The sequence below is a fragment of the Vidua macroura genome, chromosome 1 (genome assembly GCF_024509145.1).
Source record: "Vidua macroura isolate BioBank_ID:100142 chromosome 1, ASM2450914v1, whole genome shotgun sequence".
NCBI classification, from domain to species: Eukaryota; Metazoa; Chordata; class Aves; order Passeriformes; family Viduidae; genus Vidua; species Vidua macroura.
The window spans coordinates 119,367,981-119,609,567 of NC_071571.1; the positions used below are offsets into that span (position 1 = coordinate 119,367,981).

The 241,587-nt window shown below is 40.6% G+C and overlaps 4 protein-coding genes, 1 long non-coding RNA gene and 11 other non-coding genes across 32 annotated transcripts; 5 read left to right on the top strand and 11 right to left on the bottom strand.

Annotated features, from left to right (window-relative positions):
- Window positions 1-2,036: 2,036 nt before the first annotated feature.
- On the bottom strand, window positions 2,037-76,719 carry PDE7A (phosphodiesterase 7A). Of its 4 annotated transcripts, none has more exons than XM_053974550.1 (14): window positions 76,532-76,719; window positions 36,837-36,897; window positions 30,207-30,239; window positions 29,633-29,716; window positions 16,885-17,036; window positions 15,035-15,098; window positions 12,792-12,887; window positions 9,748-9,848; window positions 7,407-7,538; window positions 7,016-7,107; window positions 6,246-6,390; window positions 5,302-5,398; window positions 4,236-4,316; window positions 2,037-3,007 (listed from the first exon to the last, which is right to left on the bottom strand). In XM_053974550.1, exons 1-14 carry the CDS (start codon window positions 76,667-76,669, stop codon window positions 2,796-2,798), a joined length of 1,488 nt encoding a protein of 495 aa, XP_053830525.1. In that variant the 5' UTR covers window positions 76,670-76,719; the 3' UTR covers window positions 2,037-2,795. The 4 variants fall into 4 exon arrangements, with proteins under 4 accessions (XP_053830525.1, XP_053830549.1, XP_053830533.1 ...); XM_053974574.1 differs by lacking the exon at window positions 76,532-76,719 and adding an exon at window positions 65,008-65,209; XM_053974558.1 differs by lacking the exon at window positions 30,207-30,239.
- Window positions 76,720-77,738: 1,019 nt separating this feature from the next.
- Window positions 77,739-136,607, top strand: DNAJC5B (DnaJ heat shock protein family (Hsp40) member C5 beta). 11 transcript variants are annotated; one of them, XM_053994350.1, is made up of 12 exons: window positions 77,739-78,062; window positions 78,856-78,957; window positions 79,296-79,440; window positions 80,770-80,914; window positions 84,410-84,455; window positions 86,795-86,967; window positions 94,662-94,837; window positions 98,256-98,383; window positions 123,199-123,412; window positions 127,669-127,843; window positions 130,082-130,180; window positions 133,417-133,497. In XM_053994350.1, the coding sequence occupies exons 8-11, from the start codon at window positions 98,277-98,279 to the stop codon at window positions 130,138-130,140; spliced, it is 555 nt and encodes a 184-aa protein (XP_053850325.1). In that variant the 5' UTR covers window positions 77,739-78,062; window positions 78,856-78,957; window positions 79,296-79,440; window positions 80,770-80,914; window positions 84,410-84,455; window positions 86,795-86,967; window positions 94,662-94,837; window positions 98,256-98,276; the 3' UTR covers window positions 130,141-130,180; window positions 133,417-133,497. The 11 variants fall into 11 exon arrangements, 9 of the variants coding, with proteins under 9 accessions (XP_053850325.1, XP_053850261.1, XP_053850270.1 ...); XM_053994286.1 differs by lacking the exon at window positions 130,082-130,180 and having other exon boundaries at window positions 80,770-81,129; window positions 133,417-136,607; XM_053994295.1 differs by lacking the exon at window positions 130,082-130,180 and having other exon boundaries at window positions 98,253-98,383; window positions 133,417-136,607.
- On the bottom strand, window positions 101,556-101,644 carry TRNAY-GUA (transfer RNA tyrosine (anticodon GUA)). Its single transcript is given in 2 exon segments — window positions 101,556-101,591; window positions 101,608-101,644. It is a non-coding gene; the product is annotated as a tRNA-Tyr (tRNA).
- Window positions 102,336-102,408, bottom strand: TRNAA-AGC (transfer RNA alanine (anticodon AGC)). Its single transcript has one exon. It is a non-coding gene; the product is annotated as a tRNA-Ala (tRNA).
- TRNAY-GUA (transfer RNA tyrosine (anticodon GUA)) lies at window positions 102,741-102,830 on the bottom strand. Its single transcript is given in 2 exon segments — window positions 102,741-102,776; window positions 102,794-102,830. It is a non-coding gene; the product is annotated as a tRNA-Tyr (tRNA).
- Window positions 104,547-104,619, bottom strand: TRNAA-AGC (transfer RNA alanine (anticodon AGC)). Its single transcript has one exon. It is a non-coding gene; the product is annotated as a tRNA-Ala (tRNA).
- TRNAY-GUA (transfer RNA tyrosine (anticodon GUA)) lies at window positions 104,952-105,041 on the bottom strand. Its single transcript is given in 2 exon segments — window positions 104,952-104,987; window positions 105,005-105,041. It is a non-coding gene; the product is annotated as a tRNA-Tyr (tRNA).
- On the bottom strand, window positions 111,374-111,446 carry TRNAA-AGC (transfer RNA alanine (anticodon AGC)). The gene has a single exon. It is a non-coding gene; the product is annotated as a tRNA-Ala (tRNA).
- TRNAY-GUA (transfer RNA tyrosine (anticodon GUA)) lies at window positions 111,779-111,868 on the bottom strand. Its single transcript is given in 2 exon segments — window positions 111,779-111,814; window positions 111,832-111,868. It is a non-coding gene; the product is annotated as a tRNA-Tyr (tRNA).
- A 1,794-nt stretch (window positions 136,608-138,401) lies between the features above and the next one.
- Window positions 138,402-138,492, bottom strand: TRNAY-GUA (transfer RNA tyrosine (anticodon GUA)). Its single transcript is given in 2 exon segments — window positions 138,402-138,437; window positions 138,456-138,492. It is a non-coding gene; the product is annotated as a tRNA-Tyr (tRNA).
- Window positions 138,493-138,663: 171 nt separating this feature from the next.
- LOC128813268 (uncharacterized) lies at window positions 138,664-142,866 on the top strand. Its single transcript, XR_008438981.1, has 3 exons — window positions 138,664-138,779; window positions 141,921-142,077; window positions 142,352-142,866. It is a non-coding gene; the product is annotated as an uncharacterized LOC128813268 (long non-coding RNA).
- TRNAR-ACG (transfer RNA arginine (anticodon ACG)) lies at window positions 138,732-138,804 on the top strand. Its single transcript has one exon. It is a non-coding gene; the product is annotated as a tRNA-Arg (tRNA).
- TRNAY-GUA (transfer RNA tyrosine (anticodon GUA)) lies at window positions 140,611-140,701 on the top strand. The gene is given in 2 exon segments: window positions 140,611-140,647; window positions 140,666-140,701. It is a non-coding gene; the product is annotated as a tRNA-Tyr (tRNA).
- A 1,451-nt stretch (window positions 142,867-144,317) lies between the features above and the next one.
- Window positions 144,318-144,390, bottom strand: TRNAR-ACG (transfer RNA arginine (anticodon ACG)). Its single transcript has one exon. It is a non-coding gene; the product is annotated as a tRNA-Arg (tRNA).
- A 13,701-nt stretch (window positions 144,391-158,091) lies between these two features.
- TRIM55 (tripartite motif containing 55) lies at window positions 158,092-192,728 on the top strand. 3 transcript variants are annotated; one of them, XM_053982646.1, is made up of 10 exons: window positions 158,092-158,281; window positions 158,685-158,857; window positions 166,951-167,116; window positions 168,836-168,931; window positions 172,785-173,018; window positions 174,139-174,161; window positions 174,258-174,382; window positions 175,199-175,422; window positions 177,272-177,559; window positions 192,449-192,728. In XM_053982646.1, exons 1-10 carry the CDS (start codon window positions 158,114-158,116, stop codon window positions 192,566-192,568), a joined length of 1,617 nt encoding a protein of 538 aa, XP_053838621.1. In that variant the 5' UTR covers window positions 158,092-158,113; the 3' UTR covers window positions 192,569-192,728. The 3 variants fall into 3 exon arrangements, with proteins under 3 accessions (XP_053838621.1, XP_053838635.1, XP_053838625.1); XM_053982660.1 differs by having other exon boundaries at window positions 174,139-174,159; window positions 174,244-174,382; XM_053982650.1 differs by lacking the exon at window positions 177,272-177,559.
- Window positions 192,729-194,685: 1,957 nt separating this feature from the next.
- CRH (corticotropin releasing hormone) lies at window positions 194,686-196,472 on the bottom strand. Of its 2 annotated transcripts, none has more exons than XM_053986904.1 (2): window positions 196,234-196,472; window positions 194,686-195,696 (listed from the first exon to the last, which is right to left on the bottom strand). In XM_053986904.1, exon 2 carries the CDS (start codon window positions 195,679-195,681, stop codon window positions 195,151-195,153), a length of 531 nt encoding a protein of 176 aa, XP_053842879.1. In that variant the 5' UTR covers window positions 195,682-195,696; window positions 196,234-196,472; the 3' UTR covers window positions 194,686-195,150. The 2 variants fall into 2 exon arrangements, with proteins under 2 accessions (XP_053842879.1, XP_053842888.1); XM_053986913.1 differs by lacking the exon at window positions 196,234-196,472 and adding an exon at window positions 196,036-196,108.
- Between the last annotated feature and the right edge of the window lie 45,115 nt (window positions 196,473-241,587).

The following is a 241,587-nucleotide window of genomic DNA, read 5'->3' on the forward strand; positions in this document are numbered from 1 at the left end:
TTCTGGGCTCCAGGGGCTCTTAGTGGCTGTGGGGACCTAGCATGTGTGGGCTTTTGGCTCTCACTTGAAAGGCTGAAGCTGCAGGAATGTTAAAGTTCAGTGTGGATTTGTAGAAGGCACTTCCAGCCAGCATGGAAAAAGCATTTGTTCTTATTTCAGTTCAAGTCCAATGACAGACACTTCCACATGCATGAAGAGGTGGGATTAGAAGCGGTCTTTCTAAATCCAGTCTGGTAGGAAAAGACAAGAGACCCCTTTCCAGGAAGGGTGGCTTAGAATAAAACTACTTCTATTTTACACTTTGATAAGCTCTTCTGGGTCCTGTCAGAGCAAAGGATAGCAAGTTTGCACAATGTTAAAAATTACAGGCTCTTTATAAATACTATGTTGAGATACTCCATATACCTATTTGTAAAACTATTAATCTTAATTTTCATTAAAATTACATATTAACATATGCCTGTAAGAAGTAGCAAAACTTAAAATGCAGTTGATGCTCTTTGAACCAAGTTCATTTTTTACAAATGTATCACAGAAGGCATCATCAGAGTGATTTTAGTTGTCATTTTGAAAATAGCTGCAGGTTTGGCATATGTTTCATTCAAAAAGGTCTGAGAGGAATCAGTACTTTTCCACATTTAACCCAGTTAAGTGTTGCTCTGTAGTAAGTTTCTCTCAGTTTCTCTGTGCTAAGTTACACACAGTTGTTAACCTCTGTGTTCTCCCAGCTTTAAGCACCCTTTCAAAGGCAACCTGTCAAAAATGGCGCTTCTCTCCTGGCAATTACAACCAGAGCTCCTTGTCCCATCTGATCCTTCTCTCTTGGAGTCAACATCAAGAACTTGCACTGGCAGCAAAGGAAGGAAGTTCACGCAGGCTCAAAAGAATGGTTTCATTAGAAATTTATTTCTTTAAACATGGCCACTTTGAGATTAATGATACTACTTCAGGGAACATGAAAGAATAATAAACAGTTTTAGAAGGGAAACAATCAGGTAAGTCAGGATTTGCTTTTCAAATAGTAAAAGGCCAAGCTCCAAGAGGCAATACATTTTGGCATATGAGGACTAGTATTTTCAAATCCAAAAGTTGGCTTAATTTTACAGTGGAAGCTGACTGCAACCTTAGCTACCTTTCCACAACACTGGACTCAGTCATAACTTAAATGTACAGGAGCATAATGTGAAAAGATTTTGTTTTATTAATTAAAAGTTAACAGCAACAGGCACATATTAAAATGAATATGGCAAAGCCTTTACAAATGGCTTTACGCTGAAGCTCTCTTCCAAAAATGGCTGTTGCAACAAACTGTAAACAGAATTAATAAACAGTCTTTTACAATAATAACAGGGAAATACAAATGAACTAAAAGAAAGCACCAGTTTCTCAAACTAGATTACAGTTGTGCTTACTGTACTTAAAACAATGTAAAACAAATTACAAAAATGGAATGTTTAAAGTTTAAAATTAGTCCTTTAATTTTGTCCTAAAAAACATTTTCTCCTTTTCCCATCAAAAACCCATCAGTGGGTAATGTTTCAGTAGAGGGAGGAATACGTAAACAATGCACTTTTTTTTTTTTTTCAAATCAAAAACAAATTTGGTCACTTAGCTTTGTGCATAGTTTAAGGCATCTGTAGCAATTTGTTACAGTTTCCTCCCCAGTGTGGCTGTTCATGAAATTGTCACATTCTAAAAGAATAAATTAAAAAAAAAAAAAAAAAAAAGAAAAGAAAAAATGTTGCCGTTCAAACCCTTTCCCCAGCCCTCCCGCCCTCCCCCGTCCCAAACGTACTCACACACCCACACATACACACACGCTGCAGCGAAAGGGGCATTTGTACCCTTGTTCTGAAGGACACGCTTCCCATCCCACTTTATTTCAGATTGGCAAATACCCTGAGCTGATTATGGTGTTTAGACATTCCACCTTTTTCTTGCATGTGCAGTTCAAGTGTACAATAGTGAGGACAACATGCGATGTTCCCACTGCAGAATCGCAATGCAGTTCGGACGCTTCCCCCCCACCCCTTCCCTTCCCAGATTCAGAAGTGTGTTTTCGCCATTAAAAAATTGCATTCTCATATAGCACTGGAGTAAAGCTTGGCTGTGCTCTATGATGAATGCTCAGTTCCCAGTGCACAAACAAAATTATGGCAAATGGGAGGCTTTTCTGGCATCCAAAGAAAGAAGAGCTGCAGTCTCAAATTTGATCTTTTTCTTTTAAAAAAGCAAAAAACCCAAGTTAGTGGTTCCTTCACAGCCATGCGCAAAGGTTAAGTCTAGAACCGACAGTTTCAGAGTACATTTGTAAACATCAAGTCTTGCCAGAGGCAGCAGAGGATGGGCACTTCACATTTCCGTATTAAAACAGGGACTGAGTGGAAGGTATGCTTTGAACACATTTATGCAAGTCTTGCTAAATTCCAAGGGAGTGGAACAATCCATGTCAAGTCTTAGATTTGAAGACCGTATTCCAAATATCATGAGAAAACCCAAGCCATGGGGCACGATGAAGCTTTCATCCTGTTGCTCCAAGGCTCAGTCACTGCTGTGCTTTGCATATTCGAGGTTCCAAACAACAACCAACTGAGGCGAGTGCATATTGCTCTACGTTCAGATCTGGCGGCTTAAAAAAATTCTGGGTCAAATGGTCTGTGTCAAAGGAAAACTTGGAAATAAATAATGCTGGCATCATTTTACCATTCTACCAAAACCTTGGGCTGGCATGTGTCTCCTTTAATCCAGCCGTGCAGATACTGAGGGAAGAGGCAGCTTTGTCATGGAGATTGAGGTCAGGACAATCGAGGTTCCTGAGGTAAAATGTCTGAGTCCATTTCCTCAAAAGTGGCGTCAACATCATCACCGCTGCCCGACTGTTCCCTCTGCACGCCCTTCCAGCTTGCCTTGTTCAGTCCCAGGTGGCCAAGCATTGTTTGTGACAGCCTTGTGTTGGAAAACCGGGCCCATTCCCCAAACAGTGGTTCCACTAAGTAAGTCATAAAACCTTCAAAAACAAGCAAACAGAGGCAGATAAAATAAAAAAAACAATACAGAGAAAAATTAAAATACTCAGACCAAATATTTTAAATTCTACTTAGTAGCAAATAATAAATGTGGCAAATTACTATTCTCCAATGTGCTTTTAAATATTCATTTAGCTATTTCAGGCAACTCTACAAAAAAAAATTCTCAAAATGTAAAAGATTTTACAAATCAGAAGACCAGCAATACACTGCATTACAAATGAACCTTTCTTTCGCAGCAACAACCAAATGAAGACAAATACTGGACAATATGGAGGAGGAGAGAAATCTAAACATCAGCAACTAAGTCACACAATTTAGAAAACTAAAGTTCTAAAAGATTTTATAATTAATTACCCTATGGTGAGTCTGAATTATACTACACAGGGGAAAAATATATTGTTTTCACAATACTAGGGTGACTAAAAATAAATACAAATTTTAGAAATTTTTTAAACAACACATTGATGTACTTCATGTGTATGCACATATTCATTTATTTGTAATGTCTATTATACATTATTTCCTAGCATTCTAAATTAAACAGTGCAGCTGATTGAACACATCAGCTTGTGTCAATTTAAAGCATTAATTCAAACTGTGCTAGTTGTTGAATTTGTTTTTTTCCTTTACTATGTTTATAACTGAGTCCCACTTCATCTCCATAATCAACTTCTATTAAAATAACAATAAAAAGACATTTTACTATTTAAATCCAAGTCAGGTTAGCAAAAACTATTAATATAATGTCTATCCACCATTCTCCATCACATCTCTGCCCATACATCCTCCTTAAAGGCTGTATTTAAAGGGAATGCTGACATTCCAAAAGGGTAAACTCAGCATGCCCAGTTGTGACAAGCTCGCTGCAAAAGGCACTCAAGACCACATGGCAAGGGGAAGGGACCCTCCTCTTCCAAAACACCCTTCAGATGAGGAAGGTTCTGGGCAGCAGTGTGGAGAAGTCAGCTGCCTCCCACACTGTACCTGCTCTGTGAGGAAAGAGAGGGGCCCCAGGACTGTCAGGGCAGCACCATTCATAAACAATTCAACAGATGTTATACAGCAAATAAAAATAAAATTGCTCTTTATAATAAAGTGCTGCCACGCAGAATATGTTCAGCCTCTAGGAAATGTATCCAAAAGGTGCTTTTGTTTTCAAATTGCATGCTGAAAGAAGTCAACTAAAATGAACTGAATTGCAGTTACCAATCTGGATGTTGGCAATAGTTTCTGTCTGTCGGTCACAAAGTGGACTCACACCCAAGTGATATTTCTTTTCAATATCACCTAAAGAAACAGAAATATAATGCAACCATTAAATCATCAAGTCCCAACCAAGTCAAACACTAACAGAAGTGAGCTGTGAGTGTTGGTCAACAAGGATACTACCCTTGCAGCTGGTAGAATGCATTTACTTATCTTCCCATCTCCCGAAAAACCAAGCAGATCAGTCAGACTAACAATACTTACATTTAAATATTAAATACTTGGTATTTTTCATCAAACAGTAATTTCAGAAACCCCAGAGAACCACAAGTTTCCTGAAGGTTTACCATCCTTTTTCTTGCAAAACCTTCACTGTCACAGAAATGACAAATTAATCCCCCCTCAGCAATATGGAAGAGGATAGCTTAGCTTTCAGAAATTGCTCAATAAAGGCAATTTGTGTTTCTGCTTCACCTTTATCTAAGATCAAGTCTCACATGATTAGCACCAAATAAAGCAGTCTGTTCCCCATTTACCATATTCACATGCAAATCAGCAGATCTCAAGTCCACCAAACTAGCCTTAATTTTATTATAAAGCAATTTAGTAACAATGGAGCAAATTATCTCCATTTGCCAATTAAAGGCTTTATTAACTGCTTACATAAGGAGTCTAAACTGCACAGTAACTAAAAATCTCCCTGGCTCTTACCTGCTTACCAACAGGCCTCACAGCTGAAGCTTAAATATTGAAGACACATGATGAACATATTCCATAATTTGCTGAAACCACTAGGGCAATTTCAAAATGGCCATAATTATTAATCTGAAGTCCCTTTCAGCTGAAGGATGTATTGCATCAGCCATTCTAGGTTCAGATTCTAAGCAGATTTTCCACTGAGTTTTAGTAACTCTGACCTTTTCTGCAGGAAACACAACCCGTGAAAGTAAAAAAATCCTATACTGTACATCTCTGTTAGTGCTAAATATAAATGGACTAGGACTCATGGACACTCTCTCCACACAAAATACATTATACACTAACAGATACTTCTACTCTTACTTGCCTTGATGGAAGAACTCCTCCGTTACTTTTTCACTCCACTGCTTGCTCAGCTCCCATGTCCGACAGGGGTTACAAATATCTGCACACTTCAAAGCCATCTAACAAGTTAACACACAGTGTTAGGTCACCTTTCCTTCAACAGAAGTGCCTGCAATTACTTAACTCCTGATAACAGATTATTTTAGGTTTTGTGAATAACAAACCTACCTACCATTTGTGCTCCAAAGTTATGTTCTGTAATATTTAAAAAACACTCAGGGAATTGTGAGATATCATGATCATCCCTGAGTAATATGGAAATTCAGTCAACTCAAAGTATTTCAGGACCACTATATTTAGTATACTCACTGCTACAGGAACCAAAAATAACTTCAGAAAAAGAAGCATCAAAGCAAACAAGCAGTATTTTCCATTTCTGGCTCTCATGCTTGTATTTTTAGCAATAGCTTGCACAAGACAGAACTTCTCATCTGTTTGTCCACTTTCTCTTATAGCCCACAATATGAACCTAGTAGGAAAATGCCTACAAACCTAAGATTCTCAAGGCTTTTGTTTTTAAAGTTTGCTAAAGCTCACCAGCACAACTGCAAACTGATTCACAACAGCAGTGCTTTCCTTCCACAAAATGTGTTCTGACAAAGCATTTCACAGTTCTGAGGCTGCAATGGAGTTGTTAGAAGAGCTAAACCTTGTCTTGGAACACCTTCCTTCAGCAGCTCTACGTTATCAGACTTACCAACACACACCATCACCTGGGAGAAGTGCTGGCTGTGGGAACTGAAGTGGAGGGAAGAACCTCTTTGTAAAGGAACAGAAAGACTAAAAGACAGTTCTGCTCCATTTTGAAAGGAGGAGAAGGCCTGGCAGAAGCAGTATTTAGTATTTTAAAAGAAATTAGTTTTTCCACTAAAATGCTGTTTTCAAAAATATGAGCAGCAAGATCACCTGTAAGATGAAGTGACGATGGTTTGCGTTCTCCAAACATAGATCTCCTCTATCCAAATGGGATCGGAACATGGACAGGTACTCGTTTTGTTGACTGATGTCTGTGGCAAGAATGAGATCACCTATCTGGCTCTCCATCAGCTGCCTGAAATACGTGACACCAAACATCCAAAAGTATATCAATTAAGAACGGTCATCACTAGATCTACATGGCATTTTATCATATTTGTTGTTATAGAAATACAAGCTTTATAAAAAACATTTTCATTTAAATTTTTTTTCCTTTCTTTTCCTGAAAAATTCCTGCAACATTCAGAGAAATATGAGAATATTTCATTGGCAGCTTTCAGGAAGACTAAAACAGTTTTTAGCTTTTTTTCCTCCCCCTCTTTCTTTTTTTTTTTTCCTTAAAAATGCACGAACTGATTGTCTCAAGATTATTTCTTGTCAAGAGTAGGTGAAGATGGTCTATTTTAAACTACAGTTGTGGTGGCAGAACAAGAAAAGACTGCCAAGTTTAGTCTGAACAGGTGCTTGACTACATTAATACACTCCTTCAATGTGCTTCCAATACATGTTATTTTCTGAGTATCACGTTGCACCACGAACTGCTCTACTCTACCAGCACAGTATCCAGGAATTCTTAAAATAGATTTCTATGTTTTGTACTCAAAACTGCTGTGCAATAACTTATATTGTTTTGCAGGGCTGTCTTAGCTGACAGATTGCTTCTCTCTGAAACTAATCTATACTATGTGGTATAAACATACCTGTTTTCTAATGACATATGTGCAAATAAACCAGATTCTCTCAGCAACCCCACTGCCGATCTCCAGTGATGGTTTTCTAATACTGAGGTATTCTGTGAATTAAAAGGGAATAACACATATCAGTCAATACCTTTTTCTTAAACTGATGAGCTATATACAATTTGGCTGTGTTTTGGGGTCGGTGTTTTATTTTCTTCTTTTTTTTGTTTTTCCTAGAGGTTAAAACCCACAAATCCTGAATACTTAGTTAACTTGCAATTTTTTATCCCAGTGACATGGAAACAATGTGTGCATTCAATCCTACCACTAGCTAAACACATCACAATTTATAGTCCTTTTCTACACTCCTCTCCAAACCTGGTTTTAACAAAATAAATAATTTTATCCTTACCTTATATAAAGTCGCTAAATAATGATTTGTTTTAATTAGGAAAGGTTGGTTAACGCCTGGGTGATCCAAATCGTGTGTGGCAGCTGCTATTAAACTAAGCAGGACATCCCATGGAGTCAAAGACTTGGAAAGCTGAAAGGCAAACCCAACAAATGTTAGTAATGCAATATGGCCTTAGGAACTAAGTGCATGACTGTTGCATTTTTGATTTTTAGTAATTAACAGCCAATAGAAATTTGAAGAAAATCTTGAAGATGTAAAACTAACATTCCACTGACTTTTCACAGTATTTCCCCCCCAAAAGCTACAAAATTTCAAAAATGGTTTAAGCATTATTCTTTCTGAATGTCAAGGTTCACTCTTAAAAATTGCCAGCACACAAAATCCTTTGTGTCTGGTAATGAAGCACAATTCCTAACCAGACCCCATAAAAGCAGCAAATTCTTAAAATTAGCTCTCCCTCTCATTTACCAAGTCCATTTGTGTCTATTCTGCTTTAAATTCATACTATATTTTAAAAAGCATGAAAACCTTTCTTCCTAAGAGAAAGAAACTAATGGTCTGGAAGACTTAGAACTATTTAGAATGTATTTCTACTCTTATGCAAAACTGTATTTCAAGGTCTACCAGGAACAGACCCAAAGGAGGAAAATCCGCCACAAATAAATACTTTCAATGTGCATGTCAATTAACTCAGCATGCATCTACATGGACTTACTGTCACTGTTCATAGGTGTTCCTTCTTGTGGTTGAGAGGTTTGAAAGTTTAAACTCAGTAACAAAGTCTAGTTTGCACTAAAACAGAGAGGACAGTTCTGCCCATATAAAGGTGAACTGCAGCGAACACCCTGCAAGGACAGAAGTTTATGTTCCCTGTTGCATTTGCCATTTTTCACACCTCATATGTTTATTATGTACTTTAGTGCAACAGAGCTGTAGTTCAGTACACTGAACTATAGCTGTACATGTTACTAGAAATACCAAGCCTATTCTTGTATCTGAAGCCTTACAAAACTTCCATCACGAGTATTAAATAAAAAAATGCTTGCTTCCAAACTGAATGCCATGAAAAAGCTCATCATGTATCAGCTCTGATCAGGCTCACTGCACCAATTGGTCTGAGAGAAGCACTGAGAAACTGAGTGGGAGGAGTGGGCAAAGAGTCTCTGAAAAAGGTTTTATGGAGCCAAAATTTACTTGTTTTTACCTCAGAAGCAGAATAAAGGAGCTATGCTATTCAAGGGAATACCAGGTTAGTGATAATCTGCATCAAGGTAGATAGATAACTTCTCATCTAGCTACAGAGCACTACAGCTTTCAATTTCATACAGAAGGACAGGACTTTGCCCTGAAATTGTCCAAGACATCACTTGAAGCAGCCTGACAGCAGTCTAAGTAGTAAGGAACAAACACTAAATTAGTTTAGCTCCTTAAGGTTTGTCACTCTACCCTTTCTTAAAAAGAAAGCTGAAGAGAACTCCTGATGTATTGCTATGAACTGCCTCTCATAGAAGCAAACTGTTCAGTAACAGCAAAGACAAGCAAAGCAAGGCTAATGGTAATTTATGGAAGAAAAAAACCACCCCATATGACAAGTACACAGGTTTATTGTTGCCAGCTCTGACTCAGGCTACAATTCTATATAAATGTCTTGGGGCACAGCACTATATTAAACAGCTGCAACTTTAATTCCCTGCTGTAGTTCAACAGGAAGTCATACAAAAGACAATGTCAGCTCAGAGTGGGGGAAAAAAGAAAAGCACACTAAGTGTGAACCCACAGCCTCAGCGACAGGGAAGGCAAGGGAGAGTTCAAAAGTGTTTCTTGTTAGGTTCTTATGTTTCTTTACTTTTGATAAAATCTGTATGTGCATACACACATACATATATGCATGTAGCTTTATATATAGATCAATGACCTTACTGCTCTCTACAACTGGAAAGAGCCAGGTGGGACTTGACTTCTTCTCCCAGGTAACCAGCAACAGCATAGAGGACACAGTCTAAAGTTGTGCCAGGGGAGGTTTAGGTTGGACATTAGAAACTATTTCTTCACTGAAAGGGTGATTAGACATAGGTATGGGCTGTCCACAGTGGTGGAGTCACTGTCCCTGGAGGAGATTAAGCAAAGGTGTTTAAGTGCATGTGGGACTCAGTGCCATGGTCTAGTAGACAAGGTGGTGTTTGGTCACAGGTTGGACACCATCTCAGAAATCTTTTCCAGCCTAGATGGAAAAGAATGGATTCTGTGATACGTGCACACAATCCATTCCTATGCATATACACACAAACGCATATTTCTGTGTGTTATGAGTGATGTAAAAGTGAGAATGCTGCCTTACCTTGGGCTCTTTTAAGTAACAGTGCATGGCCTGAGTCACATCAGCAGCATGAACTGCATTATGATAAGGATTTTGACTGTGATAATCTTCTTGAACCATAACTGCAGGAAAATAACAAATATCCATATTTAAATAAAAATGCAAATTTTTCAAGGACCATTTTATAAGCCCCTATTAGGCACAGAAATATGCATTATCACAAGTTACACACACATAAAAGCATCAGTCAATAAATCATCAGCTGAACCACGATGCAGCTGTTAAGATTTTTATGCAAAGAAACAGTATTTGTTAAAGGAAATAAACTACATGTAAAGTCACCTCAGAGCAAAAATTAAACAACTTGAAATTAATATATAATCTGAGATACTCTGACTTTGAGAACTTCCCAGGCAAGGCTGTCTTTGACAATCTATCTGAATGGTGAGGCAACACTGAATACAAAATGAAAATTATACTATTTACCAAACCATTAGGATGACTTCATATCTGGCCTGAAAACAAACAGGATTTTAGAGGAATTAAGCACTGCTTTCCCATCATATGAAGTGTTTTTCTTTCCCATTCAGGAAAGTGGTCATGGAAAACCACTATATGTATTCTAGGCCTTTTTTCATACTTGGTAAGCCCATATGCTATTTAGAAAAGAATCTCATTTAGATGCTGGTCTGACTAACTACACCTAGATTCAATATTCTCTATTTAACTTTTTCCTTGCTTTCCTCCATCTTCCTGACTGTTCTGGAACATTACAGGCAGAATTCTTTGAAGGGCATCAACATTAGCTCAAATACAGGGAATGAAAAAACTATAATGTTAAAAAGGATTGAAGGGAAGAAGGACAGCAGTCAAACTATATTCTAATGTCTTGCCTACTACCTCTGAAGTCTTTAGGTTTGCTTGGAAGAACTAATGTTCTTCCAAGCAAATCTCAAAAGATTGTTTTCCTATCTGACTACAGTCTGTCAGTCCCACCAAACAAACATGCCCACAAGCTTCTTTTCTACTCAATTTATAAGGCCAGAGGATCCATATGAATGTAATGTGAATGTAATACAGCATTTACTGATGTGGTATTTGTGAAAGCTGAGCTTCATGAAAAGTCAAAATACGGTCACCACCAGTCATCTCAGTAGTACTCAATGGATAGGTGACAGCTCATATGAAAAATAATGAAAATCAACATAAACATCTTTGGGCTTTATTAACCTGCAGTAGAACTGTCTCCCACCTATTCCTCACATCGAGTGCATGAATGCATAGATCCCTGGCTTTCTTTTTAATTTTTTTTATGGCTTCATAGGCTGATCCAGCTACCTGTACTTTACAATTTTCCTAACTTACTTATTTTATTAAAGCAGACCTAGGTCAACAAATTGATCACAGTTTGTCAGAATCAGAATAGCACAACAACTCTGTTTTCAGGAATGTAGTACTTTGCATTTTCTCTCCCCTGGTTCAGGTCTGGAATAAGAACCTGTAAAGACACAGTAGGAAGATGTAGATCTCCAAGGAGATGATGGAAATCACTAAAATCAAGATTTCTCTAATTTAAAAGATTCCAGTAGATTCTCATATAATGTGAATTTTGTGTGGCACTGGACCATTTGAGCTGTCCTAGTCTTCTGGAATTTGGTCTTCAGATTGCTGTGGATTAGAGTATAAGAGGCAGCCAAAGAAAATAATGAGTTGTGTTCATGTTAAGAAGCTGTATTTGGAAGAAAAGTTCTTTGATTTTATAATGGACTAAGACAGAGCTTTTTACTGATATTAAGTAGAAGGCATTACCAAAAACGGAAAGGTGTTAATTTCAAATTTAGAATAAATTTTGCCTTCTTCAAAGTCTAATCTCATTTTAGTGGATTATGACTTTGAATAATCATATGTAGTTAAAACTTCCATCTTCTGATAACCAGTTAACCAAGCCAGTAATTTCTAACTGGTCTTTTAAGTATTATCATTTGCATAATGTCAACTAACCAGATGAGAAAAACAAACCACATTCAGTTAGAACTCGAGAAGCCTAAAACCAGATTTCTATAATAATTTTCCTCCATTCCAACATATCAGTCATTAAGGTCAGCTGATTAACATTCCTGAAACTGGAGGAATGTTTAAAACAACATGAAATGCAAGACAGAACTGTTTTTTTTTTAACTGAAAGAGAACTAAATTGTGAAAACAAAAACATTCTCTTATTTGAAAGGGGAGAAAAGATTTCCAAATGCTCCCCTGTTAAGTGACAAGCTTTGTAACCACAGAATTGTTTTTTCTGAAACTGTGAAAAACTGCTGAAAGAGACCAGAAACTTGTTTACCCTGGTCAGTTAAAAAACTCATCCCACTTCAAAAAATTAAAGAAACGGTCACAGAAGAACCAAAGGAAGGAGGTCTCTTACCAGCACCTGTCTATGTATTGGGATGCAGACAGCTCTGTCAAGTGAATATACCACTTGGTTTGAATATTCTACCCAGTATTTACAATTATTTTCAAAGAAGCATTCCAGTGACACAGGCCCACACATTAAATTAAAATTTTCCTGTAAGCTGTCTAGGGAGAAACTATGTCCACAGTGCAATGCTTACTTGTAGGAGAATTTGAGCAAGCCAGAGGTAACAGCAAACTGGCACCAGAACATATTTCTGACATATTCCATATAGTTAGGAAACTGTGTAATTGGAAAAAGTAAAGATCAATATGGAACTAAACATAAGAACAAAGAAAAGAGCTGTCCAGCCTTTCCCAATACAAATGTCACATATATTCCTGATTGTTTAATAGATACTAAATATATTTAATAAATACAATACAGCATCAGGTATGAAACTAAACTTCTTAATACTTATTTGGATTTAACACAGAAAATTCTATACTCATAAAAAACTTCGAGAGATTGTCTCAATTAATATAATTTAATTCACTGTACAATGTAGACTGCATCAGTACCCTTCAAACCTTATTGCTAAACTACAATCAGGACTTCAGTTAAGGTATAAAAATGCAGATAAACAACAATATTCATTAAAATAAAAAGCTGTATTTACCCAAAAATCTACGAAGTTTCATCGTATCTAATTGGAAGTGTTCAATTAGTCCATGTAGATTAAACAGATGAAACGTTAAGCTGACTAGACTGTTTCCTAAAAATAAGATGAAAATACTAATTCATTGGAAGCCATGAAATCAGTGACTCTTCCATAAGAAACGTATTATTTCAAACAAATTGGTCACAAAAATTATACAAGCAAACTTCTCTACACCAAGTCATGATATTCTACACCAATTCATAAATATTTAAATCTTACTACATGACAAGTTTCCATTAGCTGTCTCTAGCAAACAGTGGTTTTGCTTAATTCTAATGCATTCACCAATTGTCCAATGGCAACTGATAGGAAGAAAATGTTACTGAACATTAAAAAACCCATTTCAACATGCAAATCCATTATAATTCTATTCAATTTTATTTTTATATTTATGCAACATATCACAAACACATATACAAAATAGAAATGTAATCAGGCAAAGAGAAAAGCTAGACAACACTATTGATTAGAGGACATTACAAATATGCTATCTCACATTTTCATAACATATTTTGCTGAATTTTTTATTTCACCTGGAACTCTACAAAAATGTATACTCTTACAAGCTTATAATATATGTTGCCTACTCATAGCTTGATTATAATCTTTTGCAGTGGTAAAATAAGCAAAACTGTAAGAGCCACAGTCCACAATGTTTATTTTTTAATAGCTTGTCCATTATTTGCTCTGTAAACAATGTCATGGCTGACAATCTTCATTTAGCATTACAGAACCTAGCACAGACAGAAACTGAGGTACACGAAGACAAAAATTTATTCTAAATCAAGTTTATTACTAGGCTGGAATTAATGTATTCTCATGTCACATCCTCACAATGAAATAAATATGCAACTCTTGGAACAACATTTACTGGGGAAATTCTTTCACAGACGTTCATCCAGGGCAGCTCATCCAGAGTTTTATATACAGCATTCTGCCTTTACAAACTTGCAAGACCAAGGCTGTCTGATCAAAATGTCCTCCTAAAATGATTTAATTAGAATGCAAAATAGATGGTGGTATGCATGGTGTGTAAGGCTTCCACAATAGAAGCTCTTCTGATAGTACTTTAAATGTATTTGAAAAAAGCACATCTAAAAGGTAGAAAGGGCTTTTATGAGAAGGATGACCTCAGATTTCTCCCATTTGATAAACTAATCCAAAAGAAGCTATGCTTACATGTTAACTTGTACACATAGCCTTTTTTCATTCAGTTATGTAAAGTTTATCTATAGAAGCATTCTATTTTTACAAGTCCTTGCTATTTTCATTTTTTTCTATCCATCTTCTGTATAAAATATAACTATGAGGTTACTACTTTTACACTTGGTTAAGCCAAGCACCCCTTCAATGCAACAGAAGAGAAAAAGATCTTTTGGTGACACATTCTCCTTTTTGAACTTAATTCCTTGTTCTGGCAACTTTAACTGCAACTTTTCTACCTACTCCACGCGACTGCTGCAAAATCTGTAAGAGCTGCCCTCCATTCTCTTCCCACACTGGCACAAATGTCACTGTGATATTGGACCTGCTCATCTCCTACTTCTATTCTGTTCAAAACCCAGCTGCCATTGCTGACATTAAATTGCAAAACTTCACTCTACCCACTGCAGCAGCCCTCCTTCCTCCTTCCCAAAATGTTCTCTTCCTTTTTCTATTTTGTGCAAGAGATGTGTACAGCGGCTTCCCTCTGCTGAACTCCCAGTTCTCCAGTTATTCTATGTCATAATTATAATGGATAAACACAAACATGCTTCTTATGACACTATAAAGTAATAGAACTATTCTATCTAATGCTACATTTATCAGAAAAATACTTGTTCAATATAAATGACCTTTTGGACAGAACCATAAAAATTACCAGCACCCCATAACTGAAAAAAAAGAAGTCAAAGATCATAAAATTATTTGTTAATTTGTATCAAGTTACTACTATAAATTACTAAGAGAGAACAGCAACATATAAAGTACATCAAGGGCCTCTTCTAAAAATCAATGATTAGTATCAGTACTGACAGTATCATTATTTTAAAGTGACCAGGCAAACTAGGAGTCAGATTAAAGACTATTAAATCAAAAAGTACTACCTGATGGAATTTACACTTTTTAGTGAACAATCACATACAACACTGCAACGTAAGTGCCACAGTTAAGTTATGCTAGAAGAAAAAGCACTAATGAAATACCAAAAGTAAACTCACCATTTGTCAGTCTATCAAAAAGAAAAATATCAAAATTCCAATTTCCAACCTTCTCCAGCATACACTGAAAAGAAACATAATAGCTGTCATTTTTTAATCAGTATATGCCTATCTTCCTGTAGCTCAGAGGAGTATTTAAGATTTCAGAGACAGATCAAGTCTTTAGAATTTCTATATAAAAAAATAGCAGTAAAAGAATAATTAAATTTGTCTTCTAACTGGAAAACATCACACATTTAGAAATAAAAAGACTGGAGGGAAAAAAACTAATATGAAATGCCTTGACAGAACTGGTTGGAGATCTTCCTTTCAACCTTTAGGCAGTTTCTCAAAAGACAATTAAAAACAATTAGGTTCAAATCAGAAATAGTACGGCAGAATGACTATGCATTCAGACTAGCAAATTAATCTCTGTGTAGTCTTTTACCTTTTCCTTTTTTCTCCTGCTTATAGAACAGTATCTAGATGATTCACTAGATATTTGAGCCATTGTACAAGCATTTTAATTTAAGAACCTGGCTTCTGACTTTTCACCCCACTGAACCAGCACATCTTTATCACAGCTGTTCCACATGAACTGTTCTTCCCACAAAAGGGATGACCAAGAATAGCAAACAGTACAAGAGGCCTCACCACAGTTGAGCAGTCCCAATCTTTGCCTCCCTTACCTGTATCAGAAATACCTGTCCAGCACATTTTACAACAGATTCCTGCCTTCTCCTATTCTCATTAGATTGGTAATGCTGTTTTGTGATCTAATTATTGATTCTAGCTTTTCTCTACCAGCTGCTAAAACTCTGCTATCAGAAGAAACAAAAGCATTAACAATATCTTTTTATGATCAAATTACATGTACGTTTTTAAGATCCATTCTTTGGGTTATCAGATTTCTTTGTACTCCATAGCCTGATGATATTCAGCATGGATACATCCTGCATATTGTATTCTTTTTCTGTGTCAGATGACAAAAAAGCACTACATGCAGTGACACAGCCTTTGGGATATTGAATAACCTGAATAACCTTTGCTTACTCAATCCCCTTCATCACTTGCCATCCTCTGTTGCAAATACAGCAGCCTTTCATCCAGGTAGCTGCTCCCTTAGCACCAACTCTCTTCCCAGTATCTGCTTTTCCTGCTTTAGTGCTGCACAAGTGTATTACATCTATCACGTTTCTTTTCTAGAAGTGCCTACCACAGAAAAAGTTAGTTGGACATAAGCATGTCCTGAAAAATCCATTTACCTTACTTTACTGAATTTAGGTAGTTACTCTTCCAGTTGTTCACTAGTGAAGTTAGACTAAAAATCAAAGTGAATAGTTGTCTAAAATGCTCCATTATATCTCTTAAATACATTTTCCTCTCTTCATTATTTTCTTCAATTATTCAAGGGCATCCTTAATTCACCAGTTATTAAAAAAAAAACAAACAAAACAAAACAAAAAAAAAAAAAAACACCAAAAAAACAAAAAAAAACAAAACAAAAAAAAAACAAAACAAAAAAAAACAAAAAAAAAAACCACCAAAAAAACCCACCAAAAAAAAAAAAACCCAACACCCCCCCCCAAAAAAAAAAAAAACAAAACAGTAACAACAACGACAAAAACACTAGCCACATAAAAATCATCCAAGCAAACTTGTGGGCAGTAGAGGAGTTTGCTATAAACCATGAAATTTTGTCTGGATTTCATTACTATATATGTATAAATAAACACACAAAATTACATACACACAGACATTAAAGAATATGCTTAAAATTAGTATTTGGTTGCACTTTTAGTATGTGATATAATTATATATACTAGTAAGCATTTAGAAAAACATTCTTTAAAAAAAATAAAGCAACCAACCTTTGCTTGTCCATTATAATCATCATCTAAAATGTTTGAAGAATTTGGAACAGTGATACCACGGAAAAAACGGGAAGATCTCAGGTATCGCTGGAAACTAAGCAACCTTCTCACATTTCTTGCAGACACAGAGACCTCGATTTCAGAATTTGCTACGAAAAACAAGAAAATAAACACTCCCTCTAAAAAACCTTTATCAAAAAGACAAGTGCTCAGGGGAAGTTTGGTATAAAGATAATGCAATTTTTTGAGTATCAAATGTTTCAGCACAAATACAGATATTTTTATTAATACTAAATACAGAGCCATGGACTAGGAAAGAATATGTTCTGTGTAAGCACCCTGTGAAGAAAAACAAATACTTCAATCATAGCTGCAACTCATCTTTTTAAGGAACTCTGTTATTGAAAGGACAAAAATATTATGGATATTGTTTAAAAACACACACAGTACTGGAAACAAATTATTTTTGGAAAATTGCTGTATACACATCCAATCCATGTCCCTAACAAATCACCTAAGATGACATGTACATCAGCAAGAGAGTATCAGAAACCGAGTGTTAATACAGGAGATACAAGTAGGCTTTGAGCAAATACAAATTACTTTTACACAGTTTAGAGCTCGGAAAATCTCTTTACTATGCTGAAGTTTTAAACACACTCAAGTAATTTTTGTGCTTTTGCAGATAACTACACTCTTCTGCCAAACAATTGACATTTACGTTCACAGCTTATCTAATTCTGTTCCCCAGTATGATGAAAACACAACAGAAAATTATTTCAGCCTCTTTTCAAAGATTAATCCAAATATTTTATTTTACTTTTATTAGGTTAACTGATTTATACAAATGACCAATACTAGTTTACGTCCAGTTCCATTTGATATGCCCAAAGTGTTAGCATAGAACTACAAGAGCTACAGTTCCTTTGTAGCAAGCCAGATATTTTCATCTTGAAATACATTAGGCCAAATCAGCCTTTACTTTCTTTTCAACAGTGCCCCCCAATAGCAGTTTTATATAACCAACAGGAAGCCAATAATCTTATCTTGATATTCACTCAACCTGCCTGAAATGACTCATGTCAAATAATAAAATTTTAAAAGGAGGTATTAAATAAGGAAGTCAATGACAACGTGCTCTTTTTCAAAAATGCAGATCATTAAAAAAAAAAAAAATCACAACTCTGTAGCACAGATCTCTTATCCTTCCAAAAACAAGACATATTAGAAGATAGTGAAGTAAGAAGTTACAACTTTTGTTCTTAAAGTCAGTCTAAAATGTACACAGGAAGGTGTGGCCTTATTGACAATCTGAACTAAAAGCCTCAGTGATTCCTAGTGACAGCAGCTTAATTTTACATAACATAAATCTTTATCCATTTAAATTCTTCTCCCTGAAGTTCCAATTTACTTTCTGTTCTATGCTAGCTTATTAATATATTAATGTTAAATTAATATATTAATTCCCAAAATACACTAATAAAACACCTCTAAATAGAGCTCACAGTGGCATGATCATAGAGTATCTAATCAAACACAGCACCATTCCCTATCAATCGTCTGTGTTAACAGAGATTAAACCAACACAACTGAATGTCCTTTCAGACATGCCTGAGACACTTCATCAAGACACTGAAGTTCAGGGCTAATACAGATATCTCCACATGAAGTATCCTTCTTCAAACTATCATTCTCAAGGCCAAGGGCTCTTCTTCTGAAGACACTGGTACCTATAATATATCCCAGGGGTTTTTTTTTATTAAGTAAACAGATGAACTACATACGATAAAGGTTGCTTATAAAGCAACATTCACGTGTACAGCAGGAAAATAAATAGATTCTGTCATGCTACATTACTCTACCAATTTTTCTAAGCACATTTGTGACCATGAGGTTACAGTCTGTGCACTACCAGCCTGTGTATCAGAGAAGCAGGGAGCAATACAGCTGCTGCTGCTAATGCAGTGTATGCTACAGGTAAGAAGTTTCTCCCCCTCAATCTTGATCCAATTCCTTCAGAGCCAAATTTCAAAATAGAAATGACTGGGTTGAAAAGAATATAAAATGGTTACATTTAGGTTATAAAATTATCTAAAATATCCACAAAGTCACACACAAAAGCCAGAAAATTCACTAAATCTCAATAAAACAACATATTTAAAGCAGGAAAAATGAGCACTTTTCTGGAAGTATAGATAATTTTCTTGTTCTCAAGTAGTCTTCTACAGATCTACAGTTAACAAAAACTTGGTTTTGTTGTCATGCTACAAATAAAGTTTCACCATCACAGGCACCACCCATTAATCTTGGGCAGAATAGTATGCTAAAGGTACTACAAGAAAAACAGCAGCTTCTGGCAGCAAAGTACATAACAGAACACAGAAATTCAATAATTTGGCAGTACAGGCCTGTGTTCCACCTATACTTGTATTCAAAGTCATTTAGGGGCCATTTAGGGGTTGCACATCTTCTTGCTTCAGGATTTTTTCTGATGATGATGATCAAGGTACAGAGGCAAATGAGTTACTTGGTTTTCTGTGAAGCTGAACTATCATTCTCTTCATAATACACTATTGACACTTATTCATCTTATAAATATGTTTAAACTCTCTAAATTATCACCAATTTGCATAGCTCGTAAACCACTACTATTACACGTTAATCCTAGTTTTTCTACCCCTTGTTAAAAGAAAAAAAGCAAAGCCTACATTATTCCAGCTTTCCTAGTAGCAATGCTGCTTATTACAGAATCACAGAACTGGTGAGGTAAGAAAGTACCAGATGAGGTTCATCTGGTCAAACTCCTCTGCTCAAGCCGAGTGACCTAGACCACAGTGCCCAGAACCATCTCCCAGAGGCTTTTGTACATCTCCAAGGATGCAGACTCCACAAGCCCTCTGGTTGTGCCAACACTTGGTCACCTACCCTCACAGTGAAAAAGTGTTTCCTGATGTGCATCGGTTTGTGCCTATTGCCTACTGCCTCTGGTCCTCACACCGGGTACCACTGAAAAAAGCCTGGCTTTGTCTCTTTTGCACTTTCCCTTCATGTATATTTGTGCATACATCGAGAAGTTTCCCCTTGAGCCTTCTGTAGGCTGAACAGCTCCAGCTTTTTCAGCCTTTTCTCATCAGCCCTTTAATCTTCCTCACCCTTTGCTGGACTCTCTCTGTTATGTCCATGTCTCTCTTTTACTGGGGAGCCCAGACTGGGGCTCCAGGTGAGGCCTCTCCAGTGCTGCACAGAGGAGAGGGATCACCCCCCTCAACCTGCTGGCCACATTCCTCCTAATGCAGACCAGGATACCACTTGCTTTCCTTGCAGAAAGGGGATATATATGGCTGGCTCATGTTTAACTGGTGCCCACCAGGAGGCCCAGTTCCTTTTCTGCCAAGTCACTTTCCAGATGGTTGCCCTCTGCTTGTGGTGGGGCCTGGGGCTGCTCCTCCCCATGGGCTGGGCTTTGCGCTTCCCTTTGAGCTGTTAGTTATTGTATGTGGATAGCCCAAGCTAGGTAATATTAACACCTTGACTGAATAAATGTCTTTATCCTTCAGATCTGAAATGATCAGAGCAACTTCCAAATGAGAAAAGAGATTTTGAGCCTTGCCATCCCTCTGCAGCTCCAGAGCACCTGATTTGTGGGACTACAGCAACCCAAAAACTAAATTTCTCTCTTTAACAGTTAAACATTTACTCCAGGACAATTCAGACTAAGCAAGTCAGATGCAAAGGTTTGACAGGTTATTAATTTAAAGGAGAGGCTGAAACAGAAAATAGCTGGCTTTCAAGGAAGAGGGTGAGGGGAAGATACATTCTTCAGCTGCGGGAACACTGATAGCTACTGTGCCTGCCTTTTCCTTTCCCTCACAGATAAATTATTATTAAGGATAAAAAAAACAAGTGCTTTGTGGTTTCAGCAGATCAGCTAAGGCCAGTTAATAGAAAAGACTGGTAAAATGAATGATACAGTTGTGGAATGGAAATTTGGCATTTCTCTCCTGGCACATTCATTCCCTTTAGATGCATGATTAATACGAGAATGACAACCTCCCCTCTTCTATCACGAGTCATGAAAAGAGATGCTAATTTCAGAGACCCTACCACACCAATGTTCAGTAACGTATAGATCATGGAAAGAAGACAGTGAAGAATGAAGAGTGCACTGCATTTGTTCATGAACAAGCATACTGCAAAAACATCTCCCAGCCCAAACATATTTCCTTTCATTTGGAGCCTTCAGTGTGCTAAAATGCCCTTCTAATATCCAATATTGACTATTTGCTCACAAGGACAGTTTAAGGAGAAATTAGAACGATAAAATAAATTTGACATTTACAGCCTTGTGAACTGAAAGAGAATGAAAGCAAAGTTGGGATGATGGGCACATTAAGGAGGACACTACAGCATTGAAAAGTGCTTTTGATGCAAGGAACAAGAAGGCATTAGTGCCTACTCAATAGCAGCTGTCCTATGACATTCTTCTTGCCATTACTTTGTAAATTAGAGTTATCATCCGAAGTATCAATCCCAGGTTTTGGGGCTTTTTGTTTGTTTGATTAAAATGGTTATATTCTTGTTTCTAAGCATCTTAAGTGAGATGCTGGTATAATAAAAAATTCCTTTCTCTAAAATAAAGAAAAATAAGTAATTCTAGTTATTAATATCAGTTATTTTGCTAATGTGATGCATATATAGCAATAAAATAACACAAGTCGCCTTCATGCAACAGATTTCATCTGTATTCCGAGAGGCTAATTTTAATCTCTTCCCACTCCCAATCTTTTAACTTTATGAAAACCTAAAATAAAACATTTTAGCACATTTCAGAGGTATTAAATATTTATTTTTCTCATACCAATATAAAAAAACAAAGTAAGTAAAGACAAGTGACAATCACTTAAAAGATCACAATATGCTGATGGATTTACTCTCAAAATTATTCTATATTTTGTATATTAAGGACTGTCCACAAAAGGAAGAATAACAATTATTATTTGGTTTAATTATTAATGGAACCTTAAATCCTAGCAATATACTTCAATTTTCTTATAATGCAAAGACAGACTTGCACCCTCTGATGGGAATCTGGTCAAAACAAGGTTATCCAGCTATAAGAACTTTACTCCATTTCCTCCTTGCCACAGCCCAAAAGGCAGAAAGAAAACTATCCATTATAAAAAGCACTGAGTTTTGCCACACACCAATAGAAAGAGCATAACTGAAGGTCTTGTGTATCGCTGCCAGTAAAAAAAAAATAAGGAAAAAAAAAAGGTATTTCAGTATTTGATCCTTCCTATGTTTGAATGCAAAAATTGAACTTTGAGGTGAGCACAGGCCCACCAGGAGGCTTTTCCCCCAAAAATATGAAGGAATTATCTTCTTTTAACTGAAGTGATCTCTCACAAATTTTCCATATTAACCCAACTGCACATTTAACAGATTTACATAGCAGATACTATCATTAAACCTGACACATCATGTGAAATTTTCCACTACCTGTAAATATTTGTTGGAAAGAAATATTCTATTTTACATGCCAATTAAAACCATCTAAGTATGGTTAAACCATCTAAAGATCCATCTTTCCAGGATACAAATAATTTTCAATTTATGAATAATTTGGAAGTATGATCTAGCATTTCACACCACTAGAGGGACCCATAAGCATTCTAATTTCACATCTATTACCATCAAACCATTAAGAAATACACTATATTAGATCCATGAATGTTTGTGGGTTATTTTAAAATGAAGTCCTGCTATTTAACTCTCCTGTACGTTTACCACTCATGGTTTGAATTTTAAAATATTTTTACAACATTCAGTACTCAAGTATTATATAAAACTGTTACTTCGTATGGAAGATATAATTTTAGTAAGGATTTTAAAGTTACATAAAAAGACTAATTTAGACTATTAGGGTCTAAATTACCTCATTATACTTCCTGTCTTTCTTAGAACCTCTTAGAAGACTCATTTAGCATCACTGTAAGGCACTACACCACTTCTTCTGCTTAAAAAAATATGAAGCCATACTGTTTTGGTTTTCATGTGCAATATATAACTATATACACATTCATAAATATTTTTTAATTTTCCAAATATTTTCCATTATTTTCCAAATAATAAGGACTGCTGGAAAATATGCTGTGGGTTAAGGATTAATGAAGTAAACATAGCTTTGCAAGTGTCTTCTGAGTGGAATCAGAAAAAAAAATTAAGTTTCAAGAAAGTCTAGTAGTACTACGACTCTATTAAAAACTCCAGTGGCTTTCATCAGATGCTCCCTGATGGAGGGGAAGTGCTAGGCATCACCATCACCAAAGATAGCATTTCCTGAAGGGTCTTACAGAGCAAAAGGATCTCACTGCCTTAGCAAAGCACAGAGCCACAGAATCGTAGAATAATTTAGGTGGGAAGGGACAGAAGAGACTTCTGAACATTCTTTAGTCCAATCCTCTGCTCAAAGCAGAGATAATTTGAGGGAATTTGCTCAAAGTGAAGGGATTAGACTACTTCAGTATGAAATAAGTGCCAATTCTCCAATGGCACTTATTGTAAGTCTTTGCACAGCAGTAGAAGTGTAAAAAAAACATCATGAAAAGGTATGTACAGGACTTTACTAATTTATCTCTTTTGAATTTTGGCTCATTTTAAGATTTCTGTAAACACCTCAGGAAAGATATAAAATTAAGTGAATTAAACACTGCCATTTCTGTGTTTGAATGAGTAACACTTCGCAATAATCTCAGGACTAGGAAACTACGTACAAGGCGGTTTTCCATACCAGTTCACTGAATCATAAGCCCAGCAATCCTGCAGTTGTGTTTTTGGGGATTTTTTTAACCTTAATCCACTCAGTGGGCACGGCAAATCTGCAATTCACAACAGCATACTGTGAACCAAGAAATGTCACTGAAGCTAAATATTTAGAGGAATATCATCAGAACACAAATATATAAAATATATACAAACACAGCCTTTACAAAATGGGTTATGCCTTGTTAATCAAGATACTGATCCTCCTGAAGAACATGACATATCATGGTTCAAAACTCTTTTCCCAAAACGATAATATATTTCAGATCATTGCCAAATCATTTTCTTGCTGTCTTCCCAGAAAAACCCACCTCTCGTCAGTGTCCTAGAAATCTTCAGTTCTACAGTAAATGAATGACAGAACCCTCAACTCATCTTTTTTTTGTCTATTTTTCATCACCAGAAATAAAAGAAGAATTGAAAAGTAACTCATCATGGTTAACAGAAAACAAATTTCCTTTAGCAGTCTATATGATGGTCAATATAAAAAGTCAAACTGGAAGCAGAGGTGAAAACAAAAGAATTCTCACATATTTTCTACCAAATTGTCTAGCATACAAAAAAAGGCCTTTCCAAATAAGGTACTTGGAGAAAGAACACATTGGAGAGGTTCAAAAGAAATGGGAAAAAAAATAGAATGTATCTCTGTCTTCTTCTATGGTCAAACTTAAGCCAGCAATGAAATACAGAGTGGCCTGTACCTGTGCAAGACTCCAGAGCACACATACTGATTTACAGTAGCTTGGAAAGAAGAAACTGTAGGTAAAGCAAACATCTAGAATAACAAAAAAAAAAGAAAAAAACAAACCTGCTCTATATTCTCAATTAGAACTTTTTATCCCCAAACCTTCCTTATCCAAGTTCACTTCAAGCTCACTCTTTCCATTTGGCCAATACAACTGTATTTGGAGCATTTTCTGTGATTTCCCCCTGTGTAACTGCATCCTCCAAATAAATCAAAGTCAAAATTTCTCTCACATTGTGGAACACAATTTATTTGAATAATCTGAACTGTAAATAATTAGAAGACAAATTCAGTATTGCATCAGTCACAGAAAGGCAGCTTTTGAAGTAATGTCTCAAGCACAAGCTTTTTATTCCTCAGTGATGGTATTTTCAAAAGGAAACTTTAAGCTATGATCACATAAATCTTCCTGCATTACTTTACTCATAGTGAAACTCACCCTTCTTCACAGTAGACTGCTGAACAAGACACACAATTACTGTTAAATATAACCAAATAGATAATTCCTCTATTTTCTTGAAACAAAAAAAGGGCATTGAAATGAATCTGGACTCTGTTTAGTTTATCTCAATTTCTATATGGTATCACCAAAAGCATTATTAGCTGCTGCTACACAAGAATTTTTCAAATTGTTTCAGGCAATCAATTTCGATTTGCACTCTTGTCCCTTCTTTGAATTCTGGTGTCTCAGCCAAGGGAAGTCTAAATTCACTGTTCAAGGTAAACATTTTCGAATGGTTCATGAGCTAAGAACCAGAAAGTTAAAAACATCCTTGAAACAGCACATGCTGACATTTTTGCCAGATCTCAGAATAGCTTATAATATGTTCCACAAATGGTAATTTCCAAGTAACCAGTCTGAAAGTTGTATAATAGTGGTAAACTCTGAAATTTCATCATGTATTTGCACTCTCAAGGAAGAGAATTAGATTTATTCATCACCTATAAAAATATCTCTTCCTTTCTTTTCATTTCCCCCTTAAAAGGCTCCATACACAGCTAAGAAGAAGAATCATCTAAGCCTCAATGAAGTCTTACACTGTACCATTACACTGTATGCAAGCAACTATTTTCTTCAAAACTGAGCATTCCTGAATGTTACCAAACACATACTGATTCATTCAAAATCCCTTCTTCTTTCTAAGATATTTTAACTTACAGATGTGACAGATTTGGTTATCTATAAAACACAAAACAGAGCCCCATGTGTTGGCAACATCATCTCCCCATAGAAGTATGCTCAGATGAGACTGCCACAAGAGAATTCTAAAAACCTTTTTGACAAGATCTTACTTATTCTAGGCCAGGCACAAAAGGAGAAACAAGAAGAAAACCATGTTTCTTCTCTGCAAAACCAAAGTATTCATTTTTCTATCTGGTTTCCCCAGACTATATCCAACAACCCTTTCCTAAAAGGAAGCTTAAAAGCATTAATTTCAGCTGTACCTGCATATGACATAGCTTAATTTTTTTTCTGTTATCTTAATTTTTCATTTGATCTTTATTCATTTTGGCTTTAGTGTACATATCACTGTGCACGCTCACTGTTTGGGTTTTTTTTTCAGGAGAAAGAGAGAATGATTAGGGCACATTATATATGCCTTTCTTTGTGCATGCTAGGAACACCTCCAATAATCAAAATTTCTTACGTGTAGTGTGTATACATACATACATATATATAAAAATAGACATTACTAACAACCTCTCAATATCAAGAAAACCAAAGCCTAAAACTTTATTGCTGGTTTACTATTTCTGAAAAACTTAATATTTTATCTTGTCACTTACCAATTCTTCTACCAACGATTTTGTTTCACATTACCTTTTATCAACATATTCTGACAACACTGAAGACTGAATTACCGTCTACGATGTCTCAAGAAATATAAAGGAAACTTTGAAGTATTCATGTAAACAATAGCCTATTTGTAAACCAGAAGACAGAGTGATTACAACCACTGCAATCACTTTTTCAGTAACTTCCCTGAAAACCAAAAGTACATGCTGCATTTTCACAGTCAACTGCAAAACTCCCTTCGTGTTTCTCATGGAGTCAAAAGTAGATCCAGTGTTCTACAGTCAATTCAATGAAACATTACAGTGTATGCATTTTACTGTGCAACAGTGAGTTCAGAGGAAGAAAGCTGTCTGGCTGCTCTCTCCTTTCCAGAAATGGTGGATTTAAGATGCCATCTTGACGTTATGCCCATGATCCCACTCAGGCATAACCAAGAGAACATAGTAACAGAAAACTTACTAACTGATAACATTAACCAACTGCCAACCAACAAGAAGAATATAATCTTGACTTTCCACATTCACTAGGAAGCAGCGTTGTTAAAACAAAAGTTTATTAAGCTATTCCTCTTGGTAGTTCCTGCAATTACCTATAAAAAGGAGCCTTCTGGAATAACAGATAATGTAGATAGAAGGAAAACTACCATCAAAAAAGTTAGCTTAATCATCAGTCAAATCCTGCATTTAATAATCCTCAGATATGACTCCCATTTAACTGTCTCTAACAACAACAGTATTTTTCCAACCATCTTCCTAAAATCAAACTTGTTAAAAGTTACTGTTGAGAATACTTCTAGACAGGTTAGAAACTTGAATATTCATGTATCAATTACAGAATTCTGAGATGAAGATATAGATGCTGAGCTTATAATGCCTAAGAAGATACAGAAGTTATGTTCAGAAATAAGCGCTGACAAACTTTACTTCGGCAACACTGGTTGAAGTTGCAAGTTCAAATAGTGTTATGAAGCAAAGTAGTGCATTTAAAATTCACTACTCTTCCAAGCTATCACTAAAATACTGGGTTAAGAGCCTATAAATAAATATTAGAAAAGAGACTAGTCAGCATATTATTAGCTACTCCTCCTGAAAGACATTCAACTTCTTCTCAAAACATCATTGACAGAAAAAGAAAAGGCTGAATAACCAAAGTTAGCTAAGCAAAACACAGAACAACACTAATGCTTCAGCACTATGACTGACAGCCACTATATAAGTCCTATGCAAAACACATAAGCAATGATTATTGCAAACAATTTAGAACCACAGAATACAGCTAGTGGATAGTACAAGAAAGTTACAGTGAAACGATACAAACACAATGGAGGAAGCATGTCCATGCATTACTGATGTTCAGGATACAGCTGTGGTGGGGAGAAAAAAAAAGGCAACATTCAGATGGTTTAGTGTGCTTCAGCTGCACAAGAGACCCTTTCCAGTTCAGTAGTTGCCCCAAGTAAAGAAGAGCTGACTGACTCCTCTCACATGTTATTGCTCGAATGGGTGAACAATTTTCAGTCATTTACCTCTATGTGGTAAAATCAACTCCTTCTGAAGCAACCAGGAGGGCAGGGGAGTGGACAAGGAGATTATCCTAAAAATTAGGTCAAGTCTGATTCCTGCAACTTTTCTCTACTGGCAGTCACGTCGTGCATTACTAAATCTCTTTGATTTAAAAAAATAAAGGAAACACTGATCAGTTAGCATAACAGAAAGAAAGAAAACATTTTATGGATAAAAAAGAATCCCACATTTATGTAAATTACTAGATAACCTACTGATATGGTGAGAGATTGTGCTGAATTCCTGACTTTGAAAGAAACTCCGCAATGTGGCAGGAGCCCAGAAGTCAAAGAGTATCTCTTTAACAAGCTACAGTCCTTAAAGTGCAAAAAATCTGACTATAATATGACAACTCTGAAAACTAACATAGTGACTGACTTGAGAGGGAAGTCAAAGCCAAAGAATTTTTTGCTGTCATTAGACACCACAGGTGAAGTTGCTAAAAGCTGGTGGCTGTGGCTCAAGTAGGGGCAAGGAGAAAGGGTGTGAAAGTCCTTTTCCTGACTGGTCATGACCTGCCTGATGCACAGCCATCAGGATGGAAAGAAACAGTGTGATGAGCACCATAGAAAACAGTTAATCTGACAACAGCAATATTATCATATGTTGACTGCCTTTTAACAGGCAGTTATTTTAATAGTTCTGTTAGTATTTTCCTATATCAGCATGAAATGCCACATATATTATATGCAAAAAGACAATTATGTACTTCATAAATTGCATGCCATTTCTGCAGAGAATTTATTATACCCAATCAGGACTTGAGATGAAACTATGAAACTCTTATCCTCTTTATTGAAAAACATCTACATAGCACACTCTTCAAACTTTGTTTTCTCACCTATTTTTATGAAAATTTTGAACGAAACTAAGAGTTTAAGAGTTTTAGAAATTATCTACTTTTAAAAATAATAACTTCAGTTAAGATCAGAGTATAAGACCAGTTTCTGCCACTCATTTTTATTCATAAGGTAATTACAACAACCACACTTACTACCATGAAATTAGCTTTACTAAATCTCTCCATTGCATTCAGAATACTTGGAATTGTGCGGATACAATGCTGGTATAAATCCTTTATGACACTTAATACCTTAATTATTGGCATAATTTAATTAGACTCAGATCCCCTGCACTTTTGCTGCATATTGGTTTGGTGGTTTCAAAACTTTATATTACCACAACTACTGACAAATTTAGTTGTAACAATATAGATGGATAATTTTATTTTTTTCTCTACAAAAATATTCTTGTAACACTTCTGGAAAAAAAAAAGATTCCTCAAACACAATCAAAAAAAATTTAGACTGCCATTTTCTCCTAAAACTTTTATTTTTATTTAAGATCTGTCTCTGTCCAAAAATTTAAGTCCTAGCTATGTACTTGAGTAGACGTAAATGTTAATGCATTATGATGAGGTCAAGAATATTGATATTACTGTAATTCTGTTCAACTGTCATCCTGGACAGGGCCTTTCTAGTGCTATATAAAAACAGAAAAGTATTCTCCTCAACTGATTGTGTCTGCCAAGTAAGCACACAGCACACACATCAGTAGCTGTTTAGAAGATATGTCTTCATTTCCATATGGATTCAGGTCTAAATTCAATGAGTTTAAAATTATAATTTTTTAAAAAAATATTTAGCAGTGAAGATTTTCCTCTTCTATCTTTGGTAACGAGCTAAAATGAAAGCTTTTCCTAAGAAGTATAAAAAATAGTCTTGCTATAAGAGCTGCTAACTTTACTTTAGAGGCTCAGTAGTTAAAATTGATGGAAGCCTTTGTTTATTTGTCATTTATCTGCTTTTAAATACTTACAGTGAAAAATACGGAAATCAATGTATGGATGAGAACCTCTTCTCTCTGTTTCAAATCCTGCCCGACTTCTTACTCGCACATCTCCTAGAAACAGGGTCAAGAGTGAAATAAAAGTGTGGAAGAGTGGCAGAGATAAAATGCAAATGAACATAGCCTGGGGGGGTAAAGATTCATGTACTTAATGGAGGAGAGTAATTCAAACAATAGGCCTACTTAAATGCTTTTTGTTTTAAAGGTGAAATTCAAAACAAAGTTTGAAGACTTGTTAAACATGCAATCACATGCTTTCTTGCCAAAATCTCTCCTGCCTAAGCATACGTTGCCAGAAGCATGTGATAAGCATTCAGATGAAATTAGGAAGAGCTTGCTACACCAGTATGGTAAAAATGCACCTTAATATGACAGAAAACAAGAACATTTAAAGTTGATTTGTTCCTCAGTAACACACATACAACGATAACATTTTGTAGAATACAAAAAAGATTCAACTTCTAGAAATGGTAGCTTTTAGCAAATAAGCTAGTTACAATATGGTTTTATATTATATATTATTTTCCCACTAGCATTTACTTACTTGTGCTCAGCTGTTTGAATATTACACAAGAGCCTATTAAAATACCAAAACTCAGTATTAAAATTTGATCAAACTATTTTGCACTGTAATTAGCTTCAACCTGAATCTTTTAGCATGCTACTTGATTTCTACTTATGCATTTTACCAACTGAAAGCTGATCAGTATTCTTTCGTTAGATAGTTGTATGTATTAATATAAGCAGTTCACCTGCATTAAAAGCTTCCACTTAAAATCCTTTTGCAATTGCAAATTTAGAGAAATCTTCGAGAATCAAATGCAATACTGTTTCCCTCCTCAAACCCTAACAAAGATAAATTTAAGATGTGCAAATGTTATGGTTTCTAATTACGAAAATCCGTCAAGTGTTGTATTTGCCTCACTTCAAACACAGCACTTTTCATATGAAATCAAAATAAGTAATTAACAAAAAGCACTATGACTGCGTTTATAAGAACTAAATAAAAATATAGCGATTTATTTTTCATCAAGTCATAGGTATCTTGAAAGCATTTTTTCTTTTCTAACCTGCAATGTGTAATGCTGAAGCAATCAACTTATCAGAATATAGCTAAAGATACTGACTCACACTTCAGTAATATGCTTTTAAATACTTAACAGGTATCTTTCTAGAGATACATATCTATAAACACTGACACATCTCCAGTGATGCACTTCACATGAATGTTATCTTGTGAGGCATGCGGGAAGGACCACAAAAGGGTAAGTAGACCCAGGGCTCCCTAAACATAGTAAAAACGTGTGCCTTTCAGTTATTAATCCCTTTTTTTTTAACTGAAAAACTTAACTAAGCTGCGAGGGAAAGCAACCCAATTACTATCTGCAATTATTATTTTTCAGACCACTTATAATATGTTACTTATAAAGGCTTCAAGCATTCATTTGAGCAGAGTGCAAGAGACTTGTCTCCTTCCAGGCAATACAGAGGCAGCAAATTGTAGAACTCTTCTGTTAGGCACAAGCAATTGGTGAATTTTATTTACAAAATAAATTAATAAAAATGAAAAAGAGAGGAAACTTTGGAAGAGAGGGGGCAAATGCATTAGTGGCTGTATATGAAAATAACAGTGTGCACGGAGGAAAATTTGACTTTCATTACCTTTCACTCATATTTATCTGGGTAATCAGGCATAGCTACAGCTGTGTGAATGAGTTCACCAGCTAAATTAAAAGAAATAAAAGAGGTTCTTTAGTGGAGCTAATTTTTGACAGAAAAGGTGATACAGATTTTGTGATTTATTTTTACTTTAAAATGCAGTTTTTTACTTTTAAAATTTACAAACCACAGTACCAAATAGCAAATAGTTTCCGACAGTGTATCACTAGGTTGTGGCAAACAATTTGTTTTAAGTGTCAAGAACAGGAAAAGTCCACAGAAAAATACCTGGAGACCAACATGGAATTCTGCAAATAACAAAATGAGCAGGTGCATCTGATAAATGATGTCCAGAAAGTCTCTCTCTGCTTTGTTCTTTTTCATTTACTACCTTGACTAACAGCACAGACTGAATAATAGTATCCCTGCTACCCTTGAAATGCCTGCAATGTTGAGAACTTTAGGGAGGAAAACAAGAAAAACTGTCTGTAAGTAAAATTAAGAAGTGCAACTGACTACATTACTTTAAACAGGAATTATTAGAATAACTGTTACAGGAATATTTAGCCAAAGAAGGAGTTGTATACTAAAAATGCACATGGCAAACTAAAGAAAAGACAATTGTAATAAGATAAAGCTAAAAACAGTGTATTTACTTGCGTACATATAAAACGAGAAATTCCCAACAAGGAAAGCTAAATATTTTCATTGCATAGTTACTGAACAAAATTCTCTCTCCCTAATCAGGGTAGAAGAAGCGTTAAAAAAAACCAACAAGAGTATCTCAACAATTGATTATTTTTTTTTAGAATACAACTGGACTTATTCTGGAAAAATATACCCCTTCTACAAGAGTGGAATTCATTTCAGCAAACAAAGCAGAAAATTCTCTTGTGCCAAAACAAAGGCAAAAGAGATGTCTCCATTATCATGGTACAGAACTGCTGCATTTTTCAAGATTTCAGACAATAAATGTAATTGAAAAATATTGGTGCAAGTGGAATTTGATGATACCATACATCCATCTGAAGTTTCTAAATAAAAAGAAGTAGAAAAAGGGATAGCTGGCTGCACATTATGAAATAATGTGCTATTAGTACAGTGAAACTAATCTCTAGTGCATATGTATAGTTAGTTCCAAAACATCCAGAAATACTGGATCATCATTATGCATTCACTCTTTGGTTAATGTAACCTGCAGAAGATTAATGGATCCCAAATGCACCCACTTCATTGTACCTTCACACAACATAACATGTTCACATCAATTTGCTTGGGAAATCCTGCACAAGTGTTTTGCAACCCTGTGACTGTGAAGTTATGCAGAATTTAATTTTAAGGAAGAGACACGTTTATCTTCACAGGGAACTTCACAAAAAAGCAGAAGATATCTCAGATTTGAGATTACTTTTATCAAACAAAAGGACACTGTTACATAATTCCTTCAAACAGCAACAGAAATCCAACCTCAGAGCCAACCATTATTATGGTAGCTGAAAGACAATTAAAATTCAACACCTAAAACAAAAGAACTTATGAATAGTTTTTGTTTACTTAGACCCTTATAAACATATTGAAATGCTTACACAATCCTCTTAAGCCATCAGATCCCACAGTCTGCTTACAGGGGAGGGCACAGAAGTGGCAGCAAGCTGACTGACAGCTTTTATCTGAAGTGTCTCTTCTTGAGCCACTTTCAGCCACACTGGAAAGATTCCTGTTACCTCTACAGAACACATTCAAGTTCAGCATCTTAATGATACTGGACTTCCAGGAACAAATTTTCTCTCTTTGAGAGTTTTGCTGATTCCAAAGAATCAAGAGAAAGATTTTAAAAATGTGAAACCTTCCTTTCCAAACTTTATTCTGAGCACAAAAATGATACAATATCTGATGGCTGAGTACTTAGCTACACGTTTTTTCCAGAATAGTCCTGCATGATCAGGATCACTTGTATTTTTAAGACAAAAATCATACTGGCAGAAATTTAATTGAAGACTAAATAAATCATGGAAGAAGGAATATAACAGGTAGATTTGCAGCTATAACTGAAAACTGAAAAGAAATTAGGGCTGTAACAAAACTTACCTTGAAATAGATTCTTTAATTCCTGCCCCTCTCTCAGATTCCTGCTCACACCACAAGGACAGCTCTGATACTTACGAGGCAGCTGAAATGCCACAGCTGACATCCCTGGGCGTTAGGGTTACCCAGGACATACTTGGTGCTAACCCTAATACTGCAGTGTGGCACAGCAACAATGCAGCAGCTGCTTGGGGAGCTGAGGCCATCCGGAGCAGGGGCAGAAACCTCAGAGACCATGGAGGACAGCTGGGAGCAGAAATTACGACAGCCACCTCAAGGTAAAGGACTCAAGTCAAAGCCATGAGGTTGTGAAGAGCAGGATTTTCAGACAGAATCACTAACTTCACAGATTAGATTTGTTGTAATTCCTATTAGATTTGTTGGAGAAACAGATGACAGGTCAGCTGAATGTGCCAGAATTAAAGCAAACAGAATACAACATAAAAACCACTACCAGAGAAGAGTGTGCACAGTACACAGTAGCTTTTCTCCAATGTTTCCTATTTGAAGTGATTAAGACCTCTAAAGAAAGATAAATGCTCCAATTGTAGCTGAGAGGTTCATGCTCACTAATACAAGCAGTCAGTGCCCCACACTTTCTATCCCATGCACAGTAGAAAAGCTTACAGTCAATATAAAGCAACAAGAAAGAGAAACCAGAAAAGCAACAGAAAAATCAAGTATCAAGATTACACAGAAGCACTTACAAGATATTTTGAGAATTCCTCATAGTTGCTGAGAAAAGTGGTTGAGGTGATGCAGATGTTTTAGCCTTTCCAGGGTCTTAAAAGAAAAATTCTACAATGCTGCATCTGTATCTATATTTTAAAATAGTAAATAAGCCAGTCGGGAGTGGCTTAGTGTATATTTTGGGAATGGAGTATGACAGATGAGTCATTACAGTCAATGCTACTTGTTTATATCAACACACTGATGAAGGCAGTTAGGAGTTAGCTTTTTATTTTGCATATCCTAGAACAGGATCTTTTAAATTGAACCTGGACACACTGCCATAGCACAGGAATTCCTATTTACTTGGTGTAAATGAATTTCCATTGGATTACCATTGGAACAGCCTGAAAACACTGAATGAAGCAACTTGATGGCCAGCACAACTAAACAAAGGCAAAGGGAGTTATTGTAAATACTCTTAGCCTTACATTTTTGGTCTGCTAAGATAAACGCCTTATCAAGGTATATTTTATTAGTAGATAGAGTCTGTATGGAATAAAACCAACCAAGTAAAAGGCAAATCTTCTCATGACTGTACCTAACTTCCCATTAAGATACAGCTAGGGATTCCTTATAGCTTATTCTGCTCAAGTGTACTAAGATAAATAGAACAAAAACAAAATTCTAACAATACAGTAGGAAAAGCAATGCTTCACATTTCTTGGAAAAAAAATTGTAATGGAACATATTAACCCTTGAATCTACTCAGATATGAATGTTTCTACATACTGATGAGTCTAACTGTTCAGCTTTCAGGCTGGTTTTTTTTACAGTCGATTTACAAGTACAAAAATCATAAATATGTAAATAGTTGCTAACTTGTTCAGTATAGTACACATAACATTTGTGCAAACCAAGTGATATCTATTAAGTGAGAAAATAACACAAATTTATCACATAATGATTCAAATATGCCATGAGCAATTTTTTGTTTGCTTGTTGGTACCCTCCTCCTCCACCTAAGTTGGAAGTCAATCCTTTAGAAGATTTACTGCTTCTGAATAGCAGAACAGCATGAATGAATTATGCCAGCAGGAATTATACTATTCATAACAAGCATCAATCTTATTATGCAATAATTAATTTCAATGAGAATACAAGTGAAAAATTAATTTACTTAACATCATGTTCTGAATACTTTCCAGTTCTACCTATGAGAATAGCAGAAGTTTTCCAAGACAAATTAATTTTTTCTCTCCAGTCAGATGTATATATCAAAAACTAGATGCTTTGCCATGCTTTGCTTTGCTTCTCTCTAGAATTATTTGAGCATTATTACAAATCCTTCTGCAGAAATGATGGGCCTAACTATTTCATTTTAACTTTTGAAAACAAAATAAACCTATTTACAACAACAACAACCCAGCAGCTTTTTCAATAAACATTTAGAAGCCAGTATCTTCTGTTCTCATCTTAACAAATCCCCAAAGTAATTAAATTCTCTGATCAAAACCCCTTCAGTAGACTGTCAGTGCTACATTATTAACAACTACACAAATGTAAAAAATCAAAATAACTGGAAAAAATGTGAAGCTGCTAAGTCCAAATTGGATTTATATGTATATATGACCATATATTCCTACATATGTAGGTTAGGACTATAAATTCATATACACACATGCATATAGCTTACAACTTTAAATTCATAGACAATGCAGTTATAAATTTCTGGGGACTTTAACATGTACAATATACAACTAAACTGAAAAGACTCAGGGCATAAAAAGACATCTTCTGGCTGATTTAGTTGGAGATGGTTAACAATTTGTAATGAGTAGTTGTTGGTGTTCATTGAGCTGTGCGAGACATCATGCAAGCATACATAGTCCATTTCAACACAAATTCATAGCTCAAGGTGGCTTAAATTAAGTGGCATCACAAAGCAGTGAAACAGACTTAGAGCACATACACAGTCCCCATGCCATCTGCACCACCAGCAGCCTCCAGAAGAGGTGTGGGAAATGCTGAATCTGGCAGGCAGATCTCCAAGAGCTTTGCATCTTTCTCTTCTCAACAGATGACCTCAACTCCTTCTGTGCACTATCACAGAGGGTCTCCCCTGGATGCTTTCCCCTCCCAATACTACTCTTGTCTGAACTCGGCTTTATCCTTTATCTCCTTGCTACTCTGAAAGTACTCCTCAGTAAGTTGACTGAACTACTCGTCCCTGTCAAGCACCCTTTCCTTTCTCAAGTCACCTTCTAGGATTAACGAGAAAAATATTGTTTAAAATCATATCATTATTTCAATAACACCTCGCACATTTCATAGCCTTAGTATTGAAGTTTTTTAAGAGTGTGTGGTAGCTCTCCAATAAGTGTTCTCTAAGCTACAGTTTTAACAAGAAAGATACCATGCAGAGGTGGTAAATTCCATTACAGAAAGATCAATCATGAGTCACTTAGAAAACTGTACTTCTACCAAACACATTGGGTTAATTATAAGATCTTTCCTTTTTCTTCAATATAGGAGTAAAACATCCTACACAATGTTTAACTCAGGAAAAAAGAAAAAAAGCAAACAACCAAAAAACCCAAGTCAACACGTAAGAACCCAAATTCTTGTAGAGATTCTAACCAAAATATTATCCAGGAGAAAGAGAATGCTAAGTTTATTAATTCAACAGAGATATTTAGAAGTTATTATTTAAATCAAACATAAATGTTGGAACTTGCAATATAGAAAATGGTATGCTTACCTAGCATACGAATGTACAACGCAGTCTGATCAGAGCTGTCATAGGAAATTGCTCCACGTCTCTGAAAAAAATAAGTGTATTTTAAGCAAGTTAGAAGCAAATAATTTTTAAATTGGAGTGAAAATAAAGTATTAATTGACCATTTCCATCTTAACTCTTATCACTAATTTTAGAGATTGTGTGTCTTTCATGAAAAATGCATTTTTCAAGTATATGTATCAACTGATTTTGCTTTAAGAAAGAACAAAGGAAGGATAGGAATTGGTAGCGAAAAGATTATGAAAAGTGAGATCAGTGTGGTTAAAAACACCCCCATATATTCCTTTCCAATGTTCCTCAATCATTCCTCACAATAGGAAAGACATAGAATGAAATTACGCAGACACAAGAAAGTGCTCCTAATGGCCTTCTAGAACACCATACTTGAAACAAATACTTGCAGTTCCCGGTTCATATATCTACTTTTACCTATAGGGTATTTTCATCTTCCACAGGTGAGATATGTAAAAATTGAAATTACACCTTTACTGCAGCCCTAGGATAACACATGCTACTTTCATTCTACCCTGTATTTTCTCTAGGGAAAGCAGAAAATCACTGAGCTAAGATGTTATACATAAAGGCATTTCAGAGAAAGCTAGCAAGTAGTATTTTGAATTTGATGATAAAAGTTCAGAAGAGTCATCAAGTTATCCATGTACAAGATTGAGATACTCCCACATCAACTGCATTTTTTACCTACATGGGACACATATGTTTCATACATATTCACCTACTGCAGTAGTTACAATCCAGGAAGTCTCTCACAAAGTGATGAACTTTTCCTCTAACAGCTCAAAGCTGGAGGAATGTTCTCACTGGCATCACACAGTCTGCAAAGCATGCCTCCACCTAGCATCCAGCCTCACATCGTGCCTTTACTCTACTTTGACCATCTTCTGCCCCTCCCTAAGGCTTTCATTAATGTTACTTGTTAATCCTAGGATTAGAGAATCACCTTCACAATCAGACCTCCATTTTGACAGTTCAGAACATTTATTCTTTACAGAAATAAGATTTTTTTTTTGTGGGAGGTGCACATTATAAACACCTTTCTCTGTACACCACACTTATTTCTTACACTGAGGACAGTGAAGTCCTTGATGCCACCAAGAGCCACCACATGCCTTGAGAACTTCAGATAAAAGTTAGCCTGGTGGCAAACACAATCACCCATTTTTTTACTTACACTTCAGGAACAACACTACCTCACGAACACACAACAGCCTGAAAATGTGCAAGTTCAAAAGATAAGAAATCAAACCATGTTAGGAAACAGGATAGAAAAAATATATGTTGCCTATTGAGCAGAATTCTGAAGGAAAGGAAATGAAGGAAAGAACGATTACGTGGAAAGGCAAAAAAGCAGAAATTGCTGATACGCATCTATATACAGAACAACCTAAATGAACTCAAAGACAGACTAGAGATGAGTAACCTCAGTCACCATTATCTGTACAAGTGATGTGCTAAGACTTCAAACTCATAAGTTACACTTATTTTTTTAAGTATTTTTCATGCCAAAACAAAAAATAAAACCTTACACTTGAAGTGTAGACTTTTTTTTCTGAAAGTAAGCTTAATATGCAATTATAGAAGTGACCAAAAGACCTAGCTCCAAACAGGGTCCAATAACAATAATGGAGTCCAAGCTGTTGTAAAGACTAGAAGGAAGAACTCCCTGTACAGAACTTCTATGTTGTCTCAGCCTTTGTTCTATATTTCCTTGGAAGATCATAAACCATGCAAATAATTCCTCAATATATGTTTGTACAGTATTTCTCACAGCAGTGTGACTGTCCTGATGGGAAAGGTAGAAATACAACTACTCAGCCAGAAAATTATGCTGATTTCTCACTAACATTTTCAATGTTTTTCATTAAACTTGCCTTTGAGTTTCAGAAAATCTCAGCTGAATATATTTTCCGTAGCCTGGAACATTTCATATCACTGACTAGGCACAATCAGTGATGTAATTTAGTGCTAACTTGCAATTTGCACCTGTCTATCACAGATTTCTGGACATGTCCAGTACAGTTCTGTAATCTAATACAGGATAAACCTAAGCACACATGCAGCTACAAGACCCACATACAACTGAAGCATTAGTCTCCAAGAAAGAAAACAATATACAAAAATTTACTGAAAAATAAATCATTTTGATATGTCAATTCTAAAGTATTACTTGCTCCCTAAAATGAAATACTTTTAGATAAAGCAGTATATATAAAGTAGTGCATCCATGTATGATATCAAATACAAAGCACATTTTTAAAAACATACCGTAGTTGCTTATACAGACAAATGATTTTGCTCTGCAAGGATATATTTGAAACAATCAAATCTAGTAAAATTACCTTAGAAAGTTTGGTTCTCTAAGGAAAAATAGAGAAAATTTACTGTATAAATTTCACTAGCAATACTACACAAATAGTAGGACAATTTCATCTAATTCTGCTAAAAGGACTGAGGTCTCAAAGATACTTTTTCATTGAAATTTGTTAAATAAAATAGATAAGAGGAAAATACGTATTAGCAAGTTCCACCAACAGATGTTGGGGAGGTGATGAGTGGACAGATCTTTTATCTTTGGACCATGCAAGTAAGTGAGGTACAGAGAGTTGAGCACTATGGTGGGCAGTCAGAGACAAAGGACAAAGCTAATGGTACAGACGTTTTTTAGCAACTTGTGATAAGTAAACAAATAATATTGCACTCATCCAGACACAGATTGGTTTGTGTCAGCTTACCCTGCAAATATGTAACAGACCATCTACTGCAGGTTGTGGTGTATTTGTTACTCTACCCCCTACAGTACTCCAGAAAAATGCAAGGAAAAAGGCAGAGAGAAGTAATTTAACATACCCTCTATGGGGTTCTTTAAGATTTATTGTCCAGATTCCACTACTTAAACCCAGCAAGGAGAAAAACCAGATTTAATGCTTAAGTTTTTACTGCAATATGATCTGACAGCAAATTCATTAGAAGGCAGGCAAACGTGTCTTGAATCCCTAAAGTTACTGTCAAGCACCCAACTGTACAAACAATTTAATCAGCAGGATTTTACCCTTGTTGATGACCAAAAATGCCACCCTCCTCATGGCTAATCAAAGGCCCACTCTCTGTAGCCCACACCAAGATATGAACACCATACTTACCCTAAAAATATACCTTACTTACACAGTTGAGACAACCATAGCATACACAATCACCCTACAGACACCTCGGATCAGAAAATATTACTGGTTGTCATGCTATTGTCAACATTTTTAACTCATTTAGCATAAGAATTTATTTCTAAATCTCTGCACCACCTCTTCAGTCTACCTGAAGATTTGTACCTGTTAATAACCATACTGACCCTCTGTACAAATATGAAACAAATAAGCACCTTTCCAGCAAGCAGACAGAATTACTAGTGCTCAAAGATAAGACAACCCTAATGTGTCTGTGTTTAGGCAGGTTCCATTTTTAAGCACAAGGACAACTTGGTTGGTGGGAATGTGCTGGACCCTAAGTGATTCAACAAGTTCCTCAAATGATTACCTGAGGTTCTCAACTGCTCTGCAACTTTCCGGGCATGAGCACAGCCACCTGAACTGGGTGAGCTGTTTTGCTTCAGCATTGAAGATGACTGGGAAGGATAGTTTATACTGGACTTCCACTTTCAAAGCCTCGCCTTAAACTTCAGCTTCACACTAGAGTATCGTTTATTCTTCAAAAGGGCGATACAGTCAAAAAGCTTCCTTTTTTCTTCTCCTTTGAGTCAACATATTTGTGGAAAGTGAATGGAAGAAGTTCAAATTAGATTGGAAGATCCATTAATCCTCTAAGAACAACGGTGATACACGGACTCTCCAAAAACATGCAAAGGGAATATCTACCAGAACTTAGATTTAAGTCAGATCACTCTGAATATCTTTTAACAGAGTATAGAAAGCTATTAAGGGCCATGTAATGGGAACAATGTGCCAAAATAGCACACAGATACATCTTCAAAGGGAAACTGCTTCAGTGATGCTTGGGAGTACAAGCATTTGCATGTACCACTTGGAAACGGAGCACCTGCTGCTGTTTGTGTCAAACAGAAATGTTTCCATTGATGTATCAGTTTTATCACACAGACTTCCCAATCTTGTTGAGAGCAGAGCACCAGCATTACTGTTGGGCGCTTCATTTCCGCAAGGGACAGCTTGTGGACTGTATAGCAAAACAACTCCTGTTCTCATTCTCTAACAAAACCTGCTAAAGCTGTTTGCCTTCAAAATTCAGTACCACTCATCAAAAGAACAATCCATGCTTTTTGATGGACTACATGACCCTCATTTTGCTACTTGGCTGTTTATCCAGAAGCTGGGAAAGAAAAGACAGAGGACAGAAAGCAATACAGGCAGGTGTTTTTACTCCCCTGACCTTCTAATCCAAGATCTTTGCTGAACTATCAGAGCATTAGTCTCAACTGCTCTGAAGACAAGTGTGGAGAAGTTGTTATACCATGGCAACTGCAATGTACTGGTTATGCAGCCTCAAAAATACACCCTTGGAAAGTGTTTAAGATCGTAAGACTCTTTATGATCTAAAAGTCTTGAGTATGACAAACTACTTAAGACCTTATTTCTCCATTATTGGATTTCAAAAGCAAGACTGTAATGTATCTTAGACTTATTTCAAGTATTTAAAAGTTCCATGCTAAGATTCACAGTTTTCCAAAAAGCACCATCAAGTTTTTAACTCACTAAACCACAGGAAAATGCTCTTTACAAGCACTTAAATTGACACTGAATTCAGGTAAGCCACTGCAAAATGGTCCTACTACTATTTAAAAATTTTACTGCAATTAAAAGCATTACTCTGAAAGTTTATCAAACAAGCAGTAAGAAAATGTCATTCATACTGCCTTCCTGAAATTTAATCAGCAATAAGAACCACACTTTGTCTTCAAATATTCAAATATGATAATTTTAATATTTTCTTCCATATAAAACTATTTCACATGATCACCTCCCAGGACAGATGGCAACCATTTTTAAACTTAGCTATCATTTGAGTGATAGTTATCAATGTTAGTGATACATATATCTCACAAGCATCTGTAAGCTATTTTTTTAATATACCTCAGATGTATATCATGTGGCATAAAATGTATCCAAAGCTTTACCAACAAAATTATCAATACTTAAAAATATATAAAACAAAAGCTTGACAACTGATCAGAAAGAATGTACAGTCAAAAAACCTCACAAGCAATTGGTTTAAGTGAGGACAGTAATACACAGGGGTATTGCCTAAGGAAACTAAATCAGAATAGCATCAAGGCAATGGCAAAATAGGTAATTGAAGAAACACAAAACCACTAATTTTTTAAAAGAAACCACCACTAGCACATGGAAAAACACAATCATAAATAGCAGGGAATTTTATGCCTAACTGTATTATGTCACCTACCTGGAATTTTTATTTTACCCCACCTTAAAACAATCTCTGACCAACCTGGATTAGAAATAATTCTTGAACAGGTTTTTTATGTCAAGTTCCAAAAAACCAGCAGTTCCACAATATACCAGTAAGATTCAGATAATGTACTGGTCTAGCACACAGGCTGTAAATATGTAGAATCTGCCTTCAGTCACAAGTGAACATCCATTGGGCATCCTGGTCTTTTTCTTGATGTGACAAAAGTTGTCACAAGTGCTAGCAACTAAGCCTGACCATTTTTGCTTTTAATAAATTTAGAAACATGTTATTGGCAATGCTTGAAGAGTACAGGCATGGGTGCCTGGCAAAGTTTGTTTTCACAACAAACTCAAATTCATGCTTGCTCAGATTCTCCTGTTAATTGTACAAAAATTTTAGAAGTGTGTATCAGTAGCAATAACAAAAAATTATCTACGAATGCAAGAATTCTATTTTTTTCCCCCATTTCCTTAATTCTCTCCAATTATTCTGGTTCTCCTTCATAATCCTACACTTAAATTTATTCCTCCTATGAGGAATGCTGAATTCCTCCTGAGCTATGCTGAGAAGAGCCTGGTCTCATCTCCAGACACCAATCTCACCTATATTTACTAGCACAAATATCCATTATGGGGATACTTAGATTCTTTGGAATGAGAGAGTAAAAACTCAATCCTGACATTAGCATGCATTTCACAAAGCACAGGGATCTCAAATGGAAAGGCTACAAAGTAAAGTAGATATTTCACATAAGCAAACAAAACTGGTATTTCCACTCCTGCAACTCTGAAATCAACAATACAAAAAGGATATCCTGTCCAGGAAGCAAAATACACTAATTTGTATTATTCTCACTATGTTTAAAATTGTTTTTCCTTATTTTCACAAAGGCTTTAAGGTGCTATAAAACTGGAAATCTGTTAGTAACACAGGCAAGCCAACTCCTGCCATTCAGAAGCCATTTCAGATCCCTTTTACTTCCCGTCTCCTAACTGGCACTGCTACAAACACACTCCTTTCCACTTCAAGGCAAGCAAAAGTCAAGAGCTACAAAATCATGTATGAACACTTAAGAAACACAATCTTAAATGGCAAATGATGTATCCAAAACAGATTAGATTTAAAAAGGAAAAATAAGCATTTGTGAAGTTCTTAATGACTTGTTTTCTCTCAGACTACTTATAAACCCAGTTAGTCAAAACAGATTTAAAAAATGGCTTACCTTAGAAGTAATCCATTTGATAAGGATCAGAGCTAAACACCAGATCAATGTAATTCCCATTGGATCACCCCAAATACCTGAAGCATAATCTCCCCCCGCCGATGGCTGCCAGTGCTGAAAGCAGCAGGGCACAGCAGTGAGGCACAAGGCAGGCAGCAGCTGTCACCTGACAGCCCCTGCAATGTGCTCTGCCCTGCTCCTCTTGCTGCCAACGCTGGACTCAACAAGAAAGTTTTACAACTAGAGGACATGGCAATTAGTAAAAGCTTACTAAACCCCACAGAAATGCCAAAGGAAATGTAAAACCACGATTACATCCTTTCATCATCTTTAAATACAGCAAAGTGTGCCAGACAATAGGATCAAACTCCAGTAGTCAAAACACCCGAGCTAAGTCAGGATACTGCCTTGCCTTCAAATGCTATGAAGAGCCTGTTTCCAGCAGATTCCACCACTTGTGATACTCACAAGTTCCTTTTATCTCTGCCATCTGGAGAACTGCTAAGAACTGAACTTCAAAACATATTTCAAAATTGCTTTTATAGCTATATATATATATATGTGTATATATATATATAGCTATACTATAAATAACGTTAATGAAAGTTAATGCACCAAATACGTGCAATTGTTAAAACCAATTGTCATTGTCTAACAACTTCTTTTGTCCATTAAATACCAAGCCATCCTTCATACTAGCCATTCACACTCATACCTGAACTGGCATGGGCCTTTCTTTAATTTATTGCTCCAAGGGTTGAACCTGGCTACAGCTGCCCTAGCCCTTCCCAGAGTTGGAAAGCAGCCTAACGTCCTCCAGGAACACTGACTGTGCAGCAAAGTGGTCCTACATGCTCGGTGCAGCCTTGAGATTCATTCTAATTTCTGTCATTTTAAGCTGACAAAAGTGTTTCATTTCAAAAATACAAAGAAATCTCAAATACTTTGGAAAAAAAGGAGCTACGGTCGGGGAGAAAAAGGAACAGTGTAGGATAATGAGGAGCTTAAAAGGATGATGCTGAATAACTGAAAGCAAAATTATATGAAGAGTCTGCTCTTCCTACAATTTTTCTTTTTTTTTAAAAAAAATCAATTCCAAATTCCAATATGTGCACAAAACATGAACATTACCACAGATCACCAAAGGAGTACTTTTAACATTAAGAAACTAATTTCCTCCCCCCCACAGGAAAAGGGGACACATACGACAGTGGATGTTTACTGAATTAAGGAGAAGATTTAAGTGGGAGAGACACCATGATTCTGAATATTTATGATGTCTTTAAAGCTATAATCATGGTCTCAGCCCAACCTGTGAATCCCTACAGAACCATTACATTCCAAACATTTATGATCTGCCCTGTCCCCACATCCCAGAAAAACAGTCAGATCAAAACCAAAGGCAAGAACATTCAGAATGGGTCTTTTGGTACCTCACTTCATGAATGCAGCACTTATCTAAAGGTCTGTTAAGTTCCACATAAAATACAAACTGTCACAGAGATAAATTTAAAAACATTACCACCTCCAAACAGATGACAAGGTTAAAACACCCTGACAATTAATCACCACTAGACTGATGTTTCTTTAAAAAAACAAACCCACAATAAATGGCATCAGGCTATATTTGCATTACCACTTGGCACAACTAGAGCAGATCAAAACACAGCTGCTGCTCCAATCTTTGCACCTATACTATATGAAGCCCAGGAGTTTTAATTCGGTTTTGAAGGCCATATTTGCTCCAACTTCCTGAACCAGATCCTACCACAGGAGGTTGAAAGCTGCCAAAAAATGACCCAGTAACTGATCAAACCTCTACAACCCTAGTGAGGGTTAAGGCACATTAGGTGCACACAATGAGTGAATGATTTAGTTTCTTTTGGAAGAAGCTTGGTTAGCACATACGAAAACCACTCTGGAAAACAATCAAATGAGCACACCAAACAGGAACAATGAGGTGATTTGCTTCAAGACTGAACTCTCCTGTGAATAAAATTCAAGCATAAATAGCCTTATATACTCTTTGAAATGTCAAGCATTCCTCTCAGTCATCACTATTATCAATCCCTAACAAATCTTCTGTCTTCCCATCTCAAAACACATGAAGATGTTCTTGGAGTGTGTGCATGGTCTTGCCCCATCTGCATGGAGCAAGACTTTCTTCCACCAATTTCAGAAATAAAACATTATCTTAGGAAACAGAACTACACAAAGTGATCACCCTTTCTTCTTTTGTCTTCCACCATTAAATGGTTTAATTAAGAAGCCTTCTCTTACTGAAAGTTATCTTAAAACTGTCTCATGCCTAAGTTTAATATGAGAACATAGAAATAATTTTATTTGACTACTTGTTAAGCACCACTGGATCATTATCTGTTTTAATTATGGCTTGGAAATGGAAAGATTGTTTTGGCAATACAATTCTGAATCTGGAGACAAAGTAAGATCAGAAAGTGCACTGGTTTCTTCTGCATGAGAAGTTTAACAAATCAACACAGAAGCTAAAGTGCTTCTTCTGGGGAAAGTGCTGCTTTGAATAACTTCACTAACAATTCCAAGATGAAAGTGAAAGAGATTACATTTAACAAAGGAGAAATTATTCAAGGTTATTAATAAGTATGGTAAACCTTCTACCTGCAGGTAGAAGGCTACATAAAAACGAAGTAATACAGAATTTCCTCTGTGTTAACATACTCCCTGTTATACTGCCTCAGTTCTGGGATTACAGGGACCCTTGAGCTGTGGACATTATCACCAGTCTCAGCTTTATCTTGAAACTAAGAAGCACATAAAAATAATAGCTATCATACATTGCATTGTATTTTTTTTTTTATTGGGGAAGTTGCTAATGCTGTTTCATTTTTCTTTCTTCTCTTTTTCTTTACTGCTTTCTAACAGATTTTCAGTTTTCTAAAACCCATTGTCTTGATGTCTGCAGAGACACCATGTTTGGTAAAGCAAGATTTATAGTACCCAGCATTCACATACAAATTGTTACCTATTCCACTCTCCTTACCATCAGCTCACATGTACAAGTGCAATAGTTGTCTTTTACCATTTCTAAAGAAAGAGAAATATCCCAATGGCTTCAAGGTAGACTTGATGATATGCAGCACTGTAGATGCATTTAAGCAGTTAAAGGCAATTTTTGCTACAATTTTTGAATTTACTCAACAAACCTCTCTGCGCTATTCCTGATAAGACAAGCATGCATTATCAATAGAGCAGAAAGCATTTGGGGTCTTGCAACAGTTGTTACAAAGACTCCACTAAAGAATTTGCTAAAGATACCAGTTTGCTCTCATACCCATTCAAAGGAGCTCCGCCATTAACACACCATGATGATTTGTAAGGCTACAATTATTTCCATATACACTCCTAGAGATCTGCAAGGCTCCGTGTGGAAACCCATTATTTCCTATTACGTACTCTGATATTTGAAGTACCACATACAGGATCCAAATTTTACTTGTATATTTCTAAATACCCATCTATTCCAATACTTTTGTATATTTATTTATTTTCCTGAAGTTCATCAGCCCTGAGGAATGGCTCAGGGTCACCTTACAAAGCTTAGTACTGTTTGTGTGCTTAGTACTTCTATTGTTTGTGCAGAAGTGTCTTTAAATGTTCTAATTAACCCCCCCCCCAAAAAAAAAAATTCAGTAACATCTACAAGAAATCCAGAGTTGAAGCAAGAGCACCAGATTTCAGATACACTGCTGGGTCTCAAATGATGCTCCATTTTAAATACAGCAGGGCTTTGTAGATCTCCATTACCACCTGAGTTTTTATGCTAAAGTTGGAGGCCTGATGCTTATCACTCCTACTTGCCAGAATGACCTGATTTCATGTGCATGCACCTGTACACCTGGCCCAGAAAAGAAATCTCCATGGAGTCTCCTTTGCCCTTCAAACACCCCCTTCCAGAACAGAGGCCTGTGGCACACTGATTTCTGGGATACACTCCTGACTGACCTATTACTTGCTGTGAACCAGTCTGGGAACTTTACTATATTAACAGCATGTAATGACAACAAAGAAATATGCCTATCATTTACAAATTCATCAGCACACAGTGGAAAAAAAACACAACTCATTTCCATCTTTTCTTTGCTTTTCTCCCTGTCTCATTATATACCATGTATGATCTCTCTCTCCAGCAGACTTCACTAAAAAAGATTAATTAAATGGTAATCTATGAGTATTCTTGTAACAAGTGTGGGCAGCTACTGCTGCAGCCCAACCCAACCACTAAAGACTGCTCTCAAGGGAAAAAAAGAAAATGCGCCGTTATTTTTATAGATACTGAGAGCAGAACTTCTAGAATTTCACAATGTATATACAATGACCAATTTTTACAAATGCTACTTCTATCTATTTTCATCTTAATTTAAAATATTATCTAAGCATTTTACTTCCAATTCAGCTTCTTGTTTAAAAGATTTGCCATGTTAGCCTAAGATCCAACTAGGTACAAGATTCCAACTACTCCAGCTGTTTATTAACAAAATCATAGAATCATTTAGATTGTTAAGGACCTTTAAGATCATCAAGTCCAACCGCTAACCCAGCACTGCCAAGTCCACCACTAAACCATGCCCCTAAATACCACATCTACATATCATTTGAATAATTCCAGGCACAGTGACTCATCAACAAAGCTACATATCAGCTAGCAAGCCATAAGCAAACATGAAAATCTAAGAAAGGTAGCAAAATTCACCTTCACAACCACATATAAATCATCATTGCAACTGCCTAAATCATTGCAACTGAACTCAAAAGGCTGGTTGATGTTAAACCAAGGGCTGAGAACTCCAAAACATGAACTTTGAAAGTCAAGGACAGCTACGGATACAAAGGGCAGAAATTATACCCTTAAAAACCACTTTTCATTTCAGCTGAAATCTTCCATTTCAGCCTTCAGTAAGATAGAAAAGGAAAGAAAGCCCCCTTCGAAAAGATACAATCCCAATGAATGAAAGAAGTCAGCAACTTGCATTTTAGTACCACCACCCATTCTGTGAATTTTCTATTGCTACTGCAACATAGGAATAGAAAACTATCAGTATCATGCTATGTGTCCTTTATTTATAAAAGGGGTAAGAGGTAGTCGATATTTTATTAAAAAATCATATAAATATTTGTCAAAAACCCCACATTATTAAATATTGCATTTTTCTGTTGGCTGTTTTAAACCTTTCCTCTTATTTGTTCAACATCATGATTTTGCAGGTTGACAGAAATGGACATTTAGCACTGAAAAAGGCAAAACCATACATACAGTAGTTGAGGGGTGTATAAGAACACTTTTTTAACTTCCTCACATAGATTAAACACCTTGGAACAGTTTATTTCTTTTTAAAATTACTCTTTTGCAATACAAATTAGAACACTCTCAGTAGCTCTGTCATATCATGAACTTCAGTTTTTTAGCTAGATGTGTTTTCATAAGAAAAAGTGTTATATGGTATAAACTGTCTCAGTGACAAGCAATCCAATTTAGAGCATTTAAATATAGAAATGCTGAAATTTACTGTTTTAGGTAAAACAAATCATCACAAGATTAACTGAAGTTCTACAATACAGTATTGTTCCTCTGATTTATTCAGACACACGTTTTGAAAGGATGTTTACTTACTATGGCACTTTAGGCCTTTGCTTAAATTCACAGAACTATGATTTCTGCTTCTCTCCAGAGAAGAGATTTTGGAAAGGAGCTATACACTACATTTTTCAAAGCCTCTTTAAAGAAACAAACCAAAAAAGTACAAAAAAGTTAGGACCAAGTTGACGCACATGTATTTGTCATTAACTTTTTTGGAAATATTCATTTTTAACCCTTGGATGTAATGAGTCTTATCACCTTGGACAGAGAACCATATTAGCAGTTGTACAGATGCTCAATCAGGACTGGTCGACAGCAGCCTGTATCTGCCCACACCTGTTGGCAGGTACTGCCAACCTGCTCATTCACAGCAAGAAACAAGGCCCATTTTAGAGTTCAATACAAATACCTTCATCTGTGATTTCAAAGAGTTAAACAACTGTACCATTGTTACAAGACAAAGTTCCACCAGGGTCTCAAGACTGTAATCCACTCAGTAAAGGTAGATTTAAAACTCAAGAAGTTGAATTTTAGCTGCTCTGAGTTACTGTGCTTCACTGTTAAATACACCTTCAGCCAAGACTGAATGGCATACTGGAAGCAAATCAACAGTAATTTCAATTCCCATGTACTTCACATATTGCAAGTAACCTGGCTATGTAAGTGAGAACAGTTGAACATTAATGTGTGACAAGAAAACCTACCGATGTTTTAGACTTTGGAATAAAAAAATTATGTTCTATTTCTAAAGCATAGCCTTTGAACAGTGAAAGATCATCTTACTGTGCTATATTTAAATGGGAATCTAAATAAAAAAACATTGAGTTTACAATCTCATAGAAAGACAAGGCAAAACTGTCAACACATCACAACAAACAGAAAAGAAAATTAGAGACCTTCAAGTCACACAAGTTGTATCTTATAATTCTTTACAAATTATCAATAGAAGACACAAAGGACACAACATGTCTGTCTTCTAAAACCTCCAAGGTTTAAGATTTATGCCTTGGAGAGAAGCTTTCCCAATAACTTTTACGCTTATATGAACACTGCTAGCTCACCCGTGATTCTTCAGAGCCTCTAGAAGCATGTGTGTGGAAAGGGGGACCACAGGAAGCACTCAGGGCCTCCCCACACAGCAGCTCATGTATGAATTTCTACAGATGTGTCTGTCCAGCTCATGAACTCGGAGAAGAGAGCAATGCAGTGCAATAAATGAAGGCTAAAAGGCACAGGGGCAGGGCACAGTGTCAGGTGCTCCTTTCCCCTTGCTCCCTGGGCTTCTTTTGTCATTCACACATGAAAAGAAAATAAATCAAATTTATAGTAACAACTGAAAGCCTCTATTTGACTAAGTGATGGGTACTCCCATAGCTATGAGGGCTTACCTCTCTCTAAGCCTAGAGTAATATCTTCCTACCTGGTTCTTGTCTAGCAAGTTTTTCCTAACCCAGCACTGCTAAAAGCTACCTTTAACCCCTTCACACACACTTCAATTCACTTTGTAGGAAACATTTAAAGCACAGTTTACACAAAATGAAAATATTCACGCTTACTGAGATTCCCCTGGCAACACAGCGACCATTTACTTTAAGCAAGGATTTTCAATTTTCGAATCTCATTTTAAAAAAATAACAATTCCCACAGGGAAAAAACAAACAAAACAAAATGTAACACATTTCAGCAGTTCCCTAAGCACACTGGCATATGCTAAAGCTCCAACAGTATGTTAAATATTAGAAAGGCAGTAATAAAATGATCTTTGTTTTTGTTTCCTTGCTAGCCATCACATAAAAATATTAAGTTGTCAAAAAAGATGAAATTTCAAGAGGAAAGCTGGAATATTAACTTTCACAAATTAAGCAGAGACAGCATCAGAACATCTGAAATTAATAAAGTCTGGCTTTCATTCTCTTTTTTTGAGATTATTTCCATTAAAGTAACTGAAGAACTACAGAGCACAAACACTGAAACTGGTTACACCATGTGCTGTCAAATTCAGAAATCAATATTGTATTTAATTTATGATAGTAAATGAAAATAATAATTAACTTAAAGTCATCACAAAGTATATGAAGAATAAAGGGTGTCAAAGAAAGATCACAAAAAGGCAAAGCACAAAACTAAGAATCCACACATGGTATCATAGTATACAAAATACAGAAAAGACTGACCAACTACATTAAACTTCTTTCACCTCAATAAATACCCTAACATTTTAAGCTTAAAGAAAACCCAAACAAACAAAACTAACAAAAAACCCAAAATGAACAAAAACCAAACAACAAAAAGCCCCCCATACACCATATACAAACCCAAACCATAGCAGTTAATTTCTGCTACAGTGTTCTTCCTAGGGGAAATTCATCTAGAGATGCATCTGCACTAAACACTTATTTCAGAATTTGCTTTCCCACCACACCCAAAAATGCTTTTAGTCTTCCGATTAAGGATAAACTGACCAATTCCAACTGAATTGGATAGGCAGACCAGTTTCAGCTGAACCCCTTAAACTTGAAGAAGCTCTAATGAGACAGTAAGCTGAAAACCCTAGTCTTCCCATGGCACACATGTGCCATTTCAATACCTTCCTTCACTTTCCAGGCCACAATATATTATTGCCAGCTTCCCACCTTTCATTTTATTGAGCTACCAATACAACCCTTTCTTACATACTTCTAAATTCTCTATCTCTGACCCGTAGCAGAAGCATATTTCTTATAGCAAATGCTTTAAAACTTGGCAATGAAGTTTAATGAAGGGATTTTCATACAAACCTTATGTTTTATAGACATCTACACAGCTTTAAACACGTAATTATTGCCTTGCATTAATATTCTGTCAGCATGTGGGTGCCAGCAATCCATGCATCCAAACACTTTTAATCAAAACCCAAATCTACTTATTTCAGCTTCTCACCCACTACAGATAAAGCTGACCCTGAAACAGAGAGAGCTTTTCAGTGGTGTTGTGCCTCATGTCTGCAGGTGTTGAACTGAAAAAGACTACTGTGTTTGAGACTGAAATACACTGAAAAGGCTCAGCTTTCCATGACAGAGATGGTAATGTAAGAAATATTTTCCTGGACATAAAAAAACAGATTTGTTTTTGTTTGGTTTGGCTTTTTTTCTAATAGGTCAGTACTAAGAAAAAAGCAGCTGACAAAGGAACAGAAGAATTATAAGCTCAAAACTAATATAAAAAAAATTCCCAGGCAAAAAACAATGTATGATTGCAATCCTGTTAGGGGGAGGCATGGAAGGAGGTATGGAAACAGGCATACAAAGAAAGTGTTCTATTAATAGATTAATACATTTTTGATACATTTCACTGCTGACATATTGACATAGGAAAAAAAGGTGGATGCGACCACTAGTATCTTTCTACAGCCTTTTCTCAAGTACTATATCCTTGTACAGACTCCTCATTATTCAACCTGAGTGCGCACTTTATCACATTTACAACATCCCAAGACCTCGTACAATTAAAAACCACTTCCAAGTAATTTTTCTTACAGCGATTTCACAGCAGTACACCTCTGAATTTAATATGTCATTTTTGAAGGTAACAAGATGCTACTTTCATTGTCAGAATTTTAACACTAAACAGAAATTGAATTAAGCATAGAAAAGAAGTTGTTTCAATAGGATTTAGAAGATCTACATTTGTAAAATTACGTGCCGTTACCATTTTACTTAGTTGTCCTGCAGGGATGCTGAAAACAGCCATATAATTATTACATTGTTTCTTAAAGAAGGAAGAATTGTAGCAGTACCAACAAGAATGTTTATCTCTGAAGCTCCTTGCCACCCACTGGACACCTGTCAGTCTTGGCACTGGCCTTTGTGTGCCCATGTAAAGAAGATTTTGCATGGCATAGCCCTCTCTTGACCAAATTAGGCTAACCTCATCTGCATTGACATCAGTGCCTACAATTTTGGAATCTCATAGACAGAAATAGCTTTATCACAGGGCCCAGCATACAAATTAAGCATCTGTATAGGGCATGCTGAACTTGTGGAAGTGATAAAAAGCTGTAGTGGAAAAATCTTAGCATATACTTTGAAGCTGTATCTAATTCAGGCAACAGTTAGCTACTCTGGGTGAACTTGTTATTTGAAGTCTGGGGTTTAGTCCGCTTGCTGTATTCTCTGTTTGCACACAAGCTAATGATAAAACCTTACATTTTAACCAAGAATCATGACCGGTAGCTCAGTATGTATTTCAGGCATGTGGAAATCACACATATTTTTGCTATCAGATTCCAGTTTTGTCTTCAAATTTGGCATCACTAATCATCCTGTTATTCTGCAAGAAGCCATTTCAGCTTGCTACAGGATTATCTCCAGGACTAAACTTCTGCTATCTGCACGACAAACTAAAAATATCAAGACACAATTAATTTCATTAATGTTATATGATTTAGGCAGGAAAGGGGAAATCTGGTATATTGGATCATAATTATCTTATTAATGTAGTGAACTAATTTTACAGAGGAACATTGGAAAGGAGCAGAAGGACAAAACAAGCTAGATAAGCAACCCCCAAAACACAGTTGGAAAATGAGGTAAAAGAAGGACAGGAGTAGCTTGTATGACTACAGCAAAATTCCAGGCTTCTCATCATTACGTCAGAGCTGGGAGTTCACAGATCAAAAGGCGCACAGCATCACTCACCCCACTTTCCAGGGGAAGGAGGATCTGCTGTCAGTTACTTCGCCAAATATAGTGGAAGACAGACACAAGACCTCAATATAATTTAAGCCTTTCTCATTTTGACAGAATTTTAAGACTCATGGAAATACAGATGATCATGTGGAACAAAAGAATAGTAGAAAACATTAAAAACATTTGTTGCTTTAGAAGAAGTTACTGAATATGGATGCTACTGCTCCTAAATGGAACAGTACTGGAAGTGCAAAGACTACTCCCAAACACATAGCTAAGAAATACAGAAAGAAATGCCACCCAGCCTGTAGTTCAAGATCCCTGGGTTTTTGGAGGTTCCGTGGGGAGGCAACTTGTGACACACGCAACAGAACCTCACTTCGCATGCTGTAAATCAGCCTATCCCCACCAAAATTGCCTCAATGTCTTTCTCATTGCTTCCTACACAAAATTACAAATTGCCCTCGTGTCTCTAATCAAAATTTTCCAAACAACTCACTCTACTGTCCCCTCTTTTGCATCATATTCCACCAAACAGTGTAGGAGAACAGGAAAAGAAAGGTAGCACATGCCGTGGCTAACCAATTAGCCTGGGTGAAGTCCTATCACATACCACACCAGAGAACTCCTTGAAACCACCACTGAAAAGCCCAACTCTAGGTCTTTCATTTGCTTTCCAAACTGTGAAGAGCAAAAACTTCTCAAATCCTAGAAATAATCAATTCATTTTCAACACTGAACTTTTTATTCTGCTTTGAGATACGCAAGTATTTTTATTAAGTAGTTTTTGTCTTTCAAGGAAGTTGCAGACGTGTCCTTCTAAAGAAGCAATACAAACATTTTGGAAAACATCCTGCATTGAAGGGATATTTGGCAACAAATCATTAGCCAAAACAGTCAGTTTATTACAATTCATACTTATGATGCCCTAATTTTAAACTCATTTCAAAAAATATATATTAAAAAGCAAAGATCACTAGCAATTCTCCTACAGCATATACTCGCTGCTGTTTAATAGACCAAGAGTAAGATTCCATTCTGTTTTTTCACAGAGGTCTCAAGTCAATTTATGCACATAGGTTGTTGCTCCCATAACTAAGTCATAATTCTTTACTTAAAAAGTGGAAGGTCTGAAATGGCAGTAGCCTTCACATACTGCAAAGAGCTCAGACTCCAAAGGAAGAATTAATTTTTTCAGTGGCTTCTCTAGAGCATTCATCAAAACTATCAGAGCACTTCACAAGTTGCTGCCCAGAGAAGTTGTGGATGCCCCATTCCTGGAAGTGTCCAAGGCCAGGCTGAATGGGGCTTTGAGTGTCCCTGTCCATGGCAGAGGGGATGGAATTAGATGATCACCAAGGTCACTTCCATCCCAAACCACACTATGATTCTATGATAAGTATTCATCCTCAAACTCCAGCCCAGCATCAAGATCAGAGCCCAGACATTAGTTCTGGGTACACAATTTAAGACTGCTGGAATTGTATTCTTCATTTTTTTTTTTAATCTCATGCAGCCTACACATAAGCATGGCTCCCAAGCCTAAGCATCTCTCACTTTAGAGGGGGTGGAGGAGAGGAAGAGGGGCAGGAAAGGCAAATCAGGCTGCAAGATCTCACACCAAGCATTCAACAAATGAGAAGCATACAATCATGATCTAGGAAAAGCCTGATGTATATGTCCATACTAATAAGCAATTACAAGATGGCAGCATGGGAAGTATCTTTTTCTCCAGAGTGTCATTTAACTGCCTTTTAAATACATCCAATCCTTCATTCTTCCCAGACAAAAAAAAAAAAAAAAAAAAACAAAACACACAAGGTATGGTTAAAATGCTTTTCACAACAAAAGCAAGTACATTTTTAGCAATAAAGGAGGCAGGGATTTCCTGTAAAACATTAAAAAAACTAAAATCTCACAATGCATTCATGTAAGGATGCTAACACAGATTGCAGAGGCAATTGAAATGTGTATTTCCTAAATACTGCAATTATCTTTAGAGTTAATCCATAAGGGAAGAAAACTTATTTCACAGCTCTTCTGTTTTACTTCAATTGGAAAAAAAAAAAGTTAAAAAAAAAAAAAAAAACACAAACAACAACACACCAAAAAATGAAAAAAAACCCACACAAACCAGAAAACCCCCCCCAAAAAAAACCAAACCAATAACCAAACTATAAAGCTAATGGTCAGAACATACTTTACCTACATAACTTAAGAGAGAAATTAAGAAAACTCTACAATCATCTCAGAGACCACTTCTGGTGTTTTAAGATATAAAAGCTACATATCTAACTCATAATTTCTAATTATAGAAAACAAAAATCTTTCAAAAATTATCACATTTAAAATTTGTCTTGAGCAATACAGAGATATACAAATACACTCAGCATATAAGCTGGAATCAAATGCAGAAATTTAGAGCAATCATTCTTAACCAGTGAGCACAAACATTTTACAGAAAATAGTACAATGCAAAAAACTTAAGGTAGGTCAACTGATACATTTTTATCCTTCTAGACCTGAGATACACTTTTCCAGGAAAAACTGAACTTTCAACAGTAGATTTGCTGTTTCTATTATCTACAAACCCTATAGCTCAATAAAAATCTTTAAAACTGTGGGTTTAGAAGTAGTCTGAAGCTCTTTCCCTAGGCACACAATGCCTACTAGGGTTGTAAGTAGTGTAGTAATCAGGGCTAAGGGTAGACAGGGCATTAGCCATAAAGTAATCTCTCTTTAATGAGGAGAGTAAGTTTTCAAGTGCACAGTTCATGCCAAAATGCCTTTGATCCTGAAAATTCAACAGTGCACAAAGCTTTGAACAGGTTAGCCACAAGAGCACTGCAGAGTGCTCGAGAGCCTCCTCCTTTATAATAATTGAAATGAGACTAAACACTGCTTAAGTTTCCTTTTTTAATAAAAATAATTGCTTGATGTCTTAAAAATCCCCAGGTATAGCACAGTTTATCTGAAAAACTGATGCCTCTCATTCTCAGGTTATGGCTTTTTAGTGGTACAAGAGAACTTCCAGCCAACCTTGAACTGAGAGATTGCAATGCTGCATGGGGTACAACAGCCAGGGCTGGCACTGACTGGCACCTCAGTGCATGGACATTGTTGTATCTTCTTTTCATTCCCGAATTTTGCAAAACAAGTTTCAAGGTAACACTCAACATGGGAGAAGCAGAAGTATGACTAATAAGCTGAACTCCTTTCCTGGATCCAGCCTCCCCCATACCACAGGCACGTGGTACAGGAGGCTCACTGCCCTTCAGCTCTACACTTTTCAGCCTTTCACTGAAGTATGGCTTGTCCTAAGGCAATATGTATTATTCCACCTCTTCCTGAATCCAGACATGTTGTGGAGGAGTGGGACAAGCTCATACAAATGCAAGGCTCCTGAAATGAGGAACTGGAGGAAAAAAAAAAATTTTGCAAGTAATGTTGGAAGACCACAAAAACACAACTTTGAAATCAGAATTGTAACTTCTATAAGGGTTAGAAAGGCAGGTCTATTATTGTATTACAGAAAAATACTGTTTGAAAACCAGCGTACGTCTGTGAAATGCATAGGATAAATTTTAGTTTGCATCAAGCAGTAATTTTTTATGCTAATACTTTTCCCTTTTTTCTTAGGAAAAAAAGATAAAGACAACTAGAATCTAAAAAACATCTTGGAATGCAAAGTTATAAAGGTCACAACTATATCTCCCCCAAAACCACATGAAGGGACAATAAGCTACATTCCACTGACAGATGAGATTACTGGAAATTCTCACAATATTTTCAGGGTAATCACTCCACATAAAATCTTTTTCTATAGGTGAAATTAAGCAAGTAGCTTAACAAAACCCAAACCCTTCCTCTCTATATATTAAATTACATCACAAACCCCTTGAAAGATTAATTAAGCTTTTATTCTCTAAACAAATATCACAGCATACTTATTTATTTTGCTTTAATTCTTCCTAGACATTTTGTACATAAAATATATTCTGACAAACTCCCTGATGGATTACTTTGCTATTTTTTTCTCCTAGCAATTACGTATAAATCATTGCCACATTTTGATAATTTCTCTTTAAAACTGAAAGGGTGGTGATTTCTGTAACTGCCAGTATTTTTATTATTTAAAACATAAAGGGTGAAACATAAGAAATTCAATGAACAACTGAACAGAAAGCCTCCTTGCTACACTGTGGATAAGACTGAAAGTAGGAGAGAAAGTTTAACACAAACATGACTTATTTTTGTTTGCTCTTAAGACAGAAAAAATGGGAGGTGATGGAGGTCTGAACAAATTTTTGAGACAGAAATATAATTTTCAGGGACCACATTCAGATTTGTATCATTGTCGAAACTGAGGAAGCCCACCTCTGGCTTGTAGTGAGGCACAAGAACTTCTCCTGAAATGTGAAGAGCAATCATTCTGCAAAGCCAGAAGAGTAACTCACCTCTTCACAGTAGCTGGGAGAACTGACTGAATTACTAAATCTATAAATGTCAACAGCATATGTATTCTAAGAAAGGAGAAGACAACATTCACAGACTTTTCTTTAGCTCATGACAATTAATTACTTCCAGGTCAGAGCTAAGCATTACCACCACCTGCTTAATCCAGAAGAAACCTGGGCTCCACTTCACACAAACAGGGAACCAGAAGTGAAGAAGAGGCATACTCTTGCCTCCCTCAACAAGTAGACACTTTTTTCACCTCTGACTGAGTTTCCATTTAGGCATGCATATGCAACAGCACACCAGTTTGGGCAAAGTTTTTTAAAAGTAACTATCCAAATTTCCTATATTTATCAATCTGAAGTGCCAGATACATGAAAATCCTTCAGAGAGCAACTTGGCATCAGGCTGAGCACATCAGCAAGTTCTGGGCACTGAGATAATTTGATCCTACAAAGTCTAGAGCAGACTCTCAGCTTATGAGTATGGGAACTGCCTCCATGTATGTGCTAAATCCGTGCATGTCAAAGCCTGCTACACGTGTGCAGGAGACTGCTCTGGTTCTATTCTCTCCAATAGAAAATACCAGGTGACTCATTTCCTTGATATGCACATGCATGATCTCAGTGTAGGTAAGAGATCTTTTCTTTCCAAAATGCAGGTGGTGTCAAACTCCACCAGACCAAATCAATGTCATACCAGTGATGTCCCTTAAAGTGACATCAGTCCTGCTAGTAATAACTCGGCATATTTGTTGTCAATACACGTTTCTGAAAAACGTATGGGGTGGGTTGGAGGACACAGGACAAACAGCTGGGAGGGAGGTAATCCTGCTTTCTAGGATACTTTTTTTGTATCTATGGTCAAAACTGACAGGCAAGCTACCAAAAAGTATTCAACCCTAAAGTATCAAAAAATTACCAAATCAAGAGAAAAAATTAAGCTAAAAAATGCATAATGCCAAGCATTATACAGATTCTTATCCTGAGCTTTGCAAATAGCCAAGAACTATAATACTTCTTAGAAGGTAAACCAATTCAGTAATTATTACCAGTGAAGTAACATGGCCATTACATGTATTGATACCAAAGGATAATTCAGTACCTATAAAGACAGTTTAATCTTTAACAAAACTGATAAAACTATCTGCAGTATCTTGATATAGTTGCCATTTAAATCTACAAAACCCTACTCAAGTAAGACATCAATTTTTTTTTCCCTCACACTCCTGTCTAGATTTCTGCAACTATCAACAGCCCACAGCTGAACTCATATGACAAAATTAAAGCCTCCAAGACATCAAGACAGACAGATTCTGAAGGTACGTGATGACTTTACATTAGGTTCTTCATTGTGCTGGCAAAAGAACACTCTGTGATGGAACTGACATCATTAATACCCACAAAAAGTTTTTCATTACAATACAGAAAAGATGTAGTCAGGCATTAACTAGCGAGGCACCTTCCGTCCCCCAGCCACCCCTGAAATGAAGATCCTCAAAGTCTCTTAGAAATCTTCTATCAAGGGACTGCTTTCAGGAATAGCACCAACCCATGCCAAAATGCTATCAGAATAATATACTTGGTCATAATGGAATGGCTAAGATAAAAACCTATTTTAAAAAGCACAAAACTTTTGAAAACATAATAAACACCCATTAAGTTTATGACACAACGTCTATCTATGTTTGTAATTGAAAGCCATTAGACTTCCACTTTTTCCACAGAAACAGAAAAACACTAAAAGAAGTTAATTGTTACAGAAATACTGAGAATTTTATCTGAAGTATTAAGTTACTGAAAACATGCAAGCTTGAAATAAAGCTAAAAAATGAGGGACTGGATAAAAACTATGACCTCCACTACTAAGAATAAAAGCCTGGGAACAAAAAAAAGTAAATTCCAATAGCTGCAATTATGATGCTTCATCTATTGTATTTGAATGAAAGCAACAGGATACAAAAATAATTTTTATTTGCCATGATGCACAAAGCATTGTAAAATCAAATTATTTAAATCATTCTCATCTGCAAATACAATGAATTCATCATATTATATAACAGGTATAAGGGTTAACTTCTAAAGAAAGTATTTAACTAGTTTATGTGACCCTGGAAACTCCAAGTAAAAAAGTATTCAAGTTGCAACTGGAGTTGTTACATTTGTCCAAATAATAGACACCACCAAAAAATACCAGCCTAGAAGTTCACGTCAGAAAAAAACTTGTCATTTTTTTTCTTTCACCTACCTGGATGCCCTGAAAGCAGTTTTCAGAAAGAGACACAATACTGAAAACATCATGCAGGTCTCATTTGCCAGAAAGGACCTTAATCACCAGTTTATACAGCTTCGTTCTTCCTGCTCAGTTTCTTACAACCACACTTTCCTTGCCTATACATGAGGTACCACAAATTCTTAAGTAACTGACATAATTTCCAAAGACAAATCACCTAGATGGCTGGACAAAGCTGATTAAAAAGATACAGTACATCCATACCAGCTTCATTTGAATGCGTGGGAGGAACCGACAGCCGTGCCAGCACATTTATGTAATGTGGTCACTGCAGATGTTCAGACGCTTTGAGTTGTTGGCTGGATTTGGAGATACACATCACAAAGCAGACTGGCAATTTAAAGAAGAACCCTCCAGGTGGTGTTGTGTGGATTTTAACATGGTGAAACGTCTCGAAAAACATGCTGGGATATCTACCATATAGAACAGGTTTTGAAAACCTCAATGACACATTCTACCATGGGCTAATTAGAATTAATTTGTGCCCCATAGCCTTGGAATACCTAGAACTCCTTAATCATTTTTAAGAAGGCACCTCTTTGCTATAGTTTGATACATAATTGTAGGACAATTTAAAGTAGCAAACCTGAAAATTCTAAATTCCAAAATTTCTTAATTCCAAAACTTGTTCATCCTCATATATAATGTTTTAATGCCTTTATTCCTTGTTGAAGTGTGTGCCTGACAGAGAGAATGAATTAATAAGCTCATCTGTCCCTTTACCACTGCCAACAGAAGCCAGAGGGCTGCACTTGGGCCACCTTTGGACCCTTACAATGAAACAAAGGGCAAAAGCAAAGAATGCATAGTTCTTCAACACCACTATACAGGAACTCCTCTCTCAAATATGTGAAACATCTACCCATGAAAGTCCTCTTCCCCATCTATATTTTTTTCCTTTTAAATTACACTCAGCTATGGTTTTTGCCTGGCCTTCCTACTAGTTTTACACATCCAGTTTTTTTTCTCCTTTGCACTGCTGTTGAAATATTTTACCTCTGTGTTTTTAATATCAAAAAGTACAGCTCACACTTCTAAATATCACATTTGCTTGATGAATTCTAGTTGAAGTTGTGAAGTTAAAAAAAAGATAAACCAACATTCTTAGACAAGGAAGTAGGAGATACTAAATTTATATGCTTCATCTTGTGAGTAAGAAGGACAGATTATTGGAGTTTTCACACACATGATGAAGACTCAGCATTACCAAGCACAGACCTTACACATCTGTCCACTAGCTAGTTTCATTCAAACTGCTTGAGAACCTTAAAAGCAAGCAGCTTGGCAGTCCTTTCCTCAGAATGATTACTAATAAGTCAAATATTGATACTTAAATACTTGAAATATACTCAGGAAGGTGAACATTCATGAAAGATAAATACAGTTGCTTATCATGCCAAGAGTATTTTAATGCCTATGAATTACTAAGAAAACATTTTGGTTTAAAACCAGAGATGCTTTCTAGTCTAAAACAGAAAAAGAAGACATCATATTGCTCTCCATAACAAAAAACATTCCCAATAATCAGAATAACCCATGATTGCTGCTTGAGGCTTAAGAAATCTTGGAGATACAGCATGAAAAAGCTATCATCAAGGACATGTCCGCATCTAACAGAGCAACTTTTCACAAATAAGCCTAAACACATTCATATCATTCAGTGAAAAAGCCATACACTGCAGTTAAAAGTGAAAGCAACACCAAAGAGGCCAGCACTAATGCCTCTTGCAGTAACTGCACCAGTAATTCTGTATTACTGGTTCTGGGCCCCCTGTTTACATCCTCAGACCCCGAAGTATTTGCATTCATTCTCAAACTTTTTCCATCTCAAACAGCAGCATGAAGGATTACAGACTAACCAGACCCTTATTCCCTAAGCATGAGTCCCTCTTCCCCTCAAAAGTATAGGAACAGAACTGCCATTTTCTATGGTAGACAAAATAGTGTAGAGGAGAGCCATTAAGACATGGAAAGGGAACTTATGAAAGAGGAGAGACTCCAAAAACATCTAAGTGAAAGGATGCACTTCTGTGTCTCTGCACAGCTGAGGTTGGAACAGAGATGCTGAAGTAGGCGGACATTTCAGCAGCACCTTTCAACCAGATCACACAGGACATGAGAGGTCTCTGCTTTTAGGGCCAAGAAAACTAAGTCCCTTATCTCACCCACAAGCTTTGTTTCTCAGCCATAGAGCAGAGGTTTAACAGTACTTTGACTTCTAATTTTACTGTAGCATTATTTTTCAGAACAGTACTGAGAAAGATTTAAAATGCAACCCATGCACATTTTAGCCAAGTATGAATAACTAGCTAGTTCAGAAATGCAAACTGAAAAAAAATTTGGATACATAAGTTTAGACCTGCATACTAGAAAACTAAAGAACATAATCACTTCACTAATTATCTATTTTAATAATTATCTATTTTAATAGTTATCTATTTTAATAATTATCTATTTTAACTACACAACCATTTCATCTGCCTAGCAAACTGCAAATCTCCCATCTTTGTTTAACCCAAACATTACATTCTTGAATGTACCATAGAATTTTCACTAATATGTTTCATTTTCCTGAAACAGAAAATGTAGGACCATGGACTCAAAACAGTGAAAACCTGCAGGATGCCTAGGATTGAATATTAAAAAAAAAAAAAAAAGGAAGGTACCAATAAAGTACTGCAATGACAGGATATTACATTAATTCCCTTTTTGCAAATAAATAAGTTTTCCCAGGTCAAGGATGAAACTTGACTTCAAATTATTTCAGTTTGTTATGGGTCTAATTAGCCCATATCAGAAGTTTCCTCAGGATATCATTGCCCTGGTGCTTTTACCAAACCCTTTCCAATCGCTAATCTGTGGACTAAGGACAAAATCACATTTTCACAGTCTCCCTTTGTAAGCTATTTCAGACCTGTACTCTTTACCAGTTAATTCTGATGTTGAGACAGCAGTCAAAGAAAAAGTATGGTTTCAGAAAACAGAAACTGTAAACAAAGTCTCCATCTGAACTTTCAGAATGAGGCCCACTTCCAAAACCAGGATTCTCTCTCTTTCCCTGTGCCCTTGCTTTTTCAAGTCACTTCAACCCTAAGAAAAAACTACCCCTCCTCCCAAATTACTGAGCACTTTAACAACCACACTCTGAAAGATCCTGTCACTCCACAGTTAGAGTACAGTTCTCACACCTGCATCCACCCGAAGTCAGCCTGCCATCCAGAAGCAGGACTGCTGAAGCTGCTGGTGAATTATGCGCTAAGCACACCTCAAATACAGCCCCTTTATCCCAGCTGCATGCAGTCAGCAGTCCTGGATCTGCTGGAATTCAAGAAAAGGCCGCAGCACAGGGGGTCCAGACTGGAGGCACAGATAATAACAGCACCTATGAGAAAACACCATGGACCAGACACATGTGAAGCTGTTCACATCCTTGTGTGGACCCAAGAGAGACTTAAAAGACCAATAGAACGGAAGAGTAAAATCTGTCACACTGCTCTCTCTGAAAGTGCTAGAGGCTACTGTATGGTTTCAACACCGATGAAAACACTAATACAGAGGCACTGAAGAAGCAACTGAGAAGCAAGCTCAGTGTTGGAAACTGTAACTCAGCAACTACTGCCTCACTGGAGGCCTCTATTGTGTAGGCGCTGCCATACTCTGCATGGAATCTTTTTTTTTCATTCCCTGCAGAGAATTAGCGGCACAGCCCATATCCACATGCAAAGAATATCAGGTCACAAGAAGCGGGAATGAAAGCATACACCACCATTACATGACAACATACATACACCTAGGTGTCCATGGAAGACTTAAAAGCTCACAGCTTTTTCTTCCTGAGCCACTTCTCCTGTTTTCCAAAGCACTGATCAGTGGAAGCCCCAAAGAGCAGAGACCTGCTTAAAACCTTTTTACATATTACTTTAACAAATAAGCTATACTTTCAAAATAGGTCCATCTTCTTTATTTACCAAACATTTTCATTGGCACTTTTTAGAGTGAAGTGAAGCACCAGGCCTTATAAAGACACCTAAAACTTTCACGGAAGGTTTTACAGAAGCTGTATCTGGGCTTAAGCCACCATGTACAAACATGAAGAAAGTAATGCTACAAAGCAGGCAGCAGAGGGGAGAAGATACAATGGATGAAACAAATGTGGATTAATGTGTGCATTCAACAAAATCACACTGTTTTCACAACAATCTCATGCAGGACTACAATTCTGCTATCATGCACATCACACAATTATCTGATCTTCACCTTCTCCCAAGAGGAACAAACCCCAAAAGGCACTGGTGGCACATCTCTCATAATGCCTTTTGTTAATCCTCACAAGTACTACAAAGGAGATTTCAGGCATAACCTTCATGAGGTATCTTCTACAGCAAAGATGAAGAGCTACTAAGAAAGGACAGCCATGCACATCACCTTTTCCATCCTCAAGTTTTACTTTAACTGCGGAGCCATCATCTGCTACTGATCCATTCTCTTCTCAAATGCCAGCATGCATGAAATAGAAGCCAATACATTTACTACTGCAGCTTCTTCTCCTCTATCATAATCCAGCAACATATCAGCAGTATGGCCTATCTTATCTCCTGTATGTTGACAGTTCCCAGGAATGCTCTCCTGGTGCTACTCTGGGCAGATGGCACGTGACATCCCAACTTGCTCAAGACGCTACTCCTAGGCCAGGGGTTGAGTTCCCCACAGGCCCCTAATGAGCCCACACACAAATACCTCCACAGGACTGAATGCACTTCAGGACACGATTCAAAATAATTCTGCCAATCAACATAATCAGCATACTGTGTGCTCTACTAAATTCAGCAGAAATGGATGGCTGAACAACTGTGCACACATGTACACAGTCAATCCAGATTTGTTTGACTTGGCAACTCAGTAACATAAAGAACAGCTATTATGGTATGACTGTCCTTGGCCTAAGACATGCTTCAGGGCAAGTTCTACAGAGCTTGAAGGAGATATCTATCAACATGTAACCTAGAAACAGGAAAACCAAAAGGACTAAGAGGAAGAATCCCAACAGTGACATCATCCTGAAACACTCCAAACTGTAAAACTAATGTGTCATTCTGATTAAAAGCTTCTAAAACCTCACCATAAATGATAAAGGCTAGCAATCTAATACGTAAAAATTTCTTACTTCGAAAGATCAACTAAAAGCAACAAATATTACCAAAATTGTTAGCTTTAGGATATTATTTTGTCTCATGACTTGATGGAGACAGGACAACATGGAAGAAAACGCTACAATGATTACTGGTTTTTACTCTTTTCTGAATCTATGCAGCACCCACCATATCCTTATTCAGTTACTACCTTTTCATATATATCTATATATTTATTTTCATATGTATATATTTATATATACACACTCACTCCCACATACAAACACACACTAGCAGGCCTTTTAAGTATGCTAAGCAATTCTCCAAAGACAAATGACAGGACTGAGCCTCATGTTCTCACACACTTCATTTATAAACTGTAGCAACCATAGCTACTTTTCATTAAAAATATTCAGAGGAAAGACACTTTCAGTTTCACAGGAAAACAACCTTTCATTTGTACATTATTTCTAAATCACTACTCATACAGACAAGAAAACCAAAAATTTTCATATTTTGAAGTCAACTCAGATTTTGAAATTGGATGTTTTACAGATAAAAAAAATACAGATTTTTTGACTATATGTACTTAATCAAGCATTTATTCAAAAATTATCAATAGTCCTTTTAAAATGTTCTATCAAGCCAAGTCTATCTAATACCTGAAACATCCAGAACCATGGACTCACCTAATAAAGATGAAATTACAGATTTTGAAGATGTGTGAATAGTAACATACAAAAGACACAGGGTGCACAATGCTTCTTGGGAAATACTAAATACCTGAATACAGCGCATTACTTAATTTGAATACCACCACAGAATTAATCAGCCCACTCTCGTTTGCCAGCAAAGTGAAACAATTCCACACAGTTCAGCCGTTCTGAACATTCCTCCAACTACAATGGAAACAACTTGAGTCAGTGTTGCCACACACACTGGGTGGCCTCTGCCTCCATATCCCTGCTCCTTCCCTTGCGCCAACACTCCTCAGATCCTGCAAGAAAACCAGGGAGAGACAAATGAGCAGAAAATTACTGCTACAAAAATTAAAGGGCTTTCTGCTGCTGCAGCTCAGCAAACCAGCTTTCCACAGGGTCAGAGGAGTGCAACTGTCAGCACTAGAGCAGGAGTAAAGATAGGCAGCTAAAAGCAATTACTGTGCAAGCAATACTGCTTACATTTAACACCAAAAGCACCTTGGAACTATGACTGCAGACACTAAATAAAACTCATACCTGAAAAAGAATTTCCATTTAAAATAATATTAGTAATAAAAACTATGGCTCCTGTCAACAATAATCATCAACCACAAAGCCTCTCCAAGCACCAAGCACAGCATTACAACGTGTCAAGGCAGAATATAAAAAAACTGCCCTTCTGTTTTTCATTACACATTATACACAAAAATCATTGTACTTAACTTTAACAATCTTAATTTCAGGAGTGTCAGAAACACAAACCTTCTGTAACATGTATTATTACACCAAGAAACAAGCTAAAGATGTATTTTTTAGCCTTACTGACCTTTCTCTTCTCCCACCTTAACCAGACCCTGTCACTCACACTCAGCATAACAGAAAAATTTGATCTCCTGACTTACAAATTGCTTCCAATACAACCATATTTTTTCAGCATGTAGCTTCCTTCCCATGGTCTCATAAATACAACAATATTAAGAATGATGAGAAATGTCTTAAACTTCATTAGTCTTAATTGTCTTTCCTATTTATTCAGTCAATCATGAATAATAGCTCCTTGTCTAATCCTTTCAAATCATCTTTCCTAAAAAACTCATGAAAATGGATTAGCCTTGTAGTGCACAGCTGATTATTTCGCTTACAGTCTATTGTATCAAAAGGTGATAGGTGGAGAATTTTAACCAAAGGCCTTTAATTAAAACAAACAAAAAAATCCCTTCAGGTCTGAACCTAAGATGGAAGGGCATGGCAAAAATAACATCACAATATCACAGGGAAAAGAAATAACACAAGGTAACCATAGCTTCGACCATTCAACACCCTTGTGGAGATGAAGCCTTTCTCCTCCTTAGAAGAACCTGAAAGTCAATACAGATCACAAAGTAAAAGCCCAACACAAAACTTCAGAAATTTAGTACCTGCAATTTGCTAGGTTTGATTTCTAGTCTTCACTTCTGGTAGGTTGCAAAACTCCCGCAATAATCTGAAGTGACAAAGATATAAGCAGAGGGACTAGATGCAGAGGACAACCATTATCCTTTTTGAAAGGAGAAGGAAAAAATATTGAGGTGACAACAAATTTTTTAGTATTTGGGACATTCTGAGCTTCTCAAGGTTAAAAACTCAAGATTATTTTTTGGTTTTAATTCAGGCAATAAAGCTTTACCATTTCATCTGCCAATTTCTGAGCTAAATACTGTTTTATCTGGACAAAAATCAGTTTTTTTTGTTTTCATTTGGACAAAATCAATATTTTGTCCAAATGAAAACAAGATTGGACAGGCTTATTAAATATATTGTTTAAATTAAGTGGAAAGTGCAGAAATTCCTATTATTACCATGTTAAAAGAAATGTAGCTCAGACTTTACAACAGAAGAAACAGAGCAATGGCAGAACTCCATAACAAATGTACAGTCTAGATCTCATAATAAATAAGAACATCAGAAAAACATGACCTTTACTATCCTCATATAGACATTTATTATTTATCAGTTTCACACTATGTTTGCAGCTATAAAAAAACTACAGATTTTTTTTTTTCCCAATACCTGAAAAAGCTCAATTATGGCAGCTGAAGTCTAAAATTCCACAGGTAATAATCACGGAAATTTAAGTGTTACAGGCTTTTTGAAAACTGGTTACAGGACTTTCCCATTGCAAAACAGAAGACAAGGCACTACTGATAAGACACACACCCCTGCCACACATACACACTTCAGGAGATTACTGCGGCACATGAACTTTACTGGAAAGTTTAAGAAAATGGAAGTGCAAGTTCATGCCTGACTAAACCTAAAACCTCCTCCTCTGCATGTGATCAACTGCAGCATCAATATATGGGATGTATTAGCTACAAACACAAAGCAAGATGTAACACAGGCCAGTGCCACTCCTGCCATGACAGCTATGGTTCCTCCGCTAACAGTCTATTATATTCAAATTATTTTTTGTGAGAGTGTTAACTTTTTCTGATCTAGATATAACTGAGTCCCTCAGGAAATTACTTGCTTGCCATCATCCCAACACAGCATGTACCTCCATTCTTAAGAAAACTAAGACCCATCACATCAGACAGAAATTTCACACAAAGTTTCTAAATCCTTTCTGTTCTAAGGCTGATCCAAGTACTGAAGTCTCAGAGTTCCCATTGTAACTTTTTCCTTCACAGCCTTGGAATAGGTTTCTGTATATTTTCCTTTGGTTTTCTTTACCCCTTGGGATAGAATTGACCCCTTGCCCTAAAGGGGGCAACAGGCTGTATTTCACATGTATTAAATATCCAGTTTTATTAGTCAGAGTAGCCTCCAGCTATGTCTGTCATGGGGGGAGAAACAGGAAAAAAATCCCTATGACTGGTAAATAAAACAGTGTCTTTCCACATATCTCATCTGGCAGATAGGAGAGGAAGAAATAGTAAAATATTATACTAATACAGACCTTTCTTTATTAGTCTCATTGCTGCATACTCTTTCTGATGCTCATGCAGGCAGTGGAGCAAGGCCTGCTGTAAACCTTGGCTCCTTCACAACTTCAGCTACGAGCTGAGAAAAGAATTCACCCTCTACCTTGAGATAAAAAGCAGACTCCAGGAATCTCTAATTATAATTATTGTGGGAGTGTGGTCAGGAAGATAATAAATCAGATTGCCATATCAAAGGTGTACAAAGAGGGGGGAAGTGGGAGGAAAACAGGAGTCAGGCTGCCGTAACAGAAGTAAAAAATTCTCAGGGTATGGAAGGGAGGAGGGCAGGGAAGGCAAGATAACAGCCACAAATTTATTTTCAACCAGAAAGAAAACAAAATATTTGGCTACAAATTCCTTACAATACAACAAACATATAAATAAACAACACTCCAACTAACCCCTAAATCTAGTTTCTCGTAACTGCATTTTTATAATAAGACATTTTTTCTTTGGCAGGCTGCCTTGCTGGATTACACAGGGTGGTTATTTACACTGCAGTTACTTGTTAATGACATAATCAGAACAAACTGAAGAAAAATTCAAATCTGATGAAACTCAAACTCTTTCAAGGTTTCCAGTGAGGATTCTGTGCATAACTCTGAACTAGAACTTGAGAAGTCTGTATTCAATTCCTGATCCCAGACACATGCTTCTTGTGAGACCCTACATGCATGTGCATGTCCACACCATGTATTTGTGCTTGCCTATATAAAAGACTTTTTTCAAGCACAGCTGAACATTTCATTCAGCTGTGAATACACACAAATGATGATTTGCAGTAAATGCTTTACGTAATATGACTACCAAGATTCCAATTTTTAGCATGTCCATCTTCACACCTTCATTTACAAAGAAAAGACATTCTAATAAAACACACTACATTCCTTCAATCATAAGGTACATGAATTTGTATCTTAGACACACAATTGCATAAATTCACATGAGGAAAATATTGACACGTGTTAACAAATATTTACACAGTAAAGAACAACCAAGCTACTCTGGTTCCACATTTCTGGGATAAATACAAAAAAAAAAAAAAAAAAAAAAGGGCAAACCATCAAACTACTTTGAGCTGTCAAATTACTCATTATTCCCATGCAGGTGCAGTGAACAAAAGCAAATACAACAGGTTTAGTCCAATCCAAAAGGTGTTTCACATATGCGAGCCATAACCTGGCATGACTTGGAAATGCAGTCATGAATTTGAGATCTTCAATGCAAGAAAATTACTGAGTTAGTGTAGAAATTTACAAATTTAGCATAAAACCAGTGAAAAGTTGCAGATACCAAGTGATGAGGGAAACATAAGAAAACAAGAAGCCAATGGTCATTGACAAGATAAAAAACTGTTCTAACAAATCACCATTCTATTACCAGCATTTTTTCCCACTGTAGGCTTTTCAAAAATAGAAGAACCAAAGAAATAAAGATTCACAATGCAGATGTCCTCAGCATTGTTTTTGACAGGCCAAAACTGTAGAACAGACGTGTCCAAAAAATTACATTATTTTTATGATATGTTATTAACTCAAAACTGAGCTTATTGACTCAGAATTAACTGAGTTTGGACACTGTTGCTTTTCTCAAGCAACCTAGAAAAACACACTTACCTAGCAAATAGGGATTTTTTTCAGGAAAGCTGTGAAACAGACATCCCACAGAAAACACTCCAAATTCCAACAACCTGTATTTGCCTGCTATTACTACATAATTAGTTCATATAGAATATTGAATATATATATACTAATGCTGACTTCTTGTAAAATTGATTTATGGTTAAAATTCAGTATTTCCCAACTTGGGCACATAGCTATAATCTCTCTTTTCAAATCAAATTCTCTTTAAAGATAGCATCTAAAAATTGAGGTTCAAAGCACAGAACATACTATTACACAATCTAGACAAAGAATTGACTTCTGGTGATTTAAGACAATCTAATTAATGGGAACTTTAAAATATTATTCTGTTTAGATCTATAATAGACAATTATAGGCCATGAAAGAAGGTGCTATGACCTTTTTGCTGAATGAAGTACCAATGTTGCTTTACACTAGAACATATGAAAAAGTTAATTGGTCACAAAACTCAGGGCATTTTAAAAATGAACTGCCACATAAAATTACTGTAGTGTATGAAAGCCTCAATCAGAACTTGTCTGTGCTGTGCATAGAGTCAGCGTCAGTCTCTCCCTCTCATATGAATAGATGCAATCTCAGCAACCAGACACAATAAATACAAGATGAAGGGAATGGCAAGCAGAGCAGCAATACAGAATTAATTCCAGAGGCTAGGAATCACAACATGAAAATTATTTCATTATTTTAACTTGTTAATTATTCATGCAGTAGAGATACAGGAAATGGCAGGAGAAGTCTAATGAAAGAGCCAGCAATTGAGAAGCACTGATGAAGAGGATTACAAAGGTATAGAAGAAAAGTTATGAAAAATAGTGGATGAGAAAAGAAAGGGGTTTAGGGCAAGGTTTCACATTCAGTAGGAGGGACAATGTAAGGCACTCCTTCTCCTGCTCCACTGCTTGTTACTCCTAGTCTAGCATTGCGGTGTGCTGCTTCCTCCTTACTAACAGTCACAATCATTTATGATACTGTACTATGAGTCAGCCATGGCTGAAAAATAACCTGATCAAAAAAAAAAAAAAAAAAAAAAAGAAAAAAAAAAGAAAAAAAAAAGAAAAAAAAAGAAAAAAAAAAGAAAAAAAAAAGAAAAAAAAAGAAAAAAAAAGAAAAAAAAAAAGAAAAAGTTGACACAACTAGGAGAAAGACGCAGGAGTAGAAATGAGCAGCTGCAAGGGAAAAAATAGGTCATGACAACACTTCTCTCAGCAAAAAGGTGCAACCATGGGATTAAAGACAAATGTCTATGTCCAGACCACATAAATACACCTCTCAACTGCATCTTTTAACTTACCATGCTACGTGCAAAGTGAAACGTGTTTGGATCACAACAGATGACAATGACAAGAAGAAATACACAGAAAAGGTGGCCTCAGCACTTTGCTAATGGTGGGAAAGAGGAAGGATACACCTTTCATTTAAGAATCAACCAATGCAGTATATTTCTAGTTGCTCTTAGTGACTTTTTCCCCCATGTCATCCCCCAAGTCAAATCTAGGATTCCATATGCATGATCTACAATCTATTGTTCAGGTACGAGAGTCACCAAGTCTGACACTACATTGCTTAAATGCATGAAATGGAGATGCAATGAAGAAGGGTCATGAAGCTGGCTATCAAATACCAGGTAGCAGGACATGATACTGCCTGGTACACAGAAGTACTTGGTACTTCAGGTGGAGATGGTGCCTACATTTCTGAGATTCAAACGGAGTCTTCTATTATTTGCTCCATTCCCTCTTCATGCAATTTCATCATTAGGAGACATCTTTTCTTTATCATCATCATTTAAAGACAGATCTTTAGCTAGACAGATCTAAAGCTAGATCTTTACTTCTATTCAGACACTGCTACTAGATACCATTGATGCCATTTTTGGAGGAACTGAAGAGACTGCAGAACCAGTTACAAAGTAGAGAGAAGGAAATGAGTCAAAGACAGCAGGTTAGGCCAAAGTTTTCTTACTCATTTGTGATATGTTTGTCAATTCAAGATGGGGCGAGGGGGAGTGCAACACAGGACAATCTAAACGTAGCTTGCAGCTATGTTTGTGAAGTGGTTTTCATTACAAACCCTTATTCATAAAAACGGAGACTAAGAATTTTCACACTAAGTAAGTACAGTTCTATAAACTTTTTTACTGCTTTTAACAACCCAAGTTAAAAACTAGATGAGGCAATAAATCAAAAATTCTTCTCTGAAAGCTCAGCTTTAATTTGAAAAATATGATTTTGTAATATATGAAATGAACATCCTGAATGTATGATCCAAGGTACTAGCTAACATCCTCCTGGTCTCACAGTGAACCTAAACTCAAATCTCGTCAATGTGAAATTGTCCTGGTAATTTCAACACTTACACATTCAAATGCCCTTAAAAACAGCTTTTAACATAAGCACTTAAATTATTTCATATTTAAAGATGATTATTAATGGAAACATTTGTATATACCCATATAACAGCAGCTTTTTACCTGACTGTACCTGAACAATAAATATCACAAACAACCTCTAGATGTTACCTTTATTATTTTTATTGTAAAGACTTTGAAATTAACAAAAATTAAGACTAGAGGGAAATAATTTATACATAAAAGAAAACTACAAGGAAAAAAGAATAAGCCTTTCTCTGCATTTACTACATATAGCAAAAGGTGCAAATCACCACAAGGAAGACTTTCAGTATTAAGAAATAATTGTTTTATGACAAGAACAGTTAAGCATTATTAAGAAGAGTTGATTAGTGAGATTGAGTTAATTTCTATTATTTAAAGCTTTTATGACTTCCAAAAGCCTAGTGGTACCATCTTTTCCTTTAAATCAGTTCTGACAAACTTCAATAAACCTGTTTTATTCAAAGTGATGGCAGGAAGCTACCAAGTTTCCTGCTTGTGTTAACTTTCTGCTGTTTTAGTGAACTGAATGAGCAAACACCTGACAAGCATCAGAGATGGCACAGAGCAGGCAGTAATAACACGTGCCCAATGTCAGGGCTTTTAACCTTCAGGAACAATGAGTTATGTCAACTCACTGCATCTCATAAGGCTATCTTAAAAAATAGATTAAGCAAACAGATTAGACAAACATCCGCCAATAATGCTGTAAGTACAATTTATCCTTCCTAGGGCTGAGAGGAGTAGACCAGAATCCTCGAGGTCATTTCCAGCACCACTTTATTTAAGCTGTAAAAAAGGAACATACAGCCCATTTTGAACCCATGCAGAGGAACTTCAACAAAATTGAAATTCTACTCAATAAATTAAGAGATAAATATTTGCCTGCTTAGGACTGTCCAATTAAATGATATGTCTAATGTAGTGTACATTTATCTCATGTAGTTTCCTATATAAAATACCTTCTTGCTGGAAGGATAAGCCTAAAACATCTTATGTCTCAATCATGTCACTTTTAAACTCTAAATGGGAATGTAATTTTCAAGACCTTACATTTTTCAAGAACATCTGCTAAATGCATGTTAGTTGTAAAATGCTGGCTGTACATACCAGCTTCTTGGGTACGCATCTCCAGTGTTACTCCTATTGCTCAAAGCTAGCTGGATCAGAAGACTAAAAATGACAAACTGCTAAGGGTTCAGCTCTCTTTGGACAGGAATGAAACTGGAATGACTTAAAAAAGACTTGTAAGGTGAAGCTACATTCACAAGTTACACAGAATCACTAATCTCACTGATTAGTCCATCATTTACACCAACCTGTGATTGCAGGTCTGGTAGACCTACTCACATCCTATTGTTTGCAGGAGACTTCAGGGAAAGAGGAAAAAAAGGTAAAGCTAATCAGAGGTTGGATAACAGCAAAGGCTTCCTCACTTAAATATCCTAATTCCTTTTCATTAATGCATTAACTTAGTTACTTGTTGGTTTATGCAGACAAAATAAATACTACTTGGTCAAGCACATAGTTTCCCTTTTTACAAGTTATTCAAGTACCTCTTCTTTGAGCTCACTAATATATCTGCAGCATACTGGTCAGAAAATAAGGAATCCATTGAGAAGCTTGAAAGTTAGAGGAAAAAAAAGCACTTTAAATGTCAATACCAGATGTAATTCGGTAAGCTTGTGTACACTTCATGCATCACCTGTTCTGGAGACCATACCGAAAGGAATACAATGTATCACCTTGACCATTTTGCCTATTCCTTTTCAGAAAACAACACATGCTTGAAACAAAGGAGACTCTTCTCTATCTGCACAAAATGAAGTGCGCTATATTAGGTTGGACTTTCAGGATAACTTACACATATGGAAAAGTCACCATCACCAAGTACAGCTCAGAACACGCAGTACAAATAGAAAAGATCCTAACCCAGCTGCTACAAAAATTAATTTGCCATAAAAGTTAATTTTGCCATGGAAAATAATTTGCCATAAAACCAAAGTTTTCTGTCAATTATTACATTTATATTAGAGAAGGAAGCATTGTCAACATATGTTCATCTTCATCTGCTTGCTAATAATTATTTCCACATGCATGCAACTTCCTGGTCATTAGCACAGTATTTTGTTGATTTTTCGTGTCCAAACATACATGTGCCTAATGCTCACACACAGAGCTCCACTGCTACCAAACAGAGGAAGAAGCCAAAAGCAACTGGCAGCTCTGTACTTTCTACAAAGACGTATGTGTAGCACAGCAAGTCATGAAAAAAAGAAGTAGAATAACTTAATAACATACACCGAAAACGTACAGAACAAAAAATTACCATTACACATGCAAAGACAACATCTTTTGTAAGGACAACATATTTCACAGCACTTAAACAGACCTTTCAATCTCGACATAGGAAATCCCTCGAAGCCAAAACGGGCTGACTCCACCAAAACATATGCTTTCCACCATAATTCCAGATTTTCTCCAGAGACTTCCGCCAGAATATAATTTTATCACTGGGTGCTGGGAAACCATACTAACGCACATCCAGAAATTCAGGGCAGTGTTCACAAGAAAAACCTGCCTTTTGTCTTGATAGTTATAATGACCTTTTTCACAGTATTGCCAACACGATCAGATGAAACAAAATACAGTACAGTTCACATTGTGACTGATGTAATATGGGCTGGGAGCAATACCGTGGAAACGAAAAAGCCAAGGATCTTTGTCTCCTTCTAGACAAATTGCCAAGCCTCAATAGTTGGAGGGAGAAAAAGCAGAGCATCCCAAATAAAACACTGCAATGCATGTTCACCGTTTCAGTAAAGTCGCTGCAGCTTTTGGCAACCCCATAGGAAATTTGGACCCTTCAAAGAAAGCCCAAGCTAATAAAAGAGTTAAAAAACAGTCCTAGCTTAAAAATTACAGGAGGAAAAAAAAAAAAAAAATAACCCACTGGCTGTAGAAATAAACCCCACGGAGCTCACCGCTCGCATCGCAAGCGATGCTAAATAGATAACCTCGGCAACAACTAGTCATAAAAATATTAAATGCTGCATTTTCTCGCCACCGCGCCGGTATTCGGGGGCAGGCGGACAAGGGCGGCGGGCCCAGCGGCAGTGCCTACCTGAGAGAGCTGCCGGGGGTTGGGGCAGCCGAAGAGCGCGGAGCTGGAGCTGAAGCTGATGGCCCCTCTGCGGCTGAGGACGTGCTGCGGCACCGGCCTGTCCAGCGGCAGCACGGGCAGCTGGTAACATACTTCCATTGACGAAGCCTCCGTGCGCCGGCCCGCCGCGGGGCAGCGGCCTCGCCCGCCGCACCTGCCCGCGCAGCGCTCGCCGCAGCGGGGAAGGACCGGCGGCGAAGCCCCGCGGGGGCCCGGCGCCTCCTCGCCGCCCCCGCGCCCCCCGGGGGGCCGGGCCGGGCCGCGCCGGGCCCCGCGCCTTTGTGCTTCGCCGCCGCCAAAGCCCGGCGGGAGCCGCCGGCGGGAGCGAGGGGGAGGCGGCGGAGCGGGACGGCTCTGTCAGCGCCCGGGGCGGCGAGTCCCGGCCCGCAGCCCGCGGCCGCCGCCGCTCCCTCCCTCAGGCGCGCTGCCGCCGGCGGGAGCCGCTGTCAGCCCCGCTGCCCGGCGCCGCGCATGGAGGGCCGGGGGCCGCGCTGGGGGAGACACGCGCCGCGCTCGCCCCTATTGTCCGGCACAGCCGGGAGCGGGAGGAGGAGGAGGCGCCGCTCTGCCGAGGGGAAGGGGCCGGGCCGTCAGAGAGGGGACCCGGGGAGGAGGGGGAGGAGGAGGAGAACGGAGAGAAGGAGGAGGAGGAGGAGGAGGAGGAGGAGGGAGGATGGCGCCTCCGCCCCGCCCGCGCGCGGCGGCCCGGCTGGAGGAGCAGGCACGAGCCCGGCCGACCGTGCGTGGGTCGCGCGGCTGGCGACACGCGCAGAGCGGCGTCATAACGTCACCGCTGCCCACACTCTCCCCGTCCGCGCGCACCAGGCAGGGGCGGCTCGGCGGGCCTCGCGCGCCGCGCGCATGCGCCCTGCCCCCTCCCCCTCGCGCCTTCGCAGGGGCGGGGGGCGGCACCGCCCTCCTTCCTTCCCTCCCTCCTTTCAGAGCCGCGGCGGCACGGAGCGGGTTGGCCTGGGAAAGGCCTGAGAGGGCATCGAGTCCAAGCTGTGAGCGAACATCACCGTGTCAACTAGACCATGGCACAGAGTGCCGCATCCGGTCTTTCCTTAAACACTTCCAAGGGCCGTGACTTCACCGCCTCCCTGGGCAGCCCATTCCAGTATCCAGTCACCCTTTCTGTGAAGAAATTCTTCCTAATGTCCAAGCAGCTTAAGACTATGTCCTTTCAGCCTGTTGCTAGTTGTCTGGAAGAAGAGACCGACCCCCGTCTGGCTACAGCCTCATTTGAGGAAGCCGTTGAGGGCTATAATGTCACCCCTGAGCCTCCTTCTCTCCCAAGGGGCTAAACACCCCCAGCTCCTCCTAAGATTTGTGCTCCAGACTCTTGAGCCACTCCATTGCCCTTCTGCGGACTTGCTCCAGTTTTCCAATACCCTTCCTGAATTGAGGGGCCCAAAACTGGACACAGTACCTGAGGTACAACGCTGCTTGGTTGAGACCCAAGGGTTCTTGGAGTCCCTGGGCCAGAAAGGTGGTAAGTGGGGGTTTGACTCAGTACCCCCGTGTCATAACATGTCATCCCCAAGAGGATGGCATGAGGTTGTGTCAGGAGAGGTTTAGGTCAGGTAATGGAATAAGGTTTTTCACCCAGAGGGTGGCTGGGCACTGGAACAGGCTCCCCAGGGAAGTGGTCACAGTGATCACCAGCCTGACAGTTCAAGAAGTGTTTCAACAATGCTCTCAGCCACATGGTGACTCTTGTGGATGGTCCTGATGCGCAGGGACAGGAATGGACTATGATGATCCCTTCCAACTCAGGATATTCTGTGTCCATCAGTCCCCATTCCCCATCCCACAGGCTGTGCCCTGACACTGGGCGAGCAGCCCTCGGGGCTGTGCTGTCACCAGGGCCAGATGTGGATTCTCTGGCTGCTCCTGCGGGAGGCTGAGCACCGGTCAGTGCAGCCTGGCCTTGAACACCTAGCTTGGGCAGCTGCTTGAAAATCAGACATGGAAAGATAGTTTTGTTTCAAAATGCATCATCCATCAAATGCAATACACTGGGGAGTTTGTATTTGCATTGGAGCCCTTGTGGTTCATTATTAGAGTGAGGAGAGGTGGGATTTTTGCAAGACAAAGAGGTAAAACCATATAATTTTTGGTAACATAAAAAATTAGGTTCCTGCAAACCACACAATTCCAAGAATTGCACTTTAAGGGAGAAAAGGAATAATCCATGACGTGATCTACTAGTCCATAGCTATGTACATCATATTAGCTGGGACACCTAGAAATAAGCTTTGCTTTTTTTTTTTTTTTCTTTTTAGGACTAAGCCTCCCTTTGTCTCTCTGGAACTGCTTTTTTTTCCCCCATCCTTTCATCTCTTTTATTTCTCCATCATAAAAAAATCCTAAATATAGCATGACAGGTAAGGGAATGTTTCTGTTCTTTGAATAATATATGAAGTGCCTGTACCCACTTAAAAATCATATTTTGCAAAATGATTCATATGATTTAATTTTGCATAATACATTGTTCTTCTCAGTGCTTGCTTACAGGCAGAAAGGTTTAGATTTCACATGATAGTTGTTATTTATAGGCAATGACACAGCTTTGGAGGAACTCATTTGGAAAGAATAGGTGGCTTGTATGGAGGATTTTCATCTGTTTGAGCTAGTTCTAGAAGCAAGTTGTTTTATAGATGTGGACTGATGGCCATTTCACCTTGAGCTGTGAAGTTAACAAATGCACCTCATTCTTTTGCAGAGCTGTAATCCCGCCTTGTCTCATGGATAGCCAAAAGAACATATGGACACATGAGGAGGACACTGGATCAGCTTCCGTGTCTTAAGAGCTTTTTTCAGCTGTTTTTCCCCTTTTTTAAAAAATTAAAATCTCACAAGCATTCTCAGTATGATTTTATAATGCATGCATGCAACATTTCAAGATACAATAAGCACATGGTAGTTCAAAGTAAAGTAACATACTCTCTTTTTTTTCCCCAGTAATTAAGACATGTCAGGTTTTCTTCTGCATTCTTTGACAGTTTACTCATATTTGGCCTGCTTACATTAAATCAGCAGTGCATTTGAGTTACTGATAGAACTCCACCAGCTTCACTGGTGCCAGGATTTTCCTCTCCTAATAAGTTTTCAAAATTACTTTTTGTTCTTTTTGTTCTACTGATAAAGAATTTGTCTTCTGTACTCAGGTAGGATGGATTTTTATTCTAGTCAATCTGAAATTCAATTCATCAAAAATATGTCATGTTTTTTAGGGGGGAAAAAAGTATATTCTTACTTTCACAATATAAGTAGTGTATATTGCAATCCTATATGGTCAAACTATAAGTGAAGATTATTGATAGTGTGTTTTATGGTTCCTATCAGCATACTTACCATCTGATTATTTGAAATTAGTTCTTTAAGGACACTTTAATTTTCAGTCTAACACAGAATAGCCTTAAATAACATATCCAGTGTTGCCCCTCAGATTATCTTTGATATCTAATTAATGTTACCTAAACACCTTTAGGGAATCTGAAATACATTATTATGAAGTAAGCATAGATTTTCCAGGCAGTGACTGTTTCCATAAGTGTGATGTTCTCAGGACACAAATTGCTATTTTTTAATAAATACAGAAGTTATTAATATTAGCCCAATGTTGATTTCTTGAGTGAATTTACAAGAAAGACTCTTAGAGACTCATAGAATGGTTTGGGTTGGAAGGGACCCTAAATATCACCTAGTTCCAACCCCCAATCTTACCTCAGGATGACAGACAAAGCCTTAAAATTATGGGGTAAGTCACATATTTTCAGCCTAAATACGTTTGTTGCAAAAAGAATGCATATTCTGTGACTTACATTCTGCCAATTCTGTCTGTTGTCTTCACTTGCCATGCAGTAAGAGCTTATAGGAAAGGAAAGATGGTTTTATTGATTTTTGTCATAGAGGTTAAACAACTCCAAAGTATTTATTCGGAGCATTTTGTTTGAATTAAATTTCAGCCATGGAGTTCTGTGAGTATCATGGTGGTGCATGTCTTAAATGCATCAAAGGATATTATGAGGTGCCATAGTTCAGCCATGTAAGCCCTGTGTCTTGTGAATTCTTTATCATGGCAGATACAGCTATTAATTAGAATATTCAAATTTAGGGAGCATTAATAATGTTTCAGTATTTCTTTTCACATTTGCATTAATGATGTGTCATTTACACATCATTACTATTTTCAGGGTGCTGTCTAGCAAGGAAGAAGCATTACTGATGGCCGAATTTATCACAAAGAACAGCACTTGTGAAACTGGAGAGATGGAAGATCACAAAATCAGAGTTAGTTTAGTTTCCTGGTTACAGTAAAAGGAAGATGAAATCACACAGGTACTCCAGCAAGACATTCTGCAGGATTAATTGCACGGCACAGAGTGCCTCTCTGGGGCACACCCAGCTAACACTAGCAGAACTGAACAGTCTGAACAGAAGAGGATGCTTTTCCCATGTCCTCTGTACAAAATGGAAAATAAGGATCCTCAAAGGCATGATGTGCTTGTATTTTGAAAACATCCTGAGAACAGAGGAAATATTTATTTGTACAGGTACATGATCAAAACAAGCACAAGACACTTTAGCTTTTCTTCTTACCTGAAGAAGTTATGTGGTCTAAAAATCAGGGTTATTCTGCAGACAAGTAAAAAGTGTCTTTGTTTGTTACATCCCGAGTCACTGCATTTGTAGACATTGTTTTTGGCATGTCTTTGGCACATGATCAGATAGTACTTTTTTTTTCTACCCAGAGTTATTGTCTGACTGAATACTGTACATTTCCATAGGAATTTCAGACATCTGGCAGCTCAGCTGAAATGTACTTCTCTCCCTCTTTGGTGTGTTCCTTCCTTCTGCCTTGCCCTGGGTCTGCATTGGGCTCCTTTGCATTGTTGGGCAATACAACATTCTTGTCTCCTCTTTAGTTTGACATCCCCTGCACACTGGATATTTTCTGCAGAACTTTGCATCATCCTCTCAGTGTATTCATTCTTCCTGACTGTGATAACTTGCACTTGCCTTCACCTGAGTGTATGGTGGTTTCCTCAACCCATTTTTTTGGTTGTTCAAGATTGAATACTAGTCCTGTCCTTCAATATACTTCCAGACTTCCCTGGCTCTCTGTCATCTGCAATTTTAATAAGCATGCTCTCAAAACAGCTCAGCAGTAAAAATTCCATGAATGAGTTAGTCTAAGACCTGGAAGAGATCTGAAGAATGGTATTTAGTATATCCTGTCAACTCATGCTAACTCCTCTGGGAACGTTTTACAGTCACTTTTTGCACCCGTATTGCAGTAGCTTTATCTTTTCTATGGCCCAGGTTCATCATTCCTGACTTTAGAGGCTTAACCTGGAGAGTAGTTGCCTAAGGCTAATTCATAGTCAATAATTAAGGGAAAGACAGCAGGCCCTTCAAGTTGTTCTTTGAAGTTGCCTTTCTCTTTACTGAAAGGAAGGAACATGGCATAACCTTTCCCCTAATTTAAGTGTGCTTCAGTTAGTGTCTGGGAAGTCAATCAGATGAAGTGGGATGTGTGATGGTGTTTATGGCAGTGTCAGGGTGGGCTGTGGAGAAGGATGGCATCAGCAAAGACAAGCTGAATCACATGTGCTGTGTTCCCATTAGCTACAGGTTTTGTCACTCTGCTGGAGAGGTAGATAAAGTTGGTTTGACTTGTCTGGGCAGACTGCTTGTTTGCTTTTGCTTCAGTTTCTGGTATTTTAAATATTATATTGAAACCTGTTCAGAATATTTTCAATGTTTGTAATAACTTCAGTTTCACTAAACTGACAGTGGCTAAAAAATATGTACCAATTCTACACAAAAACCAGCAAGCTGGAACAGAAAATTAAAGAGTGATCCCAGACCATTTCATGTTTTAATTTGCTTCCAGCCCCAAGAATCATCCTCTATGCTTAATTTAAGACTGGAGTTTTACTGACAAGTTGTAGCCTTCAGGAACAGGACTGACTGTGGAAACTGACTAGCAGAAGTCAGTTCTAAACACAGCTACAGACGATCACAAATTTAATATGGGTTCAAAGCCAGCTTTTTCTAATTCTACCTAAGATATCATTGGGAATATTTCTTTCTAAATGCACTTCTAAAAAGCTTTAGCTAAAGTGCACACAGCTTAACTGGTCTCAGCCACTGGAGTTCTGATGATTAAATTTACCTGGACAAAAATCCTCACACTACAGTTTAAATGACTAAGGGCGTTGGTGTCAGCATAAGCTTGTGGAGAAGGCTTCTCTTTGTGTCATTTTTACATGAATAATAACAGCTGATGTGTAGAATATTTTTAATATCAGAGTGGGAGGATATGAGAACCCCAGGTGCAGTCTCCGAGGTGCAGCTTACAAGTGTAATGGTGTTATTAGAATCTGAAAATTCACAGCTTTTTATGTTGGTAATGGAGGTGGGTTTGAACCCCTATGAACAGATGTAGCAAATTCATTGCACATTCACCAGATGAATAATTTCTTAGCATGCCACTCAGTGTACTGTACCTGATAGCCTCCATGATAAACTGTAGAGCGTCAATCTCCCATTCTATCTTTAGAAAATCTAATGATTTATTTTGATTTGGTTTGATAGCATTTTTTTATGTTTTATGCCTCAGTACCTCATTAAAATTGCACATCCTTTCTAAATTTCTTTACATGAAGGTGCAATTTTTAGCACAGTCTTTTCAAGGATTTTCTAAAGCAATTTTGACTTTTATTTTTTAAAAAAATCTCCATAATTATGGATTAGAATTAGTTTTGGATTTGGAAGTCATGTTTAAGTTCAAAAGATTCCTTAATCTTCATGATTAAGTTCAAAAGGTTACAGCTGAACCTTTACTGGCCTATTGATATGTACTCAAGATGCTGTGTAATGTTAAAACTGAGATGATCACATGCTGACAGAAGTGAAATAATGAGCTAAAGTTGCCACTTACCACCCAGCTGAAGCAAGTGTTTTATTAATGTAATTGTGTTGTGTTGTTAAAAATCAAAGGAAAGCATTTTGCTGTTTATAAGTCAAAAATTAGACCTTTCTTGGGGTCCTGCCATCTTCTAGGGCAGAAGGGGCTTTCCACTGAATTAATTCTGCAGGAGGTTCTGTAGTGAAATGAGCCCACAGGAGAAGCAGCTAATGCAATTCTTGTTTAAAAAAGAATCAAACATGAGCTTTAACTAGTCCTGGTTTTTATAGGACCAGTGCTGGCAATAACACTAGAATTTCTTCAGACAAAGAACATTTTCATTTATGTCTGGTTGTATTAAAGATGAGCACACTCCCTTGTTGCAGAAGCTTATTTGTATGAAAATGTAGACTAGTTGCTTTTTTGTATATGCTAAAATTAATGAAAAATTTCTAGCAACAAAAGGACAGTTTAGCAATAGTCTCCCTTTGGTGTATGAAGCAAATCAGAAATGGGAGTTGGAGTAACTTGCAGCATTTGCACTTCTGATAATTTGGATGACTACAAACAGGATCCTACAGTCTTTCTCTTACACCTACATTCCTCTTGCATTTTGGCTTTTTTACTATTCAATTTTATTTTTATTGAAGGGCTATTGTATGCAATTATTCCCTCACAAAGAAGTTAAGTTGAAATAAATATTAACTACTATTAGAATTAACAATCTCATTCAGAGGATCACATTAGTAGTAAAACTGCATACTAATTAGTATTCAAATAAAATTACTTCATTATATTCCAAGCAGTTATTTTTTCTGCCTTTAAAAAAAATGCTTAAGCATACTACCTCAGTTTCTCCATTAAATCTGAGCTTGCTTCAGAAATCAATCAGAATTTTCATCTTTTTTCTTCCTTTTCAGCTCATTGGTGGAACTGCTCTTCTATCAAACCCTATAGCAGTTGAAGGTAATCCCATTTAGGAATAGAAGCGTGAGGATTAAATATTTGAAGCTACTCTTGATTTTCTGCCATGTAGCGCCCTGACATTTCTTTGTGAAGAAGAGAATATGTCAGGGTTAGCATTAGCATGACTTCTCCTGCAAGTCTGGAAAAACATCTGTCATTCTGCCAGTCTTCTCATTAAGTACCTGAGCAAATGCAACGAGAATATTTCATTACTTTCAAGAGACTAGCTCTGTTTTTATTTAGGTTTGTTCTTTGCTAGACCTTTTGTTTTTAACAATTGCGAAAAGGTAACTGGAATCCTGTCACATTTACGACTCACTAAATTTCTGTGTGCTTAATGCAATTAAAACTGGAAGGAATATTGCCAATATGTCAACAAAAATGCAACAAAGTGATGGGAGGGTTAGTTTACAGAAATTCCTGAACTCTTTTGTCCTGACCAAATGAAAGAAAATTGTTCTTGTAAGACAAGGGCACGCTAAAAGGATTAGCTCTGATAAACTTTTATGTTCAGATAAAAGAGAGTCTGAGTATTAGGAGAACATTTTTTCATCAATTTCTTAAAAGCAGCTTTGCAGTTAATTAGAGACAAGTCTCCTGTTTTAAAAGCTGAATGGGGGACAGGGTGTGGAAGTGGAGAGTAGTGCAGTAAAGCAAAGAGGCTGTAATGGTGTAAAGCACACTGGAAATGTGTTTTTAAAATACACATTTTGCTAATACACTTCATGCTAAACTAGATCCTGCTGTGCAGAGAGGCCATGCCCATCCATCTCAGTTCTCCTGGCTGTTTGCTCCTCAGTACTAATGCTCACCTCTAGAGTTAGCCAAGAGAGTTAAACTGGAAAAAAATTACTTTTAGCCCCACCCTCCTTCCTTGCCCCCCGTAAAACATGGGACCAGCCAAACAGCACAGCTGGTTCAAGGTGCAGGTATATGTAACTAGCAATGGGAGTGCCCCTTTTGGAGTCAGCCTACATTCAACCACCTCAACTGTATCATAAAAACTCACCTACATGGTGTAAATCAGCATTATGTAAGGAGTTACTCAGATACCATAAAATTCAAAAAGTGGTTCATTTTAGAAAATCTAGTTTTAAAATCTCACAGAAATATATTCATTGGAATATGTGAGTAACATATTGAAATATATAACAGATAAGAGCAATATGTAATGTATGTATGGAATATATTACATATGTCTAATATTCATGTAATATATTTATGATACAAGATAGACATAGCAGGAATTGTGGTGAAAATATGGGTTAATTGGCATAAAGTGTTGGTGGTACAAAGCATATACTTAATTTTATGCGTGTTCTTACATGCTTTGCTGAGCTGGGATTATGGAGAGCACCCTCTAGTCATGTTAGAACATCAGTTAAATCTACATAAGTCAATACCATGTCAGCAGTTTTCTAGATTAAATTACATGACTAGGAATTTGTAGACTACTTTTATACAAATATAGGCCTAAGAAAATAAGCAGCTTTTATAATGTTTCATCTTACCCTGGACTTGGAATGTTTAATATAATTCTTTAGTAAGAAATTTCATGCTAAAATGTATAAAATCTGAACAAATGTACTAGTCTGCAAATTGTTCAAAACCTGCAAGGCAGCGTGTTTTGTAGAATACCTAAAACCAGGAAAAACCATGACGTCTGCTTAGTTCTATGCAGGAGGTTTTACTTACACACCCAACTTCTGAGTACACAAAATAAGTAGAAAGCCCTGTCTTAAAAGACAGAATGAATGTAAAGCCCCAATAGAAACGCTGATATTTCTGCAGACTATGAAGAATTGAGAACAGGCCCAAAAAGCTTAATTTGGTGAAAGATTGCTTATCTTGCTGTGATCTTGAAATAGATGATCTGTGGGAAAATGACATGTCGTTGCATCTGTAGCCAAAATAATAAATTCCCAGATAATGGGAGAATTTAATTTGTTAGGAGTCAGAATTAATACTAATACACTGCAAGTCAATACCATTTGCATTACAAGTGCCTGGTTTATTGCAAGATGCGGAAAAAATGTACAGTGTGAAGCTATGCTCCCAAACAGTAAATAAATTCAAAGCTTAAATTGCTTTATAATTCAATTTTCAGTTATATTTTTGTTTTCTTGTCACTTTATCATGTCTGTATGCATGGATGTCCATTTGTGGAAACAATTGATGAAATAGATCTTTCTAAACACTACTTGGAAAAAATAAACAAATGTTCATCATGCAAACTTATTCATAATTGCTACTTATCAAATGTAGGGAAAAATATTGTTTTGTATGCAGTTTGTAATGATACATTAATTTAAATTTCATGTGACTTTCAAATGAAATAGGAAAAGGAAAATCTGCTATTGCCTGGCACCAGCAAAGGAGACTGTGATGTGAACCAACAGTAGCAGCATATACTGACTGTTACCAAGTAATACATAATATGGATCCTGTTCTGCTTGGATTTGACATGCATTCTGCAGAAACCCTTCTATGGCATAGATTACATTCACACCCTGTAAGTCTTTATAATACTGCTTCATTCCAACCAAAAGGTTCTAGTGGCCAGTTTCTACTTGCTCTAATAAGGGCTTTCGCCCTGCCTCCCACAAAAAGCTTCACATCTTCAGATTTGTAATTTTGGAATAAAATTAACAGTGTAAATCTGGAGAGTTAGCCGTTATTTGATAGTCTAATTTCCAGTTGTTAGAACTGTAAAAAGCTTAATGCAGAAGCTGATGCAGGGTTAACCTTGGCTGGGGGACTGATGGTGCAGCAGGGCAGCAGTAGTTCCCATGCCTTCTTAAGTAGCTTAGGTAGTTTGCTGCTAGGATACCAGGGTTTGGGAATCCCTGGCTAATATTTGCAAATTGTTTTGAAATAATATTTTGAAATAACATGTAAAAGTTTGAAGAGCTGTTTTTTAAGGAAAGCAAGAAAATGAAGTAACTCACTTCCTCTGAAGTGAATCATCCTCCCTCCATCACTTTAGGAAAAAAAAAACAAAAACCACACTGTAAAGTTTATTGTAAGTAAGACCCATAAGGTTCCCCAGTCATGTACAGTAATTTATGGAAAATTTTATAAATAAGACTTGCAAATTATTGGGTGCTCATTTTCTGTCAATCTCAACTGTGAGTTCTGTCACTGATTTATAGAGGGTTGGGATCTCACCTTCAGAATCAAAAGGATGTTAAAAATTATTTTGTAGAGTTTATAGCAATCATAAAAATCTTTATTGAATTCTGGATAATTTCCATAAATGCCAGCAGTCTCTACCTTTATAGTTATATTGACCTTATTATGGGAAAATCAGCCGACTTGAAAATAAGCAAGTACAAAGCAGTGGCCTTAATTTTAATACTGTTTTCTTGCTCGAAAGCACAGCCCGTGCTCTGTTGTCACAGCTGCCTAATTGAAATTTGATCACACAGCTGGATCACTGGTCACGCACCAGTGACCGCTCAGCGGCTTTGGCAGCTCTTTGCTGTTACACTAACTTTTTGTTTCCCAATCATAAGCAAATTAAAGCAGGCAGCTGCAAAATCATCAATAGGTTAAATTCATTAGCTGTTCTCTCTATGAAATAAACAGGAAAATGAAGCTCTTCTTGGTCTTAATTAGTTCTTATAAAAGTTGGCAGGGAAACAAAGACATTTGTACACTCCTTTATTTTTATAAGAGACTTGCCCGAAAGAAAAACCTCAGACATGTAATTTCCTTTTTTTTTTTTCCTCTCCTGTGCTTAATGCTCTCAGTCAGAAGCTAACCCAGCACCCTGCCTCTGAGGATAGAAAGAAAGGTGGTTTGGCAAGGGGTTACACTATGTCTCCTTTGTGCAGATCGGGGCATGTTCGGGGGAGCCTGCACAAGCTGTTTCCACAGTGATAGGCCACACTCTGTGTGTGCAGACTCCTGTACGGGTAATTCCTCTGCAGGAGAAGCCTTAGCCGAGTGCTGTGGTTCCACAATCGTTACCGCTGGCTCTGGGCCATGCCACATCACCCAGCAGTACAAATTTGATCTGGATCAGGTGTGGGCACATGATTACATTTCTGTCAAATTAGCAGAGCGCTTGGTGAGGATTTTCTGCTGCCTGTCTGCTTTTATCCTGGCTGCAAAGGAAATGCGCTGGGCCAGAACCACAGAGTGTTGGGGCCTTGTGGGCAGCCGATACCTGTTGCAGCACTAATCCTGCTGGGGCAAAGGTAACCTGCCAAAGTTTTGTTGGAACTTGGAACAAATTGAATTGGAAGAGCACATTTCAACTGGAACAGCACCTTGTGTCACATCACATATCCATTAAGCTGGCAGCAGAGGCCTCCAATGTGTTTAATATATAGTTAAACACTGGCATATCCTTTAGCCACAGACTAGTCCAGAGGAGTCTTAATTCTCCTTATTCATACTATTTTCCACAGAATTTACTTGTGCTTCATGCTTGTATGGTGTTCTGGCCCCAATATCCTTCTTAAGGTGCAGCTCTGTGGTGAGCTGCAAACAATGTAAGGCTTTACTGCTGCTGAAAAGGTGTGATGTCACCACTTCCATTGCATCAGTAATGATGCCAGTTGCGGAGTGAGTCAGACTAGAAAGCTGATTTTGCTGAAAACTAAGGGGAAAAATAATAGTAAGAAAGAAAATCAGTGAAAGTTTGGACTGCTCCTTTACTGGCAGCCCTAAGATTAACTTGAGCCAACTGTGATCCCATGGGTTCAGACTTTGAGTTTCAGCTCTGACTATTTTCCAGCTGAAAGGTCTTGTCATAACAAGGTGAGAGAAAAACCTTAAGAACAGCTGTGATAAATGGTTAACAATGAAGCTACTAATTTACTGAAATGTTAGTCTTCTGACCATTGCAAAATATTTCCAGTAGCTATGTGCATAATAACATTCATGTTTACTTTATTGGTGAAATATTTATGCTAATTAAATACATTTTTAAACAAATTTTTACTTTCTGACAGTAAATAACATTCAGGAAAGAAAAATATCTTAGACTTCTCTCTTCTCATCCATTAATCTGTAATTCCCCTACTGGGATTGCATTTTGCTTTAATTCTTTGACTTGTAACTCAACCACTGAACAGGCATTCCTTTCTGGCTCTAGATAAGATAGCTACTCATCAGCACTTTAGAAAGAATTTACCTTTCTCAGCCATCAATTAAGTGAGCATTTCTAAGACAGGGCAATAAATCCAATGTGGGGATTAATGAAGCTTTAGAGAGAAATGCTATCTCCCCTGCTGCATCCCCTCCCTCCTGAGAACTATGTACGTAAGCAGCCAGCTTGCAGGAATTTTGGAGAGAATAGTTGAATGGTAGGTGCAGGGTAGAACTGAGGACTATGTGGGGATTTCAAGAAAAAGCTTGCATACACAAAGACTGCAGGAGATGTCAGAGGGTGAATTTTGAAAACTATGTGAAGGAGGAACAAGTAGGGAGAACTGTTTGGTGCTGAAGAAATGTTGTATTTGGTGGGGAGGACAAAAAGCAAGTCTTGATTCCCAAAGAACAGGTACTGTGAAGATATGGTACTGCTGTTTCCTAATATGTTTCTGGTAAAATAGCCTGAGAAATAGGTCAAAGTACTTATTTATACTGTTCAAGCCAATCTTCCTGATTCTTTGCTGTAGCTGATTAGGCCATGCTAAAATGAATAACCTTGCTACTAGAACTGTGGATTTGTAAATTTACTGTAAGAAGTTGTAGAATACTGCCTTAAAGCACTACAGCTGCTTGCAAAGTAAATTACCAAGACACTGCCTTAATAAAAAATTTGGGAATTCTCTTACTCCACTTTTACTCAAAGACCTAGAAAACTCATCTCTGAGTTGTCAAAGCTAAATAAACTTCCTAGTCTTTGCTTTTCAGACAGTAATTTAATTTAAAGATGGAAATATTATTGTGATTTACATCTTAGTTAAGGCTACCTCCATAACCCACTTTAAATTAGGGAGGATAGACAGAACTTTCTCATAAACCACGATGGAAATAAAATTCCTGGTGTTTCCTAAGTAACTTTTTGAAAAAAGTTAAGTCTATTACTTTTATTTAAAGCATCATGTTAGGGGCCTCTAGTTTAAATTGCCAGGAAAAAAAAATGCTTATATCATGTCACTTAAGTAGTCTGCCAAGGCTTTGAATTGAATTTACTGGAATGAACAAGGAAGTTATAGGTCTGGATTGCTTCTTTGTTTCAAACTGACCACGTAAAGGCATGAAAAATTTAAATATGTAACTGACTGTTCATTTAAGGCTTCTGCTTCTTGAGTTTGCTACTTTTTTTCAGTACTTCAGTTAAAGATATTAAAAACCCAAGTTATATTTAAATTGAGATATTCTATGTGAATAGTAACAGAAGGTCACAATATGTTCAGAGAATTCAAATATATGAATGTTCTCTTATGAATACTTACTTCATGTATAGATGGAGTTGCAGATGGGTTACCAGATGGAATACCTTCCTTCAAATATAGCTCCATGTATTTAAAAATGGATGCAATGAAATCATATTATTTAAATCAATTCTGTTATTACTTTTGAAGCCATAATGACAGTAACTATTCTGTAACAGAGAAATGTGGCAAGAGGAATGTAGCTTCTTGCTGTAAAATTGTTGGGCTTGACTGACATCTTTTTAGATGTCTCTGAAGAAGGGACCTTAATCCAATGCTCTTTTCTTTGTGAAATTGCTTGAATATTTAACAGCATGCAGTAAAGTTCAGACAGGGCACTAGATGTCCAGGAGCATGTGAAACAGAACTGGATAAAAATAAATTACAAGAAGAGCATCAGGGGACATAGCAATTCAGAAGTACTCTTCCTTCTTAACAAAAATCAATCACCATGCCTTAACCAGAGGCCCAGCACATATTGGCAGGAGCATTCTTTTTTTTTCACTGTCTCCATTGTTTTCCTTTGACTATCTTGCTTAGCTGGATGTTACAAATATTGATATCACTAGAGCATAATATTAAAATATAAAACAGCAGAAAAATCCTGCCCAGAGAGTGAAAAACTAGAACACGCTACTCATGTATATACCCTTTCTGAATCCACATATTATCAGCCTACCATATTTCACTTATATCCTCATGCTCTACTTGTGTTGAGTCTTCTTTTTCCAGACTGCCATTCATTCACCAGTGAAAAGTCATCAGCTAGCAAGAGTTCTTCTTCCAGTATCCTCACCTGCCTTCTTTCTCTTGACATGTCTGGTCAGTCATCAATATAAATTCCAATATCCTTGTGACCACCTTTTTGTTGAACAAGGCATAGAAATTAGCAAAAATAGTAATCATAGCAGGGAGGTTTCGGGGAAGGCAATCAAGGACATCTAGAGCCAGTTGCCCAGAACCATGTCCAGGTGGCTTTTGACTATCTCCAAGGATGCAGACTCCAGACCTCGCTGGGCAACTTGTGGCAGTGCTCAGTCATCCTCACAGTGGAGAAGTGTGTCCTGATGTTCAGAGGGAACCTCCTACATTTGGGAATTTGGAGTCTGGGCCCATTGCCTCTGGTTGCAGCACTGGGCACCACTGAAAAGAGCCTGGCTCTGTCCTCATTGCACTGTCCCTTCAGACATTTGCACACATTGATGAGTTCCCCTCATGGAACCTTCTCCATCCTGGACAGTCCCAGCTCTCTCAGCCTTTTCTCACAGGTCAGATGCTCCAGTCTCTTCATCATCCTTGTGGCCCTTTTTTTGACTCTCTTCAGTATGTCCATGTCTCTTTTGTACTTTGGAGGCCCTTATCTGGACCCAGCACTCCAGATGTGACTTTACAAGCACTGAGTAGATGGTAAGGATTATCTCCCTTAACCTGCTAGCTTTACTGAAGCATATCAGCAAGACAGTTTATTTCAATTGTCAAGTTGCTCAAAGTAAAATCTGAGATCTTCTTTCCCTGCCACAACTGGAAGAAAGAGTCAAAAGCTGTAGGTTCTCCATAAAGGTCAGGAGTGCTTTATCTGATCACTTGTATCTCCTATGTGCTTTGATGTTGTTAGTATTAACCCTACCAGATTCAACAAACTATGAATATAATTCAGCTTTTATAAATTGTCTTTCCTTGCCTTGGAACTTAAAATTCACACCACTGTTAAGCAATGACGCCAAGTACCTTTATGCATGTATATCTCTCAGCTCCAGGCTTTAAGTACTTCAACTCTCTATGAGCCTGGAAAAAGAGGGAGTGGTAGGAGGAAGGACTGGAGTGACTCAGAGTCCTTCAGTCCTTAGCTCTGGCTATGTGTAACTGGAGGCTTCTGAAGCAACCCCAGACCTCTTGTTCTGTCTGGGCCATGTTTCAAATTTTTTATGTCTGATATTCAACTTTGAATTTCCAGACATGTTCTGATTTGCCTGTTTTGAAAAGACATGCAATGTATACATGAAATAAAAAGAATAAGCCAGACTTTTTAGATAGAAGAGCTGATCTGACAAAAGATTTATGACAATTCAGCAAATTTTGAGTCTTTTAAAGATTCTTTAGAATGTGTTAAAGATACAGAACAACAAAACTCCCTAGATTTGCTGGGATTGTGTTCGTTTCCTTCCAAGTAAGGAGTGCTTGCAGGAAAAGCAAGGCCGTTTGCAGAGCGGTCCCAGCTCTGCGCACCAGAGGGCGGTGTATCCACACGGAACTGCAAGTCCCGGTGTGTGCCAGGAATGCAGAGCACGGATCTTGTAATACGAGGGATTTGGATAACCTGGACGTGATTTTATTTTCTGCCCGTTTTGTATTTTTTTCCCTAAATTTCTTCTTATCATTAGAAAGAGTACATTTTGGTTTGGTTTGTATTGCAAGAATGATAAAGTCATGTCAAAGATAAGAGATCAAGCATGCTGATTGAATAATCTGGTTTATTGTGTTCATGCAATGTAATGAATTAGCTATACCTACTCTGTTGTTATTGTCCTGGGAAAGATACTTTGATTATGCTATTTTGACTTCTCATAACTATGAGAAACACTCACATTTTAGACTGAAATGTCCCTTGCCTTCTCCCCATACAAAGCTGAAATTTGAGGGAATGTTTGAAATTAAGTATATACCTGAGAACAGGAGAAATGTTAAAATCATGTGCTTCACATTAAAAAGTATCTTCTTAACAATTTTTTATTAACTCTCCTGTTGTTTTGTTTTTATATGGTCATAATTATATAATCATAAATATACTTTATATATATGTGATTATAACATACTTTGTTGTGCATTTGACCATAACTGTATCATATATGTGATATACATGTATCTCATATATATATATGATCATAAATATACTTTATAGATATATACTTCATATGATCATAACTATAGAACCCACAATTCCTGTCCTCCTGGCTCTGCTCATGGATGGTGGGGGATAGATATGAATAAAGGAGCGAATTTGAACCTGAAAACAGGGTGGCAGGGGGTTAGGGTTTTAATTTTTGTCTTGGTTTCTTACCATCCAAATCTCTTTTAATTAGTTATAAATTAAATTCATTTTCCCCAAGTTACATCTGTTTTGCCCACGACAGTAATGGGTAAGGGATCACCCTATCTTTATGTTGGTCTTTGAGCTTTTCAGTTTATCATCTCTTCCCATTCTGTTGAAGGGGGGATGGTGGATGGTGTGAGGTGGGTAGAGGTCTGGCAGCCAGCCAAAGTCAACATAGTACAGAGGATATGGTTTGGAATTGGGTGATCTAGGAAATTTTTGAGTGCAAAGGATGAACTATCTGGTTCCAAGGATGATATACCAAGAAAAATTGAGTTTTTAAAATCTCTAACATTTATAGTCTTTTCTGTTTCAAATGAAAAGGAATGGCTCTCTAGGTTTTCATGCTGTAAGAGGAGAAACTCCATCAGAATAAAAGACAACATCCTACATCTTCTGCTTTGATAGAAAAATTTACAAGAACTTAGAACTAAGTCCTGAAGGGACTTCTTAAATTAATCCTGTTTTGAAAGAAATTATGTAGTAAACCTAAGCCATGGCTGGTCTTAAAGAAGCGAAATTTAGAGCAAGAGACTGTTTTATATTTAAAACAATTTAATATATTTGCATGGAAAAAAAAAAAGACAAACTCAATACCCTATCAGGAGTAAAGCACAGAAGAACAATTAACTCAATACACAGTTGTCCCAATTTTTTTGGTGTCATTAACTCTTGGATATATCAGCTTTTAGACTCATGAATGTTTTATTTGCTCTTTCATAGATCTTCCTGAGAGATAACCAATTGGATACTGGACAACAAAAGATGTAATCAGACTCCACTGACCTGTTTAACCCTGATTGTGAAGGATGAAAAGCAGCAGCTGCTTTCTGTGGAGCAGCACTTCTGGTGGCACTTGCTTCTTTCCTTTGGGATGATATTGGCGTAAAGACATCAAGGTATTGAACTCATAATGTTGTAAGTTCACAACACATGTCAGACTGTGTTCCACCACTTTTTGAAGCAGGTATGTTCTTTGAATAACTTTGCCTTATTTTTCAGCACTAATCCAAATGAGCTATGGGTATTGTAAGAAAAAAAGGCATACATATTATTACAACCTCTGTATAAGATGCTTAATGCTGGGTAGTATAAAATCGACACAGAAGGAGCTTAAGTTATCTGGGGTCCCACCTTCTTAGGAGATGTGGAATTGTTACCAGAATTTGGATTGTGTTTTAATAATTTTACTGTCATTCAAGGAAGAGAACAACATCTTCTTGCTTTTGTTCTACTGAACAAAAAAAAAGTAGCTCAAAAATAGTATTCTAATGTAATTTCAGTCATCAGGAATGTATCTAGTACTAAAATTGTGACTGTTAAAGGAGAGTTTAACTTTTTCTAGAAAAGTATTGTCTCTTTGCACTTTTAGTATTTTATAGGACTGCTTTAAATAAGTAAGAAATAATTTTGAGTAGCTAAAGTTAAAGCTTCAAGTTGATTAATCACTAGAAGACTGAATAGTCTATTGAATCTAAATTTCCATAGCTGATTAGGTTATTAAAATTATTTTATGAGAAAGTACAAATTATATGACCTTGTAGTTCTTCAAAATTAAATCCACCATAACTTTAATTTTGGTTTATGCTTCAGGGCTGCCAGGTTGCTGATCAGCATTATGTCACAGATTTATAACTAATGCTGTATATCTGTGACTTCACAGGGTTACTACCATTATCTTGTGCATTAACAAGCTTCATGTGCCTTGCATGATTCCAGTGCCAGGATAGATACCAGGATTATGTTAAATATGCTCTACACATGTCATCATGCACAGAAAACATGGTAACTACTGCAGGTGGTAAAGTAATATCTACTCACATGCAATTTCATTTTCTAATTGCTAACTTAAAACCAGAAGTTCAGTACATTTAATTGAGGGATTGTTTTCAACACTTAGAAGTAGAAAGGTATTTTTTTCAGCAGGTCAAAGGACCCTTAATTGTGAGTTGGTTGATCAGAAAAAGAAAGCATCAAAGTAAATCCTTTGTGCCAGAATTACTACGTGGATTATGTTTCTCTGTGTACTTACATGGTATTTGATTTTCTCTTTCATATTGAATAATACCAAAGAACTTAAAAGTGTTACATGATTGGTTCTGAACCAAAATGTGGCTTAGTAAATAATATATGAATAATGTCATGATAGTGTTTCTAGCTCAGCAATGAGAAGGGTGTAATAAAAGAAAGGGTAGTCTTACCTAACAAAGCAGGTTTACAGCTCGCTTTTAGGTTTTTTCTGTGATCACTTTTCAGCTTTTGGAGAGGGGTCCAACACTCAAAGAAAGAAAGTTGTGGTGAGAGTTTTGTTGTGGCAAGTCTGCCATCAATGAGCTGTAGCTTTCTCTTATGAATTGTAGGTATCTATATCTTGTGGTTTAAATTATGGTTTATGTAGCACCCTAGAATGGTTTAACTTGGAAGGGACCCTGAAGGTCATCTCGTTCCAACCCCCTACCCTGGGCAGGACACCTTCCACTAGATCAGGTTGCTCAGAGCCTCATCCAGCCTAGCCTTGAAAACCTCCAGGGATGGGGCAGCCACAGCTTCTCTGGGCAACCTGTTCCAGTGTTTCACCACCCTCACAGTGAAGAATTTATTGCTAATATCTAATCTAAATTTAGCCTCTTTCAGTTTAAAGCCATTCCCACTTGTCCTATTACTACATCTATTTGTAAAAAGTCCCTCTCCAGGTCTCTTATAGGCCCTCTCTAAGTACTGGAAAGCTGCTTGAAGGAGTTTCTGCTCTTTGAGTTTCTTTGTGTCATTGCCTAGCATTAGCTAGGTCTGGTTTAAAAATGTTTCATTCTCCAAATCCAAAAGGATGAACTGCACACCGTAAGGAGGTAATCAAACCACTCAGTGAAGAATCACTGGTTTGTCTGCTTCTCTTCTGTGATAAAGGAAGGAACAAATGTTAGATCTAAAGGGGACTAAATCTGTCAGTCTGTGCTTGCACTATACTGTAAGGGTACCATGTTAAATTTATCATTCATTCAGTCCTAAGTCTTGTATCTCAAATAAGATAGGACCCTGATAGATGGTAGTGTTTCCCATGAAGATTTTTTTATAAAGTTACTTTTATAACACCAGGGTCAATTCTTGGTATCTACTCTCATCATGTTAAGTACAGATTCACTCCACTGGTTCTCAGGGTCATGGGTTAGGAGTCAAAGAATCAATCAGGTTGGAAAAGATCTCTGAGATCACCAAGTCCAATCTATGACTGAACACCGTGTCAACTAAACTATGGCACAAAGTGCCACATCCAGTCCTTCCTTAAACACCTCCAAGGACGGTGACTCCACCACCTCCCCGGAAGCCCATTCCAATATCTAATCACTCTTTCTGTGAATAAATTCTTCTTATGTCCGACTTAGACCTCCTCTAGTGTACCTTAAGACTGTGTCCTCTTGTCCTGTTGCTGTTTGCCTGGGAGAAGACACCAACCTCCACCTGGCTACAATCTCCTTTCATGGAGTTGTAGGGAGTGGTAAAGTCACCCTTGAGCCTCCTTTTCTCCAGGCCAAACAGCCCCAGCTGCCTCAGCTGCTCCTCATCAGACTTGTGCTCCAGACCCTTCACCAGTTCCGTTGCTCTTCTCTGAACTTGTTTCAGCACCTCAGTGTTCTTCCTGAATTGAAGAGCCCAGAACTGGATACAGTATTTAAGGCATCCTGAGCACACTGTAGAGATAGTAGGGAGAAAGTGCTTGGCCAGTTGTTCTCGGAGTCTGTATGTCTGTTGACAATATAAGGAGTCTAGTTTGATTCAGAGTCAAATTTAATCACAATTTAAGCACCTGAGATTGGTTAGGCTGAACCTGAACCCTTGTGTTAAGAAAGTAAAAATTCTCCACTTTGTTGCGTTAGGTAATACTCAGAGGTACAAAGCACTTACCCTGCTGTAAGAAGTCAATAACCTCAACAGTGGAATAATTCTCCTAAGACTTAGTAAAGAAAAATGTAAGCAAACACAAATAAAACTAGGTGGAAATATAATGTTTGGGTATTAATGCTATAGTGAATTTATCTATTCATTTCAGTGACGGCAACATCAAGTCTTTAATATGAACAGTGCTACCCAACACAAAAGCTTCTGTTCTTTAGTTTTTGCTTTTCCAATTTCTCATTTTTTCTTAATTATAAAATATATTAAAGGACAGAGTATAATATAGAGGAGATTTTATTCTAGATTCACTTTCATGTATTTTTAACCTTTTGCTGCCTGAAAAAATCTATTAAAATGAACCATAAGAAATACTATCTCTATATACTTGCAGTCCCTGGTATTTTATATTATGTTCTACATTAGCAGCTTTGGTAATGCACTGCTATCATGGCTGAACAAAGGCAACGTGCTTTGTCAACATCAGGTGAAGCGTTATATGAAATCCTGGCACTAGAGAAGGGAGCAACACATGATGAGATTAAGAAGTCCTACAGGTATGTAAAATGTGCTCTGCAACAGGTCTAAAAATGCTTATTTATCTGGCATGATTATGACGGTAAAGCCTTTTGAGTTACCTGCACAGTAGACATTCATTGTCACAATCTTTCCTTCTTTTTAAATTTGTGAGCCTGAAAAGAATCGGAGATGATGCAATGAGAATCTACTGATTTCATCACACAAGCATCTGTGAATAATCAAAAATATTTTAATCTAAGTGAATGAGAGGTCAGACTGTTGGGATAAACCAACCTGAGCTATTTGAATACTGCACCCAGTTCTTGTGTTAGTATTTTTCCTGAAGTTTGTTGAAAAATAAAGGTAATGCAAATGCTGTAATGACAATTTGAGACCTAGAGTAAGAGACATAAGAAGTTCAATCAGTTTATCTTGTCAGAAAAGAAAAAGAAGATTATTTAGAAGAAAAGATAGATTTAGAAGAAAAGAAAAAGATAGGTTATTTGATTGGAATGTGTAAAGTCCTTGAAGGGGAAAATTGCTAGGTGTGAGATAGTTGTTCACTTTATGAAGGCAGGCATAATAAAAAGCAGAGCTTGGGATCTGAAAATTATTTGAGCTGAAAAAGAGGTACATGGTTTTAACTGTAAGTATAATCAAATACTTAAAAATACTGGCACAGGAATGGTAGTTTCTCTATTGAAAAAGAAGAGAGAACATTAAGAATAGTTTGAGTCAAAAAAAAGTTATCAAAAGGTGGCAGATATTTTATTGTTGAAATGTAACAAGACCTAGAAGTAAGACCAGAAGATTTTATGGGTAATTTTGCCCTTAAATTTGCTCAGGTCCTATTGAAAGAGAAAAAAAATTCAATGTCATGTGTGAAGTAGATGTTCTTGACACTAAAATATGTCAGACATGTATTTGCAGGTTTAATAAATATTGTAAAACTTTTATTACAGCATAATTCTGGGTATTGTTGGTTGCAATATATTACCAGGCAAACTTAACACAGCTTACTTTTTCTATCAAATGTAAGAATATATATGAATTCAAAAAGATTTATGAAATAGATCTACTTGCATCGTTTAGCTTGAATTTTGGCAAGACTCTGTCCTCCATGTTTTTGAACAAATTGCATTTCCCCTGCTTTCTGTTCCTAAAGACACATATTCAATGGAGGCAAAAGTAGTGAATGTCCAAACTCTTCATACAATGGAAGGAGAACCGTTGACATCCCATGGTTCTGTTGTCTTGCATAATTATACCACTGGGGAAAAAGCATACTATGGTATAAAATTCACTTATGACTTGCACCTTCTGTGTCCCTGTAGTACAACCTAGCTGTAGAAATCATCTTCTGTCTCAAACTTCATGTTTTCTGGTTGCTTTTGCATTTAATTTTCTAGAAAATCCCAAAGAAGAAAGTTGTCATGGAAGAATGTAGAATGCAATTAACTTTATTTAATGCTGAGCGTGAATATGGATCATTTACACAGTGATCTATGGCAAAACTGACAGTGGTGCTTCCTCCATCTTTATTAGTAATTAGAGAAAAAAAAAGGCTGCTTCTGATTGAAGTGGAAATGTCAGAGGGATTCACTTTTAATAGAGCAGCTGTAAATATTTGCAAGATAAAATGATGAGTCAGTCTCATAGATTTGCTTTAATTATAATTTAATTTATGTTAATCCAAAAATCTGCTGCTGGAATGGTATTCTTTAGTACAAGGTATAAAACCAGCCATACCTGATTCTGAGTTTCCTGCCATTATTAATTAAGTCACTGTTAATTATACCACCACAGCCCAGGGCAAAATTTGCTTTTTAATAAACATGACAGACATGACTCTGTGATTTTATTTGGAGTTTGGCACAATCTAATTTATCAGACACTAAAGCTAATGGGCTTTTAATCAGTAGAATTTCAAAGGAGATCTGTTTATCTTCAATATAATACAAAAATAATTTTAGAACCTTTTTTTTTTTGGCATAATAAATGAAATTGTACTTTGACTTATGCTTTCTTGTCTGACAGTGAAGTAATATGCAGAGAGATAGATACTGGATTTCTTTTCTTCAGAAGCTTCAAAAGATCCTGTTTGATAGACTGCTTATAAGAAAATTACAGAATCGTAGAGTGGCTTGTGTTGGAAGGGACCTTAAAGATCATCTACTTCCAGTCCTCTGCCCAAGGTTGTTCAGACTTGACAAAGTTGTTCAAAGGCTCATCCAATATGGCCTTGAGCATGTCCGGGGATAGGTCATCCACAACTTCTCTGAGCAACCAATTCCAGTGCATCACCAGCCTCACAGTGAAGAATTTCCTTGTAATATCTAATATAAACTTTGCTCTTTCAATTTCTAGCCATTGCCCCTTGTCCTGTCACTACACGCCCATGTCAAAAGCCCTGCTCCAGCTTTCTTGTAGACCCTACCTAAATACTGGGAAGTTCCAATTATGTCACACTAAAGATTTCTCTTCTCCAGTCTGAATAATCCAAATTCTTCTGGCCTTTCCTCCCAGGAAAGGAGCACCATCCTTCTAATCATCATGGTGTGCCTCCTCTGGACTTGCTCCAAAAGGTCAACATAACTGTGATGGTAAATTGGTGATTAAGAATTTTATTAGAAAATGTGTACCGCACTCTTAATGCCATTTAATTACTACAAAGAAAGGAGGGAAAATGGCTTACTCATGCCTATGCCAGTGGCCTGCTCTACTCCTGATATGGCCTCGAGGTCCACCCAAGACTCCACACAGCCACAAGAGGACACAGCACCTATGGTCCAGGAAAGGGAATGAAAAGCACTGGAGAATGCAGGCATCGATCCCACTACCTCTCACATGCTAAGCGAGTGCTCTACCACTTGAGCTAATTCCCCACCCTGCAGCCTCTGACCAAGATCCTCTCCCCTCCCAGGCACCCAGCCCTGACCCAGGATGCCCTGTACCCGAAGCCTGGGCCTCCCATTCATATCATTCTCATACCACCCACTCACAGTCCTGCTGGAGGAAACTTTGGCCAACTTCAGTGCTCAGAATCACCATCCCCTGCCCAAGGGTTCACTCAAAACTGCTGGGGCAATAGTATTCCCAAACTAAGACAAGAGCTCATGCCTGGGCAGCTCATTCTGAGGAGTCCCCTGGGCAGGACCAGAAGAAGGCAGCAGTGTTAGTGCAGGACATGTGCCAGAGGCAAAAAGTGACTCCTTCGAGCCGGAGTTGAACCAGCGACCTAAGGATGGCCATGCACAGGAGCCTACAGTCCTCCGCTCTACCAGCTGAGCTATCGAAGGAAGCATGGGCATCTGCCCAGGACCTCGCCCAGCACTTTTCCCAAGCTACAGTGCACCATCAGGCCTCTATTACCACATCCTGCTTCAAACAGCCTCAGCTCTGACATCTCAGATCCTTGCTCAACATTTTACCCCATCAGTCATGCAAACCACAAACAAAAATGCTCCATAGGCTCCTTAGACGTCATCTTCTACAGATGGACTTTTCTTAGGGCCACACACAGCTTACCTATATCCTGCTGCATTTTCCCTTGATTCTCTTTCACTGTGCTGTCTTTTGCTCTCTGCTCAAGCATAAGACAAACAAAATTACAGCCATTTCTGTGTTTTGTATCCTATGCCTAAACACAGCAACAAGTCCTCCAAACATCTCTTTCTGCAAACTGAACATGCCCACTCTCCTCAGCTGATCCTTAAAGACAAATCCATCAATTCCTTGAGATTCTTAGCAGCCCTTGACTGAGGTTGTAACATTTCATTTATGTTCTTTTCTGTACTGGGCTTGATATTTGAGAACTGTCAAGCAAAGAAAGAGAACATAATTTCTTCTGTTAAACTGCCCATAGGAATCTTGATACAACCCTAAATATCTTCCTTCTCTGTAAATTCAGGGCACACCATAACTTTCCACAGGGGACAGATGGAGCCCTGGCAAAGGGCCCTGCATCCAGGCAAGGGGAATGAAAAGCTCTGGAGAATGCGGGCATCGATCCCGCTACCTCTCACATGCTAAGCGAGCGCTCTACCACTTGAGCTAATTCCCCACCTGCAGCCCCTGACCAAGGTCCTCTCCCCTCCCAGGCACCCAGCCCTGACCCAGGATGCCCTGTACGCAAAGCCTGGGCCTCCCATTCATATCACTCTCACACCACCAACCCACCCACTCACTTTCCTGATGGAGGTGACTGCAGACAAGCCCCAGCGTCAGAATCACCATCCCCTGCCCAAGGGTTCACCAAGAATGCCTTGGCCAATTATCTCCCACAGCTTAGGCAAGAGCTCATGCCTGGGCAGCTCATTCTGGGGAGTCCCCTGGGCAAGACCAGAAGAAGGCAGCAGTGTCAGTGGAGGACGTGTGCCAGAGGCAAAAGGTGACTCCTTCGAGCCGGAGTTGAACCAGCGACCTAAGGATGGCCATGACACAGGAGCCTACAGTCCTCCGCTCTACCAGCTGAGCTATCGAAGGAAGCATGGGCACCTGCCCAGGACCTCGCCCAGCACTTTTCCCAAGCTACAGTGCACCATCAGGCCTCTATTACCACATCCTGCTTCCAACAGCCTCAGCTCCAACATCACCGACCCTTGCTCAGTACTTTACCCCATCAGTCATGCAAACCACAAACAAATGCTCCATAAGCTCCTTGGACATCGTCTTCTACAGATGGACTCTCCTTTGGGCCATACAGATCTTACCTATATCCTGCTGCATTTTCCCTTGATTCCCTTTCACTGTGCTGTAGTTTGCTCTCTGCTCAAGCACAAGACAAAACAAACTGATAGCCATTTCTCAATTCTGTGACCCACAGTGAAGTAACACAAGGTCATCTGCAAGTCCTCAGAACCTCTCTTACTGTAAACTGAAGATGCCTACTCTCCCCAGCCCATCCTTAAAGAGAAATCCAGTTATTCCTTGAGATTCTTGGTGGCCCATCACTGAAGTTGTTCCATTTCATTGATGTTCTTTTCTGTACTGGGCTTGATATTTGAGAACTGCCAAACTGTCTGGGTTTAGTCAAGCTAAGGGGGTAGAAACTTTAAAACAAGTTACCTTCCATTTATTTTTAGTCAATCCCTTCCACCAATAAGTAGAGAGGAACACAAGTATATAAAAATGAAAAATAAGTTTACAAAAAATGTGAAATAGCAACAGGCAAAAAAATAACAAATATAATCACTAGTTACAATATTTCTAAATCTCATAGACTCTTTGGGAACAAGGAGATACTAAAAGTAGCAGAGAAAACCCTCTGCCCAAGATGGCACCCTCCATGAAGGATTGCATGTGGAGAGACAAAGATTGTGTCAGCCTCTCCCTCTTTTGACTGCATGTGGACAGAGAGAACAAAACAACACAGATACCAAACCTCCATGATGACAAAAACTTCCCCTAAACAACAAGCAACAGAGAACAAGGGCAAAACAAAAAGGAAACCTAGAGTCCAAAACCAAACAAATAGCCTTCCTATCTCTCTGGTGGCAGCAGCTCTGTCACAAAAGTCACTCCAGTACCTGAAACTTGATCCGGCTGGAACTCATATAGGGACTTCACTTTTTCATGAGGAGAAACAGCAGGCAGTTGGCAGGGGTGACTCAGACTCCCCTTCCACTGGGAACTGCTGGCAGGTTGGTACGACCATGTAGAGTGGGGCTGCTGCGCTTTTCTTGGTGCGATGTTGTGACGGTAAAAAGGTGAAAATTGCTTTGAAGCAGTCCAGGACCACAAAATGCAGCTCCTTGGAAGTCTGAAGCAACCCTCTCAGGAAAGAAAACAAAAGAAAACCAAGGGGAGCCTCTACCCATGCTGCCTCAGCTGTTGCCCTGTGAGAATGAAATAGAAAGAGCAAAAACCAAGAGGCAACAAAGAGCAATGCCTGAGAGATCCTGGCTTCTAAAAGACCTGTCAATGCCACAGCCCTGCAGTTCCATTTCCGGCCACAAGGTTTTCAAGAGAGAGTAACAATTCTGGGCACAGATGGCTATGGAATATGGTAACATTTTGGGTTACCCAGGACACAAGCAAAGAAGGAGAAAATCAGTTAATCCATTAAACTGCCAATAGTGCTGTTGACGTCATCCTCCTCTTCAAATCCAGGGCACACCATAATTTCTCCACAGCCTCCTCAGATGTTAGATGGATCCCTGACAAAGGGCCCTGCATCCAGGCAAGGGGAACGAAAAGCTCTGGAGAATGCGGGCATCGATCCCGCTACCTCTCACATGCTAAGCGAGCGCTCTACCACTTGAGCTAATTCCCCACCTGCAGCCCCTGACCAAGGTCCTCTCCCCTCCCAGGCACCCAGCCCTGACCCAGGATGCCCTGTACACAAAGCCTGGGCCTCCCATTCATATCACTCTCACACCACCAACCCACCCACTCACTTTCCTGATGGAGGTGACTGCAGACAAGCCCCAGCGTCAGAATCACCATCCCCTGCCCAAGGGTTCACCAAGAATGCCTTGGCCAATTATCTCCCACAGCTTAGGCAAGAGCTCATGCCTGGGCAGCTCATTCTGGGGAGTCCCCTGGGCAAGACAAGAAGAAGGCAGCAGTGTCAGTGCAGGACGTGTGCCAGAGGCAAAAGGTGACTCCTTCGAGCCGGAGTTGAACCAGCGACCTAAGGATGGCCATGACACAGGAGCCTACAGTCCTCCGCTCTACCAGCTGAGCTATCGAAGGAAGCATGGGCACCTGCCCAGGACCTCGCCCAGCACTTTTCCCAAGCTACAGTGCACCATCAGGCCTCTATTACCACATCCTGCTTCCAACAGCCTCAGCTCCAACATCACCGATCCTTGCTCAGCACTTTACCCCATCAGTCATGCAAACCACAAACAAATGCTCCATAAGCTCTTTGGATTTCATCTTCTACAGATGGACTCTCCTTAGGGCCATACAGATCTTACCTATATCCTGCTGCATTTTCCCTTGATTCTCTTTCACTGTGCTGTCTTTTGCTCTCTGCTCAAGTATCAGATAAAGGAGAGCATTTCCTCTACTCTGTAATCTCCTACAAGCATGAAGGTCATGCCTAAGCCCTTTGATTCTCTCCTCCAACAGTCTGAACATTCTCACTGTTCCTGCTCATCCATGTAGAGCAGTCCCTCCACTCCATGAGGTTCTTGGTGGCCCTCCACTGAGATTCCTCCATTCCACTGATGTCCTTTTCTGTGTCTGGGATCATTGCTTCCAAGCATCCTGATGGCGTTTTTCTGAGGTCACTGCACATGATCCACGTGTGTCTTCAACACAGAGGCACAAATTTGGGCACTGTCATGGCTTTATTTTGCAGGCCGTTAAACATCACAGAACTGATCACCCACACCCTTCCCCACAGCGGGAGTAAAATTCACGGAGTGATAAAAAGATGGTTTAATAGGGCAGAAAAGAAATGAAAAGTGAAATAACTAGAACAATAATAATAATAACAATAATAATAGCAACTTTAATATTAATAGAACTAAATCACATGATTCAGAACACAGTTGCTTTACACTCAGTGAATGATGCCCAGTGAGTTCTTGAGCAGCAGCTTCCAGCCATCTTTTCCCCTAATTTATATACGGAGCATGATGCCATATGGTATGGAATATTCCTTTGGCCAGTTGGGGTCAACTGTCCTGGCTGTCTCCTCCCAACGCCTTTTGCCCACCAGCCTCCTTGGTGGTGGGGTAATGTGAGAAGCTGAAAAGTCCTTGACTCATGATGAGCACTGCTCAGTAAAAACTAAACCATCAGAATGTTATGAGTATTATATTCTCCTCCTTGATCTAAAACACAGCACCATACCAGCTACTAGTAAGAAAACTAACTCAATCCCATCTGAAATCAGGTCAATATTTATGTCTTATTCTATACCATTTATGTCATGCCAAGGTCCCACAGGTTCCAATGCCTCTTTTATGGTCTTTTTATATACATATGCAGATATCATTCCCTTAGCCTATGGACCATTCCTCTAAAATATCAGTTGAGTTTATTTAGTCCATTACTTTGGGCTCCTCTTTAATAGTAGTCCTTTGGGCAGGAGAGATGATGTGTGATGTTGGACTGTTGCATTCTGAAGACAGTTCTGGTTCTGTCATTGCCTCAGCCTGGTCTAATCAAAATTCATTTTTCATAGATTAATAAAGCTAAATATTTATTGTAGTAATTTTGATATGGCATATAGCAACCATAGCAAAGATGTTACACATTGTTATATAGCAATTAATATAATACAATTCAAATCATAGCCTGTTCTCACACAGAATCAAATCCCCTTGTGAAGTACACATCATATTTCTCCTTCCTTTTGCCTTACTCACCAAGTGCACCCAGGTTCTTGATCAAAAGCAGTATCATGGATGGGTTTGCCTTTGCCTGAAGTAGAAATAGCCCAGACTGACTTACACAGCATAATTTCTATGTGCACTACAGGGACTTTTCCCTTTTGTACATCAAAGTTTTGATTGGGCAGGGCCAGTTTGATTAGAAGATGCTCTAGTGTTGGCTAACCATGTGACTTTTGCTAAATGTGTATTCCAATATTAAAATGTCCCAGCACCCATTGCTCTCAGTGTAGTCTTTAACAGTTCATCTGTCCAATTTTCTGGAGGCTGGTGCACGGTAGGAGTGTGATACACCCATTCAATGCCATTCTGTTTGAGCCAAATGTCTAAGAGGTTGCTTCTGACATAAGTACCATTGTCTGACCCAGGTGTTCTTTCTGGGGTTCATTTCTACCTTGTTTCTCAAGGCACAGGATACTATTCTAGCCAGTGGTATGAGGAACAAAATATGTTTCCAGCCATCTGGTTGTAGGTTCCACCATACATAGCAGTAAAAAATTCTTTAAGCAAAGAGTAGTCAAGCACTGGAACAGGTTGCTCATGAAGGGGGTTGAGTCACCATCTCTGGAGGTATTTAAAAGACATGTAGATGTGCACTCAGGGACATGGTTTGGTGGGGGACTTAACAGTGCTGGGTTAATGCTTGGATCTGATGATCTTCAAGAGCTTTTTCAACCTAAATAATTCTACAGTTCTGTGAGTGTAAGCACCTGGGGCTTGCATTGGCACATTTGTGGGAATGTGGTATCATCAATCTGCTAGACTTCCCCATGTTTATATTTCAGCCACTGTCCTACATTAGAGAGAGGCTTTAACTGTCTGGCTTGTTTTATTTCAGGCCATGTTTCATATTCATGGATAATTATGGATAGTGTCCGTGGTGAAGTCAACCCCTCAGTCAGGACGTGATGTATCTGTTGTATTTCTTCCTTGATGGCCTGAGATATCATGGGCCCATTAAGTTATAAATAGTTCATGCTTATATTACCAGTCCAGATCCACCTGATCCACTTCAATCTTAGCATCCTGACCCATCAGCTCGGATTTTTGATTTTAGTCAGTGACCTGAGTAAATTACTACATGATATGATTTAACAGCAAAGTTCTCTATCCAAGCAGAAATATCCTGCCATAACCCAGCAGTCCAGGTGGGTTTACCTCTGCTCTGCCAGTTGACCTACTTCAGTTTCAATGGCCCCCTGCAAAAAGCATTTGTCACCATCTATGAGTCTGCATAGAGATAATGTACTGGCCATTTTCCCTTTCAGCAATGTCAAAAGCCAGCTGGATAGCTTTCACCAGTAGCTTTCACCTCTCAAAACTGACTAGATTTACCTTGTCATTCAGCAGTTTCTGCAATGTGTATGGGACTCCACACAGCAGCTTTCCACCTTTGGTATTTTCCCAAAATATGACAGGACTCAGTAGGGCATATTGTTTTTAATTTTCTGGTATTTCATTTACAATGGGGCTTTGGCAGGACACATCACATCCTTTTCAGGCAATATTCTAAAACCTTTGCCTTCTGGCCAGTCAATGATAACTTCCAAAATTCCTGGGCCACTGGAATTTCCTTTTCAAGTGCATTGTATCATTGGTGTGCCCCACTTATTCCACATAGCATCAGTTGCATGATGTGTAGAATGGACTCTCCCTTTGAATATCCTGCAGAGCACTGGCAGTCAGGGTGCCAAGAGGAGCTGTGCTTCAATACTAATCATGTCTGAAGCAGCTCAAACTCCTTCATATGATGCCAATATTTCTTTTTCAGTTGGAGTATAGCCGGCCTTGAATCTTCAGTGTCCCTGATGCCAAAACCCTAAGAGTCAACCTTGTGCCTTCCCTGGATGCTTTTTGCCAATGGCTTCAAGTAGGACCATTCTCCCCAGCTGCAGCATATTTTCAACATCTTGTCATACCCAGAGCAGCCTGAGAGCTACTGTATGTACTACTTCCTTTTAAATTTGTTCAAAGATTTGTCATTGTTCTGAGCCCAAATGAAATAATTCTTCTTCCAGGTTAGTTGATAGAATGGGCTTTGTATCAGACTATAATTTAGAATAAATATTCTCCAAAAATCTCAAATGCCTAATAAAGCTTATATTTCCCTTTTGCTAATTGGTGGAGACATAGCTGTTATTTTGTTGATCACATTCATTGGGATACAATGTTATCCATCTTGCCACTTTATTCCTAATAACTGGATGTCCTATGTAAGTCACTTGACCTTACTTTGATTTATGGCAACACTGACTTTCAGAAGATTTAGTCAATTTTCTTCCCCTTCTCAAAAACTTTGCTGTGTTTCCCCATATGATGATGTCACCAATGTATTGCAGGTGTTCCTGTTCTAGTGCAGTCTGGTTAAGTACATGGAAATGGTAGGGCTGAATTTGGTAGGGCTGAATGGTAGGGCAGGTGTACTGGACACCCCCCCAAGTGAAAGCAAATTGTGACCTGCACTCTGCTGACAAAGGGATTGAGAAAAATGTGCTAGTGATACTGATTGTGGCAGGCCACTTGGTTGCCTTTGATACAAACTGCCTTCAGTTCAAATTGAAGTTCTAGACTGTCTGGCATGGCAGCACTTAGCAGCAGCATGGCTTCGTTCAAGTCACTATAATCTACTGTTGGTCTCCACTCTCAATCAGATTTTCACAGTGGCCATATGAAACTGTTATAGGGTGAGTGAGTCCTGTTGATCCCTCCAGGGCTTTCCAGCTGACAAATCAGCTTATGCATGGGAATCAGGGGGACTTGGTTGGTGTGATATAGGGATGAGTTGGTTACCACCTCATTTATGAGTTCTTCCTCCTCAGTATGCAGCCACCTCTCTTCATCCTCTTGGTCTTGTAATGGCCCTGCTTTGGAGTAGTCTTCTTCCTGCTGCTGACTCTTAGAAGAGTCTCCTTCATCCCTTACTAAAGGAGCTGACTCTACTTCCAGTATTTCTTCTTGTGAAGATGATATTGGTACAGGTGGGTCCTTTGGTTCAGATGCAGTGTCTGTCACTGGGACTGTGGTAGCCAAAGTGCCTGACATTTTGTCATCAGATACAAAGACCTTATCCCCTTGAGGATACTGAGTCGTGTTGAACAGGACTTGCTAGGCATGGGCCAGGCCCCAGCATGTTGCAGTGATTTGTTTCTCCCTGGAATTACCAAGTTGACAGCATACTTCTTCCAAATATTTTACTTCCAAATATTTACAAAGTTTTTCAGGATTCTGAAATTGTTCAGGAGTGAAATTCCAGAATATTCAAGATGCCCATTGTTGTACATACTTGCCGGTACTATCCCACACATCCTGTCCCTATATATGCCCAGGCTCAGGACAGTTATCTGAGTGGTATCCTTAAATAGTTGTTTAAGTCTAAACAAGGCCTGAAATACAATCAGGAGACATAGCAATAAGAACATACTGGTTTGAACATCCTGGCTATATTCAGAATTCTCAAGAGCTATTATAATTACCCTGGAGGAGAAGGGGAAGCTGTGGAAAGTGTACGCCCCACATATTGGCACTAGGAGGAAAGATAAAGGATGTAATTAGGAATAGTTTCCAACAGATGGCTCTAGAAGTATGGAGAAGATAACAATACTTGATTACAAATAAATTAGTCTTTTGACCATCAGTTTTATCATATCATAAGCCAGTGTTACAAAGTTCGAAAACATGATAACCTTGGCCCAGTCCCCAGAGGTGATAAACAGCACAAGAAACATTCAGAGCAAGTAAGATATTACATAACCCAACCCTGAGAACAGAAAACAACTCTGAGAGTAAATAAATCAACATCAGGATTAGCTACTATTAAACTAATATAATTAATGCGTAAAAGAAATTTGTTTTAATGCACTCTAGTCAGATTTGTCATTATCTCAACCCTTCAAGACCCATGTTGGGCATCAAAAACGGCTGTTGTGGTTTAACCTAGCAGGCAGTTAAACTCTACACAGCTGCTCACACACCCCACCCCCAAGAGGGTTTTTGGAGAGCACTGGGAGAAAAAAGCAAAATTTGTGGATTGAGAAAAAGACAGTTCAAAAGGACAGAAAAGGAAGGGGGAAATATCAATAATAATAACAACAGAATTAGATTACACAAAATAAGTGACATACAGCACAATTTCTCAACACCTGCAGAGCAATGCCCAGACAGACAGCTTATAAGCAGTGGCCCCCAGCCATCTTTCTCCCTAGTATATGCTGAGCCTGATGTCATGTGGTACGGAACATTCCTTTGGTCAGCTGGGGTTACCTGTCCCAGCTGTGTCTCCTCACAGTTTCTTGTCCCCCCACAGTCTCCTTGCTGATGGGATGGTGCAAGAAGCTGAAATGTCCTTGGCTTGGCATAAACTCTGCTTACCAAGAGCTATAACAGCAGTGTGTAACCAACATTATTCACACTCTGAATCCAAAACACAGATATTAGGAAGAAAAATAATTCTATTGTAGCTAATAATCTATATAAACCTATATATGACAGGTAGACAATTCTAAATGGCATCTATCCAATGAAGAGGAAAGTCACATCATACCTTCTCTCAATCCAGAGGCCTTGATCTTGGTGAAGTCCTGGATGCTGTCCTCTACTGCTTCCCAGGTTTCCTTACCCTTCAGAGGACAGGGGGACCCTCACCAAAGGGCCTTGCATCCAGGCAAGGGGAATGAAAAGCTCTGGAGAATGCGGGCATCGATCCCGCTACCTCTCACATGCTAAGCGAGCGCTCTACCACTTGAGCTAATTCCCCACCTGCAGCCCCTGACCAAGGTCCTCTCCCCTCCCAGGCACCCAGCCCTGACCCAGGATGCCCTGTACACAAAGCCTGGGCCTCCCATTCATATCACTCTCACACCACCAACCCACCCACTCACTTTCCTGATGGAGGTGACTGCAGACAAGCCCCAGCGTCAGAATCACCATCCCCTGCCCAAGGGTTCACCAAGAATGCCTTGGCCAATTATCTCCCACAGCTTAGGCAAGAGCTCATGCCTGGGCAGCTCATTCTGGGGAGTCCCCTGGGCAAGACCAGAAGAAGGCAGCAGTGTCAGTGCAGGACGTGTGCCAGAGGCAAAAGGTGACTCCTTCGAGCCGGAGTTGAACCAGCGACCTAAGGATGGCCATGACACAGGAGCCTACAGTCCTCCGCTCTACCAGCTGAGCTATCGAAGGAAGCATGGGCACCTGCCCAGGACCGCGCCCAGCACTTTTCCCAAGCTACAGTGCACCATCAGGCCTCTATTACCACATCCTGCTTCCAACAGCCTCAGCTCCATCATCACCGATCCTTGCTCAGCACTTTACCCCATCAGTCATGCAAACCAGAAATAGAAATGCTCCTTAAGCTCTTTGGACATAATTTTCTTCATGAGTAGATGGGCCCTCCTTAGGGCCACACACAGCTTACCTATATCCTGCTGCATATTCCCTTGTTCCCTTTCACTGTGCTGTCTTTTGCCCTCTGCCCAAGCAGATGACACATTATAGCCATTCTATTCTGAAACCTCCTCTAAGTCAAAAGCTCATGTGTAATCCTCTGAACATCTCTTTCTCTAGGCTGAACATATCCACTCTCCCCATCCCATCCACACAGAGAAACCTTTCCATTCCTTGAGATTCTTGGTGGCCCTCCGAAGATTGCTTTGACTGTTTTTCGGCATAAAAGATCTCAAAATGTTATACAATACTTTAGATGGCATTTGATGTCTATCAAGCAAAGAGGGAGAAACCTCTGTTAAATTGCCCATGCAAAACCTGGATGTCGTCTTATTCTTTGCATTCTGGATATGCTGTGAGCACCCACAGGTCCTGGCAAAGGGCCTTGTATCCAGGCAAGGGGAATGAAAAGCTCTGGAGAATGTGGGCATCAATCCCGCTACCTCTCACATGCTAAGAAAGCACTCTACCACTTGAGCTAATTCCCCACCTGCAGCCCCTGACCAAGGTCCTCTCCCCTCCCAGGCACCCAGCCCTGACCCAGGATGCCCTGCACCCAAAGCCTGAGCTTCCCAATAACCCCACCCTCATACCACCAACCCACCCACTCACTTTCCTGATGGAGGTGACTGCGGGCAAGCCCAGTGATTAGAATCAACTTCCCATGGCCAAGGTTCACCCACAAATGCCTTGCCCACTTATCTTCCCAACCTCAGGCAAAAGCTCATGACTGAGCAGCTCATTATGGGGAACCCCCTGGGCAGGAACTAAAGGCAGCAGTGTCAGTGCAGGATGTGTGTCAGAGGCAAAAGTGACTCCTTCGAGCCAGAGTTGAACCAGTGACCTAAGGATGGCTGTGCACAGGAGCCTACAGTCCTCTGCTCTACCAGCTGAGCTATCAAAGGAAGCCTGTGATTTAGACACCTAGACATTCATCACACATTCATCCAATCATTCAAGTCTCACACCACTCCTCTGCAGGAAATAAGAAAGACTTGACTTATTTCACATTGCTTCTCAAGCCTACAACCCCTGGCCAGGCTAGACACAGCCATGGTGGCTCACTTGAAGCAATCATCCAGAAGAGAAGGCACTATCACCATGACAAAGCAGGGACAACTCCAAGCAAGGAAGTCAGTGCGGAGGTCAGAACGACAATCATGTCCAGTGACTGACAGGCAGGTCCAGACTGACAAGCCTGGGCTTAGGTCAATGCAGGACGTTCATCTGCACATCAGATTTGGATCCAAGGTCTCTGTGCCTTGATAGTGCTATGGCTGTGGCCATTACTGAGCTAGAGACCAGGACTCCTGCTTTTTAACACAGAAAGAAAGTGAAGGCCCAGATATGAACATAAAGAGAACTCCTGTGCTGATGGTTGGAGGTGCAAACCCCACATGAGGCTGGTGAGGGCCATTCAGGCTACTCAGGCACTTAATGCCCGCACAAGATATAATGGTCACCATGTAAGAGAACCAGCAGCACTCCACTATACAGCAGATACCAACAGACTATCAGGGTCCTCTCTCTGCTCTGCCTCCATGATTATGTTCTCAAAGCAATCCATTTGAATGAGTCCTCAGGGCATCTCTATGTCTACCTTCTCCTCCAAGCAGCCCTAGATGAAGGATCTCACCCTCTTGCTCAATACTTCAGCCAGTCAGATCATGCCAACCTCCAAGCATAGAGACACCACAGCATTCCAGGGCAATATTCTTCTCCCACCTGGCTGACCTGAGGAGGTGTCAGGTTCTGAGACGGTGGTCCTGGACCATTTTTTCTGGGATAGCCATAAAACATCAGGTCCCTAGAGGGCAGTCCTGGGGACAACTAACACTCAGGATACCTTTTGGCTAAATTAAGGCAAAACAATGCAAATGATCAATCAGAAAATTTCATTTATGGCAGCAGCAATTTAAACTTTATTGTAAGTTGAACAAGTTTAAACCTCATTATAAGCTGAATGGCCCATGGCAGCAATGATCTAAACTTTTCTGAACAGCCCATGGGAGCAGCAATTTAAACTTTAAAGAAGAGGAAGAGAAGAAGAAAGAAAGAGAAGATAGACATAGAGGAAAAGACTTGGATCAGTAGCCAGGGTTCCAGTGCTGCCTCTGGTTCGGTTCCTTCGGATGGTGGTTGCACACCCCACCCATCTCTGTTGCACTATTTATAGATTAGCCCTCATGCATGTGCATTTTGTTATTCTCAAACTTTTCAGAAGGGGGTTGGGGGGCCTCATGGTTTCAGTTCCCTTCATAGATGTCAGAGAGACAAGTGCAATGCTGTCTCATACCTGGTTTTGGAGATAGTTACCCAAGATAAGGAAGCTGATCCAAGGAAAGCATTATCATGCATTGAAAGATGCTCTTTTCTAACTGTATCTTATCTCATCAGCATGGAAACATTCCTTTCCTCTACTGCTAAGTGCTTGAGACATCAACTCTTTTAAGGTTTTCATTCTCTCATAGATGAGAAAAAACTGGAACCTCTGCTGCTTCAATTGTGGTCTGTTGTTTTTCTTTTTACCAATAATCACCACAGTAAAAGGCCTAACTCTTGAATCAATAACCTCCTGATTGGCATTTTGATAAGTGCTTGCTTATCTCCCACACAGCCCCTTCTTCTTCAAGATCTACATAGGGCCACATACAACAGCCTCTCCTCAAAGGGCAAGTGCACCTGCTTCCAAGTGTCCTGGAGGCCTTATTCTGAGCTCTTTGCACTTGGTCAATGTCTGTCTCATACATGGAGGCCCAAGGATGGGCACAATACTCTGGATCCTTTCCATCATCCTCAGAACAAAGTTAGAGAATCTGTTCCTTCAATTCACAGCCCATGTTGCCATGGACATAGTCTGAGATGCTGTTCTCCTCTTTGCAGTGAAAGGGAAGGGGAATGAAAAGCATTGGAGAATGCAGGCATCGATCCCGCTACCTCTCACATGCTAAGCGAGCGCTCTACCACTTGAGCTAATTCCCCACCTGCAGCCTCTGCCTGAGGCCCCCTCCCCTCCCAGGCCCTCACCCAGCCCTGACCCAGGATGCCCTGCACCCAAAGCCTGAGCCCCCCCTAATAAATTTTACTTTCATACCACCACCCACCCACTCACTTTCCTATTAGGGGTTACTGCCAACAGATCTAAGGTTCAGAACCACTTTATGTCACCAAATGTTCACTCAAAAATGCCTTGGCTCATCATCTTCCTAAAGTCAGACAATGGCTCATGGCTGGGCAGCTAAATTCTGGGGAGCCCCATGGGCAGGACCAGAAAAAGGCAGTGGTGCCAGTGCAGGACGTGTGCCAGAGGCAAAAGGTCACTCCTTCGAGCCAGAGCTGAACCAGCAACATAAGGATGGCCATGCAAAGGAGCCTACAGTCCTCTGCTCTACCAGCTGAGCTATCAAAGGAATCACAGGGACATGCCTGGGACCTCGCCCAGGACACACTCAGACTGCCATTCAGCTTCCATACCACCTCACATATACCTGCATGACACTGTCCAGGAGGAAAAAAGAAACATTTGCCTTAGACCCACATTGCCCACAAAATCTCATGTCCTCAATGCCAAACCAGGGCAGACCCAGCCATGGTGTCTCATCCCAGACAAGAGGAGAAGTCACCACCAGGTACTGCAAGCAAGGAAGTCGGTACAGAGGTCAGAATGATGATCATGTCCAGTGAGTGCCAGGCAGGTCCAGACTGACAAGAGAGGGTTGAGGTTAAACCAGAACTTCCATCTGCACATCAGTGTATGTGTCAAGAGTCTTTGTGGCTGGACACATCCAAAGTTATGGCTCTAACTTAGCTAGTGATCAAGATTCCTGTGGTGTAGCATGGAAAGAGACATTAATGTAAATACCTGTGTGTGGAGATGGAGGTCCCACATGAGGTCAGTTCAGGGCTTTTCAGATGTATTAGGGCAGGCCTCACCCTGACAGATGTGATGTGTATCCATGGAAGGGAGCCTACAGCCCTTCACTTCACCAGCAGAGCTATGGAGGGACCCAAACAAGCTCTTCCTCTGTGACAGAGCAGTCAAAGCAATCAGCTTGGATGAGGCCTCAGGATACCTGCTACAGCAGCCTGAGTTCAAGGATCACTGCAGCTGACTCAAGGGTTCAGCCATTTATATTACATCAACCTCAAAGCATGGAGTGCACAGCACTCCAGGACACACTTCTTCTCCTGCCTGTCTGACCCGAGGAGGGAAAAAAAGGAATCTCTCCTGCTTCAGTTGTGGCCCACTGTGTCTTATTCTTCTTCCCCTCACCACAATAAAAGGTCTAACAGTTGAATCAATAATCTCCTGAGAGGCATTTGAAACCTTCTACTTAACTCACTCAAAACTTACAGTTTGTGCCCTTCTGTCTTTCATGTATTATAATAGAATATTCTGGATTGAAAAGAACCTTTAAAGTTCATGTTGTCCAACTTTCCTGCTATGGGCAAGAGCCTCTTCCACTAGATCAGATAGCTTGAAGGCCCAGCTAACCAGACATGAACTTTTGCATGGATGGAGTATCTTCAAGTACTCTGGGCAACCTTTTCCAATGCCTCACCAGTGTCACCATAAAGAATTTCTTTTTACATAACCTAAATCTACCCTGTTTTAGTTTAAAACCATTTCTGCTTGTTCTCTCGCTATAAGGTCTGCTAAAAAATGTCTTCGTCTTTCTTATAAGCCTTCTTTACCAATTGAAAGGTTGCTATTAGGTCTCCCTGGAGCCTTCTCTTCTACAGGCTGACCAGTCCCAACTCTCTCAGTCTGTCTTAACAGGAAAGGTATTTCATCCCCAATCACTCCTGTGTCTCTATTCTGGACCAGCTCTAACCATATCTTTCTTATGCTGGGGAACCCATGGCTGGACACAGCACTCCAGGTGTGGTCTCACAAGAGGGTGACAGAAGGGCAGAACAACCTCCCTCCACCTGCTGGCCATGCTACTTTTGTAGCCCAGCATATGACTGATTTTCTGGGCTACAAAGGTACATTGCCAGATCATGTCAAGTTTTTCATCCACCAGCACCCCCAAGTCCTTCTCCATACAGTTGCTCTCAATTCATTCCTCTTTCAGCATGCACTGATATTGGTGATTGCCCTGACCCAGATGCAGGCCTTGCACCAGGCTTGTTTAACCTAATGAAGTTCACATGGACCCACTCCTCAAGCTTTTTGAGGCCCCTCTGGATGGAATATCTTCCATTAAGTATATAAACTGCACATCTCCCCTTGTCATCTGTAAAGCTGCTGAGGCTGCACTCAATGCCACTCATAATGGCATCATTAATAAAGATATTAAATAGTATTGGTCCCAATACAGACCCTGAGGGACACCACTTGATACTCGTTTCACTTGGATATTGAGCTGTTGACTACAGTTCTTTGGATGCAGCCATCCAACCCATTCCTTATTCATTGAACGGTCCATCCATCAAAACCCTGTGTGTCCAATTTAGTGACAAGGATGTTGTATGGGATGATGTCAAAGGCTTTAGCAAAGTCTAGGTGGATGACATTCATAGCTCATTCCTTGTCCACTGAAGCAATCAGTCTGTTGTAGGAGGCCACTAGATTAGTCAGTCATGATTTGGGCTCGGTGAAGCTGTGTTGGCTGCCTCTAAACACCTCCCTGTCTTCACATGTGTAGACACATCTTCCACAATGATCTGTTCTGTGATCTTAGCAGGGTGACTCTCACTGCTTGGTGGTTCCCAGAGTCATTCTTTTTACCATAATTAAAAATTAGTTTGATATTTTGCTTTTCTCAATAATGGAGGACTTCACTTGAGGAGGTGTAAAGGTGAGCAAGGATACTGATCTAATCCCAAGTTAATAGGAAGATGCAGATACCCCAGTCTACAGCCCTTGCTGCTCCTGCTACAGCTCCAGCTCCTATAGTTATCTGTGCAGCCAGCTACAAATAGCTCCTAATAACACCAGTGGGCAGAGGGACCCCTGGCAAACAGCCCTGTATCCAGGAAAGGAGGAATGAAAAGCATTGGAGAATGCAGGCATCGATCCCGCTACCTCTCACATGCTAAGCAAGCACTCTACCACTTGAGCTAATTCCCCACCTGCAGCCCCTGACCAAGGTCCTCTCCCCTCCCAGGCACCCAGCCCTGACCCAGGATGCCCTGCACCCAAAGCCTCCCATTCATATCACTCTCACACCATCAACAACTCAACTGATCATGTTCCTACTGGTTGTGATTCCAGACAACACCAGTGCTCAAAATCACAAGTTCCTAACTAGGGTTCATCCAAAAATGCCTTAGCTGGTCAACTTCTCAAGGTCAGACAAGAGCTCATGGCTGGACAGACCTTTGAAGGAGAGCCCCCTGGACAGGATCAAAAGGCAGCAGTGTCAGTGCAGGACGTGTGCCAGAGGCAAAAGGTGACTCCTTCGAGCTGGAGTTGAACCAGTGACCTAAAGATGGCCATGCACGGGAGCCTACAGTCCTCCACTCTACCAGCTGAGCTATCAAAAGAAACATGGATCCCAGGATCTTGCCCAGCACACAATCACCCATCACTTTTCTCAAGCTACAGTGCACCTTCAGGCCTCTATTACCATATCCTTCTTCAAACAGCCTCAGCTCCAACATCACAGAACCTTGTTCAACCCATCAGTTGAACAACCACAGAAATGCTCCATAACCTTGCTGGACATCATCTCCTACAGATGAACTTCCTCACAGACACACAGATCTTACCTATATCCTGCTGCATTTTCCCTTGATTCCCTTACACTATGCTGTCTTTTGTTCTCTGCTCAAACATAAGAGAAAACAAAATGATGGCCACCCTTCTGTTCTGTAACAGAGTGTCAGAATATCATCTGTAAGTCCTCTGAACATCTCTTTTTGCAAACTGAAAGCACCTACCCTCCTCAGTCTTCTTTAAAGAGAATTCCTTAATTCCTTGGTGGCCCTCCACTGAGGTTGTTCTACTCCACTGATGTCCTTTTCTGTACTTCACTTGATACTTGAGAACTGTCAAGCAAAGAGGGAGGAGATCAATTCCTCTGCCAAACTGCCCATAGTAGTCTTGATACCACCCTGGATGTCATCCTCCTCTGTAAATCCAGGGCACACCATGTATCTTCCCCCAGCCCCCAGAGAATAGATGGATCCCTGTGTCCAAGCAAGAGGGAATGAAAAGCACTGGAGAATGCGGGCATCAATCCCGTTACCTCTCACATGCTAAGCGAGCGCTCTACCACTTGAGCTAATTCCCCACCTGCAGCCCCTGACCAAGGTCCTCTCCCCTCCCAGGCACCCAGCCCTGACCCAGGATGCCCTGTACGCAAAGCCAAAACCCCCACTAGTGATCTTCACTTTCACACTACCACACACTCACTCACCTTCCTCTTGGAGGTGACCCCTGAGAAATCCAGAGCTCAGAACCAGCGTCCCCTGCCCACGGGTTCACCCAAAAATATACCTTATCCGGTCATCTTCCCAACCTCAGGCAAGAGTTCATGGCTGGACAGACCTTTGAAGGAAAGCCTCCTGGGCAGGACCAGAAGAAGGCAGCAGTGTCAGTGCAGGACGTGTGCCAGAGGCAAAAGGTGACTCCTTCAAGCTGGAGTTGATGGCCATGCAAAGGAGCCTACAGTCCTCTGCTCTACCAGCTGAGCTCTCAAAGGAAACATGAGGATATTGTGCTTACATACTCTGATATTTCATGGTGTTGTCATATCTGACCCTATAGAGCATACTTTTCTGTCTTCAAAATGTTGTTATCTTCATTCAAAAGCACCCTCATCAGATCCACCCCTGTGTCAGAGTCTGGCCTGATCTCACTTTTCAGCCTGCACCTCCCAGTGACAGAGGTCGAGTTTATTTCACTGACTTCATTTCCATAAGTGCCTTATCCATCCAAGGCACACTCATCCATCTTGTGGGATTGCTGCTTTTCTGTTTGTTGCCACTTTTCTCTCCCAAACTTGCTTTCTGCTGTGGAGATCTGCAGTGGGCAGTGATCCTAAGGCAGTGAAGGAGAAAGCCATTCACAATGAGAAAAGTATGAATGGACATAAACCCATGGTTTTGGTATAGGAAGTAGCCTAAAAATTCCTTTGTTAATTTCACTCTCTACTTTTTTGTCTTCTTTTTTTTTTTTTTTTTGTCTAAGGAACTGTATCTATTCCATAATTGGAAATGTCACTTTTCCCGGGACCCACAGATACCCACAGTACCATATAGCTAGTACTTTGTGTTATGTCACATAGTTTTTGTCCTTACTTTTATTGTTCCTTGGGTTGGACCTAACAGAGTCCTTTATCTCACTTGTATGAATTGCACTGCTAATATCTAGATCTTTTTCCCATTGCTAAATCATCTTCAGTTAGTATATGCCATATCAGTGTGCAGAGAGTTGTTTTGCTAATGTACTCTTTTTAGTGAGAACATTTGTCCCAAAATCAAAATAAGAACACAGATTATCTTTTGTTAATTGCTGAAAGTAATCCTGTTAGAAGTCTAAAACAATACTAGGTAAAGTGAGAGTGCAACTAATGTTTCATCTTTTTAAAAAGACATTCTGTTCAAATTCTTACTTTTTATAAGATTGTTTGGGATGTAGGTAAGCCAGAAGATGTCTTTGGGTCTCTGGGAAAAGAAAGAAAGGCTGGAAATTGATTGTCTGATGCCTGCAAACATACATGGATTTTTGAAAGTAATATTTCTCCTTTTTTTTTTTTTTTTTTTTTTTTTTTTTTTTTTTTTTTTTTTTTTTTTCTAATTGTTGAGGCTTGCTTTCAGGTAAGAAAAGGGATAGATTGCATAACTTACTTAAATATGTGAATGACACATAATATCATTAGTCATGCAAGACTTAGCTTGTTTTTTCAGTTCTTATATTTAATTTTTTCAGTTATTATATTTTAATTTTTATATTTAATATTCAGTTCTTATATTTAATTAATTAATATATTTTAATTTTTTATATTTACATTAAATATGACCAAACCTTTGTGTTTAAGGTACAATGTGCACAGTGCATTAAATATGACTGAACACGAACCTATTCATGCTATTAGACACATGTTTAAGGAGTTATTTATGACCTATGATTCTGTGAGTTGAGTGCACAGAATTGAAGAGATCATTGTCAAAAGCTGTTCCCAGGCTGGTATCAGTCTTGATATTGACAGAATGTCTTCCAGGCAGGAACTGTCATCAGGAATAAAGCAGTTACTCTTTACTGGAGGAGTAACCTATACTGGGACTTCAGAAGGAAATCAAGTAGGACTCTACTCTGAGGTTAAATTTGTTAGAGGAAGTGTAGGCACACTGTCTTCACACCACAAATACTATTTTTGGTCATAGCAGTTATGGCTAGCTCTCAAAATATTTTGAGAGAATATTTACGGAACGAAACGTAGCTTGGCTGTGATTGAATCAGCTTAAAACACAACTAAGCCACTTTTGATGCCACTAGAGGTCAGCACTAGTCGTTAAATAAATGTCCTGGGGACTTCGCAAGTTCTTTACAGGGAGTGGTGATTTTTGAAAATACACACTTCTGTCTATGCTTGTTTTGCAAGTGTGTGTGAGTTCACACTACCAGTGCTTCACGATGGTTGGAAGCAAACCCCTTCTTTTCGATGCTGCGCTTCCCCAGTGCTGTGAGCCAAGAGTCACACACTGCACTTTTCAAGCTGTACCTCTCCTCAAATGCCATAGTGCTGAGTATGGTCAGGGGCAAAAAGCAGTGTCAAACCCTGACCTAGTGAAGGCTTCCAATGGCATAAGCGGCCCAAACTAGTTGACACTACTCCACTCTCACACCACACAGGGATTACTGAATTTAGTTCTGGACACCCCAAAATACGAAGGACATCGACCTGCTGGAGCAAGTCCAGAGAAAGGAAAAGAGGATGATCAGAGAGATGGAGACAGGCTGAGAGCATTGGTATTGCTTGGCCTGGACAAGAGAAGGCTCCGGGGAGACCTTAGAGCACCTTCCAGTACCTTAAGCAGTCCTGCAAGAGAGCTGAAAAGGAACTTTTTACCAGGGCATGAAGTGATAGGGCAAGGGGCAATGGCTTTAAACTAAAAAGGAGTATGTTTAGATTAGATATTAGGAAGAAATTCTTTAGTGTGAGGGTCATGAGGCACTGAAACAGGTCGCTCAGGAAAACTGAGGGCCTCCATCCCTGGAAGTCTTCAAGGCCAAGCTGGATGGGGCTTTGAACAGCCTGGTCTAGTGGAAGCTGGCCATGCCCATGGTGGGGGGACAGACCTAGATGATCTTTAAGGTTCCTTCCAACACTAACCACTCCATGATCCTGTGAAAATAACCATTCTGTGATGGTTCCTATGATGATCCCATGACAATCCCCTTTTACTGCTTTAAGGATTGTCTCAGAAGTGCAGCAGTGGGGAACTAGGCCAAAAGACAGGCACTTGAAACTGGGATTAACTCATTATGATTTTCCACCTTGTGCTTCAAAAAGATGCTTCCCTTCTATTGTAATTCCTAACTGTGCTCTCCATCATCACTGTCTGGGTGTCTGCAAACACAGACACTGTTTACAACATTTTAATGTAGCTACTATTGATAGGCAATTGAACACAGATTTTTCCTTTGCTATAGAGAAAATAATGTTGCCTGGATAAGCAGCGTGATCATCATGTTTTTAAATAACCTTTAAAAATCTTTATCTTTGCTAAAACCTGCTAAATGATGCAAATGAGTTGGCAATCATAATGCAACAAATGCCTGTGATTTATTATCATGTTGCAATCTGTGCTTTCATCATATATCACTGTCTACTTTAACACAGTAGCTGACTAGGTATCAATACACAAAGTTCATTCTCAGTGTACTAGGCACACCTCTCTCATCCAAACTTTCATGTTTGGTTCCTTTGTGTCACTTTTCCTCCACTGAGTACCTCAGCTGGAAAAAAAGAAGGCTGAACATGCAGTTAGAATTATTATAACTCTATGAAAATACTTTTTGCAATGTTTTGTGTCTGTATACATGCACATATACAGATGACTTACTTTCCATCTGTGGTGTTTTTTTTTTTTGTTTGTGTCTCATATTTAAGAAAACTGGCTCTGAAATATCATCCTGACAAGAATCCAGACAATCCAGAGGCCGCAGAAAAATTTAAAGAGATCAACAATGCTCATGCAACCCTGACTGATCTGTCCAAGCGAAACATATATGACAAGTATGGATCATTAGGGCTCTATGTGGCGGAACAGTTTGGTGAGGAAAATGTTAATACCTACTTCATGCTCTCAAGCTGGTGGGCAAAGGTAAGCTGTTATTCTCTTTTGGAAATCAAATTTTACAATGTACACTGACAATTACATACACAAGGAACCCCCTGAAAAACATTATCTCTCTACAGGCTTAAGAAATAGTACGATCTAACTCTAAACTAAAAACTTAATAAAACAATATTATCTGGAAAATCGACAGTGGCAGAATGTAACGTAAGCTCAGACTAGCACTAATATAGAAAGTTTTCTCTTTTTTTTAACCTGGTATATAATTATAGCACATATTTTGTAACACTTTCAGACATTAATTGAATTTGAATCTAGTGCTCCAGGTTAATTTTGACTTTCTTTTCTGTTATGACTAAATAAACATGACTCATTATTCAAACACAAGAAGTCCCATTTATGTGACAACCATTTAAAAAATTATTGTGGTACAAATTTAGCTGTCTTTTTTGCTATATATAGCACACAACACAAGCAAGTAATAATAATACATAACACTGTGATTATGGCATTATATATGTGCCTTGGTGATGGAGTGAGAGAAAGGAACTCAAAGAAAAAGTTACAAGAGTGGAATGGAGCAAGAAAATAGGACAGAAAGAGAATACACCAAACCCCTGCATATTGTTCAAGAAAAAAACACATAATGGGCTGTTCAAATCATGAAGGAGTTGGGTTCGTTTGTTCCCTTATCACATTTGGTGTTCTCTGATGTTTGCATATATCAAATTCAAGTGTTTCTGCAAATACTGAAACGTTACAGATATGTAACAAACAGAATTGCAAATGTGCAAAATCCATGCAGTTTCCAGCCACAGCAGCACAGGAAAGCACTCTGCTGTGCTGTGAGAGAATACATAGGAAGATGATCTTTACTGTTTGAGGCGAACATGTGATAACAGTTTTTATCTGAGAACTGTGGAACACAGAATTCTGTGTTCAGCAAGGAACAGGCCAGTGCTGCATTGCCCCACCTTCCCCTTTTAAGCTGGGAAGTCACTTCAGCACTTTGGGGGGTCTTAGAAGCCATAATTTGACTTCTGAATCAGGATGAGGCAGAAGCTGCTCAAATGCAGAAGACTGCATGAAATCAATGAATAAAGTACTGGTGTTTAAATCAAACTTGCGAAGGTGCTGCCCCTCAGAGGCTGGTTGGAGGTTGCCTGCTTGCAGCTGCTGTAGCTGCCTCCTGCTGCAGGCTGGACACCCCACTATAGATGCTGTCATCTCCTGATGGATCATTTCCCCCCTTGTCTTTGCTGTCCACCCTCTCCTTCTGCCTCTTTGTCACAGAACAGTTTTGGCAAAAAATATTTTCTTCACTGTTTCTTTTTTTTTTTTTTTTTTTTTTAAATTTTTTTTTAGCTTCTATTTTTCTTTTATTTGGCGATCTTTAATGGGAGATTTTATGGAGTATAAAATCCTCTGGGGTCATAAAATCAGGTACAGAAATAACCACTGTGGCTTTGACTCATAAAGAGAGCAGTGGGGAGTAAAGAGAGAAGCTCATAAGTCCCTAACAACTAAAGGAGAAATGTGAGGATTGCTTCAAGCAAGCTGTATCCCAGAGGTGAGACAAGACACGCTGAAGAGCAAAGTAATCACTGCTTCCTTGTTTTCAAGAATTTTGTACAAAAAAATCCAAAATATGTATATAAAGTCATTTGAGGACTATCACAGATGGTCTCTCTATGTCTCCCCCAACCCAAAGTCCTGGCACCCCCAAAGTATAATGAGGCCACCAAGTGGTTTTGTTAGTTTGTTTGGTTTTTGGTTTGTGGTTGGTTTTTTTTTTGTTTTTGTTTTTGTTTTTGTTTTTTTTTTTTGCAAGATGAGCTCTCACTATTTCTCGTTTGTTTTTTACTCATGCACAAATGCTGGATCAATTTGAATTTTTTATATTGGTCATCATAATACTATTTGAATCTGAGGCATCATCTGCAGATCTGCAGATGACCTCTGGACTCCTGATTTCCTCCATTCTTGTGGAAGACAGTAGGGACCACAGCCTTGGCTTGTTATCTTCCTCATTGACTGCAAACATTCCTCTTCCCAGCACACTCATACTGGGGAAATCTGACAGTTGTGAGGAGTTTTATCATTAGCAGTAAGGAAACTCGAATGAAAGGAGAAGTGAAAAATGAAAATTACCGTTCTTTTTCAGAGTGCTAGACTTTTTAGCAGGCATATTAAACTGGGAATATAAAGACATGGGTAATGGGAACTCAAATTGCTTCTCCACTGGCAGGCATAGAGGTTGTTTGTTTAACTGTTTTAGCAAAAACTAATTCACCCTCTACCATGAAGACAGTTTTATTTTATGATAACATCAATAAACTGATTTTTGATTTAACAACTATGATAATATAAGCACAAGAAATGTTGAAACATTAAAGGTATTGTGGATAAACTCAATGTGTTTTACCCTCTACACACTTTCATTCTGTTTGTTTTTTTTTTTTTTTTTTCATTCTATACATTGTGGTGATTTATTCTCCATTATGGCATAAATGATAAACAGTCAGATAACTTATTTTGGGAATTTTGGTACTGTTTCAGGTGTCCATTAGCAGGAAAGCATTTTATGACAAAAAGTTGGAGTTCTTTTCATTTAAAAGCACCTTGCTCACTCTAGATACATGCTTATATTAATATTAGGGGTATAAATAGTCTTATTACCTTCAAAGATGCTCCAGTCAGCCCCCAGTAATGTTAGCTCAGACATGCATACATAATATTATTTGCATAGCTCTGTTGTCTAAGTTTGACAATATCCTGACATTTGTGCTTACCTTCTTCCTCAAGCAGCATATTGTCTTAGGAACAAAACAAATGCTTAGCAAAGGGCAGACTGGATAACTATAACGCTAAAGCCTGGCTGTACCTCCAATCCATATATACCTGGTAGGCACAAAGCTGTGCTGCTTATACCCACACATTCAGAGAATCGTAGGTTTGGTTTGGAAGAGAACTTAAAGATCATCCAGTAACAGCCCCCTGCCATGTGCAGAGAGACTTCCCACTAGACCAGGTTGCTCAGAGATTGATTCAACATGGTCTTCAACACCTCCAGTGATGGGGCACTCATAACTTCTCAGGACAACCTGTTCCAGTGCCTCACCACCCTCACAATGAAGAATTACTTCCTAATATCTAATCTAAATCTACCCTCTTTCCATTTATTTCTACATATCAGCTTTTGCTTTCCAGGAATGTCACTGGTTTTCCTTTGCTCTTAACCATTATGCCCATGAAGAGATGCCCGTGGAGATTTTTTCTGTGTCACAAACATTTCCATGTAGTCCTGGATCTACCTTGGGTCAGCCAGCCTAAAGGCTCCCCTCCTACATGTCCACTGCTGTGATGCAGCACACACTTGAACATCTGGGGCGTTGTGCTGTGAATCCAGGCGCTGACTTAGTCTGAAGGAAGAAAGTGCTATAAATTTAAATTTTCTGGCTCTTGATTCTTTCTAAGGTCTCTGGTCTTGGCCCCAGGTAACTGGGTTGACTCTGCTGAATTCTCTATGCTTTGTGCCATGGGGACAAGAGTGATCAAAGGTGGGAACTTCTTGCTACCTGAGTCCCCAGATCAAGAAACCATAGTCTGAGGACTATAATTTAGGAGATGACACCTGTGTGGTCCTGCACAGGCTTATGGGGAGAGAGAGAGAGAGACACCCACAATGGGCAATTCAAATACTCTTATGGCTGAATCTCCCTCTGGAAGGGCTTTTAACTTCTCTTTGACTGTGTGGGGAGTCCATAGCAGCTACATCCAGTCCTAAACTGGATGCCTTATTTCAGTGCTCAAAATTATGTGGAATGCATCTGGGTCTTTGCTTCTTTTTCTCTCAGCTTTGTTATTGACAAGAGCTTGTCAGTAAATAAGTGTTTGCAAAAATTATTTTGGGCAAATGAGTAATTTTAAAGATGGAAATGAGTCACGTTAAGGTGTGTGGGGTTTTGCATACTGCCTGGAGGGTTTTTCTGAGGGCCATCAGCAGAACAACAGACTTTCAAATGCTGAGCATGTGGGGGCCTGTTGGTTGGTGTCTTCTTTGTGGATTTGGTCCTTAGTGACAAATATGAGCTTGTGGATGAGGAGAGCTTTGGAAGATCTGGCCCTCATTCACGTACTGGGACAGCAGGTGGACTCCTCTGAGTGCCAAGCACTTAGGAACCAGAGTTCCTCTGACATTCTGCCTTCAGCTGTAAGAGACAGCCACAAGTTTGGGGAAGGTCACTGCTGACAGGACTTTCGTCCCGCTGTGTTTAACCCAGGGCCTGTTTGCAGTCTGTGGTTTGCTGACTGGCTGCTACCTCTGTTGCTGCCTCTGCTGCTGCTTCAACTGCTGCTGTGGAAAGTGTAAACCGAAGGCACCCGAGGGGGAACAGCAGGAGTTTTGTGTGTCTCCAGAAGATTTGGAAGAGCAAATTAAGAACGACATGGAAAGAGGTGTGTATTGTAGGGGCTTACCCTGTGACAAAGCTGTTCAAAACAATCTTTAAAGTCTGTAGTCCAGATGTTCTGCTCACAACGCTGAGGCTGCTTCCAGACTTCAGTGGAGACATGCCAAGTCACTCTAGCTAAGACCACAACCCAGTGAACTTCCCAAATTATGTATTAATGCAAAACCAAACGTAGGGCACTTACAACTAAACATCTCCTGTACCTTTTATGAGACACTTACACAATAAAAGCTTAGGGCTCATTTTAAGGGCCAGTGTCCACCCTGTGGTCCCCATGCCCACATTCCTTCATTTCCTAGATCCTATACTCATACATTAGGCTCTGCTGGACTGGTGCCCGTCACATCCGATTGGCCTGAATGAGCTGTAATTCAGACTTTAGTTCTGTAAAACTTGTCCCTGCTTGTGGTGGATATTGTACCCATTCAAGAGAAGGCTTCAAGAAAAGATGCCATGTTTCCAACAGTAAGGTTGTGCAGTAACCCAGGAGAGTATGCATGGGAGCTACCATGGTCCTGTCCCTCTCCCATCCAGCTCCCAAGCTTCTCACTCTCTTCTGCAGTAGCAATTCTATCTTACTCAGGCCTTGGATAAAATCCAGGTGTAAACCAATCCTCTCAAAAATGTCTGTAGTTCCTGGCCCATTTAATTCTCTGGTGTGCTTCATGGTGGAGCAGGCAAGTGCTAACTTAGGGGCAAGAGGAACAGGGAACTTAGGAGCTGCCTGTGGCAACAGAATGACCTTCACAGCAGGTCAGCCTGTTTTTTTGGCTTTGCTGCATTCCCCCAGCTGCACATTCAGGTTTTGCCTATGCCAAGGGATGATGGAGGTGATTTCCTAATTTGGCACTTGTATGGGATACATGGTCTGAACAGAGTCCTGTCCCATTGTGCTGAAGAGGGAAAGTTTTGCTTTCATATTCAGGGGAAGTAGAAATACCTCAAACTGGATAGGTATGTACAGGTTGAGTGATGTAGTCACCCTTGCTCCTCCAATAAGAACCCAAGGTACCAGGGAAGGACTGAGGACACTTTTCAGTTCCAAATTTATATAAACTATGACTAAGATTACAGGGTTTTTTATGAGGAAGGCCCTAAGAAGTCAGCTCACTCTTTTTCTTTTCCATTGTTATGGAAGATCTTATACTGTTATATTCTTATGTTTATTATGCTTAAAATAGCACTGCCAGATTGCAAATGTCATGTTCCCTTAGCAGTAAGAAATTTCCCTCCCCCAACTTTTCACACAAATTTGCCCTTCCATAAATATGTAAAAAAACACTTGTAGTAGTTGAAACAAATGCTATTTTTATAACTGTTACACCAACGTGTGTTGGTGTTTTTAATCTGATTTTGCCTAGAGGCATATCAAGGTAAATACAGTCAGCTTAAAAATTGATCATACTTAATCAGTCTCTGCAAAGGCAATAAAAACTACTAGTGAAAACTTTATAACCACAATACCTTATTTGAGACAAATCTAATAAACTCTACAACATTAGGCACCTGAAAAGTGCAAATCTAAAATGGGTCTTGGTCTTCATGAGTCTATGATACCAAAGCCAAGCTTAAAGTTGAAGGACAGAACTTTGAAGAATCAGAATGTTTAATTTCTGCCTGTTTTCTTCATTTGTTTATTTTTAATTTGGTTTATATTTATTTTAATTCTCCCTCAAAATCCAAAACAAAATTCCCCAGTGGCAGAAAAATAATTGCTCTTTCCTTCTGGCACAGGTACCAGAAGGTATTGGTATTCTTTAATTTTAGGCCCCCTTGACATCCCTTTCCTCCCACCAAGTCCCACTGAGACCAATTTTAAAAATTAATTTTAAATGCTTAGCAAAGTACCAGTCTGAAAAATTAACATAATATGGAATTCCATGTTTTAAGTATTTGGAAGACAATATTAAATACATAGGGTAGGGTACAGGTAGGGTCTGAAGAAAACAAGATCTTTATACCTTTCCTACCCTCCTCTTCAGTCTTGCTACATTTTCCTCCTAATCAAAACCAGCAAGTCTCAGTAAAGCAGAATTCTCTTTATTTTGAAAGAGAGTAACATATAAGGAATAAAAATAAAAGCTTTATGACAAAGAGTAACATGAGCATCTTTTCTGCAGCTGAAAGGAAAACAGACAATGCATTTAGGAAAAAAAAAAAAAAAAGACAACCAGATCAAAGTGTGATTCCTCCCTTCCTTCTTCCCTTGTCGCCCCAACTTCAGGCATGCTGGCCAGAAAGACACAGCTGACTTTTAAAATAGCAAAGACTGTGTATTTTTGAATGTTGAGCCATAGAAATTAATACTCATCCCTTTCTTTAGGTAAGTAATAGAAATGCTCCTGTATGTTATTCAGAAACAAACTATGTAATTCTGAATCACTTGTGCAGCAGATTTAATTTTGGAAGAGGAGATTCTATTAGGATCCAAGTTCTTTGCATGCCCTCTGAGCACAGACTGAGCATTCCAGCCAGTAATTAATTTCTTTGCTTCCTGCTGTCCCCAGCATCTACAGTATTGCTAACCAGAACTTCTCACTGAGGTCAAAAAGTAGATTTTTCAAGCTAAGGCCACACTAAAAGCTATCCAAATATTTTTTAATCAGTCATTGCTTTTCTGAGGAATGCATCACTGATAAAGCATCACAATTCCTGATGCTACAGACCTCTGAGCCTGAGCCCTTAGCAGTTGCGCTCAGTGGGAGCTGCCTGCTGCTGGCCATACCACCCAAAAGAGTTGAGATTTGAACTTCAACTATAGAACTGACACAACTATAATAATTTTTCAGTTCCTCACATTTCTCATTAACAAAATTAAGGTTTTACACGGTTGATTTCATTCCTCAAACTAACATATCATAAAACATAACTATTAGTGAAAGAAAAAAAGAGGTGTAAGGCCAAAGATTCAGTGATCCATTCCCTAAAATGTAAACTGAGTTGTCACTGAAATCAACACAATCATGCCAAAGGCTTCAATTCTGCTGATTTTTTATTTCTCTAGAAAAAGAGAATTTCTAGGAGAATTATATTCCTCTAGAAGAAGGTTTTTGTTAAATAAATGTCACTAGTTGTAGTGCTCAGCTAGTTCAATGTCTCCCTTGAGAGCCTCCAGGGGTAAGATGACCATCAGAACTAAAGGAAATTAGGGGTTTGCAAGCACATACTTAGCTTACAAGGATTTCTCCTCATAACTATTGATTTGTACCAGAAGACTCTGACCTAATATAGAGCAGAAGACCAAAAATTAAATGCTATGTTTAGGCTATTACATTTTAAAGATGACATTTTTTAGTGTTTCATATCAAAAATGACATTAGAAAGATGCAAAATAAGGTAATCTGTGGTATGATGCCATGATGTACAGGTAACCTGTCAAAATGCACTGGCAGAGGGAAGTACCACTCGCTTGTCTGTATCACAGACACGTGCATCACTTCATCACTTTCCCACACACATGGGGCAGGTTGACAGATTTTGCTTCCACTGAAGTTGATGGCAAAATTTTTGTTAACTTTCATGTTCCTGGAGGAGGTGGCATTGGAATTTGGATTGTCTTTGTACTTCAGGCTGTAATGATGCACTCAAAGCAGTTTGGCAGGTCTGTTCTCTCCTGTTCGGTTATCATTGTAAAGAACAAAGCAAGGCATTTCTAGACCAACTTTTATTTTACAGAAAATGAATTCTGGGAGAGAAAAAAAAGAAAAAGAATAAAAGAACCTGAGTAGAAAAATACTTTCCTAACTCAGAAGCAATAAGTTTTTATCACTTCATTGTCTCCTCCACACTCCATATGATACAAATGTAGGCGAACAGTGAGCAGGAGCTATCTATAGGAAGCAGTTTAAACTGTGAATTCTGCCTCACCTCCACTCTGCAGCTTGCCATTAGCAGACTATATTTGTACAGTTTATTATGCCATGGGTCCCTGTTCTGCTAAAAAAAACCCTATCATAAATCTTTGAAGGGTGCAAGCAGCAAAATGCTTGGTGAGGGTGTCAGCTAAGAGCTGTCTGCAGTCGAGCTGGAGGCAACACGACAGATTTGCAGTGGGTCCTGTTCTCCTGTTGCACACCTGGGTATCACAGCAAAATGAACTGCTAATCTCTGCCCTCCATCAACAATCTTTCAGAAAATGAACAACTTGGAGGCAGAAGTGGGTGGGAGGGAATGCTGCTCAGAAATCTAGAAAACACATAGCAACTTAAAAATGGATTGGAACTGCCAAACTAATATGAGCCTGAGCTGAGCTCAAAGCATTAATTACTCATGTACTTTTAGAAGTTATGAAACACGTCTGTCTTTGACCTTGTGTCTAAATATGGAATTGCCCATACAGAGAAGCTGCTTGGCATTTAATCATTCTTGCCTTTCACCTTGACAGAGTCAAAGTTGTTCTACCCCCACTGAGTGGAAGCCGTATGGCATGCAATTAGATTCCTGCTCCGGGTTAAGTTACTCCTGTACATTACATCTTTTGCCCATGATTCATCCTATCAACTGTCATGTAAACAGAAGGAAATGTCAGATGAGATTTTTTCCCTGAACATTTGGTCATTTGGCAAAAAAAAGTCATAATTTGTATTCAATTACTGTGAAAACTCTGTTAGTGTCAAGATATAGACAATCCAAAGTTTTTCATATGAAACACTTCACTAAGATGGCTGAACTTGTAAAAGTCAGTCTCTGAGACTTGTGTACTTTCCTCCCTCCAAAAAATATGCCAGTTGGAAAGAGGCCCAGGAGAAGGGCAACCAAACCTTGTTCTTTATCAGATGGAGCACAGTAGCCATCAAGGAACTCTGTAAAGACTTCACTTCTATTTTCCTCCACTCTACAACAAATGCATTTTTTATAGATATATTGGAAAAGCAAACACAAAATTGCACGGAGTAAGAAAGTACACAGCAGTAAGGATTTATATAGTGATAATATGAAGTTTTGGTAGTTCCAAATTCATTAAAAGAGTAATTCCCAGAATCCTATTGCATATACATTACATAAGACTTCAAATTCAATTTAACATTTTTATTTAACTAGCTGGCTTTCAGGATATAATGATTTCTCTCCTCTCAAGTGTATTATTATTATTACTGCTCACACATTTTTTCCTTTTAACTCTCCTCTTTCTTTACTGTTAACTGTGCCTTCTTCAAGACTCATTTCTGTCCCATTCTCACAAACACTGTCAAGGTTAGTGCTTGCTGACTCACAACAGCGCTGATTATATTCAGCCATTTGTAGGAACAAGCACTTGCTATTAGAACAGGAAGGAACCTTTAGCCCGCAAGCTCTGCAAAGCACCAGGCACAGCAAATGTCCAGTCTAACAGCAGCAGCAACACCCAGAAATCTCCCATTGTATGAGAACTAGGAGTAAGAGCATTTGTAGGCTTAGTGTGGGCAATGTCACCTTGTTGGTACCCACACAGCTATCTGCAAAACCCAATTAAGCTGTAACCAGAACAGCAAATGAAATGTTGTGGTGCTAACAAGAAATCTGACTTTGGTACCAAGTGAAGGGTTCTTAAAGTAATCTTTGTTGTTCTCTCCAATTTAGATGGAGAAACTCCTATTACGCTTCAGCCGACTAACGCCACTGAGAAGACACAACTGATTGGGGACAGCCATCGGAGCTATCGCACAGAGTCCTAGGGCAGGCGAGGGACCTGCTGGGCCTTCTCACTGAGTCTCACAGTGAGAAAAACATGTGATAAGTTCTGCAGCCTGTGTTCATACTTGTCTTTAAGCTAATCAAGAGTAACCTGAGAGTAATTTCCTACCAAGGCAGAATCTCACTCTATGCTACTTCCAATAGTTTGATACCTGCACTGTGTATGGAGATACCTATGGCCTGTACAGAGCGTGCTGGTCTCTCACAGCTTCAAATTGTCTTTCCCTCTAATAATGTTCCCTTTGGGATAGCTCCCTGCCCACATCTGTAGTTTCACCTCCCAGACACAGTCTTGAGTCCCTTTATGGACACACTGGCTGTCTCTCCCTGCCCCAGGAACTTTCCCTGCCTGCAACAGTTTTGCTGGATGTGAAAGATTCCTGTGAGGGAGCCCCAGAAGTGCTCTTTAGCAGGTCTCAGGGAGAAAGTTGTTAGCAAGACAGATGGGGCTCTCCTTCCCAAAGAAGAAGTGCTCTTTGGAGGGCAGCTAGTGGCCTGCTGGGACTCAGCTCTGGCAATTATAAATCCTGAGCCAAGACAAAGAGATTTTTCTGTTGGTTGTTACAGTGCAGGTCACTCCAAATCCAGGAGCCTTGTGCAGAAGCACATGTAGGCTCTCTGTCTTCCCCAGCAAAAGCTGCAAACCCATGACACAAACCCTGGCCTGTCCCAGAGACTCTCTCTTCCTCCCACAGGCCTGTGGCAAAGCTCCTCCTTTTGGTTCCCAGCCAACAGCTTTCTGCCAGCTGGCTTATCCCACCGTGCCCTTGGCTTGTGGCCCTGCTGCCCTGCTGGCACTGGGCTGGGAGCCATCTCACCAACACAGGCACTGGGGCTGTGGGAGCAGCAAGGACTTGGCAGGGAAAGCAAGCAGCAAAGGAGTGACCGTCCTCCTCACCTGCTCTTTGGGGTAAGACTGAAACCTCCCTTCTGTGCCAGGCACGGGAGCTTTAAGAGCACATGGCATGATTTTAAATAAAGAGGCAGGAATGAGGTGTATGTTCAGGTGCACCACTGCACAAATCAGTGGAGATACACGTGGGTATGGCTAAAGGAAGCATGAAGAACTTAGGCCACTAATTTGTAAGCACTAAAGGAATACCTCTTAAATCTTAAGCTTAGCACCTCACTGATTTGACACAGTAGTTTAAGCCTGAGGCAGCTGAATTTCTCCTTATTGATCATTTTACATCAATCATTGTCAGTTCTGTGTATTTGCTATTTTTGCATGCTGTGATCTAAAGGGGGTCACAATGTTCCACTAAATTATACAGAGTTGTGAATATATAACTAGCTGAAAGTGTTGTTCCCTTGCTTAAAATTGGATCCCACAGTTGTAAAACATTGTTATCTTCCTTCTATTCTCACCTTTGACATCAAATGTCATTCAGCTAAATATATTGGGAAAAGAATGGGTTTTATAGAACCAGCTGTAACGCCAAAGTCAAGACATTCTACTTTCAATGTTTCTTTAAAAGTCTCATAACACAAGGATATTTTCAAGACCATTACTTCCTGTTCAAGTTATATATCTGTTCTCTGGATGCAGGCACTGGGGACAGCCATCACATTGCCCTCAGAAATAGCCCTGGTTTTCTGCTTCAGAAAAGAGGGAAGATGCTGGCATGGCTGGAGTTGTGCACAGGCACTTATTTCCCTCCTACCCAGAGGCTCCTCTTTGTCCTCGGTTGCAATGAATTTGGAAACCACGCATATGTACATAATTCCAGACTGGCATCCTACCTGCCACTGAGGATGTGCCCATCCAACCCAGTGGTGCCAGAAGAGGGGACTGGTGCCACCATCCTGCCACTGAGCAGACATGACCCCAGAGGCATGTCTTTCCAGTGGAAGCCGAGTGCTGCACATCTTCCCATCAGGGGGATGGATCAGACAGCACTGGGGTGCTGTCAGATGGGCAGAGCCCAGAGACTGGGTATGTGCTGTGGACACCAGCACACACACTCCTCTTTTGGCTTTCTTTTGGCTTTCTTCACTATTCCCCTTTTCAGGGTGTTTGTTCTGGTGTAGGATGTTGTCCCCAGCGAAAGAGTAGGGAGAGCACATAGTACATAACAAATCTGCAGGTGAAGTAATTTCCTAAGTTTCACTGTCTGGTAGAGAAATTTAGTGTGAAAATGTCTAAATGTTACTAAATGACTATTTCCAGCAGAGAGCTGAAAGAGGCACTGGGAGAAAAGTCTGGTGTAAAGCTATGTTTTGTACATGGAATCCTTTCCCATGTGAAATCCATCCTCCTTTTCTTTTTTCCCAAGAATTGCATCCTTGATTTCAACAACAGCTACAGAGCAGGCCTAAAGCCAGGGAGGAAGAAGTAAATCGCATAATAGCAAAAGCAATTGGGGAATTCTTTCACATGCAACACCTCTGATGGGTCTAGAGGGCCAGAGCTGAAGTTCACCAAAATCAAGGAAATTTTCTCCATGGGCTTGAGATGTACTGCAAGTCGTGTAGTTCTTATTTACACTTTCTAAATGAGAGCTTTTTCATGGCAAAGATTTATGACTTGATCTCACAGTGTGAAGCAAAGATGGACAAGCTGCTGCATGTTTTACAGACACAGGGTTCTGTACAGAAGAGCCCCAACGCATTAGTTAGCATGTCAGTTAGCAAAAAATCTCAGAACAAACCAGTGACCAAGCCTCTAGGGGGTTGTCCAGGACTTAAAGATCTGAGTGTCTGAACTCATGTTTTAATTTCAAATGGATAACTTAGTTTTTAAAGTACCAGAGCATTTGTATCTCTCACTGATGTGAAGATCAGCTATTCTGAGGACTTATGGAGATAGAGTGACAAAAGGATTTCAGGATTTAGCTCTTCAATGTGATTTTACTCCTTTGTTTGCTTTTCAGAAAAGTTCCTAACGTGAACACATGCTAACATTATCTGTTTTTGTGTACAGTTCAGTTGCACACCCAGAAATCTTCTCAAAATGTACAGATTCTCAATTTTTTTCTCTGTTTTGCTACATTTATTTATATGTAAACTTCCATGTATTCAAATCTACCTTGGCTGTCAATCACTCTGACTAATAAAGGTTGTATGTATGAATTGTAGCACTCCCTTTACCTTGCCACTCTATCAACAACTTCATTCCAGTAACAGCTAGAGAAGCTGTTGAGACAGCTGGCCCAAGTTATGGCTTTGCTCCCTGGCAAGTGTCAAATGACAGCGCAGGGTTTCCCCGAAGAGGAACTAGCTCTTGGATTGCAGCAGATATGCCTGCCCATGCAAAGCAGCCAGAGCCATGGCCTCACATTTTAAGTCCTTTACTTAATGCAGAATGCTTGTAAAAGAAGTCATCAGTGTGACGAAGTGATGTAACACAGTAGTTTCACTGGAATCAGCATCTATAGGGAACAATTTCCCCCAGCAAAAGGTGTGTTCAGAGAGTGGAACCATGGCGCTGCTGAGGACAACAGCAGACATCCTGAGACATCCAGCACCTCACCCTGGGGTTTTGCATCTATTCAAGAGCCAGCACAGAGTGCCAGATAATCTAGGCATGCTACAAGACAGGAGTATTTGTCACTAGGTTGGTATCCAGTCTCTGTGACCACAAAAGCCCAAGCATTTGAAAAATGGACAAGGGGCAGCTGGTTTGGCTATATGTATTCTCAAAGATCTGTTCCTTTGTGTGCTTAGTTATTAACACATACCCAGATTCACTCAAAACACCAAAGAGAAGAGGCAGCATACACAATTTAGGTGTACCACCATATAAGTAGTTATTTAGGTAGTTTTTGCACTTTTACTCCCCACAACAAGTTTGTGGGATAAGCCACAATGCTAATACAAAAAACTTCAAACATAATTGTATGTCACTTAATTTGTTTGCCTACCTTGTATAAGAATGAATACCGATATGATTTTAGTCAAAAAGAATTACATCTCTGCCTCTTTGTAGAATAAAATAATTAAAAATAATTGAAGAAGCATGCTAAACTGAGCACAGTTAAAATTACTGATTTTTCTTTTCTATGTTATCATTTCCTGTAGAAGAGAAAAGAGTGTGCTGTTACAAACCAGGGAGAAGGACTACAGATGACCACAACCCCATTCCTTCCCTCCACAAACTGAAGTCAGCTCACTCATCACATCTGGCTTCTCCTTTCACTTGGAGAGATGAATGGGTACAGAGTTTTGTACAAGAGGACTCAGTCCTTCGTGCCAGTTTCACCCATCCCAGGGTTGGGAAGGCAGTAAGACGGGACAACTGTGTGCTGGCTAAGACCTATAAGAGATAGACCCCAGTAAGGACACACAATTTTCGATTATGGGACAGAGTCAATACATGCTAATCTTAGAATGAGTTGGGTAGGAAGGGACCTTAAATATCATTCAGCTCCAACTCCAACCCCCGGCCATGGGCAGGGATGTGTCCTGTCCAGCCTGGACTTGAACACTTCAGCTGGCTGGATAAGAAAATATATTCCTTTTGTGGCAGTATGTACAGATACAGCCTTATGCTGTAAAAACAGTGTCTAGACATTTGGAAGAGAGGAGACTTGGAAAAATGACCCTCGGAATTTCAACGTCCTAATTAACTGTGATGAGACAAAGAGATCTCAGCCGGTATCCTCCTGCACTGACTTGCTTTGTGGCACGTTGGAGTATGAACACACATCTCGCTTTCCTTTAGAAATTCAGGAGGTGTTGGCAGTCCTGCATTAGGACCAGCATTCTCTGCTCCCGCGGGAACAGTCACTCCTGAGAGTGAGACACAGCGCACAGGCTCGGTTTGCAATGCGGCTGGAACTCTGCTAGAAAACCAACCGTATCTGCAAAAGGCTAAAGAGACAATTGTTAAAAAGCACTTTGCATATAAGGGAGGAAAAAAAGCGAATGTCTCCTTCGAGCCGGAATCGAACCAGCGACCTAAGGATTCCCGTGGGGCGTCACCGCTACAGTCCTCCGCTCTACCAGCTGAGCTATCGAAGGGACCTGCCAGTCGCGGCGGCGCCATGCAGCAAGTCCGCAGCCAGCTGGCCTCGCGCATGCGCAGCACGTAGTGCCTTCGGGCGGGCCTTACGGCGGGGCAGGGCGGGAACGCCGGGAGCTCCCCCTGCCGGAAGGGCGGGGCGGGACCCGGGCCGTGAGGGACGCCCGGGAGTGTAAGGGCTGCGCGGGGCCCTCGCTCTCGGCTATAGAGGACAGCGGGGAATAGCATTGTAAATGTGGGGCCAGTGGCGCAATGGATAACGCGTCTGACTACGGATCAGAAGATTGTAGGTTCGACTCCTGCCTGGCTCGCATCTGTTTTTTTCCTGTTCTCGGCCGCGATCGCGTGTTGAAGGGGTCATGGTTTTCCATCTGATCTCACCATCCTGTCTTCTTACATTTCTGTTTTCTCTTCATTTTCTCATCTGATCTCATAATCCTGACTTCATCAAGAACTGGAGTGACAGGACAAAGAGTAACAGGTACAAAATGAGAGGGGAAGTTTAGATTTGAGATGAGGAAGAAATTCTTTGCTGTCAGGCGGGTGAGACACTGCAGCAGGTTTCCCAGGGGGGGTTGTGGGAGTCCCAGCTCTGGCAGTGTTCAGGACCAGGCGGGATTAGGCTTTGAGCAGGGCCTGATAAAGCCTGAAAAAGGCAAGCATGTCTTGGTGGGAGGTGTCCCTGTCCCCAACGGACAGGTTAGGACCAAATGATATATAAGGTCCCTTCCTTAAAATCCTCTGATTTAATCCCATGTGTCTGCCTGGTTGTGCTGTATTTTCCAAAGCAAAACACCACCATAAGCTTAAATTTTTCAATTTTTTTTGTTTCCAAATTAACCCGATTAACACACCATTACATTACATGGGGGAGAAACCTTCTGGCCCTGGGAGAGGAGCAGAGTACCCCACAGTGCCCTGACATTCTGTGGTTACTCTCACAGATGACATCAAAAAAAACGACCAGGAAGTTTCTGAAGGCAGCAAGCAACTCTGCTGTGATTAGGAATGTTGTTTACATTCTAATTATCCCTTAGCCTTCAGAAGTGCAAGAACATCCGTGTTGTGTAGTTCCATGAAAAGTGTGTGATTTTACAACAAAACCCAAACATTTTTCATTTCCATAAAGGCTGTGCAGTGTATAAAGAAGAGCTTGCAAGCAGGAGAGGTGAGGAAGGCATTTCCAATGTTTTGATTTGAGAGCACACCATAGCTTCAGAGTAGCCAGTTATCGAATCATAGAATGGTTTGGGTTGAAAGGGACCTTTAAAGGCCACCTACTTCCAACCTTCCTGCAATGAGCAGGGACACTGGATATCTTCAACTCAATCAGGTTGCTCAGAGGCCCAGACCTTGGATGTTTTCAGGGCAGGGACATTCACCACCTTTCTGGGCAAACTCTTCCAGTGTTTTCATTGAAACCCACTGTAAAAAATTACTTTCTTATATCCAGTCTGAGCCTACCCTTTCTCAGTTCAAAGCCATTACCCCTTGTCCTGTTACTACATGCCCATGGAGAAAGTCCCTCTCCAGCTCTTTTGGAACTCCTTTAGGTACTGGAAAGTGCGCTGAGGTCTCCTGGGAGCCACCTCTAGGCTGAACAACCAAAATTCTCTCAGCCTGACTCCACAGGAGAGTTGCCTCTACCCTCTGATCACTTTGTGCCTCTCCTCTGGACTTGCTCCATCAGTCTTTCCTGTGGTGAGGCCCGTGGAACTGGACGCAGCAGTGTGCGGATACAAATGTTCCAAAAGCAGTGGTTCACGGCGGTATGAGTAAATAACTGCGGTAGCTCACGGGTGCTGCTAACACTTGGAAGCCGTGTGTGCGTATTGCTGTGAAGGGCCCTGCTTTTGCTTTGCTTTTGCCCGGCTGTGCAAAAAAATACACAGCCCAGGCAGGAGTCAGAGCGCCACTCTGCGCATTCGAAGTTCGAGTGCAGGCCATGACGCCATTGGGTGACCTCCTCACCCAGCCCGGCCGCTGCCCAGCCACCACAGCCTCTTCCCGCCTCTCGCGCCCGTGGCGGCCCACGCTGCCAGGAGCGTGCGCAGCGCCGCACGCGGGGCGGGGCTGGGCGGTGCCTTGTGCGACCGCTGGGGGGCGGTGGCCATGTCCCTTCGATAGCTCAGCTGGTAGAGCGGAGGACTGTAGAGGCCGCGCCCCGCGGGAATCCTTAGGTCGCTGGTTCGATTCCGGCTCGAAGGAGACGCTGAATTCTTTTTTTTCCTGGGACCAGAGCGCGGCTTCGCTCCCGCTCAGGAAGACGCTCCTAGAGCCGTTTACAAGCACGTGTGATACTCAAGCAATTCACCTTTTTTTTTTTTTTCTCCTGAGGGGAAACAAAAAAAAGAAAATACTGCAAAGAGGTGGCAGTCCTGCATTAAATACTGAAATACGTCTTGCAGGGATACTTTTGGAAGTGCTTTGTTGTTTTCCATAATAATATTAGTTATTATTATGTTTAATAAAACTATTATTAATTAATGAGCATTACACAATATATATTATTATATATAATTAATAATATTAATTGTTAATTATTAATTATTAGCTATTATTATTTCATGCTCTTTAATAAATAATAGTGGAATCACAGAATTGTTAGGATTGGACGGGACCTCTGGAGACCCCCCTGCTGAGGTAGAGTCACCTAGAGCAGTTTATACGGGAATGCATCCAGGTGGGTTTTGAATGTCTCCAGAGAGGGAGATTCCATTACCTCCCTCGGCAGCCTGTTCCAGTGCTCTGCCACTCTCAATGTAAGGAAGTTCTTCCTCATGTTGAGCTGGAATTTCTGGTGCTTTAGTTTATGGACATTGCTCTTTGTCCTGTCACTGGGCACTGCTGAAAAGAATCTGGCACCATCCTCATGGCACCCACTTCTGAGATACTTACATGACTTAATGAGATCCCCTCTCCGTTTAATAATATATATTTGGCATTCTCCTATGTGAAGCCAAAAATAATTAATAAAATAATTTAGTTCAGTCTTAGCTAGTTTTGTTAGGTCTTCTTTCCCATGGTGATCCTCTGTGTTCCACTCCTGGACAGTCTCTCCTCATTTTGTATGTTGCTTTATGTGATGCCAAACAATCTGTACTAATTGGGCTTTCTGTGATGCCAGATAATCCTTACAAAGGAGGGCTGTGAGCTCCCTGGCTGATAGGAGTGGATAAAAGTCCTCCACTGTCTCTTGACTTAAGGTGACAGATGTGATGTTTGGTCCTTTGGATGTGCCAAAGAGGGTGACATGGGATGTTCTAGCAGAATGTGGAGCAGAGGGAGAGGGGTCATAGGGGTCCGTACACAGAAGGGGTTTAATGCAGACGGACGTGGGCTTGCTTAGGACATAGCTAATAAGACAGCCAGCACTCATACTCTGCTTATTTCTCTCCTGTGTTCTATTGTTCCTTTTTCCTTCAAGTCTTCTTTTCCAGTACAGGTGCTACGTGGGGTGCAGAAAAGCATGTTTGGCAGCAGCTCCTGGCTTAGAGAGAGTAAACGTGTCTGAAAGTGTCCAAATCTGTCTGCATAGCAGGAGGAGAATGGAAGTGAAGTTTTGTCCTTCAACAGAACCCCATGTGAGTCCCACTCTGAGTGGGAGTGTTTCTCTGGGGTAGATTTCAGATATGAGAGCAAGGAAGACCTACTCTCTGTGGGAATATTAGTACAAGCAAGATTATCAGCAGGGAAACAGATTTATGAAGCTCAGCAGGAGTCAGACCTGCACACTGCTTCTCTTTGTGCATTACGTCCCTGGCCCCAGATACCTCTTTATTAATTAGTGTGGTTTTTTGCATATGTATGGAGACACACAGAGACACCACCAACAACCTTTTCTCCCTTCTCCTCCAGCATGCTGCAGTGTATCCCTCTCAGGAACTGTCTCAAGAGGAACCCAGGCATGAAAACCTGCCTTTTAGAGAGCAGAGACATCTCAGTGAGCACAAATTGAGGAAAGACATCCATTTCCTTTGTTGTCTGTCATCCACACAACTTCATACTCACTAGCAGTCAAATTTGAATCCACAGTCCAAAAGCACATCTCTGTGCCATTCCCTGGTGTGGTACGGACTCTATTTAGGGCCAAAGATTTATTTTATTCCCAAGATTCACTCCTTCATATATAAACGTCTCTAAACTCCTCTGTTCCTCACTTGTTTTTTCACTGATTCAGTGGCAACTCTTTTCACTTCTCCTAAAGGATAGCTCACAAAATAAAAGCACACACAGACTTTCTTCAAGAGAAGGCATCATCTCCTTTCTCCCTCTGTCTCCATCTCTAAGATATTTTTTCTCTCCCACCCACTCAGAAAGAATTGACTTGCATTTCTGTGTAAGAGTGTAATACACCTGAGGGATAATGAAAGCCAGGAATGAAAAAAAAAAAAAAAAAAAACAGAACCAAAAACCCTCACAAAATGTCCTGGACTCAGGACTTACTTTATGCTAAGCAACTATTCTGCCTCTTCAGCTACAGCCTGTTACATTCATGTGACTGGCTCAGCTTCCCATTCTTGTAGGACATGCTTATGGATCTAAAGGCACTAAATGTTTTTTAATATAGTAGCAAACTATTCAGTGCTTGCTTAATAGTGTAACTTGTAAAATACTTCATTTAGGTGCAAATTAATACTGACAGTCACCTGCAAGTGCATAATTATTTTTGTATCTGGCATCCAGCAAGGGCCAATAACGATCTGTGTGTCTACAGTCTATTCAATCATTTGTATCACTTAATAATGAAAGAAGCCAGAGATTATGAAAACCCCAATCATACAACATTCCACTCTGATGCACTGGGTTGGTTACCAGAGTAGGGCACTTCAGGCAAACAAGGGATGAGGGGATTTTAAATAGCCTGATGGGTGCAGGGGGGACACCTGCTGCAGCAGAAAGGAAATTTTCAGGTCCTGTCTTGTAAGAAAAGGTTTGTTTGTATTTCAAACAAAAGTTATCTCTTTTGCTGGAGAAAGGGAAAACAGAATAAATCTTATGGGAGTGTGAGGGTAAAGAGTTTCAGTCTGTCTGAAGGATTTCAAATAAGAGATGGTGAAAATGTTCCTGCGCAACAAGGTGCTTCCTGATGGATGCAGTTTGAGATATGTGGCACATGCATAGACAAGATGTTCTGCTGATCGCAAAGGTGGGAAACCACTGGAAACAAGAGAGCACTTTCCTGATTTTGTTAGTACCTGAAACTTTATTATTCCTTCACTGGAGTACTCTTTGTCAGTGTATCCATTTTGAATATTGCAAACACATGCTTCGTTTTGTACTTACTCTTCACCTGACGTAAGTGGGATTTCAGGGTTACCCAGCTGTCACTCAGCTATCTGCAGCTCTCAGCTCACATCCTGGGCACTTAGACATGGTTTTTATCTCCTCGGGACATTCCCCTGCCCCATTTCAGCAGGAGGAGTTGGATAAATGAGCATCCTCCAGGGTCAGCCAAGCTGGAGTGTGATAGTGGAAAACTGGAACATGCTGGGAATAGAAATGAATATTGAAAGTTCCCGATGGAGTTGGGAAAGATCCATGTAATAAAATCTTTTCAAAAATAAGTCTGTTTGAAGGTGGAGTTGACCCAATTGAAAATTCCCAAGGATGCTGAGCAGGATGTGTGGGTATCAACATAAAGGAACACAAAAGCACATCTGCAGCTTTTGAACTGCTTAGTTGTTGAGGGTTTTTTTTTTTTGTTTTGTTTTTAATTACCCAGCTTCGCAGTTTTTCCTCCACCTATGCACAGGGGGGTGGGTGGGAGCCTAGGGGAAGACCAGGATTAGGAAGGTGAGAGAAAGTATAAAACTGAAAAGAACGAGCCAGGCAGGAGTCGAACCTACAATCTTCTGATCCGTAGTCAGACGCGTTATCCATTGCGCCACTGGCCCCCAGCTGTTATTGTTGCTTCCTGAGGGTGGTGCTGTATCCTTCCATAGGGACTCAGGGGACACCTCCACTAAAATGCAGAGGTCACACAGTGGAAATCCAATATCTGTGTCCAGGCTCCATATCTAATATTGCTTCACTGTGAGGAGAAGTTTTGCAAGTGCAAGCTGAGAATAAGTCCCACTGTGTCACCTGCTGCAATATCTATGCTGAAAGGAAAACAGGAAAAACATCAAAATATGATCTAGTTCCCAAATTCTGGCAGGTGTGTCATGCCCCTTCACTCATAAACTCTGTTGTCTCCCTACCCCTGTTTGGGCCAGCAGAGCCCACCTGTTCCCTTGGTGTCTGGAGGAGGAATCCCAGCTGGTGAGAGAAGGAGGAGGAATCTGCTGCTACCATGGTTCTGTAGCAGACAAGCCTTCACTCCATGCCTGGTCCTGCTGCTGAGAAGGACCCCACATCAGACAGACAGAGCCTGGAGGGCTGGGACTAACACAGAGCTGATCTGCTCTGAGGGGTAAGAGCATCTCTGGAGGCAGTCAGACAGCATCAGCAGCTCATCTTCCTGGCAGCCCTCACGCCAGTGTCACATCAGTACCTCTCCTGTTACAACACGCCTGACTCACGTCCGCATGTTGGTTCCTGCCCTGACCTCTGAATTACTCTTGGTCTCTACCCCATAATTTTTTCCTGCAGCTCAGCTGCCAGAGGTGATGCTCTTTGAACTGTCTGAACAGGCTTTGCCTATGAATTCATACAGAGCATCACATTGGTGCTTCACAAAAGTGACTGTGTCTCAGTGACTGTGGTCTTGGTCACTTGATATGCTCCACAAAGGCCACGAAGTCACAGAACTTGTTTTCCAGTTTTTACTCATCAACCACATGCAAAATAGATTCTGCTTTTCCAAGAAGAGACACGATTTATGACATTTTGGATTCAGCTTCAGGACCTCTGACACTTGCTGCCTGCTTTTCTGAGCCCTTTGCTTACCTTGTGGCAGTCAAATGTGTTGATCCATCACTGATAATATCTTGATGTCAGTGAGCTGCAAGCTTCTTTCCCATGGTAGCCTTTGTTTGATGTTTCAGTTCTGGCATGACAGTTGTCCATTCAGGCTTTTACAAACAGGTCTGTACCAGAGAGAGCCAGGATACTGGGGAAAAAACCTGCATATTCAGCCCTAGTTTCATTAGGCCAATGAAAACCAAACCAAAACACTTAACCAGTGTTGTACATTAGGGAGCTTGGGAAAGAACATTAATGGCACTTTTTTCCATTCCTTAGAAGCAGGATGAGATTCATGCAACCTGCTGCCATCGAAAATGCTGGGAGCTGCTGGAGTCAGATGTTAATTACCACAACCCTATTTGAGCACACATTGCTACTGTACCTTCCTGGCAGCAGTGATTTTGCCTGACTGCTGTCATAAGTGATGTCTTTTGGCTTGACTTGATTGTGAGCGCTCCTTCAAGTAATGGATTATCTTCTGGGGTACTGAAGGTATTAATTATGTTCTGGATAATAATAAAGAAGTTGAGGACAAAGTTTGAAAGGAGGATGAGCCAGTTTGACAGCTCTTTAATCCAAAGTAAAGAGGTCCCACTTCTCCTTCCCTCTTCTCTACTGCTCTGAAGTATAGAGCTTGCCTTGTCCTAGCTGTAGTTTTCTGTGGGCACTCCAGGCACCTGAGTCACCTTGATAATCCAACAAGGTGGGTAATTTTCCAATGGCCAGTGAAGTGAATCAGCTCAGATGGTGCTAATGAGGGGACCAGACCTTGCGGTCAGGGCCAGCACAAGGTAGGTGAGAGGCCCAGGCTGCTCTATCCTGCTGGCCAGGGCAGCTCAGCCTTTTGCAGGTGCTTGCCAAACTGCAGCCTGGAGGAGGAGTGTTGTGCTGAGGTAATGAAGAAAAAGGCATGGAGTGGGAGCAAGGAGGGAGAAGTGGGGAATGTATTCAGTAGGTGAGAGGTAGAGCCACTGTCTGTGTCCACAGACAGCTCGCTTTAGACATGTTATTCAGTCCAATCGCTCTTCATTTACGTCCTTGCCCACTTTACTTTATGAGGTGCAAGTAAGGTGGGTAGTGAAGATAAGGCCAAATTATTCATGACTGCCTTGGGCTAGTGCAGGGGGATAAACTGGGAGGAGCAGATCCTTCATAAGCAAAGACTTACAAATAGCTTCTCTCTTGCAAATGTGTTTTATTTTCCCCTGAATTAGCCAGAAAAACCACAAAGTGAATGAAAGGGGGTGAGTGTGTCCAAATGGGTGGTGGGTGTAGAACAACAGGAAGGGTGTAATTGCAAACAAGAGTTTGCAGGGGTGGAGGTGTTGCCTTTTTCTGCTTGGGCATCTTGGACTCACACCTATTCCTCCAGTTGGCAGCCAGAGAGATGATCCACTGCATACCCAGGCCAGGCAGGATAGAGGGCTTCCATGTATGAGCTCAGAGATCTCAGGGACGCTACCCCTCCTGCAGTGATGGGATGAAGAATGATGTCAGAGAAGGATAGTCTCTCGGATTTCCGTGTAGCTCCAACAGAATTTCTCTGAGCAAACAAGGCTGCTCCATTTTGCTTACTGCAGCATGTACTGCATTCCAAAACAGCTGCATCATGGTGTCTGGCAATTCAGAAAGCAGGACCCAGCGAGATGGGCCCTGCTTGAGCCGTAGAGAGGGCTGCAACCAAGACTCATGGTTTGAGACAAAGCCTTGGTTGTAGCAAACAATCCAAATGCCTAAAGAAAGCTGGAGACAGAGCTTGGAATTCAGGCTAGTGGACCAATAAGGGAGTGAATACATGTAAGAGCTAGAAATGAGAAGGGGTAATCCATTTCTAGAATGCTTCTATACTTCTCCTTGCCTGACTGTTGTCCAGGGGAGAGCATGGGGCCTGCAGCTGAAGGAAAGGACATTGCTTTGGATGTTCGCACACAATGGATATCATGGAGAACAAGCTGGCAGCCCAGAGTGCTGGTAAGGTGCCCCAAGCTCTACGTGGAGTTTTACCACATCCTTTGGCAAGGAACAAGTCATTAGTATCCAATTACACTGAAATCATACTTAATGCAAGACAGGTTAAGACAAAAAGAAAATAAAAACATATACTCAGTTGCCAAGACAGATAAACTTATAAAAGAGGTAGGTGGGGAAATGAGAGAAAACTAGGCTTCATTTACTGGCTTTGAAGATTAAATCAGCATGGCTATTCTCTCATATCCAGGCATTTTGCTGCAGGCCCTCCTGACACAGTAAGGAGCAGACAGCCTACCTTCCTCCACACCTTACACTTCAGGCTGTGTTGACCAAGAAACTTTTCCTTGCGGTGGAACAAAGCACTTCTTGTGTTCTAAAAAATTTTCTGCTAAAATCCCAAATTCTTCCAATCATGAGAATTTCACTACTTTGATATAGAGCTCTTCCTATTTCTTCCCTATTCAAGAGACAGGATGGCCTTTCTTCTTGGCAAAAATAAGAATGATTTCATTTCTTTAGCATTACCTGGCCAGCTAACAATACCTTGGCTAAGCCTGAGTGCTGTTGTGGGAAAGGCACTGACTTGATGTCTCAATGCCACTATTTTCTTTTTATCTTTTTTTTTTTTTTCCTTCTGTAATAATGTAAAAATCTCTTCTTTGCCCTGCCTGCTGTCATTATTCTGGTGGGCAAAACCAGAATACAGCAAAGTGTGTGAGCCTAGTGAGCCTTGGTTTGGAGGGGATGGGTTGCTTCAAGCTACTGCTGGAAATAGAAGCAAGGGGAGAAGTCCTTGCCTGCTCAAGCAGAGGCTGCTCCCTGGTTGATGGGACTTGTCTTTTCAGGGAGAGGGCCAGACAGTTCACCCCTTCATGGAAGAGGATAAAGGAGATAAAGGTTGATGTGGGAAGGATGAGGAGCCAGTTGCTGTGGTGCTGCAAAGTAGCAGAGGAGGTAGAGGCATTGTGCTGGGCTTGAGAAATCACTTTTAAAGGACCTGTTCAATGCAGACAACATCCCAGGACTTACTGCTGTGCATGCACACAGTCTCCTTCCTTATCCTCTTGTGTCTTTTTCCCTTTGCATCTTCCACTTCCCTCAAACATTCTCCTGCCAGTCTTACAAAGTGGTCTCAGGTAGGGACCACATGGACACACCCATTAGCCAGCTGGCAGCACAGTTTCCTCCCTAAAATGGAAAGAAAAGTTTCAGCACTTTTTTGCCCTCCTGCATGGCTCCCACAGCACTTGGGGTGGAGGGAGGAGTGGGGACAGCACCAGGCTTGGGTCAGAGACAAGAGGCCCTTTCTTCCTTCCACATGCTGGACATGCTTCCCTAAGAAAGCTGTAAAGTGAGGGAAGGGCTGAAAATGAGAACACCAAGATGAAGAAAGATGGAGCTTCATGCTCTCCCCATTGGCTCCTTGAGAAGCTCTGTTTTTCAGTTTCAATCTCCATGTACCTTGTGAGGTCAAGTATAAAAAACATTTCACATGGGAACATGTTAACAAGTCACCAGCTAAAGTCCTGCCTGACTGGATGACACCTGGCTTGTTAAAGAGACATACTTCCCTGGAAGGGAACAATGCATGACTTCAGTTCTGGGAATAAGCATCCTGTCTGGACACATTTCAGGAACCCAAGGGACTAGTTATGAGACCTGACATATCAGGAGTATCCCACTGAATGCAACCTGAGACGTTACATGCAGAGAAGGCTTCTAAGGAAGCAATGCCCCTTCTCAGGAATATCACCTGAATACCTGATGGTGGGTGAGAGGTCTTGCTAATTAAGAACAGCAAGGATAGGAGCCTGTGTAGTTTTTTAAGTATTCCATAAATATAATCCATTTTGGATGGATATTAATGGATTTGTCATGGATGAATTATTTTATTTCCATTCTTACTTCAGCTCTTCTGGATTAAGTGGGATTTCATTGTTACTGATTGCCTGCTGACATTACTAGCTGAAGGGGACAGTGAGCTGTTACTCTGTGGCCACCTAGCTCATGTCAGGCTCCTTGCCATGTTCTCTGGAATGCTAAAGGTTAGTGATAGCCATGCCTGCCCCATTCTGGCTGCAGAAATGAGGTCCCTGGTGAGTACCTCTGGTGAAGGTCATGGATGGCAGAGGCATCCTCTGCTGGCAAAGGCAGCTGTGGACACTGGCATGGAATGGGACAAAGGCTCTGGGCATGACTCCTGAGGTTCCTCAATGTGTCTGTTGGTGTACAATAAGAAGTATAGTGATTAGTAGAAATCTTCCTCCCCTGCCAAAATCCCCTCTCCTCTGAGCTGTAATTAGAGCCAGTGACTTAAGGATTCCTCTGAAAACAGTGCAGCCCTGGGAGCTGAGCTATCAAAAGATGAGAGATGCAGTCCTGAGAGAAACTCCCAGCAGGATCTTGCAGCAACCCCAGTCCCAGGAGCATGATGGCAAGTAGCAAATGCATCACTATGGGATATGGGGAACTAAGGCCCAAAAGGTGACTTGAATACAAATTTCTGCACAAAACAATGCTCCTGCAAAGCTGTCAGCTTGAAGTAGCACTGATTAGGGATGGAAATAGCATGAAGGCCGTCCTGCGTGGGCAACTGGAAGAGACGTGATTTGTAGTCTACTCTTACATAAATCTATTATCACCCGTCTCATGTTTGCATTACAGGCTTTGGAATTATCAGAAGCATCAGAACAAGGCCGTGTACTGCTCCAGCTTGTCACCTTTTACCTAAGGATTATCTGAAGTAAGATTTTCTGCACATCTACAACAGGATAGAGATGAAGGGAGCTGACCCCACAGCATTACAAAAAAGAGCAACACAAGTTACATGAAGAAGCAAAACTTGCAATAAGCAGATCCATCAGAGGCTCTGTCTTTACACTACCTCTCCTTGTTTGCAGGCACCATTAGCAGTGCAGCTCTAAACGCTGTGACAATGGAAATGCACAGCAGCTCTGGCACTGATCCTGTGCTCTGCTTTGCCACCACATGCCAGCCCTCCCTGTGCCTTGCATATGCCTGTTCTCTCCCTCTCTTCTCTTCTCCTGATCCAAAGAGTGGCAGTGACAGGGGATGTGGGGTCAGTCGTGCCCTGTTTTCCCAGCTTCTTGACCACAGTGGTGGGACAAAGGAGCACATTCAGCTCACAGCAGCACACCTTCCCTTACATTCAGTGCTGGAGCAGCCTCCCTCAGTGCTGATGGCTGGGGTCATGTAGGGGGTCACCCTCCAGGCTGATGGCAAGCTCTGTTGGCTGCATCAGGGGGAGAATTTTGGAAGGAGAGGAAGACAGCCAGCCTCAACTCTTTGTCTTCCACCCAGATCATCGTATCAGACTATTATGGTGCTCTCTGTTGCCGTGAACTATTGCCATGAACTATTGTTCATATCGCCCAATCCTGACTGCAGAGGGGAGAACTGTGTAGTGAGAGATGTGCATCCTCAGTCAGCACACACAAATCTTACTGCAAAGCTGCCCCCTCTGTGGCAAGGTCAAAGCCTTTTAGCTGACACAAAATCTGAGTTATGCTATGGTGAAAGGACTTGCTATGCACCCTTTCTTCCCTTGCATTCCCTAAACTTTGCTAGAATCAGAAGGTCTGACTCCTAGGGACCAGCCTGGTGTGGGGAGAGGGTGATGCAACACCACATGTGTGGACATGGGCCGACGTGCTTGAGATGCTTACTGAAGTGATAATTCAAAAGGACGTTAATGCAATAAACTGCAGCTTGTTACAATGAACACAATGTCACAGTGGATGGCATTCCTGATCGTAGCTAAAAGTGCCTGGCTTGAAGGCTTTTCCAGTTGTTTTCCTTGCAAATGCCTGCATCTCTCTCTCAAGTGCTGTGCTCTCCTATGCTCACAAAAATCTCTTGTGAAGGAGTGGGTGAAAGAACCTGACTGGAAAATGGCCAAAAGGAAAACTTTCTCTTCTTATCTGACTTTCAAAAGGGAAAAAAAGGTATTGGTACTCAGAAATGAAGAGTCATGCTGGTTTTGCTATATGCCTTGAAAGCATTTGCAGGGCATATAGCAAAAAGAAATAAAAGGAAAACAGAAGAATTTTTAAAAACCAAAAAACCCTAAGAACATTTGTTGCCTCTGACACTAGCCACTTGATAAATCAGACACTTTCCTGGTTCTGGTAGCAAATTACTGTGTGAAAACCTTTCTGCCCCCACACAGTATTTTTCTTTAGCTGTAATATGGACCTATTTGACCCTTTATCTTCAAGCACTGAATCTCTATTCTGTCCTGAAAGAATGACCCTCAAGATGGGGTGGATGAGAACATAACCTAGACCATCCTGGGGAGCTGGGATGGAGTCTCAGCAGGTCTCTGATGTGGTATAAAGTTTGTGCTGAGTGCAAACTTAAAATCAGTCTCTCCTTTGAACTATGGACCTGAGCATTGTCCTGGAAAAAAAATTATCTGCAGTCCTCTGCTCTGCCAGCTGAGCAATGGAGAGTGTACTGAAATAGCATCAAGAGTGGCTTAAGTCAAGCAGACCAATGCTAGGGAGAAACCTGACCCTGGGACAGGGCTGTATCCCTGTGAAGTGATGAGCTGATGCCAGCTGGGAAGCCTGAGCTGGATCTGTGCTGTGAAACACAAGTCCCTCTCTACTGAACATCACTCTCCTTTCCTACTGACAGAGCTGGGGCTGCAGCAGTGGGGTTTGGAGTGCTATGGCTATGGCCTGTTAAGTCCAGAGCAGAACACAAATCTCTCACCCAGTCAAAATTCCTGTTGTTAAAGCTCTGCAATACCCTTTTCCTTAAATTCTGGTATGCTTAGGAGGCCCCCCTAGCACTGCCCCTGCTGTGCCACCTCTGTTCCTCTCCAGTGCCACAGCACCAACTCCTGCACTCCAGAATCAAACGTCCTTGTTATTCCACAAAATGCAGGTACATGGGGAGGATTCACCATTCCTACCTTTCTGCTACAGAGGAGACATCAAGCCATGATTTACAAACAGGCTCTTGTGGGATGCTGTGATAGCAAAGTAGCAGGGAAAGGGTCAGGGGTGCATTTGAAAAGCAGAGGGTTGTGCTAAAATAGTAAAGTACTTGCTTGCTTACTCTTCAAAAGGAAGTGGGATTTTCCCACTTTTCTAACTGGTGTGCTCTCCCCTTTTTCTAACTGCTTTTGTTTTACTTATATCCTTTCTTCCTTCATGTCTCATTTTCACTGCAGGGTATGTTTAGGGGTGTGGAAAAGCAAGGCTGTTCTTGTTATCTGTGAAACTTGTCCCTAGTCCTGGAAAGGACCTATTTTTAGGTAGACAGTAGTGCAGTGCTGTTATTTCCCACATGCAATACTTCATCCAGTCCTTTAGACATACTTTTATGCCTTGGCTGTGAAATATGGATCTCTTTCTAGTGATGTGTGGAGGGGATAAGGGTTTGGGAATCTCTGGGTTTGTAAAGCTGCATGTGGTTTGGGGAGATGCTGAACTGTTCATCTCATGTTTGTTATCCTACATCTGGTCTTTTCAGGCTCACTGATTTTGAGACTTTAGGCAATACTAGTAACTGCAAGGAACATGATAAATGCCTCATGTTAATCACCTCACAGGGTCACCCTGCCTGCTGAAGGGTATGGCCTAAGCACCATTTCTTATCCTGATCTTAAGCACTCTGAGGAAACCAGGACTTTCTTCCAGGAGGGCTTTGTTTCCCTGTGTCCCCTAAAGCTGGTGACAGGTTCATGCTGGCTTGCTGGCACTGCTGGAGGGCAAAAGGAAGCCAAAGGATCTCCCTTCTCCCAGGCAGACAGGTGGGGCAGTGACCCCACCTGTCTTGGTGTCACAACGATGGCAGAACCACAGCATGAAGGAATGAGTCCTTGATGCAGTTTGTCCACAGACTCTCACTGTTTCGGGGTCTTTTAATCTAAATCTCTGAGGTTTGTCTGCTATAATTTATGTTGGTACTACTGATTAATTTGGAACAGAAGTTATTATCTAATTCATATGTCCTTTTATCCCATGTTTCTCCAGGTTTGCTACAAACTGTGGAAGGTTTTGAGCACAGTGCAGCTCAGGGCACTGTCCATCCTCTATTAAAAAGAAAAGGGCAGACATCCTCCCTCTGTCTGGTCTTTGTAGCTGGTTCCTGAAATCTTATGTCCCATATATTTGATCTGCTCCCAGTGACTCACCCTTGGAAATGCTTTGAGCTTTCCTCTTCTGCTGTGGTTTCATATGTGCAAAAGAAACTTTCTAAAGATGTCATTATCTCCTGTGCTGGTCTTTGTTTTCCTGGAGATCTGAAACCAACCCTCAGACTGTTTTTAGAAGGTCTCCAAATACTGACCGCATATGGCCTGTCATCACATATGAGGTACACAAAGACAAAGATATATATATATATATATGTATGTGTGTGTTGAGTGGAAAAAATGTCAGTCTCAAAAGCCAAATGTTTTTGAAAGCACTTGTCTCTGTTGCAAAGGCTCTCTTTGGCTGCATAAATTGAGTCACACACAAGGGTAGTCTCAGTGTTTATCATGGAGTGTATATCGATCACAATAAAATCATGAAATGCAAAATATAATTTGCAGTTTGCACTTGTATAGGTAGGAGGACTTCATCTTATAGCTGGCTTGTCGGCTCATTAACTTGTTGCCAATGTAAGTGAAATCTGAGTCTCTGCAACATGCTGGCTTGTAGGTGGGAATGCCGGTGCTTGCCACCCGCTCCCAAGGGACTGTTCACGGCGGGGGTAAATGGGCACAGACAAAAGGTGAGATTGATGGAGAACCTCCCCTAGCTTCCCCAAAGCATGCTTAGCTAAAAATGCAAATCTTTTCAGCCAGAACAACAGGCAGAGGTAGCAGTTTGGGAAGAGGGGAAGGATGCATCATTATTTTGCCCTAAGTCTCACATTTGGGTGGGCAGAATTGGAGACGACAACCTCATTTTTGTTAGGATGTTGTATTGCTCAGGCACCCACCAGCTCTGTCCTCTTCCAGCAGCTGGGCTGTTATGGGAAGCCTGCAGGTGAGTCCCACCAGCCTCAGGAGTGGGGAGCTGCTGGAGGCAGTGGGGTGGGGGTGGATGTTGATCCCTGCCCAGGGAATGATGGGCAGTTCCCAGCTGCTTCAGGCAGCTGCCAGTATAGAGGTCTGCCCAATCCTGGGCTGGGTGGTGGGGTACTTGCTCACCCCCCAGGACAGGCAGAAGGTGGGGTGGCAGCAGGCCAAGGCACTGTCACCTCATGGACCAGGATGCTTCTCACCACCCACCATGTCCAGGACAGGATGCCTGGACAAGGAGTCTGCTCCTTGCAGAGTGCACTTTGTCTCTGCAGGCTCGTTGGAGAAACAACTCACGTGGGAGCATGTTTTTGACAGCATCCTCTGGCCAAAATATGATTTTTCTCTTTGTTTTCCAGTCAGGCGAAAGAGCCACAGGGCTGATTTTCTGAGTGACACACAAGAGCTTCACAACTCTGGTACAAGATAAGAGGTTGCAGAGGGGAATTCTGTGAATGCAAAAGCCAGAGATGTCATTATGGCATTGAAACCCGAACCTGGGTTTCAATCAAACAGCACTCAACCTCTCCTTCCTCCTCCAAATCCCTCTCCTAAGCCCACTGCTTTGCAGCCAGTTTTCCAGGTTCCAGGCCATCAGTCCACAGGCCACAAGCTGTTATTCAGCTGCAAAATCGTGGAGTTAGAAGTAATGTCTGTAAAAGCAAGCCTATATTTAGGAATTAGTGTTCTGGTTATGTAAACAAAGCCAGGTAACACTCCAAGACAAGCAACACTGAAAAAAAAAAAAATTTCTTCTTAGTGATGGCTGGCAGACATCCAGATTTTCTGTCTAGGAGGAGTCCCTTTAGAGATGGCTTGATTTGGTGACTCTTCAATGGTGGACAGCTGTGTGTGCTGGTGGTCTTCCCCTGCAGGAGTGGAAGGGGAGGAAGAGGAGGGGGACAGGACTGCCAGGGAGAGACAGGAGGGTGCCAGGCACTTTCTCAGTGCAAGTTCTTTGAAGCTTATCCTAAGTAGTCCCTGCTGAAGACCAGCTGCAGGATCTTCCTGTTTCTCCTCAGTGTCTTGGACTTGGCTCTTCTCTTCCTCCTGCTTGCAGAGTGGTCATACAATGTGTGGCTTTTCTGGCACTTCTCATCCTGCCTTTGCAAGTGTGGTCAAGCCTCTGCAGTTCTTTACCTATAATTTATTGCTGTGGTTCACAATACCTTCTCAGAAAAACCTGTACTAATTTTTCACATGTCTAGACTACATGTTCCTGCCAGAAAAATATTTCAGCTCAGGCCTGGTTGCAAAAGATGGGTTTATCTTTGTTTTGTTGACTCCTCTTTTTTGGTTGTGCTGTTTGTTACCAGTGCCATGTCAGCATGCTTCAGCACACAGAAAGGGGAAAACTAGCAGCACACTGTCCTCCACCTTGTTGCCACCAGATATCTTCTGTAGATGCATCAGATGTCCTGCTCAGTCACTTAAGAGAAGGCTTTTGGGGGTTACCATGGCTATGTATAAAATCACCAGAATCACATCCCAGAGGCAAGTTACACCCTGAGATGTGCCTCAGTTCATTTTCCAGAGGGCCAGCATGGCTTTTTTTGCATGCCAGGAACACCCCCTTCACTACATCAGCATATGCAGATGTTTTTGTGTGCTGACATTTCTAGCCTTCGGCTTTTCACTCCAGAATTTCTCTGTTTCTGCCTGTGCAGTAAGGTGGAAGTTCCTGCCCTGTCAGATGAGGATGGCTTTCCTCATCTAATTCAGAACCCCTTACTGAAGCAGGTTTTGCTGTGCAAGGGGCAGCTGACTCAAAGTTAGGAGGGCAAGAATGAGGCGTTCAGAATCCTCCAGATGCAAAAGTCACCTCTGACCCAGCTATGAGGGGAGGGAAAGAAGAGAAATATCTTCTTACAGGGAAGGCTCCCTGCCAGCCCTGCCAAAAGCCCCAGCTGTCCGCAGCTCAGCTGCCGGAGCAGCTTCTCCCACTGGACTCCAGGCCCTTGTCCACAGCAGGCAGTAGGAGCAAAGGTGTGATTTCAAGTGAGTTTAACTAAGGTATAACTAATTTCCTGTGAATGCGAGACTTAGAAAAATCGATTTGTTTCTATGAGACTGCTGACAAATGTGTGTAAGTTTACACAGGGGAATTTCCCTTGGTGGGCTGCAAATGAGTACAGTTCACTCAAACACTTAAGAAGCATGTGAAGCACTGAAAATAAAATAGCCAATAATACATTTAATTTAATGTTATTTATTACAATTGCACGCAGAAGATAGTATTCATTTTCATGCAGAAATCCATTAAAACCTTCACTTTTGTACTTTCCTGAAGCGCACAGTTTCCAGACTGGTGTTGCATGCAGACTGGTGTTGCATGCAGACTGAGGGCCCTGCTTTAGAATGGGGGGGTCTGTCCCTGGATGCATGGGGCACTCACTCAGCTGCTCTACTGCATTTTTCAGATGCAAGCCCTATATAGTCATAAGGCAGAATTAACATTGAAGGTTTCTACAGACACTGAACTGAGAAAGTATTGTAGTTGTTGACTGAAAGAGAAGAAAATATTCTGATTACATGTACAGTATGGTGGCAAAGTGTTTTTATACAGTAATGCAGGGACTTTGGCTTAAATTTGAAGATGAGGTATTTATTGCTTGTACAGTTGTGTGATGAATTATTGGCAAGTAAAAGCACAGATGGCTTTCCCTTAAGATCAGGCATCACATGTCACAAATTATCTGGGAAATTGTCATTTTAAAAATAACTCTGGAACAAGTGCCAAGCTGAAAGGGATATCAGGGTCTAATAAACAGATATAAACACAGCAGTGCCCAAAATGAAAATATATTTGAATTAAACTATCAGAGAGAGAGCAGATACAATTAGTACCTATTCTCTAGGAGCACAAATGAAAGCCTTTCACACTGTATTTCTTCTGTTTTTTTTTCTCATCTGGAAATTCAAATGTTTTTCATGCATATTTAACCTGTCCATGGAGTTAATGTGCACAAATGGCACAAAGTCACGTTGGATTTTTATGTTATAGCTCCTAAGACCAAAATCTTACCAGAACAAACTTAAGCACAGTTATAGGCAGGCAATTTTGTTTGTCTGGTTTTCAAGGTGTTGAGATGTTTACACCCTGAAGTGCTCAAGCTCCAGAGCAGCCATCACTCCTATTGTCTTCTCCAGTAACCACACGTACTTCACACCTTGGAAAGGTAGGATCCTGGTGCCTCCCAAAACACATGGGCAAAATGACATCCTGCCTCTCGTGGCCATGGCTGCTCACTCACAACAGAGTGTCTATTAGGCTGCAGGATGTGGCTGCACAGGCTGGGAAAAGCCCTTCGGTCTCCATTGACCTGCAAAGATAAGGGAAGGGAGCGGATGGCCTTTGCTTATCGCTCCCAGCTCCTCAAGGGGTGAAGGCTGCCATGTGTGAGTGAGGAGAGCCAGGGCCTCTCCAGCCTCCCCCCTCCCCCGGCAGCCGTCACCTGTCCCAGCCTGTCCTGCTCTCACGCGCATATATGGGCACGGCAGGACGGCAGCTCGTGACGCAGCGCTGCTAAAAACAGCCCCGGTTCTGCTCGGCCCCTCGCTCAAACAATGTCCTCCGGCCCGAGCAACACAGAGAGCCTCTGATCGCAGCACAGCCTCGGACGTACTTCACGGGAAATTAAGCCCAAAACCTCTCCACAAGGCCGTGGCCTGAGCGTAAGCCCCAGGAAAAGCTAGGGATGAGCACCTCCCTGAGCTACAAGTCTTTCTCCAAAGAGCAGCAAACTATGGATAACCTGGAGAAACAGCTGATCTGCCCCATCTGTTTGGAGATGTTCACCAAGCCAGTGGTGATCCTGCCCTGCCAGCACAACCTCTGTCGGAAGTGCGCCAGTGACATCTTCCAGGTAGGTTTCTTCCCACAGAGAGCTCTGCTTCCCGAGCAGGACTGGCTGGAATGAATGGGAAAGAAGATTTTTTACATGTTTTGGTAGATCAATTTTAACAGTTGGCGAGAGAGGGTGGGGGGAGTGATTTAAGGCCAAAGTTGATGTATCTGGGCGCTAGGGCTGAGCTCACAGCAGGTGAAAGTGCCACCTGTTGGCTGTGGTGACTTGGCCGAGCGTGAGCTGAAGGACTGGCCCCTCGCCCAGCAGTCACCAGGTGCTTTCCCAGGGGTGACATGTCGGAATTGCCCTCTCATTGGGCATAGTGACAAATGGTTTCCTACCATTTGGTGCTTTTTGGAAGAGGCTTTCATGGTTTTTCACGGCCGTACCTCCCTCTCCTTGTGCTGCTTGGTAAGAACAGGCCTCCAACCCCTACCTGCCGACCAGGGGAGGTACAACTGTGGCATCGGGAGGCCGCTTCCGCTGTCCCTCCTGCAGGCACGAGGTGGTCCTGGACCGACACGGTGTCTACGGGCTGCAGAGGAACCTGCTGGTGGAGAACATCATCGACATCTACAAGCAGGAGTCCACAAGGTAACAAGGGAATGTGTATCCTTCAGAGGACACATATGAGGTTGATTTAGTCATTTTTGTCTCTTGGAAAGCTCCTGCCATGCCTGACTGTCTGCTGCACCATGAAGTCAGCTCTCAGTGAGGGCAGAAAACTGTATCCAAATAGATGCTGAGCTTCCCTGCTTCCACGTATGGCAGAGGATTGGGTCATATTTATTCACATGAGCAGCACTTACCTGTGCAAGCAAGGCCCTTGAGGTCAGCACAGCTACTAACATGATTAAGGGAAACGTATCTTGGTTAACATCATTTATTGCAAAAACAGTTCAGACAATTATTTGTTCGTTCTCATGCTAAAGAAGGGAAATTATTTCAAATCCTGAGGTACAGACAATGCGAACAGAAAGAAAACTGAATTTCACACAGAAGGTACCCTGCATCATAATGCCAAATGAAAATTCTGTTAAAAATATCTCCATTCCTGTCAGTTTGGGATGTGAACTTATGAAATCAACTCTTATTTATGAGTCCATAAAAGAGAAGGAAAAGTGATAAACAATGCATTTCAGAGCTGTGTGGCTGTGCACAAGAATCAAGACCTCAGGGCAGAGGAATAGGTAAATTCTTAAAAGTAAGATTACTCCTGAATGGAAATTTCTTGCATTTGATGTGTAATGGATCCAGAAACAGAAAAATGTGTTTTCATCCTTATTTCCTTGGGATGGGTAGGATTCATGGTACCACTGTGGAGAACTTAGTAGGGGGGAAGGTGAAGAAGATAATCCTCTCCCTCTACTTTGCTCTTATGAGGCCCCACTTGGGATACTGCATCCAGCTCTGGAGTTCTTAGCACAAGAAAGACATGGACCTGCTGGAGTGAATCCAGAGTAGGGGTACAAAGGTGCTCAGAGGACTGGAGCATCTCTCCTCTGAAGGAGCTGGAGTTGTTCAACCTAGAGAAGAGAAGGGTCTGGGGAGGCTTTAGAGCACCTTCCAGTACCTAAAGGGGGCCTACAAGAGAGCTGGGGAGGGACTTTTGACAAGGGCATGAAGTGATAGGACAAGGCTTTGAACTGAAAGAAAGTAGGTTTAGATTAGATATAGAAAGAAATTCTTCACTATGGGGGTGGTGAGGCACTGGCACAGGTTCCCCAGAGAGGTTGTGGATGCTCCATTCCTGGCAGCGTTCAAGGCCAGGAGGGATGCAGCTTCACACAGCCTGGGCTAGTGAAAGGTGTCTTTGACCAAGGTAGAGGTGTTGGAACTACATGATCTCTCAGGTCCTTTCCAACCCCAACCATTCTATAATTCTGTGATTCTATGATGGAGTTAACCTGGCCCCAGGCCACCAAGCAAGGAGCTCTCACCCAGGGAAGCTGGTTTTTGTCACCAGCATGGATCCTTAGAGTTGGTTCTGTATGGCAAGGTCTTCTGTTCACCTGGAAGGTGGGAAGGGGTAATCCTGGCCATGGTCCCTATCAGTCTTCTGATCCTGCCGCAACAAGGAGCTGGACTTCCTAGGGACAGAGAGACAGCATCACTGGTGCAGGTGGACACAACCAACAGAGCCCAGTCCCTGGGATGGCTGAGGACACTTCCTCCAGGAGAGAAGGACAGTCACCAGCAGAGAGAACACTTCAGAGCCTGACGGTGGCTTTGGCTATTCTCAACTTGAATCTCTCTGAGGACTGTGGCAGCTGGGCATAGGTTGGAGCTCCAAAGCACTGGAGGGCACGAAGTTGGCTTAAAATTGTCCTTTCTGCTGCCCTTTGTGCTCTGTGCCAAGGTCAGCTACCCCCGTGTGTGTCATTGATACTCAAATATTATTTTAGTCAGGAAAATCTCAAAGGAAATGAATCAACAAAGCTGCAAGGGTGGACTTTGCTTTTGACCAAATAAGCTGGACATGTATGGCCTCGTGTCTTCCTTGGTTTTGCTTTTTTTTCAGCTCACAGTTTTGTTAAAAAAAAAAAAAAAAAGACAGGTCCTCTTTCCCCTATAATTCATGGGGAATTGGATCAAAATGCAGCTAAGTAGAAATGTAAGAACAGATTTAGTAGATTTTTTAAAAATTCCACCAAAGTTAAACACATGATGAATAAAATGGGAGAATGGGGGGGGAAAAGAACATAGATTTGCTTATATATTTGTCCAAGAGATTTGTTTATTTAATCTGTTAAGGTGCTTATTTAACCTGTATGTATGTCCTTAGAATGAAAGTCATTGTCAGGGTTACATAGTAGTGGCAATGCATAGCAGAATTATCTAAACTATTTGGCCCTCTGTGGGCCTCAGCTGCCTATCTCCCTCTGCCTAACATTCCTTGGGCTCCCCTGAGAGTGTGAGCAGATCTTTCATGGCTTTTCCCAGTGCTGTCCCACTGAAAGCAAAAAGTCAAGGGAAATCAAGTCTTCCCCACTTCTTCCTTTTTATACCAGTCTCTTCCATGGTGACAACTGGGGTCTGGCAGAGATACACAGGAAGAACGGTGCGATGTGATCTTTGCCTCCTTGTTCTTCCCAAGACAACCCCTCAAACTGGCAGCACATGTGATTTCCAGACAGGAAACTCTTCCCATCAAGTTCTCTGTGGGTATAATTCACTATAACTGCATGTGCCAGAATGAGGCCAGCTCCCATCTGCATTTCACATGAACTTAGAGTAAAGGGAGAGTAAAGGGAGCAAGGGAGCAAGATTTGACTAGCTTATTTCAAAAGGTTTGGTTGATTTATTTTATTTTATTTTATTTTATTTTATTTTATTTTATTATTTTGTATTTTTTGTAATTGGACTTTCTATTTGAATTAAGGAATTGGGGATTTTTTTAATAAAAACTGGGGCAGGAGCTGGACTGAGGTTTGGAGAATCTGCCTAAGCCCTCATATGCAGCCCCTCCTATCACTAAGTATCACATCATATGGTCTTTTATCCCATTGCTCATCAAATTCCAGCTGATGGCAGCATAGCCTGTTGCCCAATTTAGAATGTGTTAGCAACACAAGGGAAGAGTTCTTCAAGCAGGAGTTGGCTGTAAAAAGCTTTAAAAGACAGCAAAGGACTGAAAACAGTGGAAACTGAGTTGGCTAAATATTAAACCAGTCTTTGAAAATCTGTAGGCTGCTGATCACCTAAACTATCTGAGGAACATCAGGATCCCTGCTGTCACCAGGAAATGGTAGCAACAGGAGGCTCTGACTTTTTGTGAAATCTGGCAGGTTCTAATGATCTCAGCTGGCGTTTCCAGATCAAAAGGTGCTTTGGGCTTTGTTACCCGCTGAATACTGATCAGGGAGGGTAGCACTCTTTCTGCCTTGCACTTACTAGGGAGAGCCTGAGGAACAGGTTGTCCTGGAAGCCCCAAGCACAGGTGGAACAGAGTGTGCAGCAGGGACCAGGCTGTGCTGAGAGCAGCCTACATGGGCTCTGTGATGGTGCTGACGTCCTGCAGGGCCCCATAGCCAGCACCACCAGAAGTGTCTGTCCCTGACACCTCCGAGGTCTTAGCCCAAACTCCCAAGGCAGGATGTATCTATCCAGGCCAGGTTGCAGGGGAGTCTGGGGATCTCAGACAGGCTGGGCCAGGGAAATTTGCTCCCTGACCACAGGTCACCAAGAGAGGAGGAGCCCCACAAGCTGTGCAGTGAAAGAGATGAGGAGTGGGATCATCTGAATCTTCTCCAACTCCCCACGAGACAAAGCCCCAAGCTCACCCGCACCAATAGTTTTCTTGGGTTGGGCATCCATGATAGTAGTGTAACGGAGCTACAGAAATCCTTATGTCCACATGAACTTCTATAGCCTTCTCATTTTTCAAGCCCCATTTCTACCCTCAGTATTGGTGGGTTTTTCATTGCTTTTGAGAGAGTCCATCATTGTGGTTGATTTTCAAGGACCACCTTCCTCCAAGGTCAAAATGGTCTATCCACATATATAGGAACTCAAGCAATGGTGACAAAACACCTGTGTTGATTAAGAGGTAGCACCTGATTAAAAAAAAAAACAAAAAACCCCAAAAAACCAAACCAAACCAAAACAAAAAAAACCCAACCACATTAGAAAAGAAGCAAAAATAAGATGGACAGGTGATTCAGCAAGATTTTGAGACACTACCCAAGCACATGCAGATGAAGTTAGAAAAGCCGTGGTCTGCCTGGAACTGATTATGATGAGGGACATGGAGGCTAATGAGAGCTTCTACAGCTGCATCAGCAGCACAAGGAAGATTAGGGAAAGTGTGATTTCACTACTAGACAGAACAGGGCCCCCTGTAACATAGGATGTAGAAAAGGCCAGTGTACTCACCTTCAGACTTTACCATTAAGTTGAGTTTTATTGAATCATAGTACCCTGAGACCAGTGGGAAATTCTAGAGTGAGGAAGACTCACCTTTGGTGGAGGGGGATGAAGTTAGAGAATATTAAAAAAAAAAATTTGACATCCTGATGGGAGGCATCTCTAAGTGGTGAGAGAGCTGACTTATATTACTGCAAGGTCACTCTCAATGATCTTTCAAAGGCTGTGGTAATTGGTACAGTTTCCTGTGGACTGGACTGGAAGAAAGCAAATGTTCCTCCAATCTTCAAGGAATGCAAGGAGGAGAATCAGGGGAACTACAAGCTAGTCATGCACACTGGCCCCTAGAAAGTATTTCATGCAAACCCTCCTGGAAACCATTCCCAAATATATAAATGACATGAAGGTGATTAGAAATAGTCAGCATGGATTTATGAAGAGGAAATCAACATGACCAATCTGAAAGCCTTTTATAGTGAGATGACTAACTCAGTGCATGAGAGGAGAGCAGTAGATACTGTTTATCTAGACTTTAGACTATGTCAAATGCAGTTTCATATCTTTACTAATGACCTGACTGTGCCTCATAGAACCATGCAGATCCTCGTCATCCCCTGACCAGGTGCAGACACCAGGATCCTCAGTAAAAAACACTATCATAATTGGATTCAGGACTTCAGTAGAGGCCTTTTTGGATTTGAAAAAATCCTACAGAAAACGTGCTTTCTAACAGCAGTTTTCCTAAGGTCTTGCTATGCTCTTGATGAAAGTGTGCTTCTTTATGTGTCCAGCAACTTTGCACTGCCTCACCAAATCACAGTCACAGAATGGTTGAGATTGGAAGGAACCTCTGGAGGTCATCTGGTCCAACCACCCGCTGCTCAAGCAGGACCACCTGGAGCCAGTTGTCCAGGACCATGTCCAGATGGCTTATGAGTATCTTCAAGGATGGAAACTCCACAACCATCCTGGGCAACCTGTGCCAGTGTTCCGTCACTCTCACAGTAAAAAAGTGTTTCCTGATCTTCAGAGAGTACCTCCCATGTTTCAGTTTGTGCCCATTGCCTCTGGTCCTGGCACTGAACAATGCCTGACTCTACCCTTATTACACCCTTCATTCAGGTATTTAGATAACCAAAGGTATTGATAAGATGAAGGTCATTGTTAAGATTCCCCTTAACCTTCTTTGATCCAGGCTGAAAGTTCCAGCTCTCAGCCTTTCCTCACAGGAGAGCTGCTGTAGACCCTCAATTATCTTCAAGGCCCTTTTCTGGACTCCTTTCAGTATGTCAGTATCTTCATGTACTGGGCAGTCCAGAATAGGACCCAGTCAGTTCTTCAGGTGTGGTCCTAACACAATTTCAATGGGAAAGGCTAAGCCTCTGGCACTCAAACACAGGCTTAGCATCTCAAAGAGAAGAGTCCAAGAATGAGACCACAAAGTTATCGGGACATTTCAGCAACCTGACATTTCTCTGGTCACCAGCTGAGCTGTGGTGAATCTTTTCTGTAACTAAAGCCATGCAGTCATTTTCCTATCAGCTATTCTTTAATCTCCTGTTTCAGAAGCAATCTCCATTTTAAACTTAGAGGTTGTGTTTCAGCCTTTGCTACCCCAACACAGATCTAGAGGATCCCATCTGAAGTCAAGGAGTGGTGTGCTAAAAATCTCTCCTTTTGCACTGCCTGGGAAGGAGACTGTAAATCTGTTTATTTCTAGTCTTTTGACACTTCAGGGCCCCACTGTTTCAGGGAGTTCTGCCAGGTTGTTTCCAGCTCTTTGCGGCACCTTTGAAGGTTGGTTGCTTCTGGCTGAACTTGCTTGACACCGTCACCTTTTTGCACTATGTAATGTGTCTTTCATGCAAGTGGCACCGTTCCAGTGTCCAATAAAATTCTAGTAGTTTCTGGCTCTGATCTTGTAAATATTTGCAGGAAGAGCTGCTATCTCAGGCTTAATTAATCACTTTGAAATTCACTGTATTGCACTCACACATGGGCCCTCCCACTGATGCAGTATGACATGAATATATTAGGGGCTGTTAGCAGTAAGCTGCAAACAATGTAAAGCATTTTTTATGGAGGAGACACACCTCTTATAACCAGCATTGAAGCAATGCTTGATTTGACAAAGTGCCTTGTGTTAACGAATGCTGGAAGTCTGACCCACATAACAGAGGCTTTCTTCAGAAGTGTTTGTCTTGTTTTATTCTGGTATACCATGTTATATGGCAGATTACAGATTTTCCTTATGAACCCTTTAAATACCAGGGCACTCTTGAATTAAAAAAAACTCACGAATGTGTGAGACATTTTGTCTCTTGCTAGATTTTTTTTTCCTAATGCATCTAACTGATCATATTCAGAAGAGAAATTCTTCAGCCTTAGAAGAGAAAATCTGTATTTCATCATTAAAAAATAAATGCCGTATCCATTCTACCAAACGTTATGGAAAAAAACTCTATTGTAGCATAATGTAAAATAATTATTTTTTTCCATACATTTTAAGTTTTAATAGACTGGCTGGTTGCCTCCTTGCTACAGAGTTCCATAGAAATGCTTTCTAAAAGGTTCCCATGTAATTCCATTAAATTCCATAGTTTCTAATGATGAAAAAAATATTTATATGATGCCATTGTTCCACTTGCTACAGGTAAGTCATGGTTATCTTTCCAAACAGTAGCAGAAGAGAATAATGGTTTGTGCTGAAAATATTGAACATTGCCACAGTAACAGTGGTGACTTTTGAAGGCTTGAATCCCAGACACACTCTTTCTATCAGTTTACTGGCCCCTGTCTTCTGTACCACATCCTTACACACTCATGTGTTTGCCACAGATGTGCTCAGGGTGTTAAGCCTGAAGTGTGGGCTCAGGAAAGCGCCACCCTGCCCACACACACCAGACCAGAGCTGTCGCTTGCACTGGGAATGTTGGTTAAGTGGATCATCTGAAGGAAGCTACAACTAAATTATCCTAAGACAGCAGGTTGAGCAGACTTGTGTGTATACAGCCAAATGGTTTTGGTGAAGAGAAGATCAGACTGAGCTATAATGTGGCAACAATTCCTGGCTTAGCAGAGGAGAAGAACACTTGTGTGGCCCATGCCCTTTCTGCTGGGTACAGATGAATTAACTACTGCTAAAACATTTGACACTGTAAAGTTAGACATGTGCCACCTGGGTGAAATCAATTTGTGTGACACCTTGTTTTGGTTGCTGGCCTAAAGTAAAGACTGTAAGGACCCAGTGCTGGTTAATATTGACAGTCCTAACCAGGGCCTCACAAAGCTCAGTAGCAGAGATTTAGAGGCCTAAAAGTTCATCAGTATCTTCAACTCTTGCTTAGAGTTAGTCACCCCTATAACAGTTTTGCTGCATTAAGTGCACAACAATTTGCATGATGAACCAGAATGAAATTACATGTTTCATATTTCAGACAGATGTTAGATAACATGCTAATTAAAATACATGAGTAGTCTGAGTCCAGGATTAGTGAGGTTATTTGAATTTTTAAATATGAGCAAATATTCTGTCACACTCCCAATCACATTCCTCATTCATATGGGAATCCACACATGAAGTCATGTTGCTGTAGTGTCATCACATCATATTGTGTCATTTGAGCTGTATTGAGCTGTACCATTAAGCTGTACCATTGTCTCTTTAGTCATCCCATGTGGCAGGTTTGTCTATGCTGCGTATTCAGTCAATCTTGGATGCTGCTATACAAATGTACCATATTTCATGCTAACACTCTAAGTGGTGGTATCAGAAACTCATGAGCACCATTTTTGTTTTAAACAAATGTTTTCTTTTGCAGACCTGAAAGGAAGTGTGACCAGCCAATGTGCGAAGAGCATGAAGATGAGAGAATTAATATTTATTGTCTGAACTGTGAAATGCCCACCTGCTCCTTGTGCAAAATCTTTGGTGCTCACAAAGACTGCCAGGTTGCTCCTCTCACAAATGTTTACCAGCAACAGAAGGTAAATATCCTTTTGTTTCTCAAAGTACTTGAAGAAACTGACAGGACCATCAACAGGAAAATATTTCCATGACCTTCCTACGAGTTTTCAAAAGGGTTTGGGGTTGTCTTTGCCACTTATGTGTGTGACTGAAAGGCCCTTATAAATCTGCAGAAACTGTTTAGAAACACAGGAAAATATATTTATGAGAGATCACACAAAAATATACTATAATTTGTCCCAATTTTGATGTGGAGCTGAGGATTTCTCTTTTGAGTTCCTAATCCCTTTTTTGCAGTTCTTTTAGATCAGACAAACAAGTGGCATTTCCAACACTAAGAACTGGAAAGACAACAGACCATTTCAAATCAAATAGTTATCTGTCAGACACTTTTACATTTAAGCATGCCATTTTTAAGAAAAGTTAAGTGAAAAACCTCCTCCTGCAAGTGAATGAAGGAATATTCAATAGTTGGCAGCACAGGATGTACCTAACATCTTCTGCCCTTGCTGTCACCAATAAAAGACTTGTTTATTTTTAATCCAGTGTTAATTTAAAACCTGACTCACTGGGTTATCCTCCTGAGATAAACAGCTCATTTTTCTGGAGGGCCCCAGTGGGGCAAGCAATCAGACAGGCCAAGTTTGCAATCCCAGCCTCCAACTTTGTCACAGAGATGCATGTGTGCATGTAAACTACAAATGAGGAGTTACTTTAGGAAAGGAGTTAAAAACATCCTTTTCAATCAAAAAAAAAAAAAAGATGGGAGAAGAAGGAGAAGTTTTTTTGGACTGAATCCATGCCCCCAATCACTAATTTTGCATGGAGATTTGCAAGTTGTGTCTTCCTTTCCAGAGAGCCCATGGAAAGGGGCTGTCATGCCCAAGATAAGAGGCATAACCTGGAGGCTGCAGGATGCATTCTTCAAAGGAGCCTTTATAGAGCTGTGAATGCCTCAAAGGATCCTGTACAGAGCTGTGGAGGCCATGAACACAGTTGTCTCTGTTACTACAGTGGTGTGCCAAGGGCCCCTTGCACCCCCCAGCACCTTCCCCAAGTTCCCTAGGACTGGCTTCTTTGTCTCTCTTAGGGATACCTCACAATCATCTCCACCCACACACTCAGGTTATTTCTTCCTCCATTCATTTCCCTCATGTCAGTGGCTCAGCCTCTACCTTCTTCTCCTTCTTTTCTCCTGTCCCCTCTCACCACAACCCCAACCCCACTGCCTGCATGCCAGGCATTCTGTAACACCTTGCTCCCTCCAGGTCCATGGGCCACCTCTTCTCTATTCCAAGGCCAAGAGCCACAGTCCTCAGGGAAATACCACAGTGCTGTGGCTAGACCCAGGCACTGAAAAAACAACCATTTGCAAGGCTTTTCCCTCAACAAACCCAAAGGAAATATATGGGGCCTGTTGAAACAGCTCTTCAGACAAAAGCATCTAGAAGAACGTCCTAGAACAAAGTGATTCCGTCTTTCCAAACCACAGTTTGTTTTCCATTAAAATTTCCAAAATGTCAATGTTTTCATAGTGTGTTGAGGGAGGAAAAAAATGTCAAAATTCAAGCAGGTATCTTGTGGACACATAAAGCTCCAGTTTTTCTCAGTTCTGGTGGAAAGGTGAAGTAATATCATGGGTATGGCTTATTTGTCCCCTGTTCCCCACTGTTAGATGTGTCACCCTGAAGTGTGACAGCACCTAACACCCTTCTGCTTGCTTTCCCCTTACTGCCTAGTCTGAGCTGAGTGATGGCATTGCAGTCCTGGTGGGGAGCAATGACAGAATGCAAGGGATTGTCACACAGCTGGAGGAGACCTGCAAGACAGTTGAGGTAGGTGCCACCTCTTTAAATGCAGTTATTTCAGTGTGACATTGCATCTCTTAAACTTCTGGTAATGATCATTCTTCAACAGACCTCACTTTACCCAGATGCATTCCCACATTGTTTCACTAAACCATTCCTTGTGGCTTTGTACATTATCAAGATGTACTGCCTCAGCCAAAGAGTACATCCTGCTCAGGACCTCTGACATTTGCTATATGATGGGGGAAAAAAGAGTAAGGATAATCCATATCAGCAAGACTTGCTCAATATTCTTAGTGGGATAGGATCTCACTGACGTTAAAAGCAGATCCACCAAAATGCTGTCAACTCCCATCTCATTTAAGATCTAAGATCAGATTCTTAGATTTACATGTAAGACCATCTAAGACCTTTACATAAAAGATCAGTTAGTCTGAAGCCTGACAGGTCCTGTGAACAGAGCTTTAGTCTCAGCCACAGGGTAAGGCACAGCATGGTTCACAGGTATGTCAGTATTTGTTCTGTATTTGGTTGCTTTGACTTCTGCACAGAAGTAGTATTTTAATATGGTGTCCTTTAAGGAGTCTTGTTTTGTTGCTCATGGGAAAGAAGAGCTTGGGTTCTTACTGGACTTTCTGGTGAAGGCCCCACTCTGGAAGAGTTGGAATTAGTTTTGTGTTATTCAATAGCAGAAGTGGCTTTCACTTCCTCTGAGAGCTTTACATCAGCAAAGCAAATATAAACATAAACTTTGACCAATCTGAGCATCACAGAACAATAGACTGAAAGGAGTTCATATGAATTGATTTTGTGATCAGAATTTGATGAAACATCTAGTGAAGGAGTTGCATCCCTCTCAGCCCAATTAGAATTATATTGACCCTTCAGAGCTGGAGCAGAAAGGAGAAATGATAAGGAAAAATAAGTTAATCCAAGATGTACAGATTCTAGTTAGTAAGAAAAAACAATTATACAATCTATGTACACAATTCCAAGCAGGAAGGAACAGAAAATGTCTGAGTTTGTTTCAAACACAAACCCATTGGCCCAAGTAAGAGAGCACATTAATGGCAATCAGAACTTTGTAGTTGGGAAGCCTTCATGCCACAAGGATGAAATTGGCTGCTATCAGGACTTTGAAGGCAGAAATAAGATTTTCAAGTAGGTTAACTGCAGAAGTTTGAATTATACAAAAGCAAAAGCTTACACTCATTTAAGCTGAACTAGCTGAACCAGAAACAAATCTTCAAACACCTAGTCTGAAGTATGGAGAAAACACTGTGCTAAAAATACCTAAAAAAATACAATAGTTTCTGAAACTAGCTTCTTCAGAGTGATCCACTCAGTTTAAAATCTAACCTTTAAAGTCAAAGCTCAAAGAAAATGCAGCCATTTTACCTTCTGATGTTTTATTAGGCTTTTCACCTTTAAGGTCGAAGATTGCAGAAAACAGATCTTAGAGTTTACCTTGGTACTTCCATGTTACATTTCAAGCAAATCACATTTCCTATTATGCAAGAGCTTTGTCTGAATTGACATCAGTTTGTCCTTGAAGAAAGAGACTACAGCTGGAATTCAGAAATGTTTACACATGGAAATAACACAATCCAGGATTGTCTATTCTTTCTGCTTAACACTTTGCAGAGAACAATAAAAATCTGCTTTAGCAGAAAATACATCATTTTACTTTTAGCTGGAATAAGTAATAGCCTACAGTTCTACATTTAGCCACTGTTCCTGTCCAACCTTAAAAATCAGAAAAGCAAAAAAATAGTTGTACAGCTCTTAACTGATTGAAAAGTCGACCTAATTCACATATTATACTGAAAATTGAGAAAGGAATATAAAATGCTAAATACCGGAAAACTATAATCAATAATTAGGTTCTCTTTAGCTCTATAAATGAGTCAAATAACAAAGGAAAAATTACAGTGTTTTTTCAAATGCTAAGAGCATAGGCCAGTCAATGCTTTTGGAACAAGCAGTGAGATTCATGCTCAGCAGCAAGGAATCCTTTCTTTTTGATGTAGCTGTGCTTTAAAAAACAAAAAGGCTGAGAACCTTTTAGAATGCAAAGTCATGTATTTGTTAACCTCTTTCATTACACAGAATCTGATTAGAGTAATTCCATCAGGCAGAGGCTTAATCTGGGAACTTTTTATGCAGAAAGAGAATATTTCAGCATTTACAGTTAGAAACCCATTTTGCACTCTCACTCATGAGATTCACAACTCTGTAATATCTGCTGGCAGGAAATATTATCTATTAGTGCTTAAAGACAGGGAAGGATCTCTCAGAGCACCCTGCTATCACTCGCTTGCTCTTCTTCCCCTAACACTTGTCCTGTGTCAAATGACAAAGATAGCACACACCTGTCTCGAAATTAAGGTTGTTTTACAAGTGATATGAACGACATTTCATGTGGAGAAAGCTAGGAGAGGAGTGAGAGAAGATTATTTGAGGTCTGAACATAGAAGGACACTCAGAAACCATGACCCACTTGGTTTGAAAACTTCCTTAACCCCACCCTGTAATTGCACTTTAGGAATTAGTATTTAGGAATTTCTGGGAAGTGACAAGGACTCCCAGAAGGGCAGGACAAGCCTGCACCCCCTGCAAGGAGTGCCTGTTTAGACTAGCCTTCCTCAGTGGGAAGCAGAGATGGATACTTGGGTCAATGCATCAAGATGTGCATTCAATCCCCTCTCCACCCTCATGTAGACAGTGATTTTTAGCCAAAGGTAGATCTTTGAAAGGCTTTCTCCTTTGAATGATACAGAGCAGACTATCACCACTCATAAGAATGAGCTCTGGCTGGAAGTCAAGAAAAAAGTGGGATTCTCTCTGGCCAAGTGCTGTGAATAGTAAGTCTTATCACTACCAAAAGTTCTGTGGGACTGTTAATAATCCTGTGGTGCCAGAATCTCAGCGTTATGCCTCAAGGGACAAAGATGAGGAATTGATTCAGCCTCAGTTCCTAGCAAAGAGATTTAAATAATCACCACCATCCACAACCAGGTCTAACCACAATAAAGTCATGCCCTGGGGCACACAGATGACTCAAGTACTTCTATTTGGTAGACCTCAGACATTATATATAATCTGTCCCCCATTTCCTCCCCATAAATCCTCCTTTACAAGTGCAGTCTGTTCTTTTGAGAGAGTGCTCAATGCAGCAGTGATCAAACCCATCCTCCTAACTCAGTGAAAGATGCTGCTGTCTGGTTGGAGGGACACTAGAAGTGTCTCAAGAAACGATGTGAAAATCAGTGCCTGAACATACGGTTGGAATCTGATCCCTCCTTCTTGTCTTTGTGCTTCTGTCACGCACCATTTTCTTTGCAGAACCTCTACCTCATTCAGTGCACAGTAAATGGAATATAATGGACACCTCTTGTCCAAATAGAGTCTAAGAGGGCGTATATGAAAATCAAGCCCAGCCAGGATTGTTCCAAGTACTCTGGCAGAAAAAGAAAATTCTCCAGAGCTGTTTGAGATGCCCGCTCCTTTTAAAACCATTCTGTTCACGCAAATGGACCCAGCTGCTAATACAGTGGGAGCTTTTACTTTTTATGCAGGCTTTGATGTATCACTACAGATATCATAAATACCTTTTTACTTTTTTTAGCAGACTCACAAGTTATACAATAACCTGTTTGGGGGCTTTCAGTGGTTTGAAACTCAGAGTTTGAGAAGAGTTTTTAAACTTCTGTTCCAACAGCTTGGACTTTGAAAATTATAAAAGTCTCTGGGGTCATTCAGAATCCTTTGCACTGTTCAGAAAGAGGAATTTCTTTGATGAAAATGCTTCCAAGTAACTGTAAAAATAGAAACCCTTTTAAGAACATAACATGTTTAACATAAACCAAATGATTCACAGGAATGCTGCAGACGACAGAAAGAACAGTTGTGTGAAAAATTTGATTATCTCTATTCTGTACTGGAAGAAAGAAAAAATGAGATGACACAAATAATCACTAGAACCCAAGAGGAGAAACTGGAACACATCCGCTCCCTGATGAAGAAGTATGCGGATCACTTGGAAGCTGTGTCAAAACTGGTTGAATCAGGAATTCAGTTCATGGAGGAACCAGAAATGGCTGTGTTTTTGCAGGTATAAAGTCTATAAATAGAGATAGAAAAAGAAGAATGGGCTTACTGAAATATTATTTAAGCATTTCTTAATTATAGGCCCATTCAGAGTTTGTTTATCTTCAAGTGAACACGTATACAAACTCATTTTTAAACACCTGAATCAGTTCAGACAAATAACTGCTCTTCCTGAGAATCATATCCAAATCAAAAACATGAGTATTTGCTATTTGCACCAAAATATACTATCCTGTGTATGAATTTCTAGTCCCCTTAGAAGAAACAGGAATCCAAACATTTTCCACGTCACCTTTATTTTCCCACCAATACCATGGTGGGACAATATGTTCATGTGTACATGAACTTCTGGGAATTATAGGTTTCACTCGTAAATTGACAAAAGTATTGATTTTTCAATAATCTATGTGCTAAGCTACATTTTGATACCTTTACCTATTTTTTTTTTCTTACTGTAAATTCAAGAGAGATGAGTAGGGAACCATTAGCAGACCATCCAATGAATTCATTGGTGTAGAATTTCTGTCTTGCAATTTTACAATTCCTCTATATTAAAGGCTGGAAGGGCATTTTCTACCAAACAAAACAAAACAAAACAAACAAAAAAACCACAGACAAAACCAAAATAAAACAACCAACACTTACTTTAATCAAAGAATTGCCTTTGAAGAGTACAATATTCTTCTGAGTTAAATAGAATTTTGTCTCTCCAAAAGGATGCCCTTGGAGATATATAGATATATATATATATATATATATATACGGATAGTCAAGGATGTAATTACTGTGACTAAAGAGGGTAACAGACCAAATGTTTTTCACCACAAACACAACCAAGAAAAAAAAAAGAGAATAAATATTTCTGTTTGGGTTTTTTTCTACCAACTGTGCATATTTCCCATCATATTCCCATTTTAATTAAAACATCTTTGAAGAACTAAAAGGTTTACTCAGCTGTATACTAATTACCATCCAAATTTCATCTCATTCCTAGATGTCATGGCTGTCACTTATGAAATCATTATTAGTACTTTAAAAAGCTGCCACTGTAAGAATTATTTCTCAATGCATAAAATCTCTGAAAAAAAATGAATTTAAGAATAATTTCTTTTTTGTTTCCACAGAATGCCAAAACATTGCTACAAAAGTGAGTATTTCAACTTGAGACTCTTGTTTTTTATAATCACTTACAATTTATAAATTTATCTTCAAATCCAATGCCAATAACCAATCTCTATTTTAGAATTACTGAAGCTTCTAAAGGATTTCAAATGGAAAAAATAGAGGATGGGTATGAAAATATGAACCAATTCACAGTGAACCTCAGTAGAGAAGAAAAAATAATACGAGAAATTGATTTTGACAGAGGTATGTAATTTATTTCACCAAAATTTCTTTCTTATATGGCAGCTGTGTGTGAGTCACATGATGATACTGAGTAGGAAACCTCAAATCAGATATTTCTCTCTATGCCAAAATGTAACCAGAGCATTATGTATCAATTATAAACAAATCTAGGTTTATTTCTCTGAGGTGCTAGAATGGCCCTGCACATTTTTTAGGATAACTAGTGTGATTATACTAAAGAAAATCCAATGCTAGAGGCCTTCCTCTGGAAACAACCTGAGCCACCACTGCAGACCACAGGATTTGTCAGATGGCACAAAAACAACAGTTTGATCAAGTTTGACAGTCTGGTTTAGGCACGTTCATATCTCAAACTTCCAGTCATGCACTGCAAAGCACTGACCCAGTAAAGAATTATGAGGACAGCTTCAATGGCATTAAAAGAAACATATCTTCCTTGGAATAAGAACTTCTTTCATGACAGATTGTGCCAGATTGTAGCATCTCCCCAAAACGTGCAGGGCTGTGCTGCACATCCCTCATGAGGATAACTGCATTGACAGGAATTTCTGTCCTCCTTCCCATGGAAAGGGCCAGCTTAAGATTTTAACCAGCATGTGTATTCAGTGTCTTCCTTGCCCCAAAGCTCCTGCTGGCAGCTCCATGGCAGTGCCCAGTCCAGGCTGGTGGGAGCAGGCTCCTCACCAGCACCCCCTCTGCCAGGCAGAAGATTGTCAGTGACTTTGATGTGCAATTGCAAATGGCTTCTTAATTACCTAAAGACTGAAGCCATCTTCACATGGTGCTCAACCTGTCCTTTTACACATGTCCTATCAGAGGAGGAAGGAGAAGAAGAAGAGGAGGAGACAGAGGATGGTGAAGGCTTGGGTGAAGTCCACACAGAGTCATCAGGAGAGGAAGAAGAGGAGGAAGAGGTGGAAGAGGAAGGGTCAGAGGGAGCACCACAGCCACCTCAGCAGGACCCTGAAGCACAGAGTGCAGGGGGAGAGCCCGTGGCTGAACCCACTCCAGCACCGGTGCTGGCTGCCCCAGCTGGTCAGGTAAATGTCTCTGCTGCCCCATTGCCCTGCCAACTTTGCTGAGTGCACCTGGCAGAGCCAGAAAATGCTCCCCTGTGTCCTGTGGGCACCATAACTCAGGAGCAGGGCTAAGGGAGCCAATGCACTGGAGAGCAAAATTATTTATTGCCCTTGTACGCATATATGCAACTTTACTTCAACTTGTGCATGTGTCCTTGATAAGCAAAAAAAAAAAAAAAAAATAGCTGCTAGATAAATTAAGATAAATATGGGATACATAAGTTATAAATAAAAAAGACTCCGTTTGGGAGTTAAGTGCATTATAATGAATGTTCTGTTTGCTGTGATTTAACTCAGACTAACTGTTATAAATGAGATGATTGTTAAAATATTTATACTAAGAGAATTTGGCATTCCCTCTGGATTTAGGAAGCTTTCCACTACCAGTTTTTAGATTATACTTCTCATCTGTTTTCTGTGAATGGCACTTGCTGCTTTCTGCTCTGATCATCCTTGGGATATGTCTAGGTAGATGCAGGAATATCATACACCAAACAGGAGAGGAAACTGTCTCTCACAACCTAACAGCAAACAGGTTCAGGGTGTGAATATTTTAGGCCAACACTTTTCTTATGGAATTTGATTAGAATGAGACTGTAATTGCTGCATATTCTAAAAGATGTACATTTTAAAATATACTTCATGTGCTACTTTAGTTTGCCTTGCATACCATTAACTTAGCAAATTCTCCTCCTGGACAATTTACTCAGTGAAGTTGCTGAGGTGTAAAGGCTGCTGTGAATATATTTGAAGAGGCCTGTGTGAAAACAAGAAAGCACACAAAGGATCTTTGATTGTAGCAAGCTCCCCACATAAAACAAGTGATAATAAATACTGTGGATTCATTCTTCCTTTGATCTAAAAACATGTGTGAGTTTTCACCAGTCATGTGAAGGTGCTCTTAAATCAGGCTTTACTGATTTAATAAAAATGTGAAGATTTGCACTGACTTGACTAAACTTGTGTTCCCCAACTGATGCAGGGCTTTATGCAAACAAGAACTAGACATAAGCAATTCTGCCCACCAACATGAATTGTCTAATTTCTAAGGCTAAAGTGAGAAAGGTACAGCATGCTGCTCTAGAAATTGTAAAATGCCATTAGGAGATAGTCAGGCGTGGAGTCAGACATGGTATGTGGGTATTGTTGTGTGGGGGATACCTGTATTTGAGTTTTTGCCTTCTGGTGTAAAAAGGCAAAGCAGAAATGCAGTGGTGATAGCAGACTGTGTGTGCAGAAACCCCAGGATCTTGATGCAGTTCATCTGGCTGCTCCTCTTCCTGGCAGAGCAACAGTGCTTGGCTTACAGCATTGATGCCAAGGCTCATGGGCAAATGCTTCTCTCCAGTATTCCCTTTATTATGACTGCTTGTATCAACAGACTCGTTGGCAAAAGTGTTATTCTTAACCTAAAACCCAACAAGCCATTTGAAGGTACCTACACCTGTCATTCATGGCTGGTATGGGCTCATGAAACTCTTATGCAGAATTTAAGTTCTAAGAATTGAATTGAGGGTTTATCTGAATTGAGAAACCCGTTGCTCACTCCTTTCTCAGCACCCCCTTACCACTCGTTCTACCCTCCTTTTCTGTTTTTGGGCTAATTTGTTTTCTTTCTCTTGTGTGTGTTATTCAAATGATAGTTGCTTTTGCTTTGCATTTTAATTGCAATTCTTTCAGATCATATTAGTAGGACAAATCTATGCTTGCAGTGATATCTAACAAACACAACATGCAGAACAATGTGACTACAGCAGGAAGGTAACGTGGTGCACTCTGCTTGTTCTTCTCTTTATCTGTCCTGATTAAGGATGTTGTTGTGACACCAAGTGGTTCTCAACAGACTCCCGAGTCTGACACTCAAGTGCCGGCCACAGCAGAAACCATCGATCCCTTGTTTTATCCTAGCTGGTATAAGTCCCAATCACGGCAACCAAGCAGTCCAAGCTCAACCCCGGTGAGTGGGCTGGGGAAAGTAGGGACTCCTGTTTCTCTGGAAACAAGTGCAAAGAAGGCAGAAGCCCCGACAGCAGCAACAATCGAGGAGAGTGCACCAGGGAGTGGTAAGGAAAGTAATGCCACTGCAGCGACGTCCAAGGTCAGTGCTCCCGAAGTCACCCCAGAGGGCTGTGACGTGCAGCAAAGCGGGAACAGCAATTGTTAAGGAAAATGTGACTTCATTTTCCTCTGCATGCTAAAGAATAAGAGCAATTTCAAAAATATGAAAAGAGCACAAACTGGATTTACAGATGGTTTCAATGTGCGACAGGCTGACTATAGCTTCGAAGCAGCATGCTGGTGGTTGCTTGTGCTTACCTGCCAGTGCACCTTGCTTGTGCCAGCTGTTATCCAAATTATTCATTTACAAGAGCTATTGCAGAGGCTAGCACATCAGATATTTGCATGTGTTAGTGGCAGAGAAATCCTGTGCATGAGATTATTCTCATCAGCTGCTGGCGGTCTATGTGCTGTCCTACCATGACTGGTTGAGCAGCTATGGCTTGGCTTCGCCTTCTGCAGCTCTGTGGCTGCACCTGGAGGGCTTCCCCCTGTGAACATGAAGCTGTGCAAACACCCAGAGCCTTCCTGCGTGTTTGGTTGCCTCTCAGTAAGGAGTGTGATTTCCTGGGTTCAGATCTGTGGCAGAGGATTTGCTCCAAGGATTCTTGAGACTTGATTAAAAGAGAGCATGAAGATAATACATTTCAGTTCAGTGTTAGACACCCAGCAGCATGATGGGATAACAGATACTGATGTGTTTAGTACAGGAGGATGTTTTCCTTAAAATGACAATATTAGAGTTGGTATAACCTGAATTTGAATAATCCTCCTTCAGCACATGTATACAAACTCCACATGGCCCAAAGATACAAGGAACAGGGTTGAGAGAGCTGTGCAAGGATTTGCACACTACACCAGGTCCTGCTCCAATGTCTGGTGACCAGCCCATGAGCAGCACTCTGTAAATCAAACCATTGTAATTTACAGGTTCTAGCTGCACGTTTTAACAAAGCAATTATCTGTATGTGCACAATGAGAGGAGATTGTGTGTGTGAGAGAGAGGGAAAGAAAAAGTGGGTATTAAGTATTTCATGCTGTTTCCTTTAAGTCTGGAGATGACTATATAGCATACATCAGCAGCTATATAGTTAACAATTGTATGACAATAGATAAACAATCATGTGCCAGGCAAGTTAGGAGAAGGAGTTAGCAGAGATATGATAAAAGGGGCACTTCTGCTAGAGGTTTCAGTCAGTGATACTTGAATTTGGTGGCTGACTTTCTTAAAAAAAAGCAACATTTGACCACTAAATTTCAGTGGCTATTTTTCAAGTCAGGGTTTTATTTGAGAATGTTTGAGTAGAATTAAAATGAAAAGTACTTTAAAATTATCAAATCTACTATGACATTGTCTTCTTAAGTATATTTGAAATGAGCTGGCAAAAAGTAAATTCACAGTGAAATTTATTGGTGCTGTTTCCTCTTATTAGTTACACTGATGACAAAGCAGTCTAACCTCACCATAAGTGGGTAAATTCTGTACTAGGTTAATTTCCTGGGAGCTTGCCTAAGTGTGGTCTGCGTCCCTCAGCCCCAGCAACAAGAAAAGGATCAAAACTTGTGTTTGATGTGGGCAGCTGTCTGAAAAACAGCAGCAGCCTGATACCCAGCTTTTTTAATTGAGTATCAGAAGCAAAAACAGGCACATAGGAAAGATATCAGTCCCTGTTGACATGTGAGTTTTGGGGTGTTGCATCTTGATATTTTCCCAGATCACAGGTGACACTGGCATTTTGGAAGGAGAAGGAGGATGTTGAGCAGAGTAGCTCATGGTTCTGGGGATGTGGGAGGAAGGAGCAGGGGAAACAGCTGAGGCTGGAATTGCCAATGGGCTGGAGACACAGCAAGAGATAGGAAAGCACAAGAAGCAGAAATGTGCAGAAGAATAGAAGGAGCAGTGACCGAGTGAGGGTGATGCTGTGAGATGATGCTGTGGTCAGATTTAAGGATCTGAGCTGAGCTGTGTCTATGTCACAAAGGAAATGACTGCTGTCGTGGGGCAGTGATCATTTTCAAGTATGTGAACTTCAACTTTGTATTTTTCCTGCATGTGGTTTTACACAACCCACTCTGAAATGCTATATTCCTTTATTTTTTTAAAATCCCAGCTGATGTTCTTCACACCACTGTATTCACTCCCTTCCTCTAATTAAAGTATATCATGGAAAAGTGCTGTGGAAACAGAGCTTTTTCACGGAACATAGTGATAATGACTAGTTCATATGATGACAACACTGGTGAAGCACTCTTCTTATTTTCTCACAGGAGTTAGCATTCTGCATAACACTTTTGGCATTTCTTATCATACTACATCGTCTTTGGAATCTGATTCAATACATGATTTGTACTTTCATGGGTAGGAAATATTTCATTTTACCATTAACTAACAGTTCAAATAGTGTATCTGGTAATGTCCCTACATGGCTTTAAAGGACTTTTTCCCTTTCTTCCTATCCAAAAACATCATGCTAGTTCACAACACGAGCTGCCTCATTTCTTCCTCCTCACAAATGCCACCCTTCAGCTTACTCCTGCATGGTTAAACATTGCATCTCCCTCGTTCAAAATGAAAAGAGACATTTACTCTTGCAGATATATGGGCTTGTATTTCAGTTGCTGTTCAGATGACCAGCAGGATGGAGAATCTGTTGACTGACAGATGTGAAGAACACCAATCTTGTTCAGTCCAACAAATAGGGGAGGAAGAGCTGGGGAGTAGGGGAGTAACAATTAGCATCAGAGGGGTTAAGGTCAGGAAATCCACTGAATAATCCTGCTGCCAGGATTACCACAGAAAGCAAATCACCTGTGCTCCCTTGGGTGGATGGCTCGAGCCCCACTCTCCAGAGGTCCCCATGGACATAGTGGAGAGGGTCCCCTCACACCCCAGCTCACACAGCACACCCCACATTCTGTTCAAAGCTATCTCTCACACATTCCCAGTGAGGATGGAGTACCAATCATGGCCCTGAAATGCAGCATTTCCAGGAATCCCAGCCAATCTAGACAAAGGCTTTTTTTCCTTAGGTCACATTAAGAGATGAAATATCCACAAGATTCAATGTTGATCTATTCTTCAGCACAAAGATGGCTTTCCCTGCTCACTTTCTGCACTGTAGTCTCAGCAGTGTACATTATATGGAGCATCTATGAAAAATGACAAATTATTATTCAGCTTTTATGTGCAGAACTTCCAGCACTATGACTAAAGAATATCTCTCCATTAAAAAAATAAAAAGAGAGGGGATAGAAGTTATCATCTACACTTTGGCTGCATTAATTAGCAAAAAGATTCACTGTCAGGTGGTAATTTGAATTTGAAAAGCATTGGACAATGTGAATCTCAATTAAATGAATGGATCACAGTTTAATCTTCATTTACTTGTGTTTGTTTTTGAAAACTTGTTGTATTATTACTAAAGGACATAGAGGTTATTTTTATTCCTGAGAAATCAGGTGTGTGAAGAGCACTATGCTTTCTTTCCCCTCTCTTTTTTTTTTTTTTTTTAAATTCAGAATACCTTTTGAAATTAAAAATAGACAAATGCAGAAAGCTCTTATTTCCACCATTAGAGACCTCTTTCTATGTGGTCTCCAGTGACATCTTTATGATTTATTTAATAATGAAGTAGAAAGGGGTGAAGGAAAAAGACGTTTTGGTCTCAGATTCTATTTGCATTAAAATGTTTTTATTCTCCATGCATAGTGAAGTGGCTGGTTAGACAGTTTGTGTGTCTTTATTTTTCATATGAAAGATCAGGTCACTGCCCTTGTTCCATTGTGTGATTAGCCCCAAAAGTCAAATAACAAAATTACTTTGAATAACTGTATAATTATTTATAATAATAATATAAATCTGCATGACTGTCATCATAAGAGCAGCATATCATTTATTTTCAGGCTCTTTTAATAGAATGCACCAACAGGGTTTTCATTGTTTTTCAGCAGCAAAAAGAGATCAGTTCCCCTATTAATTCCCAACATTTACTTTATTTAAGGGTCATTTCACTCTAAGAAACTGTATTGATGCATCTATAAATTTCCTTCAGAGTGTGGGAGGGTGTAGCAGCAGGGATAAGGCAACAGGAATCACAGCCCACAGGTGTGCAGATTGCTTGGTGTAAGAAGGGCCGAAAGAAGATTATTCAGCTTGAACAAAATAGATAACTCTGCATCAGAGAGCTTCATCCTTCTTCAGGGAGTGCCTAAGTCAGCAGTGTGGTCACCACGGGCTGCTTCTGCCTCTGACAGAGAATGAGAGGCATCTCCAGTAAGAGCAAGTTCAGCAGCAGCTGCTGCTTCTCACTTGGCACCTCTTCCACCTGCCTGCTGAGTGTGAGGTGACATTGCTCCCAGCCCAGCTGCCTCTGTTCAGTGTCTAAAGCTGGGGAGATCTGAGTCTCTGGAGATGACAACCAGCAGCAAATGATCACAACACAGGGAGAGGGAATAGCATCAATGAACTGCCTTGCCACCGTGGGGAGGGGTGTATTAGTGGTGGGTGACACAGACATTAGCAAGCAGTCCTTTCCAGTGCATGGGAGAAAGAGATCTTGGAGTCCCACTACCTTCCCTAATCTTTTGTCGGCAACATCTCTCCTGCAGTGAAACCATATACATGTATGAGCATTTATGAAAGTCTTGGTTTGTCTGTGTCTGTGGTTACCCAGTTTATTTCACCTAAGATGAAGAACTGGACCCTGCATCCTGTAGCTCAAGTTCCCCATAAGAAAAGGGTCTGTCTGTGGCTCCAAAGGACTCCAGCATATACATTTAATCTGAAATGAAATGCAAGTTAATCATCCGCAAATAATACCCTGATCTAATTTCCCTTTGCAGACAGCAAGTATAGTGCTTTAATTCCATGAGGATATAAAATATAATCAGGACTGAACTGTTTGGGAGCAGAAATACTAATGGATTGGCCTATGCTAATCTTGTTTCATTAGTTTTAAAATTTTCTATTACTTGCTTGCAACCTTATGCCATCTGCCAGAATTACCATAAGGACAGTCTTCTCTGTATTCATGTACTGTAGTTCTCTTTGCCCTGCTGCTGAATACTTCAATTTCAGCTGGTGATCCTTCATTTTTTTTCCCACAAGACAGCTTTAAATCACATCAGAGAGGTCAGTATTTAGCTAAGTTTCAGCTGATTGGTTGTCATGTCAATATGCAGACAATATGGACAAAATAAGATCATTGAAAACCAAAATAAGGCCAAGAGATTGCACTGTGCTCCCTACTTTTCCATCAGGGTATAGAAGGCATGGTCCCACATTTTAGCTCAGCGTTGCTCTGGAATGTTTGCACAAGCGTGGCAGCAGAACACAAATAAGAAATGTTCTCTTCACCAAATCGGAAACTCAGTCTTGCCAATCTGCTCAGGTAAGGAAGACAAGCACCCAGTTCCAGTCAGCTGTTCCAAGAGGGATTTCTTGCTCAAGAGAAGGCAGTCTTGTGAGGCTGCATCTTGCAGGAATGGTGCTAAGAAAGGGTTTCCATTCCCTCTGGCCCACCCGACACAGCCTTCCCACAGTTTCCCCCAGAGCAGAAGACAAAGTTTGTTAGCTCTCTTCCAAGACACCAGCTGCTGCTCCAAAGGCTCTCTGCACTCTGCAACAAGTGTGTTTAGTGCTAATGAAAGATCCAGGAATGCAGACAGAAAAAATGAACTTGATATTTGCAATCTAGGTCTTGATATACCTGTATTTTACCTTTCCTTAGGTAGAAAATTGATGGGCTTATTCCTGTACCATTAAAAAATCTGCAAGGTTTAACTGAATGAAAATGAGTCATGTGTCCTCCATGAAGCTGAGCTTTTTGAAGGAGACCCTTGAATCAGCTGGTATAGAAGCCCAAATCAAACTCCGTTTCAATCTTCTTCCTAAATATCTCTTAAATTTCACCCTGGGGTGGGGGGGAAGCATTCAGCCTGTACCTGAGCAAACACTAGATGCAAGGAATTCATTTAACAATCAAGAAATTCTGCCTTTGCTTCTCTGTAGTTTGACTCAGTGAGCTGGGACTCTGTGATAGCAGCTACATCTGTGGCCATTCAGGCTGATGTTCAATTGGCAGCAAATTTTGCCTGTAAATTTCCATTTTGTTTCTTGACAAATGTGCTTCAGGTGAATTTTTTCCCCCTCATTTTGGCAATACATGCAGAGGAAATCAGCAAAGTCTTCATTGTTCCTCTTTTAACACCTCCCTCTCCCTTAATTTTGAGAATTATCTGGGTGATTCAGAGACAGCAGTGATGAGTCGTGAGGGCAATGCATTAAGACCAGATTTCAGACAACAGTTTCTCATAATTAATATGAGTGGCAAATACTTCACCTGAAGTTTTCCCTCAAATAGTCTGCTCTGCTGTTTGTCTGGTGAGTCATAGATACCATCTGATTTATGGATAGTTCATTTCAGTCTATTACTAGTAAAAGGATCTCCACAATGACAGTTTGGACAAATTTACTTTCCCTGTTGAAATTAATACAAAGGTGGGCTCACCTAGACATTTTCTTTCTGAGACCAGCTCATTTAAGTACTGAATTCTACCTCCATTCAGCCTCCTCCTCCAAGCATCACTCATTCTGCTCATTGTTAAGGAGTTTGGAAAGGAAAATAGAATGTAAACAAAAAATATTTCTTAATCACAGATGAACTGTTGCTGGTTTACATCACACTGTGGTAGATGTATATCACAACTACACAAACCATCTGCTTTTGGAATATTTGGTTAGTTGTCTTACTGCCTTGAGACAGCCCAGGCTTTCAGTGTAGCCATTCACTCACCTCTGGAAAGCAGCACTGGTAGTCCTGTAAGCATTAGAGATGGATCAACATTTAAATGCCAGCCTATCTGATTGAAAATCCCAGTGGTGGTAGTTAGTTAACTGGGCCTGAGCCCCTATGTTTGGGTAGGGTATCATTCCACTTGCAGGGTTTCCAGGCTTGTGAGCAGGCAAGGGGCTGGACTGCAGCACCCTGCAGTGCCCACCTACTGTGCATTTAAAATGGAGATAAAGACCAGGGGACTGCAGGTGCAGCCAAAATTAAATGGAAAATGGGGAGACAGACATATCAAACAGTGATGATTCAGTCTTGCATCTCTTTTCAGGTGATATATATTCCTGGCATCTTTGCAATAATCCTCAGGTCATTAAGTAAGAGACCAGTGACTAATTAAAAAACCCTGTTATCCCTGGCTGGCAGCCAAGAGGTGTTGCGATGTTCAAACCATGCTACAGATGTCAAACAGAGACATCATGCCTTTGACTGAGCAGAGAATGAGGATCTCACAGTCCTGGAGGATAAGTGATCTGAATTTCTTACTGCTCTTTTTAATTTAGAGAGCACCCTATAAAATCTGCCTATCTCAGCCACTGAAGGTGGTGATCGAAATACAGATCAGTCACTCAGAGCACTCCTGGCTCAGCACTTCTCTACACAGAAGTGGTTTTTGTTCATGATGAAACACTTGCTGTATGACTTATTCTATTACAAAATGCCTTACTAAGAAAATGTAGCTGTCATTTCCCTCCATTAGTGCTGATGAGCCTCTTCAACATCTGGCAAAATATTTTATTTAAAATACATTCATTTTTATATTTATGCACAAATTCAAAATTTAATTTTATAAAATAAATACATTTCTTTTTAAAGAAAAATTGAACTGGTGCCTGCCCAGATGCAGGTCAGTTCCAAGTTTGCCTCTGGTGACAGTGACTGCAATCTGTACTCTATACCCTGTCAATACCTGGTCAATAACTGTGACTGAATCCAAATTCCTATGAGCAGAATTTATCACAGCTTCCTTGGACTTCACCTGGGAACAGTGTGAGATGGACAGAAGGAATCTTGATTTAATATCTTGCTCATCACTTGGCTGAGTGCTGTGCAAGCAGGCCAGCATTGCTAACGGGCAAGCAGAGATTACAATGTGAGATTTGACATGACAGACGTCCATCTGGGCAATCACAGTGCTACTCACTGAGCAATTTTGGAGTTTTGGAGCAGAGTCATAGCTTGGATAACAGCATCAGTCACTGTGGTTGCAGTAAGGAGCAGATTCAGGCAACTGAAGACATGGGAAAATGAGCACACAAAGTGGTAGCAGCAGAGGCTGATGAGGGAAAAAAATGTTGTAACTGTGGCCAAGACTTTCTTCTTCTATTATGTGGTGGCTTTAAGGAATAGCAGCAGATTGCTTGAGCTGACAATCTGACTTTTTGTCCTGCACCTCCACTGGTTTTGTCTTTCAGAGAGGCTGTGCTGTACCCACAGCTCACATACACCACTCTCACCCCCTGCAGGCTTACAAGAGCCCAGGTCAGTCAGTCACTCACAATGTGAGCAGCACAGGATGAGCCTCCAAGCATGGGATGTGTATGTCTACACACCTCAAAGCTATGCTGGCTCTGTTATCTGATCCCACAAATGGAGCTCCAGGGTGAATCACAGCCTGAACTATCACTGTGTCATTCACTGGATTTCCAAAAGTGCCATTTGCAGAGGAAGAAAAAGCTTTGAAATACAAAAGTCCACATTAGTCAAAGGAAAGACTGCCTGACAGAGACAGATAGGACATTAAACCACTACTACTTTTGCTACTTCTCCCTGAATGCTAATAGCAAATTTTCTACAGCATAGATTACATTGATTACGTGGAGAAGTTCTTGGAAGGTCTTTACTTCACATTTAACTTGTTAATCTGAATTCATATCTATTTGTATGACAAAGCAGCAGTAGAAGGAAGAGGGAAGAACTGGAATTCATGAGTAGCTTCCTGGCACTGGTGACCAGCATGTACTACGTGACCAGCACTTACTCCTGCAGCCTCTCAATGGGTTCCTTCCTTTGCTAGACAGTTCTCCAGCAGGGCTGGAAGTGAGCAGAAATGGTAAAAGGCTGATTGATCAGGAGGTCCCAAAAAATCTTCATTCCGAGAGGAATGAAGAATGGTGTGGATAGATGCAGGACAGACTGTTCTGATCTTGCAGTCTTAATATTCATGTGTTTTTAAGACTCTTCTCTTGGATTTCCTTCATTTTCCTGGCCAGTAGTAGGACTAGGTTTCATGCAAATATGTAGTTAATTACTCTCAATAAAAAGTTGGATCAATGAGGTGCAGCAATGGGTCAAATATTACAAAAGTATGTTATTTCTGCCTTTTCTTCTTTGAGTCATAAAAAAATAGGTGACTTACATAGGGGAACTGTATGTCATTTGTTCCAAGTAATGCTTAGAAGAAAGCCGTTCTCCCACACCATGCTCTAATGCAGTTTTCATCACAGGTTCAAGTGTCTGCACCTCTGTGTCTCGTGGGAGATGCATGGAACCTATACCAGAATAAGCCAATTGGGCTGTTTTCCTCTGAAATATATTTTATCACTTTGAGGTCATTATGTAAAAGACTCTACATTAGACATTATCCAAATAATGTTAATTGTAATATGATCTATTGAAGAAAGGCATTTCCTCCCAATGAACTTTTAAAATTCATTACTGACCACTATTAAGAGAGTGATATGTCTAATTCTGTGTCTGATGGAGCTTGTCTGTGCATATCATTTTGTCTGCTACCCTATGTATTTCTGTGGCAGGTAATTGTAGTAAATATTTTGGAGAATGCTCTGTTGATTCCCACTGATAAAAAAGATCCATGCAAAATAAGCAGCCTCTTAGCTTTAAAACAATATTGTTGTGATATACGTGACAGCTGCCAGGTGTTATGCTGAAGGAGCTAGACTGCATAAAAATATGAAAACAAAATGCTTGAACTAAAGTTTAAACTATTTAAAAATAACCTGTTGTGCTCCCTTTGTTTCCGCTGCCTGGAAGTGTTGAGTGCCAGAAGTGTAACACTTGACATTTGAGGCAGACAAACATAGCCTACAGATTCTGTGATTGCTTTGCAACCAGCTAGCACTTTTTAATCATGCCCGTTCTTGTCAACACTAGGGGTTGTTTCTAAACAAGCCAGCTAAAAATGGGAATTAAATTTAATTTCTAGCTCATTTTTTGAGGCTACAGAAACCCTGGAAGCAAGAAACCTGTATTTTCACTTCTTCTCTCTCCCAAGACCCACACTTTCTAACAAATTCACACCCTTGCTCTCCTGCTGAATAAAGAGGAGGCAGCAAAGGCACTAGGTAGTACATGTGCATCTAAGGGCATGGATCCATTTTTTCTTCTGGTAGTAAATGTGATTGAGGAGTTTTTTTTGCCAAATGATGGCCCTGCCTCTTATTGCTTCCCAGGTGCCACCACTTAGAGGGCATTTGTGCTGAGGCAGCTGTTTGTTGAGCTATGCTGAAATCAAATCATTCAAATGATCCAGGTTTAAAAATATCTTCCTTCACCTCAAAAAAGCCAATAAAAAAAATGATGTTGTTCCAGTGACATTCCCATTCTTAGCACAGCCCTTCAAAGAGCTGCAGCAATGCAAATGGGCAGTGAACCACGGAACCAAAGCAGGAAGAGGTGGATGGGGACCCAAGGGGCAGAACCTGCTTTGGGTAGCATTGTTGCTCCAGAAAACATTCATATAGATTGTAACCAACCACCTCATCCATCTACATTAAAGTAGATTATGAAGCCATTCAGCTCTTCACCTTTCCTTCCCACTTCCTAAATTTAAGAGTTTGTGATCTTGTAAAATAATACTACAGTCAAAGATCTGAATTCCTGTCAAGGAGTGTTTTGATATCCTGAAATACTTGGCTGGAATCTTTCTTGTATAATTGTTTAAAAGCCAGATGTAGTCTAACCCAGTCACCCAGAGTGTCTGTAGAGCCAGTAGAGTGAAACAGGTACCTCCAGAGAGCAATCCACTTCTTTGAAGATGGGACAAATCAGCCTCTGGTTATGCCTTTCTCTGATCACTGCCATTAGAGGGGATGACCAGAGTTTGCTTGAGTGGGTATCTTGTTTCTGGATGACTAAAGTTTGTCAATACAGATCCCAGCCTTTGTACCTAAAGGTACCTTTGTGCTGGTAAAGGAGAAATCAATTTGTAGACTTCATTGTATTTCAAATATATAAAAGGCCTACTCTACATATTTTCCCCCAGCATAAATAGGGTAACTGCTGGGACCTAATAAGTGAAAATGTTATGGCAAACCATCCCACTGACCACTTTCCTCATCTCCACATCCTTTTACAAGAACCTTATACAGATGTAAGTAGAGCCCTGCTTAAGGAAGCAAATACTGAAAGATGCTGAATATTTGCAACTTTGAAACGACTCATCAGGCTCAACTCTGAGATCCTTATACTGTTTATTCATGCAAATTCTAGTGTGCCAGATGCTGAGGAGTGCTGAATGGCTGCTCAGTGGGAGTTATGGTTACTCAGCACCCCCATAGAATTGGCATGTAAACTCCAGCCTGGAGTTTGCTTATGGGAAAAACAAAACCAACCATCAGTCATGCATGGTGTACTTCTCTCCCTGCTTCATGAGCTGGCCTGGTGAAAATTCCTGGTGCTTATTGAAAGCAGCATCTGATGTCACTCGACACCACAAGGGAAAACATAAATCAAAGTGTAAGTATTCAGCACTCTCTCAGCATTAATGTAATCTGAGGTAAACACTTTAGTTATTCCTTATTACTTTTAGGGACCCAAAGGGTTGGGACTTGTTATTCTAGGTAATGTGAAAAACAAGTCCTACCCATGAGATCTCCCAGGCAAAGACAAAGCTCAGGTAGAAGCTTGACAAGTTACCTAATAGGAATGGACAGACACAATGAAGTGTTGAATCTGGACTGTCTTAAAAGCATGTGGCAAAGGTTGTGCCATGCTCAGCACTGAGCTTTCCTCTGGGAGCAGAGTAGGGTTGCAGTAACAGGGAGAGCAAGATAATCCGGCATGAGACTACAAGGACCTACAAAGCAGTCAAATGCCTTAATCCAAATGACCTGCTTCTGCATTCTGTCTTTCACAATCACAGGCTGGTTCAAAACGGGTCTTTTTCTGTAAAATCTACAGCTGAAATCTTTGTCTTGAACAATTCCAGAACACTGTATAACTCTGAGTTGTGTGGGTTGCTGTTGGAAGGGGAGAATGGACTTAATAACACAGACAAAGTTGCTGCTGGCACCTTTCGATGGTTTCTTGTCTTACACGAAGAGAGCACACCTCAGTCATGGTGTGATTCAGAGACAAACACTGAAGTGTCACAGGTGTGAAAACACAAGCCTAAAAGCCAAGTAATGGCCCTCCTGTCAGTTTTGTGCTTGCTTCACTCCTGGCGGGGCGTGATGGAAAATGATTGGTTTTGGAAAGGCACATCCAGGTATTGCAGACTAGCAGCCTGCTGAGCGCAGCAAGGTGCAGGGAGCAAGTGCTTCATCCAGCCAAACCCAGTGGGAATGTGTTGGAGCTCCAGCATTGTTTTGCTGACACAGGAAGATGTCATCACAGCAAAATATGAAGGAGTTAACACATTATGAAATACAGTTTTGGCAGTGATGCAGACAAAGATTGTTTTGCTTGAAATGTAGTGCCAGCAGTGCTGGTTAACAGGGTAATGCAGTCAGCTTGCCAGTCTAAATCATTGCATTGTGTTTTCTTTCTTCTTATATATTGGGTCCAAATCCTATGAAACCCTTAGCATAACTTTAAACTCGTAGATAGTTCTTTGCTTCAAAGTTATTCTTGATTTAATGTAAATTTTTGGATAGTGGCTGGTTAGAATAGCGGGTGAAACTGCTAAAGGAAGCCATCCTTGCATAGGAAGAGAAATGGCAAGGTACCAGTGTGGATTAAAATTAAAAAAAAAAAAAAAAAAAAAAAAAAGCAGGAATTGTGTTTTAAACCTCTTGCCAGTCCTATTCCTTTAAAGGGTGAGAAGTGAGGACCATGCCTGCTCACACACACTGCTGAGGGCTTGATGCACAAAATTGTACAACCAGTTTCAAAATTATTCTTAGCTAGTCCAGGCACTCTGACTGCCCTTCCAAAAACAGAGGCAAAATTTTCAGCTTCACAAAAGACTAATAAACCACCTGCATCTACCAAGATGAAGAGAGCACCAAATGCCTTATAACTCAGAGAGTCTAGCCATGTATTTACTGTAATCAGGTTGAAAGATTTGCAATCAGAACTTTCCAGGGCTGAGAGGCAGATCTTCTATAATCAGGCCTCAATTAGTTACCTGCCTTTCAGCTGAAGATCTGGCCCCCTGGGCCCAATTCTTTACCATACTTTTGCATGTGCCTGAGAGACAGCCCTTCTCACCAGCATTGCTGGAAATGGGCTTTTGCATTCAAGTAAACAGCTGTTTCTCCCATGTTTTCACCATGCTTGTGGCCTCCATAAAATACATTAAAAAGTTAACAAGCACAAGCTATTTTCATCTGTGAGATCCCTGTTTGGGTTTTGCAGTAAGTAGCAATGAGTGCCTTGCTTTGAAAATATGAATCTAAGTCAAAGATTGGTCCACATTTCAAATAGCAAAGCAGTTTCTCAGATAATATTTCATTGAAATTAATAGAGCTGTTTCAATTTAGAGCAATCAAGGATATTGGTTAAAATGGCACTGTGAACTCTAATTAGACATAAATAAAGAAATGGGGATCTGTTTCTTTTCATACCTTCATGCTGTCTTGTTTGTTGGTGACACTTAAATAGCTAGTAACTGGAATGAAGCCCAATAGCTAATTTATACTTACCACTACTTCTAACTTATTCTTGTTGTACACTTTAACAGTAAGCACTTACAAAAATGCTTGGTAAAATCATCCATCCCATGCTTCAGTTCCTCAAAAGCATCCCTGCTTCAATACTTGTTGCTGGATGTATCTTAAGCAACACTGCTTAAGTAACTTTCTGGTTTAGGACAATTCTGTAAATGACTGAGATGTTGGAATTCAGAGGATACTACTTTGTCATTTGACCTCTATTGAGTAGTATGTTGACATCAAATAGTTCACCTGAGATCGTGCTGAGGTTTCCAAAGTAAACTAAAACCCTGCACAAAGAAGACTGGCAGTGTGGCTGGTTTAATTTTAGGAATGTGCAATAACATATGTGTGCATCTAGGAATACAAAGGGAAAAAAAAAATCCTGTATCTTGCAAGTTAAATTGCACTTTTAATGATGAAGACACAAGGCTTTCCTTAGCTAGCAAATTACCCATTTTTATATATTTTATCTTTAATAGGATTTCTGATCCTGTCACAAAGCAGTCTTCATCCTTTGCCAAAGGGATCTGGAACTAGTAAAATATTTCCACCTATTACACTGGTGTGTTAAACATTCAACTAATTTTAGAAATACATTTTATTAGCAGCTACAGTATACATGTCCAGGTTCCTTCTCCTACTGTAAGTGTAGGATACCTATGCAAAAAAGAGAGGCATATAAACTGAAGTTTATATGTCTGTATTACTTATTTCCAGTTCCTCATCTGAGTTAAATTGAAGTGAAATAAATATTAGAAGATTTAAAAGAAAAAAAAAAAAAAAAAAAAAAGAAAAAAGAAAAAAAGAAAACACTTCCAAGGCAGATTTCATAACAGAAGAACAAGTATAATTTTGAGTGGCAATGCACTGGCAATAACATTTGGCTCTGGTTCACATCAATCTGGAGGCCCAGCTACACAAGCCAAGCTGGCTCAGGATCACTTCTGAACAGGCATTTATCACCTTCAGTGCAATAATATTCCAGAGGTCCAAATCAGGACTAAGCCCTTTGCATAGATGCGACATGCTCACCCAGCATAATCCTTCCTCAGACACTGGTCATGGCAAAAGTCCCTCTGACTTCTTTGATGTTAGAAGTCTTAGCTTCCCAAATTTCCGTGCTCCCTGCCTTTTTCCTTCTTTCCCACTTCATTCTGTTTCTCTGCATGTTGTGAAGTCTTATGGATTTTAAAGCAATTCATATTTTCTTCTTCCATTTATCAACCTTTCCTTCCTTTGCAGACTGGTTCTGAGCCATACACTCAAGGACAAGTGGAGGAAGCTCCCATGAGCAGTGAGAGGGGTGACGAGCCGGCTCGTCATGTCTTCTCCTTCTCGTGGTTGAACTCACTGAATGAATGATGACTCACTCTGGCTGGCTTCTGGTGTGCTTCTCCTCGGAAGGACCGTGAGCGCAGGCAGCCTGGCTGCAGTCAGCAAAGAAACTGGCCTGGGAAGGGGCATCCGAGCAGGTTTCATTCCGAGGAACTCAGCTGACCTCCACATCATACCCTTGAATTGACAGACCTGAGAGGGAGGGGAGCATGGGGACAGATTACTTACTGTATGTATTGTAGTTAGAGTGTTTTCCAATAATTTCTTGCTTCCAAGGGGGAAGAAGCATCACTACAGCTTTAGGCTGAGCACTGCTAGTGTTTTGTAACTCGCTTGATGGCACGTCCCCATGTAGGTGTAAACACTTCACCAATGTTCTTAGCTAAAATGCTGGTATGATATTCTCTAGTAGCATCCTTTGCCAAAACAGTGTTTCTCCTCAGTATCCTCCTGTGTCCCCACTTGTCAGTGCTGGTGACTTCAGTGACACTATCATGTCCTTGGCAGCCCCAAGTAGGGGTTGTGTCTAACAGTACTAGTGCCTCCCAGGCTGCGGAGGCTGAACATGGGAGGGAAGAAGGAAGCTGCCATTTCTTCCTTTTCACTTGCTCTTCCTACTAAACCACAACAGATGACGCTTGCAGAAACACATTATTTGTAAGGAAGATTCCTAGTGGCAGAAGTGAGGAAGAGACACTTACCAAAAGCACTGGCCAAGACCCCCACAAAGCTCTGAGTATGTGGGGCAGTTGCTGAAGTGCTGCCCAGTCTTTCCAGCCGTAACCTGTGTCCATGTCTTCTCTGCCATTGGTGTGTGTACAAAAGGGGACATTTTCTTGTATTAAACCAGGGTGCAATAAGGTGGTCACAGGTATTCACTCAAGGTTTAATTTGAAGCCCTTGTGCTGTGCTGTAGAAAAGGCAGATGCTGACTGTCCTATTCCATGTGCATTGTAGATGTTGAGCCATCAAATGAAATCAAATTTGTGTCTTAAAAGAGGCTCTACAAGTTGTACTGAAGGCATCATTCTCTAGTTTTTGTCACTGGGAGTAGGGTGTCAACACTCAGCAGTGTTTAAGAGATTGGCAGGCTGCCGGGAGTGCTTGGTGCCATAGGGGACCAGGTGTCAAGCTCTGCAGTAGGGTTACATGTGGATCTTTCCCAAATCCCCGAGCCAGGCCCTCCCTGCGCTGTTTTGGCGGAGGCCTGTTTGAGGCCATAAGGCTGCGCTGTGCCCCAGCAGGACTGGTGAGTGCAGTCTGGCAGTGCAGACTGGTTAGCAGGCTGTGTGGGGTCAGCCCCTGTCCTGGACACCCGTTGCTACCGGCCCTCGTTGGTATCTGTTTTCCCTGGAGAACGTTCCCTGGAAAACTCTCCTGCAAGAGTTTTGGAGAATGCACAGGCGAGCTCCGTGCAAAGCTTTGGAACTCGCACAGCCCAGAACGAGCGCCGCCCAGCACCGCCACCGCATCGCCTCCGGCTGCTGGAGCAGCTTTTCCCTGGGATTTGGTTCGGGGTGAAGGATTTACTTACTATTTTCTCCCAGTCGTCCTGGAGATTTCCCCCAGCTCCTCCCGGGAAGTTTCTCCACACCCACTGCAGCCTCCCTAGAAGTCCCTGGGAAGGACCCCGCTTGGGCACGGCCGACGGGACGGGGGAAGCCGAAGCAGGGAGGAACCTGCTCTTTTGTGGTGCGGGGAGGATGCGAAAACACAAAAGATATGCGGGAGCGCCTCACTGCTTTCCCATCGCTGCTCTTCGGCGGGAGGAGGCTGCCCGATCCCGGCCCCCCCCCGAGGAAGGAGCCTCCTCGGGGGGCTGCAGAGGTGGGATTCGGCCGCTCTGGGGGGCACCGATTTGCCCTCGACACCCCCTTCCCGGGAGCAGCCTGCGCCGAGGGCGGCGGCGGGGGCAGCCCCCGTCCGGGGCCGGCGGCGTCGTGGCGCGCCTGCGGGAGAGCCCGTGGAGACGGGGCTCCCCGGGGCGGGGGAAACATCTCCGGGGGAGATCCAGGGCTCCCCGCTGCTCTAGGTGTCCACGGCCGCGGGTGTCCCCCCGCCCCGGTGAACCTGAGGGGGGCGGAGCAGCCCTCAGGCGTCTAGGCAAGAAAGTCTATCAAGGCATCTTTACTTTGCAGCTTTTATTAAAAATATAAATATTAAACATTCTCTTACACAACCAAATCGACCGAGCGCTGAAAAGATGTTTTATTGTGAAAATGTTTACAGGAAAAAAAAAGTGGATTTAAAGTAGCTTACAGAGATTCCCCCTCCCACCTCCCTGCCCCCAACAGAAAAGTTTTCTGTCTTCTTGGCACCACTTCTTCCAATGCTCACACATCCCTACGTAGCGATGGCACTAGAATAACTGGGAAATGGAGAAATAAATAAAGGTAAGGGAGGTTACAAACGACACTCGTGTTTCTGCACTTGGTACACGGTTGTGCATGCTAGTCAAGGGACAGAGGCTGTTCGGAGTACGCCCTTCTAGGTTTAAAGCTATATAAAAATAAAGAGATGACATCAGAGCAGCACTATGGTACATCGGACGGTGTAATTATTCTTGTGCTAACTGCGGAATCTCTTTGGCAAGGCGGGGCGGGGCCGTTTCACTTCCCGATTATCTCCATCAGTTTCCTGTTGCTGTGAGCTTGCTGCGCTAACTGCTCGGCTCGGGCCATCTCCAAGACTTCTCGCAGGAGGTGGAAAGTCAGATCCAGAGAAATAGGGGGCTCCTCGGATCGCTTCTCCCTCTCCACCGCCTCACCCTCGGCTTCGCCGTCCTCTCGGTTCCCCGGCGAGCGCTCGGGCAGCTGCTGCAGCTGTTGAACCGCCGCCCGGAAAAAGTTGCTGGCGGAGGCTTCGGGCTGTAGGTGGCTGGTGCTGCTGGAGGAGGCGGAGAAAGAGCCAACGGGTCTCTTGTGAAGGTTGCCCAGGCGCAGGAAATACTCTTCTCCCATGCGGAGCAGGACGGGCAGAGTTTGCTGCTGCTGCTGCTGTCGCTGCTGCTGCTGGAAGAAATCTGGCTGGTGCAGAGCCCCAGGGGCGGGTGCCGGGCTCTTGCTGAGAGCTCTGCACTCCTGGCAGGGCAGGAGGGCGACCAGCAGGATTCCCGTGGAGACCAGCAGCGGGATCTTCATGATCGGGGCCCAAACCTGCGGGGGCAGACGGGGGACGGGGGTTGGGTTACAAAGCCGAGCCGCAGCGGCGGGGAGGGCAGCGGGCGGCCGGGGAGGGGGCGTCCCCACCGCCGCTGTCCCGGTGCTGAAACGCGCCGCTCCGCGCCCCTCCGTTCCCCGCACAGCACCCCCGGCCGCTTCACCCTGGCCCGTCCAGCCGCGCCGTCGAGGCGGCCGCTCCCCGCAGAACAACCCCGCGGAACAGCCCCGCGGGGCGGCTCCGGGCTGCGCCGGCAGCGGCTCCGGGTACCCAAGGCTGGGCTGAGCCCCTGCGGAGCGTTCACGCGTGTTCGCGACCCGTGCCTCTTCACCCACCCGGGGAGAGGGGGAACGTGGGGTGCCTGTGGCGGGGCGGCTCTCCCCACGATCTGTGCGGTTTAAGCGCCTGTTCCCCACCTCCCCGCTCCCTGTCCGGCCAGGACAGCTCCCCGTGTCCTGCGGGACGCGGCGCTCATTCCCGCTCAGCGCAGGGCAGCGCATCCGCTGCGCGCCCGGGCGCGACCGCGCACCTACCTGGGGCGGCGGAGGCGGCGGTAGGGCAGGGCGGGCGGCGGCGGGACTCGGCGGTGCCCGGCGTCCCTTCCTCTCGCTCTCCCTCGGAGCCGGCTCCTGGCGAACTTGGGATCAGATTTGGTACTAATCAGAGCCGGGGCGCGGGATTTTTATAGCTTAGACCCTCTCCTGGAATCACGCAGAACTTGCCTAATAAGCTGACGCTCTCCCTGACAGCCCGATTGCGTGCCCCGATCTACTGCTGAATAAATCATGGGGGCCCGTCGGAGCGGCGATGGGCCGAGTTTCGCTATCGCAACCCCAAATCTCACGTCCAATTATATCAACAGATATTTATCGCCTCTGCAGTGACGTCAGCCGGGCCGGGGGCCGGGGAGCAGGATGCCCCCCCCACCCCATTGACAAAAATACTTGAATGAGATTTCCTAGCGGGCGCGTACTATGAGAGGTCACTCCGGGGAAACTTTCCACTCACGGGCCGGCCCGCGGGGAGGGACCCGACCCGAGCGGGGCCGGCGCTGCTATCCCGGGCAATCTCCTTCTTCATCCTCTGTCCTTCCCGGCCCCCCGGCCTCCGCCGCCTCCGAGCCCGCCCTACGGGACGACTGTGGCGGGTCGGCGCAGGAGGCTCCGCGGGGCGCGTGTTTTGCGTGGGTCCGGTCTTTGCTCCGCTCCCGGGGTCGGCTCGGGCCGGGGCAGCGCTCGCCCCGCAAAGCGGGCAGGGGCGCAGCCGAGCCCGCGGGGAAGAGGAAGGTGCCAGTGCCGGGAGGGACCCGCGGCAGCGCTGGCACCGGAGCTGCCAGGGACCCCGCCGGCGGGAGAGGAGGCGGAAAGGCCGCGGCGGTGGCGGGGAAGGCCGAGACAGCCGCCAGGGCCGCCTGGGAGCATCTGCCGTGGCAGGGAGCGTCGCTCCTTCTGCCCTGCCGCCGATGGCAGCGCCGCCTGCTCGTCCCGGCGCCGGCTCCGCGCTGCCGGCACCCGCTCCCGCGGTCTGGCCCGTGCTTGGCTCCTCTCCATTGCTTCGCACTGTTTGCGTGGAGGCAACAACTGCTCTTTTTTCCCCTTCTCGACTCCACTAGCTGATCTTCCCCACCTCTTCAACGCCATGGCCATGTGCTTTCCCCTGTTCGCCCTCCTCAGCTAAGGCCTTCTCCTCCAGCCTGTCCTAATCCGAAGCGGAGCTTTTTTCGAGGTGTTCTCCCATGACCAGCATGTCTTCAGGCTCCAGACCATATTACATCAATGTCTCCACCTGGGTTTCTTGCCCTCTGATCTCTTCAAGAGGAAGTGCTGCCCAACTTTTGGAAATAACTTCTGCCCAACATCCATTCCATGTGTAATATGTGTTCTTCCGTTTTTGCATCCCATCATCTTTGCCAATGCCTCTCAGTCCTCTTTCTCCACTGCCTCAGTTGAAAGATCAATCATATCCTTCCCTTTAAATTGGAGAACTCTATAGAAAACCTAGTGGTTTTATCTTGCCTAGACAATAAACTCCTGGGGTCACGCACTTGAGTGTCTCCCATCGTAGTGGGGAGTTGGGACAGAACAGGTGGTCACATGCTATTGATGCAAAGTGATGAATCTGAACTCCATTTCCTTAATAAAATAACAAAGTTAAAACCACTTAATGTATGAGGTTGGCCACAGACCAATTCTGAGCATCTCCTTAGGGATGCTCTAAACTTCAATTTTAGTTGTACCTAGCTCCAGCCTCAGATGCACTTTTTGCAAAGTGCCAAAGAATCAGATCTTGTGCATCATGAAGAAACAAATGGAAAAACAAGTACTAGTACCAGAGATTTAGGTCTTCATTACCACTTTTTGCTCAGGCATTCATGAACTGAATTGTGTATTACAGAACAGAATATATTGTGTAGCTAGTCACAGCAGCAGTTATTTGTATGCTTTTAAAGCATGTCAGCATGGCTTTCAGTGAGAACAAGAGGTTCAAAGAAACAGGAGCTAAGTTCAATCAATTGAAGGAAAATGTAAGAGGTACTTATCAAACTCGAGCCCTTTAGATGTGCTCTGGGGTGAGTTTTATCACAGTGTCTCCATTTTTAGGTTTAAGATACTGTTTAAAAACACAAAAGCCTCTTAAAATAATGGGATCATAAATGTAAAGAAAGAAGAATTTTGATTAAAATAATATTTTTTTTTTGTGTTAGGGGTAAGATCTGGATAAGACAGAGCTGCATTTCTCCAAAAGATTGATGCCAGTGAGAAATGGCACAGGCTATGTTATGTTTTTAATAATTTACAGTATTATTTAGGTCTCTTTAGGCAGACAGTTTTGTCCCTTGAAAAAATCCAGGTATAGCAAGTGCAACATAGAAGCAGGCTGGGGTCCTTAAATTTCCACAAGAGCTGTACAACATGCCAGTTTCTTCTCCTCCATTTTTTTCCACAGCCCTGGCTCTGAGCATGGTCTGCAGTGGCTCACACAAACTTGTTTCTAAGCCAACATGGTCCTATTACCCCACTTTCCTCATAGATCCTGAGTGATGTGTGAGAGGACTTGCAGCAATGGGAGAACACTGTGAGACAGTTGGATGTCTTGATAATGAGGAATATAAAATATCACAGATACATAAATGAAAAAAAGTACTTCCCTCAGCACTTCAAATGCAGAACTGACTGCCTAGGAATATAAAAGTCCTTTCTCCAGAGTCACTAGTTTCTGACTGAATGTCAGCTGTCACTCCTGAAGGAGATTGCAACAGAAGAAATCTTGGCTTCTCAACAGAGGGATGAAAAAGGAATACAAGGAGGATATCAGGTACATCTGGATTAGAGATTTTTGTTTAGTGTTATAGTTTGAGATTAGCATAGCCTTCATAAGAAAAGTGTTCGTATTTGACTCATTCTGCAAACATCAGGAGTAAACAGAAATTTTAGTGAATCACAAAATAACATTGTCTAGAAATGAAAAGCACTATTGAGGCCCATTTCCTCTCCTCTGACTTGGGTTGAGTGCTCTTGCCCTTTAGCCTTGGTGATCTCAAACTCAGGCACCTACTGAAAAGCAATTACAGCTGCTCTGAGGTAGCTCAGGGAAAGCAAAAGCATGCCCAGAGCATGATGCACCCCACCGCAATAGAGCACCTTCAGGTTTCTGGAGACATTCACCTTGTTCCCTTGTCTATAAAGGGAGTGCAGACAACCACCTTTGCCTGGTCACTGAATTCTTAGACAGCAATGTGAGGTGAGAAGAATCCCCTCCTCACTGACTGACCATAGCAGAGAGATCACACAGTTCTAAGTATGGTAATACAGAGGGGATGATGTTAAACTGAGGGTATGGCTCTTACCCCAGGTATTTTTGAAGATGTCCAACTACAAACATGGAAGGACACACACCAGATGTAGATCAACTTTCTACCACAGTGCAATATTTCATTGCCACTTTGTCAGAAGGCAGTAAGGATTTTTTTGCATTGGTGAGTTCAGCAAGCATTTCCACATCTCACAGTACCCCTTCATGTGATCCCCATCATCATTCTTGATCCCTGTGATCAGACACACGGTCTTACAGTCTGACTATTTCAGGTGAACTCAGCTCATCTCACCTGCTCTGAGATGCCAGCAATCATGCACTGACACATGTGTACATCACACTTCCATTTCACCTTTTGGTAGTCTTGATACAAAGAAATCTGTATCTGATAGTTATAAATATTATGGATTCTAGGACAACTGAGAGAAAAAGAAAAATAAAATTCAGGGTATCTTACTCTGCCTGAAGGTGATAAGTCACCTTAAGAACAAAACACATTTGCCTATTATTCTGCAGCAGGCTGAATTTGCTAGAATAATCATAGAGAACCTCAATTAAAGTGAGTTATAAAAATCAATCAAAATAAATCAATTATATACAAAAAAGTATGTTGCAGATCAGGATGAAGAATGAAACTGATAAGGATTTCAGCTATCTGCCCTTGCTTCTGACCCCAGAAGTCTTCAAAATTCTCTCCTTCACTTTTAATTTCTCTTTCATTTTTCAATCACCTTGCTCTGGGAAGGAAGTCACATGCTCCTGTCACAGAGATTTTCTGTGGTGCACCTCAATCTTACAGCAGAGCTCCACCTATAACTTGTACCAGATTTTCCTACAGTCCCATGAGAGAGAGAGTAAAGCACTTTAAATTCCCAAACTTTCCAGTGGGAAAAACAGCACTAGAGGGTGATGAAATTTATCAAGTATCTGTCCAGGAATTGTGTAAGAAGCAGGAGTGAGTCTTGCATTATCTGAGACCAAGTTCATTAGCTCAACCAGAGAACTATCTTCAATCATGACTTTATATTCATACTCTTGATCCTAGATGTCTGCTCACAAGACACAATTTTATGGGTTTGGGGGTCCCAGCAGAAGGAAAAATTCCTTAGGAATATCCTCTTGGTTCCACCATGTCTGGGTGGAACACAGCCGTTCCCAGCAGCTCACACATGGGTGGATTTGCAGGGATGGCCTGACCCACAGTTGAGCAGGGGCAGTGTGCACTGCTCAGGAATCCCAAGCATGGACCTACTGCCCCAGCCAGAGCCTTCCCTTTGCCCAAAGCTCTGCCTGTTCAGGGGGATATTCCCACCAGTGAGGGTAACATGGGGAGGAGTTGCTCCCATACCCTCTTGGGCAACACCAAAAAGCACTTCTGGAGGCCTCACAGCATTGCTCTCTTCTTCTGAGCAGGGAAGGGACTTGCAGAAGCTGTGAGAAGCATGCAGGCAGGAAAGTGCTGTGCCTCTCTCCTCCTGACAGCCCTCATCCCGGGAGACAACAGCTGACCTTTATATTTACCTCACAAGACTTGTCAGCTGCTATTCTTGCTCTCAAATAAGGGCTGGAGAAGGCTGCCCAGGCACATGTGTGAGCCCTCTGTGCTGTTAATGATAATACTGCAGGAACTAATCTCACAGTTATTGGTAGCAACAAGGAAATCCATCAAACAGGCATGTCCCAGGAGCACCAAGCAACTGGTGTTCCTGGTTGTCTTGGTGTCAGGGTACATTTGGCCATGAAAGAAATTTTGCTGGTTAGCTGAGTACCCAATTTGTCTGTCTGTCCTTGGTGCAGAGTGAGGCAAGGACAAGGATTTGTGTTTGTATCTGGCACGCATCTGGAACAAGCCACTGGGATAGCCAGGTTCACTTCAGAGTGGCAGAGTGGTACAGACACAATGGACAGCAGGGTATGGCTGCAGTGAGCAAAACAGGGGATGCTAAGCCAGGAGAGGGCAGGCACTGGGCCAAGGGGAAGTAGAGGAAACTAGGGTGGAACTTCAGGGAAGGGCAGGGAGTGAATTCTACAGTGCCTCTTTCCAGGAACATCTCTGTCCCTGGAGGTTAGAGCCCAGAACTGACCCTTAACTTGGGGCTGGGAGGGGAGCACAGAGGGGAGCCCACAATGCTGTAACCATATTATGCATGGCTGTTGGCAGGCTTGCTCCAGGGAGTCTGTGGAAAACTGTCCACGCAAGGCCAGGAGCAGATGAGACCCTGTCTGCCCAGCTAGGTGTCCCTATGGGAAAGACCACTGGGCCAGCGATGGCTTCAGCCTTCAAACAGACCACTGACACCAGGGACCCTGCCTTGATCTTATCATGTGCAGCACCAGGGCTGTCAGCAGCCATTAGTGTCAGCAGCAAGGTTTAGTGCATTTTGCTCTGACATTGTAGCCATGTCACGAGCTTGGGGGAGCCAGGCAGCCAGGGTAATGGATCCAAGCACTACTAGAAAATTCAAGAGAAATATTTGAGCGCAACTGAGCTGTTGTGGCATTTTCCAGTATCCAGGCAGGAGAGATTTGAGCAAACTTCTGGATCTATGCTCTTTTCAATGGCCAACCAACTGTTCTCCTATTGAAGAAAGTGGTAATGGAATAAATGCTGGAGTTTGAATTTTCAGGAAGTGAAGCTCTCATTCAATTGCAAAACATCCACCACGTGTGCTTGTTGTGAGCCAGGATTTCCTCCATAATCATAGAATCACTGAATAGTTTGGCTTGGAAGGGACCTTTTAAAGATCATCTAGTCCAACCCCCTTGCAATAAGCAGGGACACCTTCCACTCATTCAGAGCCCCACCCACACTGATCTTGAAGGTTTCCAGGGAGTGGGCATCTATCGCCTCTCAGGGCAACCTGTTCCAGTTTTACCACCCTCATCGTAAAAAAATTCTTCCTTGTATCTAAATTAAATCAACCCTCTTTTAATTTAAAACCATTACCCCTTGTCCTATTGCAACAGGCCCTGCTAAAAGGTTTTTCCCCACCTTTCTCATCAGCCCCTGTTAGGTACTGAAAAGTGCCCTAAGGTCTCCCCAGAGCCTTCTCTTCTCCAGGCTCCAAACTCCCTCAGCCTTTCCGAATAAGGAGGGGTGTTCCAGCTCTTTGATCATCTTAGTGGCCCTCCTCTGGACTCACTCCAGCAGGTCCATGTCTTTCCTGTGCTGAGGACCCCAGAGTTGGATGCAGTAATGTAAAACACATTATATATTCACATGTAAGAGTATATACAACATGGGAATGAGATTGAAAAATGAAAACTGACTAGAGGGGGAAAATGATCAGTGAAATTAAAGGACTTCTGTGATACAAAGGACAACTCCTACTCCTGGAATCTTGGTATGGCTTCCTTCAACTGTTGCTTTAAAAAAAACCAAACCAAACAAAACAAAGAAATTTTCAGGCTTAAAGACATCATCCAGCTATATAATCAGGGCTGAGAATCCCCAAACAAACACCAGAAGAACTGAGAATTAATCTTCTTTTAAAATCTTATGATTCTGAAAACAGTCTCAATATCTGGGGGAAAAGGAGATGAGGGCGGAACAATTTGGAGTACTTGAGAGTAGAGCAACTGCATTCTCACTCCTTTCAAGTGAGGAAATATGGGAAGAAATACAAACACACTATCTATCTTGAATGGCTGGGCAATGAGCTATATATAGAACCTGCTCTGTCCTACTTACGTTATGACTAATGCTAAACAATTAGAAATTCAGATGTCTGAAAATTTGAAGTAGCAAACATCTCTAATGCACCATTTGTTGTTCATTAAAAAACAGAAGAATCAAAGTCTCTCTAAGCTCCGAGTAGGCTGCACTTAACAGGTGCATGTTGCTGGAAGTGGAGCCCCATGAGACTAATTGCAAGGGATAACGAACAAGATGAGGCGTTTCTTGGAAAAAAAGATTGTTGTCTTTGTAATGACCATACTCATGCCAGAGACTGCAAATTCTTTAGGGAAGGGACTTTCTTTTTTGTACCATGCCTGCCTGGTGTCTAGCACAGCAGTGCTCTAGTCTGTGACTAGGAATCCTAAGTGCTACTGCAATTCAAGCAGCACATTATAGTAAATAGTAGTATCAAATTAGCTGGTACATGAAGCTGGTTTTCATCAGTGTCTCTGGTATACAGGATCAACAAACATTTCTCTAAGCCAGAGGCCAATGATGTTTTATTTGAAAACACTTCATTTTTAGGAGAAGACGATGCTAATACAAAACTACAGTTTACTCTTAGGATTCTGGCAGGATTTTTTGTCTGGTCCTCCTAATTCAGGGCTGCAGTGTCTGGAGTAGATTTTGATACAGTCAAGATGAAAGACTGGGAGAAGAAATCAAAGTACAGAATAAAGCCACAAAACTTGCCAGCCAATAAGTGAAGAAATTATGAGTCTCCACGAGACAAAATACCCATATTTCTCAGCCATTCCCCATATCACTGTGGGTTGCTGCGATTGCAAAGCATGCACTTAATGAATTTATTCACTGGATTGTTTCCTTCATCTCTCTTCTACTTTTCCAACATGACAGATGTGACAGGGGCTATGGATGGCACTGCCACACATACATCACTATATATTATTTTATCAGTATCATAGGAAAAATTTAGTCTGAAGGGAAATACTGCCTTTATTCTTAACTCCTGATACTGGAAGAGCAAAGGCATGTAGCAATGAGATATTGTAGTTGCCTCATTACAACTAGGACTTTCCAAGAAGCTTAGAAGCAGGTATATCTTCAGCCTGAGGATGTCATGAAGAACCCTTCTGTTCTACCCCCATGGATATGAAAATCTACAATGATATAACTATCCCTAAGCACTAAGTTTTTGACTTCTTCTTCACCAGAATACAGTGGTGCCAGTGGCCTGATGTCAGGCTACTTGATAAGAAGCAGATCTCAAACTGCTTTGCAAATACTACCACTGAAGTTAATGAATAGCCATATGCAACTGATTTTGTTTAGCACTGAAATGCCTTCTGTTCTGAGATAGTCCAACACTACCCAGAATCAAGGCCCACAGACTGGGCTAAAATTAGCACCAGGACACATTTGAATGCTGCATCCAAGCAAGGCTGCAGGATGGGGGTGTTACAGGCAAGCTAGCCCAGGTAATGGGCACAGAGATGCTTGGACTATCCAAGTTCATTTCACACTGCTCTGACAATGCAGTTACATCTCCTGTAAGAGCCTTGCTGAAGGCTGGTGGCTCCTTATGTGTCTGTGCAAGAGCAGGTACATGGGTTTGGAGCAGCAGAGGCTCAGCACTATCACTGTGTGCTGCTGTACATGCCCTGGTATCACCAGTAAAACTGAAACTTGGCTAAAACTACCTGGGTAAATGCCAAGAGCTCTTCAACACCCATCTCTGACATAACCTTGCTCATTGTAAAGGACAGAGAAAGGATGACATCTTTGAGTTGGTTACTGAAGTGGAGAGTCACAGTTGCCTCTTCACAACAGTTGGCCTCAAGTCCACAGCTCCTCCTAGGATGCTTTCAAATGGGAGAAGATAGCTGCTAGCAGAGGAGCCAAAGCTTTTTTTAAACTTAAAAAATAACATCAGAACAGTAATCAGTAAATAAAGTCTAATTTTAGGCAATACTTGAGTTGACAGTGTATCTTTTGAGTCAGCCACATATATGGGCATACAAAGATTGGGAATGTCCCTATAAGGCTTTTCCAGTTCCTTCAGTCAAAGCTGTGTGAAAAATAATTTTAGAGGAGCCAAATTTAAGGTGTTAACAGTGAGTGCCATTGACCTTTGAGTGTTGCTGTAAGACAGCAGCATGAATAATAATAATAAACTCCCTAAGGTTGCCTCTCTTCAGTTTTCTATGAGTATCTTGTCCCCAGGGAAGATTTAAAAAATTTGTGGCTGAACCAGACAGCTCAACTGAATCTCCAAGGGAAGCCACCCCAGGACGAGGGCTCAGCAATGCCTCTGCCATGAGACCTGGATTTCAAGGGACCTGGAAAAACATCCAGTAAAAGGGTTGTCATAAAAGCACTTGGAGCTTTGTCAGGATTGCTCTTAGGCTTGAGAGTGAGAAGGGTCTCTCTGCTGCTAGGGGAAGGAAAAGGATCCCTGGGTATAGCGTAGAGAGTACATCTCAGTTCCTTGCTTGTCCTATCTGTATTAATGATCCTGAAAGGGAAAAGGCACTGGTTTTGACTCAGAGGGGATGAAATTTTGCATCCTGAAATCTCGGGCTTTGACACTGACTGTAATTAAACTTTTTTTGGCCTCAAAATGAAAAGCGCACACTCTCCTATTTGTCTTGGCAAAGCTTTTGGCAGAGCTGTGTGATGGAGGCTGGCTGACTGTTGCAGAATAGCAATGGGAAGGAGATGCCAATAAGAAGAAACTGGTGAACTGGAAAATAAGGGCATCAGTAGATGAACTAGCAACAGGTGATTGAACATCATCATCATCATGTCTTTATCATGTCAGCAAGAACAATGCAGTAGGCACATATCTGTGACTCAAGATACCCTCCAATTTCATCGCTACAGTGACTGTGCCTAAAAGGCAGGATTTCTCTCTGGATCCTATTTCTATTAATTAATAAATCTCAAATTGAAGAAATGAACAAGAAGCAATATTGAGAAATTCACAACCAACCAACATTTCCAGCAGAGCTCTATTTAGACCCAGGAAACACTCAAGGAGGTCCTCCAGGGAGCAAGGAAAGAAGGCATTTATCCAATCTGAGACAGTAAGAATTGTGCAACATGGGTTTTTTTTGGTGTTGTAACTGGGAACTATGTCTCATGCTGCAGATGCATATCCTCCCTCCTTCAGCTGTTTAGTGACATGTGAGACAAACTTCTAATAAAAAATATGTCCTACATACATGTAGGACATACATACATAAGGGGTAGGTATCCCAGTTTTGTGCCCTCATAACAGGTCTTCATTTCAAAAAATGAGTTACATGATAATCCCTCAATAAATCCCTTAAAGTCAGCACCAAGCAGAGTCAAATCTGCTGATGGAAAACAAGGCATTATCTGACTCTTCTCTTGTAGAGAAGGAAAATGAAGTCTCAGTTTGGGATCAAGGCCAGATTTTAAATCTTGAACACCATCCTGAAGTGCAACCTTGTCTCTCTGCATGACTCTGCTTGAGATAACACTCAGAGCTTGAGGCAGAGCTGCCTCATGCTCCAAAGAACCAATGCCGTAGCTTAAATATCTTTACACACTATCTGTCATTATGACTGGAGCAACAAGAAATAAGTTTCCCATCTGCATATACTTCCACCAGAGCATACTAGAGGTCCTGTTCAGTTTCAGGACCTTCAGTTCTCCATGATTTGGACATCAAATTTGCCAACTTCAGAGGAGTTGCAGACAACAGTCTGGTGAATCTCCTCATGCCCATCGACACCTGCTGATAACCTTTCTCTGTTCAATAACAAAAACAAATTGTCTACTTATCCTTCAGCCTCTAGTTATGGCTAGGGTGTAGCTTGAGACAGACTAAAATGTTTTCAAGAATCTAAACTGAAGTAAATCTTCCAGTGACTTCTTCCTTCTGACAATAAATGCTGTGATATCATGACATGTATAATTACTAGTGGTTTTGGAGAAATAAAGAAATATTTTGACAGCACATTCCAAATGGGGCACATACATATTTTACACTCTAAATAACCTGGCCTTCTCCAATTTGCCAATTTATAGCATCAGTATCATGCCACTCACTACCGAGGACACCAGACTCAGACTGCATCTCCCAGATGGATTTTCCCTCAGGAGCTAGCCATAAAATAGGTGTGTCTTCAGTTGTACCATGCTTCTGAGTGCTGAAGAAGTAACAACTATTGCAGTGCTTACCCTATCTCACAAATACAGCACGGGTCTGTCATTCACTTGCCAGCACCTTCCATCAAACATCTCTCTCTGCCTCCTACTCCATGTCCTAGGGCCTGATCATGCAACCCTGTGCTCAGAGACTCTGATGGCAAGCAGTCTGTGGCTTTGTGTTTAATACAATAGAATTTTAATGGGATAGTATAGGGTTTTATTTTGTGAACCTGTCTGAGCAAAGATTGATTGAGAAGTGCTCTGTCTGTGAATGACATCTGCATTAAAAATAAACAAGCCCCATAACAGATCCTAACACGTACATGACTGTGATAGGAAAAAGAGAAGTGCAGCTATACAACCCATCTGTAAAACTGGCAAGATCCCTTTTCTCCTAGGAAAGATATCTTTGCATCTGACATTGCTGCCCTTACACTGAAAAAGGAAGGAATTGATTTTAGAATTGGCTGTAGAAGCCCTGATTCTTCCACAACATAAACAATACAGACAATCATCCACAGCTCAGCTTTCCAGTGGAAATACCAGAAAATCCAACAGTGCTTTGTAAGGTTACTTGCTTTGTGCCTCTAGCTAAGGAAATAACATCTCTCCAAAAAGAGAAGAATTGAATTATTTTTATCAAAAAAAAAAAAAAAAAAGGTGGGCTAAGCTTTGTGGTTTCCCATTATTCATTTATTTGGCTGGAATCTTCCCATACCTACAGGTGGGAGCCAAGAGGTGGTGCTAGAACTCAGCTGTCTTGTAACCAGCAAACATCTATTCCATCTGGTTTTCAAGTAAAAGATGGCTGGATTTCTTGTGCTTTACTCTTTCTCAGCTCTCTGTGCTTTTAGGAAGACTATAACCTGTTTTGTAGTTTTAGCTATTCTGGAAAGCAATCACCCTCAATTCTTCCTGCTAATTTCTTAAAGTTCTTGAAAACTCTACATCCAGAAGCACTCATTATCAATATAATGAGAACACCTACCTCAAATGCAAATACTCATGAGTTAGTCTCATCTCATGGTCCCTAAGCTGAGCACTACAGCTGCACACTGCCAAATATGCATGAGTCAAATAATGCTTAAAACTGACACCAGGCCTTTCATCAGTGACAATGTCCTACTTCAGGGATGAAGTACCAGAAGCTCTTTCAGTGACAGTGAATTGCACTGCATTTCTGGTTAAGGACCTTGAGTAAGACAGCAAGAACAATGCCAGAGCGAGTTACAGCATCACTGACAGCAGCATCTGCCAGAGCTGAGGCTTTTCTTGACCTGCTGGTGAATGGCTGAACTGAGAAATCAATCCTCTCAGAATTGTTCCCTCTATGCACCACCCTCAAAAGGAAACTTCCGTGCTGCGGTGGAAATTTGAGCAGTGATAGGAAGGGCAGGTATATCTTGGCTGAGAGAAACCCAAAATGAGGTTTCAGTGGCAGGTTTGCAGCACAGACCTCTCCAAATCAAACAAAGAGACCACAAGAGCAGTGAATAGCCATTTCCATGATCAACTAACAGTACTTACGACTTGTTACCTGCACCCCACTTTAGCAAGTGATTTTAAAAGGTCTCCAAAAGAATTCTCCTCTTACAGCTTGCAAGGCATTTTCTATATTAGACTCCATTAAACTCTGGGCAGTTGCACCTCCTTCATCAACTTTAATCTATGAAAATAGACCATGAAAGACTGTTAACTCTGAATCAACAAGAGGTAGCTAATAAAATGTAGTATCATGGCCAATGGTTAGAGAATTTCTTAAGGAGCTCCTAAACAATTAGCTGATAGTACACTTGAAGTGAAATTTTCATTAGCTGCTCATGAATAAGCCTGGCTTCATTTAGTCAGAAAAAGAGCGTTCTGAGATAAAAATTTCAAATGCTAGGACATTACATAGTTTGTCATTATTATAGTCTTATATCATGTATACAATATTGCATTGTTATGCACTAGGCCCATTTTCTTTGGGACAAATGGCCACCTTCCATTTTGGGATAAATGTAAGCATCAATTGTAGTACTCTAGGGAATCAGACAATAAGCAATACTACTTTCTGTCTCCAAAATGTCCACCAATAATGCCATATACCAGTGTAACAAGCAGGGAAAGTTTATTGGACATTGCTTTTGGAAGGCTATCCTTCTGAAAGAGGCTGAGAAGACTAAAGCTGCTCAGAAAGAAAAGCAGGAAAGCTCATGCCATGATCAGAGCAAGCTCTGGGCACACAGCTCCAAGTACTGCAAATCTGACCTGGCGCCTGCCAGTATTGGATCAAAAGTGCTGCAGCCACCTGGTGCAAAGTGCTGCTGGATCAAAATTCTTCAAAAGCAAGTTAATTTTGTATCAGCAGGGTTTGTGCTGCTCTGGGTATCATCTGTTCCCCCAAAAGCTGGCACAGAAGATGGAGGCAGTATAAATACCAAGGCACGTGATGTGAGTAATTTGACAGAAATGGGAGCGTATATTCATGCTCCAGCTGGATCAGTGGGTGATCTGGTGGTGAGCAGTTCTACCAGCAATGAATGTGGCATCACCACCAAAAAAAGAGAGGGGGCTTTCAGGCTGAGAACTGCCTGAAAAAGGAGTCCAAAGTACGAACAATTACCTTTTGTCGCTTTATTCTTTCACCAAGGTTTTGACAAAGAAACACCGTTTTGTCAGCTTTTATCTTTCATTTGCTATGGACACTTGTCCAAATGAGGAACAATAGTACATTTAGACTACAACAGAATATTTTGCTTAAAATAGCCCATTTGGCAACATATACCCAAGTTTCATAACATAACAGCAATAGCCTAGTTCTTTAGTATTTTTAATTAACTGAGAAGACCAATGCATTTCAAATAAGACACAAAACAACAGATAAAGTGTTTTGAGCTCTCATGGTCCTGCCCTCTGCCAAAGAACATATGAATAAAACTAAATCACAAGATTAGGAGATTATTTTTTTCCTTTTTTCCCCTAAATTAATTCTGTTACTGAGCTATGCTTGAAAAGCCATATATATATATATGTATATATATATATATATAGGCCTTCACAATTCAGGGTTTGCCCATGCCTGAGGGGAGATAACTGGTGGATGTGTTTATCAGAAATACCTGAACTAGCATTTTCAGGTGAGTTCTTAACTAGCAATTGATGCATGCTTGCTGATGCAGGACCAGAAGAACTACCAGCTCCAGAAAGAGCACTTGGGGTGATCTAGGGAAAAATTTGTAGTTCCTGGGCTTTCTGCTCACCACTGTGGTTTTTTTTTGAGAAGTTTAATTTCCCACCTTTTTGTAGACAGCCACTTCCACACTTGTGTAAGGAATAAGAGCTAGATTAAGCCTAAGACTCAGAAGACCCATGCTCATTTCCTCTCTGGTCCTGTTGTCCTCAGTGACTGTGAGCAAGCCATGTACTGTTTCAGTGCCTGACTTATTTAAACCTGAAATATTCCTTCTTAGGATGCTTACAGTGAAGAATAGAGAGGAAACAGATGTGCCTGTCCCAGAAACCCTATGACCCTATGTGAGACACACGTGGCACTGTCCCTCTCTAGGTCATCTCAGCTGTGCCAGTCCCTCAGCGCTGTGATCTCTCCTCGCCTTCTACCAGGTTTTTCTGAGCTCACAGATGGATGTCTCAGTAGAATGCCTCTAATCAGACACAATATTTTGCATGTAGTTAATCATTCATATGGGACTCTACTTTTCAAACAGTTCAGATTTTCCTAATTAATGTTTTGCATCATGATTGTATTTACAGTAATTGGGACTGATATTTGAAGTACAGTAAAAGCTGTCATCTCATTCCCTCCTAAAGAGCCCAATTACCTTCATTTGTTAGCAAATTCATACTAACATTTGGGTTTATTACACTTGACAACATAAAGCCAGCTCTTTCTCTCACACAGCTCAGCAGAGTAACATCAGCCCAGACAAAAAAGATACTGTAGACCCAGTCTTGAAGGGTAGAGTTGGGAATGCTATCCTGACTTAGATCCTGACAGCAAAATCAATCCAAAAGTATATCCAGAAAAAGAATTTCCCTCGTGCCCATGCTAGTTGTCAGCCCATCACTACTGAGGAAGATGACAGCTTTTGTAATTAGACATTTCTCTGACGTTCACATGCTGCAGGAGACAGCCCATGCCCAGGTTCCCTCAGCCCAGTTTCCACCTAATTCCTCCTGCCTGGCGTTTTCAATTAGCACCTCTGAAGGCCTACAGCCAGCCAAGAGGAAATATTAGGCACAGAAACTGGGTCAAAAGTCAAGCCATGTGAACCAAAGCATTAGTCTTTTTGGGTTTTCACATGTCTGCATTATGGTCCTAAATAACAGCTGTGGAGTGGCACATGCAACTCATGTCACTGAAAGACATAGCTGCTACTGCATCCAAAAGTTAATTTTGTGTAGGGGTATTAAAATGCATCTGTGAATTAATCTGTGTCACTGAGCCATAGACACCTCAGCAAGGAGTTCACAAGAGTGTTGTGTGGGTGCTTCAGAGCGAGTCAACCATTCCTCAGATGGGAAAGGAGATGGAAGAGTGCCATGCTTGCTTCTCATTCTGGGAAGTCCTGTTTCAGCTACTGATTATTACCTAATAACCTAATCAGCAGTAACAGCACTATTTGGCACTTATAAACGCTTTATATTCAAAAAGCTACAGAAGCAGATTAGGTGGAAAATTAATCCCTAACTAATTAGCAAAGGAAACAAGGAATAACAATATTTTAGGATCAGAAAACAGAGCTACAGAATCAAGGTCAGATCACTAGAGCGCAGCCATTCATTTGTTTTGATGTTCTGTAGGGAAACAGGTGTTTTTCAGCAGGGAAATAAGGTAAGCTATGATTTTAACAGATGTTACTGGGTCAAGGTCAGACCCAGGGAGATGTTTTGAGTTTCCTAATTAATAAACATTTAAACACCAAGGAAAAAAAATCTGTAAATCATACTCACCCCAGCTACATCAGAACTTTAAAAAGGGTTTGTTACAGTGTGTCAGTGAGCGTGAAAGACACCTCCCTGCCTGGGGTAAATAAGATGTGAATGAGAAACAGAAATCAGAAGTCCTCACCCTTCCCACCTACTTGCTAAGAAAACCAAATTTCTCTCTGCATGAAATTTCATCACAAAGTTTTCCAACTGAAATCAGTTCCATGATTCAACAGTTCAATAAGCAGAAATCCCTTTCTCTCTCTTCTTGGTAATTTTCCCAAGAGTTTCCTCCAACTGTTTTAGCTCTTAATTTATACATCTCTCTCTCTTTTCTTCTCTTTTTTTTTCCCTACAAGCAACTTCTTCCCCAAGCACCTATCTACAATTGAATCCTACTCTAAATTCATGTCAAGATCAGCTTATGTATTCATTGCTGAATGAATTTCAAATATGTGCTCCTTGTGTTCTTTCCCTAACAGGATAGAGAGGCCTCTTGAGTTGCTTTAAATGTCTAATTACAAATGCTTCATTAGAAACTACGTCACAGATTGTGTCAATCTGGTCCACACTTTCATGCCAAAAAGTAAAGACTTTCAAGCTGTGCCTTTCTTACCATTAAGTTTCCAATCTGTTTTTAGAATCTCAATCAGTTCTTTAAGGAATGCAAATGTTACTTCTCCCTTTAGTGCTGAAACTAGCCATTGGGAAATGCACATGCATAATGCTTTCCTGTTCCTGCATGTATTGAAAAAATAATCAGTGCTGGAAGGGCAGGCTACCTCTATATATTTTCCAAAGGACACAGAGACCTCTTACATGCATAGGGACAGATTGCCTCCTTTGTATTGTCTGAAGAGAAATAATTCAGTTGAAATCAATATTTTGTGTGACAAGAGTTTAATCAATATCAGTGTGAGAAGCTGAAGACCATTGGGGCTGAAGCTGAAGTTATGATAATGTAATATGAGTCAAGTTTCTTTGGGCCTGTTTTGCCCCTCAGCCAGACATGGCTTACACCACCATAAATGTATTTATCTCAAGGGACTACTCTTAGCTGCCAATTCTGCATAGAAACAACTTGGTTCCATTATTGATTCCTACATACTCAGCAGCCCTACCTGCTTTACAGCCACTGTGAACCTCAGTTTTGTCAGAAATGCTTACTCTGCTCTCTAATATCTGAATGGTAGAGGCCTTCTCCTTCTGTGCTTTCTAAACCATGTGGTGAAAGATAGATTTTTTTCTTTTCCTTGCTGCTGCTGCTAATTCAGCCCCAGAAACTGAGTTAAAAGCTCCTATTTGGTATGAAGCCGTAAAGAACTTGTACAGAAAAGTGTTCTCAAGCAGATTATTAGCAACTAAAGTAGAGGCAAGCAGTGGAAGTGTGAGATGGAAAACTCAGTACCTTGGATATTGGAAGCCCAATCCAAGTGCAAATGGAAGGTAGAATATATGAAATACACCACAAATTATTCCTTGTTGACTGTGGTGGAGCAGAAGCTGGGTAGGTCACCTCTGCTGCTGGCAGCTGTGCATCCACACAGCCTCACCTGTCTGATGGTCCTGGCTGAGAAACACCACACCATTGTCTTGCATCAAGGAAGGATCAGAGACTCCGCAGCCTCTCACATTAATCTTTCCTTACCATCACCAAGGTTTCCTAAGACCTAACCACAACATCAACACAGCCCATGAGTTTTCATCCTATCAAAACATTACCTGCAGACTGTGACTGTGTTTCATTCAGTCTTCTTTGTATTAACCCTTCTAGGTTGCTTTCATCTTCCCACAGACACTTTGTGTCCTAGGACTGCATCCCCCATGTTATTCTCTGGACTCTACATCTCTTTTGCAGGACAGAGGACATGAGACTGGACACAAGACTAAAGTGATGCCTTATCATGAGTAAAACACTCCCTGTCACACATCCCAGCATGTTATCTGATTTTTTTTTATCAAAAAAAATGTCACACAAGTTCCATAGAGATCTGTTGCAATCCCTAGGCTTCTTTCAGTAGATATATATCTACTGAAGACTCTCATTTTAGGTTTGTGTCTTTGTCATCCTAAAAATAAAATTTTGCTTATTGGGCTGTAGCTTTTTAGCCTAGTGTGGGTTTTGTTTTTTTTTTATTTTGTTAAGAATACTCCAGTCCTTTGTCGTTCATGCTGCCCCTCCCAGTTAGGAGTCATATGCAGGTTTAACAGGTATATTCTCTATTCCATCATCCAAACCACTAATGAAATACATAACATCAAGCCCAAGTTATAAGTCCTTGAATACATCTCCTCACTTGGAAAGGTAATCATAACATCTCTCTGAACAAGATTTTTAAAACCAGGTTTACACTGTCTGTGTTGCATTTTCATTTAGAGCAATCTGCTTCAAACTTATTTAACAAGAACCAGTCAACCATACTGAAAAACAAAATAAAATAAAAATCCACGGACCATCTTGTGCAATGACACCACATGAGATTTAGGTGTGGTGAAAACTAGGTGAAAACTTTTTTGTCCTCCTTCCTCGTGTTGCCTTCCCAACAAACAAGGAGTGTGCACACATTTCTTTTTAACTGTTGTTAGCATCCATTTTGCAACTCACCTCTGGTGGGTTACAAAAGGCTAGAGATAAGTTCACAGACTACCAGAAAAAAACTTGCACTAGACCAAGTTCCTCTACAATGCTTAAGATGAACACCCCTGAGAGAGTATTAAAAGTCTGTTGGAGTCAAGTTTCATCTATTGTTTATTCATTAACTCTCTGTTCTGGAGAAAAGAGAGATTTCATACATTTTGTGTCCCAACATCACAGTACTTTGGCTAAGAGGCAGTAAGATCCTGACAACTGTATGCTTTCTTAAGTTTTCGTGATTTCAGGGATTGTTAGGAAATAAACCACAGTGGTTCAAAGAATGGTGTTATTTGCTAAGGGCTGGAAACTGTTTGTAAGAAGGTAGTATTCCCAAAGACAGGCACAATGCCCTGCAACACTCTCAAGACCAATCTCCTTATGACATGCAAAGCCGAGGCGTGCCTCACATTACTGTGGCAATGGCTGTCCATGCCCATCTCACTTCCAGAGATTAAGGTTATCACAGATGCTCAGTGCCTCAAGCCTTCAGCAGACAAATTGCCTTCTCTGGCTGGAAGAGTTAACCCCAATCTTGTGACACAGATTACATATTATGTTATGCACCATTCTGTCACAGATGTTTTAACACTTCTGCACGCCTGACATGAGTAGGAGGATCCTCAAGGGAAGCTGTAACCACAAATTCATTACATTTAATCTTCAAGGAGAGGCCATGCAATGTCTAATTAGATTTTCCTCATTTCTTCCTCACATTTGGCCAGTTGGAATGTTATGAAGTTTCATAAGACCTTAACTGAAGGGAAGGACTGTTTTCTCTTGGTGTTGTTTGCTTCCCAGCTGACTAAATGTCAATTAAGTAGTGGAAGAAATTTAATTGAGTTGTGCTGAGTTCTCTAGTGACTAACAAATCTGCTCCTGAGGTCTGGAAGAAAACATTCTATCACCTGCAATGTGTGTCATCCCGAGGATGAGGCAGCAAAGTTGAAGGAGCACTGGAACGCGTGCAACCGAATTTCTTCTTTTCCAGATGAGGCCCAAGCAGTATAGCCCATGTATGCAGTGTCAAAGAGAACAGGGTGGTAAAGGTCTCCAAATCAATACATCCATATCTCATCACAGAGACAAGGGACTGCTGACATTCACAAGACCAAAAGCTCGAGCAGAGGTCTTGTAACATACTGATTTAGATGCTTTGTTGAGGGTATGTAGCCCTCTGGGATGGGGTTTACTCAGCACGTTCAGGAACTGGCAGCACTGCACACACTATACCCACATCTGCCCACCTTGCTGAGAGCTGGCCCTGGAGGAAAACATGGGGCACACAACTCCCAGTCAGAGCAGAGACACACTCTTTTTATCATGAAACCAGGCATCCATTGTCCTAGACTGACTAGCCAAGATCAAGGCTCTCCCATTCTAAAGTACTTTCAAAACAGGACTTGGTGTATTTCTGGGAGGTCTTTCATTAGACATGTTGCTGAATTCAACTTAGAGGTGATGATGATCTGCATGTCCTGCACCTGCATGTGATGACAAAGATGATCTAAAGATGTTTTCTGGCTTTAAATCTCCAAACCTATTTTCCTATCATCTTCATTAACCCAGCTTCATTCTCCATTTTCACACCCTTCTTCATAATTTCTTTGCCCTTGATGGTACCGAATCAGCTTCACTATAAATGTTTTCAACCAAATGCTCATAACTGTGTGCCCATTTTGAGTCTTTTTGAACTCACTGCCATGGTTAATTCAGAATTTGTTTGTGTTTAAGAAGTAATGTATGGATGCACAGAATTTCTAAATGACTCATCTAATTCTTTGAGTAGGTGGATTGTATGCCTTCATGCAGTAAAAGTATACTTTAATCTCAGCCACCCAATTCTTTTAATCTTCAAAGGAAGAACGACACAATCCAGCAGTGCCGTTGACTGCTGTTTGAATTTATGAAGAAGAGCTCTAGTCCTGCACCTATGTCATAAAACAGACCTTCAATTACCCTAGAGCTTACCAACATGCCTGCACACTTAATCAGTTTTCCTCTGTCTCCAAAAAACTGGTTTAGACCATGGAGCAATTCAAGTCAGTTTTGAATTCTGTCGGTCTCCATGTGCCTCTAGGGCTGCAGGAGCTGGTAAAGCCAATGCCTGTAATATCATTTCTGCACTCTCCTCTTTTCCCTGGCTCAGACTCTTGTCTTCCCAGCATTGACAGGTTTGAATCTGGCTCTACGTAATAGCACCCACTCAGAATAAGAGCTCAAGGTGTGTACGTGTGTAGCTGCTCCTGTCTTGGGATCCCAAAGTTGGAAGCTAACATGCAGCAAATATTTATGGGCAGTCAAGAGACTTAGAAGAAATCAAATGCAAGGTTTCCTGCTTCCTGTGTATGGCCATCAGATAGTCAAAACCTACTGGTAAAGAAAAAATCAATTATGTCTCTTTTTTTAGAAAGGCAGAATATGGAGATGGATGTTTTCTCTTCAGTCCCACCTGGTGCACAATGGTAGCCTCTGCTCTGTACTACTTAAACCTTTCTACTACAATTGAATAAAATCCAGACTCAGAAAGTGGACATGTTAACTCCTGTGTTTAGGTTTCATTTGAGCTGCCTTGTCCAGCTGACCCACCAGCTGTTTCATATGCCAACATACACGCCTGATTAAAAAACCCAGTCTTCCATTAAATTTGCAGCCAAAACAGAATAGATGCAGTAGTTCCCAGCCTGTGTTCCAAATTTGGCTGAGTGTCAGGCTGCCTAAGCACATTTCTTAAAGCAAGAATGAAGGTGTTGTCTGCATCAGATTTGCTGGAGAGAGTCTTTAGTAACTGTCCTTAATCTGGGATAAATTACACAAAATCAGCAACCCCAGCTTCAAAAAATAAATCATAAAGAGTAAGAAAGCAGTATTAAATCAGCTAAATCAATGCAGCACAGGTAAATACAAGCCCTACAATCAGCTTTTGACTCATTTATAATTACTTAATTCCCTGAAATTAAAGAAAAATGAACTGCCTGATTGACTTTATAATCCAGGGGCCACAAATTGCCCTTGTTAATAGAAGACCTGCTGGTTTGGATAATAGAGAGAATTGCTAATTTGCTTGCTATTCACTATGCTATAATTTTTCCTCTGAACTGAATTGTTAAAAATAAACATTTTTTTTTCTTCCCAAATAGGAAAAAAAAAGAGTGAATTTATTACCAAAAGTGTCTTGTGGGGAAAGTAAAATTTAGAACTTAGACTAGTTGCACAAAATGCTTCATAAATATTTTAAGGAGCCAGCTTCCCCTTTCTTTTAAATATAGATAGGACTAGGGAACAAACAGAAACAAAGGTTTGGGATGGAGTGCTATTCACGAAGCCTGATGTGCTTCTAAAAAGGAGTGAATGTATTCTGCTTGGGATTTCACCTTTCTTGACTCTGGCTTTATAAAACTACAAAGCCCATCGTAACCAGACTGGTCCAACGGGAACCTGTTGGTGACTCACTCTGCAGCCCAAGAACTCCCTGCCTCCTGGCCAGATGTGCCTGCACTGGTCCTTCCTCACCTATAAACTAGGGTACAGCTTTGGCTGCTGCTCCTTGGGCATGGGCCCAGGTGGCTTCCCACTGAGCCCGTGCTGTGTGAACACATCTATTTGTTAAGACATAAATAATTCCAATGCAGCACGCAATGCTTGCCGTGCACTGCCCAGTAAGCAGAGGAGACCAGTCCCACTCTCATTCTCAGCGTCGCCACCAGCTGTGCCACAGCCTGCCGGCCCCTGTGCCCCTGCAGAGCCTGGCTTTCCCTTTCTGCACCTTTTCTGATTTAGCTTCAGCCAACCTGGATGCTACAAGAGTGAAATAGAATGAGAACGCCATCTCCTCGTCTCAGCGAGCAGGAGACAGTTGGGAGCCCAGTAAAGCCGCTCACCTCCCTTGGGAAACACGTGCCTGCCCGAGTTCAGCCTGGGACACACCAGAGGCAGGCTCAGGCTGAGATGGCTGACAGGCAGACAGGTTCTCCCAAGAGCTGGACCTTCAAGTGGCTCTACTGAAGGGGTATTTAGGGCTCTGGAATATGTTTCTATAACTCCTTTGCACCAAATTCTCTCTGAACTAATGTGCCAGAATAGAAGCAAAGAATGTCCGTGGATTGTGTGCAATAAACCCCAAAAACTTGGCCAGACCAGAGGTTTGGATAAAAGCCTGGATCTGGGATCTGGGCACACTTTGCAGTGTATATACAGTACATGTCAAGAGTGACATTTTAGAAGAGCTTAGGAGAAGAAGAAATGATGACTTGCATCTCCCTGAACATAGCTCCAATGGCAGTACTAGAAAAGAGCAATCAGCCCTTTTTAACCACACTTGTTCTCACAGAAGAGTCAGGAAATTAAAGATTTTTTTTTTAGTCAACAAGATCAAATTAATTTTGGTCCCACACTTCAAAAAACCTGGCAGTTTTACCAAACAATGAAGATTTTCAATAGGAAAGGACAATTAATTACTCCAAAGAGGCCGTTAAATGATAATAAGCACAGAACTTAGAGATAATAATTTTCATCCAACAACTGTTCCCATTAAGAGTTGCTGTGTTAAGGAATATTTAGAAATCCTGAGTGAAATTTTTAAATATAAAGACAATAATGCTGTATTGTTGGATAGACTCACGACACGGGCACAGTACATAATTTTGTTGTCACAGTGCAAGTAAAGAGGAAAAAATATTGCATCAATGCAACACAACTGAGAGAAAAAAGAGCTGCAATGGTTTATCTAGATGAGTAATTAGAAACAGTTAATTACCACATACAGAAACTAATCTATAGCATGTATGCAACAGGGCAGGCCTGGACTCAAGCAAAGACAAATGCTGTCCAGACTTTTGAGCAGATATGGTCAGAGATTTATCAGACTGCAATATTGTAAAATGGATTCCTTTCTTTTGGAGGAGACTTTGGGATTAAATATTAACCATAAACTCTCATTGAGATGATGACAGCGACCACTTGTATAAAGCATATTATGGAGAACTATGTGTTTATGCTTAGGAAAATAAAAGCAAATTTTTTATTAATTCATGAAATGCATGTATATACATGTGCTCATCGTTTCAGAGGGAGAATAATTTAAATATGGTTATTGTCAGTCTGTTTTTAACCCAAATCTCTTTCTTGTCACTGGTGCTACTCTGTAGAAAGTCAGCCTGCAAGCAGACAAACACATTGCTCAAAGTGCTTGGGAAGCCGCAGTAATAGCTATTTAATACCTGACCTGAGAATTGCACAGGGCTGGTGGTCTTCAGAGTCTAAACCTAAAAAAAAAATTCTAAGTGTCTTTAGTTGTAGATTCAGGATATGTTTGTAGCTGTGGGTCAATGTGCTGCTGCTGATTTCACAGAAGCAGAAAATGGTCGAGACTGGAAGGAACCTCTGGAAGGCATTAGATCCAACCCCCCTGCTCAGGGGGCCACTTAGAGTCAGTTGCCCAGTAATGTGTCCAGACAACTTTTGAACATCTTCAAGGAGAGAGATTCATAGGTGGTACCTTCCTTTTCATGTTATTATTTAAGCAAAACCTGCCACAACAGTACCAGGTTTCACATCAAGTGAAATGAAAACCATAAACCTAACAGTCTCATAAGCTCACAAGTTTTTATGTTTTAGACTAAATCTACATAGGTCACTAAACAGAGATTCAATTTCACTCATTATTTCCTCAGAAAAAAAAAATCTGTTATACCATGTCTAAACTAGAAAGTCATTACTTTGCTCAGAGTTGGTCCCATTTCAGGATAAAAGGTGCCATAGAAAAGCATAAAAATTAGTACTATTAACATCATGTGACAGCTTTGTCTAGCACTTTGCTGTTTGTCCCTAGATTTTAAGTGAATTTGAGAACTATTTTTGTCACACTTCAGGCATTACCCCTCATGTGCTCTGACACATCCACTGGGCTGCACATGTGACATCATGTTTTCCTTAAAGAAAGGAGTCTGATGTGACCTATGCAACTGCACACTGTGAGTCACAGCATGAGGCATTGAGCAGGAAATCTGAAAATAATGCTTCTGCAAAATCCACTATTAAGAGTTAATTTTTCATCTTGGGAAATAAAAGACTAAATAATAATAATAATAATAATAATAATAATAATAATAATAATACCTTCTAAAAATGCCAGATTTTTCTTCATATGTTCTATAGGTCTGGATTGGTGGTTGCAATGGATGATTTTCTTTTGAAGACTTAAATTAACAGATCGTTAGATAGACAGCAATAGAAATTATCTTTTCAAGTTGTTTTTCTTCACGCAAAAAGACATTCTCAGTATGCTTTTATTTCCTAGGAAAGATAAAGGTGAAATTGAGCAAACTGTTAAACATGCAATGAGACAATGGATCCATCTCCTTATCCTGAAATTGCAAAGAGAGCAGCTCTCTGCCAGGTCTTTTAAACCTTATTGTAATCACTTTCATAATGATAGCTGGTTGAATTTCAAACTCACGTCACTTATTGAGTTGTTACCTTCATAGCAGTGTTTTATCTCCTCTCTGAACTCTGTTGGGTCACAGCAGAGCCTGAGCAGCACCAAGTACACAGCTGTTTTTTCTAGTAGTTTGGTGTTGTGGAGAATCTGAGCACCTTTGAACCAAAACTAGCTGGATTTTGGTTCAGCTCGATGTCTGCTGAACTCAGACGCATATCGACCATGTGTCATACTCTTACAAATAAGACTCTGAACTCTTCCAGCCTACCATGAAGTATCTTTAGAGAGCTGCAGCCCTTCTCCAATAGAAAGCACAGCATGTCTGTGTATGTGGGGATGCTGGACCAGAGACACAAAGCTCCTTGCAGACCATTCTTGTGGGTGCAGCTCACCATTTTCCATGACTGTCCAGCTTACAGAGACTGGGAGGTCATGGAAATGGCTTCTCTATTGCTGCCCACAGAGCTGCTTGTGTTAACCAAGTCAATTAAAAAACAAATTTAAATATCAGATTTGGCTTTATTTTGCTCATTTTCACTGTGGTAGGAGCACTTGCACAAGGTAGTTGGGTAAGCAGATCAGAGCCTTAGCCCCCAAGAGTGGATAGCACTGAAAATCTGAGGCAATACATCTTCTACTGGCACAGTCACATCCAGGACGAATTTCCCACAGCCTTTTTTACTGAGTGTCATACTGCTGTACTCTAAGCTCTTCTGGGAATGGAAATGAGCTTTTCTAGCTCATTTAAAACTTTCTCAGGTCACTCCAGGTTACATAGCACCATGAAGAGCACGCACCTCCACAAAAAAATCCTCCTCAGCATCCAGGAAGGTCGTGGCTGCATTAGGCCCTGCATGGCCTTTGTCTTTGCCTTCTGAGCAGTGCAAGATAGTTTGATGCAAGAAAAGTAAGCACAAATCTGTAATGCTCATACATTGTGATGGAGGATGACTGAGGGCTGAAGATGCCAGCTGAAAAACCTTGGAGTAAATCCAGGAGGTAGCAGATTGTGCATTGCCGGTCATGGTCCAGTCCAATAAAAGTCTCTCGAGGTGAGCCCACATTTAATAACCTTATCAACTTAAGTTATTTAAAGGATATTTAAGTAAAATTAAATGCTGTGAATAGTCACACACTCCTCTGTGTTTCATTCTCCTGATTTTTGCTGGCACGATGAAATATTGACCTGCATATTTATTTCCCTGGCTTCCTTCCTCCCCTGACCTGGTCAGTGATACACAAGGAAGAGTGTCTCTCCTCCACAAAGCTCTCACCCTGCTCTACCTACTTGAGAGCTCAGTGGCAGTTAAAGATTATGCTTCAGGTAAAGACTCTCCTCTGATTCCCTGGGGAATCAGCACTGCTAATTCACTTTTTCCTTGCCACTGCCTGCAACATTCCTCTTGGATCAGCCTGCTCCAGAAGGAACATGGTCAAGTGAACTAAATGTCAGCAATTAAATTTGTGATGATCTCTAAGCAAATATCCTCACTCAGTAATTTTGGTTTATTTGTTTTTCTCAGGAAGCATCTGTAGTCAACTTCTGATGAAGTTTTTTGACTCAAGTGAGCCAGAGCTGTGAAAATAATACATTCACTTAAGCACATTCAAATTCCAGTTATAAAAATACAACTGTTGCCGGGTGGGCAACTAAATTTAATGCATACATGTTTGGGAACAATGAAATCTACATATGTATTTGTAATGCTGCCTCTATCAGCTTTGCACCTTATTTTACAGTGGCAGTGATTTTCTGAAAAGGAATAAATCTGTCTGCAAATTAAATTTCAGCATAAGAAAGTTTTTAGGCTTACCATCAAAATAAAGTGATTTGCTCACAGTTCTGTAGATTTTGTTTCAAATTCAAAGTACAAATTTTTCTTCTACTATGCAATTACACATCTACACATAGAATAGTGTGCCCTTCATTCAACCACCTCCTGGTATTAACTGAAAGTTAGCCTTGTCTTGTCATAAATTGTACCTCTCTTTAAGGAATCCATAAATTAGGTAGTAATTGAATGGCATTCCCGTTCATATTTATCTATTCTAAATCCGCATTAAGCAAGTATTTCCTTGAATGCTAATTTTAAAATCAATTGGAAGTTATGTTTGGAAATTTCATTGCATAATATAGCTGACTGGAGTCATTAACTTGTGCATAACATTAATGTAAAATCCATCTGGAATCTACTGCTTGAGGCGAAGGCGAAAAGCAGTTTACAGCAACAGTGATGGAAGATAGTCTCTAAATGCTCACAGGAAGTGTATATAATTTGAAGAAGAGAATCTGAATTTATCCAAAGGCAAGCAGACTGGAAGAGGAAAACTTAAGCCAAAATATTTTTTTTTTTGAGGCAACAGTGGACAAAGGAGCCAGCTTCCTCACCTCTGCTTTCAGGGCTGGATATGTGCCCTCTGTAATGACAGCAGGGAAAGAAACATTCAGGTGACAGCTTAGTGATTTATGCTGTCTAGAAAGACTGATCCAAACCTTGAAGACAAATAGAGTAACCCTCAGCTTTACACTGTTGTAACTTAGAGCAGCATTTGCCTGTGGGTAGTAGAGAAAATACAAGGCACTTATAACTATGGCACAAAAGTCCTTTGTAAGGTAGACGCGATGTGATTTTTTGCAATAGGTATAATGTAAGTACTTAGCAGAGTGTCTTTCTCTGGCCCCTTGACATTTAAACAGGAATCTATTAGTCAACTGATGTCATTAGCTAAAGTACATTCTTTCTAAGGATGACACTGATGATCTAATCGATCATCATTATTAAGCTAACATCAATCAACTGCAGATAGGCTACAGAAGCTGCCTGATAGATCAAGTTCCTCTACTAAAGTTGGAGGCAACAGACTTCTTTTCTATTCCTTGCTGGTTTTAAAACTCATAAAATGTTGACAGGCCAAATTCTGCCACTGGTTTCAATGGTAGCGTAATTTTAGATTTATGCTGGTGTAAGAAAATAAGAGGAATCTGTTTCCTTGTTTCAGCAATGGGAAGACCGTAAAAGTGTCATGATTATGGCATAGCTCAGAGAATAAACAAGTCAGTTGCCTGTTAGATGTCAAAGACAAAATTTATTGATAAGTCTCAGCCTTAGCATCAGTCAAATAGAGTGAGATGAACTCTCAGAAATTCCTGGTCATTTTCACAGCAAATTTTAGCAAAAAAAATAGAGGACAACCTAGAAATAAGGTGAATGTTCATCTGAACATTCATTTATCCACCCACCACTGACTGCATTCACTGTGCTCTCTTTGTTGTTTGTTGAAATTATTTTATAGACAATTTTATATGTCTGTTGAGCAAAGTTAGAAACTCTTATAATGTTATTCATTTTGTTGAGGGACCAGGATACCACCAACTTCTGGACTGATTATTTTCTCTGTTTGCTGATGAGAATTGTATGAATCATGAGAGTGGGTGTGGATGGACCATGACCTCCACCAAGGTGATACTTTGAGCAGTAAACAAGTGTGAGGAAAGAGGTGAGCTTTGCCAGGAAAAGGGCAGGCAAATATTATCCTCTTCAAGGAAGGAAACAAGAAACAGATACTAAAACACATCTTTAGTCATTATTCAGCTATTCTTCTCCTATGATAATGTAAGACTGATTTTTTTTAGTGCTAACAAGCTCAGAGACTGCATGTTCCTCATTGCAGATATCTGGCACCAAGCTTGGTCTGGAAGCATTATGGCATTCTTGAGCTGGTAAATGCACAAGGCTGAAGCAATCTCCATTCCCAAGCTTGTGCTCAGAAAAAAATCTCTTACTGCTGAGTTCTTAAAAGGAAAACAGAGAAGTCCCTGACCATGAGTAAACAGAATGCGGGCAGAACTTACTTGCCCCTTTCAAAGACCCGTGCCCTGATGGCTGCCATGGGAATAGCAGCAAGGCTGTGAAATAACCCCATAAAGGCACATTTCCCTCCCGTGGCAGTGAGACCCGGGCAAGCAGAGCCTGTGCCATAGGGAGGAGATGTCGTACCAGCCTCTGAAAGACAGGAATGAAAGGGAGAGGAGCAGCAAGCCAAGATGGGGGTGCCTGTCAGGTCTGCCTCATCCCTGTCAGATGTCAGCTGCCTCCACTGCTTCTAACTATAAATGTGACAGATAGGTGCCTCATGCCAGTGAGTGCTTATGATCATACATGATGGAAGGATCTGAGATTGTGGTGCTGTCAGTGGATTCTCTGTCAAATTGGAAATTTATATTTAGTATTTACCTCACTTGTAGTTGCTTAAGTTATTACCACAATTCCTAGGCAATTCTGGGCTTCCACCCTTATATCTGACTGAGAATTTATATTCAAAAGAGCCTGTGGGAGGCAGACACCCAACCTCCAAAGAAATCCTGTAAAATTTGGGTATCTCAAAGCTCCTGCAGAACCCGTGCCCACTGATTACCAAATAAATTGATTGGATTAACCCAATCCCTCAGACAAGCTGTAAGTGATGAAACAAGGTGCCAAAGACCTGAGATGGAACAGGCCAGCAGCAAATCCTGGGACACCCATTAAGTGATGCAAATGACTGGATACAGGTGGGCCTTACTCAAGATACCTGGTCCAAGTGCCACCTACTTCTGTTCCAGATTCAGGACAAACTCTCCAGTTACCTGCACCAGTCTCCATCAGCCCGCCTGCAACTATGCTAGGATCATCTTGTCACTGTAACTCTACCATGATGGCTCAAGAGCTACAGTTTTCTCAGGTGGATGAGTTCTCACCAGAATAAATCTTGCACCAGAACAGCTGCCTTTGGGCAGGCTCTGATAGCACCTCTGGACATCATTCATGCAGAGCGTGTATTAGTCTGAAGCAAAAAGAAGGGTGTGACAAAAGGGAAGTTCAGCTTTACTAAAATAAACTCCACTGAGATAAGAGATTAACCATCTAGCAGACAAACATGCTTGGATGGATTTCTTTCTCTTCTTCCAGTTAAAAGTCATAACCAGTCTAGTTCTTAGTTAATTTTGACATAACCTGATCATCAGCAATTCATAGTCTTTATAGTCCACATTGCCAAAAAAGTTGAGTTGGAAAAGCAAACAGAAAAAATACTGGATTCTCTGTCTCAACAGCCCAGTGATGGCATGTGATTTTACTCCTTAATGGTGAACAAAAACAGGAGACTATTGGGGCAGAATTTTCCATTTATATTTATAGATACAGATATAAATATTCTGTCTGATGTAAATATCTGTAAAAGATAAGTTAGTTGGAATCTTTCACCCTATTCCTGAAATTATTCTTGGATTTGCAATAGACTCCACAGCTACCCAGCAAATGAAGTCTGATGCACTCAAAACCTACTGATGTACAGCTATAAATTATGTCCCTGAAAGATTCTAAATCTGCCCTTGAATATCATTTATATTTAACATAGAAATCTAATTAACAACAACCAGTTCACAATACTCGGTTCTGTATGTTGTGTACAAAATTTCTTAATCTATATATAAAAAAGCACTTACAGGTTGACAGATACACTTCTCTTGAACTGATTTTTGTAGCTCTGAATCACATTCTCATAATTTTTTTACATTATTATACCAAATTGTCAGCACATATCCAGAATACTATTTTAATATCACTCATTGCTTTTAATGTTACAAAATGGCAGTAGTGGAAGTAGTACTTTAAATAAAGAGAATAACCATTGACATAGAAAGTACTCCATACTTAATGAATTGCACTTATAAATATTTATTTAGTCTACAGCTGGAGTAAAAAGCTCTTCCAGCCACATCAAATTGACAATATCCTGCACTGTTAATCCTTAATTTTCATGGCTCCATCTGAATTTTAAAAATTTTTAAAATGTTTCACAATCATTTACTGGTGGAAAAATAAATGTAACTTTAGTAAGCAATACTATTAGTTTCTCATTTTAAAATGGTTTCGCTCTGGTTTATCATTAGACAGCTCCTGTCTAACAGATTGGCTCACCACACCTAAGAACACCTGAAAGAGTGAGAATTTTCCCATGAGGAAAGCTTCCTGTTTACATCTGAATATACTCTGCTCAAATTCTAGGCAAAACTTTGCAGAACAAGTTTTAATAGAAGCCTATTTCTTTCTTGATACCTTTCAAGAAGAGGAACTGTTGCTTGCTCTGACCTTTCTCAGAATGATGCACTAGATCTATACCTGAAAGGCTCAAGCTGACTTTTACAGTACCTGCTTCTGAAAGGGTGGGCTCTCGGTTTCCAACAGAAATAAATCAAATCAGTGACCTTTACTTTAAATATACCTGTTACATCTTCCAGTGGGCTAATGGTTTTTGCTTTCCCATCTAGGGTTAGAGGGGTGAAGAACTTACCTATCTGTTGCAATCTGTGCAAATCCTTGCTGGTTTTCTCGCAACCCAAATGCAAAGATTCCCAGATTCCTTGGGCATATTCAGAACTGATCTGCCTTATAAGATACTGGAAAGACTTTGTTCTCACTTATACCCACAGAAGTCAAGCCAGTGACTCAGCATACCCTGAAGTTAATAAATTCTCTAGGACTCCCTCCCTAGCTGACTCCTTATTCAGACACAGTTTTCCATTTCTTCCTGAGCCATCATCATGATGTTCAGGAATGCTTCCTGATATTTGAAAAACAGTATTGCATTTACAAACTTCCAGCACACAGCACTTCACAAAAAAATTAGGTTTGCAACTTGTTCAGATTATTTGATGGGTCCCTGACCACTATTAAGACATGCAATGTTTACAAAAGGCCTCACCAGCTTTTTCAAAGTATACAAGGAAAAAAGCAGGTTTCAAAAATGTTTGCCTCGTTGAACATCAGAGCCAAACACCTTTACTCACAGGGGCTAGTTTCTATTCATGTGTCAAATGTTATTATTATGCCCAATTAAAATTACTCCAAACACCAGGATTTTTCAAAGCTTGCCAAAGAAATGACCAGAAACTGGCTTTTGCAAAGAAGGATGGTACCCAAATTTTCCTTGCCATGTAGAAACTGCAAATCAATGAATGGTTCTTTAGACCATATTTGATGTCTTCTCATCAGGAATCCTAACTTCCCGTGCAAGATCTTCTGAGTCACATCAAGTTGAAGCTTCCTGAAATCCTCTTGCCCAGATCTTCTAGCATGCCTATTCACTCCTCACCATCCCCTCCTTACATATGTCCTTGCTGACTATTACTGTCTCAATGCCTACAAAATTCAAGCTAGGAGCCCTTGTTCCCCTGAGGTCAAGCATACAGAATTCTGCTGATGCTGCCTGTCGATTCCAAGATATTGAATCTTAAAATGCCTGTATCTTTTGGGTATCTCACTCTAGAACAGTTCATCTGGGGATCACCATGGAGAAAAGAGACCAGATCTTGGGTGGGGAAAAGCAAGGGGAAGGAAAACAAAGCTGGAGATATTGTCATGAAAAGTAGACTTAGACGAGCAGCATTCATGCTGTAATACAAGCATTTCACTACTTTGCCTTTTAAAAAATTGACTTCTACATTTTTGTTTGGCAAGATACTGAAATTTGCTGATAAATATTTATAATTCTTTTTTTATTTGAGCAAATGTAAGTGAAATGTTTTAATTTATGCCTTGTATATTCTCATGCTAATAAATATATGGTAGAAATATATATTTTTTTTAAGATAACCTGAAATAAAGTAGGATATTATGGAAAATAAAATTAAATGGGTGTATCCTTAAAAGATAACAGCAATGCTTTTTATTTAAAGAAAATATACTAGCACTCTCTGTATTAAATGTTAATTGCCAGATTTTTTATCATCAAATGTTTATGCATCTAAGATATAGAAACAATAACAGATTTATTCAAATTTTCCTCTGGGGCTTCATCTAGTGAATGTTTGATTGCAAGTGACTTATTAATTAAAGATGAGGAGAACTTCTGCATCTGAACTGTTAAAATAAAGTATGCCACTTTTGTCTTCAGTAAGTATAAATCAGTCCATAAGTTTCATTCTCCTTTCTTCTGCATCAATGAGGTATGTGTATGGTACCAGTGATATCACTGGGCTTATAACCAGCAAGAATTTATGTTAAGAGAGAAGAAAATCAGTGTGCTATACTTTTCATGCTGTATAACAGCCAGAGTTTAAGCATATTTATTTCAGGCATAAGTCAAGTGGTGAAACATTCATAAATGTGATTCATAAACATCACTTATCATGGAGCTTTGTGCAAAATCCATTGAAACAGATGAAAATACTTTCTTGATCTTAAGGTCATTGGATTTCTTCCCTTTCATACAGTGGTGTGGTGTTCCCTTTAAGCAGAAGCCTATGAGACCTCTCAGACAGCAGAAAATATAGTGAGGACTAGCACTTCTGAGAGGGAAAAGGTCAGTCAGCCCAACTTCTTTTTAAATTAAAATTATTAATAGTGCTTGCATACTAGTCTATAATCAATTAGACTGGGATCTCTAAAGAGTCTTCTTTGGATATGAAATATCTGACCTGCAGTTATCTTCTTTGCCTGACAGGAGGCGAATCCAGAGACTAAATATGTCCTAAATATGAGGCTTCCCTTGAAAGGAATAGAGGATGGGGAAGGCAAGAAAAGTCTTAGTATAACTTAACTGCTTATTAGTACTAAATTGTTTTGAGGGGGGAAGAAAATCCTTCCATTTTCACCTTCCTAATGAGTCTAAACATGAGGCACATTAGTCACATTCTGCATATGTTTGCCCAGTGTCCTGTACAGCTCCCGGCTGGGATTGTACTACCCGAGAGCAGTCTACTGGAGGTAGCTGGAGTGCCCACAGGGGAATAGAGGCTTTTTTCTTGAAATTCCTACCCTTAATAAGGCCACCACTGGACAAGAACATCCTTCAACTGCACTATTCTCCAATGGCCTAAAAAGTAGGCAAGGGATAGCCATGCAGTTTTCCTTTTCAGGCTCGTCTGTTTTGCAGTAAGTGTTGGAGAGACAGAGGCTGCAGCCTGATTGGCAAAGTCTTCCTTGGTGGGCAGCCAGGTGCCAGGTTGTCCCAACAGTGTGACAAGGCATCTGGGTTTGTCTCCTGTTTGTGTTGGTATTTCATTATTTGTACAGAGAGCAGAGGACAGGGACAAGAGTGACTGGGAAACTTTTCTCTTCCCACCATCTCCCACCTGCCTCTCCATCTTAAAAAATCCACACGTTAAAACAATCTCCGAGAAACTTAGAAATGTGGATATCAAAATTGCTTTGCAGAGGCTAAAGCTGACCCAGCATCTCCCACTTTGTGGTAAGGAATATTCTTGCCCTTGAGTTACTGGTCTAAACAGGAACCAATGCCACCCACATGCTTAGGATTTATGGCTCCATGAAAAGAAAAAGAGGACAATTACACATGGTTCAAGCTGAACACAATTTGTTCCCCATTTTGCCAGTCATCATGCAGCCCTAATTTTGAACATTAGCAAACACCTCTATTTTTACAGCATCTTTATTCAAGAACTCTGACTTCACAGAAAATTACAAAGACATTTAGAAGCAAGAAAGGAGGAAAAATATTTATGCAGTGTCACTTTTGATATCACTTTATACAGTGTGCTAGAAGCATTAACTTTTACAAAGGTTTCCTTGTTCAAAGTGCTGTGTTTATAGTAACTTAATAAAGCCTGTCATGGTTTATAACTACTAAGCAGCAGCAGAATTCTGGTACAGAAAAAAGTACATAAGTACTCACTAGTCAGTGGATAAACTTGCTGCCTCTTTGGTGATCCAGAGAGGCCAATGCTAAGAGGATAAATCCTACAGTCAGAATAGAAGAAGGTAAAATTTACGTATTTGCTGTGACCTTTGACACCTTGCCACTACCAGCTGCTAAGATGCATGAGTAAAGAATTGCCAAGAAGAAAAAGGCCATGGTGTCAACATAAGAAGGACTGAGAAAAAAAAGGTATTGGGCAGAATGATGTAAAGATTGTCCTTTGCCACTGCAGGAAAAACAAAGGAAGGACCCCAGGGAAAACTCTGCTCCAAAAGCCACGTAATCCCTCTCAGGGGCACACTAAGCTTTGTCAAACACCCACCACAGAGCACCTGGTGGACAGTCTTGTTGAAGGCTCTGACCTTTTCCCTCAGCCAGTCAGAACTCCCCTTCCAGACCAAACATATCTACTAGCAGCTATGTTTACCTTGTTCCTGCAACTTGGCAAAAACTGGCATGTCCACTGGTGGGGTTGGGCTTCTGCATCCAGATCCACAGATGGGGAATGGGTAGCTGATAGGCAGTCAGCAGTAGAACTTGGAGCCATGGCTGGCAAAACATGTTTTACTGAGAAGTTTGCCTTACTTTTTTATTTATGTATTTTGATTTGATGTGCAAAAATGCCTGTAAGCACTCTGACAGTAATTAAATTTACAATCCCTATAGGATTACTCTGTGAACAATGCCAATGTAGGTATTGACAAGGTGCCCATAAAACCATACTGTTCCAGCACACAAAATGAACATATGTGTCATGCTGAGGGAGTAGTGCTGTTGCTGGTGTACGCTCACCTCCCACGGGAAATGCCATCATACCTGTTAAATGACACTTGAAAATGTGTTAGTACTTAACCAGAAATATTTTCAAAATAACACTTGACATAAGAGTCCTTAACTGCTGGAAACTTTCCCCTAATTTCCTGCTAACATTTACTTTCTGAAGAAGCTCACTTTCCAAACATATTGCAAGAAAAAAATTAGACCTACTGGCTGAGCTGAATGGCTCGACTATGAATGCTTTTTAATAAGATCTTGACATTTCTCATTCTGACCCCACTTAACACAATGCTTTTCAATTCTGCTTCCTGAAAACGTTTTATTGAAAAGAAAGAAACAAAAAGTGTAAAAACCTCTTGCAAACATCCAGAGCTTACCTACATCATGTTAAATAGAAACTGCTGAGATCATTAATGTTGCACAGGCAAGCACTTAAGAAAGTTGAATTTAAAAAAAAGCTTGAATTAAAGCTGCCCATGGTAAAAGTGTTGCATGACTCTGAAACTGAAGACAGTCAAAGGGCAAACAAGAAGACTGTGATAATCCTCCATACAGTGATTGTATGGGCAACCTAATAATGTAATTTTGTTTCTTTTGATGTTTGAAGCTTCCAACCAGAGTATTCTGCTCAGTTGCTTTATATGTAATTTTCTAGCTCTGCTAGAAATGCTGGAAATTCTCCAGGGTTGTTTCACAGTGCCACTCACCATCAGCAGGACCACAGTCACCAGACAAGACAAGATGTTATTTCTAGGAAGCTCATATCCAGACCCACCAAAGCTCCAGCTTCTGGTCAGGCTGTGACTTGGCCCTGCAGGATGAGAACAAGAGAGCTGAAGGTGAACCAGAATCTCAGTCCAGGCATTTCACAAGCAAGCGCTGGTATGAAGTTCTGCTGGATGAGTCTGGGGTAGAGTTAGCTTTCTTCATAGCATGCCACATGGTGCCGTGGTTTGAATTTGTGACTAAAACAGTGCTGGCAACACACCAATCTTTTAGCTATTGCTGAGCAGTGCTTTCTCTGGTCCTGGTTCTGCCCCCTGGAGAGCAGGCTGGGGGTGGGCAAGAGGCTTGGTGGTGGAACAGCTGGGACAGCTGACCTGAATTACCCAAAGGGATTTTCCACACCATATAACCATGCTCAGCAATAAAACCTGGAAAGACCTGTTTTCAAATGGCTACTTTCCAAACTAGCCATTGCTCATAGACTGACTTGGCAACTTTTGGATGATTATTCTTTGCATTTTTTTTCCTCTCTCTATCTCTCTCATCCTTTTACTGACTGAACTGTATTTATGTCAGCCTAGCAGCTTTTTCACTTTTTCTTCTCTCCCCCATCCCACTGAAGGAAGGGAGAGAGTGAACAGTGGGGTGGGGACTTAATTGCTAATGAGGATCAACCAAACACAGAAGATCCTAAGCTTGATTTTCCTGTTGTTGTCAGTGGTTAGTTAGTGCAAGAGCTGGATTCAAGGTGGTCATTCATCGTTGCACCACACCAACAATAGCATCAAGAAAAATGGCATGGTTGGTGCTGTAAAGCCAGTGGGGAGAATCCACCTTGCTGGCTTTTACTCAACCAAGTTGCAGAATCTGATCAGGACACTTCTTTGACCAGTACAGAAGAGCAAACATCCCTGTGTTACTGGAATCCAGGAGTTGAGTAACCAGCAAATAGGTTGTAGAAGGGATGGTAGTCACCAGCTAAAGAAAATCTTGCTCCTCTCTTCAAACCTATAACTTTGATTCAAGGTTTAAATGCCAGTGCTTGTCACATCCACTTTTGCCCACCTCAGGCTAGTCCTATGATAGAAATGTCTCCATATTCTTCTGTGCTTAGAAAATATTTTCAGTGGACCTGACATTTTCCTGACCATAGACTGTGATGACTAATGTCACTTTCTAACTGACAGTTTGACAACAGCAAAAAATTCAAGAACTGTTGTGCTTCAAAATGCAGGAAGTCTTGAGCCATTATTCAAATTCTTAGTCATGCCATTACCCTAGGATGTGAGTTTCCAACAGGATAACAAGATGATTTGATTTTTTTGCTTCCAATGATGTTCTTAAAACTTCAGACTTACTTGAAATAACTCATCATTTGGTCTTTATATGTTTTGCAATTTACTTTAAATTTCAGAAGAGTTAATTAAAGAATTCAGTGAAGAGGCCCCACAACCAAGTGCAGTGGCCTATGGTGACAAATCAGCAAAAGAGTGTTTGTGATATCTATACCATCACTAGCAAGTAGCAGGCATCACCCTCAGACTGTCTCCTATATGATGACCTCATGACACAGGGATTGATAAAAACCATAACCAACATTGCTAACTACCTACAGCAACAAAACCTCTACCTATAGCAACAAAAATGAAGTAGTTGTAGAAGTTTACTGAAGTCGTGCAGAATTCTGAATGATCTTAAAGTATGCTACTGGCCCTTCCTCGTTCTTTGTAAGAGTGTCACAGTCTGTCATATTCTGAAGTTAGGCAGAATTTTTTATTAGTATCAATATGCACAAGAATTAGTCCCCTTTTAAATACACACCAAAAATACCTTTTATTATGCTGCCAAGATGTAGCCACCTTTTGAAGGTCTGGGGCATTTTGAATACGATTTAATGGCAAGTGTGAAAAACAAATGAGTGTCATAAGTAGTCCCCAGAGATTTCCAAATGCCATAAGCAGACAGAGAGTTATTGATTGTTGCTTAACATGCCTGTAGAAAATAATGAGGTAACAGCATCTGTGCTGTAGCAAATAAAGTTATTCTGTCTGTTGTGCCAGCACCAATATTTGGACATGCCCAGAGCTGAAGACTCATTATTTGTAATGCCAGCTGCACTGTAACCAGAAGGGACAGCAACCGGGCTCCCAAGCCCTTGTGCTTTTGCTGTCTCACACCAAAATCATGAGGCAGTTTGAGGAAGAAAAGGGAAATCAATAAGTAATTATTTTACAGCCCTTACCACTCTTTGCCCATGTCAATTAATTGAACTTATAAATAATTCATGAGTTTCTTGCCATCTTGCTGGAGACAGACAGCAGTTTCCTACAATGTGTCATTGCTGTTAATAAAGAGGTGACAGGGATGATCTTTCCCCATCTTTTGGTCACAAGTGGACTCATGAGTTTGACAGTGGTAGTTCAGGGTCTCTGCCAAGCTGAGCAGGGCTGGAGGGGAAAGAGGAAGGTCCAGGGTGCTCAGGCTGCATAATAACCAGTATTATGTATTGTATTCTGTCTGTTCCTAACCATGCAGGTGGGCCTGGAGGCTGATATACATGGTACCCACTCCTTTCTATCTGCAATGCAGCTCATAGAAGATGACAACTGGGGACTGCCAGGGCACTGAAAGATCTGGACTCACATTGGGAAGCAGCGGGAGTCCCCCAGCACGGCAGGACAGACCCTGACAGCCCATCCTGTCCAACCCTAGACAAAATCAGGGCAGTCAGGGGGCACAGTGGTAGCCTCAGCTCCAGGCATCAGGCACCTCCCTGGGGATGGGCCAACACTGGGACAGGATGTCAGCCCACAGGTGAGGGTCAAGATCAGATCCAGTGATCAGTGATCAGTGATAAACAGGGTCAGACATGCCCAGAGTGGTTTGGTTCAGTTCTGGCCACATCATCTCCATGACCACAGAGCTAGGGACTGCCCTCTGGTGCACCAGCACTGGATCAGGGAATGTGCTCAGGGCCCTGGCAGGCAGGAAAGACAAAACTCTCATGAGATGGGTTTGTGAGAGCTGGAGAAAGCAGGTAACCTGTCAGGACATCTCCACCCCCCTGTACTTGGCAGAGGCAAGGCCACACCTCGAATCCTGAGTTCGGTTTTGGGCCTCTCACTACAGGGAACACATTGGAGATGCTGGAGTGGGTCCAAAGAAGGGCAGCAGAGCTGGGGAAGGGTCTGGAACACAAGTCTCATGAGGAGCAGCTGAGGGAGCTGGGGGTGTTTAGGCTGAAGCCAAAGAGGTTCAGAAGGGACCCCGTTGCTCTCTACAGCGACCTGAGAGGAGGCTGTGCCCAGGTGAAGGTCTCCCAGGTCACACATGATAGGACAAGAGGAAATACTGTCAAGTTGAAACAGGGAAGGTTTAGATTAGATATTAGGATTTTTTTTTTCACAGCAAGGGTTTTAAAGCATTGGAACAGACTGCCTGAGGAAGTGGTGGAATAAAACAGTTTATTTAGAAGATGCTGTGAAGTTGTTTAGACCTGCAGTCACTGAGTCTCAAACTGGCATGAAGAAGCTACAGAAAGAGAAACTGGAGCCAACTGCACATGGAAATGGAAATGGAACAAACAGCTGGGAGGAGAGCAGCAGAACAATGGCTGGCACCATTCAAACTGTAATTCAGTGATTAGGTCATGGGTGAAACCCACAGTGGTTTTGCCATTGACTTCACTCTAGAGCTCCAAACTGCTGTAGGCCCATCAGCATGAGCAGGGTGTAACTTCAGGGCTGTTACAAATGCATTTGAACCTTTAAATAACCAATTGCCTTTAGCCTCCACTAACAAATCACTTCCCACTCTTTTCTCATGCTGTGCTTGTGACTGTAGCTGTAAGCTAACCATGGACAGTCACTCAGCAGGAATAAGCTGTCATTGATCTACTGGATTAAATAGCAGATGCTTAAATTTATATCGACCTGAGATCCTACTCTGGAAATTCATCAGTTAGATGAAGAAAGAGTTAATTCTGAAATATTTTGTATTTTTAAATGAAAATGCCTTTGTGCCCTAAATCTAAGCCTGTCTCAGCTGTAGTTTGCTAGCAAGGTAATATGAAACAAGAAGAACAGGATGCAATTCAGGTAAATCAGAAATCAGGTTTGATAATATTGAGGACTTTTACCTCCTGCAGTAGTATGTAATAGCAAGTTGGTTAATCAGCAGAGGAAATGCACAGGAGCCCTATAAATTATTTAATTCAAAAGTGACAGGAAAAGATTATTAAAGAGTAACACTTTCATATAACGTCCTCATGGTGAGACCACCTGTAGTTTAATGAATTAACATTGTTAACAGGATTTTTGCTTAAGACTTATACATTTAATTTGATTGTGTTAAACATGCCACTTATTTATCTTTATTAATGGGATTTCTAATTTTAGATACAGGACTCAACATGAGCAATGGGACAATATAATCAAAAGTGCCTTCCATGATACATACTCTTTACAGGATAAGGCAGTTTTTCTCTGTGCATCCCTTTCATTTCCAGTTTTTCACCTGGTCTTGCTGTAACTGGAAGTATAAGCCATGACAGAATCAGCATCTAAAGAGCAGAACATTATAAAGACTAATTAGGTGACAAAGGAGGCTCGATCTTAACAAGCAGTTTTTGCTTTAACTTTGGGTAATAATTTTTATTACAACCAGGGAAATGTCATAGTTAATTCTGAACACTGCACTGCACAGTTATGTCTGGTTTTACCTATAGTTCACCCCATGCTTATAGCCACACAGCAATATTGTCCTTTTCTTTTCACTAGTCTGATTTATTCCTGGTCTGTTCCTTCTACTTTCAAAAGTTTTGTCTGTCTTTCAAAGAGATTATTGTACATCTGCAAAACATACAGAAACCAAGGTGTGAAGGGGCCTCTGGAGATCCTACTGCCCATCAAAAGCAAGGCTTTAGATTAGGTTGCCAAAGTGTCCATCAAGTCAAGGCTTGAGGAACTCACTTGTAGTGAGGGAGATGCCACCACTTCTCTGTGCACCCTCTTCCAATGTCTGTTCTCATCATGATTTTTGTTTTTATTTATCCAAACATAATTCCCCCTGAAATAACTTGTGTCTGTAGTGTCTTTTCCTGTCACTATGCAAGCCTTTTTCCAGTTTATGGGGCATCAGATTATCAAGTACAGATTATCAAGTAAATCAGCACAATTCTGCTAACCCTAACCACCTGCAAAGGCAATCCTGAGCATTAGGGATCTGTGCTTTCCCTACCCTGAACAAATGTCCTTGGCAGCGTCAGCTTGAGAGCCCAAAATCAGGGACCAGAGGCTACTACAGGTATCAAACTGCTTGCCTCATTGACCTTCTGAACATCTCTGCAGATGATGTATAGCAGAGGCACTTGGCCTGAAATGTTTGGGTTAGAGCCAGCCAGCCTGAAGACTAATCCATCTTCTGCAAAAGACACAGAAATGTTGGCAGGGTCTGACTGGAAGCCAAAGAAACTGTTCCAGCAGTCTGTGACATGCTGCCTTCCTTTCCTGAAGTATTGCAGCAGCCCTTCCTGCTACATCCAATCTCGTGACCTCTTCCCTGTACATGCTCTTGTCAATTTTGTTCATGTGACAGAACATGCTGGATGCAGAGAAACTGCCACAAGAAACATGTCACTGCATGGAGCCCACAAGACCTTCCACACAGCACCTCTGTTCAAAGCCAACATATATTTCACCTGCCCCCTACTTTATTCTAACGTTCCCTTAACTTATGTGACTATTTAAATACATTTCCTGCTTTGGGTTAAGGGGGTTTGGAATTTGTGTGGTTTTGGGTTTTTGGTTGGTGGTGTTTTTTGGTTGGGTTTGTTGGGGTTTTTTTGCAGGGGCAGGGCAGGCAGTTCTTAACTGGATAATTAAAGCTTGGGTTAGGAATAAATACCTTTTTGATTATTGTTCAAATTCCAGCCAAACACAGCAAGACAACTAGAAAGGTCTTTAAGCAAATGGAAAGAAGGGTTTTTCCACAAGCAAAGAATACAGAGAAGTAACCAGGAGGCAAAGGAGCTGTCAGAGCAATGAGTGGCCACACTGTCAGCAGTGTCAGCAGTCCATCAAAGGTTGTGCTCGAACTGCAGAAGAAATCTGGAAATCAAGTAATGAAAAGGCTAGAAAATACTCATTTTGGAGACTCACCATAAGTAACACTGTCCTTCCACACCCCCCCTCTTACCCTAGATGAGTAATTACTTGTGAGGTATAATAGACAACTGGATATAGATTCCCATTTCAATGAAGAGATGTGGCATGGATCTGATACCATTTGCCCAAGAGATGTGGAAACAAATGAATTCAGCCTAGGCAATAGGAAGAGCAAACACATAAAACTGTACTTAAGACTAGTTAGAGAACATTCAATTTGAATTAAACCGAGGCAGCATGACTGAACATGACTGCTACATATCAGTGCCAAGCATGCCATGAAAAATAACTTTTTTAAAATGCAACCAATACCAGCAAAGAGGAAACACCACACTTGGGAAATGATAAATTCTGATTCACCTGAAATTGCAGGTAGTGTTCTCAGGTCACTCCAGACTTTCTGGCACTAATAAATCGTCTAATTTTTTTTTTTTTTTAATATGAGTTCTCACTGTCTGTCATTGTCCCAAAGTGGGATATAGAGCTGAGGTCGCAACATCAGTTGAGGTCACTCTTTGTTCTGGGTTTCCTGAGGGTACAGGGAAACACTGGCCAGAGGCCAGCTAAGTAACCTATGTTCTGATTTCTTCTACCCTCAGCTCACCATGAAGCCATCATCCCAAAAGTTCAGGTGTCTTCTTTTTTTCCTTGATTCTAGCATTTCATCGTTTCACTTTTTGCCATCTTGCAAATCTTTTCATAAAACCTTTCACAAGACCTAATAGAAAATGTGAACCCAACCAAATCTAAATGAAGATTTGCACCCAAACTGGAGAGTATCAACTTGAAAACATCCTATTTAAACTAGCAATTAAGAACAAAAATACATCCAAAAATAGTGTCTTCCACAAATCCCCAGCAGAAAGCATTAATTTAGGTCACTTTTGAATACTAGTTTTGATGCAATTGGAATCAAAAAAGTTCAAAAAATAATGCATCACCTTCAATATAAAAAACATTTGTAAAAACTGCTTTAAAAATATGAAAAATCATAACACTGTTGAATCATTTACTCAAAACCTCATTCACTGGGAAAAGAAAAGTTAGCTTTGAAAGTTTTTATCACTTCTCCTGCTGGCCTAAACTCACAAAAATTACTTCACTCATCTTACAAAAATGGTTGTTACCAAAACTGCCCTATTCTGAAAAAGAGCTAAATGTCAGGTCTTTCAGCATCTATATCTGGAAGAAAAACAGAATGACACTATGTTACAAATATAGATTAAGATTTATACACCTACATAAAATATTGAAATTACCTCCTGTCCAAATACCCAGATATTTTGATTCATTTGTCTTATTTCTTGAATTATGTTGAAGGGTGCCTTTATTTTCCTTTCCAAGGAAGGATAGCAGGATCCTGAGGTAGAGTAAATATTTTAATACAAAAGTAAAAGCAACATATTGTTCAACACACAAGAATGAGTAAGATGATCCACTCGTGGTCAAGCAAGTGCCTTTGGTGGGTGTTCAGACAATTTCTTCTGTGCCTATTGTCTTGTCTATAATATAAGACACGAAAAAACAAACCCTAAACACGGAAGATTTATCTTAAACATTTTTTAGGATAGTTACATTCTTGCAAATAATTAACAAAGTCCCCACTACACTAATTAGACATTCAAATCCACCTAGTTTCTTTGTTGACACCTCCCACACATCCCCTAATGCAGCTGTGGATAAGATGCAGGATCCATACAGTTATTTTAGGAACATCTTCATCAGAGAACTGTTGCAAAATCTCACTAATGATGCAGAAATATACAACTGGAAATTCTGCAGACTGATGGTGGGTTTTGCACTCCTTTTGCAAAAATCATCATGCAGCAGAATTCAAATTTTATGCACTGCTCTACACACAGGGCATCAAACAAGTACGTGCCCTTATAACAGACTGGCATTTATGTCTATAACAGAATGTGTCTGAAGCAAGTTTATCATTTGAGAAAGCAGATTCTGTGATTTTGCTCTGATCTTCGCTGTGTTTGAAAGGAACAGTAGATGCATTTTTGAGGCAGAAATTTGCTGCTCAGATGCTTTAGAGGGGCAGTGGGCACAGACAGATGGTTGGGAAAGGATCTGCAGAGCTACAAGGAGCCGCGGTGAGAGCAGCAGGACCCACTGAGGCATCCCCTGCTCTGGGTGCTGCCATCAGGGCAGCTCAGTGCCAGCACAGCCACATGGGACCTCCCATGCCCACAGGAGAACATGGCCAGAACACAGCCTGGCCATCCTGGCCATGTTTACAGTTTCCCCCCCTGGGTCACACCCTGACCCCCACTATGGACTAACACACACAGCCTCAAGCTACCCCCAGAGATGTGCCTGAAGCCCGGTGTCCCCCAGCTGCTGGGCTGCTGGCTGGGGCACTGGGTCCCCAGCTGGTTCCCCCCTGTTTGGCCCCACATAGTCATCCTAACTGTGACCCACAAGCAGTAGCTGCAAGGCATTTTGTGTTCAGTTTGCATGGAAGAACTTATGTGTTCAAGGCTAAAGAGTATCAGGCTTTCCATGAGAGATTCACCTCAACTGATGTTAAGGGAAGAAGCCATCTAGCTGAATGTAGAACCTGGTCCCACATGAGGTCCCCTAGGCTCTGCCACCCAGCCTCCTGCACTGCTCCAGCAAGACACAGACTCCCCACAGCTCCTGCAGGACACCTCCAGCCCTTCCATGGAATGGGTCATCTCCAAACACCTGTGCCAAGGAAACTACACTGAGCACTGACTGTCTATATGGTAAAAGTGAAATCCCTGTTTGGTTTTAGACACTTAAATTTAGCTGTGACAGATGTTGCCATGGGAGACGAGTGTCTGAGCCTCTCATCACTGCCAGCACAGACCTTTAATCAATACAGTCAAAGGAGGTAAAGATCTGCCCAGGCAGATT

What these genes read in the sequence shown, in the direction of transcription:
- PDE7A (XM_053974550.1), bottom strand. Translation starts at nt 76,669, where the DNA reads ATGGAAGTATGTTACCAGCTGCCCGTGCTGCCGCTGGACAGGCCGGTG. An exon ending in GTTGTACATTCGTATGCTAG is followed by an intron (nt 30,240 to 36,836) that starts GTAAGCATACCA and finishes GTATTTTAATAG; the next exon opens with GCTCTTGTGTAATATTCAAA. An exon ending in GAAACTTCGTAGATTTTTGG is followed by an intron (nt 9,849 to 12,791) that starts GTAAATACAGCT and finishes ATTTTCCTGCAG; the next exon opens with TTATGGTTCAAGAAGATTAT.
- CRH (XM_053986904.1), bottom strand. Translation starts at nt 195,681, where the DNA reads ATGAAGATCCCGCTGCTGGTCTCCACGGGAATCCTGCTGGTCGCCCTC.
- DNAJC5B (XM_053994286.1), top strand. Translation starts at nt 98,277, where the DNA reads ATGGCTGAACAAAGGCAACGTGCTTTGTCAACATCAGGTGAAGCGTTA. An exon ending in GAGATTAAGAAGTCCTACAG is followed by an intron (nt 98,384 to 123,198) that starts GTATGTAAAATG and finishes CTCATATTTAAG; the next exon opens with AAAACTGGCTCTGAAATATC. An exon ending in TCTCAAGCTGGTGGGCAAAG is followed by an intron (nt 123,413 to 127,668) that starts GTAAGCTGTTAT and finishes TGTTTAACCCAG; the next exon opens with GGCCTGTTTGCAGTCTGTGG.
- TRIM55 (XM_053982660.1), top strand. Translation starts at nt 158,114, where the DNA reads ATGAGCACCTCCCTGAGCTACAAGTCTTTCTCCAAAGAGCAGCAAACT. An exon ending in AGACCTGCAAGACAGTTGAG is followed by an intron (nt 168,932 to 172,784) that starts GTAGGTGCCACC and finishes AATGATTCACAG; the next exon opens with GAATGCTGCAGACGACAGAA. An exon ending in AGAAATTGATTTTGACAGAG is followed by an intron (nt 174,383 to 175,198) that starts GTATGTAATTTA and finishes ATGTCCTATCAG; the next exon opens with AGGAGGAAGGAGAAGAAGAA.